Source organism: Equus caballus, chromosome X (genome assembly GCF_041296265.1).
Source record: "Equus caballus isolate H_3958 breed thoroughbred chromosome X, TB-T2T, whole genome shotgun sequence".
Classification (NCBI taxonomy): domain Eukaryota; kingdom Metazoa; phylum Chordata; class Mammalia; order Perissodactyla; family Equidae; genus Equus; species Equus caballus.
Genome location: NC_091715.1, coordinates 115,415,341 through 115,637,529, shown reverse-complemented (window position 1 = coordinate 115,637,529; position 222,189 = coordinate 115,415,341). Strand labels below are relative to the sequence as shown.

Here is a 222,189-nt window from a genome sequence, read left to right as displayed (position 1 = left end):
TCTCTCAGTGTCATGAATTGCTTTATGATGTTGGATTTTATTTTGCCTGTTCTATATGGAATTTTCTGAGGGCATTAAGTCGCTGCTTAATGACACTAGGCAAATCCTGAAAGAAGTTTGCACATGCTCCAACCGAATCACCTCATCTTTCTTGGAAATCTACATCAGTTTGAGGAATTTGCCTCTGCTCAACAGTTGTTTTCTTCCTTCCAGTCCTCAATAACACGGTGGGCCCCCTCTTTTGTCCCACCTTCCGATGCCGGTGCCACAGCCTCCCTGGGAGAAAGCAGAGCCTCCTGGGCACAGCTTGAGGTTTTTTTGCTTTCCAACCTCAGTGCCTTTATCTTCCTCATTATTATCTGTGAGGCCAAGTTGCTCAAGTGTCCTCCATCCCCTAAGGAAGACAGGAAGCCCAGGAGCATGTGGATGGTGACAGATGACGGGCAGGCCCTCAGCACCATATTCTATCTTTCTGGCACCATGTCGCCAGATCCCTCCTCTTGGCCTTCAGGAGCTGCCGCCTCAGCATCGAGGTTAACATCTTTAACACTCCCCTGGACATTGCCATTCTGCCCTCCTCCCCCTCCATCCTTCACATTAGCCACTTCTCTTTAGGCAAATGGAGCTGGTGTCACGTCGCTTTCATCAGACATGTTGGGGGAACCTAGATACTTCCTGAGTAGCTACGGCTGGGAAGCAGTGGGTGTCACAGGTGACAGCAGACAATGAAGGTGGCAGCAGTGGTGCTGCTGGACTGAGGGCGATGGGCTGCTGCTGAGGTGTGACGGCCACTACTGCTGGGTGACCGGGATTAAGCGATGATGGCTGAGGAGCACAGACCTTGCCTGCGACTGAAAGTCGGGGCGGCCTCAATGCAGGGCAGGACTAGCAGATTCCCTGTCAGCCTTGAGCTGGCATTTAAATCTGGCCAAGGTCAAGGCAAGGCAAGGGGGAGCAGCCAGGCTCCGGAATGGTCAACAGTCGCCCCCTGCTGTTGCCTCTAGCAAGCTTCCCAGGTCTGACTTGCTGAGAAGAGGTAATTGACAGGCCATCTCTTTGTTGCCTCCCCGACCCCCACCCCCACCCCACTGCCTCCAGTTTGCTTTTGTGATTGGGGGCTCATTGCTCCTCTCTCCCCGCAGACCCCAGGAAGAAAGCCAAATTTATGACTACCAATATGCCGTATGCAAATGGCTTGAGACAGGTAGCTTTGAGAAACACAATAGATATAAATTCCACAAAGGGGAAGGGGTGTTTCCACCCACTAACACAAACTCCAATTAAACTTTTTTTTTTAACCTTTTGGTCCCAGTCAAGAAGACAGCATGGTTTTGTGCAAAATGCCCTGGAGATTAATGCTCAGGTATTAATGAAAATGGTTTAGGTCTGGGAGGGACCTTAGAAATCATGGAATCCAGTGATTCTTGAACCTTGAGTGTGCACAGGAATCACCTGGAAGGCTTGTTGGACCACAGATTGCTGCCCCGCATCGCCCCCTCACCCCACAGAGGTCAGGATTCTGTGGCGTCTGGGGTGACCTGAGGATTTGCATTTCCAGCAAGTTCCCATGGGAGGCTGCTGCTGGTGGTCCGGTGGGCTGCACTTTGAGAACCACAGGTCTAATCCAACTTCCTTATTTCACAGATGGGTCAACTGAGGCAGAACCCCAGCTGGGTTCCAGAAATGGTTTTGACACTTACCAGTTGCTGCGACTTTGCAATCTCATCCGGCTTCTCTGTGCCTCAGTTTTCTCATCTACCAAATTAGGGTGATGACCTCTGTCCTGCCTGTCCTCTGAGTGGTTTAATTTACAGGGTGGCTGCTGTTGGGTAGTTACTCAGCCTTCAACAACAACCCTCTAATTACCTAACCATTTGCCCCACTGGCTACTGGGTCAGAGTTTACACCCTGCTTTCCCTTTTGTCAAGGACTGAGAGAGGGAGATGTTGTCAAATTGGGGGTAGGACATAAGCCACTGTTCTTTTTGTTGTATTTTTCTCATGTTGCATTTGTCTCTTATGTTTGTTAATATTTTTAAGTATATTGGTTTTCCTTTTTTTTGGTAGAAGTTTCCCAGTCTTTTCTGTCTCTTTCATGTTCTTAAATTTACAACATTCTTTACCATCTGATGATAAGACTGTTCAAGTATATATTTTCTCATTTTTAAGTGTGATTTTTTTCCATGTGTACTCTGATCCATCTCGAGTTATATTGGCACATGATATGAACTTTGGATCTCAGTTGGCTTTTTCTTTCTAAACAGCTAACCTCTGGCGTCATTTGTTGAGTAATTCCTTTCCTCTCCCGTAATGTGTCTCTGTGCACTTTTTTATACTTCTAGGAAGGTAGAATATGTGGAAGAGAGATTTGAGTCTAATCCTATTCTTTTTCAAATGGGGAAACTAAGGCCCAGAGCAGCTAACTGGTTTTCCCAAGGTCATATTATTTAATGGACATGCTGCAACTAAACCAAGATCTCTGACTTCTAATCTGAATTTGAGATAGGTGTGCTTCTTGTCTATCCAGCTCCAGGGACATTTGGCAGCAGAACATTAACTAACCAGCCACAAAGTAAGTGAGCATTACCTAGAGTTTCTGGAAGGTTTAGACCAGCCTGCCTCACCCAGCCCAGATAAATCACCCAGCCAAGTTTCACTGCACACCTGTTCAATGACTTATGTGAGACATTGCTTGGGACAGAGAAGCGTGTGTTCCTATGTCTGGTGACAAGGGCTCAAATCTATTTGGGAGAAAGATTGCATGTAAAATATTTCCATTTTTACACTCTCGTATATTGACTCAACTCTGCAGCAGAGAGAGTCAGGAACACCCACAGCAGGTGGGCTTTTCTCATGAAAGGCTTCCCAGAGGAGGGACAATTTGAACTTAAAAGATCGCAGCATCCGGTACCTGGATAGGGCAGTAAAGGCAAGACAGTGTCTCCATAGGGCCTGTGTTAAAATTCACACAAGGCCTGAAAGAGTCCTTAGCTCCATGTAAAGCCTGACCCAAGGGGTGGGGAAGGAATGGGATATTGCCTCTAGCCAGACGACAGACCTAGGTGATGGGATGGCAGTCCTGTGGTGAGGAAGGTTCCTAATCGGGCACCCCATTTCCTACTGCCTGCTGTGACTAAGGCTGCCTCTACTTTTGCTTAGCAGAAAGGACTACTCCTAGGTAGTTATTTTGTGATCCAAAGTGAGCACTCCTCATTTCTTTATTTGCTTCCTGTCTCTGTCCATTGTTGTTTTTACATTGTATAAATCAAAGACTAAAAGTTTGGGACAAAGGTGATAAGCATTCATAATTGAAATATATATTGACAATATTAATAAATAGCACAACTAAAAATGTGGAAGAAGAGAGAGGGAAGGGAAAAACAGAATAAGCTCATGGAGTTTTACATAGGCATGTAGGAGTCCAAGGCTTTGTTTTTAATAGACTTTACTTTTTAGACAGTTTTAGGTTCACAGCAAAATTGAGCAGAAGGTATGGAGATTTCTCATATATGCCCTGCTCCCACACATCCACAGCCTCCCCCACTATCAACATTCCACACCAGAGTGGTACATTCGTTCTAGTCGATTAACCTACATTGACAAGTCATTATCACTCAAAGCCCATAGTTTACATTAGGATTCACTCTTACTGTTGTATGTTCCATAGGTTTTGATAAATGTATAATGACATGTATCTACCATTACATGTGGTACGGAATAGTTTCACTGCCCTAAAAATCCCCTGTGTTCCACATGTTCATCCCTTCCTTTCCCCAATTCCTGGCAACCACCGATCTTTTTGGTCTCCATGGTTTTGCCTTTTCCAGAATGTCATATAGTTGGAATCCTACAGTATATGCACTTTTGAGATGGCTTCTTTCACTTTATGATATGACTTAAGGTTCTTCCCTGTCTTTTCATGACTTGATAGCTCCTTTCTCTTTTTCTCCCCATCTTTATTGAGATATAATTGACATATAACTTTTTGTAAGTTTAAGGTGTACAATGTGATGATTTGATATACATATATATTTTGAAAAGATTACCACAATAAAGTCAGTTAACACATCCATTACCTCACATAGTTACCATTTTTTTTGTTATGAGGACGTTTAAGATGTACTCTCTTAGCAACTTTGAAGGATACAACATAGTATTGTTAACTATAGTCACCATGCTGTTCATTAGATCCCCAGAACTTGTTCGTCTTATAACTGGAAGTTTGTACCCTTTGACCAACCTCTCCCCATGTCCCCCACCCTGGAGTCCCTGGCAACCACCATTCTACTGTTTCTGAGTTAGGCTTTTTGAGATTCCACATATAAGTGAGATCATACAGTATTTGTCTTTCTCTGTTTGACTTATTTCAATTAGCATAATGCCCTCATGGTCCATCTGTGTTTTCACAAAAGTCAAGATTTAATCCTTTGTATGGCCGAGTATTATTCCATTGTATATATACACCACATTTTCTTTATCCATTCATCCATATATAGACACTTACATTGTTTCCATGTCTTGGCTATTGTGAATAATGCTGCAGTGAACATGGGTGTCCACATATCTCTTTGAGATCCTGATTTCATTTCCTTTGACTATATGCCCAGAAGTGGGATCTCTGGATCATATGGTAGTTCTATTTTTAATTTTTTGAAGAAACTCCATACTGTTTTCCATAATGGCCATACAAATGTACACTCCTACCAAGAGTGCACAAGGGTTCCCTTTTCTCCACATCCTCACCAACACTTGTTATCTCTTGACTTTTTGATAATAGCCATCCAAACAGGTGTGAGGAGATACCTCAATGTGGTTTTGATTTGCAGTTCTGTGATGATTAAAGATGTTGAGCACCTTTTCCTGTACCTATTGGCTATTTGTATGTCATCTTCGGGAAAATGTCTATTCAAGTCCTTTCTCCATTTTTAAATTGAATTATTTGTATTTTTAGTATTGGGTTGTATGAGTTCTTTATATATTTTGGATATTAACCCCCCATCAGATATATGATTTACAAATATTTTATCCTATTCCGTAGGTTGCCTTTTCATTTTGTTGATTGTTTCCTTGGCTGTGCAGAGCTTTTTAGTTTGATATAGTCCCACTTGTCTATTTTTGCTTTTGTTGCCTGTGCGTTTGGTGTCCTATCCAAAATCTTTGCCAAGACCTGTGTCAAGGAGCTTGTCATAGGGAAACTATGTTTTTTCCTCTAGGAGTTTTATGGTTTCAGGTCTTACATTTAAGTCTTTAATCCATTTTGAGTTAATTTTTGTGAGTGGTATAAGATAAGATAGAGGTCCAGTTTGATTCTTCTGCATGTGGATAACCAGTTTCCCCAACACTGTTTATTGACGAGACTATCCTTTTCCCACTGAGCGTTCTTGGCTCCCTTGTCAAATATTAGTTGACCATATATGCATGGGCTTATTTCTGTGCTCTCAATTCTGTCCCATTGGTCTGTGTGTCTGTTTTTATGCTGGTACTATACTGTTTTGAATACTATACCTTTGTAATGTAGTTTGAAATCAGTGTGATACCTCCTTTGTTCTTTATCCTTCTTTCTCAGGATTGTTTGCTATTTTGAGTCTTTTGTGGTTCCACACAAATTTTAGTATTGTTTTTTCTGTTTCTGTGAAAAATGTCATTAGAATTTTGATAGGGATTGCATTGAATCTGTAGATGGCTTTGAGTAATATGGACATTTTAACAATATTAATTCTTCCTATCCATGAAATTGGGATCTTTCCCTTTATTTGTATGTTCAATTTCTTTCCTCGGTGTCTCATAGGTTTCAGTATGTAGATCTTTTACTTCCTTGGTTAAATGTATTGCAAAGTATTTTATTGTTTTTGATGTATTGTAAACGGGACTGTTTATTTTATTTTTGGGGGGTATTTTCTTGTTAGTGTATAGAAATACAGCTGATTTTTGTATATTGATTCTGTATCCTGCAAATTTACTGAATTTGTCGTTTAATTCTAACAGTTCTTTGTTAGAGTCTTTAGGGTTTTCTGTATATAAGAGCATGTCATCTGCAAACAGAGACAATTTTACTTCTTCATTTCTGATTTGGATGCCTTTTCTTTCTTTCTCTTGTCTACTTTCTCTGGCTAGGACTTCCAGTACTATCTTGATTAGGAGTGGTGTGAGTGGGCACCCTAGTCTTGTTCCTGATCTTAAAGGGAAAGCTTTCAACTTTTCACCATTGAGTATGATGTTAGCTGTGGGCTTATTGCAAATGACTTTTATTATGTTGAGGTACATTCCTTCTGTGCCCAATTTGTTGAGAGTGTTTATCATGAAAGGATATTGAATTTTGTCAAATGACTTTTGTCCATCTATTGAGATGATCATATGATATTTGTTTTTCAGTCTATTAATGTGGTATATCACACTTATTGATTTGCATATTTTGAAATTTCCTTGCATCTCAGGGATAAATTCCACTTGATCATGTACTGTTGAATTCAATTTGCAAGTATTTTTTTGAGAATTTTTGCATATATCTTCATCAGAGATAATGGTCCGTAATTTCTTAGAGTGTTCTTATCTGGTTTTGGTATCAGGGTAATGCTGTCCTTGTAAAATGAGTTTGGAAGTGTTTCCTCCTCTTTGATTTTTTGTAATTGTTTGAAAAGGATGGGCATTAATTTGTCTTTAAATATTTGTTAGAATTCCCTAGGGAAACCATCTGTTTCTGGGCTTTTCTGTGTTGAGGGTTTTTTAAATTACTGATTCAATCTCCTCACTCATTATTGTTCTGTTCAAATTTTTGATATCTTTGTGATTCAGTCTTGGTAAGCTGTATGTTTCTAGGAATTTGTCCATTTATTCTAGGTTATCTAATCTGTTGGTGTATAATTTTTCATAGTCATCCCTTATGATCCTTTGTATTTCTGTGGTATCAGTTATAAGAGTTCCTCTTTCATTTATAATTTTATTTATTTGAGTCCTCTTTTTTCCTTCAATTGTCTAGTTAAAAGTTTTTCAGTTTTATCTTTTCAAAAAACCAACTTTTAGTTTCATTGATCTTTTCTATTCTTTTCATATTCTCTGTTTCATTTATTTCTGATAAAATCTTTATTATTTCCTTCCTTCTGCTAACTTTGGGCTTAGTTTGTTCCCCTTTTTCTAGTTCTTTAAGGTGTAATGTAAGGTTGAGATCTTTCTTTTTTATTAATGTAGGCATTTATTGCTATAAACCTTCCTCTTAAACTGCTTTTGCTGCATCCCATAAATTATGGTATGTTGTGTTTTCATTTTTATTTGTCTCAAAGATATTATTTCATTTCCCTTTGATTTCTTCTTTGATCCATTACATGTTCAGGAGTGCATTGTTTAATTTTCATGTATTTGTGAATTTTCTTCCTATTATTGATTTCTAGTTTTATATCATTGTGGTCAGAAAAGATAACTTGATATAATTTCAGTCTTATGGATTTGTTAAGACTTGCTTTGTCTATTTGGAATAACTATTACCATTAATAGTGTTTTTTTTAAAACCTAAGTTTCGACTGTCTATATATGGCCTTCACATCCTCTTTTTATTTGAATCCTCACCATGGCCTATGAAGTTTCTGCTCTCAAATGCTGAGTGCACTGTTGTAGACTTACTTACAGAATCTTTATCTTTGGACAAAGTGCTTTAGAAAGGAGGAAGCAGAAATGTTTTCTTGGAGTTACTAAGAGGCGCTCTTTTTCCTTGACTAAATAAAGTATTTCTAATGGAAAAGTCCAGATGATTTGGTCTAAGGATTGTCTTTTAGGCTTTATGAGCTTAGTTAAATGTTTCACTTTTTGGTTACTACTCCAAGCTTTGCAAAGGCTAGTCCCTCAATCAGCCCACTTCGCATTGAAACACCTTTCCTGTATCCCTGGGGACCCCAAGTGCCTGCAACTTGGGTGATAGTAACACACAGAGCACTAATACAGAGTTCTCTCTTTACACATGCCCCATGTCAACCTGTACCAGGTCTGGCAGCGGTGGGCACCTTCCTATGATGCGGAACATTTCTTGGGGATTATCGTACTCCTCTGGATGGTTAGTCCATTAGTGTTTGGCCTCTTGCCCCAACACCACTATGACCCTCTTCAGTTGCCCAGAAATGTACTGCATGCCATACACATCCTATTGTTGAAGCCCTTAAGACCCTGTCGAAATTCAAGGTTTTAAAGATGTCAAAGCTGTACTTTCAATCAGGCAGACAGCAAGGTCACCACCATGAAGGAAGTCTGGGAGTACTGGAGAGCTGTCTTACCCGCTGGCTCCAGCCTTAAGGTGGAGAACTCCATGTAGTGAAGCTTCTAGTCCCTTCCCCTCAGCAGCCTCTGCTTCCCAAGATTTTAGCTCAAAACAAGACTGCCATCCCAAAGCCATAGAACAATTAACTTTCTACTAACTGGAAGCCTTAAGTGATTAAATCAGCCTCTTCCTGCTCTCATTCCTAGAGGCACACACCTCAAAAGTTACTAGGCTGCATAGCCCCCACCTCCCCAGTGAACAATTCATCCCCAGCCATGGGGAAGAGGGAAAGCAAAAGAGGAAGTGAGAGAGGAGGAGTCAAGATGAGAGGGATGGTCAACTGTGCGGGAAGGGGCAAGTAGTCCAGTAATTTTTGACTCTTCCCTTCCCATCCTGCCATGCAGTCTTTTCCTTTTGTAGCATTGCCTCCATTAAGAACTTCCAGGCAGAGGAGTGAAGAGGTAGGCACCTTTACTATACAAGTCAGTTGGTTAATAGGCTGGCTTTTCAAGGCACAGATGACCCTAGATTTTCATCTAGGTTCACTGGAAGTTAAATTTTCCTTTCCAAGTCTTTCCCCTTTATTCCGTCTCCTAAACACACCAAACACTGAGAACTCCCTTTGGATGCCTGGACAGGACCTAGCTCATTTTCTTAGGAGCCCCAGAAGTGTCTTCTCGGTATACCATTCACTGTGTCTTCCTCTGTGACCTCAGGGTTACTTTGCTTAAACAGAAATGCAGGCCTAGACATAACTATGCCTTTAAGTTCTGAGTGGAAAGGCTGAGAAAAACCAATGGCCGCTTGGTTTTGCTGATGATGGTATCATGTGATACTAAACAACCCTCTGCTAGATTTTGCATTTTCTCTATAAAACATCTATGGTTCCTGATATTGTATCTTTAACCTTTTTGATAATGCTAAGTTTTGATTGATTGGATTTTATTTCCTTTGTATTCCCATAGTGAACAGTTCATTTAGGTAGATGCCCTTTACCCAGGTAATTCTGGTAGATAAGCTGTTACACCTCCCTTCTCTCAGTGTGAACCTCTATTAGGTTATTCTTACTCTGAGAACTCTCCATTAATAATTTTTTCCCACAGTGAACAACTCTGTTTTTAAATGAAGAGGTTATTTTTTAATGCCCAGAGGCACTTTCTTACAAGTATTCAGCTTCTTTGTAGCTTCTTTGATCTTTGCTATATGAAAAACAAATACAACAGAACTGTTCCATAGTCTGTCTCAGTTTGTCTGTCACAGGGGGAGAGAAATCAAATAGGATATTGACAACTCAGGCCTGAAGGTTGTCAGAGAAGCAAAATGTTCTTAAGAGGTTGAGGCATAAAGGGCCTCCACACAGATGTGCCTGACCAAGCCTCCAGGTGGGTACTTGTATGACGGAGAAGTGGTATCAAAGAGAAGTTTTGCACATAAATACCTGTGGAGCAAAGAAAGCGACCAGTTGGAGGGTATGCAGTTGGGGATGAGTAGAGGGGCAAAATGGTTGGTGGTTGTACTCCAGCCTGGATTAGGGACTAGGTTCAAGTCTTATAGCAAGACAGGCTATTAGCACAAGCCATTTTCAGAAGCAAGGGACCCCACTATCCTCAGGTAACAAAGTATACCACAGTGAAGAAGGGGAAGGGGTGATAGACCAGGCATTTAACTGGCCCTCCTGTAACATTTGTAACATTTGCAGGGTTCAGAAAAAGAGTTCAGCTGGGGATCCATGTACCGTGTCTAAATACTTGAAATGTTTAAATCACCTAATAAGGCATGTTGTAGTTAATGGTTTATCTCCTTCCATGACAAATGTACCTTCATAACGACCTAAAAGGCCAAGTTGGGATTTAGAATTGGTGGATTCCTCTCCGTTCTGCTCCAGTGGTGTGGGAAGAGCTGCTCCCAGGCCCCCGCCGCTGCCCCTGCCCCTGCCCCTGCCCCGGCTCCTAGGCCAGGCCCCATCCGTGTTGGGCATACAAGCCTCCCTTAGGCCTGGGAGCGCCTACGCCGGCCGTGCAGTCAGCCCTCCCGGGGACAGCCGCAAGAGGGGCACGCAGGCCCTGGCAGCCGTCTTGGGACTGTTAGGGGTGCCAGGCACCTGGAACAGGGTCTAGCAGGGACACACCCCTTGTTCCCATGCACTGGGCTCCTGGCCCTGTAGGGAGGGGTGTGGTTGGAAGGGAGCCAAAGTGGGGCCTCTAAAGCATGGAGCTCAGGACAGAGGTCCCGCTTGCCTGGGTCTAAAAGCAATACTATATTAACAACTAGCACAGCAGAAGCATTAACAAATCAGAACCAGTTTGAAGGCCCTCAAATCACACCACTTGGCCTGCCCTTTCAGTTTAAATAACGGTGACAATGAGCCCTTTGCCTTCTGTCTCACCATGTGCTTCTAACCATAAGGAATACTACGTGATAATACCTTTTAAAATGTCAACCCTGGTGACCAAAAAGAGAGTTGTGGGAGTGTTAAGTTTACTTCACTTTAACAGACGCTAATTAAGTACCTAGGAAGAGGAAAACTCGTTGCCTAGGGCTTTGGGAAAGAAGGATAAATAAAACCCTTTAAGGGTCCAACCATTCAGAGGTTCAGTCCAGGGGTTGGTGTTGGTGGAGTAGCATATATTATATATGTTAGATTATATATATATATATAATGTGTTAGAATACGACATGTACCACCACGGAATATAAGAGAAGGTATCAGTGCTAGCAAGGGGGCACCTAGGAAGCCTTAAGCTATTGCAGAAATGAGGCTGTCTAGTCTCAAACCCCCGCCTCTTCTCCTTCTCTGATCCTCTACTCTGGTCAACTTTGACTTTATCCTTTTTTTTCCTTAAACAAATTCCAGAGATAAAGCCCATTCTTTCTCTTTCCTCTTTATTTTTCTCATTATTTATTATGAAATATTTCAGATCTACATAAAATTACAGAAAATACTACTATGAGCGTCCATTTGCCCACAACCCAGCTTAAGAAGTGTGACATTACAAATACCATTGAAGCCCCCTGTGGAGCCCTCCCCAGTAGGACCCCCTCCCTTTCTTTTCCCAAGAGGTAACCACCATCCTAAATGTGGTGTTTATCTTTCTAACACATGCCTTTCTGTGTGCTACATTTGTATCTGTCTTTAACATGCATGCCTTTTATGCTTTATGTGTATCCACAATCAATATATGGTGATTATATGTTTTATTAGACTTCGTATACATGGTATCAAAATGTTTGTCTCCTTCTGGAACCAGCTTTTTCCCTTATGCATTTTTCTGCTGCTATCACCCAATCTTAGTCCGTCTGTGTCTCAGCCACTGAGTTCTAGTCTCCTCCCTAGTCCCCCCTTGCCATCCTGTTCACTTGACCTGCCACAGTCCCAAGCCAGTGAATTAAGGCTGGTCCTACCCTAGGTGAGTCTCAGCTTCTTCCCCTCTGGCTCTAAACCAGTGCTTCTCAAACCTTAGCTGCATCAGAATCCGCTGGAGGGCTTGTTAAAACACGGTCACAGATTGCTAGGCCCACTCTCAGAGTCTCTGACCCAGTTTATCTTGGGTAGAGCCTACGAAATGCTGGATGATGCTGCTGATGCTGTTTGGGGACGAAACTTTGAGAACCACTGCTCCAAATCAGTGTCTGGGCCCAGGCTTAGCAGCATCATCTGGCCTCCAGGCAAGCTGGGCCATCCACGAGGTTTCCTTCAAAACCATGCTCCAGAGCAGCGCTGCCTCATAGACATATAACGCAATCACATGTGTAATTTTGTTTTCTAGTAGCCACATTAAAAAAGTAAAAAGAAACTGGCAAAATTAATTTTAATAGTATATTTTAATTCAATATATTATCACTTCAACATGTAATCAGTATAAAATTATTAGTAAGACATGTAACTTTTTTTTATACCTGTAGCACATCTCAAATCAGACTAGCCATATTTCAAGTGCTCAGGAGCCAGATGTGGCTAGTGACTAACAGTGGACAGTGCAGCATTAAAGGCTTGACCTCCATCTCTCTCTTCACAAAATTATTTTAAACTTGACATTTTAACTTATTTTGAGCTACAATAAAATAATAAATATAGGCTTACCAAATGGTGGAAAGTGATAAGTCTTAATGAAGGTACAGTAAGCCAAAAAAAAAAACGAGGTAAAAGATTTGTCAGGATTATTTATGTAAATAAAATCTGCCTTCATTTCAGTTTATTAATTTAAAACAAATTTTTTAACTAGAAGAAATGCTGTCAAATATATCTGCAAAATGTAAGGGAAAAGTCAGATGTCAGTGGATGTCACTTTTGGGGTGATGAAGTTGGAATGAAATCAGTGTTGATAAAATTCCCTTGGGCTTCTAAAAAACGAAAAACCTAAAGGGTGAAGAGCAGGTTCTTTCTTCTTTCTCCATCTTCTTTCTATTCCTCCCAACTGCAGGATGAAATGAGAGAAAATTAACAATTATACAGCATCAGCCAGCACCAGTCACTTTCTAAATCTAAGAAAATAGTCAGCCCGAGTATAGCTGCTGCATCTGTGGGCTGTCTCAACGGGCAGAGAAGAACACCACGTTGTGCTCTTGTAACCTGCACCCTTGGCTATAAGGTGCTCGTGCAACCGATGGCTTCAATCATGCGATCATACCAAGCTTGTCTCCCTCTTGCCCAACACCACAAACGCTTTGCTTTTTTTTTTCCTTGAGAGGCCATTCTGGGATTTAAGGAACTCGTGTCACCTTAAGCGCCTGTGCTCATTCCACAAATGCTACTCCCTCACCCTCCCAGACCCTTGGTTTCTATATCTACCATATGACAAAGAGGCTGTTAGTATGAAAGTCACAGCTGTGAAATTGCAAAAAAGAAAAAGAAATATGTTAATCATTTAAATATACTCCAAGACAAGATATACCTTAAGACTTAATTACCAATTCAGTGATAAACAATAGTCACACTATGACTAAGTTTCTTGTCTTTTGACTGTCACACAAATACAAAAATCTACAAGTGGACAAATGTTTAGGTATTAATCATTGAATGTGGCCCTTGAAATTCTTGACGTTTTGCTCTTTGTAAGTAGTCACATTTTAAAAGGCGTTGTCTCCCCGTTAGTACAGGAGACTGCATTTCTGTAGCCAAGTCATGAAGGCCCAACTAGTGGACAGCACAGCTACTTTGGCTGCTGCTTCTAGGAATGTTTTCTAAACAAATATTGGTCTTAGCTACTGAGACATTTACTCCTTGTTAGTAGACTTACAGGTGGAGGACAAAGGACGTCACAAGAACCAATGAGTAGCCAGGAAGTGTATTGCGGTACAGAACGCATCTTACATTACTAGGTACACGAGTATTCTAGTAACATTCTAAGTAGATAAAATTGAATTTTAAACAAACATTTCCTTAATTAATTTACTGGAAGAATTAAGAAAAATAAAGCTGTCAGTAACAGGTAAATGCCAGGAATGGTTGGGTGATACTCAATTTAGACAGATACCTGGATTTTCTCGGTGTGCTGTCTGTGGGGTCCAGAGCGTTTTCGGGTCCTTCTTGTTTTTTGTTAAACTTCTCTTTTTCGTCCTTGTCTTCAGCGTCGTGGGCCTCTTCATTCGAGTTTTCACACCGATATTTAGTTGTTTCTGTAGTGAAGAATAATACAGATGTTGGGACCGGACATTCACAGAAAAAGTCCCAATTCACAAGGACTGGGGACATCCAGTACTGTCCCCTCGGGAGCAGCAGGCGGCTCGACGTAACTAAGAAAGGAGAGTTGGGCACCTTCCGGCCTACTGGTCAGAGCAGCGCTTGCACGGCCCTGCCTTTCCTCCGCTTGCTCGTTTGCGCGGTGGGTGACATGATTGCTCTCTTCCCAGGAACCCGCCCCGCTGTGCTGCTGGTTGTCTCTGGCCCTCGGAGAAGGGGGATCCCAGTGATCGGGGTCTCATGCATTCTGTATGCTTCCATCAGAACTTGCTTGTGCAAATACCTTTTGCTTCAAGGACAAACTCTATGGTGAAGCTCATTAGTTCCTGCAGCCCCTGGACATTTAATTTTGCCAGAGGCTCGCGTAGGCGGATGTTCATAATGTTTGGGGATCAACTTTCTAGAATCTCGAATCTGGGAAGCCACGACCCCCACACAGGCTTGACATCTGCTGCCGCCCTGCCGCTTCCTCCCGCTCGCTTCCCAACACCACCGCCGGAGGCGCTCAGCTCCGCAAGCAGAGGCGGGAGAGGGCAGCGGGCTTTCCTCAAGACCCTGAAGGGCCTTCTGGCACCGGGCCCATTCGCCCCCCAGCGGGTTGGGGACCCCGACCCGCGGCCTCACCCGGGGCCGGCAGGTGCCTGGGCGGTGCCCACGGTGCCCACGACACGGCCCCGCAGCCCGACTGAGAGGCGGCCCGGGCCTCGGATGGACGCGCCCGCCCCGCGTCCGGGCCTGGCGCCTGGGCCTCCGCCCACCCCGCGCCCCGCGTCCCGGCCCCGCGCCTGGGCCTCTGCCCGCCCACCTCACGTCCCGGCCCCGCGCCTGGGCCTCTGCCCGCCCCGCGTCCCGGCCCCGCGCCTGGGCCTCCGCCCGCCCGCCCGCCCCGCGTCCCGGCCCCGCGCCTGGGCCTCCGCCCGCCCGCCCGCCCCGCGTCCCGGCCCCGCGCCTGGGCCTCCGCCCGCCCGTCCGCCCCGCGCCTGGCCTCCGCCCGCCCCGCGTCCCGGCCCCGCGCCTGGGCCTCCGCCCGCCCGCCCGCCCCGCGTCCGGGCCGGCGCCTGGGCCTCCGCCTGCCCCGCGTCCCGGCCCCGCGCCTGGGCCTCCGCCCGCCCGCCCGCCCCGCGTCCCGGCCCCGCGCCTGGGCCTCCGCCCGCCCGCCCGCCCCGCGTCCCGGCCCCGCGCCTGGGCCTCCGCCCGCCCGCCCGCCTCGCGTCCCGGCCCCGTGCCTGGGCCTCTGCCCGCCCCGCGCCCCGCTTCCCGGCCCCGCGCCTGGGCCTCCGCCCGCCCGCCCGCCCCGCGTCCCGGCCCCGCGCCTGGGCCTCCGCCCGCCCGCCCGCCTCGCGTCCTGGCCCCGCGCCTGGGCCTCTGCCCGCCCGCCCCGCGCTCCTCACCCTCCGGGGCGGCAGCCTCCTCCGCGGGCTCCTGGGTCGCGGCCCCCGCTCCCGGGTCCTGGACCGGCGGCAGGGCGCAGGCGGCCGGCTCTGGCGGCGCCGGCCCGCGGGGCGCGGGGCGCTGGGCCAAGCCGTCGGGCGCCGGAGGCCAGGGCCGTAGCAGCACGTGGTTCTTGTAGAAGAGGCGGCGCAGCAGCGACTGCGCGAACTCCAGGAAGAGGAGGCGTAAGCTCGCCCGCGGGAACTGCGCCGCGTCCACCGCCAGGCGGCCCGCCGCCGCCGCCTCCTCGCCTTCCTCGGCCGGCTCGATGTCCGAGTCCTCCTCGGCGCTCCCGCCCTCCGGGCCGCCGGCCCCCGGCTCCCCTGCCGCCTCCCCGAGGGCTCCCGCCGCCGCCGCCGTGACTCTCGCCACCCCGTGGGGCCCCGAGTCGCCGACCAGCCCGTCGCCAGCCCCGGCCGCCAGGGCACACGCCCCCGGCACGCCCACGGGCCTGTCCAGGCCACCTGCGGCCAGGTCTCCTTCTCCTGTGGCAGACATGGCGCCAGGCGGTACCTCAACTGGGGTGGCGATCAGACTGTGGCGTCGACAGCAAAGATGGTGGCCCCCGAGGTGGCCGCCGCTGAGGGGAGGCTGTGGGCAGTGGGGCCCGGCCTGAGGCGGACCGACGGGGCGGCAGAGGAGTGCGCCGCTGAGGGGACAACAGTCTGTGGGGTGCCCGAGGAGGCCCCAGGGGCGAAGGGCAGGGCAGCAGTGTCAGGAGAGGCGCCTCAGACGGAAGCGGACAAGGCGCGAAGAGCCTGCAAGGCAGGTGACGGGGGCGGGGCCAGAGGTCAGAGGGCCACGCCCCCTCACCATGAGCTCCAAGCTCATTTGCTGAGAAGAGGGGATCGACATGCCCTGTGTCCAATGAATAACCAATGAATGACTCAGGTTCTAAGATTGCTCACAATCACCTCCCTGTTCTTTGAGGCCTTAGGGTCCTGCGCTACCTTTAGGTCCATTCAACTCCTATCCTAATTTTGCGATTGTCAGCACAACTATAGCACTTCAATGTATTGACAACCTGGGTTGGGGAAACTTCTTCTGTAAAGGGCAGAAAGTAAACATTTTGGGTTTGGGGAGCCCAGAGGTAAAATCCAGACCATTATGTAGGTGCTTATATTAACAAGAGAGAGAACAAATGTCCAAGCATATTTTATTGTTGAAACTAAAGATATAATAATAATTGCATACAATTTTTTCAATAATATAGGACTATTAATGAGAAGAATGGAATTCTTTTGGGGGAATAATACTCTGCTTAATTGGAGTTCAAAGTTAGTGTTCTCGAAATTGATTGCGTATGTTCATCTGTTTATCTGTAATGAGGTTTTACATAGTTCATCTTTGCAAATGTCTTTTCACACAGATATTGGAAAATATTGATATCAATCCATGAAATAGGTACTTCTAAATACTGATATCAATCCACAAGCATATGATTTTAATTGAGCATATTCGTCTCTTGGAAGACATTTAGAGAATTCTATTAGATTGTTTTCTTGGCATTTGCCTTTTAGCATGTCATTACATTGCAGATTAATCACTTCCAACTGGAGTTTGTGTGGAAGCTCCTCAATTGCACAGTTAGGTGGGCTTGAAGTATTGAAATTTCCTTTGTACTTGCACAGAGATCTGAAAAAAAGCTGCTGGAACTCTAGTCTGAGCTTGGCTATATATCCACTGCAAATTTGTGTGAGAGTAGAGATTTTGCTTCTTATTTTACCTTTTGACAGCATAAGAAGCATATAAAGCAGCCTGACATTACTTTGATTCAAACAATGTTAGTTGTCATTGAAATGACTTTATCACAGCATAAGTTTTGTACATAAGTACTATTTGCCTTGTAATTTTAGGTTGAATTCATTAAGACATGTTACCAAACCTATAACAAAAGCTAATTTCCAAAGCCATTCAGTGTTCAATATTAACAATTGAGGGAGATTTTCTCAGTCAAAAATAATTCAGAGGCTGGCCCGGTGGCTCAGCGGTTAAGTGCACATGTTCCGCTTCGGTGGCCCAGGGTTCACCGGTTCAGATCCCAGGTGCGGACATGGCACTGCTTGGCAAGCCATGCTGTGGTAGGCTTATAAAGTAGAGGAAGATAAGCACAGATGATAGCTCAGGGCCAGTCTTCCTCAGCAAAAAGAGGAGGATTGGCGGCAGATGTTAGCTCAAGGCTAATCTTCCTCAGAAAAAAATAATAATAATTCAATCTCCACCCTGAGCTCAAAAAAAAATCACACACACACGCACAAATGCACACACCCCTTTACCACTGCGAAGCCATAGAATTGCTGTGTAGTTGGGAAATTCAGGATATCTAGCTTGTATTTCTGACCAAAGTTCACAGAACTGCAATGGTTAAGTTCATGAAAGTGAATGAACTTCCCCATTGACACTATTGGTTTAATAATACATGAGAGATTCAGATATTTTCTGCAGTGTAACTGGTGATAAATAATATAATGAATAACTGTACAAATTAAATGCCTTACATTTTCACAAGTTTTACATATTTGTTCACTAACCCTTTTTCTGTTCCATGCAGATTTTTACGACCATCAGTTGTAATACATCTTAGCAGATTCCACTTCAGGTTATACTAAGTTAGTGTTTTTTTCAGCTTCTTCAAAAATATTCTCCCTAGAGTTGTTCCATGCAGACTGTTCACAGATACTGATTCTTCAGTCACTTTAAACTCAGCACTGACTCCTCAAATAAACAACAACCACCTAGCAAGATTAATAACATCTGTCAACTCATGAAGCTACAGGACATACACTCCAGACTCTAGGCATTCAATCATTCACCAGGCATGTACTGAGCACTCACTATATGCCTGGAGTTGTGCTAATGAGTTCCCATCCACAGATGCATAAGACTCATGGCTTGCCCTAGTTCATGGTCTAGAGGGGAAGACAGACACTTGGACAATGATGACACAGGTGTCAAGTACTAAAACAGGGATAAGCATAAAGTCCTATGGGAGCATGGGAGAGAGAATGATTAGCTGGGGGGGGGGAGTGGTGAGTGGTGGGTTGGTGCCTAAGAAGGTATTCAAGAGGAGGCATTGCACCTGGATTCTGAAGGATCACTGAGTTTACTTAGCAATGAAGAGTGGCAGGGAAGGGGGAAGAAGGAGGTCACTGCAGGTAAAGGAAATAGTATGCATAGTGGAAGAGGTGTGTATGCGTGTGTGTGTGTGTGCATGTGTGTGTGTGCACCTGTCCAGGAGATGAAATGACTACAGCATGGGCAGAGTGACAGATGGGACTGGAAAGCAGATTGAGACCATAATTACTACTACTAATAATTAATTATTACTACTAATAATTATTACTAAGAAGGTCTTCTGCCTCCTATATGAGCACATATTCCTCTTTGCGTCACCATTCCCTTCCTCTCTTGCCTAGCACAGTGCCCTCCCATCCTCTTCACCTCCTATCCAAACTGATCTCCTTTGTTCTTTAAATCATACATTTACATATCTAACAAATTTATTGAGTAACTTCTGATGTACCAGTGCCATGTCCCATTGGAACTGTCACTTGTACCTGTTCTTATTTGACACATGAAACCCAAAGATGGCAAAATCATCCATAGTACCTATCCTAGTGCCTCCCCCACTATCGTTCTTGTGTCCTTTGGGGGGATTGCCAAGACCTCTGGAAACTAGGCCCTCCGGCTGCACACAGTGTTGTTCTGATATATTTGCCAAGACTCTAGTTTATACTCAATCACATCCTCTCCAGTTGCCTCCTCCACTTTTCAGCAGGGCTGAAACAACATGATGACTGCTGTCAATTATGAAGTCTCTGATAAAGAAGTGTGTGCCTGGAACCTCTTCTTTGTGGAAGAAGCCAGGGCTGGGCACTGGGCTTGCCATGGAGAAAGCGTTGTCATGGAGCAAGCTGTTGTCAGGGAGTGAAGAGGACCCAGGAGGAGATGGTCCTTTTGTAGTGGCAGTAAGTTACGTCCCCAGGTGGTTGGCGTTGGCACCATGTCCTTGGGAGGGAGAACTGGTTGGCACCAGCAAACAAAGGAGAAAGGAAAAAACTGAACGGATACGCCTTCAGGAAATAGCTGAAATGAAACTGAAGGAGAGTTTCCTCCAAGCTCCAACACTGGGACTCTCTTCATGGCAAGGACATGGCCCAGAAGTCCATGGGACAGTCTCCAGGGCCTCAGTCATCTACGTGAGACTGACCGGGGATGCAAACACATTCAGGAGGTCACACTCCCTACCTCTAGTGGGCAGTTGGTGAGTGTCCTCCATCTCCAGCCATCCCATCCATGACTTCTGATTTTTTCCAAGCCAAGAAGTTGGCACAACCCAAGATTTCAGATTTCCTTCGAAAGAGATGCTCTTTCCCCACCCCACTCCCTCTGTCAGTCAACAGAAGTGGCCAAGTCCTTTCCCGTTGCAGATGTGCCATCAGGGTCAGGGTGCGACAAGGAGAAGGACCGAAGGCCACAACAACTTGAAGAGGTTCCCAATTAATGCTGGGCAGGACAGGGAGCACCCCTGGGAAACCAATCCAAAGCTTTCCTTTACAGCCTGGCTGAAAACTCACAGCCTCCCAGAAGCCGCCTTTTCTCTATCTGCTCCCTCACCCCATCCTCCAACCCCATAGGTTCTCCTGAATTACAGTGATATGTGTGGACTTTGTCTAGCTCCCCTACAAAAGAACAGGCCTTTGAGGGAGAGCGTCCAGACCTTGTTCGAGTTTGTAACACCCCTGATGTCTTTGCACAAGGTGGGCATTTGATGAACGTCCGTTGACAGAATCATAGGAGATTTGGAATCACTATCACCATCAATGGTGCTTCTCCTCTGCCTGCCTAGGGCTTGACTGTCTCCAAAGGGCCTTCTCATCCCCTCTTCCTTTCTCTCTTTGGATCCTCTCCATGGCTCCCATGAGGTTTCTGCTCTTGTGGCTGGGTGTGATGCTTGTGGTGCTGTGATGCTGTGTATGATGAGGGATTGCGCCCCCCTAGGTGAGACCCTGCCCCACCCCCCCACAGAGAGTGACCTGGCCTGTTCCTGACCTCCTAGTTCACCCTGTTGCAGCCAGACTGGGCTGTGGGTGCTCACTGAGGAGAGCTCACTTCCTCTCCACCTCAAACCTTTTGGTGACTCCACCGTTCAACACCCAAGCCTCTCTGTTTCTTAGCCTCCTCGTTTCCCGTGATTTGTCATCTACCCTACCTTAGCCGCTCACTCCCAGTGCCATGCCCAGGGTCCCAGACCTTTCTTAATGAAAATCTACATCACTTCCAAAAATCTGAATTTCAAGGATTCCACACTCTGACCACCACCTCTTTTTATTTTCCAGTTCAGTCCACTTGTCATTATGGTTCCCAGTGACCATCATGTGGTCAAAGCCATGGAGTTTTCCAATTCTCATCTTCCTTGATCCTTCAGCCACAGCTCTCCACACTATTCTTCCTGAAACAGTCTCCTCTCAGGACTTCTGTGGCGCCACAGTCTCCTGGGGTTTCTTCCGCTTTGGTCACTCGCTACCTGATTCCCCCAAACTGGAGTTTCTCTGGGCTCTGCTCTGGGACTTCACCTCTCCATTCCCTTTCCCTCCTTTGTCTGATCCTTTCTCATGGCCTTAAACATAACTCAAATGATGGCAATTTCCAAATTGATATCTCTGACCCAAACCTCTCCTCTGACCTACAATGTCCTAACAAACTCTACTTGACATCTCCGCTTGAATGTCTTACAGATCTCTCCAACCTGAAATGGACAAAATGGAATTCTTGATTTGCTCCCCGTCCCTACTTGTTTTTCCTCCTGCTTTCTCCATCCTAGGAAATAGCACTTCCACCCACCCAACTGCTCTAGTCAAAAACCAGTAGCCTTCTTTAATTCCTCTACGTGTCCATTCTATCTGTCAACTGAGCTCCAAAATCTCTCTTAAATTTGTCCATTTCTCACCTCTTCAACTGCTACCATCCTAATCCAAACCATCATCATCTCCAACTTGAGTACGCGATAGCCTCCTAATCCCTGAAACCCTGTGAATATGTTAGCTTACATGGCAAAGGAGAATTAGAGTCACAAATGGAATTAGGGTTGCTAATATTGGAGGTGTCTTGCTAGAGTGATTTTCTTAAAATATAACTCAGATTCTTTCACTCCTTCTGCTTAAAAAAACCTTTACTGGATTCTCATGGATTAAATAAGATACAAACTCCTTAATCTACCCTATAAGACCCTGTGTGATCTGGCCTCTGCCTGCCACTGGTCTCATAGTTTCTAGAACACATGAAGTTCTTTCCTGCACATGCAATTCCATCTGCTTGAAGTCAGCCATGGGGAGAGTTGAAGCAGAGTCCTTACCCCCTGCTCCCATGTAAGATTGTGCAGATTGTTCTCTGCACAACGGTATCCAGCTGAGATATGGCATGGGCTGAAATCTGGCCCACAATCTGCTGGTGGAGCTGTGTGCCCTGGTATGGGGCTGTAATTGCTAGGGGAAATAACTTTATCTTTTGACCCCAAAGTACCAGTGAGCACTTAGCACAAGTCATCAGGGCTATGCGTGTTCAGAGGGGAGTTAATTTGCCTTTCGGAACAAAGGCACTCTGTGAGCTGGCAGAAGCCCTGCTTCAATTCTTGCCATATTGGCTTCTTCTCATTCTTCAAGTCACAGCTTCAGCGTCACCTCCTCAAAGAGGCCTCCTCTGACCTCGGTCATTTTCTGTCTCAGCACCATGCCTCTTTCCTTCATAGAACTTAACGCCATCTTTAAGTGTAGATTTGCTTGTCTGTCTTCCTCACTATAAGCTCCTTGAGAACAGAGACCTTGTTTGTCTTATGCGGTACTGTATCTCCAGCACCCAATACACAATCACCCACTGAGAAGTGGCAGTTGATGAGAAAGAATGAAACTCCTGAGGAGAGAATGCAAAAAGCAAAGAGAAGGTCTAGGTTAGCACCTTGCCTGGGTGCCTCCTGCCATCTTTATTGACGTCAGGAAATTTCTCCCTGCCATAGGGAAAGTGCAAGTTTGGCCAGCAATTCTCAAATACAGCAGCACATCAGAATCCTTTGGGGATTAAAAATATATATACAACAGAGCTACTCCCCCTCCGTCCCCCCCCCCCCCCCCCCCCCAAAAACGTTCTGATTCAGTCTGAGCGGCTCTGGCAGACACTCTCAGTGCACTATCTAGAGACTGCCACTGGGGGGAGCAGTATGACTGTGTTTTAGAGTAGAGATTGGGCTTCGCTGCAGGCAGGGAGAAGACAAATTACAAGTTTTTGTGGGGTTTTTTTTTGAGAGGTGTTTTGTTTGTTTGTTTGTTTTTTGGCAACTCTGACCTCAGATCTTCTCATTCTAAGGAGGATGGCTAGGTAGTGCCGCCAGGAAAGTTCTAGTCCTGGTTTCTTTTTCTTGTCCTTCTAGATTCACGATAAAAGGACACCTACCTAAAGCTTCCCTCACCTCTCCTAACCCCCGCCCCACCACAAAGCTCCACCACCATCCTCTCGCCTCCTGCCCTCCACTTTGCTTTTTACTTTTTTCCAGATTTATTGAGATATAATTGATATATTGGGTAAATTTAAGGTGTACAATGTGATGATTTGATACACATATATATTGTGAAATGATTACCACAATAAAGTTAATTATCACCTCCATCACCTCACATAGTTACCACATTTTTTGTGATGAGAACATTTAAGCTTTACTCTCCTAGCGACTTTCAAGTATATAGTACAGTATTACTAACTATAGCCACCATGCTGTATATTAGATCCCCAGAACTTAGTCCCTCTTCTAACTGGAAGTTTGCATCCTTTGACCAACATCTCCCGATTCCCCCACCCCCAACTCCTGGCAACCAGCACTCTTACTCTCCATTTCTATGAGTTCGGCTTTTTTGGCTCCCACATATAAGTGATACCATACAGTATTTGTGTTTGTCTGTCTGATTTATTGCACTTAGCATGATGACCTCAGGGTCCATCCATGTTGTCACAAATGGCAAGATTTCCTTCTTTTTTATGGCTGGATAGTATTCCACTGCATATATATGTACTACATCTTCTTTATCCATCAGTGGACACTTAGGTTGTTTCCATGCCCTGGCTATTGTGAATAATGCTGAAATGAACATGAAAGTGTAGATATCTCTTGGAGGTAGTGATTTCATTTCCTTCGGGTATATATCCAAAAGTAGGATTGCTGGTAGTTCTATTTTTAATTTTTTTGAGGGAATTTCAGACTGTTTCCCATAGTGGCTGAACTATTTGCATTCCCACCAACAGTGCACGAGGGTTCCCTTTTCTCCACATCCTTACCAGCACTTGTTGTCTCTTGTCTTCTTGATGACAGCCATCCTAACAGGTGTGTGGTGATATCGCATTGTGGTTTTGATTTGATGATTAGTGATGTTGAGTACCTTTTCACATACCTCTTGGCCATTTGTATGATTTCTCTAGAAAAATGTCTGTTCAGGGCCTCTACCCATTTGTTAATTTAGTTTATTTTTACTATTGAGTTGTATGAGTTTCTTACATATTTTGGATTTAATTTCTTATCAGATAAGTGGTTTTCAAGTCTTTCCTCTCATTTTATAGGTTTCCTTTTCGTTTTTTTTTTTTTTTTTTTTTGATTGTTTCTTTTGCTGTTCAGAAGCAGAGAGGCACTAAAAAGTTTGATGTAGTGCCACTTGTTGATTTTTGCTTTTGCTGTTTGTGCTTTTGGCATTGTATCCAAAACATCGTTGCCAAGACCAATGTCAAGGAGCTTTTTCCCTAGGTTTCCTTCTAGGAGTCTTACAGTTTCAGATCTTACATTTAAGTCTTTAATTCATTTTGAGTTAATTTGAGTGAGTGGTATAAGATAGGGGTCCAATTTTATTCTTTTGCATATGAACATCCAGTTTTCCCAGCATCATTTATTGAAGATCCTTTCCCCCCCTTGAGTATTTTGGCTCCTTTGTCAAACGTTAGTTGATAGTATATGAGTGGTTTTATTTTGGACTCTCAATTCTGTTTTCATGCCAGTACCACGGTGTTTTGATTACTATGGTTTTGTAATATAGTTGGAGATCAGGAAGTATGATGCCTCCAGCTTTGTTCTTCTTTCTTAGGATTGCTTTGGCTGTTCAGGGTCTTTTATGGTTCCATACAAATTTTAGGATTCTTTGTTCTATTTCTGTGAAAAATGCCATTGGATCTTTGATAGAGATTGCATTGAATCTATAGCTCCGCTTTTCTTTCTCTTCTCTCTTACCTCTTTATCCTGTCTCCTTTTACTAGGAACCACTCTGCCTCAGTTTCTTTTCCTGTGAAATGAGGATAAGGGTAGCATTGTTGTGAGGGTCTACGAAGATACTCTATGCCAAGTGGATCAACACAGTTTGACATGTAGTATCTCCTTAGACCCTCACAACAATGCTACCCTGATCCAAATGGTAGTGGTAGCTGAACTGTTTCATTGTTTTCAAGAATATGTATTATGTAAAGTGAGTTATACCTGAATAGTATTTGTTCCCATGCATTTCTCTGTGGTTTCATTTTTTCAATATATTATACATACGATTCCATACAGTGTTTTTTATATGTTGTGTTTCTGATTGCAGTATAATTTTCTTTAGTTATATTAATGAAAAACTTTTCTTATACTAAACTTTCTTATACTAATAACTTTTCTTTCTAGCATGGCTGTTAAGATCATTCTTTTAAATTTTACTTTATTGTGGTAAGAACAGTTAACATGAGATCTACCTTCTTAACAAATTTTTAAGTGTACAATACATTACTGTCGACTCTGAGTGCAATGTTGTTCAGCAGATCTCTAGAACTTACTCATTTTACTTAAGTTAAACTTGATGCCCACTGATTAGGAACTTCCTACTTCCCCCGCCCCCCAGCCCTTGGCAACTACCATTCCACACTTTGATTCTATGAACTTGACCATGTTTTAGATACCTCATATAAGTGGAATCATGCAGTGTTTGTCTTTCTGTGACTGGCTCTTTTCACTTAGCATAATGGCCTCAAAGTTCATCCACGTTGTCATATACTGCAGAATTTCCTTCTTTTTTTAAGGCCAAATAGTGTTCCATTGTGTGTATATACCACGTTTTCTTTATCCAGTCTTCTGGGTTTTGTTTGTTTGGTTTTATACTAGTAACATCATTCTTGATCTATGTTTTAATCTTTAGCTTCTTGGGTTACAGTCCTCATGAGCTAGAAAGGGAGGAGATATGTGTCAATTTTTATTAAAAATGTCCATTTTTTCCCCAGAATATTTAGGTATGTCCACCAACTGTGAAAATAACTTTCTCTTTGGCGATACAGTTAACAAGACTTCTTGACATTTAAAATTTATTGCTGGCTGCTGTATTAATTCCTGTCTTTATCTTTTTGCTTTTCCTGTAAGTATAGGACATTTAAATTACTTTATATATGCAGCATGATTCCCATTTTGTTTTTTAAGTGGTTATAAATATATATGCACAGAAAAAAGACTAGAAAAGGCAATGGTGCTTTCTGGGTAGTGGGATTGTGGACAACTTCAATTTTCTTCTTTATAACTTTCTAAATTTAGTTTTCTATAATGAGTATATATTACCTTTAAAATCATAAAAATATCATTAAGATAAACCCAATATAATGTATGGAGAAAAGCATATCACATAGTAAGTATAAATAAACATTTATTGAATCTAAAAGATAAAATGTCTTCCATGGTTTATAGATTTTCATTTCATTTGTTGTAAAATATAGTGTTAATTTCTCTATCTTTTTATGCACGTAGATTCTATATTTGACTTTTTAATTTAATTTTAAATTAGATTTAAATTAATTTTTTTATTGAGTTATTGATAGGTTACAATCTTGTGAAATTTCAATTGTACATTAATGTTTGTCAGTCATGTTTTAGGTACACCACTTCACCCTTTGTGCCCAGCCCCCACCCCACCTTTCCCCTGGTATCCACTAAACTGTTCTTGGTCCATAGTTTTAAATTCCTCATATGAGTGGAGTCATACACAGATTATCTTTCTCTCGCTGGCTTATTTCACTTAACATAATTCTCTCAAGGTCCATCCATGTTATTGCAAATGGAATGATTTTGTTCTGTTTTGCAGCTGAGCAGTATTCCATTGTATATATGTACCACATCTTCTTTATCCATTCGTCTGTTGATGGGCACTTAGGTTGCTTCCACGTCTTGGCTATTGTAAACAGTGCTGCAATAAACATTGGGGTGCACAGGACTTTTGGGATTGCTGACTTCAGGCTCTTTGGATAAATACCCAGTAGTGGGATGGCTGGATCGTATGATAGTTCTATTTTTAGTTTTTTGAGGAATTTCCATACTGTTTTCCATAGTGGCTGCACCAGTTTGCATTCCCACCAGCAGTGTATGAGGGTTCCTTTTTCTCTGCAACCTCTCCAACATTTGTTGCTATTAGTTTTAGATATTTTTGTCATTCTAACAGGTGTAAGGTGATATCTTAGTGTAGTTTTGATTTGCATTTCCCTGATGATCAGCGATGATGAGCATCTTTTCATGTGCCTATTCGCCATCAGTATACCTTCTTTGGAGAAATGTCTGTTCATGTCTCCAGCCCATTTTTTGATTGGGTTGTTTGATGTTTTGTGATTGAGTTGCGAGAGTTCTTTATATATTAAGGATATTAAGCCTTTGTCAGATATATGACTTGCAAATATTTTTTCCCAGTTAGTGGGTTGTTTTTTTGTTTCAATCCTGTTTTCCTTTGCCTTGAAGAAGCTCTTTAATCTGATGAAGTCCCATTTGTTTATTCTTTCTATTGTTTCCCTTCTCTGAGAAGACATGGTGTCCGAAAAGATCCTTTTAATACTGATGTCAAAGAGTGTATTGCCTACGTTTTCTTCCAGAAGCCTTATGGTTTCAGGTCTCACCTTTAGGTCTTTAATCCATTTTGAGTTTATTTTGGTGAATGGTGAAAAAGAATGGTCAATTTTCATTCTTTTATATGTGGCTTTCCAGTTTTCCCAGCACCATTTGTTGAAAAGACTTTCTTTTCTCCATTGTATGCCCTCAGCTCCTTTGTCAAAGATAAGCTGTCCATAGATGTGTGGTTTTATTTCTGGGCTTTCAATTCTGTTCCATTGATCTGTGCACCTGTTTTTGTACCAGTACCTTGCTGTTTTGATTACTGTAGCTTTGTAGTATGTTTTGAAGTCAGGGATTGTGATGTCTCCCGTTTTGTTCTTTTTTCTCAGGATTGCTTTAGCAATTCTGGGTCTTTTGTTGCCCCATATGAATTTTAGGATTCTTTGTTCTAATTCTGTAAAGAATGTCATTGGGATTCTGATTGGGATGGCGTTGAATCTGTAGATTGCTTTAGGTAGAATGGACATTTTAACTACGTTTATTCTTCCAATCCATGTACATGGAATGTCTTTCCATCTCCTTATGTCGTCATCCAATTCTCTCAGAAAGGCCTTGTAATTTTCATTATATAGGTCCTTCACTTCCTTAGTTAAATTTACCCCAAGGTATTTTATTCTTTTTGTTGCGATTGTGAATGGTATTGTATTCTTGAGTTCTTTTTCTGTTGGTTCATTACTGGAGTATAGAAATGCTACTGATTTATGCAAATTGATTTTATACCCTGCAACTTTGCTGTAGTTGTTGATTACTTCTAACAGTTTTCCAATGGATTCTTTGGGGTTTTCTATATATAAGATCATGTCGTCTGCAAACAGCGAGAGTTTCACTTCTTCCCTCCCTATTTGGATTCCTTTTATTCCTTTTTCTTGCCTGATTGCTCTGGCCAGGACCTCCAGTACTATGTTAAATAAGAGTGGTGATAGAGGGCATCCTTGTCTTGTTCCTGTTTTCAGGGGGATGGGGTTCACTTTTTGCCCATTGAGTATGATGTTGGCTATGGGTTTGTCGTATATGGCCTTTATTATGTTGAGGTAGTTTCCTTCTATGCCCATTTTGTTCAGAGTTTTTATCATAAATGGCTGTTGGATCTTGTCAAATGCCTTCTCTGCATCTATTGAGATGATCATGTGGTTTTTATTCCTCAGTTTGTTGATGTGGTGTATCACGTTGATTGATTTGCAGATGTTGAACCATCCCTGTGTCCCTGGTATGAATCCCACCTGATCCTGATGTATGATTCTTTTGATGAATTGCCGAATTCTGGTTGCCAAAATTTTGTTTAGAATTTTTGCATCTATGTTCATCAGTGATATTGGCCTGTAGTTCTCTTTTTTCGTGGTGTCCTTGTCAGGTTTTGGTATCAGCGTGATGTTGGCCTCATAGAATGTGTTAGGAAGTGTTCCATCTTCCCTAATTTTTTGGAATAGCTTGAAAAGGATAGGTATTAAATCCTCTCTGAAAGTTTGGTAGAATTCCCCAGGAAAGCCATCTGGTCCTGGGGTTTTATTCTTTGGGATGTTTTTGATTGCTGTTTCAATCTCTTTCCTTGTGATTGGTCTGTTCAAATTGTCTGCCTCTTCTTGAGTGAGCTTTGGGAGACTGTAGGAGTCCAGGAATTTATCCATTTCCTCTAGGTTATCCATTCTGTTGGCACATAGTTTTTTGTAGTATTCTCTCATAATCTGTTGTATTTCTGCAGAGTCTGTTGTTATTTCTCCTCGCTCATTTCTGATTTTGTTTATTTGAGCTTTCTCCCTTTTTTTCTTTGTAAGTCTGGCTAGTGGCTTGTCAATTTTGTTTATCTTCTCAAAAAAACAGCTCTTTGTCTCATCGATCCTTTCTACTGCCTTTTTCATTTCAATAGTATTTATTTCTGCTCTGATTTTTATTATTTCTCTCCTTCTGCTGACTTTGGGCTTCATTTGTTCTTTTTTCTCTAGTGCAGTTAGGTGTGCTTTAAGGTTGCTTATTTGGGGTTTTTCTTGTTTGTTAAGATGTGCCTGTATTGCGATGAATTTTCCTCTTAATACAGCTTTTGCTGTATCCCATATGAGTTGGTATGGCATGCTATCATTTTCATTTGTTTCCAGGTATTTTTTTATTTCTTCTTTAATTTCTTCAATGATCCATTGCTTGTTCAGTAGTGTGTTGTTTAGTCTCCACATCTTTGTGCCTTTCTCAGCTTTTTTCTTGTAATTAATTTCTAGCCTTATAGCACTATGATCTGAGAAGATGCTTGTTATTATTTCAATTTTTTTAAATTTGTAGAGGCTTGCCTTGTTTCCCAACATATGGTCTATCCTAGAGAATGTTCCATGTGCCCTTGAGAAGAATGTGTATTCAGCTCCTTCAGGGTGGAGTGATCTATATATGTCTATTAAGTCCAATTGTTTTAGTTTTTCATTCAGCTCCACTATTTCCTTGTTGATTTTCTGTCTGGATGATCTGTCCATTGATGTGAGTGGGGTGTTGAGGTCCCCTACTATTATTGTGTTGTTTTTAACATCTTCCTTTAGGTCTGTTAATAGTTGCTTTATGAATCTTGGTGCTCCTGTGTTGGGTGCATAGATATTTATAAGCGTTATTTCTTCTTGATGAAGTGTCCCTTTGATCATTATATATTGTCCCTCTGTGTCTCTCTTTACCTGTCTTATTTTGAAATCCACTTGGTCTGATATGAGAATTGCAACACCTGCCTTTTTTTCCTTGCTATTTGCTTGAAGTATTGTCCTCCACCCCTTCACCCTGAGTCTGTGTTTGTCCTTGGGGCTGAGGTGTGTTTCCTGGAGGCAACAAATTGTTGGATCTTGTTCTTTAATCCATTTTGCCACTCTGTGTCTTTTTATTGGAGAGTTCAATCCGTTCACATTGAGAGTGATTATTGATGCATGTGGACTTAGTGCTGTCAATCTGTCGCTCATTATCTTGTTTTCCTGTGTTTCTTTTCCTGTGTGCTTTAGACTACCCATTTAATACTGCAATTTCTTATGCTGGGTTTCTTAGATTTTTCCTTATCTATGATTTGTGACTCTGTTCTGTACTTTATTTTAGTGTCTACCTTGAAGTTTGTATTTAGAATCTCGTGTATAATATAGTCTATTCTCTGGTGGTCTCTTACTTACTCGACCAATACTGATTTAGACCCTTTGCTCTTCCCCTCCTAAATAATTATTTTCATTTTTTATTCCAACTAGTCTTATTAATTTGTAGTTAGAGTGCTAAGATCGTCCTTGTTTTGGTAGTTTCCTTATTTTTACCCTAATGCTATAGTTGAATATTTGCTATCCTGTTCTGGTTCTATCCATCGGTCTCCCTAGTCTGTGGATTGTGTCCCGTTTTCCCTTTTTTCTTTTTTCAAGTATGAGAGCCTTCTTGAGGATTTCTTGTAATGGAGGGCTTTTAGTTACAAATTCCCTTAACTTTTGTTTGTCTGGAAAAGATTTAATTTCTCCCTCATATCTGAAGGAAATTCTTGCTGGATAGAGTATTCTTGGCTGAAGGTTTTTATCGTTTAAAGCTTTGAATATGTCACTCCATTCTCTCCTAGCTTGTAGGGTTTCTGTAGAGAAATCCGCTGACAGTCTGATAGGGGCTCCTTTACAGGTTATTCTCTTTTTTTTTCTTACTTCCCTGAGTATTCTTTCCTTATCATTCCTATTTGCCATCTTTACTATTATGTGCCTTGCGGTGGGTCTTTTTACATTGACAAATCTAGGAGATCTAAAACCCTCCTCTGCACACATTTCTCCGTTGATCCCTAGATTTGGGAAGTTCTCTTCAATAATTTCGTTAAGCACACTTTCTGCTCCATTTTCCTTTTCCATATTCTCGGGAATTCCTATGATCCTTATGTTCTTATTCCTCATTGAATCCATTATCTCTCGGAGATTTTCCTCATTTTTTTTAATTCTTAGTTCTCTTTCTTCCTCTGTCTGGCGCCATTCAGCCTGTCTGTCCTCGATTATGCTGATTTGCTCCTCTAGGTTGTCTACACGGGCATTCAGGGAATCCGTATTCTGTTTTATCTGGTCCATTGTGTTTTTCATCTCAAGTAATTCTGTTTGATTCTTCTTTATGATTTCAATCTCTTTTGTGAAGTAACTCCAGAACTAGGCTTGTTTCTCTATCTTTCTCTCTACCTCATTGAGTTTTTTGATTATAGCTGCTCTGAATTCATTATCACTTAGTTTACCTAATTCCAAGTCCTCAGGACTTAATTCTGTGTTTTTATTGTTTTCCTTCTGGTCTGGGGCTTTTATAAATAGCTGGATGGTAGAGGAGCGGTTTTTTCTCATGGTGGTAGAATTCAGTTGCAGTTACAGCCTGTCGCCACTAGATGGGGGTCGAGAGCGGCGTGTTAGCTCTCCGCCTTAGGGCAAGATGGCTGCGCCCACTGGCTTGCTGGGGGGGAGGGGCTGTTACTCACATGCGACGGTGTGTGTTCAGATCAGTTCTGTTCTCTGGTCTCCCAAGGCCCTTGATTTATAGGGTCCCCGTGGACGGAAGCTTTCCCCCATCAGCGGGTCTCCACTGAATCAGCGGCAGGAGTCCTGGATGATCCCCTGGTTGCGGGGCCCCTCCCCCGCTCCTTCCCGACCCGCGCCGCAGCGATCACAGACTCTAGGGGAGGGAGTGATGTTCTCTCCTACCGTTCCAGTGCCTCCGAAGGTGTAAATAGGGTTTATGATCTCCGCCTTCTTGGTATTGTAGGTCTCTAACGAGCTCCATTATGTTTATTCTCTGAAATTCAGTTCTTCCAATCTTTTGTTGTATTTTGGAGGGGAGAGAATCCCGGGTCAGCTCACCCCGCCATTTTGCTCCGCCAGATTTAAATTAATTTTAGTGTGATTTATTTCCAATATAGCTGGAAGTTTGTACCTCTTAATCCCCTTCACCTATTTCTCCGTCTCTATGAGCATGTTTCTGTTTGGGTTTTTTTGTTCGTTTGTTTTATTTTTTTAGATTCCACATATAAGTGAAATCATATGGTATTTGTCTTTCTCTGTCTAACATTCCACTTAGCATAATACTCTTTAGGTCCATCCATGTTGTTGCAAATGCTAAGATTCCATTTTTTTTTATGGCTGAGTGATATTCCATTGATATATACATAGATAGATAGATAGATAGATATCTGAGATATCTCAAATAGATATATATCACATCTTCTTTATCCCTTCATCTATCCGTGGGCACTTGGCTTGCTTCCATATCTTGACTAGTGTAAAGAATGCTGTAATGAACACTGGGGGTACCTATAGTTTTTGGAATTATTGTTTTCATTTTCTTGGATAAATACCAAGAACTGAAATTGCTGGATAGTATGGCAGTTCTAATTTTAATTTTTTGAGGAAACTCCATACTGTTTTCCATAGTGGTTGCACCAATTTACATTCCTACCAGCAGTGCACAAGGGCTCCCTTTTCTCCACATCCTCGCCAACACTTGTTATTTATTGTCCTCCTGATAACAGCCATTCTGATAAGTGTGAAGTGATATCTCATTGTGCCTTGATTTGCATTTCCCTAGTGATTAGTGATGTTGAGCATATTTTCATGTGCCTGTTGGCCATTTGTCCATCTTCTTTGGAAAAATGTCTATTCAGGTCCTCTTCCCATTTTTCAATCAGATTGTTTGTTGTTTTGATAAAGAGTTTTATGAATTATTTACATATTTTGGATATTAACCCCTTATCAGACATATCATTTGCAAATATCTTTGGCTGTTCAGTAGGTTTCCTTTTTGTTTTGTTAATGGTTTCCTTTGCTATGTGAAAGCTCTTTAATTCGATGTAGTCCCATTTGTTTATTTTTGGGTTTTTTGCCCCTGCCTGAGAAGATAGATCAAAAAAACATTGCTAAGATAAATGTCAAAGAGTTTACTGCCTTCTAGGAATTTTATGGTGTCAGGCCTTATGTTCAAATTTTTAATACATTTGAGTTAATTTTTATGTGTAGTGTGAGATAGTGGCCCCGTTTTATTCTTTTGCATGTAGCTGTCCAGTATTCCTAACACCGTTATTCGAAGAGACTGTCTTTTCCCCATTGTATATTCTTGTTTCCTTTGTCATAGATTAATTGACCATATAAGCAGAGGTTTGTTTCTGGGCTCTCTTTTCTGTTCCATTCATATATATGTTTGTTTTTGTGCCAATAGTGTATTGTTTTGATTACTATAGCTTTGTAATGTAGCTTGAAATCAGACAGTATGATACCTCCAGCTTTGTTCTTCTTTGTCAAAATTGCTTTGGCTATTTGGGGTCTTTTGTGGTTCGATACAAATTTTAGGATTATTTGTTCTAGTTCTGTGAAAAATTCCATTGGTGTTTTGATAGAGATTACGTTGAATCTGTGGATTGCTTTGAGTAGTATGGAAATTTTAACAGTATTAATTCTTCCAATCCATGAGCATAGTATATCTTTCCATTTATTTATTTGGCTTTAATTTTTTCATCAATGTCTTATAGCTTTCAGAGTATAGGTCTTTCACCTCCTTGGTTAAATTCATTCCTAGGTATTTTATTCTTTTTGATGCAATTGTAAATGAGATTGTTTTCGTCATTTCTCTTTCTGGTAGTTATAAAATAAATGGGTCATGGGGATGTGGTGTACAGCATGGGGAATATAGTCAATAACATTGTAATAACTTGGTGTAGTGATGGATGGTGGCTGGACTTATCACAGTGATAATTTCATAATGTATAAAAATATCGAGTCACTATGCTGTACACCTGAAAATAATGTACTATTGTATATGAATTATATTTCAATGAAACAAACCAAAAAAATGAAACAAAAAAATACTAATGATGTTTTGATGGATTTTCAGTTTTTAATATCAGTTTTTAATATCGTCCCATTTGTTTTTTCCTCATGTTTAGCATAGTCACTTTTCATCAGTGTCACTAGCGTCAAAATAATATACGGATCAGAAAATCAAAAGTGGGTATGAAGGGGCCAGCCCAGTGGCATCGTGATTAAGTTCATGCACTCAGCTTCAGTGGCCCAGGGTTCACCAGTTCGGATCCTGGGCACAGACCTACACACCGCTTATCAAGCCATGCTGTGGCAGGCGTCCCACATATAAAGTAGAGGAAGATGGGCACAGATGTTAGCTCAGGGACAGTCTTCCTCAGCAAAAAGAGGAAGATTGGCAGTGGATGTTAGCTCAGAGCTAATCTTCCTCCAAAAACAAAAAAGTGGGTATGCAATAACTGTATATTGATGAGGTGTTCCTGCATAGAAATATTTTAGTTTTATTTTATGTACCTACTCTACAGTGAAGGAATGTGCTTACATCATAAATGCTCGACTCTTTTTCCTAAATATAACTATTAAAATATCTCTTATAGAAGAAACAGCTAAACTTTTACTCACTTTTAAAAGATAATCTCGAATATTTGAACTACAATTAATGGTAATTATTAAACTATGAAACTGAAAGAACATTTCTGTATATGAATTGGAATTTCTATATTTTGTAATTAAAAATATTCAATTTTACTCGTGATGCATTTAAAAATTTTAAAGCAAGTTAATTGTGATTAAAACTATAAAACATATTTTCTTTTAAAAATGTTCTTTTACATTTGATACATCATCTTTTCAATTAATAACATGCTGACAACATTTTTTCTAAAATTAGTGTAGTATTTCTTAGTTATGAATAAATCACAGACCCACAATAACACATTCAAATTCACACTCCTGCACCAATTCTCTCTGAAACTTGAAATTTAGATTCTTCCTTGTACAGGAGCGACCCACTCACCATACCAATGTAGACAAGGTCTGTGCGCCTTGATTTTAGAAACTTTTGAAATATGTTAATTGTTCTTCGTAAAATATTCACGCCTGTTATGTTTATCTCATTAACAAATTATTAACAGGAAACCAGTTCTGAAGGACTCCAGTCTCTCGCTATGCAAACTTTCAGTTGCTTAACATTGTTTCCCATGGTTTCTCCCCCATAGACTTCTCTCACAATGAGTTGTTCTGGGTGACACAATACAGATGGGAAAGGTTTCACCTGGTAATGTGCATCTATTCCTACTCCATTAAATCCAAACTTTCATTCCAAACTGAAGTGTGGAGCAGTAGAGATCTAATAGCCTTGGAGGTACTGAAAAATCTGTGAGGATGACTAACACTGAGACGCCCAGCAAGTGTGCCTGACTTCCGCCAGCTAAGTTTGAAATGCTAACAAATACAGCGCTATATTGAAGCTAAAACTGAAAGCAATCAAGGTGTCCTTTAATAGATGAATGGATAAACAAATAGTGATATTTCCATACAAAGGTATTCAACAACACAAATAAACTAATTCACGCAACAATATGGGTGGATCTTAGATGCATTTTGCTAAGTGAAAGAAGTCAGACCAGAAAGGCTATGCAGTGTGTAATTCCATTCATATTACATTCCGGAAAAGGCAAAACTAGAGAGATGGAAAATAGATTAATGGATGCCAGGGGTTTGGGGAGGAGGAGAATTTGACTAGGGGAAACAAAGGAGATTTTTTTCAGTATGATAGAACTAATCAGTACAGTACTATAGTTGTGAACACAATCAACACAAAGAACAAACCTTAATGTATGAAAACAATTTTGAAAATCAACCAGGAGTTTGGAGGATCCCAGGATGAAATGCACACTGTGGCTAATGAATCTAACTGTATTACAAATGTATGACATAACCTCACTGGAGGGAGCGTGGAAAAATGAGGCTGACCTAAGTAACTTTGCAAGATGCTGTTTTGATCGGCTAATATAAAGCTAAAGACAAAATATTACATAAACACTACTTTAGTTGGTAAAGTTGTTTCTAATGGGGGTACAGGTTAACAATTCTGAAGCTGCTGTACATGTAAATATTGAGCAATCAAGTAAGTGGATGGCAGGTGGTGGGAGCCAATTTCCCACCTATAATGGGAGGTTGTAGTGGGAGGCTACAAATAAGCAAGGGGAGGAGGCTAGAATGACCCACGCAGTAATGAATTAGAGTTGGAGATATCAGTATGAACTCATGTTCAGCTTAATATAGATACAGGTGGCTAGATACAGAAGTAATTATTGATATGTGTGTATACATAGGTTAGTACGTATGCATGTGTTTCCTCGCTGTTTGCTGAAGGGGCCTAGAAGTAACAACACTTCAGCAGCAACGAGCACATCTAATGCCTTGATATTGGTTTCCAATGCTTTTTTCCAATAAAAGGAACCAGAGCCCCTTGGAGAAATAGCTGACTCCAGGACTGAGGCAAGGAATATACGAGATGAGCCTGGAACATCTTGCAGTGACAGCAAGTAAGGAAGTGCTGGAAAAAAAAAATCCCAAAACGCTGGGAGTATGTCAAAGGGACACAGGAGCCCATCTGAAGTTTTCCAGTGGACAAAGATGAAACAAATTGAGCAACAAAATATACCATGATAGTATTGGATTATAACTCAAAGTATAAAATAAATATCCCTGTGTCCATACTGATAGAAATAAATAATTGAATAAATCAATAGATATGAGAGGAGAGAGACAAATCTCCTGTGCAGAAAACTTCCAAATGATTTATGTAGATACTCTGCCCTTAAGGAGGTGGAGCATAACTCCTCGCTCTTCGAGTGAGGGCTGAGCACGGTGACCTCCTTCTAAAGAGTGCAGTATGGAAAGGGGGGCAGGGAAGAGCAATGTCACAGTGGAGAAAGCTGACAAACACCACCTCCAGCCAGGTGATAAAGTCAACACCAACAGTGATGTTACCTTGATAGCACAGACCCTTGATATGATGTGATGAGAATGGCACTTGATCTCTGTGGTCTCCCTCCCACAAAACACATAACCTCGTGTTACCAACATCAGATATAGTCCAATGAGGGGCAGTCTACAAAACATCTGACTAGTGTGCCTCAAAACTATCAAGGGCTTCAAAAACAAGGACAGTCTGAGAAACTGTCACAGCCAATAGGAGTCTAAGGAGACAACTAAATGTAATGTGGTGCCCTAATGGGATCCTAGAACAGAAAAAGGACAGTAGGTAAAAACCGAGGAAATGTGAACAAACTATGGACTGTAGTTAATAATAATGTGTCAATGTTGATTCTCTAATTGTAACAAATGCATTGCACTAGCGTAAGATGTTAACAATTAGAGGAACTGGGTGTGAAGTATACAAAATCTACAGGAACTCTTTTTACTCTCTTTGCAACTATTTTCTTAACTCCAAAACTATTCTAAAGTAAAAAGTTTATTTAAATAATTGTGTGTTTAGCATGGTTTTAGTTTTTGGTGTGGTTTAGGCACTGGGAGGGAACATAGTTGTGAATAAAATGAAAAAAAATTCCCTGCCTCATGGACCTGACACTCTAGTGGAGGTGGACAGACAATGAACAAAATCATGTACTATATTAGATGATGATAAGTGATAGAAAGAAAAGTAGAGGAAAGAGGTATAGGAAATGTAGAGGTGAGATTTTTAAATAGGAGGATTAGAAAAGACTTACTGAGGAGCATCAGTATTAGGACAGGGGGAAATTTTTTAAAGGCCAAGACATAGCTAATTGTCCACTCTATCTCACCCTGCGTTAATGAGAATACGGACCCCTCGGCGTTTCGGTGAATTTCAGTGCACTGTGCAAAGATGGGGTTCATGGCTTTTGACTGAGGTTCCTAGCACCAGTCTTTTACCCATTGGGGCTCCCTTTCCCAAACGCTTGTGTTGGTACCAAGTAAACCAAAAGAGAATTACAGGAATATAAGGAAAGTTACGCTTACCTCAAACTATTTTAGGATTACCGTAATTTTTATTTATAAGTTTAGAAAAGTAAGTAAACATGACTCCAATAGAAGTAAATATTGAATAACTCCTGAGTTAGGAGATCTGGCTTTTGTCCTCTTTATTTCTAAGAACATCTGTGGCCTACATTCAACTATAACTTTCACCTTCAGTTGGTGAAAACATTCTTAAGCCTGATCAGATGAAGCCAGTGATAATAAAATAGGCATTTTCTATTTCTGCATGTTATTGATGAAACGTAGTATAACTCGATAAGATTGCTAGAGATCACGTCTTCTAAATTAAGAAATCACAGGCTTCAACATATTAGTTTTCATATTTTAGAAAAGGGACAACAGAAAGTCAAAAATAAATCAGTAAACAAAATCAGTCTTCATAAGAGCAAGTGAATAAATAATTAAGAAAAAAATAACCAAAACCCATATACTTGATGAGAATAAGACACTTCAAAAGCAATACGATTGGAAATTAAGCCAGCTGATCTGTAAATTAGATCTGGCCTCAAAGCATACTGAGGCAGCTGAAAAGGTCCATGTACTTCGCGGGGGTGGGGCAGGTTGAGGAGAGCAGTGCTGGCACTCAGCGCTGTCTCACTGAAGGGTATCGCTGCCTCCTCTGTGCATTTCTGAGTCGATTGTACACTGTGTCTGTACATGCCCACCGTCATCTCCGCCCGCAAAGACTGAATTCTTTTAACTCTTCATGACTTTTACATCTGGGTATCCTCCCGGTATCTGGCACACAATAGATTCTCTCCCTTTCTCCCTCTCACTCATATACATAGATACATATAATTACATACATATATAAAAACTCTGAAGGAAATCAGAGATGGCTATAAAAAACTATTGAGGCTGGAGGGTCGACTAAGATTAAGAACTAAAGTTCAAAAGTTTATAATAACTGAAAATTGTAGCATTTCAAAGGTAAAAAGCAGCTGGGGGGAAAATCCTGTTGCGGGGCCCTCTTAATTCAAGGTGAATTCCTCTCGACTCCTAATCATTGCTGTACTAGGGGCTGCAGGACTAGCGGAGTGGACATGAACTATCATCTCAAGGGGTTCCAGTCTAAGAGTGGGCGTTAGACAACGACAAGTTAGAATATCGGGTCATTGAGAAGTGAATGGAAATGAGTCTCAGAGGATGGATGAGATTTCCACAGGGAGAAGTGGGAGGGAGTCAGTTGAGACTGAACAAATACACAGAGGCAGGAAAGTATGGATGATAATTGGGGTTTACTGAGATTTGGCTGGAGGCTAGGATATATGTAGAACAAGGGTGAGAGATAAGGCAAGCAGGAGGAGCCATGGAGGGCTTTATTATTTTTGACATATTTATTGATATATAATTCACAAACCATACACTTCATCCATTTAAAGCGTACAGTTGAGAGTTTTGTGGTATATTCACAGAATTGTGCATCCATCAACACAATCTATTTTAACATTTCCATTCTCCTTAAAAGAAACCAGTAGGCATTAGCTATCAATACTTATTCTCCATCACCTCCCTGTGCCCCCTGACCCCTGCCGCCTAAGAAATCACTAGTCTACTTTCTGTGTCTAAGGATTTCCTATTCTGGACATTTCATATAAATGGAGTCATACAATATATGGCATTTTGTGACTGGCTTCCTTTTCTCTTTAGTACGATGTGTTCAAGGTTCATTGTGTCATAACATATCTCAGTACTTCATTTTTTTTATTGCCAAATAATATTCCATTGTATGGATACACCACCCTTTACTTATCCATTCTTCAGTTGATGGACATTTGGGTTGTTTCCACTTTTTGGCTATTGTGAATAATGCTTCTATGAACATCTGTGTACACATTTTTGTGTAGAAATATGTTCTCAATTTATTTGGGGTACATACTTGGGAGTGGAATTGCTAGGACATATGGACTCTATATTTAACTTTTTGAGGAATTACCAAAGTATTTTCCAAAGCAATTAAACCACTTTACATTTCCACCAGAGACGTGAGGGTTCCAATTTCTCTGTATCCTCCTCAACTCTTGTGATTGCCCATCTTTTTTATTATAACCATCTTAGTGGGTGTGAGGTGGTATCTCATGGTGGTTTTTACTTGCATTTCCCTGGTGGCTGATGAGATGATATTGAGCATCTTTTCCAGTGCTTATTGGCCATTTGCATATCTTCTTTGGAAAAATGTCTATTCTAATCCTTTGCCTGTTTTTAAATTGAGTTGTCTTTTTTATTGCTGAGTTCTGAGAGTTCTTTATATATTCTGGACACAAGTACCTTACCAGATATATGATTTGCAAATATTACCTCCCATTCTGTGGGCTGTCTTTTCACTTTCTTGAAGATGTCCTTTGAAATACAAAATATTTGAATCATGATCAAGTCCAATTTGTCTATCTTTTTCTTGGTTGCTTGTGCATTTGGTGTCATACCCAATAAACCATTGCCTAACCAAGGTCACAAAGATCTTACCTATATTTTCTTCTAAGAGTTTTATAGTTTTAGTTCATACATTTAGATCTTGAATCCATTTTGAGTAAATTTTTATATACAGTATGAGGTAAGGGTCCACCTTCATTCTTTTGCATGTGATTATCCAGCTGTCCTAGCACTATTTGTTAAAGAGAATATTCTTTCCCCATTGAATTGTCTTGGTACCATTGTCAACAATGAATTGACCATAGATGTATGGGCTTGTTTCTGGACTCTCAATTCTATTCCATTGGCCTGTATGTTTATCCTTATGCTACTACCCCACTGTCTAGATTGCCATAGCTTTGTAGTAAGCTTTGAAATTGGGGAGTGAGGGTCTTCCAACTTTGTTCTTCTTTTTAAAGATTGTCCTGGCCATTTAGGGTCCCTTGCATTTCCATATGAATTTTAGAGTCAGATTGTCCATTTCTGCAAAAAAGTATATATAGCTGGGATTTTGATAGGGGTAATCTTGAGTCTGTAGATCAATTTGGGAAGTATGTTATGGAACAATATTAAGTATTCCAATACATGAGCATGAGATGTCTTTCCATTTGTTTAGGTTTTCTTTAATTTCTTTCAGCAATGTTTTGTAGTTTTCAGTGTACAAGTCTTATACCTCCTTGGTTAAATTTACTCCTAAGTATTTTATTATTTTTAATGCTATTGTAAATAGAACTATTTTCTTAAATACATTTTTGGAGTGTTCATTGCTAGTCTAGAGAAATGCGACTCATTTTTGTATTTGTACATTAATCTGATTTCTGCTGTTGAAGGCTTTTGATCAGGGGCGTGACTTCTTAATATGTAATTCAGGAAGCATTTTATCATAGCTTAGTCTGGATAATCTCTAGGTTTTTTCCAAGCCCTGTGCTTCTAGAGTTAATGAGGTCATGAAATAGGAACAGTTGAAGTGGAAGGGAAGAAGTGTTTATGAGAGAACTTTGGTTGTATTTTTTAAGAGACTTTCTGTGCGTATCTTCTCTTTTCCACTCTCCGACCTCAGTCTAGACCCTTATGATCTTTCCCTTGCAGTTGCAGCAACAATGACCTTCTAACTGGTGTCCCCTGTTTCCAATCTCCTGCCCACTCAAACCTTTTCTTTGTGCTGACACTAGAGTGATCTTTTAGATCATAAATCCAATATATTGCCAAATCTAGTGGTCATTTCTCTATCCTTTTCCTTTACCTTTTAGCAACATTCAGCATGTTTGACCGCACTGTCCTTCATGAATCTCCTCTCTTCACGTCTGGGAAAGTACTCTTCTGATTTTCTTCATACTTCACCAACCCCTTCTTCTGAGTTCCTTTTGCAGGATCCTACTGCTCTGCTCAATCTCTAAGTGTTGTAGTGCCCAGGGCCCTGTCCTGAGACTCTCGTTCCCCACACACTCTCTAGCAATCTCATCCAGTCCCATGGCCTTAAACAGTCAGTGCTGATGACTCTTAGATTCTTATCTCCAAGACTGACTTTTTCCATGAACTTCAGACTTGTATATCCAGCTCTCCACTTGTATGGCATCTCAAATTTAATACGTCCCAAAGAGTACTCTTGATTCTCCCCCACCCCTAATTATAGTGTTTCCCATCTCAGTAAGTACCAACTTGCTCAAGTCAAAAACATAGTCACCGTTGATTCCTTCCGTTATTTTACTCCCCCACCTGCAATCTCTTAGCAAGCCCTACTTCTTTTACCATCAAAACATATGCCAAATCCATTCACTTATCTCCATCTCAACCACCACCTTAGCCAAGCTACTATGATTCTTTCCCAGATGCTACAGTGGCCTCCCAGCTGCTCTCTCTGCTTTAATTCTTCACACACACACCATTCTCCATACAGTGGCCCAAGTCATCTTCTAAAAACATAAGTCAAACCATAGTTTTCCTTCACTTAAAACTTGTCAATGGCTTCCACTGGCATATAAAAGAAAATATGAATCTATCCTATCCTACATACTTTACACAACAAGGCCTCTGCTTATCACTATGCCCTCACGCTGTACCATACCCTCCTTTATTCACTATGTTCCAGCTACTCTAGCCTTATTTCTGCTTCTTAAATGCACCAAGCTCATTAGGGTCATAGAGTTTTGCTTTATTTAGCTCTTCTCTCTGCCTAACAAGCTCTTTCCTCCGACATCTTCCCATGGTTGGCTCTTTTCTGTCATCCATACACATTAAAAGTCATCTCCTCGGGAAAGCCTGACCACTCCATCTAAACTAACTCCCTTACTCGATGCCATCACCATCACATCACTGTTTTATTTTCATCGTAGAATTTATCACTACTTGATATTTTTTTGTTTATTTACTGCTTTGTTTATTTTCTCTTTCCTCTTCTTTAGCATGTAAGCTCTATGAGAGCAATGATCTGGTTTATCTTATTCATATTGAGTGAATAAACTTTAAGTTTGGAACAAAAGTGAGAGGTTAGGCCTAGAGAGCAAGAGCGAGAGAGAGGTTTAGGCATATCCATAGGTGCAGCTGATGTTACTGAGAGCAGGGTGGAGGGCTGAGAGTAGACCCATTTAGACCTCAACTGAAATATAGTGGTATATTATTCAGGGTTCTCCAGAGAAACAGAACCAGTAAGATTAGAGAGAGAGAGAGAAAGATGGATTAGATTTATTATAATGAATTGGCTCACTTGATTATGGAGGCTGAAAAATCCCAAGATCTGTAGAGTGAGTTAGCAAGGTGAAGCCCCAGGACAGCCAATGGTGTGATTCCAGTCTGGAGGCCAGCAGCCTTGAGACCCAGAAAGAGCTGATGTTTCAGTTGAATGTAATGGCAGGAGCAAGCTGATGTCCCAGCTCAAAGACAGTCAGACAGGAGGAATTCTTACTTACTTAGGGGAGGATCAGCCATTTTGGTCTATTCAGGCCTTCAACTGATTAGATGAGGCCCACTCACATTAGGGAAGGCAGTCTGATTACTTAGTCTACTGGTTCAAATGTTAATCTCATCCAGAAACACCCTCACAGACACACTTAGAATCATGTGTGACCAAATATCTGGGCACCCTATACCCGAGTCAAGTTGCCACATAAAATTAACCACCACAAATGATAACTTGCATTTGTATAACTTGTAATTTTTCAAAGAGCACTCACTTATTTCCCCACATTGTCTTTATAGCCACTCTGTATGTTGGAAAGGTGGATATTAAACCCCGGGGGAAACAGACCCTCTGAAAGGATAACTGAGACTAAAATCCAACTCTCCAGATTACCAACTCCATCCATTAGCTCAAACTCTACTTTCAAGGAACAGCAGAATGTCTAGACAGTCTCGTGGAAATAATAGGGACCCAAGTGATTTGAACGGAAATTGAAGAAGGTATTTACCAAATAACCAGACAGCTCCTCATAACCCGTACATTCTAACATGATTTCTCTTGCGGGTTTTGCCCATATGCAGGATTAAATGAGTTGCTTTAAAACCTTGCTTTATAATTTACCTGGGTGAGGTAGAGGGCACCTAGTGCTTAATTGCAGAGGAGAAGGAGAGCGGGAAGTGTGTATGATGAAACTTTGTGGAGGGAAAAAAGGGATAAGAACAAAAACAGAGGATAGATGCATCACCTCAAGTGGCTTTCATTCAAGTGGCTTTATTCTACCAAAATTCAAGGGGAGGAGGTTTGTGAATAACTGGAAATGACAAATGGAATAAATTGATGTATCCTTTCCAAACAGCCCAGGATATCCTATCTGCTTGACCAGTGTTTTAATTCTTCAATCTCTACCTTCTCCCTCCTAATGCCAACCTGTGCATATTTGCAAAAGCTCATCATGTTCCCATTCCTAAACATAGCAGTGAATGTCAATGAGACCATTCAGAAGGGGGAAGAACCTCCCAGAAATAGACTTGTAAGTGTAAATGCAGGAAATTATCTTCTCAGGCTAAAAATACACAAATGCACATCTACTTCTGACCTTCTGCCTTACAGACTCTGTCAGTGTAAACATCCCCTCTAGTCTCAATACTCTTCTTCTTGGGTTGGATTGATTAGCTTAGTAAATAAATATTAAAAGAGCTGTATAGCGTGATGGGGAACCTCGGCTCAGTTACTTGACCTCTTTAAGCCTCCGTCTCTTTGTCTATAAAGTGGGGAAAATATAAGTCCTTATCTCTTAGTGTAGTTTTGTGGATTAACTACAATAATGCATTTAAGTGCTTAGCTCAATCCCTAGCACATAGGGAGTGGCCAAAAAGTATTAGCTGTCGTTATTTAAGGTAAAACAAATGCTATTACAGTGGAAAGTAGTATGCTGTGCTGGAAAGAGCGCTGAACTGGATTTCAAGAGTCTCGGATTCTAGTTCCAATTCTGCCACTAAATAGCCATCATGGCCTTGGGTAAGTGACAAAATCTCTCTAGACCTTAGTTTATTAACTTGTAAAAAATGAGGACACTGGACTGGATGGCTTTCAAGGGCCCCTCCAATTTTAAATATCATTTCACAACAATTCCATAAATTCCCTCTTACGGAAAAGTCTACTCTGTCTGCCTCCTACTGCCCGAAAGGTGAGGAAAACTGAGATGTGTAAATTATTGGATTAAAAATATGTCCATGAGGTTATCAGAGGAAAGCTTGTACAGGTCCTCACCAGCACTGCAGCACTTTTCTGCCTGTGGCTTAGCCTGTCGTGAGGGGCAGAGTACAGCGGGAGCTCTGCAATAGCCTGTTGGAGAAGGTTGGCACAGCCCATGAGTGGTTCATTAGCATGCCGAAGGAGGCCATTCAGCCCACACCTTACCATCGACACTTATGCTCCTCTCCTTTTCGCATTTGGAACACATGGGGGTGCTTCAGAGGCACCCACACAATAATTCTTTGATGACTGTGTCTGGAACAATTAAAACATCCACACTGATCTTGCCTTTGGCTTTGTGTGTATGAACCATTACCGAAGCTTTGTTCCTGAAAAAAAGCTGCCTCTGGAGCCTGGAAGAATGTCAGTTTCCTATGACTACAATCTGGCATTGAAAGGCTATGTGGCAAATTGGTCCTTCACGATTTTGGGGGGTATTAAAAGTGCACTCAGCCCTGAAATTGGCTCTCTGAACCTGTTGTGGGAAAGACTTAGCAACACTTCAGAGAAACTCATTTGCAGACTTTACTTTCTCTGGAGGAAGACATAAATAAAAAATAAAGAAATAAAGAAGTTTGGTAAGAAACATCTTGATTAATGTGCTGTTTCCAGAGAAAGAAATTAGCAAAATAGCCTTCAATTTGATGGCTGGTCAGTTCCACTGGTTGAGCGTGATGTCAGAGTGACCAAGAGACAGCTATAAGGGATGTCAAATGTGCAGGGAACCAAGGGGGCACCAAAGCGGCCAAAGGACAGGTTCTACCGACTGTGAGGAACAATATTATTTTTCTATATGGGTTGGACAAACCATCCCATTAGCATAAACATGGAGAACCCATGGATACCTCTGCCCCTAGCTGAAGTCTAACGACCAGAGGGTAGCTGATACATAATCCACTCCTTACTGTGCACAAGAGAGGCACAGGGAGCAGCCCCTGTGCTGTTTCATGCATAGCTTTGTGGGGTATGTGCCCTTTGATGTGGTCCATGCATGCGTAAGGGGGGTGTCCTTCAATTGTAGGATGCAGAAATTAGATTGGATTACTGTCTCTTCCTCCAGGGTTCTGAGGAAATGATTCTCACTAACCAAGCTCATAATGGACAGATATCTAAAAATATTTCCAAAATAATTTAGGGGAATGACTCAATAATGATTCACAATCTTGGAGTCCTCACTGTGTGACGGGGACTCTAAAAAATTCTTTACATGATTTATCTCATTTAAACTTCACAATAGGGACAGCCCCAGTGGCCTAGTGTTTAAGTTTGGTGTGCTCTGCTTCAGTTCCTGGGCACAAATTTACACCTCTCTTCTGTCAGTGGCCACATTGTGGCGGTGGCTCACATACAAAAAGGGGGAGATTGGCAACAGATGTTAGCTCAGGGCGACTCTTCCTCAGCAAATGAATAAATAAATAAATAAACTTCACAATAAACCTGTGATACTGAGGTACTATTTTCTCCCCACATTGTTGATAAGGAAATTAAGCCTCAGACAGAGGACATAATCTACAGGTGGTAAACGACAGAGCTGTGTGACCCTAAGGCCATTATGACATTCATGTCATAATAATAATAGAAGACACAGCCCCTTCCTCAAGTGAATAGGAAGAATCTGGAGAGAGGATCAGGAAGAAGGCCTATAAGCAGAAAACACAGTCTCTCTCCTACTGCCTATGACTCAGCTGCAGCCGTGACTCATAGAAGACTGAAGGTCACTCAGCAAGTTGGAAATGACCCTGGACTTGAGGATTAGAGTCAATGTGTGAGTGCTGTAGCTCTGGTTGTTATCCTAAACTGACCCACTCACCACCACTCCCACAAAGTTAAACATTCTTCAGCCTTCCACTCCTATCTTCTCTCCGACAAACGTGATCAAAGACAACAAATCGGGTGCGTCAGTGTGCTGTTTGGGGGATGGGGAGGGCAGAGGTGGGTTCTGAGACACAAGGGAGGTTGACAAAGAAGCAATTCCCAAGGTCTAGGAATTGGGCAACATCCCAGACTGCTCTCTCAGCATTTGCATGGTTGGTGGGAATGAACACTCTGGCCCCTCTGATGGGGCTGATGTTGATCGGGTGACAGACTTTCCTCCCACAGGATGCTGAGAAAATAGAAGACATCTCTCTCTCTCTCCTTCATTGTATGACCCAGACTGGGAACGAATTTCTCTGAGTCAGACCCCGTTCTCATCAACAGGTGCAAAATAAAAGAGCTGCCTTATATAACGCTCTGCAGTTCCCCACATTAAACAAAAGTGGGTTGATTAATCTATTTACATCTGGTTTGCAGAGGTATTGCTGAGATAAAAGAAATGAATGGTGGGTGTTCGTTTCCAGCAGTCTCTGTATTAATCATCAATTTTCTACCTGACTCTTGTAGGCAGAGTGGGAACTTACGGGTGGTGTCATAGGTTGTGGGATGGGGAAGAATGAGAACTTCGAGAGCCGGTTAGCTCTTTTAACCTTGGCAAACCCTCAGGTTCCCAAGCCTCGGTTTGTTTTTGTTTTGTTTGTGTACCTGCCAGCATGCCCATCCTGGTCTTCCTGTGTTTTCTTGCCCACACATCGCTTTGCTCGCAAGTACAGCGGGCTCGTACTCATCTGCCGCCCGAACAAGAGGCCTGCCCACTCTTGCCAGAGTAGCAGCCAGGCAGGGATCACCTCATCTGAGTAGCACCGGGCTTTTCACACTTAAGCCTTAGGCTCCCTGTATTCTCAGGTTTTGCCCTTACACTCTTTAGGGTACTCCCCCCACCTCCCATCCTGAAGATGTAGACACAACATAGACACTCCCAACCCCTGTTCCCCACCCCCAGTTGAAGGTCCTCCTAACAATAGGGCAGTATGACCGCAGCCCCGGGCGTTTATAAACATCTACTTGTCTCTTGCTCGATGACTGGGCTGAAACCTTCACTTATTCCAGTTATATAACTGTTGGTCAGCCAGTTCCCATGAGGCTCTTCTCTGACCTAGTTGCACCTCAGAATTTAATGATTTCATACCTTATAAGAGGTGCGGCTGCCAGGTTGCTATAGAAACCTTTGCTCTACTGACCTTCTTTTCCCTAATAAAAAGTTTTTAAAAAGTTAAATCAACTATTCAGTGAGGGATTGGGTATATTTTAAGTATAAAGTGCTCTTTCACATCGGGGAATGCTGGAAAACCTTCTGACTTGGACAAATTCAACTTGTCTCCTGGGTTGTTTTGTTTTGTATTTTTACATTTCCAGTCAAACCATCCTATTGAGTTCCCAAAAAGGAGAAATAATAACCTGGGAATTGTACACGCTGTTACTAAAGGACTAACTTCATTGTCATGCCTAGACTCCACAGGCTGGAATGGAGTGGAGAAGACCAGGGAATGGATAAGACGTGGCAAAGGAGAGTTGGAGGTATCAGAAGTCTGGCAAGCCTGAGGTCCTGTTCAAAAACAATCAGCTAAGAACTATGCTCGATGCCTAAGAGATGAGGCCACAAAAGCCTCGAATCCTGTGCTTGGGAGATCAGTGAGCAGAGTTAGGTTCCTGGCAACCGGAAGTCAGGGCCCAGGCAGATGGCTGAAGAGCAGCATAAGTTCCCAAGAGGAAATATTGAACTTGAGGCTGAACAACTGCCTTCTGATATAAGGTTGGGGGCCCTTGATCCCTCCTGCCCAAAAGTGGTGGCACCGAGGAGTAGCTTAGAGGAGCTATACAGACCCCCTTACATCTGTCTGTCTTCCAAAGTTATCCTCAAATAAAAATAATAAAAGCCTTCTTTGATAAAGACAACCTATATTTTTAAATATTAGGTAAAGGGTGAAAAAAGCATATTTAGAGACTTTTTCTATTTCTTCTCCTCTACCACATACCATCTAAATAGAAGTAGTGTGCTTGCTATGTAAACTCTGCTTCAAGACAGCCCTCTGGCCACACATAGTGCCCCTTCATCTGGGTCCACCTTCCCACCTCCCACCAGTAAGCATACACTGCCCTTATAGAGGTATAGATACTTTTCCCATATAGATATTCTAGAGCTGCCACGGTGTCCCAGGCAGACCCTTGGTTTCCAAGTAACGGTGAATCAAAGTTTACATGGAAATAACATGGTGTTATCATCATCTACCAGTGTTCCTGGCTGAGTGCAAGAAGGGCTGGGACGGGAGGAGAATGTGTTCTAAGGCACATTTTATTCCCAAAAAAGCCCAGACTAAGCAGGGCTCACAGCTTCCTTACTCCCAATGGCCCCACTTAAGGCTGAACAATGTCTGTGGAGCTTAATGGCCTAGCCAAAGCATAGGCCAAGGATGGGAAAAGAAAAGGAAGGACCAAACAAAAGAAGGACAAAAAGGAAGTAGGGAAGGAAAAAGAAAAAAAACACCTCAGGTCAGGTGTTCCTCTTGCCTGCATCTCTGAAGGCTGGAGCACTGCTCAAAATTCCCTGAGAACCCTAAGGCCATCACCCATTTAACTCTGAATGGCCCTGGCGCCTAGGAAGATTTAGAGGTGAGTTACTCTCAGGATACAGATGTAGACCTGAATCATAGCGGTCAGTGATCTTCATTATAAGTCACAGAAACCATCTCTAACTTTTAGGGGAAAAATGTATTTATTTAAAGGTTGTTGGTAGCTCCGAGTCCCTGGGAAAGCTAGGGAGCCAAGCTCAGGTCTATGCAAGCAGGAAGGATGACCACCACACTGCAGAACCAGTCAGCTCAGGATATTACTGCAGTTGCCACCAATGGGCACTGGATATGGCAGCCTGCCCGCTTAACACTCTCAACATTGAATCAGGAACTCCATCTTGATGCAACCACTGCTGCTGCTAGAGAGGCTCTGCCTCCCACCAACTCTCATCGGTGGGGACTTCTCCAAATATTGGAAGATGGTTTAGTCTGGGAAGTAAAAAAAAAGGGGGCTATGTTCTTTTGCTAGGGCTGTCATAGCGAAGTTACACAGATTGGTGGCTTAAGTAACAGAAATTTATTTCGTCACAGTTCTGGAGGCTAGAAGTCCACATCAAGGTGCCAGCAGGTCTGGTTTCTCCTGAGACCTCTCTCCTTGGCTGGGAGATGGCTGCCTTCTCACTGTGTCCTCATGTGACCCTTCCTCTTCTTATCAGATGCGTTTGGGGCCCACCCTAACAGCCTCAGTTTATCTTAATTACCTCTTCAAAGGCCATATTTCCAACAATCACATTCTGAGATACTGGGGAGCTTGGGGCGTCAACATCTGAATTTTGCAGGGGACACAATTCAGCCCACAACAGGGACAAATGTTTATTTCCCCAAGTTTGCCACCCTGCCTTGGGCACTACTGGTTCAGGATGGTTCACTGTTCCATTCCCTCTACCCTTCTAAGGGCAAACCAGGCTATCTTCCCCTCCCACAATCTTGTCTAATATCAGCTACTTTTTCTTCCCTACCAGTCCTCTATTGAGGTCCCAGCATGCTTTGTGGCTGCACTTACCCAAATTAAAGCATGTGGAGTTCTTAAACTTCCTGATCTGATATTCTTCCAGATGAACTATTGGACTTCAAATTGGCTCACGTAACGGCAGCTAGTTCCTATACAAGTATCAATTCATGTCCCAAGGATCAGACGGATGGAGATATCTGGGAACATTTGACTGTCATGTTCTTCAAGATAAGCCCTGGAGAAAATGGTTCAGAATGTGGTCCCACTGCCGTTGAAAAGATCACAGTGTGTGTGCACCACTGTTAATCTAAAAAGGCTAAGTACAGATGCCATGTTTTCATGATGAGAAATACACTGTTTTCTTTTTGCAATGTACTTCTAGGTCAATAAGGAGTGTTAATCCAAGAGTTTCTCTATCTAGCTCTCATTTTGCCATTTTCCATAATCCTGTTTTGTAAATTGATATTCATTAATTTTCCCCCAATGGTTGGCTGTTAATAGAAGTGACCTAGCTAAAATTCTGTTTGAAAAGAGTGAAATGAGGTTGTTTTGTTTATGAGCCTCCACATATACATCTCTGGGCTCAATCGGATGACCTCTTTTCTTTAGCCAGATAGAATGTTCCATTGTTCAGCCCCACAGCTAAGGGATGAGAGAGTTAGGGAGAAGTGTAATGCTACTCGTGGGGAAGGAGGGGTTTTGAATGATGGAGGCCAATTGAGGATAGAAGGTTAGTCAGAACTAGACTTTTACAAAATATATTAATGTGGCCTCCTGAACAGTGGGTTTTGTTTTTGTTTTTGCAAAGCCTAAATCTATGGGAATTATAACCAAAATGCAAATGTGTATTGGGAAGCCATAATGAAAGTCTAAAGAGAATAAGGCAAAGCCCATTTGTGGGAGATACTGGGAACCATCAGCTGGGCCAGGCAGGGGATGACCAGGCGTGTAGCATTCAGAGGTTATTGGGGGAGAAAGGAGAGCTGAGATCAAAAGAACAGAACAGAGTGGGGCTGGCCCCGTGGCCGAGTGGTTAAGTTCGCGCGCTCCGCAGCAGGCGGCCCAGTGTTTCGTTGGTTCGAATCCTGGGCGCGGACATGGCACTGCTCGTCAGACCACGCTGAGGCAGCATCCCACATGCCACAACTAGAAGAACCCACAACGAAGAATACACAACTATGTACCGGGGGGCTTTGGGGAGAAAAAGGAAAAAATAAAATCTTTAAAAAAAAAAAAAGAACAGAACAGAGTAGTGCAAGGCCCCAGAAAATGAGAATTAAAGGGGCAAGGGAGAGAAACTGGGTGGAAATATGTCTATGGATTCAATATGCGAGAGCTCAATTGTGGTGTGGCCAGGACTGAGACTACCAGAGGAAGAAAACAGGCAGGAAACCCAAGACATGAATGTGCAATTGGCTTACGTCTAGACCCTAGAAGGCCCCGGGTCAGAAGCCAGAGAGCAAATAGAACAGGATGGTCCGTGGATGCATGTCAGGGGGTCTAAGAGCCTCCAAATCTATGTGCCCATGTGTATGGCTTTTAGCTAATTCTCAAAGGCAAAACAACTGATATATGTTTCCTGTTTACACAGAATGACCCCAGAGAGATTTGATGAGTATTTTACATTTGCTTGTTTGCTGGGTCAATTCTAGGCTCTAGCCCTATAGCCAGTGTGCCAGGGAGACTAAGTCCGAGAGAGATGTGGGGGGCAGTCCTCAAACTTGCCAGACTGGGAGAGTTGGGGGTTTGACGTAAGCCCAAATTTAGCATGTTGTCCTGATATGCTGAACCACCGCCAAGTCACTGCAATATTGTCGGGCTCTCATGTTAACTTTGGTGCCTCAAACAATTATGGCTTAGGACATCCTATTAAAGATTGTGGACTTTAGTAAGTACAAAATTCGTATACAGAGAGTGCATGAATGGGCTTCATTGATTCAGAGGAGATCTGTAAATTGTATGCAAAGTGTATTCAAAATTGTGCATGCGTGTGCGGCTTTTTCTAGAGAGCAGATACCTAATGTTCCATGGTTGTATGTGACACAATCATGGTGACAACCACTGAGATACAGCAACATAAAGAACAATGAAATAAAGTTAATCTGTTCGGATGACCAAAAAGTCAGGACAAGGTCATCTTGGCCTGGAAGGATTTTCAAGCTTGTGCTGCCTTTCTGGAAGCTACAGTGAGAGCCAGAGCTGTGAAACGGAGTGGCACTGATGGTACTTGTGAGGGACCCTCTGCTGCCAGAAGCCTTATGTCAAAGCGAAACAGGGCTGGGGCAGCTAGGAAAGCCGTTTGATGGAGGCCTTACACTGACGAAGGGCCTCAATGTTTGAGGTTATCACAACAAGGCTATTTTTCATACAGTCACAAGATTCACCGGCAGGACCGGACAAAGACAACATTCGTCATACGACTTAAAGTTTGTGTTCCACTTCCAGACCATACTGCATATAGTGCAGTACAAATTAATCTTTATATAAATCCCCGATTTATCTCGTGAGTAGCAAAATTACGTTGTATTAAACTACTGTGTAATTAAATGTGTGAATGTGTTACCACAAATTTTGTAACTTTCTCTTTGGCATTTCCTTGTGTTTGTTTGTTCGTTTGTTTGAATACATTGGAAGGATCATTCCATGGAAATGGTCTGGCCCTGTCTCAGCCATACACCTAAGCCCGTCTGTGTGCTGTTCCACAGTGGACCGGGAGAGACGACGGGCTGGTCAGAGGGAGCAGGGGATGAGCCTGCGCCGAGTCACGGGAAAGGCTGTGAGGATTTCTCCCTTTGATGGGTGAAATCTCCCTGCCATGGTGAGAATGAGCGCTCTGGAAGCAGACTGCCTCGATTCATGTCTCCTTCCACTGCTTGATTGCTCTGTCCCTTCGAGCAGGTTCCTTAACCTCTCTGGGCCTCAGTTTCCTCCTCTATAAAGTGGAGATGGCAATAGTACTTGCCTTCTAGGACTGTTGTGAGTGTTTTAAAGAGCACTTTGAGTGGTACACAGTATGTACTCAATATCCAGTGGCTGCTACTAGTATTATTATTTTTTATTGTTGTTATTTCTCCTTGAGTAGTGGTAGTGAAAGGAAACCTCTCTAGCTGGGAGCTCCTGGGCTGGGGACCTGTAAATGCATTTTGTCATGACCTTAGTGGAATAAATGATGAGGATTCAACTGCTTAATTCCACTGAAATCCTAGGCAGGGGGAGAAGTTTCAGTCTTGCGGTTTGAAGGGGGTGGGTGTGGGGACGACCTTAAGCAAAAGCACAAGAGATCATTGTCTATTATGTACACTGCGACAACCTCTGAAAAGATCTCTCAATCACAACATCATGGCGTCTCCAGAAGATCTCTGTTCAAGGACAACTAATCTAAGAGCCAGAACCAGAAATCCGGACTCCTAACAATTTGCATGTCCACGTGGATTCATTTTTAGGATTGCTTTTCCCTGAAAACAGCTATTGGCATTGGAGGTAAGATTTGAGATGGAAAAAGGAAAAAGCCCCAGAGCCATGGTGTGCTGGAAAAACTGCACCCATCAGTTCTCCGGGAGGGGAGCCCCAATTTCTAGTGCAGTGTAAATACCCCCACCGCGGCTGATTTCAGCCACTGACCTGATGTTGCTGAACGTGGACTTGGAAGGAGGTGCTCAGTGGCGTAGAATTTCCCCGAGACAGATGCAGTGGACCTTAGTAACTTCAAGGGCATAGATAAGAGCAAAAAGTAGTATGATAATCAGGAAATGACAAGCTTCGGGTATTTATTACTTTATTTTTAATGTAATTTATTTAATTTTAAGTTTATATAACTTATTTTTTAATAATGGCTGTGTTTAACAATCACTTTGTAAAATTTCTGAAATCTTAATAATTGGCCTTCGTGAGCCAGTATGAGCCAGCTCCAGCACACCGCGGCCGGCGCCCTGGTTTACGTCTGGTTGATCAAGGTGAGGAGATTCATCTGAGTCCACTGTCCCAAAGCCTTCAGATCTTATAAATCACAACCAGTGACCTGATCCAGTCTTGCCAACTCCCTTCTTTCCCCCTTCTACCCCTGGCATTCCCATTCTGAACACTCCAATCATTATTCAAAACATGTCCATTCCACCAATCCCCACTTCTCCTCCTCTGGTCCAAACCCTAGGTAGGGGTGCTCCTGGGCTCAGCACCAGGTGGCAGGCAGTGCCGAGAGGACTCCCATGGCAGTTACATAATGAACCCTGACTTGGCCAGCAAACTGGGCTCTCACACGCTAGCCCTCCCCCGACCCCGCCACCAGGAGCCTGAGGCACAGGTCTTCCCAGAGACCAGTTGGTGGCTTCAATCACGATAAACAAAGGTGTGAGAAACTGGGCCCTGCTTCCCTGTCAGGAACTGCCGTCTCTTTAGCCCTGAGCTCTGCCAGGCTGAATTGATCACAATATTCCATATGACAGACCAGTGCCCTATGGATCACTAGATTTTTTCCACGTGCCTGGAATATTCTTCAATCCTGTTTCACTCTTTCATCTGGAAAACTTCCCATCCTTCAGGGTTCACCTCCTGCATTGCCTCCTCCAGGAAGCCTTCCCTGAACCCCTCCCCAAGCAAGATTAGGTGCCTTTCCTCTGAAGTACCAGCATGCTGTGTGTAATGCTCTGTGTTTTCTTCCCTAGGCTGTGAGCCTCTCAAGGCCATGGACAGTGTTGTATTCTTCCCCGTAGCCCAATGCCTAGCATATAACATGTGTCCTATAAGTATTTGCTCCATTAATAAGTGAATGAGTTGGAGGTGTTAATGCTCTTGTAGGGCCTGGACTAAGAATTGCCACTGTAGCTGAGCTTCTATTTTCCTGGCATTTCCTATAGGCGGAAACACCTCTGGCGAACACCCTCACATCTGAACTTGGAGGTAGATGTGAGTGGCAGAAGACCTCTTTTCCTCTTCAGTTATTTTTTTGGAACCCATGTCAATGATTTTATTCACCTCATTAAGTAATGAGAAAACCTCACGTTACAACCTGTTCCGAGGAGAATTCAAAGCACCTTTCTCCACTTAAAAAATCCCTTCATCTACGGCTGTATGGCTCTGTATCGCTGAGGGCCGACAAAAGCTCTCCCCTCCAGGCACCTGGCCTCCAGTGGGAAGGACTGGGTTGACAGCCTTCTTTTCTTTGTGAAGCTCTTTCATTAAGGAGCTTTAAAAACATTCAGGAAATATGGAAACAGGCACTTGATGGGATCATTGGACCTATGAACCAACTCTGAAATCTCCTGCTTCTGGTCTTCATGTTAAACAAGATAATGTTTATTTGGAGGAAAAAATATAGGAAACCTTTTTATGATCTGTCCTTTGAAAAGCAAGGCTAAATATGTTTTGATGGCCTGCCACAGAGGGCCATATGTGGACAAATCAAAATGATGAGAGGAAGCCTGGGATCCAGCAGGTGACTAATGAAAGTAGAACTTGGGGCCAGCCCACGGCATAGTGGTTAAGTTTGCGCACTCTGCTTTGGCGGCCCAGGGTTCGCAGGTTCGGATCCCAGATGTGGACCTAGCACTGCTCGTCAGGCCATGCTGTGGCAGCGTCCCACATAAAGTAGAGGAAGACTGGCACAGATGTTTGCTCAGCGACAATCTTCTTCACAAAAAAAGAAAAAGAAACTAGAACTTGTTGAGTGCTCGCTATGAGCCAGAGCGTGATAAGCATCGACTCATGTAATCCTTGCAACAACCCTGTGAGGCAGATACTCTTACCGCCATCATTGCGCACCGTGAAAAGTGGGACACAGAGACCTGAATGAGTTCTTTAGGGTCACTTAGGTGTGAAGTGGTGGGGCAAGATTTTAACCTAAGTAGTCTGACTCTAGATCCGTGTTCTCAACCACTACACTTTACCAATATTTGATAGACGGATAAACGAATTAATGTACTGGAAAGCATTGTGGGTTGTAGGGCTGTCTGTGCTGGATCAGGACCCCAAAATCTGATTTTATTCCAACTGGGATATGGATCTCAACTCTTTCTATGATCATCAGGACGTTTGGGGGCGGAGGGGTGTCTGAGCTGGCAGACGTGATTCTGAAGGACTCCTCGTGTCCAGCCTAAAGCAGCCTGCCTCTGATCTATTGAACCCAAACTTCTGTAGGTGGGCTGGAAGTTTCTCCCAGACAGCAGGTTGTGTGAGAGAAAACCTCCTTGAATGGAGAAGCAATCTAAAGAGAAAGGGTGGGGGGGTCAAAGAGAGAATGATCCCCAAACAGGCCTTTCCAAATAGGCTGCAGCTGCTTTAAAAAAATTCTTTGTTCTTCCTGATGAAAACTCCGTCTTCAAGATGCCGCCATCATTCATGGGGTGAGCTTCCCCTAGTGTGTAGAGTGTGCACCAAATGTTGGGCTCTCGGTCCATGTGGGTCACTACCTCACGGAATGACCTTGAACACTGTTGTGCAATCACAGTTAGCTTATCTACAAAATGGGAGGACAATATCAGCCGCAAGCAGGAAGCTGGGCTGGATGATTTCTTAAGGCCTCTTCCAGCTCTAGGATATATGGCTCTAAACTAAGGGGTTGCAGCATTCACATTTTCTCATTCATTTTACCCTTTGAATCTCCAAATTTATATTCCTATTTTTTTCAGTGACACAAGAATATTCAGAGCAGCCTTAGAGGTGGTTAGAGGGGAGAGCAAGCTGGGCAAGCTGTGTTGACAATCCTGAGGCCCCCGAGTTTGTAGTCACTGGGGAGAGAGGACCTCATGGAGGAGGGCTCCAAAGATAGAAGAGGGGTAAGTCTTTGGGGGACTAGAATTAGAAAGAAGATGCTAGGACACAGGAATTGAGACGTGAATAGTGGGCCTCACGAGAGACAGTCTAACCCACAGAGTAAGAATAACGATGGTGGGGTCAGACAGCCCAGCCTCCCTGCTCCCTGGCTGCATGGCCTTCAACAAGTGGCTTTATTTTTCTGAGCCGCACTGTCCTCCTCTGTAAGAGACGCACAATAATAGCACCCACCTCAGGACTAACTAAGATCATGCTTAGCATAGTCCCGGCACATGACTCACGTTCAGTGAATGGCGGCTGCTGTTGCTGCTGCTTTGCTGCCATCGTTACTGGAGGTTCCCCACCGGGGATCCACGAACTGAGTTGTTCTGGGTCTGTGGCACTGCATGATAGGTGGCTCATAATAGTGGTTAAGGGTGTGGGCTCTGGAATCAGACTGCCCAAGTTTTAATCAGTATGAGCACAGGCAAGTAACATAACCACCCCGTGCTGCCATTTGCTTTCCTATAACATGGGAATAGAGATTTACTTCATAGGTTATAATGAGGATCTAATGAGAAGCTAAATGTTCAAAAACCTGGAAAAGAGCCTGGCAGGCGGTGAACACTCAATGGACATTATCTGGGCCTTTGGATGCCTAAGCACCTAAGAACATGACTCATATTTCCTGAAGACATGACAGCAGTCTTGGTTTGGGCATAAGTGGCATCCCCAGTTGGGATGGAAGATCAAATCCAGTCACTCTGAGAAGAGGATGTATGAAGTTCTGCCTAGGAGGAGGTGAAAATGTAGCCACTTCAGTTGTTGTTAGCCATTTCCACAACCCTTCCCTCCTTCCCTCCCTCCAATTGGAACTCATTCCTGTAGACTGCCTAAGGAGAGGGGCTGAGCTCCAGGACATAACGCTCCCCCAGCCCTCACCACTGGTCCTCTTATGCAAGTGCTCATTTGGGCTTGTAGGAGGAGCGAGTGGTCCTGAGCACGTAGCTGCATGCTAGGGGTGGCAGTAGGCATCCTGATGTGCCAAAGGGGCAGTGATCTCCCCTGTTTCCATGACTGTGTTGAATGTTCCTATAACGCACCTCTAAAATCCAAGAGAAGCAAGATTTTTATAGCAAAACTGGACTTTGGGTAAGTGGGCTATTTTGGGACTTAATTTTGTTGCACTTGCGGCATCCAGAAATTGTTGATATTGACTTACTGGAAGGTAGGCAGTGTTCTGCAGAGGGGTTTAGGGGGCAGCACTTCAGTAAGCAGAGGAAAGGGTTTTTCAGGGCTTTCTAATGCAACAACATTTGCTAATGTGTGTATAAGTGGACAGTAAACGTGGATAGCCAGTCAACGTGAGCATAGGTCAAGATGGGAAAATCAGTAACAGAAAACTGGAAAGGGTGGGAGAAGGGGGCTCAGAGATCTAGAGGCAGGGCTCCTTGGGGCCTGTACTTTTCTGTCTTGACCAGGGCATGCCTCTAGGTTGGGCTGACCATTGGCAAGTCTGGCTGGGAAGTCTCTGCATTACGTGGAAGGGAGTACTGACACCAGCCCCTTCCCATCCCACCTCAGTCTCCCGGGAGTGAAGAAATCATAAGGGAGGAAGGCAAAGTTTAAACATCTGGGAGCCGGTGGGTCTAGGGCATTTCTCCTTCCCTTTTCTTGCTCCTATCTCATTTTGAGACTGGGAGTTCCTTCTAGGAAGGTATCTTTGACCCTGGAGGACTCAAAGGAGCCAGGGTGGATCCCAGAGGAGAGGAAGCAGAAAGTGTTGGCTTTGGTTTTGGCTTTGGCTTTGCTCAAGGCCTAGAGGACAACTGCAAACAAGACTTTCTTAAGAGATGATTCAGCCCAGTTCTCCAGAGAGAGTCAGGCAGGCATTCTGGGCAGAAGAACTGCCTTAGAAGGAGGATTGTGCCTTTGGCCAGAGCGTACTCTATCTCATGGGAACCGGAGAGTGGCAGACTGGGCACAGAAGGGCAGAGTCAAGCATTTCCTCTGGGGCCTAGTGGGGCAGGAGTTCTGATTTTTCTCAATTGCCCAAAAGATTGTGTTACAAAGAACAAGGTCAGGCCCAAGTGGAATTTTTTATGATTTCATTTCTTTTAATTGTCCCACTCCATACGTGTTTTTTTCTTCAGTGGTAAAATAGAACTTGTACGACGTCATCAACGGCCTGAGACTAAAATCAGTACTGTAAAGAAGATGTGATGTTGCTGAAGCTCTCTTGCTGGAGTCAGCTCGGTCAATATTGCTTATTGTCCCAGTCAATTTTACCAGTTTTCCTGTCAAAAGGTTCATGCTTTGGGCCTTAGCTGTGGCCTATTGCTGAGAAACAGTTTAATTGAAATAAAAACATGTAATTTGCTTTAATGACCATTTTATAAAAATGCCAAAGAAAACAGACTAAGTAGTGTGTTCTCCTTTAGGCAAACCCAACATATGAATGGATTTACAAATAAACTAGGGGTGTATGATTGGCAAAATGCTTCAACGTAATTCTTTAAATAACAAGCTTTTCTGGTGCATTTTTAAAACAATTAATTTATGGCCAGGTTTCAGAACACATCAGTCACATTAACCAGTTCACACCTGCCTCACTATGCCCTACATAAGAGCTTACTGTCTGAGTGCAGGTCTCTTTCCCTGAAAGATCATCTGGTCAAATGTGTTACAACCAATAGGAACAAAAACAAACTAGATGTTCCAATAGCTTTCCTTTCTCTTCAGCTTCCAACAAAATGATCCTGAAGTTATTTGGGAAATTCTTGCCCTAAGGTTGTGGGTAGAATTTTGTTAGATACAAAGTGAGACAACAGGAAACTTTTTTTTAATGAACAAACAGCTTTCACAGAGACTGTCTATATCACATTGTTATTACAACATAGATGAGCTGAAATTTTTCTTCTGTACAGATTTGGAGGAAAGAAAACCCTAAAGAGAAACCAAGCATACAGAGGTAGTTGAATAGCAATATGGAAAAAACAAAAGCATTATCTTAATTCCCCTTTCGGTTCATTACAGTGCAAGAGTAAAATGGCTGCTTAACAAACAACTGGAATAACTAACAAACAGACAAACACATTTGCCACTGTTGAAATGGCTTGCTTGATAGTTTAATCCTGGCATTACTGAGGACTGTATAAAATGATGGAACTAGTTCATCTAAGATAAGCCTATGATGCCACATTGACCTATTTGCTCTCCTTTTATTTTGTTGTTGTTTATTCTTGTTGCTTTGACAATAGATAAATGTTAAGCAACTTTTAAAACAATGCATTAAGCTACAATATTGCTTTGTAAACTTGTTAATCACATTTGCTGCAACAAATTTTTAAACGGCTACAGAGTCACGAAGCAAAAGCTTTAGAATGACACCAGGAACGGAGATTACAGGCACTTCTCTCTCAAGGTTAACTTAGAGCATTTGAAAATACCCATTTGTAAGTGAAAATATCTTCATTTCACCTCTGGATGTGCATAACCCAGATTATTAAATAGTTGACAGCGGAAGCTATCATTCTAGGAGGAACTAAATGAATACATTTTACATGGCTCCTTTTCCCTCTTTCTCTCTGTACTCAGGAAGGGCTACAGACTGCAGCCCACGCAGCCAGCTGCTTTTCAGAACTGTCTTCGATCATAAATCAAAACCTCATTCTTCAAGCCCAAGAATGAGCTGAAAAATCTGTCCTTTTCCATCATTTGGGCTGCCTTCCATTTGCATCTTTATGACACACCTCTGCTATGATTCTGCCTTGGCAAACAGAAATGGATGCAAAGTCAACAGGTCAGGAACTCAAGCAGTGAGTCCCTGAATAAAACTTCCATCTTGGAAATGGAGTTGGCACTGGGGAACACAGGCCCCAGTGGATTCCAGTCTATCAACGGTAAGCCATCTGTTGATGGTAAGAGACCTCTGGGCACTGTGAACCAGCCTCAGGAGCTCCACTGTTCCAACAGCCAGTCACAGGGGATGACCTGAGGCCAGGCCAGCTCCACAGGCAGAGCTGGAAGTGCCACAAGTGCAGTGACTTGACTAGCCCTGTGCTGCTGAGCAGCACAGGGCTAGAAGCAGTTGGCCTTCAGAAAAGGCAAATTGTTGAAATAATCAGTTCTCTACTCTGCTAAGTAAGGGGCAAGCACACTTTTCTCCAAGTTGTCTACAGAAAATTAGTTTTATCATTTTCCATTTTCTACATTTTGCTGGTTATTAGCTAGCAGCAGTAGTACAGTACATAGCAGAAAGGCATAATGTCTGCTTGGTACCTAATATATACACACATATACATACATACACACACACGTACACACATATATATATATATATATACATATATACATATACATACACACAGAAAATAACCTACTAGGAAAAGACCAGGTGAGTCATGACGATAGGAAAACTAACCAAATAAATGGCACTATCTACCAAGGGGGAAGTCTTGGCCTTCTGGCCTAGATTTAGCTTTCTGTTTTTTCTCTCTATACTCTTCATTCCCAAGCTTCGCAGCAAAATCAATTTACAAGCAGTGAAATGGTCATGTCCAACTGATCACCCCGTTCAAGTACACCCCAAAGAAAGCCAAGGCTTAGCCTTGCATTGTGCCTCCCACGGCTACTGAAACAAAAGCTTGCTGCACAATAACCCAAAGGCATATCTAGGCTGCTGAGAGTAAAGTGCAATTCTGCCTAGCCAAGACCTCTAGCTGTGGGAGTTTGGTACTCACTCATCAATGTGAAGCATCCTATGATGTGGAATTTTACTTAAAAAATCAAACTTCCCTTTCTACCTAGATTAAGTAGGGATGCATCAGGTAACCTAATTTTACTTAACCTGCAACTTCTTATGGTGAACTTCTGGGACGCTTTTGTGACTTGATTGCCATGTCTGTTTCATAAAATTATGTGTAACACAAACAATTTAAAATGTTAAAAGTCTGCAAAGTAATGGGTTCCAAATCAAGCTTGGCTATCTGCTGGCTGGCTGTGTTACCTGGGCAAAGTACTGAACACTGCAGAGCCTCAGCTCTCTCATCCATACTATGGGGATGAGAACTGCCCTCACAGCGTTGATGGAAAAAAGAAAGAATTTCATCAGCTCACGTATGTGAAATCGCCAGGCTCAGTAAGTGGTACACAGTAGGTTCTCGACACGCTTTTGTTGGGGCAACATAAAGAAATACCATGAACTAAACACAAAAGTCGTACACCGTAAACTCCGCTCACCCTGGCGTGGCTGAGATTCTCAGTACACTTTGGGGAGCAGGGACTGACGAGCTGGTCATCCTAAAGGAGCTGGAACGCAAGGCTCCCAGTACATCAGAAATTCCAGACCTCCAAACAACACTGCTTTTTGGCCCTACTGAAATAGGAAAAGGTGGCTGGCACAGAATTCTCCCTTATCTCTGATCCTCATTTGTCCTCCCATCTTTTCACTTTCCCAAACAGACTTGACTCCAAAAGGAATTACCTGTAAAGCATCAAGTTATGGTCCAAAAATCAGTGCTGTGGATTTCCCCAGCCAAATTTAAAGGGGTTGGAAATGGGTATTGTGTATAAAGGCAGTGTTTTATGCAAATACAGGCCCCTGATGATATTCCCTAACTATGAATAATCTAATCATAGTTATTATTTGTTGAATGTCTCCCATGTGCTAGGCACTGTGCTAAGTGATTTACATATATTACCTCATTTAATGTTATAACAACCCTATCTGTGGTATTTATCACTACCATATGCTAGATGAGGAAACTGGGGCTCAGAAAAAGTTAAATCACAAAAGTAACACATCCAGCAAGTGGAGAAGCTTATGACGCTTTTCTTTGTTGCATTTACACTAGATAATAGGAAACTATGGTACTAGGACTGTGTTATGACCACATGGCTGGGCACGAAGTAGGAGAAAGAGCTTTTAACTTCCCGCTCCCTGAGCCTGTTAGAGTTTGCTTGGGCAGTACCCACGCCTACACTTCCATTCTCCAACGGCCCAGTCTGGCTCCAAACATCAAACCTGCTAACATAACGCTCTGACAACACAGCATCCATTAAGAAAGCACAGAAAAGGTCATTTGGTTTCTGCTTAGATGAATCTCTTTTATGTTGCCTGGATCATCTCATTTTCCCTTTTCTTTTTCTGGCTACAGGTGATGATGGAAGAAGTCAGACCGATGACTTGAGGCATTAACTTCTCACCTTAACAGAGTGGATGGGCTGCAAGAGGAATAACGCACTGCAGCTGCCCGGTATCTCACGGAGGTGGGGGGGGGGGGGTTGGCTAGAATTTGCGTGAAGGTACGAATGGCATGATTCACTTCTTCCCTGCCCTAACCTTTCCACTCTGTCATTATAACAGTCCCGTACTCACGGTATTTTTCAGGCTCTCCTGGCACTAAAGGAATCAAACCAGCACTAAGCAAGCTGAACCAGGGCTCACTCTCCCCTCTTTAGCCACCATTCTTCCCTATACTGAAATCTTTGGCCCATTGCCACTAGGAGGAAAGGCGGTGCTCAGATAAAATCGTGGACTAGTTGATTCCTTCAAAAAGATTTAAGAACCAAAAAGATAGCTTTGTTTTTTTTATAAAGGCTTCTGCCCTGTCTAGCTTCCTCACACTTTTAATAATGAACAGTCTTTCATCAAGTGTTTCCGCACATGCCAGCCAGGTCACGACCCTCAGAACCCTCAGAAGGGGTGGGGTATGGAGGCTAGTTGGGCATGGCTGTGACACGCCAAATTGAAAAGCATTCCCTCTGAAGAGTTAAATATTATCCTGCCTAAAAATGCCATTCCTAACTGCACTGGGGAGAAATCAGATACACTTATAATTAGATTGCTGAAATAAATGCCTACAATAGATTGTAATAAAAGACACTCCTCTGATTCATCTCTTCATTCCAGAAAAATAATTCCTTCAGCCTTGCTCTGTATAGCACATAGAAAATGGATTATTTTACTTTACCCTGGCTTATTCCATAATCTATGACAAATTCCTGAAGTATTTTATATTGTTGAGTTCAAAATGAAAACAAAATGGAATCTCTGAAGATAGAGGATCTTAGCATGATTCCGAACTTCCTTTAAGCATCCAATTGGATAGATACAAAAACGCTTCAAGAACTGGGACCCTAGGTAGTAAAAAATGGTTAAAGCAAAAATGGCACGTTTCTAGTATTGTTACTTCCCCCTAGGTACATGGTAAACCACATCAATAAATAAAGCAACCGACTTTTCAGTAACGTACACTTAAATAGTTACAAACATACACGTAGAAAAACAAAGGATACAGTAGTGCAAAAAATAAATTATTAAAACAGAAAGAAGTATGAACATTATTTTACACAATGCTATATAAAACCTGAACCATTTGGAATGAGACCTCAAGTCAGTGAAATAACACAGCCACATTATTAGTATCTTTGCTTCACATTTCAACCACACAAGTCATTCTCCTATGAAAGAAAGAAAATTAAAGCAAAACCACTTTAAATTTTCAGAAAATTTTATGTCAAAATCAAAAATTTTTTTTTTTTCTGGGCTCTTAAACACCTCTGCTGTGCATGGAGTTGTGCAGCATGTCAAGAAGCATCTTAAGACAGAAAGTTTCAAACAGGTCACGTTCTTTTGGTCTTTCTATCAATTCTCTCTGTGATCAACAGCAAGGTAACGCCTGTTTGATACTTCTGTCTGTTAAGATGTTATTGCAATTAGATATATTTACAAGACGACTCCCCTAGGGCAGTGGGGAGGGAGGGAGCTCCTCTTCAGCAATCCTCTCTCACTAGTTTTGGTTTCGGGATATAAAGGCCAGGACACGCCGAATACCATTCAGTCTATCCTTTAAGGACTTCATTGCTAGGAAGGGGAGCTGAGCTCGGCTCTCCAACGGAAGAACCGCTAACGTCCACCAGCACCAGGCTGGGCCATTTGGGTTCATCTGCAACAGAGAAACACAGCGGGTTCATCCTATTCCCATGGAAGTGATGTCAGTCTGCAGGTTTCCAAAGCCACAAGGTAAACATCCCAGGTGGAACTGCTTCTGTGTGTGGCACAGACTGCTAATTGCCCCCATATCTATTTCTCCCTTGTCTTAGCTGGGCATATAGCCCCCCACTAAAAAAGACCACATTTCTCAGCCTCCTTTGCGGTAGATGAGGCCATGAGACAAAGTTCTGGCTAAGGAGATGTAAAGAGAAGTGATATGTGTAACTTCTGAGTCACACCCTGGGAAAGGAGCATGTGCCCTCTGCCTTCCTCTTTCTCTCCCTTTCCCAAAGCTAGAACATGGACATCGTGATGATCAGCCTACTTCAATCAGGAGGACGAGGGCAACATTCAAAGGATGGTAGAGCTTTGTGTTGAAGGAGACCAGGTGTCTGAATGACCTCATGGAACAGAGCTGCCCTAACCCTCCAGGACTTACAGCTTCTATCTTGTTTAAGCTATAGTTATTTTTGTTAAAGCAAATGGAAATGGTTAAAGTAGTTAAAGCAAATAAACCAATATCCTAGCAGATACACTACACTTCCTGGCCAGTGTGATTTTATAAGCTGGACTGTCCACTACTTAGTCTCTTCCACTTCCTAGATTCTGTTTAGGTCCTTTGGACTGATGCATAGAACATGTGGGCCTTTGATTCCCACGACCCCCAGGTTTTGCATGTCTCTTAACTCCCTTCATTTTCCTGCTTCTGGCTGAAGGCAACATAGTCCACATGTGCCATGTCACTATATAGGGCCACAGCTAGCTTCTCCCCTAAAACAAAAGCCTGTGATTCACAGCCCACATTGGGCATTCACAGCCCAATGCACAGCAATCTCACTTTGCAAAAATTCCAACTAGAAAACACATTCACGTTAGAAATGTATTCTGTCCCCAGGTTCCCTTTTAATAAAGACTTTCCCATTTGACATAAATCCTTCACCAAATTTCTCTTTGTAAGCAGCTTCCCAGGCACACATTTTGGACACTGGTAACTTATTTCCTACCAAGCCCCAAGTGAGCTTTCTGCCTACAACTTTCAGAAGGTTGCCTTTAGGACTGTGGAGAACCACATTCTGGTCACACCACCTACACGTGGGATTATTTGCCTCCAAATTGATTCATCTGATTCTCTCCCACTCCTCACTGCCCCCTTTGCTTCTCTGTCCCTCTAGCTTCCTTCGGATTCTTTTTCATCTCTCACTGCAATCTGTAACATGCTTTCCCTTCTAGTATCAGTTCTGAACATCAGATTGACATATTCTGAACTTTCTTTCCCAGGGTCACTAACAAAGATATTTAAGCTGATGTTAATACTTGTGGATGTTTCTTAGAAAACTCCTCCCGAGGCTTAGAACATTCTTATTAATGGGACCACTGGGGCTGCAGCATTGACTGGATCAAACTGGATGGGTTTTTTTGTTTTGGGGTTTTTTTTTGCTGCTGCTGCCAAAGTGATATGATAACAGTCCTAATAAGAAAGGAACTGAAACCCAAGATTTCAGCTTTCTGTGTCACTGATCCCTTATGAATCAGTCTGTGGTATCTGTGTTTTCTCTTGTGGAAGATGCTGTTATCATTGCTGATTGCTATCTTCTTCCTGACTGGGGGAAAATGCTTTCCAGAAGGTGAAAGGGAACGTTAAGCTTGATCATGAGCTTGCTCAGAGCTCTGCTGTAGTCCTCAGTCACAGTGGCCCAGAGCCAGGAGCTGGATCATTGGGAAGCGCTAACTGGCCTTTCTCCCTCGACACTCACAATGCCTTTGCATGGGGGAAAGGAGCCACCTTCGTGGTCTGGAGAAAGCAAGACACTTCAGCCCGTTAGGAAACAGACTGGTGTTTTACAGCTTCAGAATGCAAGAAGAAGAGGGGACTTCAGAGATCTCCTCATCTACGACCCTCCTTTCAGAGATGGAAGAAAAGTTGAGAAAGGGGAAGGAACTTACTCAAGGTCACACAGCTAGAGGGGTAAGTAGGCCAGTCTTTTGGCAGGGAAGTCAGAATATACATGTTCTATTTTACTACTGTGACAGAATCAGGAATGCGTGTAAGTAAAGAACTGAAAGAGTTATGGAGATGATGATATAGGAGCGCCAGCTCGGAATGTGAGAAAGGTGACAGTGGGGAAATATTTCACTAGGAGATCTCCAGCCTTGCCCTAGAAAGAGAGTATTCCCTGATTTATACCAGACAAGAAAAGCTTGGTAAAACTTCACTATCTCCACTTTCCTAGAGAGCTTCTGATCTGTAGCTTGATCTCTCGAATGGACCTGTCTCCCCAGGAAACAGACTGGTCCAGTACCCTCTAATGAACTGCCTTCTGGTATAACTCAGCCGAGGGTAAATTTAAAGATTGAGTCAGTTTTCTCAGGAAAACTTGCTCACCCCTGATGAGGACACTGACAAAGGTATAGATCTGAAGGGCTGCACACTGAGGGAGCTGAGGGTAAAATGTTTCTGTGGTCTTGCAGTTAGAATCCTGGAAGGTAGCTGGCCCTGCCTCCTAGGTCCTGAAGCAAGACGGGGGAGAGGGTTATGAAGCTTCCTGGAAGTGGCGGCCTTTGGTCTTAGCTCCCAGGATACCCTTCTCTTAAGCCTGGCCTTTGCATGAATCTCGTCACCATTACCATGCTGTGAATATGGATTCCCACTGAAGGTTCTTCTGTTGATGGTGTCTGTGTTCCCACTTTCACCAGACTTATTTCTCAAAACCTGTCTTGGAGCCAAGTTCCTACTGCTTTCCTTTAGTCACTCCAGTTCTGACCTGGGATACTTTTGGTCTTACCCATGATGCCCACTGCCCAGCCAAATGATACCAGCTTGGATGCATCTCCCCTCTTTACACTTGATTTTCTGGATGGCAACCACACACCCATCTAATCACAAACCCCAGGCTCTCTCATCTGGTGGTGGCAACTGACTACAAAGAGACATTTTTATATACCTGGGGGTCAGCATCTTTCTCTGGCATTGGACCAAAGTGATTGAGTATCCGACTCTTCAGGGATGACTTGAGTGAATGAAACCACGATGCTGCTTGCTCATAGACACAGTTATGTAATCCCATGAGCTCAGCACAATCCTCTCCTTGAACCTGAAAGTATCAAAGTGGAAGTGAAGCATTTTGTACCTTCTCCATCACTCCTAGAGCCCCTTTTGACACCTGACTCTCTGAGCATCCATCCTGTCTCTCTACGGAAATGCTCACCCATCTGGCATTCTCCTGTGTGGTATGAGAAAGGCTTCTCAGCCAGATGATGGACTGTGTGTAAATACTGCTGAGGATGGAGAAAGGAGAAAAGTTCAGCTGGATAAATTAGCTGAAACAGTAAGACATACAGAAAACCAGAGATTCAAACTGGCCTGAGTGGAGGCATGCTGTTAAACTAGGTTATGCCGGTTTATACCTCTGTCCTTTTCATTTTTTACATCTGCTTTCCCATTGCTCACTAGGAAGAGACACAAACGTGTCTGTGTCTCAGTGTGTAACTCTATCTTTCAAGTGAAATACACTTATTCGTTGATTAGCTATTTATTAATCTTGTACTATATAGTGAAGGTAAATATAAATGAACGTGGGATTATTTACCTCCTCTTCTCATTAGTCCAGAAAACTAAGGAGTAACTGGACATGTCATCTTTCTGCCCTACGGGATGATGGATTATTGGGAATGGCTCTTATCCAGCTTGCACATTTAAAAATACAAATGTGAGTGTGAATCTACAATTATCCCAAAAGTTTTAAAATGTAAATAAACCGGTAAATAAAATACATATGTGTAGACCCTGCTCCAGATCTATCCCTTGGCATCACCAACAGAGACCTAACTCCTAGGCTGAATGGGCCCAGGGTTGGTCTGGCTTAGCATTTCTTTCTTCTTCCTTTTTAATTTTTTTAAAGATTGGCCCTGAGCTAACATCCGTTGCCAATCTTTTTTTCCTTCTTCTCCCCAGAGCCCCCCAGTACATAGTTGCATATTCTAGTTGTAGGTCCTTCTGGTTGTGCTATGTGGGACGCTGCCTCAGCGTGGCCTGAGGAGCGGTGCCATGTCCACGCCCAGGATCAGAACTGGTGAAACCCTGGGCCGCTGAAGCGGAGCGTGAGCACTTAACCACGTGGCCACGGGGCCCGCCTCTGTTTTGGCGCTTCTTATGCATGAATACAACTCAGCAACTAAGCAGGGAGAGCCAGGCCACTGGGCACTCTCATCGCCATTCCACAACCAAACAGCAAACCAGCAGCATTCAACATTGCCGCAGCAATTTGGTGAGAAATCCCAAGGCCCCCAACAGCGCTGAGAAATCCTTTCGCAACCATCTTTGTCTGCCAAGCTACAGGGATAGCCTGGCTTTGAGATTCTTGGCAATGGCCACCCTCACCTTTTGGTCTTCAATGTATTCAATGTCGGCTGTGTTGTAACCATCCCGCTGACCCTGATGGAGGACCTTGAAGCGCCTCTTGCCTATGCTGTCGACCACTGAGCGGCCATCGGCAAAGAATTGAACGTTTCTGATCTCTAGGATGCAGCCATATTCCGCAAACCTGTTTATTGGGAACGGAGTCAAGAAAGTAAATTCTTGATGAGTTGTTTCCCTGGCCTGGCCCCCAGCCATTTCTGTAACCCCAAGCTGCGCCTCGAGGGACTTCTGCCTATTTGCCTATCCCAGGTACTACAGCTACAACTACACAATAGGCAGTGCCTGTGCAAGAAAAAAATCTTAATGTATTAGTAGAACTGCTGCCATTTATTGATCACAGACTACGTTCTAGGTACTGTGCTCAGTGCTTTGTGTTCGTTATGAACACACCAATCCTCCCAATAAACCCAACGAGGTAGGTGCTATTACTGTACCCACTTTGCAGATAAGGAAACTGAGTCACAGAAAGGGTAAGTAACTTGCCCAAAGACAAACTCGCTCCAAGGCTGGAGCCAGAATATGAACCAAGGCAGTTGACTCTAGGGCCCATACTCTTACCAAACAAGTTTTACAGTATATACCACCCATTTAACAAAATATTAATCCTGTTCCTTTAAATAGGCAGCCTCTCACATCTAAACTAGGGGCCAGAGGGACCCTGTTCCTTACAAATGCTCAGGGTCATGAGCTGGCTAAATGTCAAGAGCTCAGGAGCTGTGCCTCCTCATCTCCTGGGAGGACCCCAAAGTAAAACAAAAACCCTCTCCACTCAACCTCCCTTTACTCACATAGCTCCTCACTTACCCTTTGACAGGATCACCAAGGCACATGCCGAACTGTCTTGTGCCTGTCTCAATGCATCTACGAATCATCAGACGGTAACAAGGCTCAAAGATGTGCAGGGGACAAGGAACGGTGGGATAGGCCATAGTACACACAAAAATCGGCACATTCTTATTTAAGCTGTCAGGAAGAGCAAATGACACGGATCTCAGAGCAACGGAGCAGAACACAGAAAGGCTGGTCAAACATCACCATGTGGTTCCCCCACAGGAGGGCAAGGAGACATCAAGTTTTGAGAGCTGATAAAAAATAATGAAATGCAACTGATGCTGTGGGCTGAGTCTCATTCTCTGGTACAGAGGTTAGCCTAAGGGCTAAGAGATTAAAATTGCCACTCCACACATTCTAATTTGGCTAAAGAAGTTCTCTAGTACCTTAACGTTGGGGTGATAGTTACGCTTCAAATTTTTTCTTTCTTTCCTGCTTTCCACTCAAAACAATCTCTTTGGGTGTCTTGCCGGCAGTATGGGGGAGGGTACTCGTGGTAAAAGTCGACCTAGCTCTCCAGAGGGATGGTGGGGAAATCTCTGCAAGGTCCCCGTGAGCATCTCAAATTTGCAAAGCCCCCAGAAGAACTGCATGGCAGGCCCAGTTGGGCGGAGGAGGGAGCAACAGAGAGGCAAGAGTAATCCAGCTCAGTGATGCTCAAACACTCCTCTGTGTCAGAATCACCAGGGGCCCTTAAATCTAGACACCTGAGCTGCAGTACCCCCAGGGACACTGGCGCACTTGCTCTAGAATCAGGACCCAGGTGTCTGCCCTTCAACAAGTACCCACGAAGATTCAGACACACAGCCTGATGGGCAACCACCAATGGGGCCAGCTCCTCCTGAATCACTGTTCTCTTATTTGTCTAGTAAATCTAATATAGGAACATCTGAACCTAAACCTACTGATAGAAGATATAAGATGATCTGCCCAACTCTCAAAAGGATTAAGTTTAGGATTCCTTTAAATAGAAATCCATCTAGTATATTCCAGTGTTCATTAATAAGACATTAAATAATATCTGAGAGGAGGGCTCCAAGAGACTGAAGGTGCACTTAAGAATTAGAGGTAAAGATAAAGATGCCCTGAGTAGATCTAATATAAGTCTATGAGAAAAACGGATTTCATTTCTAGCTTCCCAGGAAAACATGTTATTTAAAGTGAGAGGCACATTCAGCCAATCTGGTGGCAATTTAGAAAAGTTCTCTACAGGGTGGGCATAAAACCAAGACAGCTTTTGCCATTGGGAACCTCGCCCCCAGGATGCTATGAGGATTCCACTGGGGATGGGGAGGTGGGAGGGCGGCAGTATGGGAGGCAGAAATTAGTGATTGCCTCCTGCTTTTTCTGCTACGTGAGCTGTTCTTCCAGCCAGGCAGAGAGCCTGGAGTCCTACTTCTATCTCCATCCCTACGCTTCACGGCTCACAGTACCTGTGCACAGCAGAGGAAGCATATAACAAGCAGCATTCTTACTATTACCACTTGTAAGTGCTTCCTATGCACTAGCCCATTTGATCTTTATAACAAGGCCATGAGGTAAGAACTATTATTATTCCCAAGCTACAGATGAGGAAACCGAGGCCCAGAGAAGTTAAGTGACTTGCCTAGAGTTGTGAAGTATACTCACTTTGTGGCAGAACAGGGTCTTAAGCCCAGGTCTGGCCGACACCAAAGTTCTTAACCTCATAGCACCTGCTTAAGTACTTGAAAATAGTCTTGTGTATACTTCCTAAGTTCCCCTGATTAAGCTACTCCAATTTACTTCTGCCAGCGACACCCAGTTACTAGTGCCAAGATGTGAGCTGGTCAGTGATTTGGCTTATGCTTCTTCAGTGGTGTGCTGGCAAATGTTGAACAATGGCTCTCCAGGAAGAAGAAATCCCAGTTTACAGCATTTGCTGATTTCCGTGGTGTAAATACTCTCACCACGGCCAATTGCAAGCTACCAATGTGATATCACGGAATGAGGAGTTAGGAAGAAATGTGCATATTCAGCTTTATGAGCTAGTATGAGTGGAAATGAAAATAGAAACATGCATATACATACTTAGAAAGTTCTTCCATTTCCTCTTCATAAAGCCTCCTTCGTTCCTTCAGTTCTTCTGGAAGGAATTTAGCTATTAGCTCTTCCATTATCACATTTTTGCTGTATTTTCTTGATGCCAAGCACTATATGAGGAATAAAGCAATTAGATACTATGCAGTCATCGGAAAAACGCAAATCACTTCTGATGGAATCAGTAAAATAGTCAAACGACCCATATATTGGAGTAATTTGGACCCAAACATTAGCAGCTGATATTATCATAATGTATGTATTCTTTGGATGTCAGAGTTTTTAAAAAAAAACCACACACAATAGATTACTTTTATAATTAGAAAAAAATATTTTAACAAGGGAAAAAGACCTACATTGAAGTTTTAAAAATCTCATAGCTTTCCTAAAACACTGAAATTGAGACCATGTTATTGTTAAAAAAAAAATGGGGGGGGGGAATCCCTCCCTTTCTTTTTTCTGATTATTGTGTTTACAAGTTCACAGAAATGGTCTCCATCTGGAATATGCTGAAAATCAGTGGTCAAAAGGTTTAGGGGACTAAAAGGCAATTTTCAATCACTGATCCTTTGCTGCCCTGCCCCACCCCCACCCCAACTCCGATGCTTGGCTTCTGGACATTGCAAGTCTAAATATTTTTTTCTGCTCTAACTTTAGTGTTTTTTAAAAAACCAGCTAAATGCTAATGATTTTGTTTGTCTATTTGTTTTTTTAATATACCATCTAGGTATCACTGAAATTCTGTTATAAACCATGATTTCTGAACCAAATTCAGGCTCAGGTGCCACTATTACTCTCCTCCCAAACACCCCTCCCCCATGCACATCCAGGGATCTGTAAGTATTGGGTATTTAACGACGTGAACCAGACGATGGGAATTAAAACATCTGCAGAGAATTCCTTGCTATGGAAACTACCCACACAGACCCAGCAGGGGGAGCTCCTGAGTATAAAATGGCTGGCTTCAGACAACGTTTCCTTTCCCAGTCGGGCTATGTCTGTCTATTCTGCAGTGAACGTGACTGGAATAAGATATTTATCTATCTGGAAAATGGTGTAAGTGTGACCCTTTGTGAATATACAGATATAGATGAGAATCTCTTCTAGTCCGAGTCTGGGACCCCACAGCATCTGCCTCTAGGATGCCTTATCAGCCACTGCCAATGCCTGGCTGCAGGAGAATCAACTGCTTTGCCCAGTTCCAGCCCTTGGGGAAAAGCAATGACTCAGAAGGTAGCCAATCCAAGAAGGAGGTGACTCCTCTGCTGATGCTGAAACGAAAACCCAGAAAAGGCACATACTAAAACGTTAATGGTGGTTTTCTCCAAGTGATGAGCATATGGGTAGATTTTTCTTCTTCTTTCTTCTGCTTATCTGAATGTTGCAGTGTTACCACAACACATATATCATTTAAGTATAAGGACTATGAGCTTCTCACCTACAATCAGGCCAGTAAATCTCACCCCTTTACCTAAGCAAAGTATGACATTGACCCTCCCCCCAACGCAATACACATCCTCAGCGTTATCCTGTATGATTATTTCATGCCATTCCCTTAGTTTAAATGTTGGGGTGTTGGGAAAGCTTAACATGTGACTTCACCTAAAGATAGTCTTGTATCTGCAACCCCTCCTCAAGGATGACAGAGGTCAAGGAACATTAATACTGATTGTAAAATGTGGCACACAGGTCCATAAGGGAGGAAAAATAAGATAGATTCCTGAGTCTTCTTGTGCTGTAGGAAATTCCATCAGGTCCACTTGAAAAACAAAGGTGGCAGTTTGTGAGATTCATTTTTAGAGGACCTGGAAGCCCCAGAGCTTTTCAAGAAGCCAAGTATTTGCTAATAAGTACAGTGACTCCTGAGGGTTGGGACAAGGACCACATTGAAGGTGCAAGGTTTTTCTGGGGACTTGGGAGTGGTCTCTTCAAATTATGGAATAAACATTGATGATAGGGGAACATCAGAGCTCATCTAGTCCAAGCCCAGAGAGGACAAAAGATTCACCCAAGATAATAGTGAATCAGGCACCATGATGGGATTAGAACCAGAATCCATGTTTATCCTCAATTTAATATTTTTGTTTCCAACACAAATTAATTTCACTACCAATTTAGTTCATAAAAAGCTAAATGTTGCCTCATTTTCCTGAAGGACTTTGTGGAGAGGGGACAGATGGCTATAAGACAGGAGAAATCCATAGATGGCCTGAAGGGTTATTTTGCCCCAGCACAGTGCAGAGGTTTGGGATCCAAGAGGACACCGTCTTAGTAAATCAATTACAAATCAGCTAACCCAATCAAGAAAGAAATAATCTTTTACCTGTGAAAGACCATCTTTGCACAGTGGACACTTGGCGTTGTGATCTAGGCATCTTTCAAGGCATTTTAAGCAAAATGTGTGTCCACAAGGTGTTGTGACTGGCTCATAGAACAATCTGGAATTTAGGAATCAAAATGGAAGAAAACTGCAATATGACCAAAAATAAAAGACAGAGCTACTCAATGTTAAGATTTTATAATACTATTGGAAAATTCTGTGTGTGTTTGAGGGGGGGGAATTTCTTTCCTTTTTAAAAAAAACCCTGTTGTTGTTGCACCTCAGAAAAGCATTTGATTTTTATTTCTGAGCTGGATTTTAAAATAATGCATTTATTAAAGTTTAGGACTTAGCTAGATAATTTTGTAACATTAGTTCTAGTCAGTCTCTTCTGAAGCATCCAGATTTTTTTTCCCGGTCAGATCCCAGAAAAATAAAGATTAATGCCCAGTGTCTGAATAGATTCCATTCTAAAATATTTAGCCAACCTGTTCACCTGAGTATATGTAAACAGATAGATAAACACACAGATAAACACACACACTCTCACACATTTACCCATTAAGTACTTTATATCACATTACATAGCTGTTTGCTAACCTTGATTCCATTTTTCACCTAAGCAATGTTTACTGCCTGAAGGATCTCGAAACTGCACCTGTAACAAACATATAACTGCCTTTTATAAGGATGGATCATTTTCCTAGGAATAGTAGAGTAACATGGTTAATGTGCTTACTGATAGATAGATAGACAGACACATACATATACACATACGTCATTAGATCCTATTTTAATTGCTTTGCAGGAGCTGGATATTTTCAAAGCAATCTGGGGATCTTTTAAAAAGCTGTCCTATACCTTCAGAGATTCATGGATTTACTTTGCTTAAAGAAAGGCTCACCTGCAGCAGGACCACTTGGTGGGGGCAGCTGAAGATGATGGTTCATAAGTGGGGCTCGCACTCACCAAGAGGGCAGAAAGAAGGGAAAGACGCCTGACCAGCCTATTTTGACATCACGAGAATGTTCAGTTGAGAGGAAGAGGCCGTCAGCTGCACAGCCCCCTCGTGTGGCCAGGAGGTGCACCAGCAGCCTAGCCCACACTGCCAGGCTGAGCAGAAGAATCAAAACGTCAAGGCTGAAAAGTGCCTGAGAAAAATTGAACCCACCAACCAGAATCAAACTGAGGTCCAGAGGGGATGAAGTTGCTTATCTCCGTGTGCCAGCCAACCCTTGGCAGATGACAGTGTATGCAACTTCCACTTCCAGTCATGTGCTCTTTCTAGTAGAACAATGATTCTCAACCATTGCTGTGTGTGAGAATCACCTGGGGGGCATTTTCTTTAAACAGCTTTATTGATGTATAATTGACATGTGACACACTGCACATACTTAAAGTGTAAAATTTTATAAGTTTTAACATATGTACTCACGTATGAAACCATCTCCACGATCAAGATCGTGAATATACCCGTCACCCTCAAACGTCTCCTATGCCCCTTCATAAGCCCACCCTCCTGCTCCTCCCCACCCCACCACCCTCATCACCTGGGGAACTTTGAAAAACGACATGTGCCTGGGACCACACCTGCAGAGATTCAGATCAGTTGGTCTAGGGTAAAGGCCAGTTATCAAGAGCTTGTAAAGCTCCTCAGGTGGTTTTAATGTGCAGGCAGGGTTGAGAATCACTGTATTACACAATCCTACTAATCTCTGCATAGGCGAATCCTCTGTGTTGTCGCCAAACCTAATTATCAGAGTCACCTGTCAAGCTTTAAAAAACAGACACAGTGAGGCCCCCGTGGATAAAGTCTGAGATTCAGCAGGTCAAGGGGAGGGGCAGAGATTTGCGATTTTGCACCAGCCAATGAAGGTCTGGAATAGGAGAGAGACTTTACATATATTCGCTTTGTTCTACTTTTTGAATGTTATAATCCTGTTTAAAAAGCAGTTAATTTAACAGAATTAATAAATTTTAGTTAAGTTGGCCAAAAGGTAAAATTAATTTTCAAAAAATTCTTTATGACGGAGGTCCTAACTGGTGCACAAAGGCAAGAAAAATAAACAAAAGTGAGAATTGGAAAGAAAAAAAACAAATCTGTCATTAGTCACAAATCATATGCTGATGAACTTAGAAAATATAAAAACAAATCTACAGAATAATTATTAGAATTAATAGGAATTGCTAGAATTAGCAAGGCTTCTAGGTAAGTATACATACACACACATACAATTGTAGTTCCATATACCAGCAACAAACATGAGAAAACACATTTTTTAAAAGAGGACATTTACAGCTGCTTTTAAAAATCGAGTACCCAGGAATAAATCTAACAGAACATGCATGAGACCTCTGTTGGAAAAAACTGTAAATGCTCCATTGAAAGAGAATAAAGAAGACCTAAAATAAGTCCCAATAAAAATCCCAATGGGTTATTTCACTTGTTTGTTTGTTTTTGTGGAACTTGACAAATTGATTTCTAAACTTTATAAGGCAGGGCAAAGGGCCAAGAAGAGCCAAGACGCTTCTGAAGAGCAGCAGTGTGAGAGAACTTGCTCTACCAGACATCAGAACATAAAATAGAGCTGTAGCCATTAAAACAGTGTAGGACTAGCACAAGAACAAAGAGACCCGAGGAATAGAAGAGAAAGCCAAGAAATTGACCCAGATCCAGATTCTTGATTTATGACAAATGTGGCACTTCAAAGCAGAGTGAGGATTTTCAATACACAAATAGCACTCTCAATAAATGCTATTTGGGATGGTTAGCCATCCATAGAGGGGAGTGAAGGTGGACTGTCTCTCACACCATACACAAAAATCAATTCCATGTGGGCTATAAAAATAAATGTGAAAGGCAAACAGTAAAGCTTTTAGAAGATGAAATATAATATCTTTATGACCTCAAGGTAAAAAAAAGATTTGTTTAATAAGACACACACAAAAACACTAACTGTAAATGAAAAGATTGATCATTTTTACTGCATTAAAACTAAGAACTTCTAAGTTCATCGAAAGATGCCATTAAGAGAGCAAAAGGCAAGCCACAGAGTGGGAGAAGGTATTTGCAGCACACATGACTAACTAAGGACTTGTCTCTAGACTATACATAGAGCTCCTATAAGTCAGTAAGAAAAAGAGATAACCCAATCGAAAATAGGCAAAGATTTATATGCCCCAGCACACATAAAAACTGTTCATAGCAACATTGTCCATAATATCCCCAAACTAGAAACAACCCAAATATCCATCTATAACAGAACTGATAAATAAATTGTGGTAGATTCATACAATGGGACACTATACACTAATGAAAATGAACAACCTTTACCTACATGCAATAACACAGATAACTCTTAATACTGAGGAAAAGAAGTCAGAACAAAAGAATACATTCTGGATAATTCAATTTATATAAAGGTGTTTTTTTAAATAGGCAAAACTAAATTACACCATTTAGAGATGCATACTTGGGTGGTAAAATTATTTTTTAAAAAAAGGAGATAAAAGTCAAGATGGTGATATCAGGGGGAGGGGAAGGGACTCGTGATTTGAATGTAGCATGTGGGTGGCTTCTGGGATCCTGGCAATGTTTTATTTCTTGAACTGAGAAAACTGTGTGAGTATCCTTTTTACAATATTGTGTTAAGAGAATATATTTATATTTTTATGTGCTTTTCCACTGTGTATATTTCACAATTTAAAATGTTTTTCAAAAGCATGATTTGCAGACGCAGACTTCAAGATAACAAAGACAATGAGAGACAAAGAGGGGCAGTATATAATGATAAAAGGGACTTTCCACCAAGAGGACATAACACTTATGGATATATATGCAACTAACACAGGAGCACCAAAGTATATAAAGCAACTATTAACGCACCCAAAGGGAAAAATTAACAGCAACACAATAATCAACTCCCCACTCACATCAAGGGATAGATCACGTAGACAGAAAGTCAACAAGGAAACAGTGGCCTTAAATGAAATACAAGACCAGATGGACTTAATGGATAGATATAGAACATCCCATCCCAAAACAGCAGAATACGCATTCTTCTCAAGTGCACATGGAACATTCTCAAAGATAGATCATACGTCAGGAAACAAGGCAAGCCTCAATAAATTTAAGAAGATTGAAATCATAGCAAGCATCTTTTCTGACCACAATGCTATGAAACTAGAAATGAACTACAAGAAAAAGGCTTGGAAAGTCACAAGTATGTGGAGACTAAACAACATGCTACTGAACAAGCATTGGATCACTGAAGAAATCAAAGGAGAAATAAAAAGATACCTGGAGACAAATAAAAATGAAAACACAACATACCACCTCTTATGGGATGCAGCAAAAGCAGTACTAAAAAGGAAATTTACAGCAATATGGGCCTACCTCAAGTAATCTTAAACTACACCTAATGGAATTAGAAAAAGAAGAACAAACAAATCCCAAAGTCAGCAGAAGGAGGGAAAAGAATGAAAATTAGAACAGAAATAAATGAAACAGAGACTACAAAGACTATAGAAAGGATTGATGAAACTAAGAGCTGATTCTTTGAGAAGATAAACAAAGTTGACAACTCTTAGCCTGACTCATTAATAAAAAAAAGAGAGAAGGCTCAAATAAATAAAATAAAAAATGAAAGAGGAGAAATTACAATGGATACCACAGAAAAACAAGGGATTATGAGAAAATACTATGAAAAACTATATGCCGACAAATTGGATAACCTAGAAGAAATGGTTAAATTCTTAGACTTATATAACCTCCAAAAAGTGAAGCAAGATGAAATAGAGAATCTGAATAGACCAATCACAAGTAAAGAGATGGAAACAGTAATCAAAAACCTCCCTAAAAACAAAAGTCCAGGGCCAGATGGCTTCTCTACAGAATTCTACCAAACATTCAAAGAAGATTTAATACATATCCTTCTCAACTATTCCCAAAAATTGAAGAAGATGGAATGCTTTCTAACTCATTCTATGAGGCCAACATGACCCCTGATCCCAAAAACAGACAAGGACAACACAAAGAAGGAAAATTACAGGCCAATATCACTGATGAAAATAGATGCAAAAATCCTCAACAAAATATTGTCAAACCAAATACAGCAATACATTGAAAGGATCGTATACCATGATCAAGTGGGGTTTATACAAGGGACGCAGGGATGGTTCAATATCCGCAAATCAATCAATGTGATACACCACATTAACAAAATGAGGAATAAAACCCACATGATCATCTCAATAGACAAAGAGAAAGCATTTGACAAGATCCAACATCCATTTATTATAAAAACTCTCAATAAAATGGGTATAGAAGGAAAGTACCTCAGCATAATAAAGGCCACATATGACAAGCCCACAGCCAACGTCATACTTAATGGTGAAAAACTGAAAGCCATCCCTCTGAGAACTAAAACAAGACAAGGGTGCTCACTCTCACCATTCCTATTCAACATAATACTGGAGGTTTGGGCCAGAGCAATTAGGCAAAAAAAGAAATAAAAAGTATCCAAATTGGAAAGGAAGAAGTAAAACTCTTGCTGTCTGTAGATGTAATGATTCTATATAGAAACCCCTAAAGAATACATGAGAAAACTATTAGAAATAATCAACAACTACAGCAAAGTTGCAGGGTACAAAATCAACTTAAAAAATCAGTTGCATTTCTATACTCTAATAACGAACTAGCAGAAAGAGAAGTCAAGAACACAATCCCATTTCCAATCACAACAAAAACAATAAAATATCTAGGAATAAACTTAATCAAGGAGGTGAAAGACCTATACACTGAAAACTATAAGACATTATTGAGAGAAATTGAAGAAGACATAAAGAAACAGAAAGATATCCCATGCTTATGGATTGGAAGAATAAACATAGTTAAAATGTGCATACGACCTAAAGCAATCTGCAGACTCAATGTAATTCCAATCAGAATCCCAATGACATTCTTCACAAAAATAGAACAGAGAATCCTAAAATTCATATGGAACTAAAGACCCCAAATAGCCAAAGCAATCCTGAGGAAAAAGAACAAAGCTGGAGGCATCACAATCTCTGACTTCAAAATATACTATAAGGCTATAGTAATTAAAACAGCATGGAACTGGTACAAAAACAGACACACAGATCAATGGAACAGAACTGAAGTCCCAGAAATAAAACCACACATCTACGGACAGCTAATCTTGGGCAAAGGAGCCAAGAACATACAATGGAGAAAGGAAAGTCTCTTCAATAAATGGTGCTGGGAAAACTGGACAGCCACATGCAGAAAAATGAAAGTAGACCATTATCTTATACCATACACAAAAATTAACTCAAAATGGATTAAAGACTTGAATGTAAGACCTGAAACAATAAAGCTCCTAGAAGAAAACATAGGCTGTACACTCTTTGACATCGGTCTTAGCAGCATCTTTTTGAATACCATGTCTACTCAGGCAAGGGAAACAACAGAAAAACTAAACAAATGGGACTACCTCAAACGAAAGAACTTCTGCAAAGCAAAGGAAACCAGGAACAAAACAGACAACTCACTAACAGGGAGAAAATATTTGCAAATCATACATCCAAGAAGCGGTTAAATTCCAAAATATGTAAAGAACTCATACAACTCAACAACAGAAGAACAAACAACTCAATCAAAAAATGGGCAGAGCAACGACTGATGACTGGATAAAGAAGATATGGTATATATACCTGGTATATATATATATATATATACTACTCAGCCATAAAAAATGACAAAATCGTCCCATTCGCATCAACATGGATGGACCTTGAAGGTATTACGTTAAGTGAAATAAGCCAGACAGAGAAAGACAAACACTGTATGATTCCACTCATATGTGCAAGATAAAAAAACACGTGAACAAAGAGAACTATTTAGTGGTTACCAGTGGGAAGTGGGGTGGGCACAAAGGGTTAAGTGGCACACCTATAAGATGACTAATAATAACGTACAACTGAAATGTCACAATGTTGTAAACTATCATAACCTCAATAAAAAAAAGATGCAAAAAAAATGGGCAGAGGATATGAACGTTTTTCCAAAGAAGATTCATAGATGGCCAACAGGCACATGAACAAATGTCCAACATCACTAATTATTAGGGAAATGCAAATAGAAACTACAATGAGATACCACCTTACACTGGTCAGGATGGCTATAATCACCAAGACAAAAAACAACAAATGTTGGAGAGGATGTGGAGAAAAGGGAATGCTCATACACTGCTGGCGGAAATGCAAACTGGGGCAGCCACTGTGGAAAACAGTATGGAGATTTCTCAAAAAATTAAAAATAGAAATACCGTAAAATCCAGCTATCCCTCTACTGGGTATTTATCCAAAGAACTTGAAATCAACAATTCAAAGAGACTTATGCATCCCTATGTTCACTGCAGCATTATTCACTATAGCCAAGAAGTGGAAGCAACTCAAGTGCCCATCAACTGATGAATGGATAAAGAAGATGCAGTATATATATATACTGGAATACTACTCAGCCCTAAAAAAGACAAAATCGTGCCATTTGCAATAGCATGGATGGACCTTGAGGGTATGATGTTAAGTGAAATAAGACAGAGAGAGACAAACACTGCATGACTTCACTCATATGTGGAAGATAAACACATGGATAAAGCGAACAGATTAGTGGTTACCAGAGGGGAAGGAGGTTGGGGGGTGGACGAAAGGGATAAAGGGGCACACGTGTATGGTGATGGATAAAAACTAGATTATTGGTGGTGACCACAATGTAATCTATACAGAAACTGATATATAACAATGTATACCCAAAATCACACAATATTATAAAGAATATAACCTCAGGGGCCAGCCTGGTGGCACCCCGGTTAAGTGTGCACATTCCCCATCAGCGGCCCTGGGTTCATCGGTTCAGATCCTAGGGGCAGACCTATGCATCGCTTGTCAAGTCATGCTGTGGCAGGCGTAGAGGAAGATGGGCACAGATGTTAGCTCAGGGCCAGTCTTCCTCAGCAAAAAGAGGAGGATTGGCAGCAGATGTTAGCTCAGGGCTAATCTTCCTCAAAAAAAAATAGAATATGAACTCAAGAAAACGAAAAAATAGAAGTGTGATTTGCAGGCTAATTTTAGAACCACTACTGTGATCTAACTACAATAGAGTAGCCAAACCAGAATCTCATTTCCTCAGTAATCTGAGTCCTATGAATCTGAAAGAGTTTTATACATTGTTCGATAATGCTAATGATGAAGATGTTTGATGAATCTGTATCTGCCAAACTATTTTTCCTGAGAATTTCAAATTGGGCTTTTGTTCATTCAAGAATGTAATCTACATAAAATAACAATGATATAGCTCCCTGATTCATTGCAACAAATATTGACATTTAATGAGCGGATGAATGAAACAGACACAAAAGGATATAGCAGCTCTTAGCAAGAGCTAGGATTGAAATGCCTTTGATCTGAGTGGTCACAAACAAGAATGCTGCCACAGAGGCTGCATAATTATTACTTTGATAATAATTTGATAAAAAATAATTCAAGGTTCAGATGCTTAGAATATATCACCTTTCAATACTGAATTCACTTCTATATTCAGGGTTACTCTGCTACTCCAGAGGCTGATGGAATAAAGGGACTGGGAACAGATGGAACAAGTATATTTCTCTTGCTATCCTGGGTGTGTGTAATACCTTTTTTCATATAAATTAACTTTATTAACAGGTGGTGATTATGATTAGCTGTTTTTTATTTTTAAAGATTGGCACCTGAGCCAACAACTTTTGTCAATCTTCTTCTTTTTTTTTTTTATTCTTCTCCCCAAAGGCCCCGGTACATAGTTGTATATTTTAGTTGTGGGTCCTTCTGGCTCTGCTATGTGGGATGCCGCCTCAGTGTGGCCTGACGAGTGGTACCATGTCCGCGCCCAGGATCCGAACTGGCGAAACCCTGGGCCGCCGAAGCGTTTTATCTCAACCACTTGGCCACGGGGTCGGCCCCTCCATTTTACTTTTGAGGAAATGAAGACTCAGGCAGGTTAAATAACTCACCCAAGGTCACACAGCTAGCTAGTAAGTAGCAGGGCTTGGGATATAAAGTCATATCTGATTCCCAAGCCCATCTTCCTTCTCCACTGTATGACACAGCCAAGACTGTATGTACATCTCTATCTAGACATCATCCATCTACATGTAGATGCACATACTCACACACACCTTTCTCCCTTCCTCTCGGTCTTCCTCCCTCCCCTCTTCTTCTGCCCCAAAGAGACAGAGAGAGAATTCTATATATATAGATAGAGCTGGAAATAGATATATACTCAAATTCTTCTCCCATTTATTTACCACTTTAGGCAATAATTTCAGAAAACAGTTTCGGGGAGGCATTTATAAATCAGAGGAGGGCCAAATTTTCTCACCAGAAAGCATTTTACATTGTCACAGTGATGGAGTAAACAACAGTAATAATACATGCTTTCACTTCGATGTCAGCTGGGATAAAACGTTTGTCTTGTTTGGAAATAGCGATCTTTTCCCACCAGTTACATCCTTGTATTGTGTTCTTCTGCTGCTCTCAAATGAGAGCAAAGAGAGGATGAGAAGGAAGGAGGGGGATGGGGAGAGGGAGGAAGAGAGAGGGAGAGAGTGAACCGACTCCTTAACACCCAGCTACTTGAGTAGCTAAAAGTAGGTTAAATATAAAGCTTTTCGTTCAATTGACAAAGAGGTCACTGGGCCACCAGGTAACTGGTTCAAATATCAAACATTCTTGCTCCACATCTCCAAATATCCTTGTCACCCTAAAGGTGCTGCTCCACAGTAGCCGCAGAGGTGGCCCCCCAATGGTTAGGGTATCCATATCAGGTAAATCTCAAGGGAGGATTTGCAGTCACTAAAGACTGAGGGGCAGAGTTCTGAGGTGTTGGAATCAGGGAGCATCTTCCATGAGCAGAGCTTTCCTATTCCAGCAAGGGAGACTTGGAGACTGGAAAGTTCCTCATGAACGCACCCTTCAATGATTGTTCCATTCACTCTTTCCACCCTTTTCCCTGTGAAATGTATAAGCTGCTCCTGATTTTCTCTCTAGACTCAAAATGGGTAGCTTCACACTCTAACTTGTCTTCTACCAATGTGGCACCACGGGACTGGACTTCATTCTGGAAACTTGCACAGGAGGTACAAATGTCTAGTTTCATGACCCGGCAGATTGTTTGAAAATATCTCAACCCTTAGACCCTCTCCCCAAAAGACACATGAGGGTCATAACACAACCTGATAATAACCTTAACAACAATAAAAAGAAGGAAAACACTAGAGAAGTGGAAAGAGGAACTTTTTCAAGACTGCAAACATTCAAGCTAAAGCATGTATATGAAATAGCCTCTGTCAACATCTGATTTCTGACCTACAGACAAATCCTGTTGGAAGGGGAACTACATGCTTCTGACCAAGGGCTACAGTTTTAAGAGCCTCAAGCTCAGAAATGCTCTGTGGACTTGGCAGGTTTCTTTGCACCAGAAAGCAGCTAGAGTCTCCCCATAACTCACCAGCCCACCCAAAAGCTACTCCAGGCAACAATGAGTTTTCGTTTTGAAGTCTCACTTAGAACAGAGGGGCAGGATAAGAGAAATGATGGCTTTTAAACTCAGAGTGAGCAAACTAGAAGGGGGTCTTATCCTCTTGGTGTTTATTTCTTGGACCAAATTTCTAACCCTTCTCTGAAACCCCCTGTTGAGATCAGGGACAAAGAAGATAAAAGAGAGAGAGCAGAGGAAAGGGAACAAAAGAACTTCAATCTCAGGACTCTTAGTCCTCAGGGAAAACACAAACAGGACGGGTCTGTGTGTTTGCCTTTGTGTCCCCTGGATGTTGGAGGAGTGTTAAAGTGGATAAATACACCAAAGACCTGGGTTTTCTGAGCCAGCTGAATCAAGTCAACCAAGGTCTGACATCTGAAAGACCACGGCTCACATCACAGGCTCAGAGCCACAACGGCGTTACCTGCGGAGGTCCATTTCTCTGCTTGCAAGCAGTTTCTCTATCTCATACGTTGGCTCTGGCATGACCCACCTGCCACTTTGTCGTGAGAGGGGAGAGGGAGGTGGTAAAAGGGCACTGGTTATATAGCCCATCCCACCCTCGCCCACTGCAACTAAAATTCCCAACAGCATCTGGAAGGCCTTCTTGGAGAGCTGCTACATTCTGTCGAACTGTTCGTTATCAGGTCTGGCAGAGCTTATGAGTAAATCTGACAACTCTAATTTTTTTTAAGAGAAAGAAGAAATACATGTTCAGGTAACAGCTGCCTCACTCATTTTCATCCAGATGACAAGAAAAGTTATTCCAAATACAAACACATGTGATTGATATGGAAGACATATGTGCTTGTCAAGGGCAAGAAAACATCTGAGGATCCTCCGTGGATGGATCCCACTATGTGGTGGACCAAAAAATTTTTCTTGACATCTCTTCTCCTGGGTCAACTATCTTAACAACTTTTGTGCAAACATTTCAGCTTCCTTTTATGCTCTTTTGGAAAAAAGACACACTTGGGAATCTACCGAAAGCTGTGGACTTTGTCCTGGAAACACACACATACACACACACTTTTACACACAACTTCAGGGAATTCATAGATCTATTAGAATCCATTCATAGAACCTCCTCAGGGGTCCATGGACCTAAAGTTAAAGAAACTCTGGTCCAGAAGAAAAACTAGTTAACATTTACTGAGTACTTACTCTACGTCAAGCACTATTCTAAGTGTTTTAAGTAGATTTTTCTCAATTAATCATAATAATCCCACAGAGTAAGTACTACTGTTCTCTATTTTACTGACAAGAAATCAGTGGCAGAGAAAGTCACTTGCTCCAGGTCAAACAGCCAGTAAGTGGCAGAGCCAGGGTTCAAACCCAGGCCTTCTGGTTTTGGAGCTCCTCCTCTTAGCCACAAAATCACAGCTGTGAAATGAAACAAATGAAAGTCATTTTTTTACACAGCCCGTGATTGTAGCAGCTTCCTTTTTTGGGAAGGGGGTGGACAAGCCTGTGGATAGTTTGCCTCCCCAGAGATCTGAGAAAGTAGAGATGACTGGGTGAGGGGAGACGCTTGGCCAGGAAGCACATGCCCGTGACTAACTACTTTTCATGGCACAAAATAAAAACTAGTCAGGCCCCCTAGGGGGCTTCCAAAGAATAGGCCTGTGGTGCTGACATTAGCCCTTGAGCTTGGAGGTCTTGATTCAGTAGTTGAGATTAGTTCCTGGGTCATGAACTTAAATACCTACAAGGGGCCAGGAAAGTAAAGCAAAGATGAGACACGGGCTGGTGTAGGGCGTTGAGGGGGGCACATGACCAACTGGAAAGTGCATGTCCTGCCTCAAAACATTCACATTTAACAACAAACCAAAAAAATCCCATGAAGACCGAACAAAAGGCATTCAGCCTGTGGGCCATCAGTTTGTGACCTCTGAGTAGATCGCTTCCTTCCTACTCTTTAGGTATTTCCAAGTCAGGAGTACAGAGAATGCAATCTGTAAGTAAGGGACATAAGCCAGCCCATGTGACAATCCACATAGTGATTTTCGTTTCATTAGAACCATACTTTTATGTGCTAACCAACTGAGCAGTACGTCACTAGCAGAGAGGTCCAGATACCAGAGAGAAAGAACCCTTGGGCAGTCAGAGATAGCACACATCACATACCTCATACATAGGGAGCATTCAAGGTCAGATGCGTCAAAAGATGCAAGTGGAACACTGAGAGCAGGCTTGGCCCCCTGATCAGCAGGAGGATCTGTGATTTAGAAAGCAGTAAGTCAGAGCAGGACCAACCTAGTTTCAAAGACAGTACTTCTGAGGCAAAAGAACCCAATTATTTTTTCAGTCTGCCACTCTCACCACCTCCCAGAGAGTTGATTTGGCGGCTACCAGAGCCATTAGAATGGGATACCCTGAAGTAGGCTCTTGGAAGTGTCCAGCAGCCCCACAGAAAGGAGAGTACAAATCGGGGAATGTCCAGGAGCCCTGGAGACTTCATTCAAATGCAACAGGCACCTCACTGAACAGCAGCAGCAGCAGCAACTCCATGGACTGAGCCAGGCTTCGAAGCCGATGCTGCATCTTGGCCAACCTCTCTTGGAAAGATATCAAGCTGCAGCTGCTGCTTCTCAGGTGCCTACCTATGGGAACACAACTGGGAATGAGCAGAGGGAGGCCTGACCACACTTCCCTGGTCCTACATTCCTGGAATGGGGATGGGGGAGGGAGAGATTGGCCTGGAAGGAAGTGACACCATCAAGGGCATGAGATGTCATTACTTGATACTGTGCTTGACCTTATGCCTTGGCTTTCCATTATAATTATTACTGAACACTGGCAATAGGCTGGGAACTGTGCGTGCTCTCACAGGAACCTTGCAGTAACCGCTGAGGTGACACAGCCAAGTGCCAGAGCTAGGCCACACCCCCAGAGCCCAGGGAGCCCTCATACAGAGGGTAAGTGACTTGCATGAATTGTTGAGCCCAGGCAGCTCCTCCAGGCCCCTTTCTCCCTGCATAGAGTCAGTACCTGGCTTAGAGGCTTTATGAGGCACCTCTGGGTCTTGGGGTTCAGTCTGGCAATGTTTCCTTTTCTTCTCCTGGCATTTGCCCGTCTTGATGGAGGCAGCTTCTGGAGAGGCAGCATCCCCCTTCTCCTCCTCGTCTCCTTGGTCTCTCATGTTGTCTTCTTGCCCATACTCCTTTACTTTAGCTCGATTCACCTGGCCCCTGCAGTCCCCTTTGGCTGCTGCTTCCTCCTGACTAGAACAATGTGGGAGCTCTGGATTTTCCTAGAGGAAGAAAAAGCCAAATATCAGAATCTACTCAGGACCAATCTTCTCCTCTGATATTCCTGCCCAGGGGACAAAGAGAAAACTGCATATCCCGGATCATTTAGTGGACACATAGCTTAAGTGAGGGGCAGTCATAAGGCATATTTCCCACTTCTGTCCACACAGCATCTGCGACAAAGGCATGCCCAGCTTGGGTGGAGCTGAGAAACTTCCCTAGGCAAGGACAGAAAAGTGTGTAGGGAAGAGACTCCTTGGGCAGGGGTGAAGGAGAGAAACGTAAAGCATAGCACCAGTCCCATCTCCCACCCAAATCAGTCCCCAGCCACCAAGGCATGCAGTTAAGGTCCATCCTGTCACTCACTGCCCTCACTGCCATCCCAGGCCATCCGCAAGCCCTGCACCCCAGCTCCAAAAGGACTTTTAACTTTAATTTTAATTTTTGTGTGTGTGTGAGGAAGATTGGCCCGGAGCTAACATCTGTGCCAGTCCTCCTCCGCGTTGTATATAGGACACCGCCACAGCATGGCTTTATGAGCGGTGTGTGGGTCCACACCCGGGATCCAAACCCATGAACCCTGGGCCACTGAAGCGGAGCATGCAAATTTAACCACTATGCCACCAGGCAGGCCCCCTAAAAGGACTTTTGGTAAGGCTTTGGCACAAGTGGGTCCATAGGCCTGCAGAGTTACCTCATGCTCCAGAACTATATGTTAGACTGGTCAAATGAACTAGAGATAAACTATTCCTTTTACTAGAGTTTGGGTGAAAAGTCTGAAAAAGAGACAAAATCATTTGGCAAAACACTCAATCATATCTCTAGCCTTTTCAAGAATTTTTGTCCAAGAAGAGGATATTTGAAAAGGGATCTAGAAACAAATGCAATGAGAAGGTGTTTATGCGGACGTGTCCAGAGAATCCCCTCTCTGCTCTAAATCCAGAGGCCACCGGTCAAAATGCTCATGTTATTTTTCCCCTCCAACCGCTACCAAAAAAAATGGTAGATAGATGAAAAGTGGGGAGTGTACAGTTGGGAGGAAACGATGAGCTGAGGAGAGAAAGGATGTGGGTTTTCTTAGTCTCTAACCTGGGGAGTCCAGGGTTTCTTCAGCACCTTAGCCATGCTGCACCCTCAACCTTCCACGAGCCCCAGGCATTGTCTACACAGGAGTACACTGCTTTGCAAGGCAGAGTTTGCAGGGGAACCCAGTCCCTGTTCCCCAGCTGGCTCACGCTGGAAAGCCAGGGGTGCCGTCTTTCTTCATTTCAGATTAAGCTGCAATAAGAAGTCACCCTAGGCACTTCGGTTCAGTACGAGTGTTCTCAATCATGTCATAATAATCTCAAACAATTATCTGAATGAGCTAGGGGTTCTCTGACTTCAGCAGATACTCTGAGTTCTGCCTTTTTTTTTTTTTTTGAGTTGCGCACACCTGCATTTTATTCTTTTTCCAGAGCAAGGAGAGAAGCTGGGAAAATGTCAGGTTTCCACCTGACAGAGAATCCAAGAAGCCACTGAGATCCCAGGGCTTACATACAGGGGAAGAACATAGGGCACAAATGGAGGGGAGACTGCTGTCCCAAGGTGCGTAGGTATTTGGCACTAAACTCTATTTCAAGTCAGGACTTCTGAGCCCCAGCTTCTGCCCGCTTGCCCTCTGCTGGGAAAGCCAGGGCCTGGAGCCCATCTCTCCGTGGTTCTGTTCCCTCATTTTCAAAGAATGGCACAAATAGCTGTCTTCCTCCCAGGAATGTCAACCTAACACTTCCCAAAGCACTTCCCTCTTCTCGGCTACAAATATGTACCGCAAGTCTTCTTGTGTGTAAGAGACGATGCAGCAATATGACATTACCTCCACTTGGGAACTCAGCTGGCGCTCAAAGACCAGCAGCTCGAACAAACAAAAAGCAGGCAAAGAGGGGGTGTCAGGCCCTCTTCCCAGGCTCCACCCCTAAGCTGATACAGCCACCCTGATTGAATGGCTCCAGGGAAAGTGGGCCAATTCCTTTCTAGTTCTGTCAAATCCCTCGCTCAGCTGGATCTGAGCAAGAACTGAAAAATGAACGTAATAAATCATAAACCCTGGGACCATGCCTGAAACTCAGTTTTATCTTTAAGAAATAACCTTCCAGCAAGGAAACAACCACTAGCGAATCCATTTGTGCTTTCTCAGGAACTGAAGTAGGAGAGGCAGGGCTCGCTCCCCGTGCTTGCCCGCAAAACAGCCAAACGAAGCGTCACGAGCGAGCTGGGTGAGTTGAGTTTTACCTGTGACGACTTTGGTAGATTATGGCTGGTGCCTTCAGTAGCCATTGACTCTACGTGTTCCTTTAATCTAGGGTGAGGTGCCAACAGCTTCAGGATATCGGGAGAATGTTCCTGAGAATCCCCCGGGACTGATGGTGAAAAGAAACTAAGGAGAAGCTGTGACATAAAACAGAAGACTTCACTACTTGAGTTTCTACAGGTGCTCAGGTGAAGGGGGCAGGGGTAGGGAGGGACAGGGGAAACAGCTTGCAGGGCAAAACTCCTGGGAGGAAGCCTGGGATCAGAGACCCCGACACACCAGGGTGGGGGTCCTCACTTCAGCAGGCAACAGAATCGCCTGGGGAGCTTATGAAAATTCCAGGTTCCTAGTTCCCATGCCTGGCTCCCCAGGTCTGAAGTGCAGCCCAGGAATCTGGATTTTGGAAAGGCACCACGGATGCCTCGGTCACCCTAGCCAAAGTTAAGAACCACCACTACCATTTCATAGAAATATCCACAGTGATATTTAAAAATCTATCTAGGAGGAAAGAGACAGAGAGCGAAGGCAGGAGAGAAACATCAGCTGGGGGACCTGGAGTCATGTCCATCATACCCCAGTGGGCAGAAGTCTACAAATGTCTTCTAGGGTCCTCGCTATTTCTCTTCTCTGCCTACCATTTTGCTCCCTCCTCCCCTGACCATCATCCCTGGATCTTTAATCCCTCGAGCATTGAAGTGTTAGGACAAGCAGAACTTAAACTTCCTCCCTCTTCTCCCAGCCTCTCCTTCCCCATCTCTGGCCGTCACTATCCAGAGAATGTCAGGTAACTTCAAGTACTGGGCGCAGGCACGCTCCACTCTGTGACTGTTTTCCATTGCAATTGGATAAGCTGGTCGAGTGAGAAGATCCAAAAGGGATTGAGAGTCAAAGATGTGCCTTCTAGTGCAGGCTGCACCATTCGCTGCCCGCATTCTTGCTTCAATTCTCCCCTGTGCCAGCAGGATTATGAATATACATATGCATATATTGTATGTGACATGTAGCACATGAAGGCAGGTCACTTGCCTTCTAAAACATATCCAAGTTTTTACCACTGAGCAGACCCTGCAGCGTTTGGAGACCCACTAAAGGATGTTTCACCCCCTTGCTCGGGGTAATGGTCAGGGTATTAATCGATCAAGGGAATCTGACAGAAACTCTGACTAAACTCTCTCCAGTTTGACTTGTTCTCTTGCTGGCCCTCGGCAGTTCCTTCACGATATTCCTCCAGATACCAGCACTTTCCACGTAGCCATACCCTGCCCAGCCTTCAAGGCTCAGCTCCAGTGCTGCCTTCCCCTACTTCTCCAGCCTCCCTGATCTCGCCTGTCCTTTCATGTACTCTACTGCACCATAAGATAGCGCCTCACGCTACACAGTCTTGTGTTAGCCTCAAACTGTGTCGCAGATGTCTTTCTCTCTAACCAGATGGCCACCTTCTGGAGGGCACACGACAGATGTACAATAAATACTCATCACACTGGATGGAACTGAATTAAGATACTTATCCATCCCAGGGCCCGGGAAAGGTCTAGGGTTCAGGCCCAAAGTCCTCAGACAGATCCTACGTTTCCTTCCAGCTCTGAGAAACCCACTTCTTAGGTCTTAGTTGGGAAAGGAGTAAGGTGGGGAGGTACTCAGAGTGCCCAGGGCCATAAATGCAGCTTTCAGAGGCCCCCTTCCACAGGAGCCAAAGTTGGCCCTCAGAAGCCCTCCTGAGTGGCCCAACAGAACCAACCCACTTCTGAAGCAGTCTCCCTGGAATTCTCCCCAAAGGAATGTGATGCTCTTCAGTGGCAGCCACATGGCACCCCAGGGCACAAGGATAAAAAGGCAGAGCATGGCGGGAGGGAAAGGGAGGCAGAGAGGAGAAATCAAAGGAAACAAGACAGAAACAACAGCAGTACTTCACTTCTCCCTTTACTACCTAAGATCTCACTCTAGGCCTTCCCAATGGCTTTGGAAAACCAAAGTTGGGGTCAACTCTCAGTGAGAATAATCATTCCACGTGAATGAGAGTCAATTCCACTTCAGTGTCAGCCTTAGAAAGGCCCAAATGGGTCAAGAAGGGGAAAAAAAGAATCTGAGGCAAAACTAACATTAAAAAGAAACTTAGGCCTCGGAGTGTCTAAGGCAGGGACTTAACACCAAGTGAACCTGGACCACCTCTGTTAAATCTTTAGCCCCGAAACTGGAACAATCCAGTAAATAACCACTGCTGAAGGCCCTCGGTGTTCTTAGATGGCTGCCATGCCCTCATCAGACTCAGTGGAAATTCCCCTCTAAATTCTTGCCCCAGCTTCAGAACTCCAGAACACTTATTATGGGCATGTGTTCTCTTGTATAGTCTGACATTTATATTGCGTTGTATAACACATGCAAGATTGTTAGGTCCTTAAGAACTGAGACTGTGGCTTATGCCTCTTTGGGTCTCTAGAACTTATCACAATGCCTTGCCCCATCCTGTTAGGCAGTTGTGGAAATGACACTAGCTGGTCTGTAATAGCAGCTGGAAAGAAAGGTCAACCCAACTGATGATACCAGAGCCTCTCAGGCCAACTGGGAAATGGACAAACGGGAGTAAAGAAACCACTCACCCCTGGATCTGACACCTGCTTCTGTTGGCCTTTGCACACTCTGTCCCAAAAGTCAAGCTTCTTCTAACTGCCTTTGTCCATCCACCCCAGAACTGGCTAGTCGCAGTGCATGCTGAGACTCCTGGCATATCCTCCTGAGACAGCAAGATGGTGGAGTGGCTAAGAAGGCAGACTCTAGAAGCAGATGGAGTTGGCTTTGTACACTCTTCCACCAATCACTAGCTCCGTGACCTTGGGAAAGTCACCAATCCTCAGCTTCCTCATCTGTAACATGGGGATAAATAATAGTACCTTCCCTCATAGGGATGTTGTGGAGATTAAATTATATCTTCCACGGAAAGCCCTAGCACAGTGCCTGGTGCATAGGAAATACTCTATAAATGTCAGCTATTATTTTATTTATTTATTTATTTATTTATTTATTTTGCTGAGGAAGATTAGCCTTGAGCTATCATCTGTTGCCAATCTCCCTCTTTTTTGCTTGAGGAAGATTAGCCCTGAGCTAACATCTGTACCAGTCTTCCTCTATTTTCTATGTGGTTTGCCGCCACAGCATGGCTGATGAGTGGTATAGGTCCGCACCTGGGAACTGAACCCGCGAACCCGGGCCACTGAAGCGGAGTGTGCCGAACCCAAACACTAGGCCATGGGGCCAGCCCAAATGTCAGCTATTCAGCTATTTTTATTATTAATATTCACACATGGTCTACACTTAAGAGTTGGGGAAGGGTCCACAGCTTGGAGCAATTCTCTGCCACCAGTGCTCCTTTCAAGAACACCTTGTCCATATTCCCAAAGCATGTCAAAGCAACTTCCCTGAAAAGAAATCTTCTGTGAGAGGCACACCCTCCAGAGTTCAGCTTCCCTAGTTCATTGATTTTGCTAAAGATTCCTTTCAAAGTCTTCAGAAACCAGTCCTGTCTCCTGCTCCCTTTCTTCATCCGCTGCTCTGCCAAACCACACTGGGACAGAAGCACACGGGCTGTGGTGCTGAATAGTGCCTGGGGCACAAGGAGAGCAGAGGCCACCACTGACCGTCAGCATCCCACTTCCAGGCCACTTAGCCAGACGTCAGGAGAGCATATTGCAGAACAGTAAGCAACAAAATCCACAAAGTAAGGATGCTTTAGCCTTCACTAATGCTCTCAGGAGTTCACGCAAATTTTTAAAAAATAACAACCACATTCTCCTGGAGCTCAAGAGTTGGAATGACTGTTTGGATTATATTGTAATGATCCCTGACTTACATTTTTGAGGCAGTGTCCATGTTTTAATTCTAGCAAAGGAGCTGAAGGTTGGAGTTCTGCATATGGCAGGGGAGACAGGGACGAACACCCTTTCTGAGGAGCTGGCTGCCCTGTGTGGCTGGTGAAGCTGTGACTCAGCCAAAGAAAAGTTCGACAGCCTCAGGCAGCCCCACACCCTGACCTCTCAGCAACAGCCAGACTCCCTCACTGAGCCTCTGTCCCCATGTTAACTTATTTGGTTTTATTTTGTTTTCATTTTTTATCCCACTGACAACACAGACCCTGAATCAAATAAGCAAGAACATTCCTCACAGGCTTGTACAAAAGTGCAAGAACTGCACAATCTGATTGTACATGCCAAGAGGATGGGGTTTTGGGGCAATCAGTTGACACTTGTGTCTCTCTCCTGTTCCCTTTACCCAGGGAGCCACCCACTCAGGACCCCAAATGCCAGGAAGGGCAGTTCCCTCACTCTCCTCCTTGGAGAAGACAGAGAAGGGGGAGCCCATTGGGCAGCTGGACCTGATCTCGTCTCAACTCACCCTTTGGGCTTCGGATCTTGCTTTTTTGTTCTTTCCATCGAGGGATACACAATATAGAAACTCCCTTAGCGCTTCTTCCACCTTGCCTAGGGTGGCCAAGGCCTGTGCTTTTCTGAAGTGTGCCTGGAAGAAAACAGGAGCAGTCAATCCCACTCTCATTCACCTTATTGGTGCTGCTATTATTAATAACACTAACTAAATACTCCATGGGTATTCACTATTGTGGGAAGTGTTTTAAAAGGATTATCTTCTCTACAGCCCTATAATGTAGACAATTGTTCTGAAACTCACTTTAAAAAAGACAAAACAGACCCAGAGGAGTGGCTTGCCCAAAATAGCACAGCTGGTAAACTGTGGAATCAGGGTTTGAGCCTAGGACTGACTGATACTGAAGTCCAAATGCTTAACGACTGTGCATGCAACCTCCCCTCTGCCCCACCGTTGTAATGGAGGTCTCAGCAAACGTAGCAAGAACCCCTATTTGAACACATACTAACCAGCTTTCAGGACCCACCCAGATATGCCTTCCTATTAACTAGTCTGTCAAGCAGAGACCTAGCCCACATTACAACCACCTGTGCTTACTGATAAGTTTTCAGAAGAGGCCCAAGGGAAGGGACACAACCTTTCCAAGCCCTCAAAGACAGCTAGTGGCAGAGCTGGAACTAGAACTGTGGTCTAGGACCCCCAGAAAGCTCTTCCCCGCAAAGCAGACTGCCCTTCACAGGACTAACCAGGGGCTGAGCTAAGCAGTGCGCTCAGCTCACTTCTGTTCCTTCATCACATCTTTAAAAGGTATAAAGAAGTTTTAGGGCTTCTCAGGGTCCAAGCCCAACTGGCCTGGGAGAGAAATTCTAGGGGTAGCTGAGGAGCATCTTGGGGAAGAGGGAAGAAGAATAAGAGTAGGAAGAGAGCTGCCCTCTCTCTGGGCCTTGGTCTTGCAACTTGCTTTGGAGGGCATTCTTCTTGAGTCATCTAGGCTGCCCCTCACGGACCTGCTCCCCACTCCCTGGCCTCAAAGGTTGATCCTGAGTCTAACTTAGTGAAGGAAATGATCCAGGCTGCGGCTGCTGGGCACTCCCATTCCTCCCCTTCTAACATGCCTCTACAGGCCAGGGTGCTCTTGGGCTCTGGCCTGGCTACAAGGGCTGGCCGGGATCTGCGTTCTTGAGTAGTGGTGCCAGTTCCAAACCTCTCCCTGTGCCCCCTACTCTCCTCCTGGAGCCTAATCTCGGCTAATATGTGGATGCTGACAGCTTGATGCTTTTCCCACAAGTGTTCAGCAGGGGCCCTTTGGAGAAAGGTTTGCATGACATTTCAGAGTGGCGAGAGGGAATAAGTGCTGGGAGACTGGAGAGGCCTCTTGGATCCCACCAATCATACCAACTAGCAGCCCATATACTCTACCTGCTCAGGGCAGCCAGCTCACCCCACTGAGAGCTGTGCCACCTGTAGGACATTTTGAGTACCACTAAGCCCTGGCTGGATGGTGGGAATAGGGCTGCACAAAGCTAACCCCTCCCATAGAGGCATTTCACAGAGAAATGATGGGAAATATGCAAATCGGGGTGTGAGGTGGTTTTGAAGCATTTTCATCAGTTCAAGTCTTCTCAACCCCCAAGACAACAGAGTTCTCTCATCACTGCCTCTCTGCTTACCCCAGGACTTTACGGAAATGAAACTCTTGTTTAATACTTCCACCAACTCTTCCTTTACTGAGGAAGTCACTTTCTCCATTTCATCCAAAAGGGTCCACTGCTAACTCAGCCCTGCTTCTTACCGCACTATTGAGGCCCCCACCCTTAGGCCCTAGGTTTAGGGGGGAGCAGAAAGAGTTGCAAGAGGAGTCCTCTTATCCCCAGGTAGCCCGTGACCTGCACAACTACAAGGGTTGAACTGCTCCCACTGGAAGCTCCTCTGGGTTAAGACACTGGTGAGTTTTAGTAAACTGTAAATGTGTTCCTTGGGAAAGAGAACATACTAATCCATCCTCACCCATGAAAACCTCTTCAAGGAACATATGAGATTCACTCTGACATTAATGGCCCGGTATGCAGGTCCACAATGCTTTATCTGAAGTTCCCAGATCCAAAAAAGTCTGATAATCCAACATTTTCGTAAGCTTGACGTCAACAATCATTAGGTGGCAAAACCTGACCTAAAATGATATAAAGTGTGTTATATAGTCTTTACCTCACTTAGTGTGAATTTTCATGTAATATGCTGCAGAAATATTAGTGTGTTTCATGATGGGATGCTGTCCAGAGCTCACTGAGGGTGTCACCTTACAGTCTTTCTGAAATCGGAAACACTCTGGATTCTGAACACATCTGGCCCCACGGGATTCAGATAGGGGATCGTGGACCTGGACTTGGATAAGTTGGGTTTCTGAGGAAGGCATCCTAGTGTTGTGTTGAGAGAGCACTACACCAAGACGCAGCAAGCATTATAGCTCACGGAATGGCCTCTTGGCCATGCTCACCTGTGACCCTCACTGCACCCCTGTGAAGTGATCAGGGCAAATAGCAATAGCTTCGTTTTGCAAACAAGGACACTTGGAATCCAGAGAGTGAAGCAACTTCCCCACGGTCACTTAGCTGGCAAGTAGCAGAGCCCAGGCTCAAATCTAATCTTCTAAACAAAATATTGACATGTGGCTGAGGGCCAGGCCTGAACCAGGCAGAGATGGAGAAAGTGACACTTTGCATCCTGGCATCTTGAGAGATGCCTAGCCTGTCTTTTTCCCTGCCCCTCCATGTGACCTAGATGTGTAGGGATACCAGCAGGCTGACTGACCATATTAAGGACTCAAAATGGCACAACCAACCAGCAATACTTCTCTCACCATCCTCTTTCTACTGTCCCTGGGAAATAATGATGATGATGATGATAGCAAACGTTTATATAATGCTATGTGCCAGGCATTGCTCTAAGCATCTTACACGTATTAGCTCAGGTAATCCTCACAACAAACCCTGTTAAGTGGGTGCGTTGAATATCTGCATTTTATAGATGAGGAGATGAGGTACAGGGAGATTAAGTAATTTGCCCAAGACCACAAAGCTAATAAAAGTAGCAGAGCTGGGACATAAACTCAGGCAGTCTGGCTCCCAAGTCCACGTCCTGGAGAGTCACAATGCCCAGGCTGCTCTGCAGGTCATCAGCTGAAGATCAGCTTGGGGAAGAATCCAGTTCCCTTGCAGACTCTTGAGTCACCCTTTGTCAAGGGATCCCCGCTCCTTTGCAAAGCCTGCTCCCTGCTCCACTTGAGCTCTAGCGCCCCTACCCCCAGGAAGGCAGCCCTTCCTGCCAATTCCTGGCGACAGTACTGCTCCTTCTCATCCCTCCCATTTCACACTCACCTTAAAACCCATTGGGCGGAGCTTACATGCTATTTCCGCATCGTGCAGTGCATCCTCATGAGACTCCAAGGTGAAGTAAATTTGAGACCGGTTGCTATAAAGCAAGTGGTCATTTGGAGCTGCCAAAATGAGAAAAAAACAACCTCATTAATGGCCCTCAGCACAACCACGTGATAAGTCCTGCATGAGGACGGATCTTAAGCAAATGGCAAGTTATCAAGGACTTTTCTCCTAGGGATCCAAAGGGTTAGGCTCAATTTCCAGCCCTAATATTGCCCTCTGGGTCTGAGCTTCCTCAACTGTAAAGACGTAATTTTTGCTCCTCTCTCAAGCTGTTCCCTAGAGGGCTGCAGTGTCAGTGGGGCACTAGTGACTTTGACACAGAGGAAACCTTTGGCACCTTACTCCATGGCTGTGCATGGCTAGCAACTGGCAGCCTGGTTTCTGAGTGTGGCATATCACCCACAAAGAAACAGGCCAGGGAGCTGGGAGAGGGAGGTGGCCAGCTACTACCCGCATTCTGACCACCAGGAAGACAAGTCCAAATTAGGTTTCTGGGGACATTAGCAACATCTCTGTCTACAAAGTCCAACACCTATGAAGTTTCTCTGAAGAAGCTGGGAATGCATTTGCAAAGCTCCATCCTCTAATTACAGATGGGCAAACCTGAGTCAACCTGAACAAAGCTTCTGGGAATAAAGTGAGGTTGGCTCTCACCAACACTTTGAGTTACTAAATGCCAGGGCTGGCCAGGCCTTTAGAGATCATCTAGCTCAACCAAACCATTCTTCAGATGAGGAAAATCAAGCCCAGAGAGGGCAAGGCATCTGCTTAAAGTCACACAGCTGGCTGGTCAGACTCACTGCTAACTGGTCAGACTTTGAATCTTTGAAGCTGAGGTGGGGACATGTTCCCTTTTCTGAAGGGTGTACAGTACTCAGAATAATAGAGAGGAGACACTGGGCGTCTTCCAGTACAAAGACACTCTCTGTTGGGGAGGCCCCCTTGCTCTTAAAAGGGTGAAGTGGTCTTGACATTTTCACTTTGACTGCTCTGAGGGCATTAACAAAGGAAGAACCCCCAGGGAAAAGTGGTGGCAGCAACAAAGGGGGAGAAGGAGGGGGAAAGGGCTTTCCTGGCCCCTGGGGGATGGCTGGAAGGGATGGAACCTCCCTTGGAGAGCTGGGCTTGAGTGGCCTCCATCTGTCTCCTTCATATTGCCCTGCTCTTCCCCAGGGACTGGGCTCCAGCTTCCCCTGCGGGAACAGGCTTTGTCCGTTTTTTCCCAGCAGTGTGCCCATGGCTTGCTTGGGTGCCCACTACTTGCTCTTAAGACATTAGCAAAGAGTTTACAGTCTTCTCTGTCCCTTCTTTTCTGCAGCACGCGCCAGCCCGGCGGCAGCTCACAGTGTGCCTTGCCTAGACACAGGATGTGCGTGTGGGGTGGGGGAGTCCCCCTCGCCCTCAGGTGCCAATCTCGCCCAGTCGGCCCTCGTCCCTCCCCCTCCCCCGTTACCTGTTGCAAACTCGGGTGGGGATTCAACACGTGGAGACTGCAGCCTACCCCATTCTCCCCCCATCCGAGTCGGGCTCAAGGCCCCCTCAGATCCCAGAGCCCTGTCATCCCAGCCCCGCCGCCGCCGCCTCAGCACGCTTCCCCAGACACGGCGCCCCGCCGCCCGGGCTCCTGGCTGCCGGCCCGAGCTGGGCAGTGCTGGCCCGCGGCTCGGCGGCCACGTCTTGGGTCCAGACGTGGGGAGTCGGAGGGAGCCGCTCCCTGAGGGAACTCGGGCGCCCTAGTCCGGCCGCAGGCGTGGGGCTGCCCACGTTGGCCTTGAAGCCGAAAAGCCCACCCATCCCTCCTCCGGCAGCACGGGAAAGTGGAACAGAGGCGTGCCCCCTCCGTAGCCAGCCCACACACCCCGGGGATCCCCGGGCAGATGCCTGACCCGGCCACCCGCTGGGCTCGCGGGGTGGGGGTTCCAGGCAAGGGCGCAGGCTGCGGGCGGGGCGGGGCGGGGCGGCATCGGTTTCAGCTGAGGATCGTGTGATAGGAAGCGGTGACAATGAGTCACAGGGCAGCGGGGCGCGAGCCCTCCCCCCTCCCCCCCGCACCCGCTCGCGGGATGGTTTCCGAGGCGAGCGTGGCCCACTTCGGTTACCTCAGCCGTTACACAATCCCGCCCGCCCGCCCGCGCGGAGGAGGGGCCGCCCGGCCCGGGCCGCTCGCGGCCCTTATGCAACCAGTGCTCTCCTGACCTAATTCCTCGCCGGACCCACCCCGCCGGGAGCCGCGGCCCCGGAAGGGACAACTCCCAGCCGCGACAGCGGCCCCGGGCAGGGCGAGAGCGGCGGATGCAGGCGCCGACCGAACATCTCGGGCTGGCAAGAGCCGGGAGGACCGGGCGCGAGCGTGGGAAGGGTGCGAAGTTCCTCTCCTGGCAGGGAAGGTGCGGGCAGGTGTAAGAAGGGCCCAGGCGCGCCGAGGGAGAGAGAGAAGGAGAGACAGAGAAACTGAGACGGTGACACTGAGCAAGACACGGTGACAAGGATGTGAAGAGGCAGAGAAAAAGAGAGACAGAGAAACAGAGTGACACAAAGACAAACAGAGACTCAGAAACGCAGAAGCAAACAGGAGACACAGAAAAAGACAAAGAACAACAGACAGAAAGAGACACAGAGAAAGAGAGAGAAAGCGGTAGAGACAGGCAAAGTCAGACCGAACTCCAGAAATCCTCCTCCCTCACTCCGGCCACGGTCCATCCCACGGTCCCCCGCGCCCTCCTCTGCCCTGGTGCATCCCCGGCTCCCCGCCCGGTCCATCCCCCGCCGCCCCGGCCGGCAGCGCGGTGGGCTCACCTAGCCTGACCGCCTCGTTGTACTTGAGCAGCGCCGCCTCCACCTGGCGCTCGCGGTACAGCCGGTTGCCCTCGTGCCGGAGTTGCGACGCCCGTGCAGGGCCCGGGAACAACTTGCCAAGGAGGCCGCTAAGCACCACGTTGACCCGCAGCGGCGGCGGCGCCTGCTGCCCAGCCCGCCTGGCCCCGCGCGCCCGCCCGGTGGCCACCATCAACGCGGAGAGCTTGACCCCGCACAGCGCACAGCGCCGGTCAGCTGCCCGCCCGCGTTCCAAGCACAGTTTACAAAATGTGTGGCCACACGACAAGGATACGGGGTCTGAGAGAAAGCCATGGCACTTCCGGCACTTGAAGCCATCCCACACCTCGGTGGCCTCGGCGGCAGTTGCCGCTCCTGCCTCTTCAGCCGCCACCGCGCAGCTCGCCGCGTTGCTCCCGTCCGGGGGCGCCGGCGCCCGCGCCTCGCCTTGCGGGACGTTCTCGGCCAGGCAGCGCACCAGCTGCTCCAGCTGCTCGGCCACCAGCTGCTGCCGCTCCGAGAGTTGTCTATACACCTCGAGGGCTTCCCGGAGGCGCCCCCCAGACGCCAGGGCGTCGGCCTGTGTGAGCAGGACTTTGCACTCCGGCGTCGAGGCCCTCGGAGGCTGCCCTTGCTCTGGCTCCTGAGTCGGTAGAAGTGCGGGGCCTTCTGTAGCCGCCTCCGGGTGGGGGCCCGTGTCTACGCGGGCCGCTGATGCCGCCGGCTCCGCCAGCTCTAAGTTGCTGCCGAGCTCGGCGGGCAAGCTCAGCATCTGTCCAGCCTGAAATGAATCCATAGGGAGAGGGACACGCGCGGAGAAAAGGCGTCTAGGGGCTGGGGACCCGGAGCAAGGAGCGGCGGCTGGAGGGAATAGGGGCTACCACGGCCGCCGCACTGCCACGCACCGGTCCCTGCCGCGCCTCCGCCAGCTCCATGCCGGCCACCCCGCGCCGCCTAATAACTGTCTTGTCTCAGCAAAGTGTTATATAAAACGGCACCACGTGACGCGCCGCCACGCCGCTCATTGGCCGGCAGCGGGGAAATTGTTACAAAACCAGACAGTTTTGTAACAGTGTTGCGCTTGCTTCTTTTGGCTTCGCATTTCTTGGCTTCTTTTTGAGGTTGTTTGTGTTTACACTCTGCCTTATTTCCCCCTCGCAATGTGGTTCCTCTCCAGAAGAGGGAGAGGGAAAAAAAACCCCAAAGTCTTCTCTCAGGCTTCTCCGTCTCCAAAGTCTACCCCATCCCACCTCCAAACCCACCAGCAAACAGGTCGCCTCTGCCAGCCGCTCGCCAGCGGCTCCTTCCCCCAACTCGTCACTGGAGAGGCCGGCACCTCGAGGCGCGCTGTCCTCCAGGTCTTTGGGGACGCCGACAGCTCGCTCTGGGAGCCCTGCCCCGGATCCTCACCCTCCGGGTCCCTGACCACCTTGCCCGGGGAGTCCCTCAAAGATCATAAGCGCTGTTATCCGAGAGCGCTTGGTCTTCTGTGCTGGGAGCGACTCGGAGCAGCGGGACCCGCGGGCGCAGAAGTTGGGCGGCGCTCGCTAAGCGGTGAGGGACGCGCCGAGAAGATGCGCTCGCCGGCTGGGGCCCGGGGGAGACGGCCTCCGCGCCGCGCTTCCTCTCCTCTCTCTCCCCCAACTCTGGAACCTGCGCTGGGGTGGGCGGCGGGCGCCCCGCTAGAGACGCACTCGGTCCTGGGAGCCACCAGCCGGATGGGCGCGGCCGCGAGAACTCGGCCAGCTGGGGTCACTAGGTAGTCTGGGGGCGTGGGAGAACGGGAGGTGGAAGACGGGGATCGCGAGCGCTACTCCGGAGAAAGTCCGTGAATCCTGGCGCACTCCAGGGGCCGAGCTACTCCAGGTTCCCCGCTCCAGAGCGCTGAGTTCTTACGCGGGAGGGGTTGGGCTGCGCACTAGCGCACGGTGCTTGGCTCACAATGACTAGGGGGACTCGAAGGTGCCCCGCTTATTCCCAGATGGCCAGTGTAAACCGCCCACATTCTGTCTCCCTCCCAACCCCACACTTCAGACGGCAGCCACCTGCGCAAAAAAGCAGCAGACAGGCTTAGAGACCTAAGGGAATAACGTACTTCCCCCACCGTCACCATGCTCCGAGTGGGCAGGCAGGGTCTGGGCTTGCCTCTAGCTCGGCCTCCAGAATCTGCGGACTCGGGGCAGTGTCTGGAGCAGTGCCGGGGCACAGCGCCCCCCCAGGGGCCTGATGACCTATAGTTGGCTCCGGCTGTGGCCACTTCTTAACTGAGTGACCTTGGGCAAGTGACCTAAACTCTGGGAGCCGTCGTTTTGGCTTCTGGACAAATGTCAGGGATGATCTTAGTTGGGATCAAGTCATGTTTCAGATCTGGGGACCACAGGTTCCACTCTGGCTCTGTGTCTCTTTAGGTCGTTAATTGCCCCCTTGAGTCAACACAAGGGTCCCAGAAAATAGGTACTGGGCAGTGATCCCTACAGCCTCCCTCTGGTGAGGCAGAACAGGGGAAGAGGGTCAGATAGGGGAAAGAGAGCAGGAAAAGAAACAGGAACTGAGACTGTAGCCAGGAAGGCAGAAGGCACACATAGGAAAACTTGGCTTGCAGCCCTGGTTTTGTCATGACTTGCTGTGAGACCCTGGGCAAGTGCTCCGGCCAGGTCTTAGTTTCTCCTGATCTCCAAGGTTCCCTCCAGCCCTAACCTTGAGTGGTTTCTATCCTAAGACCAGATTTCATGATACCCACTCAACTACTTAAGTACAAAGGACTAGTCCAGATGCTGTGGGTGTTGGCTTGGACAAGGAGGTAAGGTCAGCAGTAGCAGTGGAGGGCAGGGGTAGCTGCACAGCTGTCCTCTTCTTCAGGGTCAGGCCTGAGCCAGATTTTGAAGATAGAGAAGTCAGGGGACTGGCCAAGCAGTGGAGGAGGTGGTTATGCCAGGCAGTTGGACAGAAACTGGGGCTCCTGCTGACTTGCTGTCTAAAGGGAGCTCCTTTCACCCTTCAGTTTCCCCTGCTATTGAACGGGGTCTGTCTTAGTCGCTTCAGGCTACTATAACAAAATGCCATAGAGTGGGTGGCTTATAAACAACAGAGTTTTATTTCTCACAGGGAAATTTATTTCTAGAGGTTGGGAAGTCCAAGGTTAAAGTCCTGGCAGATTCAGTATCTGGTTCATAGATGGCTGCCTTTTTGCTATACCCTCACAAGGCAGAAAAGGGAAGGGAGCTCTCCGGGGTCTTTTCTTATAAGGGGACTAATCCCATTAATGAGGGAGCCCTCATGACCTAAGCACCTTCCGAAGGCCCCACCTCCTAATACCATCACATTGGGGATTAGGTTCCAACACATGAGTTTTGAGGGTACACATTCGGTCTACAGCAGGATCCCCAGCATTAATTATCTGCCTGCCCCTTCTGGCACCGGTCTGTGGGGCAGGGAAAGAGATTTATATGAAAGGACCAGGAGATGGATAATGATTAAAAAACCTCTTAATTCAAAAGTCTTATTCCCTTGACAAGTTTTAAAAATAAATGTCGTGTACCCAAAATTGTCTTCCAGATGCAGATCTTGGATGTGCCTTGCTCCCTGGACCACTTTGACAAGTAAGCATTTCCTGGGTTGGTTTCCCTCCCTTGCCTGTCAGGGATGGATGGAGAAGGCCAACTCAGGCAGCAGGTTTCAGTCCTGCAGGCATGGAATGGAGATACTCTCATCAGGTAGCCCCTCCGGAGGCTGACCTTGGTCAGGAATGTCAATAGCTGCCAGGGCCATCAAGGCAAGGTGGGCTGGTGCAAAGGCGGCACCATCTACTCACTGTCTGGACTGCCTGTAGGATAACACCAAATGGGTTTCTACTGAATACAGGAAAACATTACCATAATACAAAGGCCGTAGATGATGTTTAAAATGTGTTTGTTAAGAAATAGTAGGGGCCGGCCCCATAGCTGAGTGGTTAAGTTCGTGTGCTCTGCTTCAGTGGCCCGGGATTTCACTGGTTCAGATCCTCGGCACAGACATGGCACCGCTCGTCAGACGATGCTGAGGTGGCGTCCCACATAGCACAACCAGAGGCACTCACAACTAGAATATACAACTATGTACTGGGGGGCTTTGGAGAGAAGAAGAAGACGAAGAAGAAGAAGATTGGCAACAGTTGTTAGCTCAGAGCCAATCTTTAAAAAAAAAGTTCTCCTCTCCCCTCCTTCTAGGGAGCTCCAGTTAGAGCAGAGGGGAGAAAGTTTTGAGTAGGAGATTTCTGATTGGTCCACAAATGTATATCAACGTAATGTTTGTTTAATTTAAATAAAGAAGGAAAGAAAACCACTGTGGTAATGTTTTCCTGTATTTGATAGAAACCCATTTGGTGTTATCCTACAGGCAGTCCAGACAGTGAGTAGATGGTGCCGCCTTTGCACCAGCGCACCCTGCATCACCCTGGCAGCTATTGACATTCCTGACCAAGGTCAGCCTCCGGAGGGGCTACCTGATGAGAGTATCTCCATTCCATGCCTGCAGGACTGAAACCTGCTGCCTGAGTTGGCCGCCTCCATCCATCCCTGACAGGCAAGGGAGGGAAACCACTTGGCCACCCACGGGGTGGCCAGGGAAAGGAGATAGACAACACTTTTTCAGATGCAAATATTCCCTTTGGAGGGACGGGTTCTTCCAACCTGCATTTATTTTGCTAGGCTCCCCAAGTGGCTAAGGTTAACCAGGAAACAGCAAGAGGGGAGTTGCCCCTCCTTTCCAGCTGACTACAGCAAGTTTTCCAAGTGGCCTCTGAGAGACCTCTCAGGGGCTCGGAGGAGAGAGCAGGCAGGTCTCAACTCTAGCTTCCTTTAACCAGGGCAGCCTTGCATCCACCTGTTTCATGTGGTGCCCTGTGTCACTTAATGTCTTGTGTCTTTCATCTCTTCCTCAGAGGACGGTATCTGAACAGATCTTACTGAACATGACAGTGGACATTTTATACATTTGGGAGAGTGCTGAGGGACAAGAGGAAATCCAGCTGGAATGGCATACCTGGAGTGCCCCGGGTCATTCACAGAGGAGAGAGTGGGCACACAGGGCTGACAGTCTTATACAACCTCCCCGTCACACACACATGCACACAGGCTATGCATGAAAGCTTGGCCAAAGAACTTACTTGCTCTTTACTTGAGTCTCTCATTTTATAAACTGGGTGTGACCTATCAATTATGCAGTCCTTACAGGGAAAACAAAGGCATCGTGGACATTAATGGCATTAACATGAAAAAGGTTGCCCCTTGCTACCGACTCTAGCCAAAACCCAGAGCTAAAAGAACCTTTACAGATCAGCCCTGGTTTCACAAATGAGGGAATTGAGAGCAAGAGAAAACAAGTGACTTGCTGCAGGTCACAATGGGAGTTTGTGATCCAGCCAGGATTGGAAGCTAGGGCTCCTGTCTCTTTGTTTAAAGTTCTTTCCATGTGATCAGAAAGCTTCCAAAGGACACAGAACATCTCCCTAAATAAGAAATTATTTCAGATTTCTGAATTACAAGATTTGCAATTCAACAAATATTTATTGAACATATACTATGTGCTAACGGAGCTGGCATTTGTGGGGCAATAATAGAAAGGTATGACACAGTTCTTATCCTCCAGTAACTAACTAGGAAACAAGAGGCGAAGATTTGAAACAGTTAAGTAAAAATAACAAGGAGTATGTGAGAAGTGCCAAGAATGGGGGAACAGTGAGTCCAAGGGAAAGCTCAAAGGAGACAGACTGCAATGCTTCCCATCTCGCAGAGAAGGCGCCTTTAAGCTCGGTTGGAGAAGATTTAAACAGAAAAGTGCAAGACCAGCCTGCTGCTCAACTCAAGGGGTTCCCTTCACACTGGGGGCCATGTGGCCAGGAGAAAGGAGGTGAAATCCAAGCAATCTGGGCTGGTCAAAGCCCAGGAATTTGTATTTTTCAAGGTTACCCACGTAATTAGGATGCTCAGCCAGGTTTGGGGTTCACCCGTGTAGAGGATAATGCAGAACAGATTGGATAAGTACACCCTCATCCTTCTTCCCTAGTTCCCCCTCAGTTTCTCTGGGGGCTGGCATCAATAATTCTTGTCTATATTTTACTGAAGGGATAAATGAGGGTCCAGAGACTTTCAATGACGTGTTCAAGGTCATTCAGCAAGTATGGAGACTCTGGTTTCCTGCCAACCAGTAGAAACAGAAAGATCACAAAATACTATCCCAAGGAAGATTTTGCTTCATTTCTTTGCAAGACAAGTCAGACCCGCTTGGTTAGCCAGAGAGTTCATTGCCCAGAATACAAAAAGGAGCAAGTCTCTGGAGCTGCCAGGTGTGTGGGACAGAGCCCAGGGCGAGGTTAGTTGCTGGGAGCTCGGAGTTCTAACTTTGCTGTGTGACTCAGCCCAAGCCACTTCCCCTCTCTCTTTGTGTGTCCTTCACCTATTAATAACAATGCCCAACGTCACTGTTTGGATTAGCTACCAGTGATGGCAAATGCACAGTGCAGTTAGTCCCGATGTGATTCCTGGGAACAGAAGGGATCCACAGCCATTTGCCGACTTGTGAGTAAAATATGTGCTGGCTGCCTTCGGAGTAGAGGTATTTTCTTTCCGGGAGAAGAGTGAGCCTGAGGTCTGAGGCTGGCCCCTGCCCTCTTCAAGGCACTGACCAATGGGGAGGCTCTAGAGAGCCTGGCAGAGAGCAATGAATATACAAAACATAAAATTTACCATTTGAACCATTTTTAGGTGTATGGCTTAGTGGTATCAAGTACATTCACATTATTATGCAACCATTACCACCATCCATCTCCAGAACTTTTTTCATCTTGCAAAACCAAGACTCTGTACACTCTGTACCCATTAAACAACAACTCCCCATTCCCTTCTCCCTCCAGCCACTGGCAACCACCGTTCTACTTTCTGTCCCTATGAATTTGACAACTCCAGGTACCTCAAATAAGTGGAATCATACAGTATTTGTCTTTTTGTGACTGGCTTATTTCACTTAGTATAATGTCCTCAGTGTCCATCCATGCTGTAGCATGTGCCAGAATTTCCTTCCTTTTAAAGGCTGAACAATATTCCCTTGTGTGTGTGTGTGTGTATACACATATATAGTTTATCCATTCATCCAACAATAGACAATTGGGTTGCTTCCACATTTTGGCTATTGTACATAATACTGCTATAAACATGAGTATATAAAGATCTCTTCCAGACACTGCTTTCACTACTTTTGGCTATATAGCCAGGGGTGGGATTGCTGGACTATATGGTCATTCTATTTTCAATTTTTTTGAGGAACTGCCATACTTTTTTCCACAGCAGCTGCACTATTTTACATTTCTACCAGCAATGCATAATGGTTCCAGTTTCTCCACATCCTCATCAAGACTTGTTTTCTATTTATAATGGCCATCCTAATGGGTGTGAGGTGACATCTAATTGTGGTTTTGATTTGCATTTCCCTAATGATTAGTGATGTTGAGAACCTTTTCATGTGTGTCTTGGCCATCTGTATATCTTCTTTTGGAGAAATGTCTGTTCAGTCCTCTCCCCACTTTTAAATTGGGTTTTTTGTTATTGTTGAGTTTTAAGAGTTCTCTGTCTATTCTGGATATGAACCCCTTATCAGATATATGATGTGCAAATATTTTCTCCCATTCTGCGGGCTGCTTTTCACTCTGCTGATAATATCCTTATCTGAAGACTTTGGCAGAACTGGGAGATGGTTAGAATCAGGGTTTGGATCTTGAACTCAAGGTATCTGGATTCAAAATCTGGCTGTTGGATGTTGGGCAAGCTACTTAGTTTCTTTGAGCCTGCCTTAGTTTTTCCATCTGAAAAATGGAGATGATGCTTATAATAGCACTTAGCTTAAAAGATTGCTATGATGATGAGTAAATGAAATCATACATCTAAAATCTTACCACAGAACCTAGCCCAGGTTAAACGCTCAATAAGTGGTAGCCTTTATTAGTATTGGGCTTAAGAAGGAACCAGAATGATGTAACTGAAATGTAAGATTCGTTATTATCAAATGGGTGAGTAGGCCAACAAGATTAAATAACCAACCTGAACACAGTAATGTTACATAATACTTAACACTCGTCTAGCAATCATCATTCATTCAACAGGCTCAGCTGGAAACATAAAGATGAGTAAGACATAGTCCTGCAGAACTGAGTGGGAGAAACCAACAAGGGAATAGGCAGTTTCAATCAGAGTGATGAGTGCTAAGAAGACAGGGATAGGGTTCTGCGGGGTAGGGGTCGGGGGCACAGACAAGGAGCAGTTCAGACTGGGGGAGGGCTTCTCAGGTGGGTAATATGGACACAGAATTCTGAAGGATTACAGGGTTGGAGTGCTGGAAGGGGATGACTGTTTTAGGTAGAGAAAAAAGCTACTCACTGGGGAACAGCTACTAGTTTATCATGGCTGGAGCCTAGAATTTAAGAGAGGAGCAGTGTGAGATGGGCTTGGAGAGGCAGGCAGATGCCAGACCATGAAGGCCTTGCAGGCCAGGGTAAGGAGTTGAGATTTTATCATGAGGGTTTGTTGCTAGTGCTGTCTAGTCGATTCTGACTCAAAGTGACCCTGAGTATAGCAGGGTGTAAACCCACCCAGTTCTTTTGGCCATCCTCTCACATCCCGGTGCCAGATCAGCCAATGCTCTGCTGCTATTCATGGGGTTTTCATGGCCAATTTATTCAGAAGGGTGGCCAGGTCCTTCTCCCTAGTCTGTCTTAGTCTAAAAGCTCCCCTGAAACCTGTCCACCATGGGTGACCATGCTGGTATTGGAAATAGTGGTGACAGAGCTTTCTGCATCCAAGCAACATGCAGCCACCACAGTATGACAACTGAAAGATGGGTGGTGTGGTTCCCCAACTGGGAAACGAACCCAGCCATGGCAGTGAGAGCACCAAATCTTAACCACTAGACCACCAGGACTGGTTATCGTGAGGATAAGAAGCTACTGAAGGGTTCTAAGCAGATTCGCGATGTGACCAGCTTTGCCTTTTAGAAAGATCTCTTTGGCTGCAATGTGGAGAGTGGAGTGAAAACGATGCAGCCTGGGGGAGACCAAGTAGAAAGATGAAGTAAAGAAATAAGAGTGAGAATAGAAAGAAGAGGAGATTCAAGATACATTTAGGATAAAATGGAGCAGATATGGGAACTGATTGGATGACCTCAGTTGACTCTTTGGGGATAACTCAGGTATTAGCATCGTTCTTTTACTGGAGATGAGCAACGGAGACTCAAGAAGGTTAAATGATTTGTATAAGGTCCCAGAGCCGAAAAGAATCTGATCAGGACTCTGGCTTTCCACCTTGATATCTCCTGTTCACTCTTCTAGAATGTGCTGTTAGGTGAGTTTCTAGATCTTATGTGCAAATCCCCTTTAAGGAACTCAAGTCCTGTTTCCCCATCGACTTCTCTGTAGCATATAATCATTTTAGAAGTACTTTATCTGAGTTTTTAATTGGTTGTCAATGTACTATGGCTTCACACCCTTGAGCTTCAAGACATTCTTTTCCTTCCATTCTACTTAGTGTTCAATGAGTAGCCTGGAAGCAAACCCTTTCATCCTAAGAAGGCTCAAATGAAAAGTCCAGGGCTGGGAAAGCATGAGCCCAAGTCCTAGGCTTGACCACTAACCAGCTATGGGATAGAACAAGTCACTTTCTTTCTAAAAGCTCCTATCTGAAACCCAGGGAAATAGAACAAAGGAATGCATACTCACTCAGATTCACTAACTTTATGAATCTCTTCTAAAATATGTATACTTTCAAACTGTGAGTGACCACTCTTTCATTAATCTGTTTGGTAAATTGGGTTTCTGACCCCATAATACACTCCTAGGTGTTTGAGATTTTCCCTGAAACTCTACTGTCTGTTCACCAGGGAATATGTCCTTGCTCTGTAATTGCTGAGTTCGGTGTTATCATACTTAAACTGTCAACCAAGATGCGTGGGTATGTTTGGTTTTTTCTCAGACACTTGTACTGCTAAGATTCTTTTTTGGGGGGGTGAGTGCAATTCTCTGAGTTATAAAACCAGCAGGGAGAGGAAAAATGAATGAAGAAGAAAGTAAATTTACAGTTTACGAAAAACCCACTACCTAATATGCCCATCCTGAGGAATCAATGAGATGATGAAGAAGTGGCTCTGTGAATGGCAAAGCCCTGCACAAGTGGAGGGTGATATGGCAATATTATTCTTGCTTCAAACCCAACAAGCTAGATGAGCCTGTGACTGAAAATGGACCTGTGGCAGTGCCAACTCACCCAGGACCAAGGCCCGGCAGGGCTGCAGTTCTTGCTCAACAGGAAGGATGGAGTCCTGACATTCCACCCCGCCCCTGGGGGCTGGGCCCCAGGTCAAAAGCCTGGGATGTCGGAGGCAAGGTCAAGTCCTGAAAGACCGCAGTCCTGATGGCCCCCAGCCCCTCCCATGGCTTCCAGGAGCAGCAGGAGCGCTGGGCTTGCAGTCCTATAGGGAGATGGCACCCTGTGTGGGTGCTTCTCTTCAGTGAGCACCCACAGCCCAGTCTGGCTGTGACATGGCAGACCAGGAGGCCAGTAACAGGCCAGGCCAGGGGCAGGGTCTTACCTAGGGGGGTGCAATCCCTCATCATACACAGCATCACAGCACCACAAGCATCACACCCAGCCACAAGAGCAGAAACCTCATGGGAGCCATGGAGAGGATCCAAAGAGAGAAAGGAAGAGGGGATGAGAAGGCCCTTTGGAGACAGTCAAGCCCTAGGCAGGCAGAGGAGAAGCACCATTGATGGTGATAGTGATTACAAAGTTCCTGTGATTCTATCAACAGACGTTCATCAAATGCCCACCTTGTGCAAAGACATCAGGGGTGTTACAAACTGGAAGAAGGTCTGGACACTCCCCCTCAAAGGCCTGTTCTTTTGTAGGGGAGCTAGACAAAGTCCACACATATCACTGTAATTCAGGAGAGCCTATGGGGTTGGAGGATGGGGTGAGGGAGCAGATAGAGAAAAGGCGGCTTCTGGGAGGCTGTGAGTTTTGAGCCAGGCTGTAAAGGAAAGCTTTGGATTGGTTTCCCAGGGGTGCTCTCTGTCCTGCCCAGCATTAACTGGGAACCTCTTCAAGTTGTGGCCTTCGGTCCTTCTCCCTGTCCCACCCTGACCCTGATGGCACGTCTGCAAAGGGAAAGGACTTGGCCACTTCTGTTGACTGACAGAGGGAGTGGGGTGGGGAAAGAGACCGCCTTTCCCTAAGGAAATCTGTCATTGTTGTCCAACTGTCTTCCCCTCTAGACCATGAACTAGAGCAAGCCACGAGTCTTGTGTGAATCCCCAGCCCCTAGTGCAACTCCCAGCATATAGTAGGTGCTTGATACATGCTCAGTGAATGAATGAATGGCTAGGGTCTGGAATATTTGTGCTTTAACTTCAAGTGGACAACCCAGCTTTTCATGACCTGGGAAGACACTTGTTTTCCTATAAAAAACTGTCTGCCTGGGAGCATTTGATTTTGCAGTAGGCAAAGGAGCTGCCTTATTAGTCATCCTCCTCACCATAGGACTTCCACCAAATTCCTCAGGTCTGCCCTCTGGCAGGGCAACATCCTCCTCCTTTCTCCACCCCAAGACTCAGGCTTTTCTTATAGCCAAGGACCCTCTGAGGCCTTGTGTGCATTTTAACAGATACCCTGTGAGACACTGTCCTGCCTTTCCTGCCCCACCCAGTCAGGGGATGCTGCCTACCTTTTGAAACCCAAGTTCTCCCTCCCCTCGGAGACTTGCCTGAGAAAAGCCCACACACGATGACCCCTCCTGACTCTCTTGGCTGCACAGTTGAGTGAGTCATTCATTATATTACAGGTAAACATGCTTGAGTCATAGAGATGTTTCAAGTGCAGCTTTTTCTCCCAAATAGATGGTAAGCCACTTGTTGCCAGACATGGTAGCACCTGCTCCTCTGTCCCCAGGAATGTCTCCCAAAAGGCATTGCACATAGGTGTGCAATAAATACTTGCCGATTGAGGGGAAGGCGGAGAACTGATCTCGACCTTTCGGGGATCCTCAAGTCACAGACATTTGCTTTGTCTATGACTCGTTAATTGACCTTCTGCTATCAAGTTGCCCCAGAAGCTGGACAGACAAGAAGTAATCCTGTCTCAACTTTGGGAGATCAGGAAATCTTGGTTATAGTCCTGACTCTGCCACTAACTAGCATGAACTTTGGCAAGCCAGTTAGCTGCTTTTGGCCTCAGTTTCCCCAGTTAAAAAATAGGGAGACTGCTATTTCTGGCTAAGATGGAGTAATAGGATTTGTATTTACCCTCCTGCATGAAATAACAAGACAGATGATATGAAGCAAAGTTGTCAAGACACTGGATATTGGACAACAAAAGACAGTGACCCCAGAGAGATGGAAAACAAATAAGATGAGCCCTATGAATGCCCCAGCTTATTTTTTAACAGCTTTATTGAGACATAATTCACATACCATACAATTCACCAATTTAAAGTGTACAATTCAATGGTTTTTAGTATATTTACAGATATGTGCAACCATCACGTTTTAAAACATTTTCATCACCTCGAAAAGAAATCCCATACCCTTTAGCTATCTATTCCTCATTCCCTCCAGCCCTAAGCAACTACTAATCTACCTTCTGTCTGGGAATTTCCCTATTCTGGACATCTCAAATAAACGGAACCATATAATATGTGGTCTTTTGAAACTGGCTTCTTTCACTCAGTATAATGTTTTCAAGATTCATCTATGTCGTAGTATGTATCAGTAGGCACTTCATTCCTTTTTATGGCCAAATAATGTTCCATTGTATGGATATAGCACATTTTATCTATACATTCATCAGCTGATGGAGATTTTAGTTGTTTTCACCTTTTGGTTATTTTGAATAATGCTGCTATGTAAAGTTTTTTTGTGGACATATATTCTCTTTTCTCTTGGGTATATATCTTGAAACAGAATTGCTGCATCCTACTGTAACTCTATGTTTACACTTTTCAGGAACTACCAAACGTTTTTCCAAAGTGGCTGCATCATTTTACATGCTCACTAACCATGTACAAGGGTTCTGATTTCTTCACATCCTCGTCGATACTTGTTATTATCTGATTTTTTTATTATAGCCATCCTAATGGGTATGAAGTGGTATGAAGCTCATTGTGGTTTTGACTTGCATTTCCCTGATAATGTTGAGCAACTTTTCATGTGTTTATTGGCCATTTGTATATCTTCCCTGGGAAAATATCTTTTCATATCCTTTGCCCCATTTTTTAATTGGGTTATTTACGTTTTTATGATTAAGTTGTAAGAATTCTTTATACAGTGTAGATTACAACTCCCTTATCAGATTAATGATTTGTAAATATTTTCTCACATTTTGTGGGTTGTCTTCGCACTTCCTTGAGTGTCCTTTGAAGTACAAAAGTTTTTCATTTTGATGAGGTCTAATTTATCTTTTTCTTTTGTTGCTCATCCTTTTGGTGTAATAAATAAGAATCCCTTGCCAAATTTGAGGTCATGAAGATTTAGCCTTGTTTTCTTACAGCTTTAGCTGATATATTTAGGTTTTTGATGCATTTTGAGTTGACTTTTGTATATGGTGTGGGGCATGGTCCAACTTCATTCTTTTACATGTGGCTATCCAGTTGTCTCAGCACTATTTTTCGAAAAGACTGTTCTTTCACCATTGAATGATCTTGGCACTCTTGTCGAAAATCAGTTGACCACAGACACAGTGTTTTATTTCTGGAGACTCAATTTTATTCCATTGATTTATATGTCTATCCTTATACGAGTACCACAGTGTCCTGATTATCACTGCTTTGTAGTGAATTTTAAAATTGGGAAGTGTGAATCTTCCCCCTTTGTTCTTCCTTTTCAAGATTGTTTTGGCTATTCTGGGTCAGTTGCATTTCCATATGGATTTTAGAATCAGCTTGCCAATTTCTAAAGAGGAGCCAGCTGAGATTCTTATACAGATTGCATTAAATCCATAGATCAATTTGGGAAGTATTGCCATCTTAACAATATTAACTCTTTCATCCATGAGCATGAGCAAGGGATGTGTTAACATTTATTTATATCATTAATTTCTTTCAACAGTGTCTTGTAGTTTTCAGAGTATAAGTTTTGCATTCCTTTTCTTCACTTTATTCCTAAGTATTTTATTCTTTTTTTATACTATTGTAAGTGGAATTGTTTTCTTAATCTTTTTTTTGGATTGTTTATTGTAAGTATATAGATACAGTCTTGTGTTGCTTAATGATGGGGATACAGTCTGAGAAATGTGTCATCAGGTGATGCTGTCATTGTGCGAACATCATAGAGTGTACTTACACAAACCTAGATGGTATAGCCTACTACACACCTAGGCTGTATGGTATACCTATTGCTCCTAGGCTACAAACCTGTATAGTGTGTCACTGTGCTGAATACTGTAGGCAATTGTAACACCATGGTAAGTATTTGTGTATCTAAATCATATCTAAACATAGAAAAAGTACAGTAAAAATACAGTATGAAAGATAAAAATGGGGGCTGGCCCGGTGGCTCAGCAGTTAAGTGCATACGTTCTGCTCTGGCGGCCCGGGGTTCTCCAGTTTGGATCCCGGGTGTGGACATGGCACTGCTGGGCAAGCCACGCTGTAGTAGGCAGCCCACATATAAAGTAGAGGAAGATGGGCACAAATGTTAGCTCAGGGCCAGTTCTCCTCGGCAAAAAGAGGAGGATTGGCAGCAGTTAGCTCAGGGCTAATCTTCCTAAAAAAAAAAAAAAAAGATAAAATATGGTACACCTGAATAGGACGCTTACCAGGAAAGGAGGTTGCAGGACTGAAAGTTGCGCTGGGTGACTCTGTGAGTGGTGAGTCGATGTGAAGGCCTAGGACATGCCTGTACACTGCTGTAGACTCTATAAACACTTAGGCTGCACTCAATTTATAAAAAATATCTTTCTTTCTTCAATAATAAATTAACCTTAGCTTACTGTAACGTTTTTACTTTATAAATTTTAAGTTTTTTACTTTCACTCTTTTGTAATAACATTTACCTTAAAATACACATTGTACAGCTGTAAAAAAATATTTTCTTTCTTTATATTCTTATTCTGTAAGTTTTTTTCTATTTTTAAAAGTTTTTATTTTTTCTCACTTTTCAAAGTTTTTAATTAAAAACTAAGACACATATACACACATTTGTCTCGTCCTACACAGGGCCAGGATCATCAATATCACTATCTTCCACCTCCACATCTTGTCCCCCCGGAAGGTTTTCAGGGGCAATAACACATGGAGCTGTCATCTCCTATGATTACAATGCCTTATTCTCAAATATCTCCTGAAGGACCTGCCTGTGGCTGTTCTTGAGGAGGTGTCACTCTTTTCAGAAATATGTCCATGATGGTTTGCTTGGTTTGTTTTTTCCCTCACAGATTTGCTTATAAACAGATAACCCACCATGAACATTCCTCTCTATTAATGAAAACCTTTCAGTGTTGGGGTCTATATTTTCAAGCTTTTTAAGGAGTTTGTTGAGGTCTGCAAAAGCTTCAGCTAAACCCTTCACTGTGAATTTTCTTGGAGGTTCTTCTTTTTCTTCTCCTGCAGTTTCCTTTTCTCCTGCCTCTTCTACGTCTCTGCGTTCCTGTTCCAGTTCCAACAACTCCTCATGAGTCAGTTCCTCAGGAACCACCTTTAGGAGCTCCTCAATGTCTTCCTCATCCACACCCAGGGTAAAGTTGTTTGCCATCTCAACCACAGCCTTGCTGATTTTTGCAACCTCCTCATCCTTGGCAAATCCTTTGAAGTCATGGACAAACCTCTTCAGTGTCTTCTTCCAGATGCCACTCATACACTCCTTGATGACATCATCCTAAGCCCAAGCATAGTTCTTGATGCAGTCACAGATATTGTAATCTGTCCAGAATTCCATCAAAGTCTTCTCAGTGTCCTCCTCAGGTGCAGCAATAGCCTGGGCAAAGGTCCTCCTCAGGTAGTAGGCCTTAAAAGCTGCTATAACTCCTTGATCTACTGGTTGGATCAGAGAGGTGGTGTTTGGAGGGAGAAACATCACTTTGAAATTGGGATGAAGATCACCAATAAAAGGAAGATGTCTGGGAGCATTATCAATAAGCAAAATCTTGAAAGGTATGTTATTCTCCAAACAGTTCTCCACTTTGCTGGCATAGCAAATCAGGACGGCATCTTGGAAGAGGAGCTGAGGTCATCCATGACTTCTTATTGCTCCTGTAGTACACTGACAGTGTGTGTTTACTGATATGCCTGAAGGCCCTGGGGTTCTCACTGTGCCAGATCACAAAGGGTTTCAATTTGTAGCCTGAAACATTGCCACAAGCAAGATTGTTATCCCATCCTTAAAAGCCTTGAAACCTGGCACTGACTTATGGATGAAAGTCCTTCCAGGCATCTGTTTCCAGAATAGGGAGGGTTCATTCATTTTGAATATTTGCTCTGGCAAGTAGTTTTTCTCCACAATCAGCTTATCTAGTTTCCAAAACTTCTTCAGCTGCCTTCACATCAGCACTCAGAGATTCACTACTCACTTTCACAATATGTAATGAATAACAATTCTTGAATGGTCTAAACCATCCGAGCTAGCAGCAAATTCAACATCATAGTTGGGTCCAGCTTTTTCTTTCAACATTGCAAACAAACTTTTTGCTTTGGCTGTGACCGTCATGGTGCTGAGGGGGATAGACTTCTGTGCCTGGTCTTCAATTCAGGTCATTAGAAGTTTCTCCATGTCTGATATAGCCCCTTCTCGAATTTTTGTTAGTCTTGTTGCCTTCAATGAAGCAGATTCTTTAACAGCTTTCACCACTTTTTTCTTATTCTTCAAGATTGTAGCTATGGTGGAATGGAACATGCCTGACTGGTGAGCAATAACCATCACTTATTTTCCACCTTCGTAGTCGTCACTTTTAATTTCGTTTCCAGGTCAATCACTCAACATAGCCTCTTACTGACAATATTAGCAATGGATTTTGTACACTTAGGGGCCATAATGAACAAAACAACATGAGATTAAATCAAGCACAAGATAAAATGATGCAATCAAGAAACACGGTCAACACGAGATGTATGAGGTTGCTGCACTGTTAACATGGCATACTATTTTACAGTAAACTTGTTTTTTATAAGTAGAAAGAGTACACTCAAATAATGATAAAAAGTATAGCATAATAAATACATAAACCAATAGCAGTTGTTTATTATTATCAAGTATTGTACATAATTATATGTGCTATACTTTTATACGACTGGTAGCACACTAGGTTTACACCATCACCACAAACACGTGAGTAATGCATTGTGCTATGACATTATGATGACAACAATGTCACTAGGCAATAGGAATTTTTCAGCTCCATTATAATCTTATGGGATCACTATTGTATATGCAGTTAATCATTGACCAAAAGATTGTTGTGTGTCACATGACTGTATACAATTGATTATTGTATATTGATCTTGTATCCTGCAACCTTGCTGAACTTTTTTATTAGGTATCATAGTTGGTTTGGTTTTTTGTGGATTCCTTATGATTTTCTACATATAAGATCATGTCATCTGCACATAGAGAGAATTTTACTTTTTCCTTTCCAATCTGGATGGCTTTTATTTCTTCTTCTTGCCTAATTGCCTTGGACAGAACTCCAGTAAAATGTTTAGCTGCAGAAATTCTTGTTTTGTTCCTAATCTTAGGGGTAAAGTGTCTACTCTTTCACCATTAAGTTAACTGATAGAATTTTCATTGATGTTAGCTGTGCGTTTTTTTGTAGATGTGCTTTGTCAAACTGAGGAAGTTCTCTTTTATTGCTAGTTTGTTGAGTGTTTTTATCATGAAAGAGTGCTGGATTTTGTCAAATACTTTTTTGCATCTACTGGGATGATCACGTGATTTTTTAAAACTCAATTGCTATGATGTATTACCTTAATTAATTTTCAGATGTTAAACCAACTGTAGAATCCTAGGATAAATCCCACTTTTCAAGCCAGCCCTGATTGCCTAGTGGTTAAAGTTCAGCACTCATCACTTCAGCGGCTTGGGTTCACTTCCTGGTCATGGAACCACACCACCCATTTGTCAGATGCCATGCTATGGCAATGGCTCACACAGAAGAACTAGAACAACTTATAACCGGGATATACAACAATGTACTGAGGGTTTGGGAAGGAAAAAAAAAAAAGAGGAAGATTGGCAACAGATGTTAGTGCAGGGTGAATCTTTTCCTGCAAAAAATTAATTAAAAAAAATTTTTTTAAATCCCACTTGTCATGGTGCATAATTCTTTTTATAAGTTGTTGGATTCAGGTTGCTAGTCTTTCGTTGAGGATTTTTGCACCCATATTCATAAGAGATAATGATCTGTAGTTTTCTTTTCTTGTGATGTCTTTGGTTTTGGTATCAGGGTAATATTGGCATCACAGAATTAACAGGGAAGTGCTCCACCCTCTTCTATTTTTGGAAGAGTTAGTACTAGTTCTTTAATTATTTGTTAGAATTCAGTGGTTAACCGTCTGGGCCTGGGGTATTCTTTGTGGGCAGTTTTTAAAAAAAATTACTAATTCAGTCTCTTCACTTGTTACAGGTCTATTCAGATTGGTTTTTTTTCTTCTTTAGTCAGTTTCAGTAGTTTGTGTCTCTCTAGGAATTTCTCCATTTCATCTATCTAATTTATTCACAGAATTCCTTTATACTCCTTTTTATTTCTGTAAGGTCAGTAGTAATATTCCTCTTTCATTTCTGATTCTAGAAATTTGAGTCTTCTCTCTTTTTATCTTGGTCAATCTAACTAAAGGTTTGTCAATTTTGTTGATCTTTTCAAAGAACCAGCTTTCGGTTTCATAGATTTTCTCTATTGTTTTTCTATTGTCTATTCCATTAGTCTCCACTCTGATCTTGACTATTTCCTTCTGTCTTGCTTTAGGTTTAGTTTGCCCTCCTCTTTCCAGTGTCTTAAGGAGGAAGATATGGCCCAGTTTATTGCCTTCAAAAAGCTTCCAGGATAGGACATGGAGAAGAGGAGCTGAGGCAGAGCCTGGCAGATTCCCTGAATTGAGGACACTGATCTGAGAGTTCAGAGAACCAAGCCAGGTAGAGTTTATATATTTTGTCCTGTTTTTTGATGTTTCAAGTAAGAGGGCAAATCTAGTCCCTGTTACTTGGTTAGAAGTAGAAATTGCGCACAGTGTTATAAAGGAAAAAGCTTTATTTAAATCCCAGAATGGCCTCTCCAAAAAGAAAGAAGAGAAGCATTTGTGGTATTGAGCAACAGAGACAAGACTGCTGCAATCAAGCGGTTGAAGCCATCAAATATACAAGGTTCTAAGTTATAAGAGTAAAATGTAGTGTTCTTCTCTCCTCATTGAGATATAGTATACTCATACATAAGACTTTTCCTTTAGATTTAGAAAGTCACTGATGCAGGTTAATGTTGTAAAATTGAGAATTTTATTTTATCCTGTAGTTGGGAGGAACAGAAAAGGATGGAGAATATAGTCTGTTCTTCACTCTCTTTAGGTTTTTTGTTTTTTAGAAGCCCAGAGGAATTTTATCAGCAGTGATATCAATCCAAAGTTCATCGCCCAAAAAGTGGTATCTACTGACATTTGACTTTTATCCTACCTTCTACATATACAACCACGCATTGCTTAATGACAGGGATATGCTCTGAGAAATGCATCATTAGGCGATTTTGCTGTTGTGTGAACATCAGAGTGTACTTATGCAAACCTACGTGGTATTGCCTACTACACACCTAGGCTAGATGGTACTAATCTTATGGGACCACCATTGTATATGCAGCCCATCATTGACCAAAATGTCGTTATGTGGTGCACAACTGTATATTTGCCAGCATTTGTTCAAGTTAAAAATAAAAGTTTCTTTTAAATGAATAAGCTTGAGTACAGACAGATTTCTTTTTAAGTAAACAACACTGAGTGAAATCTTTCCTTAAAGTATTTGTCTTTGTTTTGGCTCACCTTACCTTATTTGAAAGCCATCATTGGATAAGCCTATTTTGAGTCCCTTTATTGGTATCTGATATAAATCAAAATGCCAAGTGAAAACAATTTTTGTATATACTACATCGTGTTCACCACCAAGAGTCTAGTTTCCAATACACCTGAAATTTATAATACTATAAACCAATGTTATCTAAATAATAAAATAAATAAATAATACAAAAACAATTTTTATAAAGAGAGAGATGTACACCTGACATCTGGAACCTTTCTACTAAACATGTGGTCCAAGTATCAACAGCATCTGCCACGCCTGAAAGCTTTGTAGAAATGAAGAATCTTAGGTCCTCCCTGGACCTTCACAATCACATTTTAACAAGGCTCCCAGGTAATTCTTACGCACATTAAAATTTTAGATGCATACTGCTCTAGAAAGCACCATTATCAAAGGAAACTCAAGTGATGATCCATGTTTGCCTAGAGGCCCATGTAATGTTGAAGAGCCTAGGCCTAGATTTTAGTTTAGAGAGCAATATTGGAAGAAGGTGGGCTTCACCTAGGGTGGAACCAGGCTTAATCACCAGTTTTGGACTATTACAGGTAAACTGAATAGGACAGAAAGGGTTGGGCTAGGGAGAAGTCTAGAACTCACAGGGGCTGAGACAGAGAAAGACCTAGAGAGGCAAAGATTGAGCGGTGGTAGTGGAAAAATGAATAAGGGAAAAGCTAATTCCAGAAGGATACAGATATTATAATAGCATTTATATGGATTTTTAAGAACATGTAATTACTATATATATATATATAAATAATATGTCTGTGAGTGTGTGCATGTGTGTGTGTGTAGGCATGCATGGGAATGATGCATACAAATGTAGCATATATATAAAGACATGTACAGGAATGACAGCACATTTAGGATAGTGGTTACGTCTCAGAAGGTGTATTAGTTATCATGTGGTATAACAAATTACCCCCAAACTTAGCTGCTTAAAACATACATTTTCAGGAATCCAAGCATGGCTTAGCTGGGTCTTCTGCTTCAGGGCCTTTAACAAGGCTGCAATCAAGGTGTTGGCCAGGGATGCAGTCTTTTCTGAAGGCTCTAATGGGGAGGACCTACTTCCAAGTTCACTCACATAGTTGTTGGCAGGATTCAGTTTTTCCCAGGCTGTTGGACTAAGGATTAATTCCTCATAAGCTGTTGGCTGGAGGCCTCCCTTGAATCTTTGCCATGTGGGTCTCCCCATAAAGTATCTCACAACATGGTAGCAGGCTTCATCAGAGCAAGTGAGAGGGCAAGAGAGAGTGCCAGCAGGATGGAAGTCACAATCTTTTGTAACCTAATCACAGAAGTGACATCTCATCACCTTATCACATTCTATTCATTAGAATCAAGTCACTAAGTCCAGCCCACACTTGAGGGGAGGGCATGAATACCAGAAGATGGGGTTCATTGAGGGTATCTTTGAAGGCTGTCAGTCAAAAGGAGGCAGTGTTAGGAAAAGAGAAGAACTATAATGTGTGGGTACACAGGGGGCTTCAACTGTATCTGTAATATTTTATTTCTTAAGCTGAGTTGTGGGCACATGGGAATTTATTATAATGATTTACATATCTTCTTTAGGTCTGAAATATCTCCTAATAAAGACAAAAGATAAAAAAGTTTAAAGTTAAATGAGCCTAATCTCTGAATCTATTTAATAAAGGATGAGATATAGTTGCTCAAAAAAGGGGATGCAAGAAGAAGGGCCCAGGGGTTTGAGGGTTGATAGCCTTGTTTCTACTTTTAGTTAAGGCTTCCTAGATGCTCTCGTTAGCATTAATGCCTTCTTCTCTCATGTTATATAGTAGTACATCTCATAACCTGTCTTACATTAATACTCTGTACATGTGTGTGTGTCTCCCACAGGGATTGTCAGGTTCTGGAAGGTTCACACCTTATAGGATTTTATTTATCTTTCTATCCTATATCACCTAGCACTGTGCTTTACACATAATGGGTGCCCAATAAATGTTTGCCAAGCCAAAGTGGACTTAATGGTTCTCCATCCCATTTTGGCATTTGTGTTAACATATTAAAACGTATTATATGTTAGTATTCATTAAGGCCATAACCATGGTGACACAGAAGGCATAAACCCCTTTGTCACCATTATTAAACAGTGCAAAAAAAAATAAGTAGTTATCCATATAATGTGGTGAGGTATCACAAAAATCCTCTTCCAAATAATATATTCCCCACCATGGATTCTGCTTTTCCTTTATTATGGAACTCTTTCTTTAGGTTAAGGGATTACTTCCAGGAGATCTCCGTTAAAATATAAATAATCTCCAGATGGAAACTATATTAACCTTAGTGCAATACTTCTTAATCTTTAGGGGGATACTGACCTCTTCGAGAATTTGAAGAAATCTGTGGACACTCTCCACTCCAAATGACAGCATTTTACAATTTCAAGTAAGAAGTTGACATTTGTTCCCAGAGGAACTTCTACCCTTGCCTTCAAAAGACTGAATTAGGACATTGAGAAAACAAATCACCACTCATGGATATTTTAAGGTTGAGGGACCATAAAGGAGGGATAGTGATTGGGAAGTGGGAGCACTGCCTAAAGAGGGGAGAACTAAGTGGAGCGTTTCAACACAGAAAGGACCTGGGCAGCCCTGAGGTAGCTTCATGACTAAAATTGCCTGGGTCCAGGGGACACATGGGAAAGTAGAGAGGGAGGCAAGAGGTTCACAAGGGTAGGGGGTCAGGATGCCTTGAGATCTTATGAAAGAACAACATAATTCAAATTGCCATTGAAGTCTATCTTGGATTCTTTATAAAAGATCTTGATGTTAGAAGTGCAATAGGGATTACAGTAGCTGTAGTTGGTGAAAATTTCATTTTCAGAACCCTTAGGAAGTTCCAGGTGAGATTGGAAACCCTAGGTATCATCATTAGTGTCCAGAAAGGGTGTTAATCACACACATGCTCAGCACGCAGATTTCCTTGCCAATATTGACATACTTTATGATTGCTCTACTCATGATCCATGTAGCAGAATAAAATCCTTCACTTCAGGACAAACTGTTAATAGCCTTTGGAGGAAAGTGAAGATGACAGCTGTGTGCTCGTTCTGTACAATTCAGATGGTATCTTGCCCATTCCCAAGATAGTAATTACAAACTTTAAGTAGAAAATTCAGTTCAACTACGCAAACCTAGAACAAATGCCAAATATAGCACATGGCTCCAGTTACCACTGCCATATTCTCTCTCCTTTTCTTAAGAAAACATGTCTGTGGCTCCATCACAGGTCTCTTCTTAAAATTGGCATAGTAATCTCACCTTTTTCCCTTGTGAAAGAGAAGCCTTTCAAAACACACCCCACCCCCTGCTTGCCCCTTGGGCCCAGAAGCACACAACATGCCACGTTGGAAGGGTTGTAGGCCCATGCTGTTTCTCCCTGCAATTACTTTAATTCCCTAAAACGATCCCTTTACTTCTTTGAACTTCTCAGAAGAGAAACTGACAAGATGAGAGGACAGGAACACATCCATAACCACAGTCTCATACTATGCTTATTACCTCAAGCCCATTTTCTTCACAAAGAGAAGCTTTGCAGGATTCATAAGCGAGGGCCTTAAACAGGCTCTGAAAGGGTTTTAAAGTATTCTTAAAAGTTCACAGAAATAGGATTCACCAAATGTTCAAAAATAATTACGATGAGTCACAATCATGAAGAAACACTTTTCTGTCTTCATTACAAAGTTATTTTTAAAGCGTTTCTTCATGAATCATACAAAATAACTGATTGCAACATAAATTGTCATCTTCATAACTATTTCTGAGAGAGGGAAACTCTAGTTTAAAAAAGGCAACAAATATTTTAATTGAAAAACCTATTTTCTGCACAGTAAAAGAAATGATAGAGTAATGAAAAACTACACTCCCCAAATGTAAATTATATCATTATTTAATATTACTATTCTTAAATTTTGATGCAGTTTTACTCCATAGTAAAGCTCTAAATTATCTTGGTAAAACGGCAAGTCCTTCTAGATTATTCAATTTTTTAAGGATGAAAGCAACATTATATGTTAGTTTTTGAAACTGGAACCAATTTTTTTTAAGAGAGAGACATACTGATGAGAGAGTCTATGAATTCTCTGTTCAGATTTGTTTCCATTCAAAGTGAAGTGAGGAACATTGAATACTTTCACAGGCATTAACATCACATACCATTCCTTTGTTTTAAAAAGAATGAGAGTACGTTAGTAAGAGTGTTATGTGTAGTCTCAGGTCCTTCTGTTCTCATCACTACCGTGAATATCAAGCATCCGGTTGTACTGACACTCACAGTCTCAGGACACAATGTTCCCAATGAGTGGTGGGCATTCAGCGCTTGTAGAACTGTTCTAAGATGCTATCGCTACTAGACCCCTCCCCATATCAGGTGTTTCTCCTACAATGACAGTGGGCATTTCTGAGAGCACCAATCAAGTTGTATTATAATATAAATTACATGTCTATGTTTCCCATTAGACTGTGAACTTCCTGAGGGTAGGAACACACCTTTTTTGTATCCTTAGTATTATCTGACACAGTGCCCCAAACATTGTGATGATGATAAAGATAATGATGATAATAATGACTCTTAATCAGCACTTACTATGTACCAGGCCCTATAGTCTAAGCACTTTATATGATTAACTCAATTAATCCTCACAATGACCCTATGTGAGAGGTATTATTTATCCCCTTTTTACAAATGAGGAAACTGAGGTACCAAGAGCTTCAGGAACTTGTCTAAGACTATATAGCTAAGTTAGTTGCAGACCCAGGATTTGAGCACAAGCAGTCCAACTCGAGAATAATGCCCTTAACCTCTAAATGGTATGCTCTGCTCCCTACAGGAGGTGTTCAATAACTTTCAAGACAAATATTTGTATGTTTGATTTTTCTGTAAGCAAATATTGGACCTTAAACACATAAATGAACGCAGTCATTCAACAATATTACCCTGGGAAGCTTCTATTGCTCAAAACCTTTTGTAATTCTTTCTTTGGAATTGTTTTCAGAGCCAGTTTATGAATCACAGAAGAAAAGTAGTCAATACATTGTGATCACAGCTCATTTTTAAATAAAGACAGTGTTATTCAGTTTGATGAATACCTTATTTGTCCAACATGTTTCTGAATAACATCTGTTTTCCAAAAACCACATTCTCCATTAAAAGAAGAAAGATTTGCTATCGTTGAAGATGGTCCAAAAATATGATGCAGAGATATTTTCAATTAACTAATGAACATTTACTGAGCAACCAGTCCTAGACAAGCTTGGCCCCAGGGATACAAAATCAAAGGAGGCATCTTCCCTACCCTCAGGGAGCACTCGGCAAGGTAAGGGAGACAGACAATCTAGTGTGACAAGTGCTTGACAGATGTAAGCACAGGATGATCAGGGAGCCCAGAAGAGGGGCATCAAACCCATATTTGGAGGTGAGGGCCGGTTTCCTGAAGGAGGAGGAGAGATCTAATTTTAGTCTCAAAAGACAAGTAGTTGTGGCCACACCAATAGATCAAGGGCACAGACTCTCAAGGTGGCTACACTAACTTGGAGATTATGTCTTTGGATGAGTACACGCCCTCAGGTTTATTTTTAGAAGAAATAATCATATTATTTTGCGTTCACACCTGGTACCCAAGTTGTTTTTGCCTTTAAATGAAACCTGGAAACATTTGTCAATGGTAGTTTAAAAGCTGCCTAATTTTAGGTATATTTGTGTGTTGTTTGCTTTTGTTATAGAACCATTTACAATTCTTCAAGTTTCTCTGAAGAATTTTGCTGACGGAGGAGACAGAAATCAAACCAATATACTAAGGTGGTCATTGTTATCAGAATCTACTTGTATAACAGTGGGCATTTGATGACCATTTGTTTGATAAATGAGGGAAGAAGTAAATCCTTAATACTGATTCTCTGTAATTTAAACAAAATAGTTTGTTTCCTTCACTTCCTGTGAGCCAAGGTAGGACAGGATAACCCACACATGGAGAGAAATGGCTGCTCTAGCAAAGGCCTATATTTTTCTCAATATATCAATTTGGAGAACAGTAACTTCAAACCATGAGTCGTGGGAGATATGGTGATTCAAGTGGGGTTGCTCTATGTTTTTGTGGCTTACCTGCTCTTAAAAAACCAAACCACTCTGTAATCACACAAAACTATCCTTAGAGAGGGGAAAAAGGGCTTGGGAGTTGGGTAAGTATTGTCCAGCATGGGTGGACTCAGTGCTTAGATATGATGAGAGATGGTGAGAAGTGCTACGCCCTAGTTGCCTGCTGAGGCAAGGGTTTGAAGGCTCTTTTCTCTGTAATCCTCATCAGCTAGGTGGCCTGACTCTAACTCTGTAGAATTGTTACAGAGAGAAGAAATAGGACAAATAACAAGGAAGCTTAGATGAGGCTTAAGAGAGGTCCCAGGCATGGGACGCTACCTGGGAAGAACAGGCCTTTCTAGGGTTTCAGAGTGAAATGATCCTGGGTAGGAGGACACACTGGGCACTTAGGAGAAAGAAACACCTGGTAGGCAAAGAGCACTAAAGACAAACTTGATCTGCTTCACAAATCTGTCTAGAGCCAGGCCTAATGATCTCAAAAAGTAAGGGGCAAAGATGGAGGAAGGAAAAGATATCTGCCCATCTACCATTTATTTACTCATTTAGCACATGAAATGTTTAAAGAACTGTGATAGAGAGCTGAAGGAACCTACAGAAACAAAAACTAATATAGTTCCTGCCCTCAAGCAGGTTGTAATCCCAAGGGACTCTGTGCAGAAGTTATGCCTTGTTACTAAGACAGAACAGTGAGAGAAATGGCAGACTGTCCTTCTCCAGACCCGCCATGCCTCCTCCTCAGCACTACCATCCATGGGGGCAGAAGGTGAGCTCAATCTCTGGAAATCTTCTCAGTCTTATAATTCTACTTATTTTAAGAGGTTTCAGAATCATAGTTTTCAAGCGTGACCCAGGAATCCTCCAATTCCAGAGTCAACTCCAAGGACTAGGGGACATTTGAAGACTATTTCCCCAAATCTTGATATAAGAAGATGATATCACATCGCAGCTTTTACAAAGAATGCAGAAATATTCTTTCAAAAGATTTCCCTTGTGTTCCTAGTATATAGGAAAATAAAAAATTAAATTTATATTCAAATTTTCAATAACCTACTTTGATGGTTAATTTTATGTGTCAACTTGACTGGGCCAAGGGGTGCCCAGATTAAACATTATTTCTGGGTGTGTCTGGGTGTTTCTGGATGAGATTAGCATTTGAATTGGTGGACTCTATAAAGTAGATAGCCCTCCCCAGTGTGGGTGGGTATCATCCAATCCACTGAGGGCCTGAATAGAACAAAAAGGTGGTGGAAGGAGTAATTCACCCATTTTGTTTCCTGTCTGCCTGCTTGAACTGGGACATTGATCTTCTGCCCTTGGACTAGGAGTTACACCATTGGCTCCCCTGGTTCTTAGGCCTTCAGATCTAGACTAGAATCTACAACATTGGTTTCCCTGGTTCTCAGGCCTTTGGATTTGGACTGGAATTATACCACTGGCTTTCCTGGGTCTCCAGTTTGCAAAGGGCAGATCTTGGGACTTCTCATTTCCATAATCATGTGAATCAATTCCTCATAATATATATATATGTATATATATACCTCCTATTGGTTTGGTTTCTCTGGAATCCCTGACTAATACACTTACCTATTGTATAAAGTAGTATTATTCAAACATTTTTTTCTTTTTAGGAGTTGAATTCATTTTCCAAACAAATCTCACAGAGAATATCCACACATAAAACATAAAACAGAGCAACTCTGACAAAGGTAAGGTGAAGGCCAAAGCTTTAACTTGTCAGCTCTCTTTTAGCCATTCTCTAAGGAGACCCAAATCCAATGTAAAAATATTTTGTATAGGGGCTGGCCCGGTGGCATAATGGTTAAGTTTGAGTGCTCCGCTTTGGCAGCCTGGCGTTCATGGCTTCAGATTCTGGGCACGGACCTACACACTGCCCATCAAACCATGCTGCGGCGGCATCCCACATGCAAAATACAGGAAGATTGGCACAGATGTTAGCTCAGCAACAATCTTCCTAAAGCAAAAAGAGGGAAGATTGGCAACAGATGTTAGCTCAGGGCCAATCTTCCTCCCCCTCCTCCCAAAAAATATATTTTGCATAAAATTATTGATTTACCAGATTAGCAGGAAACAAAGTAGAAACCCAGAAAAAGCCTGCTGCTCTTAAATATGTAAATATTTAAGAACATTTACATGACATAGTCAACCTTCAATTTTCCATCCAAAAAAAGAGGAAACAATAGCACATGAAATCCAAAAATTAATAGTATCTAGTCCTGGAGAGCATGGTGTTATGTTCTGGGGCAGCACAACAACTTCACATTTCTCTCTGAGCTCAGATTAGGCCAGGGCTTCCCAATCTCAGTATTACTGACATTTTAGACCAGATAATTCTTTGTTGTGAGGGGGTTCTCCTGTACATTGTAGAGATGTTTAGAAGCACCCCTGGCCTCTACCCACTTGATGCCAGTAGCACCCTCCCCCAAGTTGAGACAACCAAAAATATCTCCAGACACTGGCAAATGTTCTCTGTAAGGGAAAACTTTCCCTAGTAGTTAAGAACCACTGATTAAAAAAAAACTATGTGCCTGACTGAGTACACAAAAGTTTCTAGTATTACAAGTGGCATAACTAATGCAGGTGGTATTTACATGGTGATGAGGATAATTTATACCCAGATAATAAAAAAGTTGACCATATTAAGTATTAGATCTGATAAAAGTTTTCATGGCATCAAGGGAGTCAATTTAGACATCCTTCTGCTTGGTTCCATGCAGAGGTCACTCTGCGGGCTAGGTTGGGGCAACCAAAAGTTGTCCTCCCCCACTAATATCTCCTTTATTGACCCTACCATGGTACCTAAAATATATCAATTACTTTTTCCCATTCAGGAACACACCAAGCCACCATAATTCATTTACAATGGGCTCCGATTACTTTTTTTTTATTGCAGTAACATTGGTTTATAACATTATATAAATTTCAGTTGTACATCATTATATTTTGATTTCTGTATAGATTACATCATGTTCACCACCCAAAAACTATGTGCACATGTGCCTAATCACCCCTTTTGCCCTCCTCCCTCTCCCCCTCCCCTCTGGTAACCACCAATCCAATCTCTCTCTCTATGTGATTGCTTCTTGTTGTTTTTAATCTTCTATTTATGGTGAGATCATATGGTATTTGACTTTCTCCCTCTGACTTACTTCGCTTAGCATAATACCCTCAAGGTCCATGCATGTTGTCACAAATGGCTGGATTTCATCATTTCTTATGGCTGAGTAGTATTCCATTGTGCATATATACCACATCTTCTTTCTCTATTCGTCCCTTGATGGGCACCTAGATTGCTTCCAAGTCTTGGCTATTGTGAATAATGCTGCAATGAACATAGGGGTGGAAATATCTTTACGCATTCGTGGTTTCATGTTTTTTAGATAAATACCCAGCAGTGGAATAGCTGGATCACATGGTAGTTCTATTCTTAAATTTTTGGGAAATCTTCATACAGTTTTCCATAGTGGCTACACCAGTTTGCACTCCCACCAGCAGTGTATGAGAGTTCCCTTTTCTCCACATCCTCTCTAACACTTGTTATTTCCTGTCTTGTTAATTATAGCCATTCTGACAGGAATGAGGTGACATCTCATGTAGTTTTGATTTGCATTTTCCTGATAGTTAATGATGTTGAACATGTTTTCACGTGCGTGTACACTGAAAACTATAAAACATTGTTGAAAGAAATTGAAGAAGACATCAAGAAATGGAAAGATGGGTCGGTGTGGGCGGAGCAAAATGGCAGGGTGAGCTGACCCGGGATTCTCTCCCCTCCAAAATACAACAAAAGATTGGAAGAACTGAATTTCAGAGAATAAACATAATGCCAGCTCGTTAGAGACCTACAATACCAAGAAGGAGGAGATCGTAAACCTAGCTTTACACCTTCGGAGGCGCCAGAACGGTAGGAGAGAACATCGCTCCCTCCCCTAGAGTCTGCGATTGCTGCGGCACGGGTTGGGAAGGAGCGGGGGAGGGGCCACGCGACCGGGGGTCATCTAGGACTCCTGCCGCTGATTCAGTGGAGACCCGCTGACGGGGGGAAAGCTTCCATCCGCGGGGACCCTATAAATCAAGGGCCTTGGGGGACCAGAGAACAGAACTGATCTGAACCCAGACCAGCGCGTGTGAGTAACAGCCCCTCCCCCCCAACAAAGCCAGTGGGCGCAGCCATCTTGCCCCAAGGCGGAGAGCTAACACGCCGCTCTCGACCCCCATCTAGTGGCGACAGGCTGTAACTGCAACTGAATTCTACCACCATGAGAAAAAACCGCTCCTCTACCATCCAGCAATTTATAAAAGCCCCAGACCAGAAGGAAACCAATAAAAATACAGAATTAAGTCCTGAGGACTTGGAATTAGGTAAACTAAGTGATAATGAATTCAGAGCAGCTATAATCAAAAAACTCAATGAGGTAGAGAGAAAGATAGAGAAACAAGCCTAGTTCTGGAGTTACTTCACAAAAGAGATTGAAATCATACAGAAGAATCAAACAGAATTACTTGAGATGAAAAACACAATGGACCAGATAAAACAGAATACGGATTCCCTGAATGCCCGTGTAGACCACATAGAGGAGCAAATCAGCATAATCGAGGACAGACAGGCTGAATGGCGCCAGACAGAGGAAGAAAGAGAACTAAGAATTTAAAAAAATGAGGAAAATCTCCAAGAGATAATGGATTCAATGAGGAGTAAGAACATAAGGATCATAGGAATTCCTGAGAATATGGAAAAGGAAAATGGAGCAGAAAGTGTGCTTAACGAAATTATTGAAGAGAACTTCCCAAATCTAGGGATCAACGGAGAAATGTGTGTAGAGGAGGGTTTTAGATCTCCTAGAATTGTCACTGTAAAAAGACCCACCACAAGGCACATAATAGTAAAGATGGCAAATAGGAATGATAAGGAAAGAATACTCAGGGAAGTAAGAAAAAAAAGAGAATAACCTATAAAGGAGCCCCTATCAGACTGTCAGCGGATTTCTCTACAGAAACCCTACAAGCTAGGAGAGAATGGAGTGATATATTCAAAGCTTTAAAGGATAAAAACCTTCAGCCAAGAATACTCTATCCAGCAAGAATCTCCTTCAGATATGAGGGAGAAATTAAATCTTTTCCAGACAAACAAAAGTTAAGGGAATTTGTAACTAAAAGCCTTCCATTACAAGAAATCCTCAAGAAGGCTCTCATACTTGAAAAAAGAAAAAAGGGAGAAAGGGGACACAAGCCACAGACTAGGGAGACCGATGGATAGAACCAGAACAGGATAGCAAATATTCAACTATAGCATTAGGGTAAAAATAAGGAAACCACCAAAACAAGGACGATCTTAGCACTCTACAAATTAATAAGACGAGTTGGAATAAAAAATGAAAATAATTATTTAGGTGGGGAAGAGCAAAGGGTCTGAATCAGTATTGGTCGAGTAAGTAAGAGACCACCAGAGAATAGACTGTATTATACACGAGATTCTAAATACAAACTTCAAGGTAGACACTAAAATAAAGTACAGAACAGAGTCACAAATCATAGATAAGGAAAAATCTAAGAAACCCAGCATAAGAAATTGCAGTATTAAATGGGTAGTCTAAAGCACACAGGAAAAGAAACACAGGAAAACAAGATAATGAGCAACAGATTGACAGCATTAAGTCCACATGCATCAATAATCACTCTCAATGTGAACGGATTGAACTCTCCAATAAAAAGACACAGAGTGGCAAAATGGATTAAAGAACAAGATCCAACAATTTGTTGCCTCCAGGAAACACACCTCAGCCCCAAGGACAAACACAGACTCAGGGTGAAGGGGTGGAGGACAATACTTCAAGCAAATAGCAAGGAAAAAAAGGCAGGTATTGCAATTCTCATATCAGACCAAGTGGATTTCAAAATAAGACAGGTAAAGAGAGACACAGAGGGACAATATATAATGATCAAAGGGACACTTCATCAAGAAGAAATAACGCTTATAAATATCTATGCACCCAACACAGGAGCACCAAGATTCATAAAGCAACTATTAACAGACCTAAAGGAAGATGTTAAAAACAACACAATAATAGTAGGGGACCTCAACACCCCACTCACATCAATGGACAGATCATCCAGACAGAAAATCAACAAGGAAATAGTGGAGCTGAATGAAAAACTAAAACAATTGGACTTAATAGACATATATAGATCACTCCACCCTGAAGGAGCTGAATACACATTCTTCTCAAGTGCACATGGAACATTCTCTAGGATAGACCATATGTTGGGAAACAAGGCAAGCCTCTACAAATTTAAAAAAATTGAAATAATAACAAGCATCTTCTCACATCATAGTGCTATAAGGCTAGAAATTAATTACAAGAAAAAAAGCTGAGAAAGGCACAAAGATGTGGAGACTAAACAACACACTACTGAACAAGCAATGGATCATTGAAGAAATTAAAGAAGAAATAAAAAAATACCTGGAAACAAATGAAAATGATAGCATGCCATACCAACTCATATGGGATACAGCAAAAGCTGTATTAAGAGGAAAATTCATCACAATACAGGCACATCTTAACAAACAAGAAAAATCCCAAATAAGCAACCTTAAAGCACACCTAACTGAACTAGAGAAAAAAGAACAAATGAAGCCCAAAGTCAGCAGAAGGAGAGAAATAATAAAAATCAGAGCAGAAATAAATACTATTGAAGCGAAAAAGGCAGTAGAAAGGATCAATGAGACAAAGAGCTGGTTTTTTGAGAAGATAAATAAAATTGACAAACCACTAGCCAGACTTACAAAGAAAAAAAGGGAGAAAGCTCAAATAAACAAAATCAGAAATGAGCGAGGAGAAATAACAACAGACTCTGCAGAAATACAACAGATTATGAGAGAATACTACAAAAAACTATATGCCAACAGAATGGATAACCTAGAGGAAATGGATAAATTCCTGGACTCCTACAGTCTCCCAAAGCTCACTCAAGAAGAGGCAGACAATTTGAACAGACCAATCACAAGGAAAGAGATTGAAACAGCAATCAAAAACATCCCAAAGAATAAAACCCCAGGACCAGATGGCTTTCCTGGGGAATTCTACCAAACTTTCAGAGAGGATTTAATACCTACATTTTCAAGCTATTCCAAAAAATTAGGGAAGATGGAACACTTCCTAACACATTCTATGAGGCCAACATCACGCTGATACCAAAACCTGACAAGGACACCATGGAAAAAGAGAACTACAGGCCAATATCACTGATGAACATAGATGCAAAAATTCTAAACAAAATTTTGGCAACCAGAATTCAGCAATTCATCAAAAGGATCATACATCATGATCAGATGGGATTCATACCAGGGACACAGGGATGGTTCAACATCCGCAAATCAATCAACGTGATACACCACATCAACAAACTGAGGAATAAAAACCACATGATCATCTCAATAGATGCAGAGAAGGCATTTGACAAGATCCAACAGCCATTTATGATAAAAACTCTGAACAAAATGGGCATAGAAGGAAACTACCTCAACATAATAAAGGCCATATACGACAAACCCATAGCCAACATCATACTCAATGGGCAAAAACTGAGTGCCATTCCCCTGAAAACAGGAACTAGACAAGGATGCCCTCTATCACCACTCTTATTTAACATAGTACTGGAGGTCCTGGCCAGAGCAATCAGGCAAGAAAAAGGAATAAAAGGAATCCAAATAGGGAGGGAAGAAGTGAAACTCTCGCTGTTTGCAGACGACATGATCTTATATATAGAAAACCCCAAAGAATCCATTGGAAAACTGTTAGAAGTAATCAACAACTACAGTAAAGTTGCAGGGTATAAAATAAATTTGCATAAATCAGTAGCATTTCTATACTCCAGTAATGAACCAACAGAAAAAGAACTCAAGAATACAATACCATTCACAATCGCAACAAAAAGAATAAAATACCTTGGGGTAAATTTAACTAAGGAAGTGAAGCACCTATATAATGAAAATTACAAGGCCTTTCTGAGAGAATTGGTTGACGACATAAGGAGATGGAAAGACATTCCATGTACATGGATTGGAAGAATAAACATAGTTAAAATGTCCATTCTACCTAAAGCAATCTACAGATGCAATGCCATCCCAATCAGAATCCCAATGACATTCTTTACAGAATTAGAACAAAGAATCCTAAAATTCATATGGGGCAACAAAAGACCCAGAATTGCTAAAGCAATCCTGAGAAAAAAGAACAAAATGGGAGGCATCACAATCCCTGACTTCAAAACATACTACAAAGCTACAGTAATCAAAACAGCATGGTACTGGTACAAAAACAGGTGCACAGATCAATGGAACAGAATTGAAAGCCCAGAAATAAAACCACACATCTATGGACAGCTTATCTTTGACAAAGGAGCTGAGGGCATACAATGGAGAAAAGAAAGTCTTTTCAACAAATGGTGCTGGGAAAACTGGAAAGCCACATGTAAAAGAATGAAAATTGACCATTCTTTTTCACCATTCACCAAAATAAACTCAAAATGGATTAAAGACCTAAAGGTGAGACCTGAAACCATAAGGCTTCTGGAAGAAAACGTAGGCAGTACACTCTTTGACATCAGTATTAAAAGGATCTTTTCGGACACCATGCCTTCTCAGAGAAGGGAAACAATAGAAAGAATAAACAAATGGGACTTCATCAGATTAAAGAGCTTCTTCAAGGCAAATGAAAACAGGATTGAAACAAAAAAACAACCCACTAACTGGGAAAAAATATTTTCAAGTCATATATCTGACAAAGGCTTAATATCCTTAATATATAAAGAACTCTCGCAACTCAACCACAAAACATCAAACAACCCAATCAAAAAATGGGCTGGAGACATGAACAGACATTTCTCCAAAGAAGATATACTGATGGCCAATAGGCACATGAAAAGATGCTCATCATTGCTGATCATCAGGGAAATGCAAATCAAAACTACACTAAGATATCACCTTACACCCGTTAGAATGACAAAAATATCTAAAACTAATAGCAACAAATGTTGGAGAGGTTGCAGAGAAAAAGGAACCCTCATACACTGATGGTGGGAATGCAAACTGGTGCAGCCACTATGGAAAACAGTATGGAGATTCCTCAAAAAACTTAAAATAGAACTACCATACGATCCAGCCATCCCACTACTGGGTATTTATCCAAAGAGCCTGAAGTCAGCAATCCCAAAAGTCCTGTGCACCCCAATGTTTATTGCAGCACTGTTTACAATAGCCAAGACGTGGAAGCAACCTAAGTGTCCAGCAACAGACGAATGGATAAAGAAGATGTGGTACCTATATACAATGGAATACTACTCAGCTGCAAAACAGAACAAAATCATTCCATTTGCAATAACATGGATGGACCTTGAGAGAATTATGTTAAGTGAAATAAGCCAGCGAGAGAAGGATAATCTGTGTATGACTCCACTCATATGAGGAATTTAAAACTATGGACCAAGAACAGTTTAGTGGATACCAGGGGAAAGGTGGGGTGGGGGGTGGGCACAAAGGGTGAAGTGGTGCACCTACAACATGACTGACAAACATAAATGTACAATTGAAATTTCACAAGATTGTAACCTATCAATAACTCAATAAAAAAAAGGAAAAAAAAAGAAATGGAAAGATATTCTGTGCTCTTGGTTTGGAAGAATTAATATAGTTACAATGTCTATACTTCCTAAAGCAATCTACAGATTCAATGCAATCCCTATCAAAGTTCCAACAACATTCTTCATAGAAATAGAACAAAGAATGCTTTGATTACTTTTTAAGATAATCATTTGCTGAAAAAGAATCCCAAGAAAAAGGGCCACAGCACAGTGTGGTATTGACAGGGAGACAGAGCAAGAAATACTCTGGGAGGCTATTGCCGAGAAGGATAGATCTAAGTTCTTAGAAGATGATGATGAAAAAATAAATAAAAGGAAATAATATCTATTGAACACCTATTCTGTGTCAGGTGTTCTCATATATCCTCACAAAAAACTCTGGGAAGTAGGTATTACCCTCTCCGTTTTTACCTGGTAATATTCTGAGGATTAGAGAGATTAAGTAATTTGCTTATACAGCTAGTAAGTGACAGGTGAACCCATGTCATTAAGATTCTAAGTACTATCACCATGCTGCCTTGATAAAGAAACTGCCTGAATAAATGTATCAACCAGAGTCTAATTAACAGAATGAAACTGCATGAGCTATTTGAGCAGAGAGAATTTGATATAAATACAAATACCATCTAAGTCTACTTATATGAGGTACTATAGTAGTCAAATTTATAGAGATAAAAAGTAAAATGGTAGTTGCCAGAGGCTGGAGGGAGGGAAGAACGGGGAGTTATTTAAAGGGTATAGAGTTTCAGTTTTGCAAGATGAAAAGAATTCTGGAGATGGATGGTGATGATGGTTGCACAACAATGCGAATGTACTTAATGCTACTGAACTGTACACTTAAAATGGTTTAGACAGCAAATTTTACATTATGCATACTTTATCACAATTTTAAAAAATTAACAAAACAAAGATGAAATAAAGATATTTTAGGCCTACAAAAGGTTATAAAAATCATCACCAGCAGACCTGAATTATAATAAATGTTGAAGGATATCATTTAAGCAGAAGAAAAATGACACTAGCTGGAAATACAGATCTACACAAAGTAATAAAGAATATTATAAACAGAAACTTCATAAGTAAATGCATAAGATATTTTTCTTATTTCTTAAATCTCTTTAAAAGATAATTGACTATTTAAACAAAAATAATAAAAATGTATTGTGGGTTTTATAACTTACATATAAGTAAAATATAAGAAACCCATAGCATAAAGGCCAGGAGAGGGGAAGTGGAGGTGCAGCATTGTAAAGTGTTCATATTATTTGTGAGATGACAGAATATCACTTGAAGGTAGACTATGATAAGTTACAGATCTATACTATAAACCCTAAGGCAATCACTAAAATAACAAAACAAAGAATTATAGCTAAAAAGCCAACGAAAGAGAGAAAATGAAAACTAAAACATATTCAATTAATCCAACAGAAGACAGAAAAAAAGAGAGAAAAAGGGAACAAACTACAGACGGAAGAGAGAAAACAAATAGCAAGATGAAAGATTTAAACCTAATTATATCAATAATCACATTAAATATAAATGGTCTAAACACCTTGTATTAGTTTCCTATGGCTGCTGTAACAAATTACCACAAACTTCATGGCTTAAAACAACACCAGCTTATTACCTCACAGTTCTGTAGGTCAGAAATCCACCCTGAGTCTCAGTGAGCTAAAACTGAGCTGTCAGCAGGGCTGTGTTCCCTCCGGAGGCTCTAGGGGAGAATCTGTCTCCTTACCTTTACCAGCTTCTAGAGGCTCCCTGCACTCCTTAGCTCATGGCCCTTTCCCCAATATTCAAAGCTCATCACTCAAATCTCTGCTCTGTCATTACATCTCCTTCTTCTCACTCTGACCCTCTTGCCTTCCTACTCATGGACTTTTGTGATGGCACTGGGCCCACCCTGATAATCCAGGATAATCTTCCCATATCAAAATCCTTAATTTATCACATCTGCAATGTAAGGTAACATATTTACAGGTTCACAGGATTAGGATATGGACATCTTTGGAGGTCCAGAATTATCTACCATACACCTCAATTAAAAGGAAAAGATTGTCAGACTGGATCAAAAAGTAAGATCGAAGTGTATACTGTTTATAATAAAGACTCTTTAAATATAACTACACAAATAAGTTAAAAATAAAAGGATAGGAAAAGATATACCATTTGTAGTAGGCTGAATGGTGGCCCCAAAGATATATCCATGTTCTAATCCCCAGAACCTGTGAATATTACCTTATATGGCAAAAGATGTGATTAACTTAAGGATTTTGAGAGGAAGAGCTTATCCAGGAGGGCTCTAAATGCAACCCACATGTATCCGCAAGAGAGACACAGATGGAAATTAGACACAGACACACAGAGAAGGCAATAGGAAGATAGAGCAGAGAAAGAGATGCAGCCACAAGCCAAAGAATGCTAATGGACACCAGAAGCTGGAAGAGGCAAGGAACAAATTCTCCCCTAGAGCCTCTGGAAGGAATGTAGTCCTGTCTATACCTTGACTTTGAACTTCTCACTTCCAAAACTGTGGAAGAATAAATGTCTTTTGTTTTAAGCCACCAAGATTTTGGTAATTTTATTACAGCAGCCACAGGAAATTAATAAACCTAGTTAAGTAATGCTAATACCACAGATGACAGATGGCTATATTAATAACAGACAAGTAGATTTCAGAGCAAATAATATTACCTGGGATGATAATATAAATGGGTCAGTTCATCAAGAGGATATAAACATTCCTAAATGTTTATGCACCTAGTGATGAAGCTTGAAAATTCATAAAGCAAAAAGTGTATTCAAATTATACAAAGTATGTATTCTGACATTCATGGGATTAAATTAGATTCTAATAACAAAGACATCACAAAGAAATATATCTGGAATAAAACAAAATCTTTGGAAACTAAATAACACATTTGTAACTAACATATGCGTCAAAGAAAAATATCAAAAAGGAAATTGTAAAGTATTTTAACTAAATGAAAATGAAAACACAACATATCAAAATATGGGAGATGTCACTGAAGAAGTATGTAGAGGAAAATTTACAGTACTAAATGTATATGTAAGAAAAGAAGAAAGATTTTAGATCAATGACACCAGCTTCTACCTTAAGAAACTAGAAAAAATAGATCAAATTAAGCCCAAAGTAAGAAGCAGAAATCAATGAAATAGAAAACAGAAAATCAATAGAGAAATTCAATGATCCCAAAAGCTGGTTCTTTAAGATAATCAGCAAAGTTGATAAAACTCTGGCTATGTGGATCAGGAAAAAGAGAAGACACAAATTACCAATGTCAGGAATGAGAGAGAAGACAGCACCACAGATTCTAGAAACATTAACGGGATCAGGGCTGGCCCCGTGGCCAAGTCGTTAAGTTCGCACGCTCCACTGCAGGCAACCCAGTGTTTCGTTGGTTCGAATCCTGGGCGTGGACATGGCACTGCTCATTGGACCACGCTGAGGCAGCGTCCCACATGCCACAACTAGAACGACCCACAACGAAGAATATATACAACTATGTACTGGGGGGCTTTGGGGAGAAAAAGGAAAAAATAAAGAATCTTTAAAAAAGAAAAAGGATAATAGGGACTATTACGAACAAATTTACGTCAATAAAAATTTGATGACTCAGATGAAATGGACTATCTGCTTGAAAGACACAAACTACCAAAGCTCATTCTAAAAGCTATACATAACATGAATTGCCCTAAACCTATTATGGAAGTTGAATTTGCAGTTAGAAAGCTTCTCACAAAGTAAACTCCAGGCCCAGATGTTTTCCTGGTGATTCCTACTAAAAACTTAAGGTAGAAATAATATCAATTTTATCTAAATTCTTCCAAAAAATTGGAAGGAGGAAATGCTTCCTAACTCCTTTCATGAGGACAGCGTTACCTCATCACCCAGCATTACCCTACTAAAATGAGACAAATAAAACTATAGACCAATATCCCTCATGAACATAGATACAAAAACCTGAAATAAAATTTTAGCAAATTGAATCCAGCAATATATAAAAAGAAAAACATCATGTGCAAGTGTGGTTTATATTAAAAAATAAATCTATGTAATTCACCATATTAGCAAATTAACAAAGAAAAGCCAGCGGATCATCTCAATAGATACAGAAAAATCATTTGACAAAATCCAATATCCATTACCAATAATAACTCTGAGCAAACTAGGAATAGAAGGGAATTTTATCAATCTGATAAAGAGCATCTATGAAAAACCTACACCTAACACGGTACTTAATGGTGAAAGATTGAGTGCTTTCCTTATAAGATCAGTAAGAAGTCAAGAATGTCCATTCTAACCCCTTATATTCAGCACTGTATTAGAGATTCTGGCCAGAGCAGTTAGGCAAGAAAATGCAATAAAAGGCACCCAAATTCTAAAGGAAGAAGTACAATTTTCTTTGCTTGCAAAGAACCTGTTCATATACAGAAAATCAGTTGGAATCTAAAAAAAGTTTCTAGAACTAATACATGAGCTTAGTAAAGTTGTAGCCTACATCATTAATATATAAATTTTTTATACAACTGAAACAATTGTAGTGAACAATCAAACCAATGAGCAATTGAAATTTTTAACTATCATTTACAACAGTATCTAAAATATTAGATAATTAGGCATAAATCGGAGAAAAGATGTGTAAAACCTGTACAGTGAAAAAACTACAAAGCATTGCTTGGAAAAACTAAAGAAAATCTAAACAAAGATTTATACCTTACTCATAGGTCAGAAGACTCAATATTGTTAAGATAACAATTCGTCCCAAATTGATTTATAGATTCAATACAATCTCTTTCAAATTCTCAGAATGATTTTTTGTAGGAATTGACAAGCTGATTCTAAAATTCATATGGAAATGCAAATGACCTAGAATTGCCATAGCAACTTGGAAAAAGAACATATTTGGAAGGCTAACATTACCTGACTTTAAGACTTATTATAAAGCTACAGTATAATCAAGAGAGTGTGGTGTTGATATCAAAACAGACAAATATACCAATGGAACAAAATAGAGAGTTCAGAAATATGCCCACACAAATATATACAACTGATTTTTGACAAAGGTACAAAGGTAATTCTTTGGAAAAGAATAATTGGCTATTCATCTGCAAAAGAAAAAAAGTAACTTGAATTCATACCTTGTACCATACAAAAAATTAACTCAAAATGGATCACAGAATTAAATATGAAAACAAAAACTAAAACTCCTCAAAGAAAATGTAGGAGAAAAAGCTTCATGACCTTGGACTAGGCAATGATTTCTTAGATATGGCACCAAAAGCACAATCCATTAAAAACAAGTTGATAAATTATACTTCACGAAAATTAAAAGCTTTTACTCTTTGAAAGACACTGTTAAGACAATAAGAAGATAATTCACGGACTAGGAGAAAATATTGGCAAAGCATGTATCTGATAAAGGACTTGCATACAGAATATATAAAATCTAAAAACTCAAGAAGAAGAAAATAAACAACCTAATCAGTATATAATGGGCAAAAGATTTGACCAGACAGTCCACCAAAGAAGACATAAAGATGGCACATAAGCACATGAAAAGAGGTTCAACATCATTGATTATTAGGTAGATGCAAATTAAACTACAACGAAATAACAGTACATATCAATTAGAATGACTAAAATTAAAAAGAATGGCCATATCAGGTGTTGCTGAGGCTGCCAATAGACTAGAACTCTCTTACACAGCTGATGGTAATGTAAATAGTACCACTTTGTAAAACAGCTTTTTAAAAAGTTAAGTATACACCTATGAAGTGATTCAGCCATTCCTCTCCTAGATATTTACCCAGGAGAAAAGAAAGCACGTATCCATAGAAAGTCTTGTACAAAAGAATGTTCGTAGAAGCTTTATTTGCAATAGCTAAAAACTGGGAACAACCCACACGTCCAGCAACAGGTGAATGGAAAAACAATTTGTTGTATATCCATACAGTGAAATACTAAGGAAAAAAAGAAGTAACTATTGATATAGTAACAACATGGGTGACTCTCAAAATAATTATATTCAGTGAAAGAAGGCAGAAAAAAGATGTATGACTCAAAATACACAAACTAACCTAAAGTGACAGAAAGCAGATCAGTGATCACCTGGAGACAGAGGGGAAGAAGAGATTACCAAGGGCACTTGCAAACTTTTGGGTATGTTCATTGTCTTGATTGTGGTGATAGTTTCATAGGTGTATACATATGTCAAAACTTAAATTGTATGCTTTAAATATGTGCAGTTTATTGCATGTCAGTTATACCTCAATAAAGCTGTTAAAAAGAACTGACTCACACAAATATACCCAACTGATTTTTGATAAAGATGGAAAAGCAATTCAGTGGAGCGAGAAGAAAGGCTAAGGCCTGACAGATTCAGCCAATAAAGACACAATGAGCCCTTTTTAGATTCAGACAGTTTGTTACTTACATGAAGAGCGAAAGGAAGACTAGCCAAAGGTACCGGAAACCTGCGCTCCTTGTCCTATATACTAAAAAGGATGACTCCAAACAAACGGTGCCTCCCATCTTCTCACGTTCTGAGTGAACCACAAGGAGTTCTGCCAAGACTCATAAACTACAGGTCAAGCCTTTGCCTATGTGGCCTATGTCACCAGATTGCCATGACAGAGCTGTTCCCTTACACATAAAAGGCTCAGAACCTGACACTTGAACAGGCTTCCCTGGGCAAAGTCATACCACACATGTCCCTGTGGTTCACTGCTAGAAAGAAAGCACATCCTGTGTGGCTTCAGAAAGGGAAGTCTACGCCTGACCTCTCTGAACTGTGCCCAATGCATATATTTTTCCTATTGCTTTTGGTCTGTATCCTTTGCTGTAATAAATTTAGCTGTGAGTAAAGCCTGCTATTGAGTCTTGTGAGTCCATCCAGTGAACCATTGAACCTGGGTGGTCATGGGACCCCAGAAACATGAGGGGTTTTTTCAATAAATAATGCTGGGAAAACTGGACATCCATAGGCAAAAATATTATAATAAGCCTAGATCTAAACCTCATGCCTTACATAAAAATTAACCCAGATTGGATCATAGATTCAAAATGTAAAATTATGAAACTTTTGGAAGAAAACATAGGATAAAATATTCACGACGTAGGGGTAGGTGAAGACATGACACCAAAAGCACGATACATAAAAGAAAAAAACCAATGAATTGAAATTCATCAAAGTGAATACCTTTTGCTATGTGAAAGACCCTGTTAAGAGGATAAAAAGACAAGCCACAAACTGGAAGAACACATTCACAAATCACATCTCTAACAAAGGATTTGTATCCAGAATATATAAAGAACTGTCAAAACTCAACTGTAAGAAACCAACCACCCAATTTTTAAATGGGAAAAGACTTGAACAGACACTTCACTGAAGATGATATACAGATGGCAAATAAATGCATGAAAAGATGTTCATCATCACTAGCCATTAGGAAAACGCAAATGAGAACGACAATGAGATATTACTACATATCTATTCAAATGGTTAAAATACAAAACATTAATAACACCAAATGCTGATGAGGATGCTGATAAACTGGATTTCTCACTGCTAGTCAGGATGTAAAATGGTACAGTCACTCTGGAAATCATTCTGGCAATTAAACATAGAGTTATCATATGACCCAGCAATCACACTTCTGGGCGTTTATCCCAGAGAAATGAAAACTTATGCCCACACAAATACCTGTACTCAGATGTTCATGGCCATTTTTATTTGCATTGCCAAAAACTGAAAACAAATCAAAGTCCTTCAACACGTGAATGGTTAAACAGATTGTGGTATATTCACACTATAAAATACTACTCAGCAATAAAAAGGAACAAACTACTGATGCACCCAACAATTTGGATGGATCTTAAGGGCATTATGTTGAGCGAAAAAAGCCAATTTCAAAATGTTATATATTGTATCATTTCATTTGTAAAACATTCTCAAAATAACAAAATTACAGAGATGAAGAACATATAAGTGGTTGCCAGAGGTCGGGGAGGGGAAGGAGGAAGGAACAGTAAAGGGGCAGCTTGAGGAACTTCCTTTGTAGTGATGGGACAGTTCTGTCTCTCAGTCGTGGTGGCAGTGGTTATACAAACCTATACAAGTGGTAAAATGCCATATAATCACAAAGACATACAAAAAAATAAGTGCATCTAAACTGGTGAAATCTGATTAAGATCTGTAGTCTAGTTAATTGTATCATGACAATTAATTGTCTGGTTTTGACAATGCACTATAGTTATGGAAGATGTCACCAATGGGAGAAGTTGGGTGATGGGTACATGGAACCGCTGTAGTATTTTTTGAAACTTCTTGTGAATGCATAATTATTTCAAAATCAAAAGTTACAAATTGATACTCAACTCAGTTACTGAAAAACTTTTACCTATGTTTGGAACTTGAGTATGTGAATCTACATTTTCAAGTGTAAATTTTATGAAATCTAAATACAGACCAGTATCATCCAAATTGAAATATGCCGTAAGAGTAAAACACACGCCTGATTTCAAAGGCTTCATATAAAAATATCTCTAATAATTTTATAGTGATTATATGTTGAAATGAAGCAGAGCAGATATATTGGGTTAAACACAATATATTATTAAAATTAATTTCATCATTTCCTTTTACTTTTTCAATGCGGCTACTAGAAAATTAAAAATCAGTATGTGATTCACATTATATTTCTATTGGACAGTGCTGCTCTCAGGTATCACAAAGGTAAAAACTGCAGGAAGCAGCTATCATCCTTTGGTGGGCGGCAGAAGAGAAGAGGTTGTAATTACTAAAACTTAGTGGAGGGGCTCCGTCGAGCTAAAACTCAGGCTTCCGAAAAGGGGGCACCTTCCAGCTGGCACTGGGATCCCTTGGGAGGTGCTTGGAAACTTGGAGGAGGGTCCCTGTGGTGCTGGGACCTAGCCTTTTGAGGAGGGGGCACAGACTGTTGGTGTTGTCTCTGAGTGGGGCATGAGGAAGCTGGTTCTTCCAAGTGATGGGAAAACTGCAAACTGAATTCAGCTGATGCTAGAGGAAGGCACTGGAATGTTGGTAGAACGGGTTGTGTGTGACTTTCAGGCCAATATAAGAAGCTGACATACTTCTCCACTCTTTATCTTTTCCCACCTGTTAGCTGGTTGTCAGCATCCAGGGTGACCTTGGATGCCATATGTTGAAAATGACAGAGCTAGTGTTACCTTAATGGATACATAATTCTGCAGTCACTGTCTTGGCCCCTAGGTGGAAGAGGACATAGTATCCATAGTTGCCATGAGATTGCCAAGGAGGTTCATAAATCCACCAACAGGGAACTCACAAATGCTTATCAAAACTTTACTCCCACATATATGGCATATTTTATATAAGAAGAAATATGCCTTTTACCTTTTAAACTTATAGTTTAGCTGAGAAAAATGAATACTCAAGAGGTTTAGAGTATTTATTCATGCATTCTAAATTGGAAAGTACTTAGCATTGATAATGCTTCTGGTATGATATTGCAATTATGTTATAATAGCACACTATTAAAGTCGTTAAGAAATCTGTGGTTTTATGTAAATACATACTCACGGGTTGGGGGGGGATGAGAATGAATTCTAGCATCCATCTCTTCACCAGAACAAAAGTGTTTTGTTTTTTAAACGATTCATGTGTCAAATTATTAACAAGGGGTCATCTTCAGACTCTGATTAGTCATACGTTAACACACAAATTTGAACTTCCACCAACTCCTTTATTCAACAAAGTGGAAAAGGTGGGATTTTGCAAGGGAATGGCCCTTAGGCACCAATGTTACCCAAACTATATTCAGAATTCTCTCACATATGGGGGCTAGATTCAAGATGAAGGAAGGAGGATTTTTGTGGGTTAGTCAAAGACAATTGTTTCTTTAAAATCCTCCATCCATTACAAGAGGAAGCCTGGAACCTTGGCAACAAAGTCGTAAGGTTTACTTAATTCCTTTTTAGATTGTTATAAAGTTTAAAATTTCTACCTTTAAATTTTGAATATCATGAAAGAACTGGTCAAGTATGTTTTTAAAAAGGTAATCAGCAAATTCTTGTGAAGATAATGTTGAGTGTTGGCTAAAGAGGCCAAAGGGAATGGATGGAAGAGCTGTACTAGTGTCTTAGTGCAGTGGCAGAAAGGTCTTCAGGGACTTCACAACTCTGCTTCCCAGTGAGAGAGATGTTCTGGAACATGAGTGAGGATGTCTCAGCAATTTGGATGGTTCTTTATCTTTCTCTTCCTCTCGGTCAAGTTTGGTAGCTGAGACGGATGTTGACTGACAAAGAGACTAGGAACGGGGTTGGAGTGGCTTTGATGACCAAGTACAAGCACCAGGAGGGCTCTGACACAGTTAACTAGGAGGCTCCTGCATTCCCATTCTTTCTCTCAACAGCTCTCTCTCCACACCCGCTGACATGCCCTCTTACATAAACCTGAATTCCCTCTCTCCTCACTGACCCCCCAGAGTGCAGATCTTTGCATGCTCACTTTTCTTTTGCTTGCTTTCTCTCTCCTGAGACTTCACCACAGAAAGATTTACTACTTTAAAGGGACACCACCTCCCTTTACAGTGTTATCAACTCCCTGCTCCCTCTGCCAAGTTAGGCTCAAAGGGAATGACATATAGTTCACATATACTAGAATCAAAATTTATATGGTTGTGCAAAAGTACATAAAATAAATTTACTTTTATTAGAAGTTTATATCAGTAGAAGTAAAAGGATTACAGGTAATAACCTACTGGTAGTTTAAGGGGCTATCAAGTCACTCAGAGGTCAGTGTGGATTAAGGCACACAAAGAGATTAAACTACTTGTATCTGAGATCAGCTGCCAACCTGCAAAATATTGCCCTCAGTAGCTTTCAGCTATCCCTGAAATTCTCACCAACAGAGTCACTCTTAAAGGGCCTTCCAAAATGATACAAATCAGTGTTCAGGTTCTTGGAGCAAAGCAGTGAAGTAGTTCACATTTGGCTTTGGCATAGTCCCTGCTCAATAACTGGGGAGTGATTTAAGTTCTCTGAGCTTTGGTTTCTTCATTTGTTAAAAAAAAAAATCCCTTCTCTTCTCTGTACCCGACACCCATTTCTTAGAGTCCCAGAGTAGCTGGTATTTATTATCCAATAAGATGCAAGTCGATAAAGCTGAAGACAGTCTCTCTTCCCGTGGCATCTACATTTTATTAATAATATCTCAGTAACTTTTATCTGGTGGATGTTTGTAAGCTTTTACCTAATCCTCCCACCAGCTGTGTGTGGTAGTCTGATCATGTATCTATCTCTATCTTCCTTGACAAGGAAATGGTCTGAGAGAGGTTTACATGACCTGCCTATCATTACGGAACAAATCAGAGGTAGAACCAGGATCAGAAATCATACTTCCTCATTTCTGGCCCAGTGCATTTTCCTAGAGGTGAATATTTCCACACTCTGTGTTTCTGGACCCTCATGGTTTGTTCTTGACCATTTGGAGAGAAAAAGGGAGGGGAATCCCAGGCTTTGCCCTGAGCATAAAACCACAAGCCTCACCTCTAGTTTATTATGTGCACTGTGTGCTTTGGCTCATGTCCAACCCCTCTTCCTCAACTCTGGAACCCCTGCTATCTGAAGTCTACCAATCCTTCACGGTCTGGCTGGAGAATTTTCCAGGCAGCCTCTCCTGACTAAAGCCACACCACAGTCATTATTCCCTTACATTAAATTCCCTTAGCACCTGAGAATCCAGAACCCTCAACTAGTTGGAGCGTGTGTGTGTGTATGTGTGTATGTGTATGTGTGTGTGTGTGTGTGTGTGTGTGTGTGTGTGTGTGTGTGTGTGTGTGGAGGGGGGCTTCTATACACCAGATTTTAGGAGAAAAAAGAGAAAAATGACAACGTAACAATCAGAAGTTTAATCAAACTGTCAGATTCTAGGCTATGACCAGGATTAATACAAATTCAGTTCTATTTCTTCCACTTTGTCTCTTCCTAAAATTCTGAAAAGTGATTACTGATGGTAACAGGGTTGGCCTAAAGGCTCTGCAAGATCCTCATGGAAGAGAGAATCAGTGATCAGTAGACTGTCCTCCTTCATGAAGGAAAGTGGGTTCAGATGTAGAAAGATTGGTCAGCTGAACCCAAATGAGGTTTCTCCTTAGCCCCAAGTTAACAAAAAAATTCTGCCTTAGGAGGTTCCATTCCCCTAGTATTCTAGGGGGTTGTATTATTCTCCAGATGTGATATATGTCTATTTCAGCTTTTCAAGTAGCATCCTCTGCTGCTCTCGGGTACAAGAAGATGGGCACTTAATTGATACCTGGGACATTTTCTATCACAACAACACTATCCAAAGGTGACCTGGGCACATCAGATAACTGTATTTTTCACCCATTTCACAAGTGAAATTTATAGCAGAATGGATGTAAGCCCTGGAACGTTGGGAAGGAAATTTGCATAGGAATTTCAGGACTGAAAAGGTCAGTGATCCGATGAGAATGGCGAGCCCTGGGTAGTTCTGACGCCCTTGTAAAAATAGGGTGCTCTTTCATTTTGAAGGATGATGAGATGACTTAGGATAAGAAGACTCACTTCGAAGTGATGAGTTATCCCATTTGAGCTTCAGCTACATTAAAGCTGATAGTTACAAGGACCAGAATGATAAGCTTATTAGTTATATGACTGTAGAGCTACTGGGCTATCCACTCTTTTGAGGCAAACCTCTTATGGGTGCAAAGTGAGGCAGCACATCCTGCTTAACTACAAGGAACCATTTCTGAAGTTACATATACTAAGACATACTTCAGATATCTATATCAGTCTAAAGATTTCCATAATAGCTCAGTTCAACAAATAGTTCTCAAATGTCTATTTTCCAGGCACAGTGCTAGTCGCTAGAGATGCAGAGGCAATAATAACTAGTTGTAATAGTCAAGCATTACCAAGAGATTTTTACTATGTGAGACCTGCTAAGCGCTTTAGACATATCAGACATATCATCTCATTTCATTCTTTCCATTACCCTGTGAGGTATTCTTAGCCCCACTTTACAAATGAGAAAAAGGAGGCATGGAAATGTTAAATAATTTTCCTAAGGTTACACAGCTAGTACATAACAGAGGTGGGACTTAACCCCAGGTCTGTCTAATTCCAAACTTCATGACCTAACCACTATACAATACTGCCTCAGAGACAATTAAGCTTTAAGACCCTCATGGTGAAGTAGCAGACGCATAGACAAAGATATAGTTTCAAACTCTTATGCTAAATGCTAAATTAGAGGTAGGCCTAGGGTGCTGTGGGAATGCAGAGAAAGGGCCCTTGAGAAGCAGCACAGCATATGGATTTCTAAGAGCACAGACTCTGAAGCCATACAGCGTGGGTTTGAAGTCTGGCTTTGCCACTTACCAATTACTTGAACTTGGACAAGTTAAACCTCTATGTGCCTCGGTTTCTTCATCTGAAAATAGGGATAATAATAGAACCTCATTCATAGACTTTTTATGAGAACTAAAAGTGCTTAGCATAGTTCCTGGCACATAATAAGTGCTATACATGTGTTAAATAAGCTTAACTCTGAATGGGGTTATAGGAAAGGCTTCTTAAAGGGCTGCTGCCTGAGTTGAGTCATAGAGGATGGGTAAGAGTTAGCCATGTGAAGGAAGAGCATGAGCCCAAACCATCATCATCGGTAGGGCTAACTACAAGCAGCCTGGTAATTCAAGACTGGAGTGTAAAGTGCAAAAAAGAAAGAGGTAGGGGGCAGATCTGAAAAGGCCTTATATGTCACTTGAAGGAGTCTGGACTTTATTTTATATGGAAGAGGGAACCATGGAAGAGAACCATGCATATTTTATATGCAGGAGAACAATATGAACAGATGTGCATGGGAGGGTAGATTTGTTATGTGGTATGAGATTTACTTTAAAAATACTCAGCACAGGTGGTGTGAGATACCCACACACCTATACATATACATATACTCTAGGGACAGTTAATATCTGAAGTACCCCAATGAGGTACACATTCCAGAGGTGCTTAGTTTCCATCTGAAAGACTCTAATTATGAGTCCATACTCCAGAGGCAGCTACTGGAAAGCTTCAACCAATCTACCTAAATCTACACTAGAGTGTTTGCTCATTAATACAATGGATGTTAGAAATAAACTTTCATTGGTAAAATAAATGGTGTTCTACATTTATGGATTGACATTTTGACAAGTGAGACTTCTCCAGGTACTGAGACATTGGTGGAGCCATTACTGTGACCTAGTACAGGCGTGCTGATACAGATGTTGGCAGATGCCATGGGAGTTCTTCCACTGGCCTGTTAGCCCAGGGTCTGCCCAGCCCACCAGAGCAGGGGTTTAATCCAACTCAGCCAGGGCAGGCAGTCTGCCCTAGGGACCAGCCCCACCCAACAGCAAGCCCTCTGGCAACTTGTGGGCTTGCACAGACTGGGTGCCTGAATCCTCTGCAGGCAGGTGAGTGGGTCCACCTCTGCAGGGCAGGGTCTATGCAAGGAGTAGGTGGAGTGTGTGGGGCACTGGTGGAGTGTGTGGGGACCTCTGCAGTGGGGAAACAGGGTCCGCTTCAGGGGGTCAGGATGTGCACACAGGCCAGGACTGTGTTGATGGTGTGTGTGGATCTGTGGGCTGTGGGGCCTGTCAGCTGCCGAAGACTTGTGCTTCTCCAACAGTCACACAGCAGATTGGCCCCACCTTCCAAAGCCTGAAACAATTGGGTGCTCCCATGCCTGGGGCCAGCCCCACTCAGCTGCAAGCCTGAGAGAGATGACAACAGCCTTGCAGGCTGGGGGCCTACAGCAACTGTAAGCCCCTGAGCCTAGCAACCAGCCATCCTGGGGGCCTACCCACTTAACAGAAAAACTGCAACAGGAATGTGCTATTAGATCTTGCAGCCAAATGTGCTAGGGCTCCCCAAACCTGATAAAGTGACTGAAGGGTCCACGGCAGCGAGACACAGCTGAGCATTACAACCAGCCAGCCAGGGGGACAGCTTAGCCTCCATGGGCACCTGCAGCAAAAGCAACCCTGCCACAACAGAAGGACACATGTAGCCCATACAGGGGACACTCCTGGAACATTTGGAACCAGTGATGAGAGGGAAGCACACTCCTGGGCCTCATGAGGCATCTCTGACATAAGGCTACCTCTCCAAAATTAGGAGACATAGCTGACCTGGCTAACACATAGATATAAGCCCAGAGAAAGAGGCAAAGTGAGGAGACAAAGGAATAAGTTCCAAGCAAGGGAACAGGACAAAACCCCAGAAAAAGAACTAAATGAAACAGAAATAAACAACCTACCTGACAAAGAGTTCAAACAAAAAGTCATAAGGATGCTCACTGATCTTGGGAGAAGACTAGATGAACACTGTGAGAACATCAACAAAGAATTGGAAAATATAAAAAAGAACCAATCAGAAATGAAAAATACAATACTGGAAATAAAAAATTCACTAGAGGGAATCAATAGCAGAGTAGATGATACAGAAGAATGGATCAATGAGATGGACAAAAGACTACAGGAACTGACCCAAGCTGAACAGATAAAAGAAAACATAATTAAAATGAATAAAAACAGTCTAAGGGAAATCTGGGACAACATCAAGTGCACCAACATTCATATTATAGGTGTTCCAGAAGATGAAGAGAAAGACAAAGGGGCAGAGAATTTATTTGAAGAAATAATAGCTGAAAACTTTCCTAACCTAAGGAAACAGACATCCAGGTACAGGAAGCACAGAGAGCACCAAACAAGATAAACCCAAAGAGGCCCACACCAAGAAATATAATTAAAATGTCCAAAATTAAAGATAAACAGAGAATCCTAAAGGCTGCAAGAGAAAGGCAACAAGTGACATGCAAAGGAAACCCCATAAGGCTATCAGCTGACTTCTCAGCAGAAACCTTACAGGATAGACGGCATTGGCATGACATATTTGAAGTGCTGAAAGGAAAAAACCTACAGCCAAGAATACTCTACCTGGTAACTTTATCATTCAGAATGGAAATAAAGACAAAAAGTTTCCTGGAAAAGCAAAAATTAAAGGAGTTTATCACCAAGAAACTAGTTTTACAAGAAATGCTAACAGGACTTTAAGTGGGAAAGAGAAGATCACAAATAGGAATACGAAAATTATCCAAAAAAGGGAATAAAATCACTGGTAAAGGCACAAATACAGTAAAGATGGCAGATCAACCACCTATGAAGAAAATACAAAGGACAAAAGTACTAAAATTACCTATTTCAATGATAAGAAGGTAATGGATACATACACACAAAAAGAGGTTAGATATGACATCAAAAATATAAAATGTGGGAGGAAGGGAATAATAGAGTAGACCTTTTAGAAAGAAGTCAAACTAAAGAGTCCATCAACTCACTATAGATTGCTATATATGTAGGTGATTATGTATAAACCTCATGGTAATCACAAAACAGAAACCTATAATAAATACACAAATAATTAAGAGAAAGGAACCCAAGCAAAATACTAAAGAAAGTCATCAAACCACAAGGGAAGAGAGCAAGAGAAGAAGAAAGGAACAGAGAAGAACTACTAAAAGACTCAGAAAAAAAGTAACAAAATGGCAATAAGTACATACTTATCAATAGCTACTTTAAATGTCAATGGACTAAATGCTCCAATCAAAAGGCACGGGGTAGCCGACTGGATAAAAAAACAAGACCCATATATATGCTGCATACAAGAGACACACTTCAGACCCAAAGACACTCACAAACTGAAAATGAAGGGATGGAAAAAGATACTCCATGCAAATGAGAAAGAAAAGAAAGCTGGGGTAGCAATACTTATATCAGACAAAATAGACTTTAAAACAAAAACGGTAACAAGAGACAAAGAAGGGCACTACATAATGATAAAGGGAACAATCCAACAAGAAGATATGATACTTATAAATATCTATGCACCCAACACAGGAATACCTAAAAGTATAAAGCAATTATTAACAGATGTAAAGGAGAAATAGTAACACAATAATAGTAGGGGACTTTAACACTCCACTTACACCAATGGATAGATCATCCAAACAGAAGATCAATAAGGAAACATTGGCCTTAAACAACACATAAGACCAGATGGACTTAGTAGATATATACAGAACATTCCATCCAAAAACCGCACAATACACATTCTTTGCAAATGCACATGGAACATTCTCCAGGACTGATCATATGTTAGGCCACAAAACAAATCTCAATAAATTTAAGAATACTGAAATAATACCAAGAATCTTTTCTGACCACAAAGGTATGAAACCAGAAATCAACTAAAGGAAGGAAATCAGAAAAGCCAGATATATGTGGAGATTAAACAAAATGCTACTGAAAAACGATTGGGTCAATGAAGAAATCAAAGGAGAAATCAAAAAGTACTTGGAGACAGGTGGCGCTGTGGTTAAGTTTTCATGTTCCGTTTCGGAAATCACACCGTTATTTGAAATCACATCATTATTTCAATAGATGCAGAGAAAGCATTTGACAAGATACAGCATCCATTTATGATAGAAAATCTGCATAAAATTGGTATAGAAGGAAAGTACCTCAACATAATAAAGGCCACATATGACAAACCCACAGCTAATATCATTCTCAATGGAGAAAAACTGAAAGGTATCCCTCTAGGAACAGGAACCAGACAAGGATGCCCAATGTCACCACTCTTATTTAACATAGTATTGGAAGTCCTAGCCAGAGCAATCAGGCAAGAAAAAGAAATAAAAGGGATCCACATTGGAAAGGAAGAAGTGAAACTGTCACTATTTCCAGATGACATGATTTTATATATAGAAAACCCTAAAGAATCCACTCAAAAACTTTTAGAAGTAATAAATGAATACAGGAAAGTTGCAGGATACAAAGTCAACACACAAAAATCAGTTGCATTTCTATACACTAACAAGGAGGTAGCAGAAAGAGAAATTAAGAATACAATCCCATTTACAATTGCATCAAAAAGAATAAAATACCCAGGAATAAACTTAACCAAAGAAGTGAAAGATCTGTACACTGAAAACTATAAAACATTGTTGAAAGAAACTGAAGAATATACAAAAAAAGGAAAGATATTCTGTGCTCTTAGGTTGGAAGAATTAATATAGTTAAAATGTCCATACTTCCTAAAGCAATCTACAGATTCAGTGCAATCACCATTAAAGTTCCAACAACATTTTTCACAGAAATAGAACAAAGAATCCTAAAATTTATATGGAACAACAACAGACTCCAAATAGGCAAAGGAATCCTGAGAAAAAAGAATAAAGTTGGAGGTATCACACTCCTTGATTTCAAAATATACTACAACGCTATAGTAACCAAAATAGCATGGTACTGGCACAAAAACAGACACACAGATCAAGGGAACAGAATCAAGAGCCCAGAAATAAACCCACACATTTATGGACAGCTAATATTCGACAAGGGAGCCAAGAACATACAATGAAGAAAAGAAAGTCTCTTCAATAAATGGTGTTGGGAAAACTGGACAATCACATGCAAAAGACTGAAAAGAGACCATTATTTTACACCATACACAACAATTAACTCAAAATGGATTAAAGACTTGAATATAAGACCTGGAATCATTAAACTTCTGGAAGAAAACATAGGCAGTACACTCTTCAACATCAGTCTTAGCAGCATATTTTTAAGTACTGTGTCTGACTAGGCAAGGGAAACAATAGAAAAAATAAACAAATGGGACTACATCAAACTAAAAAGCTTCTGCACAGCAAAGGAAACCATCAACAAAACAAAAAGACAACCTAACAATTGTGAGAAGATATTTGCAAATCATATATCTGATAAGGAGTTCATCCAAAATATACAAAGAACTCATACATCTCAACAACAAAAAAACTAACAACCCAATTAAAAAATGCACAAAAGATCTGAACAGACATTTCTCCAAAGAAGATATACCAATGGCCAAGAGACACATGAAAAGATGTTCAACATCATTAACTATCAGGGAAATGCAAATCAAAACTACAAGGAGATATCACCTCACTAGCCTAGTCAGAATGGCTATAATTAACAAGACAGAAAACAATAAGTGTTGGAGAGGATGTGGAGAGAAGGGAACTGTCACACACTGCTGGTGGGAGTGCAAACTGGTGCAGCCACTACGGAAAACAGTATGGAGAGTCCTCAAAAAATTAAGAATAGAACTACCATGTGATCCAGCTATTCCACTGCTGGGTATTTAGCCAAAGAACATGAAAACACGAATGCATAAAGATACATGCACCCCTACATTCACTGCAGCAGGATTCACAATAGCCAAGACGTGGAGGAACCCTAGGTGCCCATCAGGGAACGAACAGGTAAAGAAGATGTGGTATATACACACAATGGACCACTACTCAGCCATAAGAAACGATGACATCCAGCCATTCATAAAAACATGGATGGACCTTGAGGGTATTATGCTAAGTGAAATAAGTCAGAGGGAGAAAGTCAAATACCATATGATCTCACTCATAAATAGAAGATAAAAACAACAAACACACACATAGAGACAGAGATTGGATTGGTGGTTACCAGAGGGGAAGGGGGGAGGGGGGAGGGGGGAGGGCGAAAGGGGTGATTAGGCACATGTGAGAAGTGATGGATTGTAATTAGTCTTTGGGTGGTGAACATGATGTAATCTATAATCTACACAGAAATCAAAATATAATGATGTACACCTGAAATTTATATAGTGTTATAAATCAATGTTACTGCAATAAAAAAATCATAAATAAACACAGCCAAAATTTTAAAAAAAGAAACAGTCGAATGAGGAAAACAGCATGGTGGTTCCTCAAAAAAGCAAATGTGGGGCTGGCCCTGTGGCGTAGTAGTTAAGTTTGGCATGCTCCACTTCAAACTCAGATTAGCTCAGGACTAATCTTCCTCAAGCAAACAAAGAGGAAGATTGGCAACAGATGTTAGCTGAGGGCTAATCTTCCTCAGAAAAAAAAAGCAAACATAGAATTACCATATGATCCCGCAATTCCATTTCTGGGTATATACCCAAAATAAGTAAAAAGCAGGGACTCAGACAGATACTTACATGTTCATAGGACACGTTCATAATAGCCAAAAGGTGGAGACAACTCAAATGTCCATCAGCGAATGAATGGATAAACAAAATATGGGGTGTGCGTGTGCATGTGTGTGTGTGTGTAGAATATTATTCAGCCTTAAAAAGGAATTAAATTCTGATTACAACATGGATGACCCTTGAAGATATTATGCTCAGTGAAATAAGCCAGACACCAAAGGACAAAGATTATATGATTCCATTTATATGATTTACCTAAAATAGTCAAATTCATAGTGACAGGAACTAGAATAGTGGTTACCAGGAGCTGGGGAGGAAGAGAATGGGAAGTGATAATTTAATAGGTACAGAATTTCAGATTGAGATGATGAAAAAATTCTGGAGATGGATGGTGGTGATAGTTGTACAACAACCTGAATATACTTAATGCCACTGAACTGTACAATTAAAAATGGTTAAAATGGGGGCTGGCCCAGTGGCGCAGCAGTTAAGTGCGCATGTTCAGCTTCAGTGGCCTGGGGTTCACCGGTTCAGATCCCAGGTGCAGACACGGCACTGCTTGGAAAAGCCAAGCTGTGGTAGGCGTCCCACATATAAAGTAGAGGAAGATGGGCACGGATGTTAGCTCAGGGCCAGTCTTCCTCAGCAAACAAAAGAGGAGGATTGGCAGTAGTTAGTGCAGGGCTAACCTTCCTCAAAAAACAAAAAAGGTTAAAATGGTAAATTTTGTGCTATGCATTTTTTACCACAATAATAAAAAAAAGAAATAGCAGGAAAATTGTATTCTTTTAAATGACCAAAGTAAACATAAGGAACACTTCATAGAGTGAGTGCTTCTGGGCAGCAGGAAAGGGGTGGGCATAAGGACTTCTGCTTATCATTATAAGCCCTTGGTACTCTTTTTTTTTTTTTTTTTAGCTATATGCATGTACTATATTGATAGAAATAAAAACATTTTAAACTGTAAAAAAAAAAGTGAATGAGATCACTCAGGGAGAGTTCGAGGAGTTGGTGGAAGAAGAGGTGCCCCAGGGTAAAGGTTGAAAGAAACAATAATCCACCGAAATGAGGTAATAAAAGAGAGGGTTATTACAAGGATACAGGGATCTCTTCCTTGCTTCTCTGGGAGTGTTGGCTTTACCTCTGTCACCCCATTCTCTTCCCAGCAGCACCTTCTAGTCACTCATCCACTCTCACGTGGCCAAAATGGTAGCTTCAGACTGAGTCTGTGTGACCACTCAGCCAGATTCCCCACAGTCTACTTTCCCCATCTCACTACATTTCTGGGAGAGAGAATGAACTCTCACAGGTTAGGCTTCTGCCTCTGGTTAGACATCCATCCCTAGTCCTATTGGCTGTGTCCCAGGGGATCATCTCTTCTTGAGAGATTATAGGTTGGAAAGTATTGCAATAAAGGAGATTTAAACTGGGTATTAACCCAAAATATAACTACTATCAAATAAGATCCTTGAGGAATAGAGGAGTAGGAGAGAGTTTCAAGCAGTGGTTGAAGAGTGTTAAATGCTGCAGGGAAAGATACTTAAAACACAGACTACAATATGACCCAGCTATCCCACTACTGGGTATCTACCCAAACAACTTGAAATCAACAATCCAAAGTAGCATACGCACCCCTATGTTCATTGCAGCACTATTCACAATAGCCGAGACCTGGAAGCAACCCAAGTGCCCATCCACTGATGACTGGATAAACAAGATGTGGTATATATAAATATACAATGGAATACTACTCAGCCAGAAAAAAGACAAAATCATCCCATTTGCAATAACATGGAAGGACCTAGAGGGAATTATGCTAAGTGAAATGGACAAAGAAAACAGTTCAGTGGTTACCAGGGGAAGGGGGTGGGGGGCACAGGGGTGAAGGGGAGCACTTATGTGGTGACAGTCAAGAAATAATGTACAAGTGAAATCTCACATTGATGTAAACTATTATGAACTCAATAAAAAGAATAAAATAAAATAAAATACAGACTAAACGGTGTCCAGTGAGTCGGGCATTGGGGTGAATGAAAAGGAAGGAAGTAGAACATCAAGTACAGACCATTCTTTCAAGAGGCTTGGCTGACAAGAGAACAGCTGAGGGGGACATCAGGTAAAAAGATTTTTGTTTGTTTTTATTAAAACAAAAGTTTTGTTGTGGTTACAAAGGTGGCAGAGTACAAGGGAAGAGCAAAGAATTGTTACAAGATGGGCAGGTGAAAAGGTTGGTATTGGACTGAAGAAGGAACACATTATCCTTTGAGATAAGCAGAAAATCATAACAACTGCAGTTATAGCTTTTCAATTCAGAGTTAACATTCGCCGTACAGATCTACTTTGACCATGGAATTACTCTTAATAGAAGAAAAGAGGGCCAAAGACAGAACCTAGGAGAATGCCAACACTTAATGATGTAAGCTAGTGTCGACACCAGATCTGATCACCCAGGGAGAATGTTTACTTTGGATCTAGCTTTCCCTACCATTGTATGGCTTTGGCTCCACTCCCCTTAACACCTAACTGGCAGCATGCCTCAGAAATTCAAAACTAATAAGCTTTACAAATCATAATTAGAAAGGAAAGTATATAGCAATAGAGTCATATATCTCATTCTGGAAAGAGGGCAGGAATAAGAATCTTGAGATCTGCCACCTTCCCTCTCTGGGCCTCTGTTTCCCCATATGTAAAAGTGAAGGGGCTGGCCTCAGTTGTTTCTGTGGCTCCTCCAGTTGAAACACTCCATGATTCTTTGACTTCTGGTTTATCTATGCTTTTCTTATAACCGTGTCAATGCTCTCCTACACTAACAAATGGGTGGAAGCTGACCATATTCTTTTCAAGCTCATGATAACAGGAAAAAAACCAAAGAACCTGGACAATCACAAAATATGGTGAGTAAAAGAAAATGAGAGTCAAAGGGGAAAATGTGACTGACCTCTTGATATTAATGTCAGCGATCAGCTGTGCAACAGTAAGACTAAGTTCCCTTGAGATCAAATCAATGGCTCAAAAGGAGAAAACTCAAACCACCACTTTTTTTCTGGTCAAATCAAGATTTACTCTCCAACTCTGCTAACTTTTGAGGAGATAATGAATATTTTCCTCTCTTCGTAATATCCGTCACAGTTGTCATGAGCATTAAGAATTTTTGTTTGTTTGTTTGTTTCTAAAGGCATGCTTTTTTGGTGAGGAAGATAGGCCCTGAGCTAACTAACATCTGTTGCCAACCTTCCTCTTTCTTTTTTCTCCCCAAAGCCCCAGTACATAGTTATATATCCTAGTTGTAAGTCCTTCTAGCTCTTCTGTGTGGGATGCTGCCACAGGATGGTTTGATGAGTGGTGTGTAGGTCTGCACCCAGGATCTGAACCGGCAAACCCTGGGCCATCGAAGCACGCGAACTTAACCACTATGCCACTGGGTCAGCCCCCAAGAATATTTTAACATATGTAAAAGAAAAGTTGTTTAACTATTGTTCTCAACTCACCAACTATTCTTACCAAACCTTCAAAGCTTCACTGGGGTGAAAGCAGATTAGGGAGAGTGTGCCCTGCTCACTTTCTTCCTTATTGCCAGCTAGGAACAATTTACCAGTGTCAATGCCTAGGTTCCTCACTCCTATTCTGAAGTTTAAAAATACCTTCAGGATGAGGTTGTGAATAAAGATCATGCTGTCCTTTCTACACAAAGATGGTGCGACTGATCTATGAGTAAACCAAATCCTTTCAGTTCTTTTCCAGGGATGAAGATAGGATTATTCTGTATCATCTATACCTTCTCACCCTCTTGTGACCAAACAGCTTTCATTTATGCCCAGGTGGCCAGGGTTAGAGATAAGTGCAGTGGCCAAGAATTAACTTGTTCATTTATACCAGATCCGGGACTATGAATCTCACATGCCTGGAACCTCACACGAAAGTAGTTTAGTCAACTATTTGCACTAAACTGACCATGTCATCTGGTCCACCACTAAGCCATGTGTAGACATAGGCTGAGTCACAAATCTTCAGTATTGAATACCCACAGACAGCTTGGAGAACTGGTCAAGTTCTCAGTTTCTGCTTCAGTCTGTGAAGCTGAGTCAGTCCCCTGAGCAGGGTATGAGGGACAACACACTGCCTTTCTGTTTCTTGTACTCGAGCAGGTAGAGGCAGGCCCCATGTTTGGAAGATGGGGACTGCTCAGCTGCCAGCTCTCTCAGGAGACATATCACCACCATGAGATAATTAGCATGCAGTCCCACGGTGGGGCTAGGGCTGGCTAAAGAGAATGAGCAGCTGAAATGGAAAATTAGACAAACAAAAAATGTAGGGGAGGTTGCTACCCCAGGTGAAAACATCCGTGCCTCAACATGAAAGGCTCCCGACTGCACTGGCTCTAAAGATACATTGCATTCCCATTCGCGTCTGGGTCTCAAATGCCTTACTAACCTCCTAGGTGTATTTTGTTTCTGCCCTTTCTCAAAAAGCACCTGCTTTGCGACTATTACTTTGCAAAGGTTTGGAATATACTGGTCAATTCTCCCACTTCCTGAGCCGCAACTCAGGACGCCAGCTCAGTACAGGTGCCATGGCCAGAACCCCTCAGGCACGACACTGTGCCTGCCTCAGCACTTCTGCCCTCGATCTACTGCCCTGCTTATGTAACCAGGAACTGCTATCGTTACACGGTTTGAATCTGTTAAGAACCAAAGTGATAAATTGTGCTTCTTGATTATTCTTTTGTTGTTTCAAACATCCTTTTGATGCAGTAAGAGCCACTTACATATGAATAAAATAAGCAGCAGTCTGTTTTATAAACCATTCGATTGAAAATGTGTCAACTCAAGTACAATCTACCAATTTACTAATTGTTGGGCATTGGCTAATTGGCAGAAATTAGCTGCCTTACTGGACATACACACTCTTACTTCATTGGTTGTATGCGTCTGTGTTAAGGGAAGGTTGTAAAATAACATTGGGGAAAAAGACCAAGGCTCTGGTTAACCCTGGGCAGAAGGGGAGCTCACTTCCTGGATGCAGAGTGCAAGGATTGTCCTGTTGCCCTCAGTTCCAGGACAAATCTGGCCACCTGAGATTGAATCCCTTCCCTGATAGAAACTGGTTCAACTCACCCTCCACCTGAAGTCTTCAATACTTGGCAGTAGAGTTCCTTTTACAAGTAGGACTTCAAGAGTGGCCTGCCTTTGGGGAGAAGGGGAAACTAAATAATGAATCAATCTCTCCTGAGATCAGAAGGGCCCTTCTTCTTCGCTTTGGCTAAGTACACTGGGTTCATAAACACTTTTTCTTTGATTGAATTGGGTTTCAAAGCTTTTACTTCATGTTTACTTGGTAGATAGATAAGACAGAAGCAAACAAGGCATCTAGCTATCAATTTAACAGCGGGGCACACCAGAGCACGATGTAAGCATATTTATGAAACAGGCAACGTTTGTTCTCAGCATGCTCCAACTCCTTCTTTGGCACATGCTCCCCTTTTTAGCCCACCTCCCTGGGTCCCCGTATCTCCTGCTGCCACTTGGCTGCACAGAATCATTCCTGGTCCCACCTCTAATTTAAGCTGGGGCTCCCATTTCTTAGCACTGAGCACCACCTCAGACATACCTCACACCTCAAATCAAAAGGTTTTCTTCATGGATTGTAAATAGTCTTTGGGTGGTGAACATGATGTAATCTACACAGAAATAGAAATATAACGATGTACACCTGAAATTTATATAATGTTAGAAACCAATGTTACTGCAATAAAGAATTAATTAATTTTTTTAAAAAAGTTTTCTCCTAATCTTTCAGGGCCCAACTTCATAATGGGATATCCTCATAAGTGACATATTTGCATTTTTCTTAGAGAGGTCTTCTGGAATTCCTTAGCCTAAATGATTCTAATGGTAGAAATTTCAGACAGGATTAAACCTTAGTAAGAGACATTTTGGGGTACTGAGGAGGACAGTTTAAGAACTCCTGAGACAATGGAATTTAGTCCTTTGTGTGGGACTGGCTCTAGAATCACACAGAGGCTCCAGGGCAAGAAACACATGTATGTCTAAAGGTCCACTGGCCACTACTGTCCTGGTAGATTCCCCATGTGGTGAAAGAAGTTGATTTGAGAATAGTTCAGACAGTCGGAGATGCTGGTTTCTAGTTCTAGAATCTTATAACACTTGTTTAGAAATTACTATCTACTTCTTGCCTCTCTACTTTTTTCACCAGAAGAAACAGATTAAAAAATTAACAAGAGAAACATGTTAATTAATAATTGTCAGTCATTTGACCAAAGGTGATTTAATTGCACATAAATTATACTGTTGCTATGCTATTACAAAGCCTGCTTAGAGAACTAATCTGAATAAAACTGCGGAGCAATTCTTAAGTAAAAAAATGTGCTTAAATGAACTATTGATAGATGCAACAACGTGATGAATCTCAAAGACATTATGTTGAGTGAAAGAAGCCAGTTTCAAAGTTACCTACTGTATGAGTCCATGTATATGACATTCTCAAAGAAGACAAAACTACAGTGATGGAGAACACATCAGTGGTTGCCAGGGTTTTGGGGTGAGGGGTATGTACCTACAAAGGGACAGCACGAGGGAATTTTTGGGGATGAAGAAATTGTTCTGTGTCCTGATTGTAGTGGTGATTACATGAATCTATACGTGTATTAAAATTCACAGAACTGTATACCAATAAGTCAACGTTTCTATATATTTATTTAAAAACTAAAATTAAGGGGAAATGTACTTTTCCCATTATTTACTCCTCTGCAAAAATCAAGTTTACCCTCTAAAAAAATCAAGTGATAAGTCCAGGGTGCTGCAGGGCTGAAGAACAGGCAGGAAAAGGGCTTTGGGGAGAAGACTTCGAAAAGCCTCTGATCTCCCCCTAAGGAAGGTGCTGAATCTAAGAAGAAGGTAGAGCATATGTTTGGAGGCCTTGGCCTAGCAATGGAATGGAGTTTGTAGCCAATCATCCCACAGCCTCTCATTCCCCCTCATGGTTTCTCTTGTGGTCAGAGCCAGCTGACTGATTGACTAGGGTAGCGGTAGAAGCTTTTCACTATACAGGGTTAACAGGCCCATTTAGGCCTCATATGTTGGCTCCACGAACAATGATCAGGCCAGTGATTCCTATTTTGGATGAGCTAGGGTGGGGACAGGTTGAGATACCCTATTTTGATTTCCTAGTGCTGCCCTCTGATATGAAGACATATAGCAAATGCTTGCTTTTCATGAAAGTGATTTTCAATTAAATTTGGTTACTGAGAATTTGCAGAAGGGGAACAATCAATACCTCTTTGAATTATTAGAGGCCCCTAAGGTGCTGCATACACAGGTTTTGGAAGTCACTGTTTTGTATAACTATCCAATCTGGTAGCCAGCCTGCACAATGAGCCAGGTTCCTTAGTCCAGCTTCTGGCAAAATGTTCAAGGCTCCAATTTTTTGTCTTTATCTTTTTTTTAATTAAACTTTTTATTTTCAGATAATTGTAGAGTCACATGCAATTCTAAGAAATAATACAGTGAGATACTGTGTACTCTTTACCCAGTTTCCCTTCATGGTAACATCTTGTAAAACTGTAGTTAATATCACAACCAAGATATTGACATTGTGACAACCCATCAATCTTGTACAGATTTCCCAAGCTTTACTTGTAATCATTTGTTTGTGTCTGTGTATTTAGTTCTATGCAGTTTTTTTTTTCCTTTTTGGTGAGGAAGATTCACCCCGAGCTAACATCTGTGCCAATCTTCCTCTGTTTTGTATGTGGGTCACCGCCACAGCATGGCCACCAAAGAGTGGTGTAGGTCCGTGCCTGGGAACCAAATCCAGGACACCAAAGTGGAGCATGCCAACCTAACCAGTAGGCCACAGGGCCGGCCCTAGTTCTATGCACTTTTATCACACGTAGGTTCATGTATCCACCAACACAATACAGAATTGTACTATCACCACAAGGATCCTTCCTGCTACCCTTTGCAGCCACACCCACCTCCTATCTGCCCATTCTCTGACCCCTGGGACACACTACCCTGTTCCCCATCTCGATATTTTTTATCATTTCAAAAGTATTCTATAAATAATCATATCGTATGTAACCTTTTAAGATTGGCTTTTTCTCACTCAGCAAAATTCACAGGAAATTCATTCAAGTTATTGTGTGAGCCGATACCCCATTTCTTTTTATTGCTGAGTAGTATTCCATGGCATGGATGTACTAGAGTTTATTTAACCATTAACCTGTCGAAGAACGCATGAGACATCCAATTTCTTCACATCCTCACCAGCATTTGGTGTTGTCAATAATGTGGGTTTTTTTTGAGGAAGATTAGCCCTGAGCTAACTGCTGCCAATCCTCCTCTTTTCACTGAGGAAGCCTGCCCCTGAGCTAACATCCATGCCCATCTTCCTCTACTTTATATGTGGGACGCCTACCACAGCATGGGTTAGTAATTTTTATTTTAGCCATTCTGACAGGTGCATAGTGATATTTCATTGTAGTTTTGATTTGTATTTTCCTGATAACTAATAATGCTGAACATTTTTTCATGTATTATTTGTCATCTGTATATCCTCTTTAGTAAAATGTTCATATCTTTTGTGCATTTTCTAGTTGGGCTGTTTGTGTTCTTTATATATTCTAAATACAAATCCTTTGTCAGACACGTAGTTTGCAAATATTTTTTCCAGTCTGTAGCTTGTCTTAATTGGATCTCTCATAGAGCAAAACTTTTTTAATTTTGATGAAGTGTAATTAATAGATTTTTCCTTTTACAGATCACACTTATGGTGTTAAGCCTGAAAACTCTTTGCTGAGCCCTAGATCATGATGATTTTCTCTTGTTTTTTTCCCACAAGTTTTATAGTTTTATACTTTAAGTCTGTGATCCATTTTGAGTTAATTTTTTTATAAGATGTGATGTTTAGGTTAAAGTTCACTTTTTTTGCCTATGTATGTCAATTGCTCCTGCACTATTTGTTGAAAAGGCTATCCTTCCTCCACTGAATCTGTTTGACACCTTTCCAAAAATCAGTTTAACAAATTTGTGTGGGTTTATTTCTGGGTTCTCTACTCTATTCCATTGATCTATTTGGCTACCCTCCACTATTACCACACTGTCTTGATTACTGTAGCTAAATAGTAAGCCTTCACATCAGGAAAACTGATTCTCCTCAGTTTATTCTTTATAAATGTCATTTTAACTACTCTAGGTCCTTTGCCTTTGCACATAAATTTTACAGTAAGCCTACGTATATCTACAAAAATCCTTGCTGGGATTTTCATAGGGATTTCAGTAACTTATAGATCAATTTGGGGAAAACTGACATCTTTACTATGTTGAGTCTTTCAATCCATGAACACAGTAAGTTTCTCAAATTATTAATGTCTTCTTTGAGTTTTCATCAGTGTTTTGTAATTTTCAGCATACAGATCCTGTACATGTTTTGTTAAGTTTATACCAAAGTATTTTTATTGTTTTTTACTTAGATTTCCACATTGTTAGTATATAGAAACGTGCTTTATTTTTGTATGTTGATCTTTTATCATATGCCTTTGCTGAATTCAATCATTAGTTTTAGCACAGGTTTTGTTTTAGATTTTTCTCTGATTTTTTATGTAGACAACAAGCTTTCTGCAAATAGGCAGTTTTACTTGATCCTTTCCAGTCTGTATATCTTTTATTTCGTTTTCTTGCCTTGTTATGCTGGCTGGAACTTCCAGTACAATGTTGAACAGAAGTGATAAGAGCAGATATGCTTGCTTTGTTCCAATCTTAAGAGGGAAAGCATTCAGTCTTTCACATTAAGTATAACATTAGCTGTGTAAGTTTTTTGTAGATGTTCTTTATGAGGTTAAGGAAGTTCCTCTCCATTCCTAGTGTATTAATAGTTTTTGTCTTGACTAAATGTTGAATTTTGTCAAATGTTTTGGTATCCTTCTGGGACTCAGATGATACAATGTTGGATCTTTTGTTATTTCCCACAGGTCTCTGAGGCTCTATTTCTTTTCAGTCTACTTTCTCTCTGCTGATCAGATTGAGTAAATTCTATTAATTTACCCTCAGGTTCACTGATTCTATCTGTTATCTCCACTACACCATTTAGCCTATTCAGCAAGTTATTCTTTTTAATTTCTGTTACTTTATTTTTCAGTTCTATAACTTCAGTTTCATTCTTTTTTTAAGTTGTATTTCTGCACTCAGATTTTCTATTTTTTCATTTGCTTCAAGAGACTTTACAATTGCTATTGAAGCATTTTTGTGATGGCTGCAGTAAAATCCTTGTCAGATAATTCTAACATCTGATTCATCTCAGTATTGACGTCAGTTGGTTGACTGTCTTTTCTCATTCAAGTTGTGATTTCCTGGTTCTTGGTATGATGCGTGATTTTTCATTGTATTCTGGACATTTTGGCTACTATGTTAGCACACTATTTAAATCATTTAGTTTAGCAGGCAGTCACTTTGTTTAGGTTTAGCACACAGGTCCCGGCCTACTTTTGTAGGCTGTGATTTCAATGACGATTTACTTTTCAGAGCCTCTGTGGTGCTATTTTGGTCTGCTGGGTTAATGTGGTGCTGATTGGGCCCCCACTGGTCCCTGCTGGGGCTGCCTAAGGGAGCAGAAGATGCTTCACCAAGCTGGGTCGCTTGATGCCTCTAGGTGGAGGAAGTGAGCCCCTAGTCTCTGGAAACAACGAATCTTCCCTGGCTTTGCTTGTTCTGGTGGAACCCCCCTTGCCAGTGCTGTATAACGTTCTGGTATCTCTCACTGACCCTCAAGACCATGGGGACACAGAGGCTTCCTGAGCCAGACTACTTGTTGTGATGGGATTTCCCCTTGATGGTGCCCTGGTTGCACACTCTCTTGAGGTAGGGTAGGGAGTCTCTGGCCTAGCGGGAAAGGAAAGCACTTCTTCTGCTTGCTTATTGTCAGTGGGGCTCCCTGCTAGATTCCCTTTGCTAGAGTTGCCATGCTCACCTAGTGTTGTTGGCAAAACTCCCACTTAATCCAGAGGAAGAAGGAACCTATCTGAGCCACCATCTGTTGCTAAGTTGGGGGTTGGGAAATGCTGGGCCTGGGTCACCTTCTTCTGTTGGATAGGGAGTCATAAGGCATCCTGCTACTATAGTTTTCCTCCAGTCCCGGGGTTTCTAACCATTCTGCCTTCCTCTTTACACCATTCAGAATTCTCCCTTGGTTGCCTCTTGAATTATTTCTAGGATTTATAGTTATAATTAGCTGGGAGAAGCAGGGAGAAATGAGTCTATGCTATCTTGTCCAGGCTGGAAGTAGACCAATTTTGCATTGGTTTCTGCTGCTTCTCCTAAGAATGACTCAGGTTTTCATCTGCCACCCTTTCCTGAACAAAGAGAAGCTCAGAAGGCTTTGCTTTGGTTAATACATCAAGCCCCCAGTTTTTTGGGTTTTGTTTGTGTGTTTTTTGTTCATTTGTTTTTGAGAAGAAAGGCTGGCAGAGATCAGCCCTGAAATAGTAACTGTGTTACAGTGGGGCAAACACTCTGATGGGACACTGAGTTTGCTGTGGATCTATTTTGCCTGTAAGATATCCTATGCCACTATGCCACTATACTCACAGGATCATATTTTTAGGCGTCAGAACAACTAAATTTTGGTATTTCCAGACAGGATGGAGGCAGAAAATAAGATTTTAAAATATTCTCCTCCTTTTGTATAAAACCTTGGGATATCAGTGTGCAGCATACATGTGCAGCACTGGTCCTCAAGGAAAACAAGATGCCACTGGAGAAGACTGCTTGTTACAGTAGGCTGAATCATGATCCCCCAAAGATATCCATGTCCCAATTCTTTGGATCTATGAAAATGTTACCTTACACTGTAAAAGGGACTTTGCAGGTGTGATTAAGTTAAGGCTACTGAGATGTAGCCTAATCTAATTACAGAGTCCATACAAGAGAGAGGCAGGAGGGTAGGAGTCAGAGAAGGCAATGTGACTATGGAAGCAGAGGTCAGAGAGTGAGCGAGAGATTTGAAGATGCTACTTGCTGGCTTTGAAGATGGAGAAAGGGGCCATGAGCCAAGGAATTCAGGTGGCCTCTAGAAGCTGGAAAACGGCTGACTTGAGACTTCTGACCTCCATAACTATAAGATAATAAATTGTGTTGTTTTACACCATGAAGTTTGTGGTAACTTGTTATAGCAGCAACATGAAACTAATACACTGACAGAGAGCAAGTAACATGATCAAGGGGAGGACGTCAGGGGGTATTGTAAGTAGTAGGAGCATGGCTGCTGCACAAGGACATGCTAAAGACCAGACTCCAGACTGGAAAGGTAGAACCTGAGAGGATATTGGCTCAAAGTCTAGACCACTGCTGTCCAATAGAATTTTCTGTGATGACAAAAATATTCTATATCTGCACTCTCCAATATGGTAGCCACTACCCACATGTGACTACTGAGAACTTGAAATGTGGCTAGTACTACTAAGGAACTGAATTTTTTATTTGTTTTACTCAATTAATTTATATTTAAATTTAAAAAACCACATGTAGCTAGTGGCTACTGTATTGGACAAAGTCCAAAGGTCTCTACCATTAAAAAGATTGTGGATAAAAGACCCCGAATAGCCAAAGCAATCCTAGGAAACAAGAACAAAGCTGGTGGAATTGCAATTCCTGACGTCAAAATATATTAAAAAGCTATAGTAATCAACACAGTATGGTACTGGTGCAAGAACAGACACACAGATCAATGGAACCGAATTGAAAGTCCAAAAATAAAACTACACATCTATGGACAGCTAATCTTCTACAAAGGAGCCAAGAACATACAATGAAGAAAGGAAAGCCTCTTCAATAAATGGTGCTGGGATAATTGGACAGCCACATGCGAAAAAATGAAAGTAGACCATTATCTTTCCCCATGCACAAAAATAGACTCAAAATGGACCAAAGACTTGAAGGTAAGACCTGAAACCATAAAACTTCTGGAAGAGAATATAGGCAGTACACTCTTTGACATCAGACTTAAAAGGATCTTTTTGAATACCATGTCTACTCAGACAAGGGAAACAAAAGAAAAAATAAACAAGTGAGACTTCATCAGACTAAAGAGCTTCTGGAAGGCAACGGAAAACATGATCAAAATGAAAAAACAACCCACCAACTGGGAGAAAATATTTACAAATCATATATCCAACAAGGGGTTAATCTCCATAATATATAAAGAACTCACACAAATGAACTACAAAAAAACAAACAACCCAATCAAAAAGTGGGCAGAAGATATGAACAGACATTTTTCCAAAGAAGATATACAGATGGCCAATAGGCACATGAAAAGATGCTCAACATCACTAATCATCAGGGAAATAGAAACCAAAACTACACTTAGGTATTATCCTATACCTGTCAGAATGGCTATAATCACCAAGACAAAAAACAACAAATGTTGGAGAGGATGTGGAGAAAAGGGATCCCTCATCCACTGCTGGTGGAAATGCAAACTGGTATAGCCACTGTGGAAAACAGTATGGAGATTTCTCAAAAAGTTAAAAATGGCAATATCATATGACCTAGCTATCTCATTACTGGGTATCTACCCAAAGAACTTGAAATCAACAATTCAAAGAGACTTATGCACCCCTATGTGCATTGCAGCATTATTCACAATAGCCAAGACGTGGAAGCAACCCAAGTGCCCCTTGACTGATGATTGGATAAAGAAGATGTGGTATGTGTGTGTATGTATATATATATATATATATATATATATATACGTGTGTGTATATATATATATATACGTGTGTGTGTATATATATATATATATATATATATACAATGGAATACTACTCAGCCATAAAAAAGACGAAATCATCCCATTCACAACCACATGGATGGCCCTTGAGGGCATCATGTTAAGCGAAATAAGTCAGACAGAGAAAGACAAACACCATATGATTTCACTCATATGTGGAATATAAACAAACTTACAGACAAAGAGAACAAATCAGTGGTTACCGGGGGAAGAGGGGTGGAGGGTGGGTACAAGGGGTGAAGGGGCATACTTATACGGTATATGACAAATAATAATGTACAACTGAAATCTCACTATGTGATAAGCTATTATGACCACAATAAAAAAAATGATTGTGGATAAAGTGAATACAAACTTATTCATTAAATTCTTCAATGCTAGAGAACTAGCTTGCCAAAAATAGTTTATAACAAATTACAGAAGCACCAACACTTCTCTGGAGACCAGATTTCTCATAACTTCTGCCATAATATAATCACAAACCTAGAAGACGAAAAAAGCATCTATAAACAGCATGTAAAATTGCTATCACAAAACTCATGAACTTCACAGGAGATGCACGGAGTCAATCTTTGGTCAAACAACTGCACATTAGAAGAACCTAGAATACACTGATCTCAGCCTCTGACACCAAAAAGAGTAAAGCTGGAAGGTGAAGGAGATAGAATTTCAAAAGCAAAGAAATCCATTTAATAGAGAAAGACATATTCCTACATGCCTCAGAGGTCCAAGGCAAAAGCAGATGGTCATAATGGCCTCTCTGAGTCACAAAACAAGGTTATATTATGTTCTGAGTCATCCAAGAAGGCAAAGCAGTGAATGATGCAATCTAAAAAAAAGGGAAAGAAAAATTCAACAGAGGAAATGGGTAAATGCAAAACAAAACAAACAACTATCCTTCCACTGTCATGCAAAACTCCTGCTTTGAGGCTTCCAGCCGCTATACTATACCATCCACTCCAGCTCTTTGTCACTGTCACTTACACAGGATTGATATGCACCAGGGTTGATAACTCACTTCCAGGACTCTCTCAGCATTACCATCAACACCATTCTTCACCTTATCCTTTGGCCTTACCTGCCACACAACTTCCAAGTCTGGATCAAGACAATCAGCCACCACTGCTGTTTCTATTTCCAGGCTGCTGAGCCCAGGAGGAGGAACCAACACAATGGTAGAGAGAGAATCATCTTGAAAAGCAGAGTCTCTGTGGAATATTACACAGCAGTTAAATGTGCAAGAAATCTATATGTGCCAACATGGAAAAATATTCAAGGCATATTAAATAAAAAATCAAGTGATATCATACCCCCTAGTATGGCTATAATCAAAAAGATAGAAGCTAACAAGTGTTGGTGAAGATGTGTAGAAATTGGAACCCACATAGGCTGCTGGTGGGAATGTAAAATGGTGCAGCCACTTTGGAAAACAGTCTGGCATTCCTCAAAATGTCAAACATAGAGTTACCACATGACCCAGCAATTCTACTCCTAGGTATATACTCAAGAGACATAAAAATATATGCCCACCAAAAAACCTGTAATTTAATGTTCATAACAATATTATTCATAACAGCCAAAAAGTAGAAACAATCCAACATCCACCAACTGATGAATGGATAAACAAAATGTGGTCTATGCATACAGTGGAATATTATTCAGCAACAAAAAAGAATGAGGTTCTGATTCATGCTACAACATGGATGAACCTCGAAAACATTGTGCTAAGTGAAATAAGCCAGTCACAAAAGACCACTTAATTATATGCTTCCATTTATATAAAAGTGCAGAATAGACAAATCTGCAGAGACAGAAAGATTAGTGGTTATTTAGGGTTTGGGGGATAAGGAAGCGATAGCTAAAGGGTACAAGGTTTCTTTTTGAGGTGATGAAAATGTTCTAAAAATTGACTATGGTGGTGGTCACACATATCTGTGAATATACTAAAAAACCACTGAATTGTACACTTTAAATGTGTGAATTGTGTGGCATACGAATTATAGCTCAATAAAGCTGTTTTTTTAAAGTAAGTGATAGAATAATGCATATAAAAATCAAAACTACATATGTATGTTATATAAACATTTGTGAATGTATGTAAATATATAGAAGATGATTTGGAAGGATACGCACCCATCTGTTACCATTGGTTACTCTGGGAGAGGGAAGTGGGATAGCCTTCTGCTTCTCCTCCTTTCTGTTTCTCCTCCTACCACTCTAGTTGTTCTTTCAAGTTGCTTTTGTGGGCATTCCTTCCTCTGCCCATCCCTTTAGAATCTCATTTTACTTTTCAGGCTCTTCTTGAAGTGATCCTGAGACAACACATTTCCCATGGCTGCAACAACCTCCATCCACATCCTGACTCATGCATTCAACAAGTATTCATTGAGCGCCTACAGGTACGGTGCTGGTACCCTTGATTCTTTCCTCTCCCTCATCTCCCAGCCCTCATCCGGCAAATTCCGCCAGTTCTATCTCCAATAAACATATTCATATCTCTCTGCTTCTCTCCATGTCCTTGGCCTCCACCATCATAGAAGCCACTATCATCTCTCCTAGATCACTGCAACAGCCTCCTCCCCGGTCTGCCTGCTTAGAGAGGGCATTCTCCACATGGCAGCCAGAGCCAACTTTTAAAGATGTAAATCAGGTCAGATCAGTCTCTAGCTTCAAAACCTTCCAATTACTTGTATAACATCTAAGCTCTTGACTTTGACCCCACAAGATAGAGTCCCTGCCTAAATCTCTGATATTATCCCATCCTGTTCTCCTTGTCTGCTATGCTCCCAGGTATAATGTGTTCCCTCTTGAGGGTTTTTGCACTTGCCTAAAACGCTCTTTCTCCCGTCATGCACATCTCAGCTCCAATGTCAGCTCCTCAGAGAGGCCTTCCCTGGTCATCCCAACTAAGTATGCCCCAACCCTGGTTAGTGTCTCATCACATCACCTTGTTTTTCCTCCCTAGAACTTACTGTCATCTGAAATTACGTTTCATTTATTGGTTTGCTAGTTTATTATGTCTTCCTCACCACTCGAATGTAAGCTCCATGAGACTGACGACTCTATTTGCCTTGTTCCTGCTGAATCTCTAGCACTCAGCACAGTACCTAGTAGGTATTCAATGAATATTTGTTGAATGAATGAGTCAGGATATGGATGGAGGTTGTTGAAGCCATGGGAAATGTATGGTCTTAGGATCACTTCAAGGAGAGCCTGAAGAGAAAATGAGATACTAAGGGATGGGCAGAGGAAGGAATGCCCACAAAAGCAACTTGAAGGAAAAACCAAAGTGTTTGACTCCCTGGTTTTTAGCTTACATAACTAGACAGATGGTGGGTGCCATTTGCTGAGACTAGAAGACGAGGGGAGGAGCAAGTCAGGGTAGAGAGTGCTTCAAGAAGTGAGTTTTGGACATGTTAAATTTGAGATGTGTTTTAGTCATCCAACTGGAGATCCTAAGTAGATGGCTGGTTATAGAAGTCTAGACCTCAGTGAGGTGGTCAGGGCTAGAGATGGAAGCTTGGAAATTGAAATTCATCAGCATAAAGACAGTATTTAAAGTCTTAGGAATAGATAGCCTAAGAAGAAAGTGGAGAATTGAGGAAAAAAGGGTGCCTCACGCAGACTTCTAATGTCTCCCACATTTGTATCTCCGGTCCTAACCTCTTTCTTCCATGAATTCCAGAACCACTATCAAACTATCTTACATATTATCAACATGTCCCAAAACGACTCCATAGATTTACTCTCCAAAACTGGTTCTCCTTCCGTATTCTCTATCACTTATTCATCAGTCGATTGGATCTCTTCCTACATCTCCAGTACCATTCCCAACCTTTCCATCCCCATGACAGTTACCTTAGTTCATCAATCTCACCAGTGGTCTCATACCTGGATTATTACAATAGTCTCTTAACTGGGATCTCTGCCTCCAGTCTTGCCCCTGACTGCTGCCAGTGGGGTCCTTCTAAAATGCCTTGATCTTAGTAACTTCCCTACTTAAAACCCTTTTACGGTTTCTCATTGTTCAAGATAAAGTACAAATTCTTAAATCTAATTTATAAGGTCTTTCAGGATCTGCTTCCTGCTGACTTTTTCAATCTTATCTTCCACTTACTCCTTCTCTCTTACATCCTAGACATACCAATTTATCAGTTGCCTTTAGTTCTATGGACTCATCATCCTTGTTTCTGTCTTCAAACATGTACCTGCAATGCAGCCCCCCACCACGTGTTCTCCAGCTCTATGAAAAGTTTCCAGATTGCCCTCCAACCAAGCCAACTTGATCTCTTCTTTCTTCATGTCACCTCAGTATCTTGTGCATGCTTCTATCTTTACTGTCTATAACACCTTATTGTACTTAGATATTCATGTATCCTTCTCCCTCTACTAGCCTATAAGCTTACTGAGGGCAGGGATGGTACTTATTTAACTTTGTTTTTCTAGCACCTAATATAGTGTCTAGCATATGGTAATCACATCAGCCAATATTTATCAAGTGCTTATCAGTGCCAAGCAATTCTGTGCTTTACATGTATTGATTCATTTAATCTTTACAACAACCCTATGAAGTAGGTACTATTATTGTACCCAACTGACAAATAAGGAAATAGGGACAGAGAAGTTAAGAAACTTGCCTGGTCACACAGCTACTAAGTAGTGGATACAAGCCCAGGTAGCCTAGCTCTAGAGTCTATGCTTGTAATCACTAGTTTCTCAGTAAAGAGTCAGTAAATGTTTGTTCAGTGAATGAGAAATTGGGAATGTGGGCATGTGATCTTTTCATGATTCTGACCTTGACTATTTCATCTTTTCTTTCATTTTAAAATCTCATTTCGTTCAGAGCTCAGACACAATAAAGTTGCAAAATCAAATAACAGATCCTTTGCTATGGAGCTCAAGCGAGTCAATAAGGGCAAATGTCATTATCCTCACACCTCTAGGCACTAGCAAGGTAGGTTGATTTACTGGTGTTCAGTGACTAGGGCCAAAGTACAGGAAAGTAAGATAGGACTAAACATCATAACATCTTCACATCAAAGCATCATAACAGCAACCATTTACTGAGAGCTCCATAGATGCCAGGCACTTTGTTACAAGTTTCACATGGATTATCTCATTGAATCTTTTTAACAGCCCTCTGTGATGTAGGTACTGTTATGATCTCCATCTTACAGATGGGAAAACAGGCTCAAAGAGATTAGGGAACTTGTCCAAGGTTGCAGAGTCAGTAAAAGGCACAGCAGGATTTATGCCAGGACTGCCTGAGTGCAGAGTCTGTGCTTTAAACCAGCGGAGGAGACCGCCTCCACGTGCCTGTGTCAACTGTGACTCTAGAGCTCAGCTGCCCCCATCGGACACATGTGGCTAGGCAAATTTAAATTGATTAAAATTAAATACAATTTAAAACTCAGTTCCTCAGTCACACTAGCCACATTTCAAATGCTCAAAAGCCACATGTGGCTAATGACTACCATATTAGCGAGCACAGACAAAGAATATTTCCCTCATCGCAGAAAGTTTTATAGGACAGGGCCACGCTAGAGTGTGCTCTCTATGACAGGGCAGGCTTGACAAGCTTCTTCCAAGTGCTGTACCCTTCTCTTCAGTCTGCCAGTCTGGCTCTTCTCTCTTCAGACTCTCGGGGAAACTTTGAGGCATATGTTAAGGTAATAACTTTCATTATTGTCCTCTCCATCATTCATCTCCTCAGCAGTATCACCCTTTCTATCCACTGCCTGCAATTCATCCTCATGCCCCATCCCAATTGCCCCCTCCCTTCTCTAGTTCTGGGAATGCACAGGTCCTGTTGTTATTCATTCTCATCCTGCCTCCAACCTAGATGATTGGGTGGGGAACAGACACTTTACAGCCACAAGTATGAAAGATCTCCCAGAAGTAAAGATCCCTGACTGCTGTGTGCAGCCACACCCTGTTTCATCACCTCCTACCTGCTCAGCTCTCCAGAGGGAGAGCTCACCCTAACCCTGGCCCAGCTGGCTGCTGAGGTGCAGCCTCTTGTGGCCATTATGACTCCAATATGATTTTGAAGCTGGTGAAAAGGACCTGGAACCGTTTTAAAATCCCATGCTATTCAATGTAAATGAAATTTAATAGGATGCTAGAAGGCAGGCAAGTTATAATCTGCTCTGCACACAGGGACGAGTGGAGAAGAAAGGAGACAAAGCACCCAGGGATAGGAGAGCTAAATAAGGTACCCTCAATTACCCAAGGTCATGGAGAACAGACATGGCAGGTTATTAAAGCCAGTCACTAATCCAAAAGGCACTCTGGAATGCATTATATGACCCATCCACATCTTACCTCCGGACCCCAGCAGATTTATTCCACTAATTCACTTTTCTCAGGCTGACATTAAAATGAGTATAAATTTTCCAAGCTGATTCTGGCTGATGACTAGAGGACGTGGGCGACAACATGCAGACTGAGAAGGGTAAAGACAGCCTAAAATGATAGATTTGCCACAGCAAATCTCAACGTAAGTATTTGAGAATTACTTGTACACACTGCCCAAAGAGGGATTCTGCCTGTCAAGGTGACTTAAGAGTTGAGCCACCTAAGACTCTTCTTGGAGGCCCACAAGAAAGACGTATTAAATAGTCAAGTCTGGGGTCTCAAGCTGCATGTCTCTGAGACCATAATGCTGTCAGTCACACGGTATAGAGTGGCCAAAATCAGAGACACCCTGCTGATTCCCAAAAGACTATCATGCAGAAGCAACTTCAGTCCAGCTCATGCCACTTAACAAGGAGCTGCAGCAGGGAAAGGAAGGCTGGAGGGGCTCTGCCCCGCCCCTGTGATGTGTGTGCCATACGACCTCTGAAAGTACAGCTGTAAAATGGGGACAGTAAGCAACATTCAGGATTCTGGTTCAGTTATGCTTGAAGTGGTTATAGCAGAGTGACAACAGAGCATGGAAAGGACTAGGGGCCAGAAGACAGAATCAACGTTCCTGAAAGCAAGAGTACTCACTGGAGATATTTATTGGTCTCTTCTCTCTGAAGGGGAGAAAGTAGGTCAACAGACTCAAAGAACTGTGACCAGAACAGTGGGTCTGAGAGGGAGTCATTCACTGAGCCCTGCCAAGATGAAGCAGTAAGAGACACGCCTTTCATTTTAAGGCGTTCGGCTGAGGTCACTTGGCTTTGGGAAAAACTCGGGCTGTTGATCCCTTGGTGTTTATTCCCTGCAGGCCCTAGGAGCTGGGTGCAAGGGGAGGCTCGCATTTTAAAACCAACATCTAAATGGTTGGCTGGCATGAGCTGGCAAGCAAAGGAATGTTTATGAGCAAACTGTGTGCCTACTTTGGCTTTCAGACAAGGTGGACAAGGCTGGGGGCAGCTTGGCTAAATATAGACAGCACGGAGAGGCCTAGGAAGCAGGAGAGCTAGGTTTCATTTCCAGGGCTCTCAGTTAACCTTGGGACAAACTCCCTGAGTGTCTTTCTTTCATATACTGATTTGTTCTTAGTAAGGCAGGAATATTGAATAAGTTTTCCCAGGCCTAGAAAAGAAGTCACACTGAGTCTGCTGCATTTTCTTGCCACATCTTCCCTCAAAAGATCCAAGTTTGGGGAAAAGATTGGTCATCAGGTGGAAGGCAGAGTAGCTCATATACTTATGGAAACAGTACAAAGCTATGATGACCCACAGGGAGCCACAAGTTCTCCTGGACTAACCAAGGTTGCTGCCCAATCCGAGCCAGAAGGTGGCTACCTGACCCCTGGTATGGAGGCAGAGGTGGTAGAGAAACACACAAGAGGTGCCAAAGCAGAACTCTTGTTGCATAATGCCTGGCTATGAGGCAAGCAGTGTGAAACACAGATATTTAGGTAGGGAATTTTAGTAGGAAATTCAGAAAGCAGACAGTTCCTGTCCTTTGTCACTGCCCATATGCCATTCCCTTCTTCAGCAAGATTCTACTTGTACAGAAACAAGGAACCCAGATCAAGGCAGCTGTTTTTCCAGTCTGTAGTTAGGCGGCAGTGTTCTTAGGAAAAATCTGGACTAGTCATGGAGCAAGGGAAGCCAAGCCCAAGGAAACTGTTTAGTATTTCCTGCCTCAAGACCCTTGGCTCTACCCTCATTCCTGGACACTTCCACCAGGAGTATCTCTATGTGCCAGGAATATCTGAGAGGAGCTACTATTTTTTTCTGATTATAAATTGATAAGCGGTTACTGTATAAAATTAAGAGCATAAAGGAAAATATAAAGTAGAAAATAAAAATCACTATAATCCCATCACTTAAAGATTAATATTAACAGCCTTTATGTAAATCCAGAGTACTGAGGCCTAGATTCAAGCCCTGGCTCTATTGTTTACTTACAGCGTGACCTTGAGCAAGTTACATAACCTTTCTGAACCTCAGTTTTTTTATCCACAATATGAGAATAATCATAGTCCTCACCTTAAAGTGTTGTTGCAAGGATGAGAGAATTTATATAATTTATGTAAGGATGTTTAGTAGTCCCTGACAAATAGGAGTCCCTGGCAAACCAATAAATGTTGGCCATCATTGTCATTATTCTATGTGCCTATATTCAAAACCATCCATATTGATGGCTGTGTAATATTTCATCTCGTGATGGTACTCTTTCCCTAGTGTTAGACATTGATGTTCTTTCCAAGATTTCACTATTACAAAACTTCTGCCAGGAGCATCCTTGCACATGTACCTTCTTGTACATCTCTGACCATTTCCTTAACATAAATTTCCTAGAATTGAGTGTACTGGGTAAAAGAGCATGAACATTTTTAGGCCCTTGTTACAGACTGCAAAATGGCTTTCTAGAAAGGTTGTGCTCATTTACATTTCCGCCAGCAGGGCACATAAGTACCCATATCTTCATACTTTCACCAACACTGAGTAACAACATTTTTTTTACAGTCTCTGCCAATTTGATAGGGAAAAATGGTATTTTGTTTCCATTTGTATGACTTTGATTATTAAGGGACAATACACATCTTAAGCTAACTCTCTTAAACTTATACAAGAACTCACATGTTCCCAGAGACAAAATCCATAACAAATTCTTGAGGGATCCTGAAATGAAAACACACAGCGGACATTTGCATAAAAATAATTCACATTTGAGTAATTGATACATTTATTTTTTAACCATTTTTAATTGCAAAATATGACATATAGAACACTGCATATCTTAATAGAGTATTATAAAGTAAATATTTTTTTATTATCATCTAGGTCAAGAAATAGAACTTCGCCAGCTACCTCAGAAGCCTGACACGTACCCCATCCCAATCCTAAAATTAACCACTCTGCTGACTTTTATGGTAATTCCTTCCTTGCTTTTCTTTATAGTTTTATCATCCAAGTTGCAACCTTAAACATTACAGTTTAGTTTTGTCTTTTTAAAATATTTTAAGTCTCTTTCACTTAGTAACTGATATACTTGTAATAAAAATTACAGTGGATTATAATAGCATATAACTTCAAAAAGCAAATGCTCATCTTTTTTTTTTTGAAATTTTATCTTTTTCCTTTTTCTCCCCAAAGCCCCCCGGTACATAGTTGTATATTCTCCGTTGTGGGCCCTTCCAGTTGCGGCATGCGGGACGCTGCCTCAGCGTAGCCCTATGAGCAGTGCCATGTCCGTGCCCAGGATTCAAACCAACGAAACACTGGGTCGTCTGCAGCGGAGCACGCAAACTTAACCACTTGGCCACGGGGCCAGCCCCTAAATGCTCATCTTTTTTTAAATGGTGATTTACAGACACATAAAAACATATACAATTTCCCCAGTCATATGAGTAAATAAATTACTCTGCCTCAAACTTAACATATCACTTTGATATAGTTACATGTGTTGGTTCAGTTTTGAAGTGCTGTCACTAATGTCAGTATAGTTTTAACATTTTTCATTCAAGCTTACAAGTCAGTTACAAGTCAGGATTCTGATTTTCAATCTTTTCTTTTTCACGACCTATTAGATAGGTCAGAGTTCTTAGTTGCAAACTACAGAATCTACTCTTATGAGTTTAAGCAGAAAGGAAATTTATTAAACAATATTAGACACTCCACAGGATCTCTTGAGACCCATAAAGCCAGGCAGGCTCTGAAGAAGCCAGAAGCACAGTGCAAGCATACCGTTGGTGCTGCTCTGGCAAAAACACCACTGTCACCACCCTGGAGAAGGCATCAACTGCCCATGATCATTGCCTTCCATTTGGAATTTCCAGGCTGCTGGTATCTCCCTTTGAACAGCCCCTAGAAGCCCATCAAACAGAACACTGGGCTGCAGAGATTCTAGCTGCTTGATGTGGCCTCTCCATTGCTTGTTGGTTTCTTCTGTCCAGAATGCTGACATGTCCTATGTTGGGTAGCGGAAAGCACAGAAAAGATTTCTGTATATCTTACCTTTTTCTACTCAACTCTTCAATAGAATGTAAACCTTAAGGGCAGAGACAAGCGCATCACTTTTAAGTAATCAAATAGTGACTATTTATTATGTTCTACATTCATCGAAAAGTATTTCTTAAATGCCTACTCTGATTCTGGCGAAGTGCTAAGTGCTGGGGATATCATTGTGGATAAGACAGAAAAGGGTCTTCTCATGGAAGCAACCTAAGTGCCCATCAACAGACGAATGGATAAAGAAGATGTGGTACATATATACAATGGAATACTACTCAGCTGCAAAACAGAACAAAATCATTCCATTTGCAATAACATGGATGGACCTTGAGGGAATTATGTTAAGTGAAATAAGCCAGCGAGAGAAGGATAATCTGTGTATGACTCCACTCATATGAGGAATTTAAAATTATGGACTAAGAACAGTTTAGTGGATACCAGGGGAAAGGTGGGGTGGGGGGTGGGCACAAAGGGTGAAGTGGTGCACCTACAACACGAACGACAAACATTAATGTACAACTGAAATTTCACAAGATTGTAACCTATCATTAACTCAATAAAAAAAAGGAAAGAAAGAAAAGGGTCTTCTCTCACGGACTTACATTCTAGGCAGTGTTGAGTGACAACAAATATATAAACAAATAAATAATCATGATTTCAGATGAGAGGAGAGGCAAGTCTACCTTAGATAGGGCGGTGGGAGATCACCTGCATGAGGGGCTGACAGTGGAAGTAAACATAAAGGATGAGAAGGATCCAGGCATTTGAAGAGTTAGGGGAAGAACAGGCCTGGGAGAAGGAATATCACATGAGGAGTAAACAGACCCACTCACTGAGACTGAGACTAGAGCATGATGAGTGAGCAGGGGAGTAAAATGTTTGACTTTTAATCCAAGTATGTTGAGAAGCCATTGGAGGTTGTGAATAGCAGGGAGTGACACAATCTAGTTCACATTTTGAAGGATCACTCTGAGTAGCGAGTGGAGAACAGGGCAAAGGGGAGACAAATAGAAACATTTAGAAGGAAGTAATCCAGATGAAAGGTGATAGTGGTTTAGACCAGGGTAGTTAAAAGAATGAGAGATGGTCATGTTTGGGATATGCCTCAGAATTAGAATCAACAGGAATAACTGATCAGCTGTGGGAGATGAGGGGAAGAGGAGAATCAAGGATAACACCCAGATTTGAGGGATTGAACGATAGAGTAAATGATGCTGACAGTTACTGAGATGAGAAGAGAAGGGTAAGGGGGGCAGAATTCGAGTTCAGATTTTGAAACTGAGGTATTGCATTGAGGTACCAGTATCTATGGGACTGGACATGGCAAGTAGATAGCAAAATTTTATATAAGTCTTAAGCTCAGACGAGAGGTCAGGTCTTGTGTTACTCCATGCTAAGTACTCTGAGAGGATACATGAAATGTGTAAGACACAGTTTGGAAGAAAGAGTTAACACAGAAGGTCTAGTCGATCAGTCCTTGCATGTCTCCAGGGGAGCCTGGAATCATAATTGACCCTAGACCTACCCCTGGGAATATGGCCCTCACAAGGTTCTTTATGTCTTTGATTGATGATGATGTTTCATACGTCCAGAGCAATGGGGCCTGTTGTACCAGCTCATCAGGATTTCTCAGGATTGTTTAACAAGGTTAAAGATGTACCTGGTTTTGATGTTGGAGTCCTGAGTTTCATCTCATAAAAGCCTCTGACCCTGAAACTTCTGTACACTTTCCTGGGCTGAGACATTTCACAGGTGTCCCTGTAGTTTGCTGGTAGCTACTCCTGTGTGGCTCTGGATGGGGAAGGACTCGGAAGCCTGTGCCTGAGTGATGAATATATTTGTCCTACTGCCTTTCTCTGTACCCTTTCCTGTAATAAACCTTAGCTGTGAGTAAAACCTGCTGTTGTATCTTGTGAGTCCTTCTAGTGAATCACTCAACTTTGAGTGGTTGTGGGACCCCCTAAAACACAGCCTTTGCCCTCAGGGAGCTTAAGTTTTAGCTGGAGAGGAGAAACCAACATATATGAAGCAACAGCAGACCCAAGCAGGACAATATAGAACAGTCAGCCTGAGGATAGGAACTAGCCCTTATTCATCTTTGTACCTTTGTAAATAGGGCTGGGTAAATTGGGAGGTTCGCAATAAAAGTTTGCTGAACTTAATGGAAGAGGTGGAACTTGCTGGATGGGTAGGATTTTGAATAAGCTACGAGGAGAAGGAGGGCGTGCCAATTGGAGAAACAACTTGATGTAGGCCCAAAAGTAAGAACAGGCAGGGTTTGTTTGTAGAAAGCTGTCTTCTTAGTCTCCCTGCTTCACAATGCCTGGCTCAGTCACCAAACAGTGGGCAGTTAATAAAGTCTGCCACTTGTCTGGTGTCCCTGTCCAAATTTGTTGCCACACCCTTTTTAGCCTCTCCCTGCTTTTTCTGGGCAGTGCTAAGGATGAGAGGTGATGACACAGCATATTCCTTCTGCAGCCAGTCAAGTCACTTGCAAGAGAGTAAACTGAGGCTGAGATATCTAGTTCCAAATGTCACTGTGTCATGGACGGCTATCTGGGCTGATCTGATCTCCTTGTGATTCAGTGATTAAAATTCCAGAGGGGACTACAATAACCCTATTAATCCTGAATTCTACATGTCAGTTCCAAAAGCAAAACTCCTAGAACTTATGCAAATCTAACACAATCTTTCCATATTCCCAGGGCAGCTTTCAAAAGAAATAGATTAATAACTGCTTTACCAAAAGAGAATTTCAGGTGAAGGGAGACATGGATACTGAGGAAAAGAAAAGACACTCTCAGAAAGGAACAAAAACATTCCAGGAAAAGAGAATGGAAGGTTTAGCGCTTAGACCTCAGAGACCATCGAATGCAACCATTGCCCCGCCCCCAGCAGATGAATAAGAGGTCTGTCTAAGATCACACAGCAGTCCACAGCTGATCCAGGACCAGGACCCAGTTTTCCTGATTCCCAGTCCAGTGTTCCACCACATTTTAGTGCCCTATTTAGTAGTTCCACCACCACAGGAATCATCCCCAAAGAAGGTGGATGCGGTAAATTTCCCAGTTAGCAAGCATCCCTCGGTGAAACATGTTAACGGCCAGAACAGGGAAGGGAGGCAAAAGGCCAAGCCATGGCATTACAATTACAAGGGCTAAGTGAGACATGTTTCTGACTGCTTTATGGGCTCTGCAGCCTCATCGCTTCTTTGCTTTGAGCCAAGTCAATCATACTCTGTGTCATGGAGTAGGGGGCCAAGGGAGAGGAGTGAACAAAACAGAGCTTCCTGCTGGCAGAGGTACGTGGCCAAACTATTAATCGACCAGCAAAAGGAGGGAAGTAATTCAGATGCATATGACAGCAGTAGAAAGCCCTGGACCAACCAGCATCCTCCCACCCAAGGCCTGCCAGTTCACAGCAGCTGGTCAGAAAGCTCATGGCCATGCGAACAGGATTGGCTGCCAGAGCGGAATCTGCACACCAGCCTCTGTGCCTTGCCCAGACTTCTGACTCAGAGGTAGTGACAAATAGGCTGGGCTGGTTCATCAACACAGTGAACCCAGGCGACAAGCTGGCAGTGACTTCTCTGAGGACTGAAGTCACTTCCTGTTTGGGACCCCAAGCCCTGAGCTGCATTCCCACACAGCTCAGGCTTCCACAGAGGATCACAGGTGGCTCCTAAGCCAATTGAAGAAATGTGAGAAAAAGCCAACGGGCAGTTGAAGGAGCCTCGGTGAAGTTTGAAATGTGACTCTCTATGAGTACCAAATCAGAGAACAAATGAATGCAGCATTCAAGCCACATTCTTACTCAATTCCTGAATCACTTTCACAAAATGAGTGTTAGTTTCAGCCCCTCTCAGGGCTTCAGATCCTTAAAAAAGCACTATATTGTCATTACAGGAAATATCTCATAATTCTGGTTTAGATGAGGTATGGCAGAGTTGGAAATAACTGGATTTATACAGATAAGGGAATCTTATCCTTTAAACACCAAAACTTTCAAACAGTATTTTTGATGACATGAAATATACATGTATACGTTACATGCTTCCCAGATTTCTTAACCCACTCAAATCTTTTTCCAGCCAACTCAGAGTAATCAGAATCAACATCCTTTATTATGTTATGCTATTTTGTTTTTCTGTCTCTTTTCAGGATATCAGGCCTTCAGCAGGCACTTCCCCTGTCAGTTTGTCTGAGCTTCTTCCCCCCTCTCTCCCACTCCAACATCTCTTCCTGTTGCTTCTAATCTGTATGGCTAGGAAACCAGATTACAAAACTCTTTAGAGCTAGGTTATAAACAAGGCACTAGAAAAGGCCTGGGAAATAAAGTTTGTGGCTTTAGTGCTACCTCTGTGTGTTTGAGGGAGTTTGCAGCTATTTCTTCCTTCCAGGTTTGGGGCGAATTTCCAGAGAACAGAAGGTGCCAGAAGCCTGGCCTAGGGTTAAGTGTTGTGCTACTGAATATCTGCTGGGATCAGGCCAGGCCTCAAAATCCCCTGTCCCCACACCAACTCCCTGGCTCAGACAGCTGTGAGTGACAGAAAATTAGGAAGAATAACTAAGAATAAACATGAGGCCATGCCAGACTCCTCTTTCAGAAATGAAGTGCTGACAAAGCAGGGGCCACATTGGCTTGGGAATCTGCTCTAACCTCCAACAGAGGAGCATCTCTGCGTTGTTCCCAGAACTGTGAAGCGCTGAGGAAATTTAAAAGGTGATCTCTCGTGCTTAGGCAGACCAGGAAGGAAACAAAATGACATAAAAAATGCACTGATCAATTTTTAAGTCTACAATACCTTACTGTTAACTATAGGACTATGTTGAACAGCAGATCTCTGGAACTTACTCATCTTGTATTGTATAACTCTGACTTTATGCTCACTGAACAACAACCGCCATGTCCCTGTCCCCGCATTCCGATAACCACCACCCTAGTGTCTACTTCTATCCCTTTGACTATTTTAGATGCCTCAGATAAGAAGAATTAAGCAGTATTTGTCCTCCTGTGATTGATTTATTTCACTTAGCAGAATGTCTTTAGGTCCATCCACATGTCCAAACTCACCAAATTATATATATTAATTATTTACAGTTTTTTGTATACCAATTATACCTCAATGAAGCTGGGGAAAAATGATAATCTATGGGCTCTACCTTCAAGCCAAAAAATGCACAAATCAAAAGTAAGCTAAATAAGATGAATTTTGAAGTTTCTTAACTGCAGCAATACTTAAGATTTTTAAGGTCTTTCTTAAAAATCTTGGGAGAAAAGCAACACATAATTTACAATGTATTAGCAATAGCCATCACATGTTCTATATTTGTACAATTTAGAAACCACTTTCATAGTCATTGCTTCATTTGATAAAGTGCAGAGAAAGTCATTCTCCCTCCCACCCTCAGCCATCACTTGTTACTTTAAGAAGCAACCTTCGAAAATTTCTATTGTCTATAACATTATTGACAGCTAAATCCCCACTGTGTCCACATCCTCTCTAGGCAAGGACTACCACAGGGTTCTGCTGGGAGAGCTGCACCAGGCCCCAAAGGCCCAGCTATGCACAGGATATAAAAGAGGGATTGCCTAGATGCTGGGGTCCCGGCCTTCCGGGGACCTCTAACCCCAGAGATCTTGCCTCTGATAGACCATTAACACCCACACAATGTACAGCAGTCTCCTTTAGCCTGTTCTACTGTCATTTTTAGCCCAGGATAGAGGTGATAACGCAAAATCCACAGGCCATCATTTCATTATTTTGGTCAGGACATCAAACAACCAGCAGGATGATGGTAATGGAAAAGTTATTTATCTCTGAACCTTGATTTGACCATTCTTAAAATAGGTGGAGTAAAACTTGCCCCTACATAGTTTCCAGATATTGGAGATGATAAACAAAGTACTACAACAGAGTATTTTAGTTTTTAAGGTGAATTACTCTGAGGTCCTTGAAAAGATCACAGAAGTCTGAGAGATTCTAACTGGCTAAAAGTTAAATATCTTCAATCACTTAAAAATTTTACTAGGACCAGCCCCAGTGTCCTAGTGGTTAAGTTCAACGTGTTCCACTTCACTGGCGTAGATTTAGTTCCCAGGTGTGGACCTATACCACTCGTCTGTCAGTGGCCATGCTGTGGTGGCAGCTCACATATAAAAAGATGAAGATTGGCAATGGATGTTGGCTCAGGGTGAATCTTCCTCAGTGGAAAAAAAAACCTTTTACTAGAAATCATACACAACATCTCAAACCAAAGATAGTGAAAAGAGGAAAAAACTTAGGATTTGATGTTGGTGAGGGGGAGGAAACCTAGTGAGGAAAGTGGCAATCAACAGCAGGGGTATGAAATAGGAAGAAGAAGACAGGAAAAAGCCAAATTGAAGAACTGAAAGTTTGTCATTGGGAAAGAAAGGGGAAATGTAAACAGCAACCGTCAAACAACATTTTCCCAACTAGAATTAAAAGATTATGTAAAGAAATTTTTTAAGTGGTTCAATCTGGAATAATTGAGAAACAATTAAGAACACATTATAAAAGACATAATACTTATATGTGTGAAATAAATTTAAATGGTAAACTCCAACAGAAGTGAATGCTGCACCTGGGTCTTAAAAATTTTCTAATCAAATGTAAGTTTGGCAGTGATTCTATAACGGGATGAGATTTATATTTAAGAACTGACCATTTGGGTGAGTCTCATCTAGATTCAAGATGATAAGATCCACACAGAGTATAGCAATAAAACCAAGGTGGGGGGGAGTCAAATACAGCTCTTCCTAGCCCCTACTTCCGTACATTTCTGTTCCTCCCACCCTTCTAAGCTAACCAGCTAATCAGCCAACCAGCCATTCTGTGGATAACTTACTTACGTCTGACTTAGGACCTACCCTTCAGAAGGGTATATATGCCAGAGGCAAGGAAGCTGAGCCGCAATTCTAGCAGATTTGCACTCCTTAGGTTGATCTACACTGACTCCAGCCACTCCTTTCCTATGGAAGACACTAAAGGCAGTAAGAGTAAATTATTTCCTTAGTTTGCTCATGCCCGACATTCAAAGGGAAAACAATAACAATGATGAAGCAAATTGTTGCAAGGGCTTGGCAACCAAAGTCACCAAGTACCACAGGATTTATATATATATATACACATACACACACATATACACATATAGAGCCACACACATACATACACTCTAGTGTACTCTAGTGGTTATGGTTCAGTTAAACACTATGAGTCAGGTCAGGTGCAGCCAACCACTTTTTACCTCTCAAGTCCCTTCTGGGAATTTGGGCTTCACTTCTAGTGAGAAAGCTGGAAATGGCTCCACTGGTCACCCTTCTCCTGGAGAAGGACCACCTTAACTGTTGAGAACTCAGCTTTGGTAGGGGAGTAAGTTCCTCTCCAAATGATACTATGGACACTGGAATTCTGCTCACTCAGTCTTGCCAGAGAGTTCCCTGTAAATTAATTTATAGTGAATCAACTCTGGGGCACTAAGACCACTCCAGACATGGACAGTCTGCCCCAATCTTGCAAGATCAATTTCATAAAGAACAACTCTCACATTTTCTTATCAAACACTCCTGCAACTCCAGTCAGACCTAGAACCTGGGACTAGAGTGACAAAGGTGTTTGACCTGGGGACAATTCTTATGTTCACAAGAGTGTGACTCTTAGGACAGAAGCAGAAGGGAGAATGTGTGTTTTATGGTGAGTAATGAGGGAGAAAAAGGAAAAGGACTGTAACTGACAAACAGGTGGTTACTGCCTGTCCTGTCCCCTCTCCTTAGATAAAACAAGCACTTCTGTCAGACTGAAGAGGTGGTTTGGGGTTCACAGTACAGTGTGTTACAGAATTAGAAAATCAGCATCATTCATATATTCCCTGAGGGTGGAATGGGAAGTTAATGGTCAGTCAGTACCCAGTGAACGCAACAGAGACTGTCAATAGCCACCAAAGATACCAGGTATGCCTCTACATATCCTAGTCTCCCTTGCAGTTAGATCGGGGTGAAGCGGTTAGTTCCTCTCACTGAAATGTGTGCAGAAGTGATGTGTGTCACTTCTGGGATGAGGCAATTAGGCCATGTGGGCTCCAAGCTGTCTTTTTCTTGCCCATGGTATGTTTGGAGGTCACATGTTACAGATGGCATTGCTACAAGACAGGAGGGGGCCAATCAGTCAGCATCAAACTTTATTTACGCGAGCAACAAATAAACCAGTGTTGTTACTGCATCAGAGTCTAGCCTATCCTGACTAATATAGGAGCCAAAGCAATGGCCCATCCAGAATACCAGAGACTTTAGTGCAAGAAATTAACCTGGTCACATTTACAAATTCTATGAGGGTAATCAGATTTCACATGTTTCCCAAGACTTTCTTCAATAAAACATTGTCTCTGAGGGAGGATGGTTCTTCTTAAAACAGTAACCTCAAGTGTAAAAGCCACCTCTCCCAAGATACAAGTCTTCAAAACATCATAAAGCATCCAAAATTTGTTTAATAGCTCATGAAATCTCTTCCTAGGCACCTATCATCTCCTGAAACTTCCCATTTTACTAACATCACTGGACACAAATGCTGGCTTATAGCCTCTATAAACAGAACTTCCTCATAAATTCAGGTTCCCATAAAAACCAAACAAGAAAAAAATGAAAAATGAGACACAACTAAGGTTTTCTCTATCAAGACCATCTCAATTTCTTGTGGGCCCTGACTCAATCCAATTTAAGGTTTAGAATAGGAGGAAGAGGAACTTTACTCATTCACTGCCACTAAGATATCTGGATCTGTCTTGGTGAGCTGGCAAGGTGAGCATAAGACAGAAGGCACAATGCGTTAAAGCTTGAACCAGAAGGGCTGGCGACAACCTCAGCTTGGAACTCTCCACAAAGGAGGGAAGACTTCTTGGCTATTTTTCACTATAACCAGCTGAAAGCCCTACCTTTCAGAGCATCTACTTATTAAGATGACAGGGACCCCATATACGACTGCTTATTGCAAATGACCCACAATATGACTTTAAAAACATTTCTTTCAAAGGCAAGTCACATTATCAGTGTAAGTTTGAGAAATTATACACATATACATATTTTTCCTGGGCCAGGACTTGATAGGAATTTTGACATATTCAACCTGTAACGAGAAGCCTGTCTCGTGGTTAGGAGCTATACAAAAACCATGGCCTGGTCCCTGTATCCAAGCTTGCCCCTTACTCCGCAGCTAGAATCTGGTTCTGTTGGGAGAAGATGGTCAGAGAAGTCCTTACTCTCTGACCCAGAAGGCCTCTTCTGAGCGTTGCCCAATGCTCCTGTTATACAACATGCAAAATAAATAATCAACCTTAAAAGTCAGGCAGCCAAAGCTCTTCTCAAATAATAAGCCCTTTTATAAGCTGCTTATCACCTGCCAAAATCAGCTCCAGAGGAACACCAGGAACTCTAAATTCCATTGTTCTCATTAACTACTTTGGCCAAATAGACAAGCTTCAGTGGCTTTATTGGTTTTATAAGAGACAGAAGACAAAGTTTTTCATCTACCCACACCTTGTCCTTGATCTCAATAATTTAATACAGCTCCAGTCCCAACATCTCTGAGAGATCTCTTTTAAAAGTGTGAGCTAAAAAGGGTTTCAGTCTTTTCTTAGAAAACATGCCATTCTCTACTTTTCCTCTCACCTGATTGTGGGGGTGAGGAAGGGAAGAACATAAATGCCAACCTTTTCAGAAAATTCATTGGGATGGAGGGAGAAGGTAGGATAGAGGCATGTGAGACGCAGTCTTCTGTGAGGGCTTCTGGCTTAACTACAAAAGGAAAGAGGAATTTTGCGCAAGGAAAACTGTTTAAAACCATATTTGGTACACTTGGATAGGCCTGAAGACGCATTGTTGCTGGCCCAGAATGGCTTTTGTGGGTTTCAAAATAGAGGATGGGGCCTCTTGCTAAGGAAATCTGACGGGAGAAATCTGTTATAAAACTTATTTCTGGGGCCAGCCCCATGGCCGAGTGGTTAAGTTCGCGCACTCTGCTGTGGCGGCCCAGGGTTTCACTGGTTCGGATCCTGGGCACAGATACGGCACTGCTCAGCAAGCCACGTTGAGGCAGCGTCCCACATGCCACAACTAGAAGGCCCCACAACTAAAAATACACAACTATGTATTGGCAGGCTTTGGGGAGAAAAAGGAAAAATAATATCTTAAAAAAAACTTATTTTTGATGAACCACAAAAGGGCTTTTGATACCCACTTGACATTATCACAGGACCCTCAACCCACAAATGAAAGCTCAAGATCTACCTCCTCCATTAAAAAAGAAAACCTCACTACCCTCCCTTCTCCCCTCACTGATCCCTCTTGTCAAATTGATCCCTTCCTCCGCTAGGCTCTATACATACTGACTTGTTCACACTTGTTTCCTTCCTGATCTGACGGGCTTTCTTAGAGCAGGGACCAAGCCTTATTCATCTCTGCATCCTTATTGTCTAGCACAGTCCCTGGAACATTGTAGGTGTTCATTAAATCTTTTAATAACAATAAGATTAATAATAATTATAGTTAACATTTGAGTGCTCAGTAGCTCTGTGTTTAACTTCTATATTTTTTCTCATTTTCCAGAGGAAGAAGCTGAGGTACTGAGAGGTTAATAAGTGGCAAAGCAATGATACAAACTAGGCAGTCAGGCTCTAGAACCTTCATTCTTAACCACTACCTGGTGTGGTATGCAGGAACCAATAAGCTAGCCGATAAAAGAGCTATACAGGGGCCAGCCCAGTGGCCAAGTGGTTAAGATCACGCATTCCGCTTCAGCATCCTGGGGTTTGCTGGTTTAGATCCTGGGCGTGGACCTCCACACCACTCATCAAGCCATGCTGTGGCAGCAACCCACATAGAAGAACTAGAATGACTTACAACTAAGATATACAACTATGTACTGAGCTATGTATGGGCTTTGGGGAGAAAAAAATAATAAAAAATAAAAAGAAGGAGATTGGCAACAGATGTTAGCTCAGGGCCAGTCTTCTTCACCGAAAAAAACCCAACCAAACAAAAGGGCTATACACATATGAAACCATTAAACTCAAACTTAAATTAGTTTGATTCAGAAACCTGGCTTAATACATAAAAATGTATTAAGCACCTAGTATTCTGTGCCAAGCCCAAGGCTAAGAAGTGGTGGTACAAAGATAAAGGCATGGTCTTCATCCTCAAGGAGAACAAAAGCTTACTGAGCACTTACTATGTACTGGGCACTGTTCTAAGTAGTTCACATGCATTAACTTCCTTATTCGTTACAAAAATCCCCACGAGAGCAGTACTATCATTATTATTAGTAGTAAATTGAGATGAGACAGATGAGAAACTGAGGCACAAGGAGGTTAAGCAACTTGTAAAAACCACTATTTGAACCCAAGCAGCCTAGCTCCAGAGTCCATGCTCTTCTCTGCTACACTCTACTGCCTCTTCTGTGTACAACGATACACAACTCTAATATAACGTAGTATGTGCTAGAAGACAGAAAGAGAAGAAGTGCTATGGAAACGCAGAGAAGGAAATGATTAATTTTGCCTGAGGGGGGGCTTAAGGATGGCTCTGCAGAACACGTGACATTCGAGCTGGACCTTGAAGACCTAAGAATAAGAAAGAAATTCAAATACAAATGGTACATGGAGACCAGTAAAACTTGTATGTGTTTTCAAAGCCATCATGAATAAAACACAAAGCTGAGAAGCAAGCCCGGCTCTACACCATCTTCCTCTGCTGAGGCCACTTCTTGCCAAGGAACAGGGAAATACTCAGTAAAACTGTGGCCTGAATTGATACATTAGTCCTCCCACTTGGTTCAAACTCTACCTGGGGTTTAGTCATCTCACAGTATCTGTAGGAATTTCTTTTCCTCTCCCTTCTGTACCACAGATAATGTTTCTGGAAGGGGACCACAGGCTCTTTAGTGTAACTGAGGCCAGATCCTCCAAGGCTGGCAAAGGAAGCTGGAATCGCCATGCGGGCGAGGGAAACAGCTAGACCTTACAGGCCCAATTTTTTCCACACCTCGAGATACTTTCTCTTTTGCTAACTGCAGAGGTTCTAAGTCATTTTCTTGAAGGGTGTTCATGGGTTTCCTTAGAGTTTGTTCCACTCAAATCTGTTGATGACTTCCCCTCCCTCAACATCTAGCTTCTCTGAAGATTACTGGCTACTATGCCAAGAAACACATGTGAATAAGGACAAGTTAACTCCAACAACCAGCGAGTACTCCTGGGGCAAACTTGTGACTTTTTCTGCCATTCTAAACACATTCTCTTGACCCTACACACCACTCAACTTACTGCCTCGTTTCTCTGCTCTTCTTTCCAGCAAAAGTCTTCAAAAGATTTGTCTATACTACCTGCCTACAATCTTTCTCCTCCTCTTCTCTCTTGAACCCACTCCAATGAAGATTCTGTTCACTGAAACGGCTTTTAACAAGGCCAACAGTGACCTCTATGTTGTTAATTTCATTGCTTTTTTGTTTTTTTAAAAGATTGACCCTGAGCTAACATCTGTTGCCAATCTTCTTTTTTTCTTCATCTCCCCAAAGCCCCACAGTACATAGTTGTATATTCTAGTTGTAGGTCCTTCTAGTTCTGCTATGTGGGACGCCACCTCAGCATGGCTTGATGAGTGGTACTAGGTCTGCACTCAGGATCTGAACCAGCGAATCGGAGCACACAAACTTAACCACTTGGCCATGGGGCCTGCCTCTCTATGCTGCTAATTTCTATCGAGCATTCTCAACCCTCATCTTGCTTGGCCAACCAGAAGTACTTTTTACAGTTGATTATTCCCTCTTCCTTGAACAAGCGCCTTCTTCACTTGATTTCCAGGACACCATTCTCTTCTGGTTTTCCTTCTACCCTACTGGCCACATCTCGTCATCTCCTTTGCTTATTCCTCATTGTCTCACTAACTTCTAAATGTGGGAGCGCCCCAGGGCTGGGTCCTTGGTCCCCTTCTCTTCTCTAACTACTCTCGCTCTCTTGGTGATTGTATCCATCTCATAGCTTTAAATACTATCTAGATGCCTGTGACTCAAAAGTGTTTATCTCCAGCCCTAACCACACTTATGATTGCCAGGTTCATATATCCCACGGCTTACTCAACATCTCCACTTAGATATCTAACTGGCATCTCAAATTCAACACATCCAAAATTGAACTGCTCATATACTCACAACCCTGTTCTTGCCACAGTCTTTACCATTGCAGGTAGTGGCAACTCCATCCTTCTAGCTGCTCAGGACAAAACCCTTGGCATCATCTTGAACAGAAATGCTGTGTTACACAACTCCAGAGGGCACCAGCCACATTTTATTCAATGCTATTGGTGTTATGCAACACATAACATAAGTGACCCTGTTTTCCTTGATTCCTCTTTCTCTCACGTCCCACATCTGATTTGTTAGCAAATCCAGTTGGCTTTACCTTCAAAATATATCCAAATCCAACAATTTCTCCCCGATTCCACTGCTAACAGCCTGACCCGAGCTTGTCCCCTCATAACTTATTATCCAAAAAGGAACCAGAGTGATCCTTTTAAAATATGTCAGATCACATCACTCTCCTACTCAGAATTCCCCAATGCTTCCCACTTCACTCAGAGAAAAGGTCAAAATTCTTACAATGGCCAAGAAGATCTTGCATTGTTTTTTCTCTTTGGCATTCATCGCTCGCTAATAGACTATGTATTTCATCTATTTATCTCATTCATTGTCTGTTGCCCACATATGAATATAAGCTCCAGGAGGTCAGGGACTTGGTCTGTTTTGTTCACAGATGAAGCCTCAGCATCTACAACAATACCTGACACAAAGTACACACTCAACATTTATTTGTAGATGAAATAAATGAAGTAGATTGGGAAGAGGGAAATCTTTATACATGGGCCAGCATCATACCAAAACACAATATAACAAGTAAAATGCCATTTGAGTAGCCAGCTAGTGCTGGGACCAAGCGGAATCCCAGGAGATGTTCAGTTCCTAATTCTTACTGTTTGTTTTTCCATTGCTTTGATATTTTACCTGATGTGTCCTTTCTTTTGCCTCCTGAAGAAAAAGAAATTGCCCTATATATAGTAAGGAGCTCCCCCTGGTGGAAGCAACTCTGATAGAAAAGAAAACTGTAGAACAGGCTTTAAGTTATAAAGGAGATCACTGGGGACAAAGGAAGTGACTCCAACATTTCACAGGAAAAGTCCCCAGCAGAAACAAGGGAAACTAAAGATTAGATTCAAAGTACATGGGGGAACTTAGCAACTTATTTTACTGTTGAATCTCTTTTGCATCTGACAATGAGAAAAAAAAAATAATTCATTTACAATTGAACAACATAAGTACCTACTCTTAAGGAATTTTAAATCTGGTAGAGGATGTAAGTCAAGAATACAAATAATTACAAAGCAATGAGTATGACTGCGAATGAGTGAATTGGGGCCAAATAAGAGGAGTAAACTAAGAGCTATGACTTACCCAGGAAAGACAAGGATAACTTTGGGCTGAATAAATCCAGGAAGACAACTTGGAGGGGGTGGTTCTTGAACTGAGCCTTGAAAGACAGACAAAATTTTAATAAGAGAATATTCCAGGTAAAGACCTAAATGTAGGGAAGGGCACATCACGTGGAACCCCAAGTCGGCCAATGGTGCTCTGTAAAGGTCACAATTTGGTTAACAACACAATTCAAACCCCTTCTGGAAAAGGGCAGAGACAGATTCTCAAGAGAAAAGTCCTTGGCAAAGGTAAAACAGGAGGGAACCAAAAAAAGCCCCTTTCCTTATTTTCCCTTGGATGAGAGGAACACTACTAAAAACTATGAGGGGAAAAAGATACAATACAAACTCCATGATAAATAGACCAGCTTACATACTAGAGGATTCTGAATCCACAATATCTAACGAAAACACTAATAGGTATGCAGGGTCTATTCTATTCTGTATTTTATCTGAAGGTAATGCCCAGTGAACCTCCTTTTCAAATGAGGATGTTCTCCCTTTCATTCCCTCTTGTGCACCATCCTTCCCTTGGAGATGCCAAAATGCATCCTGAATTCATCTATCCCTCTCCATGTCCACCACCACCCTCCTAGTCTGAGCCACCATCATCTCTCACCTGGTCTAGTGCAACTTTAGTATCCATTGATGATTCTTGTACCCATTGATGATTCTTAGTATCTAGTACAATTTTAGTATCCACTGATGATGATTCTTGCCTGAAACAGTTATTACTGTGGTGCTTGCCAAATGATAAGTTTCCATTTCCATTATTCTTTCTACATTTATTAATTGGAATGCTACTATAAACAAGTGCTTTCCCTTCTCCCTCATTTAATTATTTATTGATTCAGTTATTTATTTATATTAGTATGGACTCATAGATCCTTATTTTACTCTATGGGTTATAATCCATTACTATCATTATTTTGTTGCTTAAATTGTCCCAGATTTTGTCATTGGGAACGCCTTCAAATTGACTCCTGTATCCTTTTGACACGTCCCCATTATTCCATGAGCACTTTCTTACTTTCTGGTAGAAGACATTCCAACCTCATCCCCTGCGCCACCCCTGGAATCAGCCATTTCTCCAAGGGGTCCTGGTCCCTTTTACTTGGAGAATGATATTTTAAAAACCAAGATCTGAGTGCTAGGTGTATTCATTGGTATTGGGGTGTCATTGCTTCTAGGCTTTCTCAGCAGACAGAGCTAGAAAATATATATATACACAGAAACAACAACATCTTCTTCTGTATGTGTGTGTGTGTCTGGGGTTGTGGGGTGGTGTGTGTGTGTGTGCGCACGCGCACATATAAAACGATGCATTCACACTGATATCTCTGCTCCCCACTGGTCTTCTGTCTTTCCTTACATGTAATTCTTCCTCTGACAGAGAAAAATCTCATTCTCATCATTCATGATATATTTACTTATTTGCTTGATACTAGTGCATAGATTCAGAATTGCTAGGCCATACCCCCATGGAAAACAAACCTACTAACTAGAGAATAGTATTTTTGTATACTTTTCGGGGGGTTTGGTTTTTTTGTCTTTTAGCCTTAGAACAGTAGTTCCCAAAGTGTGGTCCTGGACCAGCAGCATCAGCCTGGGAACTTGTTAGAAATCCACATTCTTGAGCCCCACCCTAGACCTATTGCATCAGAAATTCTGGGGGTGGGGAGCAGCAACTGAAGTTCTAACAAGCCGTCCAGGTGACTCTGATGCATACTGAAGTTTGAGAACCACTATGCTAGATTACATAGTCAAAATACTCTTTTCCAAAGTTACTTAGCACATCAGTCTGCTCGGGTTGACATAACTCAATACCACAGATGGGTAGCTTAAACAATAAAAATTTATTTCTCACAGTTCTGGAAGCTAGAAGTCCAAGATCAAGGTGTCAGCCAGTTTGGTTTCTCCCAAAGCCTCTCTCCTTGGCTTGTAGATGGCCACCTTCCTCCTGTGTCCTCATGCAACCTTTTTTCTGTGCACATCTATCCCTGCTATCCCTTCCTTTTCTTATAAGGACACCAGTCCTACTGGATGAGGGCCCCACCCTTCTGACCTCACTTAACCTAAATTACCTCCTTAAAGGCCCTTTGGCCAAATACAGTCACATCGGGGGGGTTAGGGCTTCAACATATGAATTTTGAGGGGACACAATTCAGTCCATAACACTTAGGTTAGTTATTTTCTCCTACCCCTTCAATGTGGTTGTTATTCATTTGTAATACAGTTAAGTTCTTTTGTTTCTGTTTGTATTCCCTCTCATCCATATTGAATTTAAATTTTTTAGTATATGAAACATTAACATGGTTCTAAACATCAGAACTATATACAAAATATAAACTCAGAAAAGTGTCACTTTTCCATCCCTTCTATTCCATTCCCATTCCCCCACCCTTTCTACCCTGTTTCTAGCCACTCCTGTAAGTTACTAATCTCATTAGTTTTGGGTTTATGTTTCCACACAGGGGGTACTGGTTTTCTATGGCTCCTGTAACAAATTACCACAAACTTAGTGGCTTAAAACGCCACAGACGTGTATTACAATTCTGAAAGTCAGAAGCCCAAAATGGGTATCACGGGCTAAAGTCAAGGTGTCAGCATGGCTGTGTTCCTTCTGAAGGCTTTCAGGGAGAATCTGTGCCTTTATCTTTTCAAGCTTCTAAGGGCTGCCTACATTCCTTGGCCAATGGTCCCTTCTTCCACCTTCTAGCCAGCAGCACAGCATCTTTAAAACTCTATGACCCCTGCTTCCATTATCACATCTCCTTCCTCTGACTTTCTCTTCTGCCTTTTTCTTATAAGGACCCTTGTAATTATATCGGACCCACCAGGATAATCTCCTCATGAAACAACCCTTAACTTAATCACATTTGCAAAGTCCTTTTTGTCATATAAAGTAACATATTCACAGGTTCTGGGGAGTAGTATATGGACGTCCTGGGGGGGGGGGGTCATTATTCTGTCTACCACACAGAGACTTTTTTAAATTTGTTTTTAAAACACAGAGTGATAGATGTCATTCTTAAAATTGTTAAATGGCTTCTCCCTACTCTTAGAATGAGCCCAACCTCTTCACCCTTCTAGCCTTCTTTGCCTCCTTCCATTCCTTGAACACACTAAATCCTTTCTGGCTTCAGGGCCTTTGTGCTTACTCTTCCTTCTGTCTACAATATTCTTTCCCCAGCTCCTCTCATGGCTGGCTCATTCTTCCAGTCTCATCTCAAATGTCACCTCTTTAAAGAAGCTATCCCTGATCACCAGATATGTAACAGCCTGTCTCAATTACTGTCATTTAGCCTATTTATTTTCTTTATCATTGATCACAGTCTGAAGCATATTTTTATGTATCGGTTTACCTGTTTTTTGACCCATCTTTCCCACTAGAATGTAATCTCCATGAGGGTGGAGACTGTGTATATTCTGCTGTATCCCTAATATCTATCATAGTATCAGGCACACAGTAGGCACTCAATAAGTGTTCATGAAACACATGAATGTTGTTCCAGTCCCGGTGGGCAAGGAGGATAAGTGTGTTACTGGTCTAAATAGGGTAAACAAAACAACCCCACGGTACTTCAGGGGCTGCTGATGCAGACTGTCACAATTCCCAATGCAATCCAAACAATTTCCTATATGTAATTCACTCAGCAAGTCTTTACTAAATAGCTAATATGCACTCATTTAATCATCACAACAACCTTACGAGGGAGCTATTATTGTTATTATCCCCATTTTACCAGCAAGAAAACTGAGGTTCAGAGAAGTACTGTGGCCAAAGATACACAGCTGGTAAGCTACTACATGCTAGCTAGACTCAGGGCCTATACCAGAGAACAAGTGAACACGGTCCTTGCCCTCATTAGTAGTGAGTCAGAGAATGAATCCACGCTTACAGGGCAGTGTGCCAAGTGTTATGATAGAGGTCTGCTAAGGGTGCTACAGGCATACTGGTAAAGGGCAGTGAAATCAGGGTGAGGAGTGAGGAGGCTTCTGGGAGGAGGAGGCACTTGAAGTAAGTTTGAAGCATAAGTAGATCTTAGCTAGATGATTAGAACACCAACTAGCTAGCTATTAATAGGGCGCATGCTATCATTTACCTTGATGAATTTTCTGTTTTTCTAGGGTCTGGCCTTCACCTCAGCTTTGCAGGATAAGAAATCCAATCTTGTAAGTAACCGAGTCATCCAGAATTCGGAATACTGACAGCTGCTAATAAAGCTCAGGAGAGAATGCAGTTTATAAATCAGAATGTTCATTTAACTGTAGAGTGGGCATTCCCTCCCCACAGGTGTGCCTCCTGAGACAGTTTTGTGGTGGGCCTAGAACAAGGATCCACAAACTTTTTATTTAGAGGGCCAAATAGTAAGTATTTTGGGGTTTGTGGGTAATATATGGCCTCTGTCACAACTACTCAACTCTGCCGCTGTTGGGCAAAAGCAGTGATAGACAATACACAAAGAAATGAGTGTGGCTGTGTTCCAGTAAGACTTTATTTACAATAAGACTTTAAAATAGATGGCAGGCCAGATTTCATTCCTAGGCCATACTTTGCAGACTCCTGGCCTAGAAGAACAAAAGTAGTTACATGCTTCAGATGCTTAATCGCATCAGGCTTTCACAGCCTGATGTATCCATCAATGCTACAGAGATAAATCTACCTCCGTATCAGATTGGGTATATTCTCTCCTGAACAGTGCTTAGATGGACACTCCAACGTTTGCCTCTCTAGTCCCTCCCTTTTAATACTGACCACTCTACAAAAGTCCACCCCATTCTAAAGCCTTGGGGATAAGAAAGCTCTACTCACCAGTAAAACTCCAAGGGAAATGCCAGCAGCATCAGTTCATATTCTGCAGTTACTTCACAGAGAACGCCCTGATCCTTTGTTACCTGCAGGAGGCGGGGCACTCTACATTCTTCCATGTGTCCCCCAGAAAAAGTGACAGATTGTCAATATTAATACTTACAAGAGGCAGTAGCATGTAAGCTCCACGAAAAGAGAGATTATTTTTTAAATTAGAACCTTTTATTTTTACAAAAGCAGTATATGTTCATTGTAAAAAATTAGAAAACAAAAATAAGTAAATAAAAACATTATTTTCCCACTGCCCAGAAATTACCACTGTTAACAGCTTAGTATATATCCTTCTAGATCTTTTCCTCGGTATATATGACACATAGATACATTTTCTACCAAAATGAGATAATATATGTACATAACGCTTTGTAACTGCTGTTTTCAGTTAATGACCTCCGCCATTGCATGTTAATGTTTCCATCTCATCTAACACCCATCCATATTCAAATTTCCCTAGTTTCCCCCAAAATGTCATATAAAGCTAGTTTGTTCAAGTCAGGATTCAATCTCAGACCACTCATTGCATCTTTAATCTCTTTTCATTTAGAATAGTATCTTTCTCAGGACAGGAATTTTGTTTGCTGCTGTATCCCCAAGCCTTGAACAGTTCTTGGTACATAGTAGTAGCTCAGTAAATATTTGTATAATTAACTAATTAATCAAAAACTTAAGAGGATGTGGGGGGTTCACCATAGAGTTTATCTCATCCACATATCACCCTCAATCTCCATTTTATAGATAATGAAAATCAAGACCAGAGAAGTGAAGTAATTTCCCAAGGATACACAGCAAGTATGTGGCAATTGCTTTCCATTCCTCTGTTTATTCTACTAAACCAAGAGTAGGAAAACTTTTTCTGTGAAGGTCAGATAGTAAATATTTTAGGCTTTATGGGCCAAGAAGCAAATCAGGGCTATTATGTAGGTACTTATATAACAAGAGAAAATAAATTTCCATAATTTTTTATAGATGAAATCCAAAATATAATAATTGACTACAAGGTTTTGTAATACAGGTCTACTAATGAGAAAACAGAATGGAAGAATAACATTTTCTTTAATTGGGGTTGAAAGTTAGTGTTCCCTATCATCAAACTGATTGAAAATGTTCATCTGAAAAAACATTCTTAACTCACAGGTCAGAATTTGCCGACCTCTGTCCTGTATCATGCTGCTTGTCTCTGATTTGGCTTTTTCTTCAAAAGCTTGAGTGAAAATAACGTTCCTCTTAATCGACAGGTGCAATGGGTTCTGGCTTATTGCAGTTACATGGTACTAAAGTACCAATGAGGAAAAAAACTCCTTAGCTACTCCTTTAAAATGTTGATCTTGTCTTACTTCAGTTACTCCAGTACCTAACAGTTGGTAATGCCTGTCTTCTTTCATTTAAATTGCAAGAAGGTAGCTTGCATTGTGACCGTGGCTTTCATAACTAACCACGTGTTAATATCTAATGGGGCTGACCAATTTAGAAATCAGTGCAAGTGAGGATGATGAGTGGCCTGTATCAGGGCTGATTATTCTTCTTTCTCAAATAAAAACACGCTATGCTATTTAAAGACATAGAGGGAAATATCCAAAGAGAGAAAAGAATAGAAAGTGACTGCTTTTGGGGGAGCAGGGATGGCAAGGAAAGCCGGGGACTCCTTTCTTTTAGAATAGAAAGCCGCATAGAACTATCCGTAATACTACGTGCATGTATAGTTTTGAGGAAAGTACATGAAAGAAAACCAGAGGCACATTAAAGCCCCTTCTGGAAAAGGCTTATTTAATACTTTCCTCCATCCTCCTCCCACCCTAGGTTAGGTGTCCCTCTACTCTGCTCCTCATAGCATCCCATGCTCAACTCCATCAGAGCACTTGACACACTGTACTGTCGTTAGCTATTTGTCTGTCTCTCTGAAGGAGCCATGAGCTCCTTGCAGAGAGGGGCCATGTATTATTCATTTCAGCCCCAAATTAAAGTATTTAAAATTTAAAATATTTAAATTTAAAATGTAAAAAGGTATTCATTAAAGTGAAATAAAACTAGCTAACCAAATACCACTCAGTCTAGGCAAATTAACATCACAATGAGATACCAAATAAAAAGACAGACAAAATAAGTGTTGGTGAGGATGTGGAGAAATTGGAACCTTCATACACTTACAGATGGGAATTTTAAATGGTGCAGCCACTTCGGAAAACAGCCTGGAAGTTCCTAAAAATGTTAAACATACAGTTATCATACGACCCAGAAATTCCACTCCCATACCAGAGAACAAGTAAACATGGTCCTTGCTCTCTGTAGTGGAGAGACAGAGAATGAATCCAAGCTTACAGTGCAGTCTGTTAAGTGTTGTGATAGGGATCTGCTAAGGGTGCTAGGAGAGCACCAGCGCAGGGCAGTGAAATCAAGAGAATTGAAAATATATGTCCACACAAATGTTCACAATAAGATTACTCATGCCAACCAAAAAGTGGAAACAACTCAAATGTCCATCAACTGATAAAGAGAGAAACAAATGTGGTATATCCACACCATGGAATATTATCTGGCCATAAAAACAAACGAAGTACTGATGTGTGCTAAAACAACGATGAACCTGGAAAACATCACGATAAGTGAAAGAAGCCAGACACAAAAGACCATATAGTGTATGATTCCATTCATATGAACTGCCCAGAAAAAGCAACTATATAGAGACAGAAAGCAGGTAAGTGGTTGTTAGGGCTAGAGGTGGGAGGAGAGATTAACTGCAAACAGGCTTATGGGAATTTGGGGGGAGGGTGATGGAAGTGTTCTAAAACTGGATTGTGGTGACGGTTGCACAACTCTGTCAATTTACTAAAAATAATTGTACACTTAAAATGAGTGAATTTTATGGTATGCAAATTATAAGCCTCTAAAAAAAATCCCTCAATCTATTACATTATTTAGTTTCTCAACATTTTTCCCCCAACTGGACTAGCCCATTACAAGACCTGATAAGAAGAATTCCGGTGAATGAAGTTTCGGAAGCATTTTTGTCGGTTGGGGCTTGGGGCTGTGCCGACAGAAACATTCAAGTCAGCAGCTCTCTGTGAAACTGGAAGATGTCTCCAGGTGTACAATGTGTTTGGGTTGGGCGATCCCAGTGTGTAATCTGGATAAGCTGTGGCCTCTCTGCCAGATTCAAGCGTAAGTAGGCCTAAAGCCTCTACTCTAAGCAATAAACTAGTCAGGCAACGAGTTCGCTTCTTGCAATTCTCAAGCCCTATTCATAACCAGGTGAATTGTCCTATTACGGTATATCCTTGAAAATGCTGCTTTTTTTTTTTTCTTTTGGCAACTCGGTCAGCGCTTATTGGGCAAAGATGTCCCGCCAGAACAGCCAAAAGATACAAAGACAGAAACTCCACCTGTTAGGCCCGCTCCCTTGGGCTACTCCAGGGGAAAACACACCTCTCCAAGGGCGGTGGGGAGGTGCAACTGGACGTAACAGCACCTCTCAGAGCTGCGAGAAAGGCTGAGACCAAGTCCCTGCTTCTCTGGGTTGCGGGAAAGGAGTGAAGTGTCTCCTCCCAAGGCCTCCTGGTGCCCAGGAAACTCACGCGCCTGCTTGTCACGGTCGCCAGGAGGCTACAGATAACGGCGCCTGGACTTCAGTCGCCGTCGCCGCAGCAGCCCCACCGTGAGGCCCGCGGAGAGCGAGAGGAGGAGGCGGTGGAGGAAGGAAAGCCGCTCGAGCGGACTCACAGCTGTCCCGGGCTCCACCCGGTGGTCCCCACTACCCGGCGCGCGGCTCCCTGCTCACGCGGCCGCCGCCCCTCCGGGGACGGGCTATTGTGTCGCAGCGCCCCCTGGCAGCTGGAAGCCGGAAAAGCTGGCGCCGCGGGCACCCGCCGGCTGGAGCATGCGCAGACGGCGGGAGGGCGGCTTCCGGTGCGCGGGGTCGCCCAGGCCGAGGTCAAGGGCTCTGCGGCAGAAATGGCGTCGCCGCTGGGCCCCGTGAGGCCGGAAGGAGCGGACCCAGACCTAGCAGGAGTAGGTGAGGGCCTTCGGCTTCTGCCCTTTCCTCCTTTCTCCCCAAGGGGAAAAGGACCCCAAAGAGGGCAGAAGGGGCAAATCTCTATCTTGAATCTGAATCCCAGATCCCTTCTGCAAAACTGGAACAGAATAAGGCAGTTTTGTTCAAGTTGGTTTTTCTTGATGTTCCTGAAAAGATGTATTGGTAGCTGCGTGAATGGGGCTTATTATTACTTCCCTGAGCCTCAGTTTCCTCTTATATAAAATAAGGATAATAATAGTGCCTACTTCACAGGGTGTTTGTGAGGATTAAATAAAATAACCCACCTAAAGGGTTTAGCAGACTGGTTAAAGCTAGCTATTTAATTTGTCAGGGCTTAGCAAACACCTAAGAGCAGGTGTCATCTTTCCTCAGGATTCAGGGAAACACAGAGATTTTGACACCACAAAATAAACACATCCTGAGGTGAATTATTCGTAAAAATGTTATGTATATGAGAATTAAAACAGTCTATCCCCACACTCAGCCTGGACACAGAAACAAAACCACACCTTACAATCTACATAAATATGACTTTGCTAGTCCATTGTCTTCATTCACGTTACTTTTCCAGGACTCCCCTGTCCAGGCAAATAATTTCCTCATTACAGGAACTTCCCCAAAGACCCACCAACTCTTTAATGGAAAGCATCAACAGTTTGCACCCTAAAATTCTTTGAATCCCTTTCCTCAAAATCTTCCCCTTGCTGCTTCCTCCAATCCTAGACTGTTGGTATCATGATCCTTACCTAATCCTAATCAAGTCCCCATGGTGAAAGACCTTCTGCGTTCAACTTTCACTTCTCAATAAATTCTCACCTGTCCTTTCCTCTCTGAAACACTGCCAAAACTTTTTGAGGTGGAGTTCTCCTTATTGAGATAAGCAATAAATTCAGCTTTGTCATATCAACAGGCATGTTGTGGGGGCCGGCCCCATTGCCGAGTGGTTAAGTTCGCTCGCTCCGTTTCAGTGGCCCAGGGTTTGGCCAGTTCAAATCCCGGGTGTGGACATGGCACCACTGGTTAGGCCATGTTCAGGTGGCGTCCCACATGCCACAACTAGAAGGACCCACAGCTAAGAGTATACAACTGTGTACTGGGGGCATTTGGGGAGAAAAAGGAGAAAAATAAAAGATTGGCAACAGTTGTTAGCTCAGGTGCCAATCTTTAAGAAAAAAGAACAAGCGTGTGGGTGACATTCAAGGAGCCAGCATTTGACAGTTTTGAAAGCCCCACAGAGATCCAGTGGAGGCTGAGACTTCATCACCACAGCTCAAGACCTTCAACTTGGAAGCAGTGTGCTCCTCTGAGGCCTCTTGAACCTCCTGCTTGGGGCTCTCTGACAGCAATGGTGAGGTATGTAGGTTTCACGTTGGTTGAAACTCTGATCCCTTTCTTTGAGCTCCTGGTTGCTAAGGATTCTAATCCAATAGCCCACATATCAGCCACTATGAGAAGCCATTCCTGACCTTGGATTATAGGGCCCTCTGTGATCCAACTGTCCCCTGGCTCACCCCTGCCATGGCTCTTACCACTCTTGTTTTATTCCCAATGAGCTACTGCACATAACGTTAAGCCTAGTGGGGCAAAGGGTCCAGGTCCCTGTATTGTCATCGTGAGATGAGCCTGTGATGTGGCTTGGGGCCTGGGTAATTTTATGGTGATGTCTTTCCCTCTACCTCAGCTACGCCCACCATCCTCCAGCTAAGCCTGAATTCTCTCCTTTCATTTAAATCTTCTAATAGTGTGCTCAAAGGAGTTTTATCATTTTCTTTCCCTATGTCTTTCAGATTTTATATTAATGTCCCTCATTATTTTATTTTCAGATGTTTCCACCAATTCTTTTGCTTTTTCTATGAAAATAATCATATTTACTACAATGAATGGTCAGTATTTGTCAGCCAGTAACAACACAGTGTTTATTTCTTGTAGGTTTTTTTTTTTGGTATGTTTTTATATTTGCTCAGGCTTTACCCCCCTTACTCATTTTTTTTTTTTGCCAAACAATCCTTATTTTATGCTCTTGAAATTATTACATTTATTAATAGAAAAAGAAGAGAAATATTTATAACCATGTCATATATAAAACTCCATAGAGAGCATAACTCAATAAAGTAAATTATACATACAGAGTTAGAAAAAATATTTAAAAGAAATATACCAAAATGTTCAGTGGTTACCTATGGTTTATTTTTTCTTTCTGGATCCTTTTATGGCTATTTAAATATTAGTCATATAAAATCTTTTACATAGTTTTGTGACATTCTAAATATTTTACTTTTATAACAACTGTAAAATTATTTAATGAGTAAAATAGTATTACAGTTTGGCAGATAGAGAAGGAAAAAGTTTGTGTGTCATTTCTTGAGTTTCCAATATCAATGATACTAAAGAGATTCTATTTTCAATTATGTTTTCCTGAGCTAAATTAGATTTTAGTCCATCCAGGATATTTAAAATCAACCTCCATCATGTTCCCTCTAGGAAAATTTAAGTTCTTTTACTTAGAAATTTTCAACACCTTTAACCTGTGTTTGATGAACAGGAAACTGGTCAAATATTCATATCTGCCTATTACACTTGCCCCAATAACTGATCTTCCACTATTTCTCAGTAATGTCAATACTTTTACTTGCAAGATATGATGAAAAGTTCACAGGCTTTGGTACCAGACTTTCCATCTGTTTACTGGCTATATAACCTTAGTCCTGTTGCTATCTCTTACTGAGACTCAATTATGTCCTCTAAAATGGGGTTAATAATTCTTACTATATTATTGACACGTTCAACACATAGCAATTGAAAATAATATTTATTATTATTACTTCCAATTATCCTTTAATAGAAGGAAAATAGCAAACAGTACCTGAAACATTCATATTTTACAGGGCAGTTGTTTTTAATATTTACAAATGCACATGGAGTCACATGGAGTGACATGGAGTGAATTTGAAACACCTAAACCTAAGGTCTGATAATATGACATGCATGAAGCTACAAAGAAACCTATCTCGCACTTTCTGCCATGCTAGAAGCAAATGGTCCAAATAATAAATGACAGCCTAGGAGAGTGAGAAGAGAGCAATTGATCTAGAATGTCTTCCAGGTTTCTGATCTCATCAACTAGGTGGATGGCAGTTCAGCAGTGAACTGTTCTCTCATTAACTATGTCCTGTCCAGCCGCACCTGTTCTGGGAGAGCAGCAGTAATAAAGACTGCTGTTCACTGACTGCCTACTGTGTGCCAGACACTTCATTCATTCCAGCCACAAACTTTTATTGAGAGCTAGCTTATGTTCCATGCAGTGTACTAGGAGCTGGGAATGCACCAGTGAGCTAAGCAGAATAAAATGTCTGCCCTTGTTGAGTTTATATTCTAGTGGGGAGAGACAGGAATAAACAAGTCATATATAAATGAGTAAGTCATGTAGTATAGTAGAAGAGAGGCACCTGGTGGAAAAATAGAACAGGGAAGGGGGAATGGGAGTGCTGGTGGCTAGGTGTGCAGCTTTAAATGGGCTGTTCAGGGCTAGCCTCATTGAGAAGGTGCCATTTGAGCAAATACTTAAACGCAATGAGGGATCAAGGCACAGGGACATCTGGAGGAACAGTAACAACAACCAGTGAAAACACTTTGAGGTGGGAGTGTGCCTGGATTCTGTGATAAGATATCCAAACAACACTGTGCTGGCAGGGGGGCTATAAGACTAATGGAGAAGACAGATAGTTATATAAGCAATTACAACAAAATGATAAGTACTACCTAAGATACAAGGCATGACCTTTAGTGGAGTCAGAGACAGCTGTCCCGAGGGAGTGCCAGGGCAGATGGTATTAGAAGTTTAACAAGGGTTTTGCCAGGTGAAAGGGAGGACAGGCTGATGGAAAAGCATGCTGGGAGTCAAAGATAACACAGATGACCTGGTAGACTGGTGGTCTTTCAAGCCTATTTCTAGAGGGGCCACATTTCATTCATCCAGTTAAGCTCACACCCAGAGTTTTAAATGCATAGCATCCCATTCCAAGTGTGGAGCCTAATTTATTCAACCAAACCTTACTCATGGTCTTTCAAGTTGCTTCCGGTTTCCACTATTACAGAAAAAGAGGTAAGGTAAACATCTTTGTTCATAAAAATGTTTACACTTGTTCCGTTACTTTGTGAACATCAATTTCAGGAATTTAAACTGCTCGATTCAGAGGTTTTCATATTTCATACATTTCCCAGTTGGCCTTCCAGAAAGAATGTGTCAATTCTCAGTCCTACGAGCAGTGTGGGAGAGAGACTCTTTGCCCACATCCTTACCAGCAGTTTATTTTTAGTATCTTATCCCTGAAATTGGATATGAAAATAAATACGAGAAGAAGATGGTTTTGGGCTCTGAGAAGGAAGTTTCCTAAACTGACAATTTTTTCTGTCTCCTTCAATAAAAGAAATGAGACTAAGGCCTTCCTACTGTGCAGACTTTAGGTCGTGAGTATGACAATTCAGAAATCTATACTCAGGATACAGCTAATAGAATGATCAGATATTTTGTACCCATTACCTTAGGAATGACTTTACAGCAGCACAAGGATAAAGACTTTGGGCTCTGGGGAGGGGCGGATCTGACGTGCAATTTCAGCTCCAACCCTTACTAGCTTTCTGATCTCAGGCGAGTTACTATAACCCCCTGTGGCTCAATATCCCTGTCTGTAAAATGGGGATGGTGAACATGGTACATATCTGAGGGAGCAGTTGTGAGAGGCCATAATACATTTTGAGCTCTGGTCTGAGATGAGATGCTGCAGCTGGGGATCCATACATTCTGTCAGGATGAGGCGTGAGATCCAGCCCCACTCTCTCTGCCCCCTTTTATCCTGCCCCTGAGATCCCTGGCAGTGACAGAATTTTGGGTTACCTGGATTGTAAAGCTCTCCTCAGACCTCGGTCATGTCTCCTTCCACCACACACTGGGGAGTCTCTGTGTCCCTCCGAAATGAGCTCCCCACATCCCTAGCTCCCATCTGTTGCTTGGGGGAGTGGTTTGAGTGGGGGAAGACTTGACTGGTCTTGAGCTACCTGAAAGGATAGGGGTGCTTCTGACATGGGGAAAGAAAATGTTTCCTAGGGACACGCCAAACTAGGAGAAATCCTCCTCAGCAGTCAGTAAGTGTTGCCTTATCATCCCATCATCGTCATCATCGTTAAACTCTCAGACATTTCTGAATCCACTGCTGTCCCTGTCAGTGGCCAGGCTTTGTATAGCTCCTGGAGCCAGACTGTCACATCGTCAGATTAACACACAATAAGCACTGTCTGCATGGTGTGGGCAGCATTTGATTTTTCCCCATCCTTCCCTCTGTAGCAGAGTAATGGTAGCTACCTTTTCTTGAGAGCCTACGATGGACCAGCCCTATGCTAATCACTCATACACAGGGCACACCTGAGAAAGGCAGGTCTTATTATCCTGAATTTATAAACATCAGTTTCCTCATACATCATATGTGGATAATAACACCTACATTATAGGGTGCTGTGAACACATGAGAGCTAAGACATGTAAGAATTGTAGCCTTCTCACCCAGGAGTCTGACTTCTGGCTTCACCACTAACTAGCTGCACGACCCTAGGCAAAGTTTCTTAACTTTCCGGCCTGTTTCCTCATCTGAAATATGTGCTAATAGTAGTGCCTATCTTATGAGGTTGATAGGATTAAAGGTGCTAATACATTTAAAGGACTTGGTACAGGATGCCTGACACACCATAAGCTCTTAATAAATCACAGTTGTAATGATTTTTATTTTTGTTACTGTTATAGAAGGATCGAGATGAGGAAGAAGATTCATGCAAAGGAGGCTGAGAAGTGGGCACCAAAAAGCTACTGGAGCAGGGAAATATGAGAGAGGGGTGTCATGAAAACCAAGGGAAAAGAATGCCAGGAAGGAGGGAGACATAACGCAAAAGGGCACCCAGAGGCCAGTTCCCACAAGACAAAAGAGCAATTTTCATATCTTAGCGACCAATGAGAACGAAGGCAGAAGGGAAGAAAATAAGCCCATAGTTTTAAATGGAGCCTGTTTTAAGCTAACCCCATTAGTCTGATCTGAATGCCCAGGTATTAGTTCCATGTCCTCTAATTAGGGAAAACACATATTACTTGAGTAAAAGAAAAGCCAACGTCACATGAAGTGAAATAAAAAAGAAATGTCAAGTTACATCAAGTTGGTGAAATAAAAATTTAGGCAATCTTAAATTTACACCAAAGAGGATAGGAGGGAAGAAGAAGTGGATGAATCACAGAAGAGGTTTTCAGAGCAGTGGTCTACACTGAACCCCAAGCTAACACCGGTGAAAAGGAAGGTAGTGAAAGGGACAGAATTGATTTATTTTTCATTTTATCTTTCTATTCTACCTGGTGCCAGAAAGAAATTATGGCAGCATAAACTGTGTCTTTGGGCAAATATTCAACAAGTGTTCATAGAGTAAAACCGAGAAAAGATGAGCAGGAAGTGGAATGATATTCTAATCTGAATTAGATGAGGAAGATAGCTCCCAAGGGTAGATAGAGGGAGTAGAGAGGAATTAAGGGTTAAAACCTATATGAGCTGAGGAGTGTTGGGGCCCCCTATATCTTTGGGGGCCTAAGTGGAACTGCCTCTTGCCTGGGGGTAGCTCTGGAGAGATGGAAGTGTCTACCAGGGTCCCAGAGGTGCTCCACAGGGATGCAAAGAGTGGCCCTCTTGAGTCTTTGCTCCTTGCCAGTTCTCAGTTAAAGGGTCCAAGGTAGAGTGGGTCTCCCAGACTCCTTCTGGCCATGAGGGTTAAGGAGGCTGAGGCTTAAGGCAAACAGGGAATGCTAGGGGTGGGATGGGGGTGATGGCAGAGCCCAGGAAGCTGAGCCTCCACTCCCCTCCACCAAGAGATGAGCCTGGCTGGGGAGGTGAGGGGGTAAAGTCAGATTGTGGGGTCACGGATGGAGCAGGAGCAAGAAGCCAGAGAGGAGTTGAGGGGCTTTCTAGAAAGAAAAGCACTTCAAGACAGGTTCCAGGCATGACAGCCCAGGGAAAGCTATACTGGTTTCTCCCAGCACCTGGCTTCTGCCCCTCCCTCAGGGCCTCAGCCTGCACCCCTTTGTCGCTACTGAGCAGCCCATCAACTGCTAGTGTAATTAGAACCCCAGTATCTCTCCTTGGACCCTCAACTTGTGCCATTCCTGGTACAACACAGCCCAGAGTTCCGTAGGATTCCCCGGAACCTGTGATTCCTACCAGGCTTCTTGTCCCTGTCAATCTTTACGTGAGTCTCCCTGGTCATCGTGCCCTCATCGGCTCTCCCCTTACCCACACAGCTCCGTACTTCTTCCCTGACACAGCTTCTCCCACTGCTGCATACTCTGTCCTCTCAGCTCTGTGGAGTCCCTATTTCTTGCATGATGAACTCCCTCATGTCCTCAGGTCTGTGTATTCATTTCGTTCTCCACCCCCTGCCTTAAGTGCAATCATCACCACACCCCCAGCCACGTCCTGCTCAGAGAGAGGGACTCATGCACCTACCAGAAACATAGGGACCCTAAGGGTCTGACGTCACACATATCCTCTTTTATCAGCCTCCATTATGAGATCAGGAGATGGGACAGGGCGGGTTCCTGAGGAGGTCCTTCTCCCCTCTCCCTCCCCCATGAATGCCCCCCACTCTGCTAAAATGGTGTGTGGGGCTTCCTGGCTTTCTGATCCCCATGTCCCTTCACGTGTCCTGGCAACTAGATTGCTTTTCATCCCTCCCCAGCTACTCTCAATTCTTGGGTTGGGGCGGGGTTGGCTTGGAGTCCTCGGGCTGCTGTGTCCTTTAGCATGTAGCTTCAGGGCTTACAGAGTAAGGCTGAGTGCTGTCAGGAGCTGAGCCTCCTGGTGCTGGGCTCCCCTGAGTAGCTGCTCTCTCCTTTCCTTATCTGGGGAGTGGGGAGAGGGCAGTGTCAGGCCACAGGAGAGATTGCTGGTTGTGACCAGGATGTTGTGTAGAAACAGCAGCAGCAGCAATCTAACAAATGCACCCAGAGGAGGGAGAGCTGCCACTCACCTGGGTGACCAGGAATGGAGCCCCAGGAATGCCCATTTGGGGCTGTTACCTCAACGCCAGACTCTCCATCTATCAGACTCCTCTGAATATGTTAGAGAAGAAAGCACCGGGGCACTGTCAACTAGTAGATGCCATAGTTTGGCTCTGTGACCTAAGGGACAAGTCAGCTGTAGTAAGGGACTCTGTCCATTTACCTTTGGGGAGTATTGCAGCCCATTTCTTCCTCCCTTTTCTTCCTCTGCAAAATGAGGTTGATAAAAACCCCACCTCAGAGTACAACACCCCCCCTTTATAGCTTTTTACTATATTTCTCTTATTCCTTTTTCCTTTACCTTTTCCTAAAAATAGTACCACAGAGGCATTAAAATAGATGCTGATATATATTTATTGACATAGAATAAGCCCACAACATATATTGTTTGGTGAAAAAATACAGACTATAGAACAGCACTTATATTTGATCACTTTTATCTATACATATACCTGGGTATGTAGATATAGGGAAATATCTAGAAGGACATTCATCAAAGGGTTGACAATGGTTCTATAAGGGTGGAGGGTTTGGGGTAATTTGTACTTTTTGTACTTTTCTTTATTGTTTGAATGGTTAACAATGAATTATGCCACTTTCACAAAGAGAATAAAGCCATCAAGGAAATGGGCACACACAGAAAATAGACCCTTAGGCAGCGGGGGAGGGCAGGAGTGAAGAGCAAGAACAGAGGTCAGGCCATCTCCCTCCACTGTGCTGGTATCCAAGACCTTTCTCCTCCACCCCAAAAGAAAGCCACTTTGAGGATTAATTCATGCAATTAGAAGCACTCCCCCCTCCCCAGTTTTCCCATTGCTGGACTCTGAATATGGGTTAGGGTTCATTTAAGGCTGGGGGCTGGCCCCTCACTGTGGCTCAGAAGGATCATTGGGTTCGCCAGGGGCCTCTCTTGACCCGTCCTCCTCTATGTGTGTCAGCTCCTGCAGGGTGATGATCAGATTCTCAAACACCTGGGCCTTGTTGCTCTCGTCACAGGTTTCCTTTGAGTGGCCCTCCTCACCACAATACGAACAGCGGATTGTGTATTTTCGCTTCCTGGCTCTAAGCATATCCCCAAGACTATCATTCTTAGACCCAGAACCACCACTGGTGGAAGGAGATTGAGCCCGGGAACTGTTGGGGGAATCAATGACTAGCACTGGATCCCGAAGTCTGGCCCTGCGTCTGGGGGGAGGAGAGCTCAAGAATGAAAGTGGAGGGTCCTGAGACTCCACCAGGATCACATCCTCATCTGAGTCATTGAAGGTATCATCTATCTCTATCACGTTGCAGTTGGCACTGCTGATCTCTATCGGTGGAGGGCCCTGAAATGCCACTGGGCTGGTTGCTCTCTCCACCATTGACTCAGATCTCTTGGCCCGCTTCTGTTTCATAAAAGTGTCATCCCAATCCTCTTCCTCCCTTATCATTCTGATTAACTCTAGGAAATTAGGAAGATGCTCCTGCTCACTTGCATACATTCTGAGAAGATGCTTTAGCCTGAAGCGCAGGTCCCCATTCAGCTCAGCCCCTAAAAGGAGCTGCTGCAGGCGAGTCTGGTTCGCATCTTTCTGAGCTATGATCCCTGCCTGAATAGCATTCTGGAGCTGCACCTCCAAACGGATCACATAAAGGGAGGCTTTCTCCCCTTGTGCCTGCAGAGTGTTAAAAAATTTACCTTGAGCAGTCACACTGCTTTCAGACTCCCCAAACACCAATTTCATCGCACGCAAGAAATCTGCTACACTTAGGTTGGGGTTGGCCGCCTGGAGCAAACGCATGACCTCCCGGGCAGGGCCCCTAAGGGTTTTCATCAAGCGTTTAAGCTTTTCCTCCTCAGACATATTCCAATCTGGCAGGACCCCATTGACTTGGATCAGCCAGTTTTCAAAGGTTTCTTCCCCCTGTGCTGGCACCACCCTCCCCGAGAACAACTTCATGTTCCTCTCTGCCATGTTGGCCATTAAGGGACCAAGACTCCTTCCCAGGGACCTCAGCATTGAGTGGGCCCAAGGCGGCAAGTGTGCGTTCTGCCGCCGGCCATTACCCACGCGAGAAAGGATGCTAGCCATGTCTGATGATGATCGGGTATCTGAATATAACAAGATGTTCAGGCTTTTTGGAAAAGCCTAATCTGCAGGCGTGGCGGGGGGGGGGGGGGGGGGTCTCTGCTTTCCTATCTCAGTAGAGACTGTAAAAAAGAAAAAAGAAAACGGGAGGAGGGGTTAATAAGGGAACCGGCTGCAGCTATATTCTCTCCCTTCCTGAATATCCTCCAGTACGTTTGATATCTGCCCACTGCCCTAAAAATATCCTCCCGGAGACTGGCAATCACAGCCTCACGGAGCCAGCCGGTGTCTCCGTGTTGGCAGGGTGCTTTTTACAGCCACATCCATCCCCTCCCGCCAGTCCTTCAAGAGGGCGGGCAACTGTTGCTTCTAAGTGTAACAGGGTATGGAGCTGACATTGGGCTCTCAAAATAGAGCACAACGGTCACAGATTTGTGGAAATAAATAAGATCTCATTAACCTCACGGTCTCAGGTCTCAACCACACCCCCTTCTCAAAGTCCCTCCACCCCGCGTTATTTCTCAGATTCTTACAGGAGCTCAGGAACAAGCGCGCGCCTTTATTTCACTTCCAGCCTCTGCAACCTGTGGCCTCCGTGAGAAAGCTCGCCTCCGAGGTACAGTCGATCTCTGTCCACCGGGGGACGCCGATCCGGGACCTCAGAGCGTCAAGACTGCGACGCCACCGAGGGGAGGACAAGGCGGGGAAGGAAGGGTCAAAAGCAGCCTCATCCCTCATCCTCGCTCCCTCCCTGTCCACACCCTCTCCCCTCCCCCCGCTGCCTCTGCTGTAGCCAGGCGGAAAATACCCTCTCCCATCTTTTGAATACAAGCCCAAGCGACCCCCGCCCCATTACATTTCCCCCGGGAAATCGTCGGCCTACCAGCTCTGCAATCAGCCGCACAGAATTCAAGTTCGCATTCGGTTTTGATGACCTGCCAGGGAGAAAGGCAACAGGAGTTGGACACGCACACCCACATATTCCTCCCCAGGAAGCGATGAGGAGATGCAAAGGGGGTTGAAGGCAGACAGCTTGAAATTCCCACGCCCCTAAAATTGCCCCCCTCTCAATCCAGGCAAATCCTACCCATTGGGCAGCATCCAGTGGAACCCCACCTCCTCCCTCGGCGCAGCCGGGCCAAGGGAGTGCTCCTTCCTCTGCCTCGCAGTTCTCGATTCCCCAGGAGGGGAGCCGCCCAATCCTGGCGGGGCTTCCCCTTCCTCTCTCCGCGCTGGGCAATCGCGCCCCCTTTCTTTACCTATGCTGTGCTGGTGGGTAGCTGACGCTCCGGCGTTGACAGCTGTGGATTCCGCCTCTGGTCTCCGCCGCCCTGCAGGGGAGAAGGACCTGCGCCTCTTTGGCCGCTAAGGGACCCGGGACTGCCAGATGGAGCTGCTCCGCAAGGCTGCCCAGCGAGGGGTAGCCAAGTAGAGGCAGCACAGTTCCCACGGCAGCCGAGGCTGCTTTTATCCTCTGCCCACTGAGACAAAAGAGCGTGACGAACGGGCCGGCGCGGCCAATCAGCGGGGCATGGGGGCGGGGTCCCCATGCAGCCTAGGGCCCATTGCAAATATACGCCAGAGGGGGTGGGGGGTGGGCAGCAGGTCCTTGGGGTGTCAAGTGCAGCTTGGCTGCACCGACTGAAGGAGTTTGCGACTCTTCTTTCTCCCTCTCTTTCTCCCTTGGCTCAACTCCGGGCCTTGCGGCCAGATGCATTAAACACGAGGTGGGATAGAAATCAAATAAAAGTTCTTCACCTTTGTATAGGGAGGAGGGGATCAAAAAAAGCATTAGTGCTTTCTTGTGCAAAAAATCTTTGTGCAAACAGGCGTGCACAGACATCTCTTTTACTGTGAAGGAGGTGACAGTATGTCTATTTAACACTGACGTGACTTAGACTCCCAGCCTCATAACCAGTACTCGCTAAAGTAGGGGTGCAAGGCTGGCTGCATCAGAATCATTTTGGGGAGCTTGTTAGAAATGCAGATTCCTTGGGGGCCGGCCCGTGGCTGAGTGGTTAAGTTCCCGCGCTCCGCTTGGGTGGCCCAGGGTTTCGTTGGTTCTGATCCTGGGCGCGGACATGGTGCCGCTCATCAAGCCATGCTGAGGCAGCGTCCCACATGCCACAACCAGAAGGACCCACAACTAAAAATATACAATTATGTACTGGGGGGCTTTGGGGAGAAAAAGGAAAAAATATAAAATCTTAAAAAAAAGGAAATGCAGATTCCTGGGTCCAGCCTCTGGAGGATTCTGATTTACCAGAACTAGAGCTGGGAGTGTGACTTTGTATTTTGTGTTGTTAAACAGCTCTGTAGGTGATTTTGAGGTGTGGAAAGGATGTTGAATAAATAAACGGACCTCCCTCCAATGTATCTGCTCACAGCATATCTGTGGCGAAATGCAGTTCCAGAGGAGATGTTCCTACCTGGGGTCCATGATCTTCCTGAAATTGTATGCAAAGATTTTGGACTCTGTAGGAGGCTGAATAATGGCCACCCAGCTATATGGAGTCCTAATCCCCGAAACCCGTAAATGTTACCTTATCAAGTAAAAGAGTCTTTGCATATGTGGTCAAATTAAGGATCTTGACATGAGGAGACTATCCTGGATTATCTGAATGGGCCCTAAATCCAATCACAAGTGTCCTGATAAGAGAAAGGAAGAGGGAGAGTTGATGCACACAGAAGAGAAGGTGATGTGAAGACAGAGGCAGAGATGCAGCCACAAGCAAAGGCATGTCGGCAGCTGCCAGAAACTGGAAGAGGCAAGGAACAGAGTACAGCCCTGCCCACACCTTGAATTCAGCCCAGAGAAAGTGATGTTGAACTTCTGGCCTCTAGAACTGAGAGAATAAATGTCTCTTGTTCTAAGTCACCAAATTTGTGCTAATTTGTTAAGGCAGCCATAGGCAACTAATACAGACTCGGTATTTTTCTGAGTCCCCAGCTTTGTAGATTTTTAAATGTGTCTGTGGCCCAGCAATGGTTAAAAGCCACTCTCCTACAATCTTTCTTCATTAATACCTTCCTCCTTCAATCTATAGTTGAGGAAGAAGTGTGAGGAATGAAACACAATTCGACTAGATCTCCGAACCACAGCTCTCTGCTGCTGACACAGCTCTTCCTCAACTCGAGGAAGTGTTGCCAGGTTGCCCTTCTGTGAGCTCTTGAGGGGATCTCTCCTTTGCTGTATTTGGCATCACTGGCCCGGGAGAGGTAGCAACTCCGTGGAAATGCCATGCAGGGTTGTCTGAAGTGAATGAGCCATGGAACCACTGGCTCATGTATTAGTTTGCTAGGATTGTCATAACAAAGTATCACAGACTGCGTGGCTTAAACAACAGAAATTTATTTTCTCACAGTTCTGGAAGATGGAAGTCCAAGATGAAGGTGCCCACAGGATTGGTTTCTCCTGAGGCCTCTCTCCTTGGTTTGCAGATGGCTGCCCTCTTACTGCCTCTTCACAGGATTGTCCCCTTGCCTGCTGGAGTCCCTGATGTCCAAATTTCCTCTTCTTATAAGGACCGCAGTCAGATTGGATTAGGACCAACCCTAATGGCCCCATTTTAACTTAATCACCTCTTTAAGGCCCTATCTCCAAATACAGCCACATTCTCAGACCCAACTCTCAGGTCTGGGAATTAGGGCTTCCACATAGGAACTTTGGAGGGACACAACTCAGCCCATAACACTCTATTTTCCCTTACTGGGAACGCTTACTGGGCTCTGGGAAAGCATGTCTTCTTCCCTCACGTAGAGCGTGGCTAGGAGGTCCCTGTGGGGCTTTTGGGGGTCAGGGTGGTGGTGGCATGCACTGCACAAGTGGACTGCCCAAGTGCAAAGTTGTTGCTGTTGCTTGTTCTAGACTGCTGATGCTTGGAAGCGAGTGGACAATTGTGCCCTTCAGCCTCTGTTTGGTTCATCTTCAGCCTGCCAAGGTACTTCACCTGCTCCTTTCTGCTTTCTTATTTCCCGCTCCAGTACTTATAACTCCTTAGAGTAGGCAATCCAAATTTGGAGATGAAGCACCTTCCATCTCAGCACTGCGGCCTTTCTCTTGTGGATGGAACAGTGGGGTGGTGGCGGTGGTGGAGGTAGAGAGAAGGCAGATTGGTCATCTTGCAGAGACAGGGGTGATGCTGGCAGTAGCTTATGTGTTACCTTCAGACTCTTCCTCTGGCTCCCCAGTGCTATGATATATGACCCTGACCTCTAAGCAGATTCTTGTTCTGAATTTAAATGGCTTCATCACCAAATCAGGCGATCTGCAGTTGGACACGGTGGCATCAAAAAATACAAAGACTAGACCTAAGAACTCTGACAAAAATGTTGAAAAGCAGTGAATTGTGTATCAGGCGCCTGGGTTGGGTCATTAGGACAAAGTAAGGGTCTCTCCATGCAGGGCTGCGAGGAACATTTGCTAAGCCGGCTCCAGTTGGATATTGAGCATCCCTTTTCTCTGGCCTCATGTTTCAGGATGTCAGGAGGCACTTCCAATTGCAAAGATTCAGACTCTTGTGGCTCTAAGGAGGCCACATTTTATTTTCCAATTGCAAAAACACAAACTTTAAAAACGTGAAACTTAGGAACCAAAGTTTTCAGTTGAAACAATAATAGCTACCTTTGGCTGCCTTCCTCCTCTGTTTCAGGAATTTTCCATCTGTTATCTCATTTAAGCATCTCCAGCAACTCTATTAAGATAGACATTGTTCTCCTATCAAAGGAGCTGAAGGCATGCAGGCACTTCACACTAGGGTTTTGACTCATCAAAAGTCAAAGCTCGGATCGGGATGCTTATGGGACATCCTGCCCATACCAAGCTGGAACCCCAAGGGCAGCAGGTTTCACGAAAATACTCAACAAGAGGGTGAAATAAAGATATTTTTAGACAAACAAAAACCAAAGAGAATTTGTCACCAGTGGACTGCGCTAATGGAAATTCTAAAGGATGTACTTCAGGAGGAAAATGATCTTTGAAGAACGAAATGCAGGAAGGAATGAAGAGCAAGGAAAGTGATAGTATGTGGGCAATGTAAGTGAATATTGACGGAAGAAGGAATCATAAAGAGTCTATTCTGTTTTTTAAAAATAAACTTAAAGTACTATACAATAACAAAACGTGTCAGCAGGAGTGTAAATGGAATTCAACTTTTCTAAGGGCCTTGTATCATATCAGAAATGATTTAGGTATTTATTAAATTTGTATTTTGATAAGATAATTACATATGTAGGAATTAATAGGATGTAACTATTAAAATAATAGCAACAGGATATAAATTTACAAACTAGTAGAGAGGGAAAATAATTGAATAATTTTAAAAATTCTCAGTCAACTTTTTTAAAAGTCAAGAAAGAAGTGAAAGAAACATAGAACCAATACAAACACAAAATAAAATGGTAGTTTGAAACACAAATATATCAATAATTTTATTAAATGTTTATGAGCTAAATGCTCAAGTTAAAAAAACTATTGTCAAATGCGATTGATAAATACTCACATACAGGGGCTGGCCTGGTGGTGCAGCAGTTAAATGCACACGTTCCGCTTCGGTGGCCCAGGGTTCACCGGTTCAGATCCCGGGTGGGGACATGGCTCTGCTTGTCAATCCATGCTGTGGCAGGCATCCCACATATAAAATAGAGGAAGATGGGCACGGATGTTAGATCAGTGCCAGTCTTCCTTAGCAAAAAGAGGAGGATTGGCAGCAGATGTTAGCTCAGGGCTAATCTTCCTCAAAAAAAAAAATACTCGCATACATTGTTTAAGAGACAAATCCAAAATATAAGGCTCCAGATAGGTTGACAATAAAAAGATGGAGAGAGATAAATCACACAAATAGTATATTAGTGATAGAAAACTTGTATAGCTATATTCATATCAGACAAAATACACTTAAAAGCAAAAAGTATTATTAGAGATATAGAAGTTTACCTCTTAATGATAAAAGGTTCAATTCACTCGGAGTATGTGCTTATAACAAAACCTCAAAATATGTAAAGGAAAATTTAACTTACTAAAAGGAGAAATAGACAAGTACACAATCACAATGGGAGGTCTTTCTACACCTCTCTCAGTAGTTGATCAAGGACACAAAGAAATGTCTCTAAGGATATAGAATTTTTTAACAATACAATTAATAACTTGAGGTAATAGCCAATGTATAGAACACTGCAACCAACAACTATGGAATACACATCCAGGACATTTTATAAAATATGACCATGTACTAGGCTAGAAAGCAATTCTGAACACATTTCAAAAAATTGAAATTTGATCATAATGCAAATAAGTTACAAATCAATAATTATAAAAGATAACCAGAAAATCTCTGTGTGTTTGGAAATTAAGATACACGCTCTGAAATTACTGCTGGTCAAAGAAGAATGATAGTGGAATTAAAAAACATTTATAGTTGAACAATAACGAAAATGCCGATATCAAAACTTGTGGGATGCAGCTAAGCAGTGCTTAGAAGTAAAAAAGTTATCTTTTAGCAACGATGAGAGACCAAAAGTTAATGAGTTAAATATCCACTTCAGGATTTAAGAAGACAAACCACATAAGCCCAAGAAAATTAGGAAAACGTGAAATTATAAAGATAAGAACAGAAATTAATGAAATAGAAAGCACTAAAAATAACAAGTCAAGAATGTCTTCTCTTGACACTTTGATTCAACATTGTACTAGCGGTTTTGGCCAGTGAAATTAGGCAAGAAAAAGAAAGAAATGGAATCCAGATTGGAAAGAAAGAAGTAAAACAATCTCTATTTGTAGAAGACATGATTTTGTATGTAGAAAAGCCTAAGGGGATGAGTAAAGTAGTTCAGCATGATTGTAAGATAC

At 42.4% G+C, this 222,189-nt stretch overlaps 3 protein-coding genes and 1 long non-coding RNA gene across 18 annotated transcripts; 1 reads left to right on the top strand and 3 right to left on the bottom strand.

The window, feature by feature from the left end:
* Positions 1-12,044: 12,044 nt before the first annotated feature.
* Positions 12,045-16,026, bottom strand: LOC111771480 (cancer/testis antigen family 47 member B1). Its single transcript, XM_070258180.1, has 3 exons — positions 15,313-16,026; positions 13,716-13,857; positions 12,045-12,656 (listed from the first exon to the last, which is right to left on the bottom strand). Exons 1-3 carry the CDS (start codon positions 15,848-15,850, stop codon positions 12,644-12,646), a joined length of 693 nt encoding a protein of 230 aa, XP_070114281.1. The 5' UTR covers positions 15,851-16,026; the 3' UTR covers positions 12,045-12,643.
* A 44,048-nt stretch (positions 16,027-60,074) lies between these two features.
* LONRF3 (LON peptidase N-terminal domain and ring finger 3) lies at positions 60,075-205,017 on the bottom strand. Of its 12 annotated transcripts, none has more exons than XM_070258178.1 (17): positions 204,733-205,017; positions 203,309-203,359; positions 201,110-201,218; positions 200,400-200,511; positions 196,274-196,349; positions 180,391-180,432; positions 98,745-98,863; positions 95,383-95,505; positions 90,978-91,133; positions 88,447-88,708; positions 87,583-87,673; positions 74,880-74,994; positions 72,548-72,669; positions 70,472-70,630; positions 69,629-69,791; positions 68,193-68,342; positions 60,075-65,203 (listed from the first exon to the last, which is right to left on the bottom strand). In XM_070258178.1, the coding sequence occupies exons 7-17, from the start codon at positions 98,754-98,756 to the stop codon at positions 65,048-65,050; spliced, it is 1,509 nt and encodes a 502-aa protein (XP_070114279.1). In that variant the 5' UTR covers positions 98,757-98,863; positions 180,391-180,432; positions 196,274-196,349; positions 200,400-200,511; positions 201,110-201,218; positions 203,309-203,359; positions 204,733-205,017; the 3' UTR covers positions 60,075-65,047. The 12 variants fall into 12 exon arrangements, with proteins under 12 accessions (XP_070114279.1, XP_070114275.1, XP_070114274.1 ...); XM_070258174.1 differs by having other exon boundaries at positions 200,400-200,520; positions 204,584-204,973; XM_070258173.1 differs by having other exon boundaries at positions 200,400-200,520; positions 204,541-204,966.
* A 5-nt stretch (positions 205,018-205,022) lies between these two features.
* LOC111771479 (uncharacterized) lies at positions 205,023-211,381 on the top strand. The gene is made up of 3 exons (XR_011434999.1): positions 205,023-205,169; positions 206,426-206,543; positions 210,985-211,381. It is a non-coding gene; the product is annotated as an uncharacterized lncRNA (long non-coding RNA).
* Positions 211,382-213,609: 2,228 nt separating this feature from the next.
* Positions 213,610-220,957, bottom strand: ZCCHC12 (zinc finger CCHC-type containing 12). Of its 4 annotated transcripts, none has more exons than XM_014729119.3 (4): positions 216,459-220,957; positions 216,226-216,277; positions 215,876-216,015; positions 213,610-215,464 (listed from the first exon to the last, which is right to left on the bottom strand). In XM_014729119.3, exon 4 carries the CDS (start codon positions 215,343-215,345, stop codon positions 214,140-214,142), a length of 1,206 nt encoding a protein of 401 aa, XP_014584605.1. In that variant the 5' UTR covers positions 215,346-215,464; positions 215,876-216,015; positions 216,226-216,277; positions 216,459-220,957; the 3' UTR covers positions 213,610-214,139. The 4 variants fall into 4 exon arrangements, with proteins under 4 accessions (XP_014584605.1, XP_014584606.1, XP_014584604.1 ...); XM_014729120.3 differs by having other exon boundaries at positions 216,602-219,178; XM_014729118.3 differs by having other exon boundaries at positions 216,430-216,781.
* Positions 220,958-222,189: the final 1,232 nt, after the last annotated feature.

Coding starts and splice junctions, on each gene's coding strand:
- LOC111771480 (XM_070258180.1), bottom strand. CDS start 15,850: ATGTCTGCCACAGGAGAAGGAGACCTGGCCGCAGGTGGCCTGGACAGG. Junction 13,858..15,312: donor GGAGGCTGCCGCCCCGGAGG/GTGAGGAGCGCG, acceptor TCTTCACTACAG/AAACAACTAAATATCGGTGT.
- LONRF3 (XM_005614457.4), bottom strand. CDS start 102,417: ATGGATTCATTTCAGGCTGGACAGATGCTGAGCTTGCCCGCCGAGCTC. Junction 74,995..87,582: donor GAATGCTCCCTATGTATGAG/GTATGTGATGTG, acceptor CCTAAATTCCAG/ATTGTTCTATGAGCCAGTCA. Junction 68,343..69,628: donor AATACATTGAAGACCAAAAG/GTGAGGGTGGCC, acceptor TGATACTTTCAG/GTTCAAGGAGAGGATTGTGC.
- ZCCHC12 (XM_014729119.3), bottom strand. CDS start 215,345: ATGGCTAGCATCCTTTCTCGCGTGGGTAATGGCCGGCGGCAGAACGCA.